Raw genomic sequence first — 242,436 nt, 5'->3', positions numbered from 1 at the left:
ATGTTTGGAGCTTGGCACTTACAAGATACTAAAAGTCAGGGTATCTTGGCTTCTTTTGCTTTAGTTTTCGTTTTTTCTTTCAATCTGTCTCTGCAAATTCCCCAGTTCTATGGAAGTATAATAGGCTACTAAATTGCGAGAATGTACCTCAGTTAGATTATACAGATTCATGGTTAATTCAGCCTCAAATACATCAGGATTTCTTACACTTCATCGCTGCCCAGTGTATCTCTAAATTCTGTTATTTTTAATTTTTTGTTTTTATGATAAACAAGCCACTTAAAACCCCATGGGATTATCTGAAAAACGCTGAAAACAGAGATTACTCCCCATTAGTCACTCCACATATTAAATCCCCCACTTGAAACTTGGGTGAAGAGGCATCACAAGCTGCCCTCCATCTGGCATGTAAGGCTGACATGAATACTTATGACCAGAATTCATAGTAGACCTGAACATCATAGTAATAATGATGCTAAACTGACATTATGCATATGAGGATAGGTCTGAGAGAGATAAAAAATAACACAAATTAGGTTCTGTGGTTCTCTGAAAGAATTATTGTTCATGCTCTGATTTATGGCTATGATTGGTACTTTTATATCCATAAGTCCACTGCACCTGCACACCAGCAGATGACAGCATTCCCCCTGAATTACATACAGCCAGGCTTTTCAGCTGGTTTTGCACTGGCTGTAGGAGAGAAAGAGAGACACACAGAGAGTGAGACAAATAGAGAGGGAGAGAGATAAATGATTCTCTGCACCTCCATGAGTCCCCCTTCTCCTCGTTTGTCTTCACTGACAGGCTGTTGACACAGACCTGCCTTATCGGCCCAAGGGACTGTTCATCTCATTGTGATGGATGGGACACACTCAAACATCCGTAGGTCTCTTACGCTGGAGTCATAGTTTAGATTTGAGTCTTATGTACTTGTGTATACAGTTGAGAACCTTGTGTAGTGATACATGAACCAGATTTGGCAGGTTTGAAGGGTTTAAATGGTAGATTTAAGATACATAGAGAGGTAGGACTTCTTAGATACAGTACAAACAAGGTTGGATATAAGTAAATATAATGTAAAGAAATGTAAAAGTGCTTTCTCCTGTGAAATGTATTTTCATAATGCATGTGGCTTTATACAGGGTCATAAAGTCCAGCCTGTCCATATTTAATTTTTCTTTGCTTTGCTGACTTTCCTTCAACAACTACAGGCTTTTTGAGCTTTCACTCTTTCTCATTGGGATTTTATCTCTTTTATCTCTTTCCTTTCATCTGTGCAAGAGGTATAGAAGTATGGATCATAATCTCTGACTCTCTTAGTCTCTTGATGGCACAAACAGACAGATGCCACTATCTCTTTATCTCTCCACAATTCTCTTTTACCTCTCCACCACCATCAAGGTTGAAGGCTCTGTGCTTCAAGACCAATTAAACAAATACTTTATCTGGGTGAAACAAACAAGGATTTGAACAGAGGTGAAGACAGAAACGCTGCTCAACAACAGGATGTTGCTCAGGTGAGGTCATCCTAGGTTAGTAAAAAGGAGCAGAATCCCTCTCAGCCGTGCAGGATGCCAAGGTCAGAGTTGTAATCCATGGCCTCGTTCATGACGGATTAGATAATGATAAAAAATAAATAAATAAATACGGCCTTTGGTTTTGATTAAGAATTATGGGGTTAGAAGATTAGAGACAACCAAACGCTATTACATTGGACTGAGCCCAATCCCAGAATTAATCTAAATACCAAAAAAGAGAAAAGTCATTACATGAAGAGATTAAGAAAAGCTTGGTCCAATTCTCCTAGGATGCACACAAACCAGTGCACACAATCCACCGAGAGAAATGTCACAACAAAACCTCTGACTTGAGTCATTTATAAAGTGTTTCATTGCTCTTTCTTTTCTTTCTTTCCTGTTTGAAATGTCATTGCGTTAGCCAGCGAAAGTTGGGAATCAGAGGTTAGTTTTGAAAGTCCTGACATTATTGATAATGAATTGTATTATGATTTAATACTTAAGGTGCAACTTTAACAGTCCTTCTCATTTTTCTCTTTCCCTTTAAAGTTAGTTTCTGACCAGCTTTTGGTCAGGTAGACATTGTCAGGAAAATTGGTTTGTTGATTCATGTGTGTTGAATGTTTTCTGATTTTATTTATGGCATTCTTTCCAGAAAGTCAGGAATACTGGCTAGCTGGCATCAATAGGCTTTTCCAAAAGAACAAGATAAATGATATATGTCACCAGTACACATCCAGTCCACTGACAGAGTACAGGATGAGTGCACAATAAGAGGGTAAGGGGAGGACAGAGTAACTGAAAGTAGGTGCTGATGAGGAGAAGAGATTAAAAGGTTTGGACAAGAGGTGGCAGAGAGACAAGGAGCATAAGAGAACTCTTACATTTCTCTCCCTCACTGATTAATTTATTTTACTTTGAGGTCAGCTTCAGAGTAAAGGAACAGACGTGAGGATATGTGGAAGCTCCTAATATGGCATGAAACACAGAACACAGTAGAAGTGAGGAGGACGTAGGATTAATGAAAACATGAATGTCATTACAACCATTTGGTTGTTTGCTGCGCAGAGATGTCAACTTGATGTGTTTGTGTGCTTCCAGGCGTCAGAGTTGATTATGCTGCAACAGGTCCTGATGAACGAAGTTCAATTCAAATTCCAGTAGGGGTGTGTGAGTCACTCAGTGATGATTGCCCTTGATGTTCTCTTTATTCATGCTGCAGAGAGGTAATTGTGCTGAGGCTGCTGAGAACATTTTCATTACTCATTCTGATTACCTGCAGTGCAGAGGTCAAGGCCGATGTGATATATATACTGCGGTCAGGTGATAGATCTTCGTGTTTAGATTTGTGAAAAACAGAAATCATTTGTTCATGCAGTGAATAAAAGTAAATGAGTGATTGTAAATTACTTAAACCAAATCAAATTTAAAGATCCCCGCCAGACAGGTTTTCAGACATGAAAGATACTCTTTGAATAATAATTGATGTGATGTGTCTGACGTAGTTTTTCCCACTATAAAAAGTACCTCAATAAAAAATCCTTAAAATTACATTTATTCCTTCTCCCTCATTGGAAAATCTATGAATATGCAAATTTAAAAGTTTAACTGCTGGAAACAAGGCATCTCATACTTCGCTAACAGTCATTCTCAGTGTTTGTGCACTGGAGGCTTCAAGTTTCCACATCACACTTGTGTTAATTGTATACTGGACCACAATTGGCTTACAAACTAGTTGTGATGTCACATATCACGCTTATAGGTACATGCCTTAAACTTACATTTAAGGTGAGAACAGAGAAACTTTCCCCCTTCAGTAGATGGATGTGAAAACAAACTCTGCACATACATCACCCTGCGCAGTGAATCTCAAACATCCAAGTGAAGGAACAAGAGGAAAAAAACATTTTTGAGTGGAGAGGGGTTTTAAATAAAGTTTTCATTGACCATCTTCCAGCATGTACAAACCTGATTTTTTATATGGAACGTTTATGAGAATGTGCTATAAATTTTTTGTGTTCATTTTAAGGCTCTGTCCATGGATTATAATCACATCATAAATTAAATGGCCCTTTAAAATGCTGGTAGGAAAGTTATATTACATGCACACCAAGCTTGTAAAGTATGTCAAGAGAAGAAAACCCCATTGTGGCAGATGCTTTTCACTTTTTTGAATGCACACATCCACTGGGATTCACTGTCACTACTGGGAGACAAGATCACCCCTCAGGCTTTCAAATTCGACAACTGCAAAAAGAAAAAAATGATTTATAGAAAAACAAGACTGTTATTCCCCGGGGAACACAGAAATGTGTTTTGTCTTTGACCTCCTGAGAATTTCACACACTGAAAAAAAAAAAAAACTGTTTCTCATTTATTGTCCTTTCCTTCTCCCTGTATCATATCCTTTCTCTGGTGCACAGACAGCAATATTTCATGATCAGAAGCATTTGTGAGGCTATGTGTGTCTGTGTGAGTGCGTGTGGAGCGGAGGGTTGATGTTTGTGATGTCGGTGTTTGAAGGGTATGAAACAGCAGGTGTGTTCCTGACTTTCCTTAGAGGTCCTTATCTCCCTTCACTGGCCAGGGTTGGCTCAGCAATAGGCTCTGAAGGTACTTTGCAAGCTGCCAGTGGAACAGCTAGCTGCCAGTATAGGTACACAAAGGAACATGCACACACACCGCTGCCAACCACAAACAACAACAACAACAACAACAACAAATCAGACAGCAGTTTTGAAAAAATGCAAAAATTGGTTTACTCTGAAAGTCAGTAAAGTTGTCTTGCATTTACACAATGGGAATATCTATAAAGTGTCAACTCTGCAATCTGCTCAGAACGGTGAACTACAGCCATAAGGGAACAGCAATGGTATATACTATGAGAGAGCTTTCATTTTCTTAGTCATCACTTGTCTTAACATTACATTATTAATGTTGATACAAGGCCAAGACTTTGTAAACTACATCTACAGTATAATGCTTTATGTATTATCCGTACAAATACAGCATAAGGACAGGGGTGATGAGGAAACAACTTCATAACATACGGTGGCTCACAAACAAATCGGAGGAAGTGCTCATATAGCAGTCCATCAGTTTTTTTATCCAAGCTCAAGTGCTGGAGTCTCGTCTCACTGTCTCCCTCTTTGCAGTATGTTTGGGTTGACAGAAGATGCAAGCTGACCTTGCTCCGCTGTGGGGTCTTGACCTCCTCCTGATGCCTTTGTAACACTGCAGAGAGATACCTAACTCCTCCATCAATGCTCTAAAAGACACACACTGCAAAAGAGAACCACAATTAAAGGCCTGGGTTAATACACCAATAAAGCTGATTTTCAATAAAGTCATTATGACTTTTCTGAATGTTGTTATTTGAAAGACCATGAACGTGCTAACATGAAACAACAAATGAATGCTGCTTCATAATTGGATCAACTGGGGAATTATTGCATACGCCATTGACTGAAAGCTATACTAATTTCAGTTTAAACCTAACGCCATGACATTTGATTCAGCTTTGCAAGTTGGCGTCAGTGAACTTGCCTGCAGCTGAATGTGAGCAGACAGCCAATGACTGCACGTCAGCTCTAAAGTCTCACCAGACAAACACCAGAAATGATTAAGCACACATACACTGTAATTTTGTCTAAAAGAGTTGTAAAAGACTTGTAAACTCTGTTGTCTCATCATGAAATCCAATTACACAGACAAGAGATGAAGGACAGTGTTTGCGGTGCAACATCCTAATACAGCAAGCCATGAATTCATAATATGGTAATTATTTGAAATTATCAAAGAGAGGGCCATCTGAAATGAGAACCCTAAGGCTTATTTGATTCTGCAGAATAATACATTGCATTGAACTCATTAATCTTCGATCATGTTTATTTTCCTTTCATTTTGCTCTCTTCCGGAGGGTGTGCTCTCTAAATTTATTTTGCAAATTATTATTCGTGGCACAAAGTCATCCCATTTTTATCTGTTGGTCTTTGCATCCATGGACCAGACCTTTGTCTTTCATCCTTAGGCTATGCCTAAGGCTTCTCAAACTTGTATGGCTTCCTGCAGGGTTTCCCATGAATACCTGTAACACTCAGTTTCAGCAGAGAAACCTTTACCAACCTCAGACCTTACTTTTGTAAGGTATCTTATTTATTTATTAATTTATTTATCTTTCTTTTAGTGGTTTACATGTGCATCTCATGTGCACAGTTTTTACATCCTTTAATGAAAGTAGTATCAACTATTCCTCTTTGTAATAGTTAATACAGTATCTGCTATAACTCACTGAATATATACTTGGGTTTTTCTTACATCTTACATCAAATACAGATGGATTATGTTTCAAGATGACAAGGTCAGTCCAGGGAAGCAGTGAGGACCTTGAAAGTCTGTATCCCTCTGTGCTCCCATCCATCATTACTTCAGTTAAAATTGCCTGCAGTCACCAGCAGTCATTTATGAAATTACAACTTTACTTTTGGCCCTGGTTTTGCGTCAGGGGACATTTTAACCCAACACATAGTTCCGTCACTGTTATCCAAATTTCAGCCAACCACACCAGCGTACCAAAGAGTTTAATGAGGGGGAAAATATTCAAATAACTTCCCCTATCTTTTGATTTCCCAAAAGGCAATCAAACTCTGCTTCTGCAGTATACACAAATGTCTATTGAGACTACAGTAAATGAAGCACAACTTGTAGGCTGGTGGTGGAAGGCTTATCCAATGCAAGCTAGGTGTATCTGGTAGCCAAGTGGTTAAGATGCATGATCACATTGTCACCAGTTTGTTTCCAAATGGGGCCCTTTGTTATATGTCATCCTGAATTTCTTCTGTGTATCTCTGCTATTACTGTCTAATAAAGTCAAAATGCCCCCAAATGTAAAAAGCAAACAAACAGTGGAAGCGAGAAAAACTACTTAACACCAGAGCAGCACTGCAGAACTCTACACTTCTTATACAAACTTGACTGCTACATTTTGCAAGCTATACTGAATTTTAAAGCCCAAAACAAGCTTACAACTCACACATTTTATATAACAATGTACTTGCAACTTGCAACCCTTATACAAGTCTGTAATTTAAGGCTCTCATGAGTAAAGTGCTCCTTATATAACAAGAGCACATAAATAAGAGGAGAGCTGTCTCAGGACTGACATAACAAGTGAATATAACCACAAGAAAAAAGGACATTTTGCAGGGAAGCAGTGTGGGCATGAGGCTCAGATAATGAAGGTACAGTGTAAGGGTAATAGTAAATGGGATTGGGTGATGCGGGTGCAGGTATACTGGGATGTTTTAACAGGGGCAAAGAGAAGGACACCTGGTTATAGGTCTTACAAACCTATTGTCTAGACTGTGTATGTGTTGTAAATGTGCTGCCATGGCTACTCTGTGTCATCCCCCAGTAGCCTGCCGCTCTCCAGATCTGTAGATAAGGAGGTGCCAGAGGAGGAGGTGGAGCCACGCCGCTGAAACTGACGGGACTGCACCCCATAAAAGAAACAAAATGCCTGACGCGAGCATGCAAAGAAAACAGGATGGAGGAAAGAACACAAAAGAGATCAACACAGAAAAGTTAGAGCATATTCTGATAACATATTATTTTTTGAAAAAGAAAAGAAAATAGCATGAAAGACAACACAAAAGAAAGGCAAAGCAAAGAAACTAATCGTGCGCTCTTTCATTGCCTTTGATATCAATATGTAAAGGGATGTTCTTGTTCTCAAAAGCAGATAGAACTAATGCTCAGCTAAATGAGATAGACATTCTTCATTTTCATTTTGTGCTTAATAAACAAACTGGTGGAAAAATACAGAAGATATAAAAAAAACAAGAACCAAAGTATGCAAGTTCAAGCAAAATCAACTATTGATGACATACATCATGCATGGTGTCATGCATCATAGATATTTTGGACATATGAGAAAGAATTAAGTCACACAAATGCTAGCAAGTGAATGATTTATGTCTACTCACAAATTCTTTACTATATTTAACCCACTGTTTATTGTGTAGGACTGTCAGGCACAGCAAGTGTAAATATGATTTTAAATGAATTCTAATTAATTTTTTCGAACAAACATCTACAAACACTTCTATAGTGAGAAGTGATATTAATTAGTAATTGACAAAGAAAGACAAAAAACATTGCTTGTCTTCAGCCTCTGAAAATGTGTGTGAGAGTCTAATAGTCTCTAATTTCCTCATGCGATTTGAAACAACCTACAATTAACTAAATCACATTCTTTCCTCAACAATGATACTTTGAAACAAAGATCTCATCACAAGTTTCCTCAGAGCGGAGTGTATTCTTTAATCCTTTAATCCAGTCATTTGTCCTCCCATCTCCACCATTAAGCAGTAGAGCAAAAGTTTCCCACCCTCACTCACCTCCTCTATGTCTGCGTTCCTGCGGGCCTTATAGATGAACTCGCCAATAGCCACAAACACAGAGAGCACCAGACCAGCAGCCAGGACGATGAAGATACCACCGATGTTTTCCACACCCAGAGCATTGGCCTCCTTGTTGTCCTCCTCTGGACAGCCATTGCCTCTCCACCATTTCTCCTTCATCATGTGCAGCTTCCCTTCCTCCTGCAGCTGAAGGATGGCAATGGTCACTTTGTCCCTGTATGGAGAACCTGGCGAGGGAGAGGAAAGAGCACAGAAGTCAAATATAAAGATGTACTGACAGAGCAAATACATGCTGTTTCCTCTTTGTAATACCTTTAAGTGCCCCATTAATAAAATAAGGCATGGCAGCCCTGCTGAGGCACCCCTCTGTTTACATTGTTTACAGTGTTTTAGTGAACCACAAGCATTTTTTTTTATCATGAAATTAAAGCCATTACTCCGACAGCAAAATGCACTGTACGTGACAGGAAACAAGACTTTACTTGTATTTCGAGGATATAAAACTACAATTGGCATTTGTAATGTTTATTATTGTGAATTTGAAGTAACAATGCTGAGCTTGGTTTGCATAAGCCCACACATTTCTTCTTTTACCAGTGTTCAGAATGCTTATATTTCTATCTTTACTATCGCCTGTTATTTGCTGCATTCAGCCTCTATTTCTTTGAAGCTTTATAAACGATATACTGCATGTTTGTCCTTCCTGGAAGAGGGACAGAGAGTGGTTGTATCCTGAGCAGATTGTAAAGCTCTTTGAGGCAATTTGTAATTTTAGGCTATGCAAATGAAATTGACTTGACTTAAATATAATATACAAGCCAGCATTTACTTGTATTTGGAGTATGAACTGATGTTGTAGTAACTTAAAGAAGATTTCCATTTTGGCCGCACTTAAGTTAGTGATGCAAAGCCCTTAAGCCCAAAGCCTTTAATAAATGAGCTTTTGCCAGCAGCCTGTGATGACTATAACTGTGAGTGGATGGTTACTGAAGACAGATGAGATTGTTTTGAGGTGACTGATTGTGATAGGCTCTGTAGTACACATGAATAGGATGAATGTAAACCAGAGTAATTTAACTTCTGTGTGGATAACACTGTTCTGACAAAGACTACGCTGTTTCAATAAACAGTAAACCCTACATGACTAAAGACTCTGAATGAGAAGAAATGAGCCTCTAGGAATGGGGATAGAGAGGAAATGAAGCGGATACAGAAACATCAGAGGGGGAAGACTGCTCAGGGGAAGGATTGCTACAGGAAGAAGGAGGGGAAACTACAGCAGAACAACATATGGGAGGTTTGGGATGGAAAAAGAACCATCACTGGTTACAAACAGACCAGAGACCAGGTACTGCAGGAGACAGATATAGGGCCAGGGAGTTAAAGGAATCAAAGCATTTTTAAAAGGTTTGACAAGGAGGCTTCTGGTCCTAGAGGGTTCCCCTAAACTATCCTCCAAGGCTTCCAATATCCGGCACCTGTGGATCAGGTGAGAAAAGAGCTGGACAGACTCAGCTGTCGGCTCATCTCAGTCCAGGCACGGCTGCATCTGCCCTGAGGTTGTCAGCGCTGTTTCACTCTTTAGTTCTTGATTTGTTTTATCTGAGCCTGAACCTGTACAGGGTCAATTTTATGTGGATAATACCACCTGATCCAAATGTAATGAAGTCATTGGAAGAACTTTTTCTGACACACCTCTGATCACTAGTAAAGCCACCCTGGACCCCCCTCCATACTGCCTACAAGCTGGATATTGGGGTTTTTGTGTTTTTGGTTTTTGTGTTATGATATTTTCTATACTTTTTTTTTCATTTTTACACCCCAGTGCCACCCCACCTTCAGCATTTCCACTGTGGTGCACTTGAGCCTTAACTCCCAAGTGATCCCCTGTAGCTGCTCAGTGGCTGCTGTTGTACTTGGCAGCTTATAGGCACAGATGTGTACAACTATGCAGGTGGAAGAACATGTTCTCAGTGAAGTGCTCAGCAAAATTTCCCCAGTTAAGGAAAAAAAAATCAAAATGAACTGCTTCTAGAGTGAGACACAACACTTTCTTTGAGTTGTTTTAAAATGATTTGAGTTGTTTTTGAAAATTAATTTCATCTTTTTCCATTAATAAGACATTAAAAATGGATATAAGTGACAAAGATGGCACTGCAGAGTAATGCTATACATCAAAAGTGATCCGACAGACACTATGTCCACAATTTATAGTTTGTGGATCTATGTTGGGTTCCTGATCTCATCCTCTCCTACCTATAGGTGTTCCCACTCCGTAACCCTTGGAGTCTATTAGACCTCCAATCTGTGTGAGGTTGCAGTTTCTCTGGCTGATGTACTCGATGCTGGTGGACTCCATCAGCATGGCGTAGTCTGTCGTCAGGACCCGTGTGATACCTTCCTTGTTGTTCTTAACCAACGCGGTGTTCTTCCTGCTGCTCATAAATGCCCACATCTTCTCATAGGTGGAGATCTTTGATTTCTGCCAAAGGAGCCAGACAGGAAAAAGTTGGCAAGAACTGCTGATGCATTTGTTTGTGGCTGCACATATACACACAGTACATATACTCAACTATGTTTCAAATAATATTATAAGCATATATATGTTTAACAGCAGGATGTGTGGGACTCTATCTATCTTAGAGTGTGTCTTGGTGGGTGTGTGTCTGTGTTTTTCCTTGCTCAGTCAGAGAAAATGGGACAGCTGTGTTCTAAATCTCCCCCAGCTGATTCAATTTGTTCGAGCCATCAACACAGCCTGCTTCTTCCTATCCAGGCAGCCGTAATCACTGGCTGCAATCTGGGAGGATAAAGCCCTGCATGGATCACCCCTGCTGAGCCACCAGGATGCAAGGAGAGCGAGTGGCGGTGGGGGAAGGAAGTGGCAGACCTGCCTAAGGACATCGGTGCAGCAATACCTTATATAATACAAATGAACGTATGCTCAACTTCAACACAGACACCCCAAAACACAAACACAAGTAGTCTTAATATGCATCTTCTCCATGTACCATCATATACTCTCCTCATTAAAGTATATACAAGTCTTTCTTTTCTCTTTCTGTCTGTAGATTTTTTTTTCTTTTTCATGAGATGTTTAGCAAAGATAGGCTACAGGATGATGGGAGTAGCAATTGAGGGGATCCTTACAATTCTGACGTTCTAAACATAAAGGTATTGTACCACTAACTCCTGCTTACAAAAAAGTGTTTAAAAAGTACAACATAATCCGACTGACAACACAGTGGTTTGTAAATTCACTCAGTTGAGCAGACAAGGGAGCAAACTACAAATTTATCCGTCCTGAGCACACAGTATTAAGGCTATTGTGATCAGTGTTTGATATTAATGTTGGTTGATTTATATGAAGAAACCTGAGCAATTTTAGGTTGTAGGCTAAATTACAAAAACATGTTTGATCACATATTTTATGATTCCAGCAGTCTTCAAAAGTCTTTCGCTCATTATGCAACTCATTGAATTAGAGGTGGAACGTTCAGGATGTGCATCTAATGTAGGGGTGTGCCCAAATACAAATACGTTATTCGGCAAGGCATAAATAATGGATAACTGGATTTTTATGCCTATTTCCACTTTTATTCGAATACAAATACAAATATAAATATTAATTATTTTGTTGCCTCAACAAATATAGATACAAACACAAATACTGAGCTCTCTGCACATCCCTAATCAAATGTAAAGTACTGTACAGGCACAGTTGTAAACCAAGCAAACATTTCACAATTGTTAGCTCTTTTGCTGAAGACTCATAATAGAAGGCTATAGGCCTAAATGCCTTTGTATGTTTTTGATTTCACGTTTCAACGTTTCCCTTAAAGGGGACATATCATGCACATTTCCAGATCTACGATTATTTATGGGCTCTACCTGTATATCTTTGCAGTTCAAAAAACTCCTTATTTATCTTATACTGGCCCTTTATGCAACCCCTCAGTTCAGGCTTTATCTGAAACAGGCCATTTTAGCTGCTGTCTCCTTGATGCCCGTCTCCATATGAACCTACTCTGTTCTGATTGGCCAGCTGGCCCTCGGCAGATTTCCAATAGAAACTTCTCAAATACATCTCCATGTTCGAGCCTGAATCTGATCCGAAATATACAAGTGGACAACATAAACAACCTGTGGAATAACCCTAGCAACAACCTTAGCAACAAAGGCTACAGAACAGATGGTGTTTGTGGGCATGCGCGAACAATGTGATGTCATCACGAGAGGGACGCTGAAGCCCAGGCTTTTGACTTGCAGGGAGTATTTTGCATACATTCACCTCATGTTTTGGAACTTTGACTATGTTTAACATAGACATCCAACATCATAACACTATAAAAATCTTGTGTTTTAGTTTAGTGTATTCTGTATTTAATGTTGTAAATGATACTAAACAATGATGAGGGTTACTCATCATTGTTTAGTATCATCATTATTATGCTGTGACTTTGATAAAGGTTAAAGCTACATTAGATGCAGTTATACTTATATTGCAGAAAAGCCTACACCCATTGTACCTTAAAGAAGGTCATGGTGGATCCATCCCTCACTGCCCCATATTCAATCCTGGTCTGCTTTGCCAGGTCATCTGCCGAGTCGATGGGCGCGTCCATTCGTTCCACAGTGAGGAAGGCAGCCAAGTTGGCCGTATAGGAGGAGATGATGATTAACGTAAAGAACCACCAGATACCCCCAACTATACGAGTGGATAGAGCCTTAGGCATCAGCTCCGAGCCTGGAAGCATAGTAATGGGGGACATAAGGTTAAGAAAAAGATTTAAAAGGTTTTAAAAAGAGGGAGATTAAGGGTTAGTGCTGGGAAGGATGGAAAAATGATCATAACGTAGGAACGACTACGCTAACATCGGTATGTCACAACCAGTACAGTACAACTAGAATGGTAATAAGTGCAGTTTATTGTGCTCTATTTGATGTTCTTTAAAACTAAAAAAAACAATACAATGACAAAAAACACCTATATTCTTCCAAACCAAGTACCCCAGTCTAAATGTGGTTATCTTAATAGTTGGATTCACACCAGAGCTTTAATGAGATTTTCACCTCAGCCCTGAATGATAAATTGTGCGCCTTTTCATACAGTATGTTTATTTTCTCCCTCTGCACCATAGTACTTGTTGGGTCTGAAAGAAATATGACAATAGGACAAAAAAGCACAGATTAGAAGAACCAAATGTGACAGAAAAAAGAAATCTGGATATAAAGAAAATGAGAGAGCACATCATCACAAAAATGTAATGAAACATAACACTGCAAAAGCAGCACCGTGCTTTATCTATTCCTCTCTGTGCAGAGCAAAGAGGCAGTGAAAAACGATTAATGTAATGGAAGAATACATTTATGTAATGGAAGAATACATTTAGCATATTTATTGTACCAGGTTTTGGAACATTTGTGCCTATTTTTAAACCCTTTTTCACTTGGGTTGGACAAATTCTTACTGTAACTTTGCTTTTAGTGTAAAAAAAACAGCGATTCTGGAGGGTTTGAAATTGCCATGTGTTAGACACAGCATCTCATAGAAAGCTCAAGGCCATTGTAAAACACCACACAGCTAGGTTACACACACATGCAGATTTGACTTTCAGCAGCTAGCTTGCAGTACGTACACAATAAAACTAGTCTGAGCTTGTTTGAGATTAAGTGGAATGAGATGAGATGCTATTATTAAAAGGGTAAATAAAATGATAAAGGTATAGATAGAATGGCATGAAATGTAAAATGGGAATCCTGCTACAGTTCGCAGGGGTGAAGGATTAGCTTATCAGTACCCTGGTTTACAGACCAGAAATCAAAAGAAACTCAAATGTAAATACATCCACACTGTTAATGAAAGCTTCACTTGCTTGATTCTTGATTTATCAATAGTGAAAGAAAAGACAACATTGCTCGCTGTTAGCAGAATCTCAGCATTTCATCAGCATCGCCGTTTTATCATGGACTGATGTTGTCAGTAGGTTTGTTGGCCACCCAATCAGGCACATCCGACTTATCCTGTCCAAATCTCCTGCCTGGAGGGAGGTCAAGTCCCCATGAAATGCAGTATAATTCCAATAACTGGGTGAGGTTGCAATTCATAGAGTATGTATCAAGGCTACATGTGAAGGGCATTCACAGTAAGTAGGAGTTGAATGTTGATGTTTTGAATTAAACAGCTCAGATCAGAGTTTACAGTGTCAGTACAGTCTTAACTCCTGTGCAGGAAGTTCATTAGACTTATTTTTTGGCCTCTTGGGGGCATCGGAAACAAGCTGTATGCACAACACCACCTTTTAAGTTGATATGGAGCAACATTGGAATAAATTTGGAGTCATCTGACAAGTCCAATATTCTCTTCCTTTTAATTCTGTCTTAGTCTCCAACTCTAGAGGGAAATGTCTTGCTCATAAGCTGCTAAATGCTCCACTATGTTCATCAGCTAGTCCCTAACTTTGTCTGCTGTTTGGTGCTGGGCAGATCGCATGCTGTGGGTTTGTAGCTGTAGCTGTAGTAGTTTGTAGCCTTGTAGCTGAAAGCAGCTTCCTGCTACAGTTGAAAATGCTAAAGTTACATGCCAGAAAACCAAAATAATGAGCTGATATACACTATAAAGCTCAATAGAGCTAAATGCCGAGTCAGTTGATAATTCTCTGTGGGTTCATCACTACAAGCAGCCACATACACATTTCACACAAGTAGTCATGTAATCCATCGTTAATTGATTAAAAAATACTGTGAGATAAATACCTTGCCGCATGAGCGCTCCAACACCAAACCAGAAACTGTTGAGTAAAGTGAAATTGTTCTGTATTAGAGTCGAGGACGGGTTGCATGGATGTGGGTTGTACCATTCGTATGGAGTAAACCTGGAAGACAATAAAAGAACAGAGAGAAAAAATAGATGAAAGGGATTTCAGATAGCAGAAGGAAATATATAAAATCTAAACAACCCCTTCTATTTTGCTAATCATGAGACAGAGGGACACATTGGTCATGCACTTGACTTCAATGCAGGCTTCCAGTTCTTTTTCAGTGCAATTTACACTTCACCTTGATTTGCATTTTGATTTTCACAACCAATCTACTTGCTGGGTGCAACCTGCTGGCAGGGGGTTTACAGTACACACCACCTGAGAGCGAGGTGAAGAGCAAGCTCACAATTACTCCCTGCTACCTAACAACCACAATGAAAGCCAATCTGGCAGCTGACAGGCAGCTAAAAGCTTATTTTTTTGGTTATTTTAGAATAGCTGTACTCATGCCACAGCCATGCCAATTATTCCAGACTATTTGTGGTTCTTGTTGTGTGAATTTGAATTTACATGACTCTATATGTTTTTTTTAAAATGCCAAGCACTGGCCACCATCTCACTGCTTTCCTGTCCTTTTCACTTCCAAACTCTTATTAACAAAAGAGCTTGAGGCAAAGCTGACCCTAAAAGCAGACTGGCTACGGATTGTTAAGTATGCTGTCATCCCATCACCTATACATCCTAATCCTATCATACATCATCTCATTATGACAAGCATCAATCTGTGCTCTTACCTGGCAATCACAAAGAGGACACAGCTGACTCCTGTGCAGGCTAGCAGCACATACATCCAAATGTCCGGAGTCAGGGGATTGAGGAAGGAGAACACGCCCGGGTTGGTACCGTTAGGTTTGCGGTACAGGATGCTGATGCCTAAGGTCATGAAGGGCTTGGAGAAGTCAATGACTTTCTCCCTAACATAGGTGATGGTCAAGGGAGCCACAGCAAGGTCTGCTACCTGGAAAAGCCAGAAGAAGAAGTAAGATACTACAGGTAAAATTGGTACAGCTAAACATTACACATGACGTCTTCTAGTATTCCACTGTGGCAAGACAATATAGCTTGTTAAAGATCAGTTTTCTTCTCTAATAAAGAACAAACTGTTATTCGGAACAGCACAGAACAACATAACTACACTACAGATTAATGAAGGAAATTTTACAAGAGATAAATGGAGGAGATTTTTTCCCAGGACTAGTGATCGAATATGAGCACAGGCACAGGCAACAGCCCAAGCTTTTTGTTAGAAGCATTGTTTATATAGCCAGAGGGCGCAACTTGTCAGAATATGTTACCACCATTGATTATACTGCACGTCCTATAGATATCATCAAAGAAAGCAAAGTGATTCTTCTGGTCTGGGAACACATCCACCTGCAAACAGGTTGTTACCATCTGTGAACTCAATTGTAGACTACTTTCAGCTTGATTATTTGTCAATTGCATGTGAATGCAGTATTTTTGTCCTGTGGACATTCCATATTTGGACCCTGTGGGTGTTGACTCTATTTTTCAAGAGAGCTGAGACATGAGAAGTACCCTATTTGGCACAGATTCTTAGCCATGAAGAATGGGTCATTATGGTGGCAACATTCATGAAACCAAAAAGCCAAGGTTGTGTATACCTGTACCCCTGCAGTGTGACGGCTATTAACTCACATGGTCAATAAGCTCTCGGACCATCCCGTTCCACTCTCCTTTGTCATTCTGGGCTCCATATTTCCCATCAGCCACCAGTCTGACTTCATACGTAAAACCCAAGATGTTGGAGAGCTCTTTCAAGAGGTCCAGGCAGTAGCCCTCAAAGCGATCATTCCCAACCAGCTCCTTGTCTGACTTTTTATGCATCACATATGGATTTTCCTGTACAGAAAAAGAAAACACTGTGTTTTACTGTTTTCAAAGCATATTTGTTATTCTGACTCAATTCGTTCTATGCTATGCTATCTAAGTACTAAAGGCAGCTGGATGACCCTTGGGTGAGTGGCAAGATGTCTAAACAGCGGATCCAACTGTGTTTGGATTAGTAAGTCTACTGTAGATATTGTATCACTTTAATGACTGATAATATACTTTATCTACACATTTGTGAAAATACAAATTCAAACTATCCAACCTACCCAGTTAAGCAACCATATTCCTCTCCTATAAAACACTTTTTCCTCACCATTTCCCCCACCCTTGTCATTGTATTTTCCTCTGTTGTACCTCCATCTGCACTCTGCACATCCCATATGTACTCCCCTCCTTTTTCCCCCCATACTGTCCTCTGTTTAACCTTCCTCCTCACCAGTATCGTGGTGACAATAAGAGTCCTGTTAGCGAGAGAGTCTGTCACATTGTTATTCTTGTCTCGGTTGGACTCCATCAGGTTCATCCCCCTGTACGAGTTCCACACAGCAATCTGGAAAGGCAAACAGGGCTTTAAATTTATTGAACCACCATTTCTGCTTTGATCAGAACCACAGGAAGACACATTTGACGCCGGCTATTGCAGTCACCATGGAAGGCAATGTCTCATTGTGTAGATGTGTATTTACACATTAATTGTTACAGCTTTGAATAAGGCTGTATTTGTATTAATGATCACTAACATCAGTGGTTGTTAAAGGAAAAGCTGATTGAATATTCTTATTATCCCTGAAACTAAAATATACAGAGCTTGATTTAGTATGTAAGTCTTAACAGGAAACTACGTACTGCTCCAATACACTGCATATTAATCATATTTTCTGATTCGTCAAACAGAAAAATGAAAAAGAAGTGTAAAGGTTAAGAGACTTGACACTCCTAACTGTTTGGCTCTTTTCCAACCTTCTGCTCTGTTCACTATTCTACCACAGTTGCCTTTGCTCCACTTTGCTTTGATGATTCTGGGCGAGGCACCGAAAACTTAATTTTATTGTGTGTGTACAGTCATTATGAAAATGAAGATGTAGTTTCTTCCAAACTGAGCTGCCGATCATGTGCATCAGGTAAAGGTTTACAGCTATTCTGATGCAAACCAATATCATTCCTGTTGTGTGTAACGGTTTATCTGGGAACAAATCACGCTTAGATTTTGAACATATTGTACAGCCTGAACGACAAAGCTGTTTTTATAACAAATGTGAAGATGATGATTTTTTTTAATGCTGAATTAAGGCTCGGGTTTGGCACGAACATCTGCTAGCATCGTTATTTAATTTTGGTCGAACTTGAAATAAATCTGACAGCAGAAAGAAGTGAAACTTTGAAATGCCGTGTACTGAAAAAAATTAGATAAAAAATAATGGACACATGTTAATCACAATAACTCACTTGTGTGCATAATATCTCTTGAATATGATGGTGAGGAGTTGGAAATCACACCAGCAGGGGCTGTATGAATGAAGGGCAGGATCAGACGGGGTCAAAAGGGATAGAGGACAACATGGCCCTCCATACTGTTACAGTAACTGTGAATGAGAGTGTTCAGTTCATCGGACCAGGCGGTATAATCCAGACAGTTATCAGATTAGATCAGGCGTCTGGCAGCTGGATTTTGACCATTTCAAATCCCCTCACTGGTAAAGAGCTGAGCAAAGGTCAAGGGGTCTCACAACATTGATGCAATAAATTTAAGTGCATTAAATGACCAGGCTTCATTGTTAATAGAACTAAGGCGAGTGATAGAGACACGCTTACCTCCTCTAACAGTTCAGTCTGAGAACAAAAAGCAATGAATTTGGGTGTTTTCAGTCAGAAACAATGGCTCGTTCTCTCATTCACTGCATAAGAAGATGAGCAATAATGAATGCATGAGTACTTCTTATTAAACTGAACACTACAAGAGGTAGAGTCTTATTTTTCAGAATTTATTGTTTTAGAAAAGGACTATGTGGGATTACCTGTTGGAAAAGATAAAATGCTTTTCACTCCTCATTACGTTCTATCTTATTCTGTTCACCCAGTCAGACAGATAGAAAATGTGCTCATTCACACCTTGCTAAAAGCACTCTATATCTCCACTGCAGCACTTTCACAAGGGTCCACTCAGTATAGGAGTCCATAAATCTGTTTTATCTCTGGACACTGAAGATGAGGAGCACAATGGGGTTGGGATTTAATTAATTGTATTGTCCTCAATCTCAAAGATAAATGGACAGTATTTTTTGGGAGGTGTGGAGGGTATTTTGGTCTCAGAAGGCACAGTTTCACATGCTCATGCTGCATGTTGTCGAACATTTGTGAAAACATCCTCATCTATGAAATAAAACTGCACTGTCAGTCTGAAGGTGTTTCAGTAATAAAGCAATCTGACCAAGCCAATGAAATCAAAGCTAAAATACAGCATAGCACAGCATACAGTCATCAGCTTTTAAACCTCTAAGTCATGAATTTACCGTGTATAGCCTTGCAAATTTATCGTGCATACCAGAGCAGCTCCCAACAACAAAGTGTGCTATAAAAACTGACAGGAATTCACTCTCATATGCTGGAAGTAAAATGTTATCTACGAATCCTAAAGCTCATCGCCATCCGGAGCCAAATCAGACTGGAAAACCGTTACCACAGAGCGGAAAACATGCTAAGCCGGACCAAGAAAGATGAGAGGGAAGAAAATGTTATTTTCAGAGTCAACAACTTTAAGAGAAAATACTTTATTTCTCAGGAGACTTTCACTTTGTTTAGTGTCATCATCCTCTTCAGAGTGTATTTAACACTCCAGTGCCCAAGAACTAACGCGACTGCAACCGAGTGATAATTCATTTTTCATGACCATAAAGTCAAGCATTTTATGTGATGTGTCTGCCATATAGAGGTATTTCCTCAGAGGGGGGGGGGGCTTTTGAGGGCTAAATTTACTGAATGGAATTAAAATTACAGTATAAATCACCACTTCTGCACCTTGGCAGCTGCTGCCTGCTTACACACCTGTCTGTCTGACAACTGAGACAGAGAGGAAGAATTTTGCCAACTTCTGAAAGTAAACTATGTGTTTGAGGGGAAGAATTAATTCAACATTCATCAAATCATTGGTTTCAAGCTGATAAGCAGAGGTATAAAGTATATGTAACTGGAACTTACTTTACAGTATATTTTGTGATATTTTATATTTAGTTAGACTTAAATAAGAAGTGTGAAACTCAAAAATTAAATCATGAGAGCACAGCTAATAACAGTAAAGATTTGCTTTTAAAATGCAACTTAATTTGACAAAGAAAGGAATGACTGAATAAAACAAGGTTAATTTGATCTCTCACAATTGCATTGCAGTGAGCATTTAACATGTGCATTGCCCCATGTGTCAATCATAGGCCAAAAAGGGAAATGCGTGTGACTCTCCACTTGGAGTGAGTCTTGATTCTTGACTTAAGCTGTCGTCTCCTCTGTTAACTGGATCCCTCTTGGCTGCAATTTAATACTGCTAGTCTGTATGACATGAAAGTATGAAGACAGTGAAGCATATCATAAGTAGTGGACTGACAAGTCTCTGCAAAAGTGATCGATCTATACGATAAATTCATTTCTTTCTTATTGCTCACTGCCACCAGCCGTGGAAACTAAACAACTATGACATTACAGGGAGTGACATTGCAGGACTTACTTCTTACTTCTAATGCAGGTATTGTTATGTCTACGCCTTCTACCGCTGCTGCTAAATTTTGCCAAGTGTCAGAGCAATGCCTGGACCCAAACACGGAGAAAACTGAAATGTCAAAAACATGGCATTGCTATACACAAAATCAGTGAAGAGAAACAAGGTTGACAAGGCAGGGAGCAGGGAGGTGCGTGGCATATAGAGTGAGAAAAAGCGGGGAGAGGGGGGCAAACAACAAAGGCTTTGACCAAAAGGGGCACTGGCACAAACCTTGATCCACCTTTTTGTGAGGCGACTTCCGCCCTCCGTAATACCCTTTTTGAAAATGTGAAGGGTGCAACATGAAGCGCAGACAGTGTAGGGGAAAAAAAATAAATTGCAAGATTATTAATATTCACAACTGAACAAATCTATACAAAATAATAAATGTGTGGATGGATTATGGGAAACAACATCACAACAGTACCTCTCTGTTTTTCAAACATACACACACATACACATGCCTTAATGGAATGAATCAGCCAGTGTGGAAGCAGCATGAGAGTGGTGTAATTGGCTGTTCCAGGCCTCTGTCCTCACCCTAGCAGTGCCATCCTCTTTGAGGCTGATGATGTCCAAATCAAAGTCTCTCCTCAGGCCATCTGTCTTATTAAGAACAATGTGCCCTGTCAGTCCATCCCACTGTGCCTATGGAGAAGAAATGCAGAGGGAGAGAGAAGACGGAGATCGTCTCAAATGCCTTCTGATTTCCTCGTATACACAGAGCCTTACTGAAGCTCTGGAAAAGACTCCCAGGAGAGAAAGTGAAGGGGATCAAGGCAGCGAGAAGTCAGTGCTGACAGACAGGTGGAGGACTCACCGGATCACGTCAGGTAAACTCAGAAGAGTCTACAGGTTGTTCTGTGGTACATTCTAAATATGCATGAATGTTTATTTTCACTATAGTGACGACAACTACATTTATATGCATACTCATACTCTGTTTACAGTAGGGATATAAATAGTAAATCTAAGTTGGTAAATGCCAAAAGCAGTGGCATTTTTTGACAAGACAGTTAATTTCTAAATCTGCACATTACATATACACCACACCTGTCATTTACATCTTTACATTCAGTCTATTTTATGAGCTGTTACGTTTTTTCTTCTATTGTTTCACCTACATATACATATCAACATTTTGATGATTTCTTACATACACATACTTTCTGTGATTCAGTTTTTTCCGGTCTTAGAAGAGTTATTTTTCTTATACTGAGAGTGAGAGGGAGGTATACCTGGGCATATCTAAAATAAGAGTAGAGCCATGTTGCACAACTGCAAGCCAGATTGCCCATTTGGAGAAAGAAAGTCTTGAACCCGAACAAGTGGAATTTGTAAAAATTCTAAAACTGAAGCAATAACCAATATCAAGTGTCAAGAGTTATTTATGACAGAAAGTTCATAAACCTCCCTGCATCCTGTACTCAGTGGACAGACTTTTCTTGCAGTAAAGTGTCCATACATTTAAAATGGAATTAATTCAGTTTTGTCCACAAAAACACTTTGAGTATTGTGTACTAGCCAGAGGGGAGAGAGAGCCCTCAGGTTACAGTGCCCTGGAATTAATTTCAGCTATTGAAATGAAAGCTGTGTCCCTGTATTCCGCTCTGGTGTTTTAATTGAGTGCTATGTGAGACATATTACTGGTTCTTGCAATCAAATCAAGTGATATCAAGTGATGAATAGCACAGGAGGAAAGATGCTTCAAAGGATGGGCAGTGGCAAACAAAATGAAAAGCTGAACAGGAGAGAGACACAGAAAGAGAGAGAGAGAGATGGGGGGAAATATGAATGAGAGGATTGAATGATAATGTGTCCTCTCCATGGTAGGCAACGGTCCTCTGCTGGATTTAAGACTTAAGAGATCAAAACACTCATGCATCAAAGGCCTCATTTCTGTCTGTAGGCATCCAGTCTGACAGTCAAGCCAGGCCACATGCTTTCAACTTATAAGTACATAAATACTGTATATTTTCATGTTGTGTACTTTCAGAAGCAAAGCATGGCCTGTCATGGCCATATCACATGACATTATGTGACATCCACTGTCGCTCAATTGCATGTTTGCAACAGAGGCCGAACATGGTAAATTTGCAAGATCTTGTGCGAATGAACCCTTTTCAAAACACGCTGAAACACATCATCAAAAATGCATGGTGGTCAAGCTAAAAGGGTTTTCTTAAGTCACCCTGCTGACGAATAGCTTTTTTTTGGTTCTCTGTAATTCCAGCCCTTATTTGACACTGACCTCTTTGAAGAGGTTCATGAAGCGCGGTCCGAAGCGCCAGGGTTTGTGGCGGTGACACTGCAGGGAGCTGACGGTCATCTGAGTGGCCCGCTGGGACGCAACAGCGACCATGAACACTGCATCATACATCAAGGCTGCATCCGTCTGCAGAGGAGGCAGTGAGGGAGAGATTTTTTTTTTTCTCACACTACACTCAAAGGCCGTGTGCAGTATACACAACTAAACATCCGTTGTAAACAGCGGAATTACAATAATAACCCTCTAGTAAGAGTCTTGAAGATGAAAATGTGATAAGATTAAACTATGATGGTTACTCCAGGAAAATTGTGCCATCAGTGAAGTAAACAGGATAAAACATAGATATAATGATGGAACATGTATAACTCAGGATTATTGTGTTAACATTTTTGTCATGCTGAAGTATAGTTCCTACAAAGACTTACAGGTTAGCAGATGTTTGCAATTTACAGTTGTATGCAAGCATGCATACAGCATACAAATGTGCATCACAGGCTTTCAACAGAGCAGGTGTTTGTAGTGTTTGTGCTCTGTAATGTAAAATAACAGTACAGGGCTTACAGTCATGACTCCATCCATCAGGCCGCTCTCCTGTTTGGGACCCTGCAGTCTTTCCATGGCCCACTTGTCCATAGTGGAGGCCACCCATGGGTCATCTATGTTCAGTAGTCTGAAGCCTGTCATGTTGACCCCACTGTAGCGGTACGGCTCCAAATCCAAGGCAAACAAATCCTGCAAAGGGGAGAGAGGAGGTGGAGATGAGGAGCAGGAGGTAAAGGTGGGTGTGTTTGTGTTTATATGTGTGTGTGTGTGTGTGATGGAGGGAGAAAGAGTGGGATAGAGATTTAAGTTCTAGTTTAGGGTGTCGCTTTGTCAGCCTTTGATTGTATTGATAAATCACAGCAACATTTTTTAACGTCCCCAGTGAATTTACACTGGCCAGATAAGCACAAGAAGATGTGCCTAGTTTGTTCTTTGTCTGGTATCTCCCATAAAATAACTTTGCTATTTGTTGTACATTTTTCCATCTTGGAACTCACCAAAGTTGTGAAGAAGAAATGGTAGTACTCAGTCATCATTCCCATTGATGAGAGCTGTAAAATGAAAAAAAGAAATGAAATGATAAAAGAAAATGCCAGACCATATTGTTTATTTTAAATACGATGGGTTCTCCAGTGATACAGCTACAGTGTCACTTCTCTGGTCATTTCTCTTTTGCAAGCTGCATCAAATGTGTTATATATTGGATTTTTTGTTAATATAATTTAAAAACATTTAAAAATTCGATACAAACAGGGCTGCCAACTCGCAGTGCGAAAAGAGGACACTGACAGGTCACGGACAGACAAGACAGAGCAGCACACCGCAACAGCGGCGAGTTATTCAGACCATCAGGGGGAAAGTGAGAAATATATACAAATCTGTTATATTGTAATTTAGTCTCATGCATGCTGCTCAGAGTAATCTCAGTCAGTGGCTCCTCTGGCAGCAGAACAGTGTCTCTCCCTCTCCTCTCACACCGTGCACAAGCAGGCTGGAGTGAGAGTGAGTTACTATGGTTACAGGGATGCCCTGTGTCTCTGTCGTGCTGAAACTTTCTCACAATTCTAAATTATATAGCCTACTGTTTTTGATGCGTTCTTGGTTTCCATAGCACCCTCAATCTAACTAATCTAGACTAGTGTAGGTGGCTGTGTCTTGATTTAATCCAAGAGTTTAGGTGGTGTATAAATGCAGGAAATTTGCTTTTTTTTCTGGGGGAGGACACCCAGACAACCCCCACCAAGTATGCATCTTTCCAAGTTTGCGCCTCCATTTTAAAACATATCCAGGCACCCATGGATGGTTCAATGTTCAGCAGGTAAGCACCTTCATCACTGAACAACTTTTTATCCTTACGGGGCGTGCATAGACCTGTTTACAAAATGAGAGTGTTGAGGTTGCGGGTATCAAAGTAACCAATGTGACTTTTCCAGATTTATCCCTGTTGTCTTTGTTCTTGTTCATATTATATATTGTATTCATTTTTCTACCATTATTTTCTCTGTTTCTGGGTCTGTATTGAGATGATCATTTATTCAGATATTACTTTTATTTGGATAATCCTGAGAGAATAAAGTGGGGAGTGTCAGATGATGGGAGCAACTCGGTGAGGAGCACAGATCTTTCTTATCCTATGTTTTGATAAAAAAAAAAAAAAAAAAAGTGTAATATCTGGAGTGTATGTCAAAAATGCTACCCATTAAAATCAAATTAGCAAAAAAAAGTCTTATGAAAAATGTGTTGGTTTATAAGGCCAGAGAGAGGTCTTTATGAACCCCCACCTCCACCCACCCAAATCTCATTCCAAGCTGAAGTCAAAAGTTGGCAGCCCTGATATGAATAATAAAATAAAAACAAAGGATTGAAATGTGGTGTGAAGTACGAGGACTACAGAAATTCATGCTTTTGTGATGATGCAAGCTGTTTGTTCCATCAGGCAGGTAGAATTGGTGCACACAGGGATAGTCACAAATACATTTGTCAGAATGTTTCATAAATCACAAGTTACCATACTTTACCATCTAAGTTAAATAACCTTTGCCCAAACAGTAACAAATCCATGTGATGGGAAATAAGTTGTTGACCATTTGATACAACATTTGATTCTGATAATGATAAGAGATATTTCACCCAGGAATTAGGAAGCTTTTCTGTATTATATCCTTTAATTACCATCACTTGAATCACAATAAAAGCCTTCATAAACAAGGCAAATAGATTTCATATGATTTCTTCAACATAATAATCATCATCAAATGTGTTGTCCTCAAAGGACACATAAATGTGTTATGAAATCTGTGGAACAGAGGAACAGACTAATTAAAAGAAACTGATATCAAACCCTGTACACACCTGCTTAAGGAGCTCGGCAGCCATGCGATAGGAGCAGTCAAAGATTATAAAAAACTCCTTGTCTTTCTTCAGTTCCTTAAGCAGCGGCCGGGCATCTTGGTTACCTGGGGTCAGCTGGCGGATCTTGATCTTCAAGTTTAACTTTGCCGGAGCCTTGATCAACTCCTGCATCCTCATCAGACCTAAAAAATGGACAATTAGACCTTTCAGTTATCCCCTCTTGGACATGTCTTTTTCCCTCTCCACCTGCAGGAAGGTCAAAGGTCAGGGTTTGATACAGAACATCACTCCTCAGGTTCAGTGTTTGGCTCAAGGACACTTAAGCAGGACATGTACTTGCTGTTAAGGGGACTTATCGTCTGATTGAGGGATGTGATCCTTGTTCACTGCACCAACCTGCTGCCCAACTTCTTCGCAGTTTCCTCTAAACGCATCAAAGACAAACAAACACACACCTGTATAGCCTCCACACACTCCCCTCGTTCCTATATCCCGTGCTTCTATGTGCACAACAGTGTGTAATTGAGAAAGTGTTTGCGTGACATTTCAGGAAAATAAATTTCTGATCGAACATAAAAGGTAAAAAAAAAAAAAAAATCTATAAACTATGACATTTCAACAACGACATTTCATATTCTCTGGGTCGCAGGCAGGGATTCTATCTGGGACATGGCTGGATTTGAGGCTGTTGGTGTTGTGGTGTGCAGTCAGAGGGCAAGAATACAGCGAGCTGTTTGATATGAAGCACTCGTGCCCCGTCACAGATTGGGTTCACTGGTTACTATGAAAAAGGTGGCTGGGGTAGACAGCGGAATTACATTTTGTGAGTAATTATAACCATGACATATGAATATATTGTAAGGTTGAGAAAACACAAGCCAGGACTTTCGACCTGTTCTCCCTCTCAGTTCTTCAATTTAAATGTCTTGAAATGTTATGGCTGATGTTGAGTAATGTAGTGGGAAGTAAAATCATACACAAAATGCAATCTGCAGTTATTTATTACCAAAGATATTTAGGAAATTAGTGATTTATGTTTGTTTAAACCTTAAATTTCATATCAAGGTGTAGAGATGGGTAATGCATTGATATAATAGTTATATCATAATATAAGATACTGTATATTCTATTATTATGGTATTATTATATCAAGATAAGTGTGTTACAGTGTATTACAGAATAAATACTGATTATATATTGCCCTACCTGTGCTGTCCTCATAGACCACTGTGAGCTTCCTCCATTTGAAGAAGGTGACAACGTCCAGGATGGCCCGGGCAATGGCAGTGTACTCGGGAAACAGGTTGATGAAGAAAGTGTCTTTGTTGTCCACTGACGGGTGTTTCCAGCGAGTCTGTATGTGAGGGACTTCCAGAGCATTGCAAATGGACTGAACAGCACTGACTGAGGAGCTGTGAGAAGGGCCAAACACAGCAACCACCCCGAGAGCTAGCTGGTCACATACTGAAAGTAAAAAATGACACAAAGTCAGCAGGTTTTTGATTTCAGGTGTAGGTGACTTTTACATAGGTAGATTGGAGATTGTTTCTAGACCCAATTTCCCATTGCACACTAGGTTCACTTCCTATGGAAACAAGTTTAACTATTTTCTGAATATAATTTTTTATTAAAAGGATAGGTTTTAAAGGAGAATTGAACTATTTTCCTTATTACCTAAAGTGAGACATATTTCCTTTTTTTATGATCAATGTACTACTGTATGGTAATAGTGACAATTATCAAGCTTCACTCAATTTATCAATGTTGACATTATCAGCAGCTCCTCTCAATAGTGGGCAAAATACACCTTTTCCAATGTTAGTGTTTAATTTTTTATCTTTAACATGATTTTATTCTTTGCTGATGGAATTATGAAGGAAATTTTGTAAAATAAACCTTAAACCTACAGCCTCTACAAGTTCTCATTTTCCTATGATTCTGGACTTGCTAACTATTTCACAATATTTGATACCACAGAGCACTCTTAATCCACAACAGACACATGAGTGATTTATATGGTTATGTTGTCATCATCTACAGTAATAACAGGTAATATGGAAAGCTTGGCATACTGTAGCTACATCTTGTAATCACTTCCTACCTCTCCTGGAAGCCTCAAAGCCATCAAAGAGGTTGATCCTCTGAATATCGTAGGTGAGAGTAGTGTTGGGCATCAGGGTCTTGTTGCGGTTTATGTTATTTACAGCAAACTTAAAAGCCAGCTCGTCCATACTCACTAGCTCACTTTCCCGTGTCTCAAATATACCACCTGCACATGGAGAAGGAGAAGGGAGACAAACAAAAAGGTTGAAATCAGAACAGAACTTTAGTAATAACTGTCATTATCAATGTGCACAAACATTGTAACAGCAGCAGCCTTGGTGATAGCAGATCTTGATTTGATGAATTCTCTGCTCCTGTGTGGGTTGAGAAATTCTGCCACATTTGGTTAAAATAAAGCCTTTAAAACCCACAAACACAAACTTAACGAAGCGGTGCAGTCAGCCTGAAAACAAGGCTTTCACAGGTTACTAATGGCATGCAATTTACTGAGTGCCTCCAAAGCATCCTGCAGTAGCATGCATGAATTTGTTTAGTATACAGATGGCTGTATATTAAATTGAACAGTGTACTATGTACCAAACCCTCTCATTTAGAGCTCTAATTACTGAGGTTTGCTAAACCAGATATGGAGAGACAGATAAATGAGTGGGACATAAAATCATAATGTTTCAGCAGATGACTGTAAATATATAAACCATTGTTAATGAAAACAGAGTGCAATGATGTGTATTAATAAGAGGATGGACACCAGAAATAAAGAGCATTGCGAAAATCTTGTCTGCAACTGAATGAAGACTGTTTATAATGTTTATGTTCTCTACACCAAACAGCATATTCTGATGAGTTTGCTTTTATTTCATCAAGTACAGGAAATTACCAGCAGAACAACAAACTTCATGGCCTCAGTGAACCATTGAAGTGACCTGAATTCATGCTGTGGATGTTATTTCTTTAATATTATAGGTACCATTTTCTAATAAGGCACCCTTTATAAAGGGTTGTATTGTGGCTAATGACTTATGATTTATAGTTCAGTTATAAGCCATTAATAATAATAAAAAAAATACATAGCTTGCTAGGTTGTAAATCCCATTGGCAGGTATATATCCTTCCTATCCTATTTAATGCAGTTACAAATGTTGGTAATCATTAATAAATGCTGACGGATTTCTCACTTTTTCTAAGCCATTATGTCTGCAGTTATCAATAAAAGATTTTAATAATCAAGACTGTAGTTTTGTAATAAGATAATAATAAAAGGATTTTGGTTCAGATTGTCTGCAACCCTTTTCAAGAGGACCAGAAATCAAACAGTCAAGTCATGTTTTATTTATATAATATCAGAAATCACAAATTTTCCTGAGGGGGCTTTTATAATTCAGATTCTCATACAGCATCTGATATGAAAAAACGTAAGTAAAAACAGCAAATGATTATTTAAAATCAAACCGAACTGTAAACATAATATAAACAGAGATAAGTCTTAAGTGTCCAAAAATAATTCTCAGCACATGTGTCCCATTTAATGCTGAGGAGATGTTTTAAAAAGGTGTAAACAGTAACAGAACTGAAGTCTAATTTGAATAATGTTTTATACAAACACAGAGCGAAGAACTCATTCCCAAAAGTAACAAATTCTTTACATGAAAGTTTGTTTTATGTATTTTATTTATAGTTAACTTTATTTAAATTTATTCTAAGATTAAAGTTAATTTCCCTCCAGTTTAAAAATGTTTTTATTTTTGAAGTAAATAATATTTTAGTCCAAAAAATAGAAGGTGACAATATTTTAATACTTTTTGGTTATTTTCTTACTTTTACCATTATTTTTTTTAACAATAAAGCTACTGTATTTGAATTACAAAATAAAATTCTCCTGAATTTCTTCATTTTTGAATCCAAGACGCTAATACTACTTTTCTTTTTTAAACACAGCTATTTGCAGGATGCATAGCAATGAGGTAATGTATCTGTTTGTGACTATGTAAGATTAAAAATTTAATATAACGATGATGAAGCAAATTAAACTTTGTTTTAGTGAGTACCGTTCATACACCTCGGTTACATGTAAGGTTGCATTCACACAAAATCCAGCAATGCGGCACCTTCCCACAGGGTTGTGTGTGGAGGTGTGGGCGTGTTTATTTGTGCTTTAGAATGTAACCACTGTGAAACAATCAGAAAATAATGTTTTATTTCTCTGATTAATGGCTTTGTTCTCGCTACCGCTACTCCCTCTCTTCATCCACTCGCTCAACCACTGCTCCTCATTTTTAAAATGAGTTGGGAAGCCAACAACAAGTCTAACTTTACTTTTAACGTTATCAAACAAAGAGAAATGTCTCCCCCCTGCCCCTTCCTAGTGACATCTTTGCACTCCCTCATGCTACAATGCTACATAATGTAGTAATATAAACATAGGCTCTTCCGGTCTGTATGCCGTAAATCATTTTGTCTCATTTCATGGGAAATTTGAACTGGTGGCAAGCATTTAGAATAACTATATAGAAATAGCCAATCTTCTCGCTGATGATCTCATTTTCTCATGTAGGTCATATAGAGGCACCTTGTAGTAGCTTTCACCATATTAGAAAGTACTACCATATGATATAACAAGTACAACATATTACAGTATGAAAAACTGAAGTCTTTATCCCATTCACTGACAGCAGATGTGAATAGGATAAACAAGTGGCCTACAGTGAGCTGGTCTACAACATGCATATGTATTTGTTGTACAAAGCAGCTCAACAGAGTGCACAATCTAAAATTACACCAAATGCTCTCTGCAGCCTGAGTTAATAAGGATCATTTCAGATAGCTCTTTTTATGCAAACCAAATCTCCCAATCATAAACAAAGCCATAATACATTATGTCCGCAATAAAAGATAACACTTGTAGTTTTAGTGCCTCTAATATTCTACGAGCAGAGAATTAATTTGGAATTCCAACAGAAGCATGCAAATGAAGATGAATATTATGTGCTCCAAGATGAACAATCACTATTTTTACTCCGAGGCATAAAGTATATTCTAAACACCTTGTTTCTTGAAGTGAGGAGAAAGTCATACAGATTAAAAGGTAGCTGCTCTTTCACTGAGCGTGCTCTCATTTTTACATTACAGGGACCCAAGGCCACACTCCGTACTCGCTGCATGGACCGGCTGTCAGCAGGTACAATGCTGTTCAGGCACTCTTCTGAAAGTGCCCTGAAACTGAACATCCTGTCATCTAGGTGTAGAAGATGTGAAGTGTGGACTCAAAGGCAAGATGAAATGGAAGTAGCATAATTGCTGCCGCAGTGTGAAAGAGCAGGAAATAAAAAGGCTTTAAGAGCTTCTCGTGGATGTTCAAAACAGGCTTTTGAAAGACAAGTCAAGTCACATCAGTCAAGACAGAGAAGCACACAAAAACTGATAATTGGTAATTGTCAGTCTTGTAAGTTACATTTTTAGGGCATGACATAGATTTGTTTTTTCTCTCTGATTCTGCAAATGTTTGCCCCTAGACTGAATCTAATTTTCAACCCTTTGATCAACATGTTTATTCATCATCATCATGTACTGTTTATTTCTAGTAAAAATGTTTCCTGTTTTTCTCCAGATGATAACAATAACTTTTGCAGCAACAACAGTAGAGCAGAAATCCTGGATGTTTGTTGTGATTGTTTTCTCAGAAGCACCACAGCAGTTGAGCACCGTTGCACTCATTTACTCTAGTTCAGGTTCTAGTCCAGATATATTGTTTACATTATACATGATTTTTTTTTTTTTTAAATCAACCTGCAGGACTTTTTCAGCACACCAGGAGTTATCAAACTGTACTGTAAGGAAGTAACAATAATGCACATGGGATCAGACATTTAATCCACTTGTATCATCAATCAAAAGGTTGTTATGACTCATAGTACACTGTATGTAGCTTCCAATATAGTGTATAGTATTATGTAATGGTTATGCATGTACAGGGTGTACCAAGCACAGAATGAAGTCCAAGATAGGTTAAATGGGTGTGTATCATCATACATGTTTGGATAATTGTTGGAGTGAGTATTAGACTCCGGCACATGCAAACAATTACATTGTTCTCATTCAGCATGATCCAAAATAATACCTTAAGAATATGACTTTTTTTTCTATAAAACTTCTGGTCTTTAGAAGCCAAAGATCTCAATTATTAAAGGAATAGTTTGACTTCATTCACTTTTTTCCCAGGTGTTAGATAAGAAGATTGATATCACTTGGACCACAGTATCACTTCTCTCAATGAGAACTTCTCAACTTCTCATTAACTCTCAGCAAGAAGGCACATCTTGGACACAATGTAAATTATTCCCAAGCTGATTTTAATAGCTGGCTGTGTAAATTGGCAGTCATGATAAATGGATGATGATACATGTCACTCCCTCAGATTTCACAAAACGACCAACAGTATCTCTGTCGTTTATGAAGCTTAATATTCATGAGTTTGTGGTTGCTTTTCTACACATGCTTCAGTGTATTACAGGAATATTAATTTCTTCACAAACACCTATGATTATTGTGCATTCACACAACGTAGACGCATAGATAATTTAGTGTACCCACGGGCACTCACAAGATAATAATAATAATAATAATAACTGTATTTGTATAGCACCTTTCATACGAGAAATGCAGTTCAAAGTGCTGCAGTTGTCCTGGTCACATATCTGTAAATGCAGCCAATCAGTGATTATAATCAAGAACAATTAGGCCATTAACATAAAAATGCTATTTCTTCTGCAGTTACTGTGATTAGGAGGTACATGAATGTCAAGACAGCCGTGACGTAAAAATGTAAATGTGTGGTACAGTACACCGGATGGATGAGAGGTTTATCTGCCTGCTGCGGTGGGAGGAAAACAAACAAAAAGCTGAAGAACGAATCTGAGCCTTGTGCCGACACGTCATGCAGACCTGATCAGTCTCTTCAACAGCCCACCAGGGAGCTAAAGATGTTTGTTTGTGTGTGTGTGTGTGTGTGTGTGTTTACACAATCTCACACCATCCATCCCTCACTTCTCTATTTAATTACAAATAATTATGTTTTATATTTGTCATGCGTGCCTTCTTGTGGAGCAGTTTGAACTCTGTTGTTGTGACTGCGGCTGTTATAAAATATGTTCTTTTTTTTTTTTTTTTTTTTTTTTTAAACAAGGTGGTTTTTCCTTGCAAATGGATTAATGTACCTCACAGCACTAAAAGCATTCATTCAGTTCCCAAATAATGAGGAATAATGTGCCTCAGGAACCCACATCCATCTGGCCTACTAGACAACATAAATGGCTGTTAAAAGTTTCCGAGGACCCACGAGACTGCATAAATGCCTTTTAACATGTTTCTGTATGCAGGTATATGTTATCTGCATAAAATACAAGCACACTCAAGATGCACCGAGTCTGCCTTGTAATGCCTCAAACACAATCTAGTCTAGACATAAATTTCAAGTTTTAATTTTGCCTCCGTGGTAATTAATTGTGTTATTTAACAATGTTTTATGGCATTTCTGCTTCACTAGAAAGTTCAAAAGAGATGGGGAAGCTGTGATACAGAAAAGAGAATTATATCCAGAGATGAACCCAGGAGGAACAGTTTTGTAAATCACCAGATTCTGGGTTTCTCATTTTTGAACAAAATGATTTTTGACTTGCACATGAGAACACAACCTTGCAAAAAAATACAGCTATGTTGTTGAATCACCATCATTTCACAGTATTTTTATAAGAAAGACTTTCCACTTTTATCATCATGGAATTTGACAGTAAAATTCAATTTCAGTGTATTTCCTGCCAGCACAATCTTGTAAAAATACAACCATTTTGTAGAATCAGCATCATTTGACATTATTTTTTAAAAGAAAGACCTGTCAAAGGATTTACTCGCAATATTACATTTTTAAAGTATTTTATACTAACCCAACCGTGTAAAAAATATATTCATGTTATATGGATACTGGTATGAACCCTATTCATAACAGAACACCTTGAGTTCTTTTTGGTTTTTGTTGTTGTTTTTTTTCATTATGAAATTTGAATGTTAAGTTATTTTTTGGTGTCTTTTTACTAAAAAAAAACATGTAAAATAAAATACAGTCATGCCGTAGAATAACAAGTGTTGACCTTATTTTCAAAAGAAAGATTGACTGATTGATTGTTTTGGGGTATTTTAGAATTTGATTGGTGGCACAAAAACAGCCATTAACTTAAATTTATAGACATTGAAATTTTATTGCACATTGTTTGTTTGTTACATTAATCACTGAGACATTTTAGTACCATAGCACAATCTGTCTACAGACTCTACAGTCTGAGAATATGGAGAGGTCTTAGAGAGCAGCATCTTATGTTGCCTCACATTTATTTTTCATCAGACTACCACACAGTTCAAGGACAAGCTAGATTTCCACATAAGCGATTGAAAATGGAATGATTAACATTGAGGAACATTACCATGAAGATTTTTCTACTTTCAATTATTGTACCAGCATGTTTCACTGATTTTCACACTTTTGACCAGGAGAAAAATAACTATGAATTACAGAAAAAATAATCCTTTCTTCATTACATTGCTCTCTGTTCGACTCCCAAATGATGATTACCAAAAAGCAAACTGTAGCTGAGTCATCTTCTATTTAGCACTACATTTCCATGGAGGCAGTTTTCACATCAATCTGCCACTCAGTATCTCAGATAGCTCTGAAATATCCCTGAGCTGGACGAGTAAGAGACTTCTCTTTTTTTTCTGACAGTGACAGTGACACTCCTGGATGTTAAGAGTGCCTGTCTGACAGCAGAGATTGTCGTGCACTTTGAGAGAGGTGATGTAGCTACAGGCGGGAGGAAAATGTACCTGGGAGACTAAAAAGGGTCTAAGGTGTAAAACAGCGAGACAGACATTTCACTGTGCCCCGTTGTTCCGGCTGAGAAAACGTAGCAGAAACATTTTGTTCTCAAAAACGAATCCAAAGAGCCGTACAAATGGGTAAATAAGGCAAAAATGCAATCAGGGACAGAGGAAAAATGGAGAAAAGGAGAGACGCAGACAGACAAAGGATCACGACTCTTGTGTTGCATTGACACTAAAATAACAGCAACAAAGGAGATTTTTTGCTTTAAATTGCCACATTTGGAACTGTTTTTGTATCATGAAAGCGGTATGTGCTACAGTTGTAATCACAATGGCAAAAGACCACAGCTTCCTTTCAGGTTGAGTCCCTTTCAGGTTCCAAAATCATTTGTCTTGTGCTCACGAATAGGACAAACAGGTGCCACTAAATCAGACAGAGAAAAGGACCGAGAGAAGTGACTCAGTTTCACTCCGCATCCTGAACTCAATCTTCCCATCACAACAAGAGCTTTGTGAGATGCAGGATCAATAGATACAAAGGAATCCCAATGTTATTCATGCAACTCCACAACAGGCAACAGTTTCCTCTCTTTCCCCACAACCAAAAGCCGTGTGTTTCTTCCAGCAACATTAATGATCATGTTACTAAGGCAGCTAATTCCACAGTATATCTGTGTATATATCTTCAACAGAAGTGAGGCCATCTTTCCAAAACTCTGGTAATTTGGCTGAGGAGAGATTCATTTGTTTTCCTAATGGCCAGTTGTTAGAGAGAAAAGAGCTAATGAATAAAATTAAGAATGTAGGTTACAGCTCCAACTTAACTTAAGCAACTCCATTAAACAACGGGAGCGCCACAGGGCTGTGTCCTCAGCACCCTCGTGTAATCCTTCTACACCCACGACTGTGTGGCAACACAGGCTTCAAACACCATTGTGAAACATAAGGATTTGGACAAAAGAATAAATCCTACTGAAATGGATAAATTCTGGATAAATATGCAGGCAGAGAACATGCTAGGTAACATCAATGTATCAAGTGTTTCTATGTATGGACCCAAATAATTTAATATGTATAAAAGAAACATGAGAGACTGAACTGGGGCAGGAAATACCATCAGATATTTGCTGACATGCTTAGAGGCACACCTAGTTACTTACATGGAGAGAATTTAAGAGGAAGACTATATCCAGATTTTTTTTTAGAACACCACATATAACAGCTAAGATAAACCCCTCGGCATCCAGCTATTGCTGAAGGAACTGAGCACAGGCACAGGTGCACAACTATACACACACATTTTGGTCATGCCCAAAACTGAAAAATTACTGGAATGATGTATACCGATCTGTAAGGGAAATAATGCATATCCCACAAGACCCACGATGCATTGAGGCTTCAGAAATCCAAATTCATTAAGAGATGGAATCCAGCCATGAAGTTACTAATGCAATAAAATAAGCTCTTACCTCCACAACTTCACCTAAAGCAAGGATTTATCCTGCGTTATATTTTTTTTCTTTTTATTTCATTTATTCATTTATCAATTTTTGCGTATCCCCCATGCTGTCTGACAGCCAGTAAAACTGAAAGGAGTATCTCGATAATGTAGTCTGTACCATGTGCTCTGATAATATGGTCTGTAATGAATACTTTGATAATATAATCTGTAGTTAGTAATAATAGTATAGTCTGTGACGAGTACTATGATAATATGATCTGTAATGAGTACTGTGATCATGTGGACCGTAATGAGGACTTTGATAATGCAGCAAGATGGTGCAGTATGCAGGTGTGCATATAAGATCATGATGTCACACTTTGCTATTTTGTTGTTGTCGACTGTGCCCTCCCCCCAAACACACACACACACGCACACCACACACACACAGACACACACAAAATGCAATCTAACATCTGTGAAACATTCTGAACAATGATTGTATATGCAATCTTTTTGTGTCTTGATTCTGTCTTTTTCTATATATGCATGTATATATTTTTTCAAAAATACATATATTTATATTTTTTATTGCTTTTTATGTTTTGTTATTATATTTTGTGTCTTTATATATATATTTTTTCACATGATTGCACTTGTGTAAGCAGCGACAATAAACAGCTTGAATCTTGAATCTTAACAGAAGGCGCAACACGTTCTCATAATTAAACAACCAAAGCGACACCTGGAGCCAAACTTTGCAGTTCTGCAATTTCTCTCTCTCTCTCTCTCTTACACACACACACACACACACACACACACACACAAACACACACACTGATGGTGTCTGTGCATGTAAATCTGTAGAGTTGTGTGAATTTCTGTACTAGTGTTGTTCAAGGGGTCTGAGCCGAAGCATCAAAGCTGAACGTATTGCTCTTGAATGGTCCAGAATATTAATGTGCGACTCAGAGCTAAACTCCAGTTCAGCTCTGCACGTGGACCTCACCAGATAAAAAGAATAAAATTCTGCCCATTCTGAGAGAAGATCTAACACATAGCCGAGCACACCTACGAGATGTTATCACACAAAATACAGCCTGTAGATACAACTCTTATATCCTGGGTGGCAAAAAATATTTTTCTATTAAGTAAATTAACAACCTGTTTATTTAAAAAAAAACAGACTTTAGATCATCACAGAGAATATCAGTAGCCTACTGGTATACAGCATATGTCAGCTGATAAAGGAATTGCAGTACATAAATTCCAAAGTTTGAGGTAAACATTACCAAACAGTGTCGCAACTGAATAGTTTGTTCAGCAAAGAGCATTGACAGGTTTGTTTTTCAACTTTAAAACATCTCGCTCAGTACATATCCTGGTCACATTTTAGCTGATCTTTATCAGAAATGTTTGCTTATATTATGTGTTTATGCTAAAGAACAAATGTCTGCCGATATCAATATTAGATTTTTTAAATTCTCAAATATCAATATCTGTACCAGCCTCAAAAATCCAGTATCAGTCGGGCTCTAGTGTACAAGTTGTTAATGGCTTGTATGTATCAACACAACAATAATACTAACAACACTTTTCAAATGAGTAAAAAGCAGTTATAGTGTTTATGTTAAAAAATATATATTTTGGGTTGACAGGTTGTGAGCGGTTTCACTGGTGTATCATCTACCAATGCAACCTTCTCTGTCCTTTTTGCAAGCTCTTTAAAGTCCGCCTCCACTCAAACATGTTATTGTTACTTCACTTCAATGTTTGACCTTCATTGTGAATGTGCAGAGAGATGTAAATGCAGTTTGACATTAGAGGGTTGTTTTCAAATTCATCCGCTGAAGGGGAAAGTTTCTCTGTGCTCACCTTACATCTGAGTTTAAGATGTGTATACATACCGGCAGGATTTTATGACATCACAAGTTTGGAAGCCAATTGTGCAAGTTTTACAAATGGACACTTGAAGCCTCCAGTGCAACATACACTGAGAATGGACATTTTAATCAAATAGGAGACATCTTATCCAGTGGGAAGACTTTTGAAATGAAAAATATTTGCATGTTTAAAAGATTCTGGGTTGTTCAATGAAGCAAAGAGAGCAGATGTCATTTTAAGAACTTGATAGGTAACTGAGCTTTTCTGTGGGGGGAAAAAACCATGTCAAACGCAAATTATTTTAATTTATCTTAATACATGTATATGTATAGTGTCACATGGAAAGGACACATCTAAAATTAGAAATATTACCTGAAATGCTAAACCAAGATTTCAAGTGTAAAAAACGAACAAATGTTGTGCATTTTGAAATATATCTCTATATATGTAGATATAAGGTGTTCCTGTAGCCTGCTGCACATTACCTGATGCAGGACCAGCACTGTAGCCTATGTATACCTACCACAGCTCTATACCTCTCCAAGTTACAGACACATGGCTGCGACACCAATTCTCAATTTATTCAGTCAATTAGATTCACATATTCTACTGTTCGACTCTGGTCTGATTCAAAGCCTGAAAGTGAGACGCTTGTATAATGAACACAGCCCACAGCGCTCCTGTCTAATCAAGTCTAGGTGAAGTTCTCTCACTCCTCTCAACTCGACTACACTGGCTGTGACGGCAGGACCGAGGATGATTACATCGCCCTCACTGCCTACATTACATCTATCTCAGTGATGGATAGGTTTCAGCGTCGGTCAAGATCAGCTGCTGGGGGGCATATTTTGAATGAAAATGCCCCGACAGGAGTCTCTAGTGGCTAGAGTAGTATACAGGGAGGAATCAATAATCAATTACTTTCACCTGCTTGTGTGTGTGTGTGTGTGTGTGTGTGTGTGTGGCGCAATGAACATGAGTAGTAAATAGTAAATGGATTGCACTTATATAGCGCCTTTCTACCTTAACGGACCAAGCGCTTTACAATTTTTGCCTCTCATTCACGCATTCACACACACACACACACACACACACACACACACACACACACACACACACACACACACACACACACCCGCTCTCTACCTCCTGAGCCACAGCCGCCCCCAAGTCCTCCTTTGTCAGATTGAAATTTAAATTACTTTAAATATAGTTAATGATTCATGAAGACTGGGCTTAAAAAAAAAAACCCTCTGATGGCAAAGTCTGCTAAAAGTTCACAGGATGATTTTCAGTCAGAAATCCAGTGTTCATTGATTTCATTTCATTGATTTGTAATCTGCCATATAAACTTTCCCTCCAGCAATAGCATTTTTTTCAACAAAAAAGACAAAATAATGATTACCAACAAGATATTGTCTGTTCAAGATGCTGAATTAATGAAGTTTTCATTTTCAGCTCGGAGGTTTTATATGTGATTTAAAATAAATGTGGACTATTTTACTGACCTTTGCTTTCTACCATGTTGATGAAATACTACTAGACTGATACAAGGGCTGAGAGGTGGCAGATTCAGACATATTTGCCATAGCTGTCTGCAACTGACATTTTGTCTTCTAAACTAAATTAACCGGCGGGGAGTACAGTTGTAAGTGAATTTTGCCCTTTAAAGCAGGTAATCTTTTTTTTTTTCCCTTGTGCTGACTCAACCTCACTGACAGCATGACCTTTTAGATAATAATAAGAACAAGTAATCCCATAATCACTGTTTCTGGGACAAAAGGTACAAAATACCACTGGAAAACACCTAGGAAATTACATTAAACATGTTTTATTCCAATTGGGATATGGAAAAAAATAAAAACTTTAAGGTATTAAGTTACCACACTTGGAATAGAATGACATTATTTAAATATTTGTGTAATGTTACACACCTAAGATGCTCTCCTATATCTGTGTGAAAATGGGACAACTCATATACAGGCTACTGTTGCTTTTGACAACTCAGACACGCAGGGAAACGCCAACAACACCGTGCGTAAACAGCTGTTGCGCTTACCGATTCTGAGGACTTGTGGTGTGCTCAGACAGAGCTGCGCCGCGAAGAGAAGACAGATGAAAAGTCTTTTTCTTTTCTCCATGGTGCTCCAGGCGAACTCACCGCGAATACTGACACCATGACAGAGAGAAACAACCTCTATGCACGCGCTGAACTACCTGGCGGGGCCATTCCAGTGCGCGACCCAAGTTTTCATTCCCAATGCGATCCTTTCCACTCTGCATCACTCCGTGGCATCAAAGAAATGGAAAATGATCACCGCCGGTCACATGAATCCAGACTTTAATGCACCACATGAATCCAGTCACATCTTTAAAACAAAACTGGCTGCGAAAAAGAAAGAAAGAAAGAAAAAACAGTCAGCCAGAATAAACGCGTCCACTCTGGTGCGCGCCTTCAAGGCTGTAGAAGCCAGAGGGAGGGAGCGCAAGCATCAGTGTCAAGCCAGCCGGGATGAAATTTAATTGACTTCCGGTAACACTTCTCAAAATAAAAAATGCATAGCAAAATCTGACACTTTAGGACATTAAATCAATCGTTATTCTACTGCCAAAAAATGTGACATACTTGTTTTAGGATAGCAGCTGTCCACCGTACATATTCAAACAAATACATTTCGACTACTACTCCATCAACAGCACAACAGTACACTAAATTAAGTAAAAAAAAAAAAAAAAAAATTCCAAAATAATGGGAAGCTGTTTTTTTTCTTTAAACTTGACAGAACAGCTTATCTACTGACAGTACCCGTGGACTAATTCTGGTTATCTCTGGCTAGTTTGTCTCCCTTTGATTCGGATTAAGGAGCAGATGGATTGGCAGCGGTTCTCCCCACCGGTCCTGATGAGAGGAAAATAATCTTCAGGTTACAGGGCAGATGCCAGATTATCTCTCACTGCAGGCAAGCAAGGTCTTTATCAGACCGGGTCGCTGGATGCTTTTCCTTAAGTCCCAGGACTTCTGAGAGAAAGTTCAATACAGGACACATTTCACATTATATGAATAGACTCATCACCACAAAAATGTTCTGACATGGAGACCTGACTGAACACTATTTCCATTATTATTTCCATGTTTTGTTTGTGACGATTTTTATGTTATTGGAGTATCAAATGATATGAATACACATCCAACACAAGCCATTCATTGACCCCTGGAATGAAAACTGTATTTTGGGCTCTGGGCTGTGGTTAAATTTTATGTGACATTTGAAAAAGTCAAAGATTCCCAGTGCTGGCCATCTCACAGTCTTCAAGCAAAATCAGCATTGCGTCAGAAGTGACATTTTGTTTATCACAATGTTTGTGAACTCTCTCAAAGCTGGAAGCCAAGTGATCTGACAAAACCTGCCAACTCAACCTGGACCTCTGACAAACAGCCTATAGACAAAGTTAATTAACTGAGAAAATGACCATCCAGCCTCTCCAGAAGGACTCCTTGGGCAGCACTCCTAACACTACACTTGCCTGATATGAATACTGAGCAGAACTATTGCCGTCTGTTAAATACCATACATATAAATGTCTGCTGGCGCTGCAATAATATTACCTCATGTTTAATTAAAGAATACATTTTACAACATACAAGGAGGTAGGTTACTTTATAGACACTGAAATAGGTCCATTCAGGTTTGAAAAAATTGAATTTCAAAGACATTTTATCCCACTTTTTATATATTTGAGCCTTATTTTGTTTGATTTTTTTTCTTTGAACACCTTACATGTGATGCCTTTTAATTTATACAAGGCCACAGTTTTCTCATTTAAGCCTCCCTTCCATTTTTAAGTTCTAACAGCCTTTACCTTCAGAATATTTGCTCAGTAATCCATTAAAATAGTAGTGATGCTTCATTTTCTCTTTTGTAACACCTTAAATTCAAGACAATACACTGAATCTACAAAATTCTCTGGCATCAATTAGCACTTATTTTGGATCAACTGAATGTGATCTTCCAAGTAACCTCTGTGAGGAGGTTATGATGATTATGAAAGACAATGTACAAACAAAGGTTACTAACCTTTGTATCAGAGGGGGAAAAAATAACCTTTTGACATCAGAATGACAACAGAAAATGAAAAATAATTAGCACTTACACACAAAACTAAATGTAGAAATTTTATTTTAACATAAAAATGATAATACTCCACAGTTTTATGTACGAACACAGTTTTAAAAGTACAAAGGGAAGAGTCAAAGGGGTTCTCACAGGATTTCTGTCCAAGGACAAGTGATTGTACCTCACAGTCTGAACGTCCTTACCGAGCATCACCCAGCAAGCTAAAATCTCAGAAACCAGCATCATAATAAAAAGACAATAATAAGAACATCCAAAGTGTATTTCCCTCCACTCTCTTCACACTCCAAATCAGTGTAGCACACAGATTTCCCTCCTCACAGCTGGGTATTAAGTGCATGTACAATACATCCATTAAAAGGTGTGCATGACTGTGTTGATCTCAGTGATCAGGTGTTGTTGTGATGACGTATAGTGAAACAGCACAGCCTGGTGGATAAGAGTAGAAATGCAGGAGGGGTGAAGCGGAAATAAAAAGATACCAAATGTCATGGATGTGAAGTCTGACTCAGCCGGCTTCTTTGTGGGTTGCGACGCTGCTTGACATGACAAAGGTCAAAAGGAGCGGGAGAGAGCAGAAGAGGACTGAGTCAATCCAAGGATGAAAGGTCAACTGCATGACTGCTCGTCTCCTAGGAGATACAGCAGTCACTAACATGGCTCTGTCGAACGCCCCCTTTCAAAACAACAAAGAAAATTCAAGTAAAACAGGATTGTTGCGGGAATTATTATGTTATTTATCAAGGACACGGAGCATGAAGAGTGACCTTTGGGGCGAGAAAGGGTCTGGTATATTAATGATCTTGATGAAATCCATCGGTTACCAAAATAACAATGCCATTTTATTTAAGCAACTGAATAAAAGACTGGACATTCATGTGAAGGGCACAAACGCTGGCTCTCTTAAGCCCGTTTCTGGTACCAAACACACAAAGGGTGGCTTGTAACACTGGGCAGCTGAATGTGGTGTAAACATTAAAAATTACAGTAAAAAGGCAATAATTAAATAAAGAATAGGTAGACTATCTCTTGTCCAAACTATCTTTTAAAAAGATATTATTATAGGAGACAAAAGTGAGCTTCAAAACTTTTTTTATACAAGAGGTTAACGGCACTCTATTTGTACTCCTGACTATACACCGATGTGCAGCTGATATTAAGTTAAAACAATTAAAGCACAGTAAAGCTAGTTGGATCTCACCATCTTTTACACAGCAGTCATTAAGCCAAAAGCCCCTGAAGAGAAATTCACTAACACACAGCCCTTGAGTGTTAAAATACAAACACAGTTTCCGAGTCAGAAAAATATAACACCCCCATTCCTGTGTTGAAAAATAGACATTTTTGGCCAGAAGGTCACAGTTCAGTGATGGCGTCTCTTCAGTTTTATGTGTGCATGGTACAGTAGCTGCCTAGAGTCTCTGTGTCTGTGCTTCCGTGTACTATATGCACCTACAGTATACATACACACACTTGCTTGTTTACTTGCGTGTACATGCAGTGCTGTCTTGTTCATACCAAGTGTGGAATGCCTGGATGTATGTCCAAAACAGTTTTTTTTTTTTTTTCCAGGTTCGCTAGAAGCGGCTCAGGACGAGGATCTCTAGGTCACAACAGAAACCCCAGGTAAAGCTCAGCGCGTTCTCTGGTGGTTTTAGGATTGTCAGAACAGGGGAGATGCAGGTGAGGTGGAAAGGAGAGGGTTGTGTAGAGATTCAGGGAGGTTTAATACCTTCTATACACACGTTCTCCTCCAAATTCTACATATTTAAAGCTTCTATTAGATCTCTCCCCTATTTTCTTGCACTCCTCCTTTAAGTAAAAAGTGAAAGAAACCATCCATTGTCTCCTTTCTTCATCCCGTCTTCTAATCCCCATCAGAAGACGTCACTGTTGCACCCGTTAGTAAAGTCGTCCCGTCGCACCCAGATGACATCATGGTCCTTGTTTGCGGCTCCCTCCACGGCACACTGCTTCAAAGGGGCAAGCTTTAGAGTGGGGGTTGCACAACGGGATAGAGGGACGCCACAGGAGGTGTAGGAGTCTACCGAGCCTGAATCGTCACCTCGCTTCATTCGATCAACTTCGTCCTCCCGCATCACGCCCTGGATGACCTCACTTCCAGTCTCTACTCGCCCGTTCAGGTTATGGCTCCTCGCCTCTCTGGCCTGCAGGTTGAGTCCGTCCATCTTCCCCTCCAGGTCGATGGGTTCTGATGATGCAGCTCGGACAGACTTGCAGTACTCGTCGTCGTCGCTCAAAATGTCTGTCTCCTTCACCTGCCCCACGTCAATTCCCTCTCCCTGATCTTCATAGCGACCCAGGTCAAACTGCTCTTCCACCCAACGGTCTGTGTCCTCTCCTTGAGGCTTGTGGGATTGAAGAAGGCCATGATTGGACAGCGACGAGTAGGAGGAAGGGTAGGAAGAGTGGCGGGAGGGGTCGGAATCGTTGCTATTGTTGTTGTTGCCGTGGAAAACTAGGTCTGTGTCGATGGTGAAGCGGTTCCTCACCAGCTTCCTGCGGGCCAGCGATCGAGATGGAGCTGAAGCTAAACAGACACAAAAAGATAAATCTTGGTAATGTCACGTTCAAATATTGTTATAAACATAGTAAGTTTGACATATTGGCACGGCATATAGGTCCTTAGCAAATTAAGGTTACTGTGAACTAGAAGATATATTTAAACTTTGTCACCTGCTCTGTTCATGGTGGGCCGTGACCCTTTGAGGGCACACAGGCGCTTCCCTCCAAATGGGACGTACTGCTGGTTGGGTGGCAGAGACTCAGTCTTAAGTAGCTGGCGGCGCTGTTTTTCCCTAAGGATGGAATGGACCGCTTTCAGGAAGTCCTTTTTACTATCCGGAGAACTGCAAATTGGACAAAAACACAAGAACTTAAAAATAATATACATAGTTTGTTTGATTGGGGTTTTTGTAAGATGTCATATACCTTCATTTCATATGTTTTGAATACATGTGTACAGTTTCATACCTGCAGCACAACTGGAAGGTTCTCTCTGGTCTTCCCTCAGATTCAGACTTTGTGTGAACTATCTCACACACTGCTGTACCCTCAGAGTCTGTGAGGAGGGAGAAGAGAGATGTGATCTACATGTATAAAAGCCTTCAGTTAATTTCAGTCATCAATTTCTTTCCCTTTAACAGCCCGCCATTAGGCAGACAAACGATCACACTTTAACTCAATTGCCAAACGGTGATTTAAAGTTCATCTAGGGCAGAGCTGGGATGTGATGAAGATTGCATGCAGACCTATTAATAGGGTTTTATCTGTTTTGTTTACAATGGTTATCATTTATTTTCTGTGGGAGAGAACAGCAACAACACTGACTCCAGAGCTTTTGAAACAACTGTTTGATTTTATGGGGGCATCAGAAACAACCTCAGTGTTTTGGGTGACAAATTGTCTCACATGCAATTGCCAAGACCTCAGTATAAAAATGCACAATTCATTTATTCCTAAAAATAATCTGATCAAATGGTGAGCAAATATTGGGGAAAGGGGTAAATATCTAGTTCAGGGCCAACTAAAATACTAATGGTGAGTCCAATATCTCCCTTGTGAGGATATACAGTATTAACTCAGGTTAATAACACAAACCTTTGGTGCAAGCTCTTTGTTTAAACTCATTCTCACAGAATGAGCTGTAATACATTCATGTGTGCATTAAGCACAATCTGTAGCACATGCAAAAGTCCAAAATCCCTTCATAAGTTTATCCACTGAACAGACTTTCATTATGGAGACATCTGGCTGACTGACATATCAGTTTTTAAACTCTGCACTCCCCTGGCGAGACAAATTAAAGTCTCCATACAGAGCCTCAAAGAGCTTTGTCTTTTCCTGTCCAATACATTTTTTAGGCTAATGACCAGATATTCAAATGTTTTCTGACCAAATTTGATTGCACAGTTCATCTGTTCCAATTATGTTCCAGACTTTTCCTTAATAAAACTTTAAATAGCTGGTGGAGAATGAGCCAATTGAAAAATGAATCAGTGAGAAGCTGAGCACATTTAACATACTTCTTTTTAAAATGTGTTATGTGGTTGTTTACTTACTGGTCAAAAAAGTGAGCCAACCACATTTATCCAAGACTTAAACTGACTGACCCCAGCGGCAATACTAGTGGCTTTTCTGAGAGAACAAAGCAGTTCTCAAGGTGCAAGCTTGAAAATTACTTTAGCATGTTACTGTTTTTAAATAGACCTACTTGCAAGGGCACGGACTTGTAGAGAGTCAGTTGCGATCATGTGACGGAAACGGAAAGGATCCTTGTCATCACTCACGGACGCACGGTGAGATCCACCCTGAAAAAGAGGTTGCATATCAAATACATAAAGCGCTGCAATACATCAGCATGACAGCAGAGAGCACAAGAGTGCAGAGACAGAGGGGTGGTTTAACACACAAAAACATCTACTGTATTGTACTATACTTGGGGAACAGCAAAGTGTGCACATAAAGTCTCTTCAGACTATTCAATTGCCAATAACTACCTTCACTCAGTAATCTAGTCTATTGTCCCATGATGGAAGACATTAACCTTAATTTCTTTGTGGTCTCAATGTGCCATCCAAAACTAAAAGGCCATTGAAAAAGCACTTCAGAGAAAGCCCAAAGCCCCAACCCGCACAGTACATCCTCCACCAGAGTGTCTCAGACTGGAATTAATCAACAGAAAATGGGAAAAACAGTACTTACGATTTTTTTCCTGTGCTTGGAGCAGTCTTTGTACACAAACACAACTGCTGTTTTGAACACTAAATGAGGGCATGGGGGAGAAGAAGAGGGGAATGAAAGAAACCATTAGCATGGTCTGCATTCATTCAACACATACAATATATCAAAAGACAAAAAGACATTTCACTACCCGATTTGCTACAGTGACAGGATGATGCATTGTGTCAATGGATGCTTTTAGTTGCAGCTTTTGAGGAAAATATACTTAAAATGTATTGACATACCATGTGAGCAGCACACAAAATATGAAAATAGACCAAAGTCACGGCATTGCACGCACAAAGCAACCACATCCACTCACTATCGCCTTGCCAGGAAAAGCCCTGATACATGTACTGTCTATATAATATTAATCCCCAATAGTGTCTGAGCTGAGTGAAATTTTAAGACAGAGGGCACTTCTGGGTGTGTGAGAATATCTTGTGATCGCATTAATATAAAGATGACATGATGCACTTCACGTGAAGAGCAAAAAGTAGTGCAAAGATCCTTCGTGTAATATGCCCGACTGGGTTTTCCTTTTACCAAGTCTATTTCTTTACCACCTGAAATAGCACCTAGCAGCACACCATGCATGACAGTATCAAGTGTCAGATGCCTGCAAGTGTTAAGATAAAAGTGCAATGTTTTTGATATACTGTGCAGTGTTTCTCTGGAACATTCAAATATAAAGTAGAATTCTTTTGTTTCTGACAAAAATGTAACATAACAGAATATCTGCAGTGAAGCTTATGTGTTTATTCATCTACAACAAATCATCCCACACTGTGGCATCTTGCAGATAATTTTCAAACCTGTATGTTTTGACCAATTCCATGCATAATGATGCTAAAAAGCATTTCATTATCTGTTTTGTAAATATTAATATTTACTTTTTAAACCCACCATAGCTTGAAATGTACACCAAGTAGACTGCTACACCGTCCAATTCAACAGAATACAACATCACTTACAGTAGGTATATCATTATGATATACAATAGTATTCACTGAAAACTTTTTACTTTTGTTAACACTGTTGTGAATATAAATTCACATGTCTCAAATGTCCATGAAATATATCTCTAATGTAGCTGTAATTATGTGAAAAGTCTGTCCTCCTGTGTTGACAACTGAGATTTATAGAAATGAAAAACAAATGTTTTCACTTGTATAAATTTCCATAACAAGAATCAATTCCACAATGTAATCCATTAATTCTTACCAAAAGCAGCCAAATCTGGGTCCTTTTTGCTCTTGACCAAAGAGGCTGGAGGGTTGATCCACATCACAGTGGAATGTAGCAAAAGATCCCCCATCGAGAGGTCAGCCACCTGAGATGAAGAATTAATAAAACCAATTGTAAACTATAAATTTACTGTCAGTCATTGGATAATATATTGGTTCCACAATACCTTGAATAAAGTGGACAAGATTGTGCTTACCTCTTTTTTATCTGCAGTCTGTTCGTTGATGAGCTGGTCGAAAACAGCCCCATACTCCTCATGAAGCTTTTGCATCTCGTTGATGTGACTTGCAACCTTGTTCATGGCCTTCATTGCAACTGAATGAGACAGAGACAGACATTCATCATCATTACCATAATTACCACTAAATTACTGCTGATGATGATTTAGCATTTGACAGCATTTTAGTGTTACAGACAAGAGTACATTTAAGAAGAGCCAATTAAAATTTATTTTTAAAAAAAAGACACTTGCTTACCATCCAGGTGGTAGTGTTCCTCACTGTCAGGGTCCGTGAGAGAGTAGAGCTCCTTCAGCAGCAGTGGGTACTTCAGGACCCTCTGAATGGGTTTGATCAGGTAAGACTCCAGCGTGGATGAATGTTGCTGTCTGGGGTTCCTCTCAGCCAGGAAAGCCTTGAAATCGGGGTCAGTCTTGGCTGAGGGAGCGGAAAAATGATTTTTTCATTCATTGTGTGTCTTTGTCCACTCATTCTTTCCCTATACTGCAATGGCAAAGTTGAGCTCAACTGTACTTTCAAATGCTTCTCGATTGTATGATCATGCACGCTGTCAAGTTCATGCCTCATTGTGTGCTGATACCAGTTGTAGCTTGCCCTTTGTACTGCAGGACATGTGACTAGTACAACGTGCCTCCTCTACTATACCAGCCCTTCAGCTATCACATGCCACTGATGGTAGGGAGTAATAAACGATGACTATCAGGGGAGTTAACTGTTGGTCATGTTTGTTTAGCACCACTCAAGAAAATGTGCATGCTTTTACCTTTAGTCAGAACTTTTGGAACCTTGGTGTGGCTGGCGCAGAAGGCGCTGTAGATCTTGAAGCGATCAGCATAATACAGGAATGAACCACCCAAGGAGAACAGCACTTTCTGTTGAAACATAATAAGGACAATGTCACACATTCATAATGTAAGTAACATTTGTTTTAGTATGGCTGTGCAACTGTAAATGGGAATTATACAGAACTGTACGTACAAGAAGAACACTTTTCTGACTAAGAGTTAGGCACATGAATGTCTCAACTGTGTTTGATCTCTTAAAAAAAAAAAAAAATCAATGTTAATAAAGAGCTTTCTTTACATTTGCCAGCTATGGTGCTCCTCAGCAGTTAGCGAAATGTAAATATGGTGAAAATCAATCTTCAATGCTTCTGAAACCATGTTATAAATTATCCAAATAACAGCTAGCACTTACTGGAAGTAATTCTAAAGTGCGCTCAACAGAGAAACAAAATTATTAGTAAATTACAAACTGAAAGACGCATCAAGTTCAAGAGATCGACCTTCCCTCACCTTAAATTGCTCCACCCTTTCCAAGCGGTCCAGATCTGGCACCAGTCTGATTCCATCCTCCAGCGTCCGGAGAAACTCCACCTGGAACTCCACCATCTCCCCGAGGTTACCGAACAAAACGTCCAGCTGCAACACACGCAGAGCATCATTCTGACACTGCTACCACTTTATGAGCGCAGCAATTCATATATGTTTTTTATTCTTGGGATGTGTAGATCAGGCAGAAGTACCTCATCCTGTGTGAGGAAGCTCTCTTTTTGCAAGGGTGTCAAATAGCACTCTATTAGGCACCTCAGGTCCTGCAACAACAAGGAATATAAACAAGATCAAGCCTGTGATCAGTGTTTATAGAGGAATGAGGCAGGGCAAACGTAGGCGTCTGTTGATAGGGAGGCTTTTTAATGTGGTGTCATTACTGAGTATTTTAAATAATCAACAGAAATTAGCTCTAACAGGCATGAACCAAACGTACCATGACACGAAAAATCATGTCAACACTGCATACCGATTTCACTGATTAGACACTTCCTACAACATTAACAAGTGTAGTTTTTCCAGAACAGTCATAAATATGACAGTTACCATCTAACAGATACAGGAACTGATAGTTGACCCGTTAAGTAATGATTTGTTCCGTTATGATTGTTCTGAACAAAATAAAACACACATGCACTCTCCAGAGTGCTTGTACTGACTTTGACGTAAGTCTTCTCTGTCTCCACCAGCTCATTGATGACCTTGCGGAGTTTGTCTGCGTGGGAGAGCTGTCTCTGGGTGGCAGCGCCTGCTGTGGGCGGCAAAGCTGACACAGGGCTCGGGGAGAGGGATGACGAAGACGAGGATGAGGAGGATGACATAGGGCATTCCAGGGGATTCATGTCATGGAGACTGCGGCAGAAAGCAGTGACCTGCTCCGTGCTCTGTACAGAAGGAAACAAAGAAACAATTTTTAAGGATTTTTTAAAAGGTTTTTTTAAAAAAGGTGAGAAAATGCTGCTTTTAATGCATCTTTGCTCTGTTAAGTGGTGTCTATCCTACTGAACCTGAGCCAATAGGACAGGGAGATATAACAAAAGCTCTATTACAAAAAAAGGCTTGAAAGGGAAAAAAAGGTTCAGTGTTCATGAGGTTCATTCACACACAGAGCAAATTGGAAAATATGAAACCCCAACAAAACATACATTCTTGCAAAGCCTGCCACAACAGCACCCACCTACAGCCCTGGTATCAAAAATACCAAGCATGAGCAGACCTGCCAAACCAAACTGGTAGCAGGTCTAATGTTAAATGTGGATATGGTTTTCAGAATAGGGCTCTTACTCTCCACTACACTTACACTAAAACAATACATTCCTTAGTTAGTGGTTGTGAGACCAAGAAGAGGCTTTGCAAAAAGAGGCTCAACATCATCTTGAAAAAAAGCTCAAATGCATCGTCATAGGTATTGATGTGAAACAGCAGTTTGAGAATTACACACTGGAACCCACACAAAAACATAAATAGTTAGGATCAAGAAGTTCTGTCCACATCTAACCGTTTCTTTCACGGCCCCAAGGCTGTGAGGGTGAACGCAACAGTGCGTAGGCAACACAGAGAGAGAGAGAAAAATACAGAGAAAGTAAGCGACATAGCAGAGTCATCAGAAGTGAGAGGTTGGATGTGTCAAGGCAAACCTGAAAGGAACTGAGTAATACCCTAACAGTTTATTTCCTACGATCAAAAAATACCACTAACTCCAGATTCATCTCAATTTCTGGCAGGTCAAGTCCAGGCAGGCTGTTGCTATGACTATGAGATATTTTACAGAGATGCACATTTATATCTTTTCACCCTCTCCACTCAGCCATGACTGGTAGATTAAAAAAGACAATTAGAAAAAAAAAGATATCCTTGAAATGTTGGGGAATGAATGAGCTCAGCCCTCCCACACTGAACACTAATTGGAAGAAATTTATACCCCAAGTTTAATTTAACGCAACTCCTGTCAGAGACCAACATTACACAGCTAATCCTAGCCTTGACAAAGCTCATTATAATCCTAAACCTAAAAGGTAACTGTCATTCATAAAATAAACCTTTAAAGAACATGCATACTGAAACCAGCACAAAGTAGCACAACTAGAAACAGTGAGTCATTGCAGTGAAACTGTTGCATAAAACTGATGAAAGTCAAAATCTGTATCTGCACAAAACACAACACAGGAGCATCGTTTAGTTTACCAGGATTGATGCTTCTAATTCAATCCTGCAGTCATCAGTGTTATTCATAGAAGTAACCTTTGTACATGTATGTCACAAAAACATCCCTCATCTGTGAGGTGTCAGGGAAAGTGTTTATTAACTGTAATCTGTGATAACACACTTCTGCTGACTGATTTAAAGACAGATGGTCAGCTGGAGACTTCGCTTGTCTTTGCTGATTCCATGGCTTGTCTCCTGTTGTGCTGCGGTAATGACAAACACAATTTTCCAAGGTGGTATTCAAACCTGTTTTGCAGCACTGCTGGATCCACACATACACACACACACACACACACACACACACACACTTCCCACAACAGAGAAGACTGGAAGAATAATGCAGTAAAATGCAAATTAACATAAAACAATCCACTTAACATACAGATCAAATCTTTGACAGTTAGTCCTGTTAGTTTGCATTGCAGAGAATTTAAAAGTCCCCAACTTGGTCTCCAAGACATTCAACAAAGACACAAGTCTGGAAAAAAAAAAGGACATCATGTAATATTGACTTTGTGGTTAATATGCAAATATGCAACAGTAACATGCGCACACACACACACACACTGTAGTCCATGAAGAGCCAGAAAAATGGAAAACAAATTAGATTTCTAAACAGAGTAATGGCATTGACAGTCTTGCCACTCGGAAACAAGGTCTTGCCCTTGACAGCCAGAGGAATTAATGGCAGCCAAGTGACAGATGGAGCAGCAACAGAGACAGACGACAGCGGGAGATGGAGACGGAGAGACAGGCTGGAGAAGAAGGATGGCTGCGTGATGCTTTACCACCACCACTAATTATGAAGCCACGATAAGAGCGACTATGCACAAGTTTCCATTGGTAAAATGTTGATAAATGGGGAGCATAGACATAAGAATGCATCTCAGTAATTAGATTATTTGATTTAAAAAGGATAAAAGTCAAGATTAGCAATGTTCTATCATAATTGCATCATAGTGAGCCATAACTGATAATACATGCCAATTGTTGCACACTTTTTGCAGCACAGTGATGCTTAGTTAATAAAACAGTGGATAATTTTTTTGTTGTTGGTTACACACACACACACACACACACCAGACTGCACGGCTCACCAGCTGTAACATATCATAGATGGATTCGGTCGAGCGTTTGAAGTTCCCCCTTCTCCTGAAGGCTGACATGCTGGCGGGTCAGAGAACAGAGTTCAACGAGAAGTCAGAGGTCCATTTCCTGTCCACTCCTCCATGCCACTCAGTGCTATGAGGGTGGGTTTTTTTTATCTTCCTCCAAAAATGTACGACTGATACACTGCACAGGATGTATGGATCTTAAACTTGCTATTTAACTCTCAAAAGACTGCTGGTAAAAAAACATTACCAATACAGCTGAACAAATAGGTCAATAAGCAGACTGGATAGAACAAATTGCAATAAACAACAGCGCAGTCGTGTCACCTTATTCTACAGCGTCTATCCAATCAGTCTCTCTTTCTCAATTCCCCCCCCCCTTGACTGCCTCTGCATGCTCCCCTGTCATCTCCCTGTTTCCACTCTTCTTCTCTCTGTCTGTCCTTGTTGCCTGTCTCGTTCTTCTGTCCAGGTGTTTGAGAGCAGCGGAAGCAGCAGCAGCAGCAGCAGCACCGAAGAATACAACATTAAATAAGAAGATCAAACATCACATCCTCATGAGAGATGGAAGAGGGGAGGAGAAAAAGGAGGGAGAAAATAGGGAGGTGAGGAAGCAGTGGGTGGTGAGAGCAAAACACTCCAACAGGAAAAGAAAACAGGCATCTGGCATCTCCCTCTCTCTCTCTCTCTCTCTCTCTTTCATCACAGCTCAGAGAGACTTATGTCACCACACTTCACAGCAGCCTTATAAAACAAAAACATATAATATTAAGTACTTGAGCTCACAATGAGTCTCTGAACTGCCCCGAGAATAAACACAACAATAGTCAAAATGAAAACATCTGGAAAACGATTGGAAAATAAAAACCTACCCAGAACCACATTTAACATCTCCTTCTGGAAGTCAAAGCAGCTTGGAGTCAATTCGGCGAATGGTATTTGATGACTGGAGTTTCCAGTTCTCATACTAGAATAGGTTCCATCTAAAACCTGAAATTCACTCTCTAGCACCACCCTTGTCAATCTAGTGATCGCTTGTGATACCACACCTGCTGCACACTTGTCATTCCTGAAAAACAAGAGTTATGTAATCCTTACACCGATAAGACCTTGCCTTAATTCTGACTGATTTGCAGATGTGAGAGAGCAGAGATAAGAAAAGAATGTTACACCTTCTAAATATGAAGGGAAAGTCGAGGGTTTTCTTCCAGCGAGCATCAATACAAATCTTTTTTTTTCTTCAAAAATGGTGATGTAAAAACTTCAAGCAAGATACTTTCAATGCTTTATCAAATGCAAGTGTGGTTTTAATGATGCACATTAAGTCTGATAGAAAGGACCTCCTTCTTTGTTAATTACAAAATCAGCCAGGAGCAAATGGAAAATATTGTACCTCAGACATGTGAAAACAACAGCAGCTTAGGAAAGAATATATAAACTAACAATCAAAAGCAAGAATCAAGTGAGTAAAGAAAGCCCCAGCAGCAATACCTTTTTCTCTAGTCGGTCCAATACATGCATTTCCTAACCCACAGACAAATCCTCACCTTTTTACAACATGTACCCGCCCTTCAGAACAGAGAGAGAGAAGTACAGCATGAGGGAGGAGCACGGAGACAAGCGCGAACCTGCTCCCACACCCGCCAGCTGAAACCATGCACAGTGAGAGCCAGCATAAACAGAGATTACACATATCCACATACTTGGCATACAGATACACATCACACACATATTTATACCCTCTTGTGTGTGTTATATTTTGACATGTAGATACACACATTTTTACAAGTAAATAGAAATATAGCAAATTTGATCACTCAAATCCTACCCCTGCTTGAACAGACATTGTTTCTCAGAAAGAACATGCATATACTTGTCAGTGTCAGTGAACTCAGAGGGGTGGGGTGGGGGGGGGGGGGGGGGGGGGGGAGGGAGAGTCTTAAAGTTCACTTTCATGTGAAATCAGGGAAACATGCAAATCCATAAATCCCTGCGAGGAATGATGGGATATACGACATGACACACACACACACACACACACACACACACACACACACAGGGAGAGAGAGACTTTAATCATTTAATCTGAAGTGAAAGGATGATTATGTTATGACATGAGTTTTCACAAATCTGTGCATGAACATTTCGAGTTTGAAGCAGTTGATTTGTGTGCTGCAAGTTTCCTCGCTATAACCTCGTGTCAAATGCAAGGCTTTTGTTTCTCAGTCCTTAAAAACAGTGAGTTACTATTCAGTAATAATGACATAAGAGGATTCAATTTGGTTCAAGGAAGGTGGATCCCTCCTCTGTTGCTCTTCCTGAGGTTTCTTCCATTTTTTCCCTATTACAGGCTTTTTAGGGGAGTTTTTCTCTCATCTGAATCGAGGGGCTAAGCATAGAGGATGTTTTATGCTGTACAGTAAATCCCCCTGGGGGCAATTTTGTGATATTAGGCTATATAAATAAAAACTGACCTAACATCAATATGTATTTTAACCTACATTACTACATACACACACACACAGACAAGGAATAAAGCCTATAAATGGTTAAATACTGTGATGATCCAATAAATATCAGTAATCATTCCTGAACCAGATCTGTTCTTAGTTGCTCAGTAATAGAAACATGTTTGTTGTGCAGCAGGCTTCATGAATCAGCACAGTACTCCCTCCAGTGGAAGATTGTGAAATGACAGGAAAGAAAACAAAATCTGGACAAAGCTGTAGGCTCACAGATTTTCCAAGTATGTCCTAAAACAATAGTCAGGTGCCCATATGAACACTGACACGTGTTTTTTCATGCGGTAATCATTCCTCCTGTTCATACCGGCCATTAAGATCCCTTCGTAATGTTACTTTCAATGTAAGTGATGGGGGACAACATCCACAGCCCTCCCTCCATGGTAAAATGCATTTAAAAGTTTACTTAAAACTAATATGAGGCTTCAGTCATCCAAATTAGTCAAATCAAGATAATAACTTTCAAAGTTACTGTCTTTCTAGAGCCAAATTCCCTCTTTTTGTTACAGTCCTTCGACTGCATCTGGACATGAAAAACGCTTTCCGTTGAGACACAAATCAAGATCAGAACTGTGGAAAATATCAATTTTATTCGACTAACTTAGACGACTGAAGCCTCATCTTAAGTGCATTTGGAGGGGATCTTCTAATGGTCAGTATGAACAGGAAGAATGATTACAGCAAGAAAAAAAATGTTAAGATGTTAAGTAGTCGGCAACTGCATTAAACAAATACACTGCATTCAAGGAGTTGTTTATCCAAAATTATACCATCAGGAGTCAATCAAAACAAACCTCGATGAAAACTGCCCCCCTCCACCCCCACCCCAAACTCCTCACACACTGAATAATGCATTTTTCATTTCAATTGCCCCTAAGCCAAACTGATAGAGATGTAAATTATAACCAGCTCTTGTCAGTGCGACATACTACACCTTGGAGAACACTGGCAATCACCGTCATCTCTATTATTGCTGTTATCCCAAGCAATCGCTGTTTTATTCTCCGGTTGGTTTATCATATTGAGGAGGTGGCTCTGTGCTTTGTCTAAAATAATGAACCTCCCTGTTTCCTCCGGCTAGCCAGACACTCATTTATCTCCACTAAATGATGTGAAACACTGCGGAGAATGAAGTAATTAGAATGTGGGGATAATTAAAATTGTCCCACTTTGCCTCTTTTTCCCCTCTGTCTTGCCGCCATGTGACCGCGGGCGCTAGGTGAAATGAGGTAAGACTCGATCTTCGGCACTTTGGGGCCGTTCCAAAGAGGAGAGAGGGGAAACAAAAGAGTGATCATAAACAAACAAAAAAAAAGGCAACCACTTTTTTTTTTTTTTTTTTTTAAGAGAAATGACATGGTTTTGGAAATTACCAGAGAATTTTGAGGCAAGTTTGAATTGTCTTTGTTGACAGAGGAAGCGTCCAAGTGCTTCGGGCTCAGGTCAGAGCTCACAGTCGGCTGGAGAGTTAAGCGGGCAGAGTTGTTTGAGAACCAACAGCAGCCTCATGTTGTTTATGGTAATGAACAGCAGGGGTTTAGTGAGGAGAGGGAGGAGGAGGGTAAAGAAGTGCAGGACATTAGAGGAAAACTGACAGATGTGGAGGAGGAAAGAAAGAACATGAAAAAACAAAAAGGATGACAGATAAGGAGACAGGATGATCAGAAAGGACAAAGAGAAAAAAGAAAAATACAGAGAGGACATGGTCACATTGTTGCTCTGAATTATGGGGGGGACAAAATATAATACGACAATAAATCAAACAGCCAAGGAAAAAAAAAAAAAAAAATTAGAGCAGAGAAAAAAGAAGGATGCAGAAGAGATGGTAAGACAGACGGCAGGAAATGAAGAGGGAAAAACAGCCCGCACATGTGAAAGTGGGGCAGGAGGTGAGAGACTGAAAGGTGAGATGATGATCGAGATCATGGACTTCCAGAGCTACAGTATGTTCATACGGCTGTGCTGTTCTGTTGTACTGTTTCGTCCCATTTCACCTTGCTTTCAGGGCTTTGTTTTTTTTCTTATATTTGTGTGGAACAGCCTGTGACAATAAAAAAAAAAGCACATGGCTAAGCATTAAAAGCACCAAGGGACATTACAGACGAGGGTAAGCAGTATTCATCACTGTGTCTTCCGAAGGGACCGCATTATTTCTCATGTGGATCTAGTGGTATAAAAACCTTGAGACTATTGGTTGATGAACAAACACACAGTATCCATTGTGTGCTGCTGTTTTTCCTTCAGTTGCATATACAAATTTGCCCTCACTTGGTGGATAATAATGCTACACTGACTTTCCTCTACTCTGGCACTAGTAACACTGCATATAAACTTGTACTTGTAAAAATGATTAACTCAAACACTTTAAGTGCGTTATATAAAGACCGCATGCTCCATTTTGTGTTTTGCATTGTGTCAGAATAGATCTAAATGGATTTCTTCTTGCATATAATATTGCTTATATGAGCTTAAAATAGCAAAAAGCCCTTTAAATGTTAATTATGGACTGTGTTCAAACTGTTTTGTAAAGTTTAGACGTTTTTCCACACGTCAAGTACACTGAAAGAGACTTAAGCAGAGTTGTCATTCCTATCTAGCCATCCCGGCAACCCTATCTGTCGGTATATCTCTCATCTTCCCGTACTTTCCTTCCAACTACTAATGGCACATTGGAGTCACAGCACTGCCACTGTCCAACAGGACTGAGTCTAGACTAGAGCCAGCTCTGACCTCACCCATTAGTTCTCCCTTCCTCCCTGAAGCTCACTGACACACATCCACAAGAATGCACAGTGTTGTCCCTTACCCTTTCTTCATCTTTTGTTCGTGTCTTAGCTATCAACAGAGAAGTACCAAAAAAAAAAAAAAAAAAAAATGTTTCCGGTGGTTTCTGGTTATCAGCCATTGCTATAGTAATGGAAGTGACAACCATATCCAAGGGAGACCGGCTGGCACACGGCGCATCCTAGCAATCACTGCGCCGACCCTGATAAGACCAGACATAATTAGAAAGTGATGCTGTTCACTCACTCTCTCACTCATCTGTCTGTCTCCATCTCTGTGCACTAGAGTACGCACGTACGGCAAATGCACACACACACACCTCACATGCACGCACACACATCAGAGGTTGCATACACATCTGTTCATGTGCGTATCCAGGACTTAAGAGTAAAAGACAGACTCAAACACAAGCTATTGAAAACACCACAAAAGTAAATTCATGTAGTATGTTGTAAACGCTGTATGAAAACAATTCTGTTATTTATGTCAGAATATGATTAAGGTTGCGGTGTTCATCAACAGTGTTTGATTTCGACAGACATTATCCATCACGTAATCATTCTGGAAATTGAATTGAATTACTAAAAAGCTGTTTTAAAGCAGTCGCATGTGTGTGAAATCGTATAAAAACGGCTGTGTTTGTGTGTTGGACCACTTACGAACTTGTGTTTCTCAGATCTTTCTGTTCCAAAAAGTCAATCAGATGACCTTTGTGTTAAGGTCACCAGTATCACACGAGAAGAGGCCTCTGAAAATGTCCCAGCTTTTTGCTCACTTCCACTTTGTGTACCAGCAATATCCTCACAGAAACAAACAAAAAAACCCAACAAAAAACAAAAACACAACACCTGACATGGGTAAAGAAATATTTAGAACAATATTAAAACCTGCCACAGGGTTTTTTAAATAATCATAAACATATGGGCTCTCAAACTCTGTCCAAACACACACATCCAGATTGTGTTAGATTGTTGATCATTGATGTCAGTGTTTTGCTTTTCTCTCTGGCAGATCTGAGATCAGAAATGGCGAGAAATGAAACCTGCTGCCCCTGAAGCTAAATGACCTTGTCAGCAGGCTGAAAGATGGCAACGCAAAAAAATGCAGCTAATCAGCCACTTCAAACAGCAGTACTGATCCGCAGGTCACACACAAACACACACACACACACACACACACACACACACACACACACACACACACTGGAAAACCAACACCAAAGCTGCTGGTCTTTGTCTCTGTCTGCAACAATACATCTGATCGGGTGTGTATGATACTCTATCCTTTGTATAACTACACTGTTAATCCCCCGCTCTGTTGCATGTATGTGTCTGTTTGATATGTATACACACACGAGGCCAAAGTTGTGTCTTTGCATGCCATATCTACCTTCTGTTCAGCCCCCGTGCAGGTCTTGTCTTCCTGATGATCTCCGGGGCTCTGCAGGGTCAGCCGAGGTCCTTCCGCCAAACTCTCATCTAGACTCTCTACTGTCAACCCTGACACCTCATCCAGGATGTCCTCTACAGACAGAGACAAAGGCAGGGCTTACTGAGGAACAAGAATGTATATATTTATGTAAAAACTGTGTGAGCTACAGATAGAGCCTCTTTTGTAAAATCCACATCTCGATTGTTGCTCAAAATCATTTGATTCTCTTTGTCTACACTTCCTGCTTTGATGGACTTAAAGAGAAATCTCAGAGTCCAGATTTCTTTTAATTCCATGCACAGAGCATCTGTGTTTTGAAAAAGGTAACCTGTAAATAGGCATCCCTACTACCTCAACCTTCCATCATAATAAATATATAATCCAAAAATATAATCTTTTCCTAGTATCCAGCTGTGTCAAGTAGGGACTCCACCTTGTGTTTCTTGTGAGTTTTGGTGAAAAGAGTGGCAATAAAAACATCGCTGTAACTCTTAGTATTTCTACAGTCAAATTGGTCCTTATATGTGAGAAATCTCCACCTAAATGTCTCCTCTGTGTTGAAGGCCTCTTGTGCTCACCCATCTACTCTTAAGCATGATATCATCGATAACCTCCATCTGGCTGCTCAAGTGTTTTTGCTCTCTGTCTGACCCTTTGCGTATGACATATCCTACTCAATGACAGCTTCACACTACTGAAGGATTCATATTAATATTCATACTACTCCAAGTCCCTGTATAAACAATGCCAGCTTGTCAGCCTGTGCACTGCAAGCCCCAATTTATAAGGAATACAAATGGTGCCCTTGCACGCATAAAAAGAGCAGGTCAGAGGAAAGCTGGCGGCTGCCTGCAGGTTGGTTATCAGACGGCATCCATGAATAATTAGCGGATCGCCCTGTTCACCCTCTACTTAAAAAGATACATCACCATCTGCATTGTCCCCTTTTTTCTCTTCATACAAAGTTGGGGGTTTAGAGGGAGAATGATGGTACAAAACAAGAATCATGAATAAAAACTAAAGACAACTTAGGTTCCACGGATCAAACTATCTTTCTGACATGCAGCTAAGCTATTGATATAGTAATCATCAGTGTGGATAACCCCATTTGGTCTGATTTTAACTCCCATTACGAACATCTGGACCAACAGGAACATAACAGCATGAAGCACTTGTGGGCTTAATCATCAAATGAAACTTTCCATTAATAACAGAAATAATAACAAAAACTTAAATCACATGTATCCACGACTTTATCTAGAACAGGAAGCCTTACCTTGGCTCTGGGAGAAGATGTCTGTGGCTAGGTCCTGCTCCCCATCGGAGCGCCGTGGTGGATTAGAGCACAGCACCAAAGAGTCCAGCTGGGGCAGAGTGCTGACGCTCAGGGTCAACGCTTGGTTTACAAATGCAGCCCTCATGTCATCCATTTGGAGGGCGGATGCGGGTTTACCATTCAGCAACAGGATCTCATCCCCTACTTTCAAACCTGGCGGAGAATAAAAGGACGAAAAACAAAGCGGGAAATGTAAAATTCAGCTCGCGCAGGTGGCTCACAGAAAAGACTGATCATGAAAGCGACGCACAGTAAGTGGGAGGTGTCTCTGTCAGCTCATTGCCAAACAACAAGACACCATCCGACATGCTAGCTTTCCTATGGGCCATCAACTCAAGAGTGCTAATGTGTACAAATGATATACAAAAACAAAACTTTAGTGCCATACTCCTCAACAGCAGCTCTGTGTCTAATCAGACATGTTGGGACTCTAATGTGTTCCAATACATTAAAAATGCATCCTCAATGTTTGTTCGCTTCAGGCAAATTTTAATCTAACGAGACTGGGTGGGTTTAAGAAGGAGAGTGCAATGCATGTCTATTCCTGTCCTGTCTTCACATATACAGTCTATGTGGTGCTATATATGAAAAAGAAAGACTTCACTAGAACACAGCTTCAGTTTGAGGCTTTTTCTCTTGCCCCTCCCCTCGACCACCTGTGCCCCTGCTCTGCTAATTGACAATTAGCACTCAATCAGCCAACCAATTAGCAACCAACCTCGCCCAATAAACCTGATTGGTTGTGACAGCTGTTTCAGAGGTCTGACAGCGGTCTCACCTGCCCTCATTGAGAAATGAAGACAAAGGGTTTTGCTCCTGTTTACACAGTCACACATGAGCCTACACATACACACACACACACACACACACAAGTCTGCTTGTGAGCCTTTCTTCAGGCTTGCAGTCTCAGTTTACATAGAAACAGCAGACAATCTGTAAAATGGCTTTTATAATGCACTGCATGCTATAAACAGATACTTGCAGGCACATACACAGTTACATATATAGACACGCAAGGCACGCATTTAGCCCTAAGTTATGACCTAGTTGTCTGGGATGTGAAATGTCAGCTGTAGCAGAGTCTTTATTGGACAGAGAGAGATAACCCCTCTGGCCATATACTGTTGTGTGTGTGTGTGTGCTTGGCTGCGTGTGTTGCATGTATGTGTCTGTGTGTGTGCTTCTGCAGGGGGAGGGGAAGCAGAAATTACCAGTGAGGGAGAGAGAAAGAGATAGAAAAAGACCCTTTGGGGCTCCTTGTCCAGTGTTGGCCTGGTTTCTCCATATACCCTGCAGAAATTGAAGCGTGATCTCTTTCACTCCCCATTCATTCTCCTCACTTTGAGTAAAACACATGCACGCACACACAGGCTCATCCCAGCGTACATGTGGACCTACTAACGTTGTGCCTGGCATACTTAATTCTGTGATTCAGCAAAATGTAGTGTAATATTCCAAAAAAGATGCATTGTGTTGTCTGGATGCCACAAGCTTTCTCTATCTCTACTCGCCTTTAGAGGTGGAGAGTCAGCGCGGCTGTATCCTCGCTAAGCTAGCAGCTTTTAGATTGCTAATGCTGTGGAGGACACAATCTCACACTTGAGTAACCTTGGTCTAACCCTGGGGCACAATAGTGGGGCATGTTATTTTCTATACATTAGTTTTCTATCTACAGAGCGGCCGTGTGTTTCTGACACTCATTAGGACTCTCTGGCTCCGTTAAAAGATAGGGACCAGTGGGAGGGGGGGGGGGGGGGTGATCTCTAGAACCGGCTGTTCAAACAGCAGACAAAGGAATGCTGTTTTTGCTCTCAGGAAGTAGAGGAAAGCTCAGACACTGTCTTTTTTTTTAATTTTATGCATTAATGTTATGGCATGGCATACCTTCTTTAGAATAAAAAGCAGTAATCATCTGATGGGCAAATGTAGAGTCTAGACGGGTGATTCATACCTTTTTATATGTATTGCTGCAAGCACCCAGATGTTTTTCTACTTAATTTTTACTGTTTTTCTATTAAATGTTTTCTAGTTCCTATCACATGGACGTATTGATTCGTTTCTAAGTTTATGATGATGCTAGAATATGTGTTCTTTTTCTAAATTTCTTTGCTGCTCTGTCCTAAGTAAACAGGCAGCCTCCTCTTCCAAACAAAATAAACGTAGCTTTGTTTGCCCAGTAGCTGATGCGATGCAGTCACACAAAGATGCACTGATAAGATGTCATGTGGCATCAGGTGTTTCTCAGGTCAAGTATTTGGGTGTTGAGTACGCAATGTCAACTCAAGAGAGAAATATGTACCCAACTTTCACATAACCCTTACATAACCTCTGGTGTTATGGCACTCAAATTCAATTATGATAATTGTTCTGGATTTTTGTTTTGTTCTTTGTGTCTTTCATGTTTGAATGTCAACTCTCAGGAATGTACTGAATGTACAGTACACTACACACATGATATTTGGTATGCTAATGTTCTGTTTTTCTCCTTTCAAAAAAAAATGAAAATAAAAGTGTACCTTTAGCAGAGGCCAGTCCCCCTGCTTTCACTTCAGTAATATGGAGCTGCTGCGTCCCATCCTCATCTATAACCTCCACAGAAAAACCTATAGACATAGATAATAAGACACAGAGATAGATTCAGACATTAATTCTCTTAGGTCCTTTTTGAAATATCTCAATTTGACAGTGTGCACTAGAGGTCTTCACAGCTCCATTCAAATCCCAAGTCAGTCCAAATTCTACTCAGTCTAATTGGGTCATGTCTCCTTTTACTGCTGCGGGTCCCAGGTCTGTATGTCAATAGGCCTATGTCAAATACCCGAGTGGACTTGAACGGACCCGAGAGTGTCAGCTCTGATCATGTGGTATGTCACAATCACTGTGGGAGAAAATGTTGTGTAAGAGTGAGAGGTGAATGTGAACTGTGAAGCGAATCGACGTGAGGAACAAGTAAAAGGAAAAAGAGAACAAGGAGGTAAAACCAACTGGAACATCAGCTGTTTGCTTCTGTTTTTTGCAAACAGGCAACAAAGATGAGAAAAAGGTTCTGACAAGGGAACCGAAAAATCGTCTACAAGATTTATGTTGTTAAATTCATTTTGGAATCTGATTCACAGATATGACATTTATTATTAATTTATATTAAATAAAATGAAGAGTAAATGGGTTAGAACATTGTCTGTCTATCACCCAGTTTGCTACACAAGGTTTTATTGTTGGTACAGGAGGTGGAATGTGATTTTGATTATATTGTTATCTGTGTTTGAAGCGTATAAACAAATTGTTTTCATTTCTATAACTTTACATTCGCTCTTAGGGCATTATTAATATAATATTGCTGCTCTTTCCCGCTGCGGCTGCTTCTTAATTGAACAAATTAATTGATAGCGCATCAGGATGCTGCCGGCGTTTGTCTTCTCTCTCTGTTCAGGTCGACTGCATTTTGGTTTGGGTCTGTTATGTTCAGTTCTATTTGGGTCAGGTCTGGCTGTGCTCCGGTCCCCCTCAGGTCGGGTCTCTCTTTTTTGAAAATCAATTTATGCATGTCGGGTTTGGGTAGGTTTTCCACAGGTACATTTCGGGTCGGGTCCAACACTTTGGACCCGTAAGACCTCTAGTGTGCACTGCTGCAGCATAACTGCTGAGCAATTAGATCCACTTAAGACAAAGTGCACTCAAGCTGGATCACCCCATTTAGTCCCCAACAAAGCATGACTCAATGAAGTCGATTACAAAATCAATTTGATACAGAATTTAGGAGTATTAGGGGGACTGAGTCCATGTAGTTCAAAAAGAGACTAGCCTACCATATCCGATGGAGCAGGACTCGGCTTTGTCGAAGCGGATCACCTTGGTAGCTTTGGGACTGATCTCAATCTCTTTGTAGAGCTGCAAAAACAAGAAAATTATATTTAATTGGCAAAAAATGGAAGGATAGCAGTGTTGTTGGATGGCGAAGGTCAAGGTCACGTCATCGCTCTTAATAAAGAATGGATAGATTCATGTATTATTCAGGCTCCTTAACAGAGCAATTGCGCGTGAAGGTTGTGGGGTCAAAATCCAGGTCAAGTCTGTGAAGTGAGCGGGTGCTCATACAAGGGTTGACCTCACAGTGGGCGAGAGCATAGACACAGCTGTGTATATGAAATAACAGACAGAAACAGAAGTCTGCAGTGTGTAATACCCTTCACTGTGGAGAAATAATAATGTAATATCAAGAGTAAGGATGAAAGAGGATGAAATGAGTCACTGATCAAAGCAGGAAGATAAAAGAGCACTTGAGGAAAAGCGCGAGTTACACAACGATTGCGCTTTGAGACAGAGTTCAGTGTATCACCTACAAAGCACTGTCACAAAGAGAATTCGTTTTGGGGTTTACAGAGGCTGAATAATGTGGAGGTGAGGTCTTTTTCAATGAGAGTGATTGTTTATATGAATAATAAGATTGGTACAGACACAGACACACAAACTGGTACAGTTCATTGTCCACACAATATACTCAGAAACTATTTTGCATAATTCATAGCATATACTATGGTGCTTCCTTTGCATCCTGGGATTGCAAATCAAATCAGCAACTGAGCCATAAAAACATGCAGAAACGTGCATCTATATCTGCCTGAAATGAAACAAAAATTAATTAATAATAAGGTGAAGACCCCTGAATCCAAATGGGACATTGTGTCTCAGCTGACACTGCAATACAACAAAAAATACAATACACATGCAGTGAAATGACTGTCTTGTACTTATCTTTCATTACTTCATATGGTTGATATTAATATTGTAGCTTCATGGTTCATCATATGACTGCCTAGACTCCAAAATTGGAGTATTCACTCCTTTACATCACAAGTTATCGCCACAGTGTGTGTTTCCTCACCAGATCAGAGATGTCCTCTTCAAGTTTAGGAACATAGAAGAGCATTTGGTTGTCAACCCACACCTTTAGACGCAGATAGTGGCCGGATGGGTCTATCTTATGGGTCTGGAGGCAATAAGACAAGAGGAAAAATACATATTTAAGAGATAAAAAATGTATTCATTCTCATATTTAATCACACTAACTGCTGCTACAAAACTATAACCTGTGTTTTATTCTCCCTGTTAGTTCGTTTAAGCTAATTCCCTTTACCATTACCACTCTCTACAGATCATGACATCCCCTGACAAAAGGATGCAGAAATACATGCATCCAATCATGTATGTAATCCACATGTATCTGCATGCATGTAACACACAGCGGCCATGAATTAGACGCTCCAGTTCCTTGTGACATGTTTATGGCATTCATAAAAAACGCCTACACATACACACACATCGATCAGCTTTATACACGTGTTTTGACAGACCCTTAAGTGGAACGTATATGTATCATTAGGCATCATTATTCCAGTGTGTCACTGGCTGAGACCAATTAGGGAGAAGAGGAGATGAAGTGGAAATAAAATTGACAAGACTGTGTGTGTGGCAGTAATATGCAGTGTATATTATAAGGTAAGAAAATGACTTTGAAAAGTCTGAGAGCTCAGGCAACATCTACAGTAATCACTTCTTAGAGGTACCAGAGACAGTCTTACATCACAGGTATTCTCAGATCCATATTTGGACTCACATTCAAGAAAGAAAACCTCTTAACCTCTGATAATTTGCATCTAATAATCCATGTTGCTTTCCTGTTACAGTGAACTGAATGGAGCTGTCTACAGACTGTAAAATGACAAGATTTTATTATCCTTATGTAACCAAATGTTCTAAACTCAACAGAGATGTGTGCAATTTTATGAGACTTGTTCCTCAAGACTGTTGAAAAAGCTGTTAAAATGAATTGTTGCATGCTTAGCAGCTCGACTGTCACCGGTTTTGTTGTAGTATTTATGTGTGACTATATTTGTGTGCGCGGGCTTACATGCAATAAAGTTAAAGGCTATGAGAGAGAAAAGGTTGTGCAAATTGTAAATCACCTGTCACCCCAAATTGCATAATGTTTGGTGTGTAATTATGCATAGTATCTTCTCCTCCTTACGCACAATACATTGTACAGCATGCATCATCTTCATAGAAACTCGAAGAGCCGTAAATTCTCTCCAGTAATGTTGCCCTCCTGTCAGTATTGGCTCACCTTGCATACTGTGCTCAGGACTTCCAGCACTGTCTCAGCAGGCTGTATGATGGCCAGGACGGGCTGATTGTTCGGGAGACATACCCAGGAGGGAGTCAGGTAATCAGGAACCCAAATGTCGCTGTCTACGTTTTGCTGAGGAAGACTTTTCACTGAGCCCTCTCTCTCCTTCTGAAAAAGCAACACACACACACATACGGAGGGTTTATACATCTTTGAGTAGCCAGAAAACAGCTAATTTAATGTTACCATGAAAACCTTCCAGTTGTCCTTGAGCTTCAGCTATGGGTAGAAGGAAGATTTCATTTCACATAAAACGCAGAAACCACCCCCAAAAAGAGCCATATTCTATTATCTACTAGTATAATCACTAAAATCATGCAGTGATCCTCCAAATTATTTCATGTTCCCTGAAGAAAGCAGATTTACTTGAATGAATGATTAGACTAATATGATGGAAATTGGTGGTAGCCTGAAAGCAGCAGGAGATCTGATTACAAAATCTAATTCATTTGTGTTGATGAGAGCCTCTTGGTACAATCAATCATCTCTCTGTGTGGGTGTGTGTTACATATAGTATGTGTGTGCACTTGAATCTTCATGGCTGTGTGCATTCTGTTCAAACCGTAGTCTGTAACCTTTAAGCCCATCACTCTGACCTCCGACAATCTGGCAGCCATGTCAGCCTCTCTCCTATCATTCTGTTTCACTCGTCTCTTCTACTCGACCTCACACTGTCTGTCACCGATACCTTATCTCCTCCTATCAGGTAACAGCATCCACAAACCCGTTTATTCTTTCATCCCTCCATCGTGCTGCTTTCTCCCCCAGCACTAATCATTGCCTCTCCTTCTGGTGGCCCTTCTACTCTATCTGTTCATCACTCCATCTTCTCCCTCTTCCCCATTTTTCATTCACGCTATACAATCTGCTGACAGTTAACAATCTGGCCCGGTGGTCCCTGTTTGAATGAACTTAGACTTGGCTGTATTGTAGCTGTGTGTGTGTGTGTGTGTGTGTGTGTGTGTGTGTGTGTGAATCTGTGCATTGGTTAGAGAGAAAGTGAGAGAAAGAAGGCGACAGACGGAGCAGACTATATGCAGAAATACATTCTTTTATGCACAAACATTCACACTCGTGTTAACATTTACAAACAAAATACAGACACACTTGGTTCCAATGAAAGACACACACACACACATACACACGCACACACATTTTCTCAGACAGACAACAGACCGGGAGGCCCATAACTAGTACCTCCCCCCAACTCCCTGAACTCCCTAGCCCTGCTCGGCACCATCTGGCTCCCCTCCTGGCCCATCTAGGATGCCTCTGCTGGGGGGGCGGGGGTCCTAGTCGGCACACTAAACTCTCTTTCCCTCTCATCCCCCTCTTTTGCCATCAGTGGGATTCCCCAGAACAAACAGAGAATTAAAAAGCCATCAGATGTGAACATTTGGAACTAATCATGCTGGAGATGCTCATTGAGAAAACTTAAATCTTTGCTACTGATGCAGCGTTTCCAGCTCTCTTACTACCAAATGAAGCGTGTTACTTTCTGCAGTATGCATTTCTTTACTGTCATCCCATACCCTGCCAGCTGAAGTTGGGGCGTGGGTAGAAGGAAATCAGTCTCCCATGGTGCCACTGGGGGCCTCCACAGTCAGAGTGGGTTAGTGCTGCAGAATTTGTTTCTATCTGCTGAGTTAAGACAGAGACTTGTCTTCCCTCTCCTCCTCAACTCAGCTGCATTCTACCAGTTCTTATAAAATATGCAGCTGGCATGCTTGTCCTTGCACAACCCATGGGTAATTGGACATTTTTCCTTAAAGTACATATAAATTCCTCATTTACCAGGCTCTGATGAGGCAGTGCAGAAAACAAGTTATATAATGTTTTTTTTTTTCCTAAAGATATTATTTATTATTTGCAATTGGCTGTAAGTTGTAGTCAATACAACAGATACACCTGAGCCAAGGTGGTGTATCTGTTATCCTTTGGTAGCAAATGTATGCATAATTTGTTGAAACATCAGAAATCTAATGATCTGAACATATCAGATCACATTTGTCTCGGTGGGATTAGCAGACAGAAATATCCCTCCAGTCCATGGCCTATGATGCTGATAGAGTTAGAACTGCCTGGGGCAAATGAAAAGAAGAAATGGGAATCTGTCAACGCTGATCTGGAAATGGTGTCTGACATGCTAAAAAGATGGTAGAGAATAAGAATAAATGCATTATCTCCGGCTATGACATAGAGTAATCAGTAGGGAGGATAAAAAGAAAAAGCAGAAACAGACCAAGTCAGTCCTGCAAAGTCTTGTGAAGCAAATAATTTGTTGACTGATGCAGGAGGAGGAACAGCTGTAGAAGATGAAAAGGGTTGTTTATCTACCACAAATAAACTCTACAATCATCTGATAATATTGAGGAAAGACACGATTCTGCAGCTTTTACAGTTGTATAAGACCTTTTGTATATTTTGTATTTTGTATATTTTTGTATATAACCTCAAAGAAATGCTTGTGGATGCAGAAGGGTGCAGGGATTTTGTGCTTCCCCCAGATAACTCACCAAATGAAAAGACAGAGCACCAAAAGGATCTCAGATAAGTGAAAGGAGGTGGAAAATAGAGCAATGTTGCTGGCCCTCAGGGCCTTGAGAAGCCCATATCCCATTATACAAGTACAAAGGTTCATCAGTTGCCCCAGTGATTTTTATGTTGGCTTATGAGAATGCTATGAGAAAGGCAAACAATGACAAGGAATTAGCCTACAGCAACATGGGCTCTGATTCTCTGTAGTGAATGCCAAACTAAAAGGGAGAAGGAACTTAGTGTTTAGCCTTCAGGAGGTTATGACTGTATAGGCATAAACATTCACTGTATCTGTTGTGGCCTTTGTCATCTTGCTTTGGTTGCAGGATGGGCAAGGACTACAATGGAAATAGAAACAAGCTGAGACCTACATTAGGTTACACTAAACCACTTGTGTGTGTTTTAAGATTTTCGATTGAAAAAAGAAGATGAGTCATCTAGCCCTCAGAGGAGCTAAAGAAGTTAAAAGTTAAAGGGGAGCTATTATGCTCATTTCAAGCTCTATATTTTTATTCTGGGACTCCACTAGAGTAGCTTTGCATGATTCACAGTTCAAAAAACTCCTTATTAATCTTGTACCGGCCGTTTATGCAGCCCCTCAGTTCAGCCTCTGTCTCTAACAGGCAGACTTAGCTCCTGTCTCTTTAAGGCCCGCCTCCCAATGAGCCCACTCTGTTCTGATAGGCCAGCTTTCCAGAAGCCTGCCGAGGGGCAGATGTATATTTTCACCGGTACTCAACCCTTACCTCTACCTTTCAAGCATTATTTCAAAAATTTCAACATTAAGAGAGCAGACAACAATATAACAATATAACACACATCTACATTATGTCAAGGAGGACACAATAAAGTCAGAGATCTTACAGATTTCTCACTGGCGGAGTCTTCAAACATCCGTTCCAATGGTTTCCTCACCGGCTCCGTCCCATCAACAAATACCTGCAAAAATTTGTATATATATATATATATTAATTTGTATTGCATGCTAAACAGAATATAAATAAAAATACTGTTTAGTACATCTCTTATCACTGAAATCCAATTTCACAATTCTTGAGTTTGTTTGTTATTTTTTGACGTAACTAGCCTACAAACAAAAAAGCTCAAAACATAACCTCTTTCTGACTATGTCTTCAAACTATTACTATCTTATAGTTTTACCACTTCACATACTAAAAACTATCAAGTAATCAACAGCTTGTACAAAGGATGTGTCACTATGGAAACCTGGTTGATTGAAGGATGTCCCTTGGTCTTCCTCTTGGAGGTGGTGTCCAGTCCCCAGAGGGAGGAGAAACGGCTACGACGTTTGCTGAAGGTGCGAGGCATGGCCTGGCTCCGCCTCCTGACGCTGCTTTCTGTACGGGCTGAAACCTGTGACAGTGATAATTACAGGAAACATCAATCAAAGAGAAAGGGTTTGGAGAGTTTTAAGATGGTCTATCCAACTTGTTATTTTCATAGAAACTGATCAACATGCTAATGTATAAATGAGCATTAGCATTTATAATAAGTTATACAATTCATTTAATCTGGACTTTTATGTCTTTCCTCTGTAGATAATGATTCAGGTTTTTGCAGTTACTATAAAACCTCATCCACTTACAAAGCACTTAAGCTGCACTTATTTTACATCTAAATGACCTGCTGTTTCAGAGTTCAGTGTAGCATTGCCTACAAAACTTTCCATCAAATCCAGTATCTATTAGGCTTTTGAGAGATTTTAATGTAACAAATAAATGATTGCACTAAACGTTTGCAGTTTCCTGTGGAATACTAGACATACATCAGCTTTTATTGATGTCATTTCTCAACGTATTGAAAGACAATTGAGATACAAACATCGTCTGATTTTTTCATATTCGTAAGCCTACTGGAAATCATTTCACATAACCGATCAATTGCATTAAAGTGCTATTTAACTGTTTCCCATTAGAGATTTTAGTTACAATTTTTAATCTCTTTCTTATGCTTTTTTATAGTATTGTTGAGTTTCTGTTCAGGTGAATGAATGAACTAAGAAAAAAATCAGGACTGGGAGACTATAACTGTATACTGACTGATGTGAGCTGCAGTCTTTTTGGCTTATGAGTCACTGCTTGCATTTATACACATAACACACACATATACACACACCAACACATAAAAACAGACATTTTTTAGCTTTGCAGTGTATACTGATGGCGCATACTGAACACTTCCAGCCTCTCGTCTCCTTCAATGACCTAGTAAACATGCAAAAGGAAACCGCTCTTGACATTTCTGGGTTAATTCACATTTAACTACCACTCCGACCTTAGTATATGGCGCAGAAATACATCCTTTAACGCACATGTGCGTATGTGCACACACAAGCACATGCTGTACTCGTGTGGGCGTATGATGGGCTTCTCACCAGTCAGCGCTCATGAGACACACACACATCAAACATAATAGGTCAAACTGTCTCCAAGACTCTTCTTATGTAAGCAGCGCGTAAGAGGCCTTTTTACTGCCTATTTTATGATTTATCTTTTGGCAGTGGATAATAACAACCCTGATGAATACAAGGAGTTACTGTGGAGATTAAAAGATAAAAAGAAACTGAGATGTTCCTTTTGTGACAGTAAAAAACAGTTGAGAGCTTAAAAAGAAGAGTGTTAATGTTTTGCCATCAGCTGTATGAATTGGTTAATTTTAATGTTGTTTCCATTTCATTACTTATTTACCAACTTCTGTCTCCTATTCTGTTCATTTATTTATTTTTCATTTAGTTCATTCGTACAGTACACGTGGCAAATAGATGATTATCCCCCCCCAAAAAAATGTGCCTATTTATAGCAGTATTCAACTAATCTAATAAAAAAAAGTCAAATCTGGGAGAAAATTGAATTTAATTATGAACAAAAAAGATGGGAAAAACAGACATGGCGTGAGACAGAGAAGAGGAAATGGTGAAGACAGACAGTAGGGAGGAAAATAAGGCAGATAAGGAGAAGGATATAGAGTAAGACGGAGAGAGAGAGAGAGACAAAGGAAGTGAGGATGTAGGCAGTGAAAGGAAAAGGGGGGGTCGGCAGAGAGTGTTAAGCCTGTTTGTGGGAAAGTGCCTCGGGGATGGCAGCTTACTAACAGAGTTCATATTGATCCACCAATCACAAAAAAAAACACTATCAACCTCTGATGTGTCTGTATGTGTGTGTGTGTGTGTGTGTGTGTGTGTGTGTGTGTGTGTGTGTGTGTGTGTGTGGTGTGTGTGTGTGTGTGTGTGTGTGTGTGTGTTTGGTTTGATGGTCTGCTTGTATCCAACTGGTCTACAGAGATTGTTTGCACCACTTTCTCTCCTCTCTGCTCTTTGTTTCCTGGATGATGTTTGGCAGAGTTTACAGCTGATACAAAACAGCATATAGATCATTCCATCTATGTTTCATTCTTTACATTCTAGGAGCGCTCAAGGTGACAACAAGAGCGTGGTGCAGAGCACTGAGCGAATGACTCGGCTCTTAGCCACAGGCTAAAGCAGTCAGCACCAGTAGAGGAGAACAAATTGGCAGAATGCTTTGTTTCCATTTTTGTTTCAGGCAATGATGACAGACGGTAAAGAGTATGATCTGTAAGGAGAATGATCTGAATGTTATGAGGTGAAGATGGCATGTGTAGGTGTCCTTGCAAAGATAAAATGACGAGTATAGTTCTCCAAAGCAAGGACAACTTTTTTTCTCTTTACTTTCAGGTAAGACAGGTTACAGGTTACACTTGACTTTTGGGTTGAAATTAGGTTTAGGTCAGGGTTGAGGTTAAATGGTTATATCATCGATTTTCAGCCTTACTTTCTCTGTCAAGTGTTGCAGTTGAGAACAGCATTCAAAATGACTTCGCACAGAGTAAATGAAATAAGAAAAAATTTTTCAACACTCTGTCAGAGTCAAATCTACAACTGAAAGAATGCAGCAGTGAGGTGATGATTTCTGTTGTAGTTACCCAGCAATGCCAACAGACACTAAATATGCTACAGCTGTAGTGAGTTTCACTACTAATAAAGATCTATTGGATTCTATTGGCAGTACAAAATGTGAGACAACTGAGGGCTAAAAGAAAGAACAAGCCTGAAGTTACAACCAGTGCCAATATAAGTGTTAACAAATATAACATTAAAGTATTTCTGTGACCTAAAGCTGTGTTTCTTCCCAGGTAGACAGCTGATTCACAGCGACTGCACACTTATGTTCTGACTCCAGAGAAATACAATAAGGCCATATTTAGCTGCAAAATTTGGGTAACACCCTTGCTAGCTTTAGGCCAGTGTTGGCACTCGGAATCATATCAATATATCTGCACAGCTATTTCAGGACAGCTGTACAGGGCTAACACAGTAGCGTGTGTGCAAAGCTAATACGGGAGAGGGGGTTCATTATATAGCTTCCCTATTCCTGATTGCTCCTAATGTTAAGTTGTAGTGTGTTTTAACCCCAGGCTACATACGTGTTTATTAGTTTGCACATTTGTCAGGCAAGCAGAAATTCTTGCTTTCAGTGGGTGTACTGTATGTGACAAGACACTCACTCTAACGGCCAGATAAAAACACCCACTCTACAAGCTGGGTTGGTATTGGGGGTCGGCAATCGGGAAACTTCACATGCACAGAACATGTAGAGACACATGGGGCAAAGTTGTGAGTTTCAGATTAAGGAGCTCCGATTAGGTTTAAGAGTAAAATTGCAGCAGGTTGTGGAGACAGCTGGAATGAAGAGTCAGCCACGAGTACTAAAAACGTGTGTGTGAATGTGTGCACGGGCATTTGTAATCTTACCAGTGCATGGAAGGAAGAGACAGAGAAGATGCCCAGTCGACCCATGGCCAACTTGGTGGGACGTGAAGCAAAGCCCAGCAGGCGTTTGGGGTTGGGGGGTTCGCCGCCCTGCAGGCTGGCCAGGTAGCACCGACAGCGGAACAGATCCATGTGAAACCGCTCCAAGTTCTGCTCCCACAGGAAGATCTAACAGAGGGAGAGATGGGAAAACAGTGAAAGGGATGGATTTGTGATTATGCAACATAAGCAAACTTTTCTGATTAGATCCAGAATTATTTATGGAAAGGCTCTGAGGCTCATCAGTCGGCCACTGATGAAAACCACAGCAGTGATGAAGATAAAAAAAAAAAAAAAAGATAAAATATGCATAAGAGATCATTCTGAGTGAGGTGGTTATTTGGTCGCTCCAGGAGGAGTGAGGCGTGGGAGTGCAGAAGCCCCTGTGGAGAGGTATTACTCACCGGCACAACCCCCACCAGTCGCCAACCTGCTGCACTATGTACAATGTATCACAGGGTGGGCCGTGGGAGGTGAAGCACACGCACACTCACAATGAAACACAAAATAGACTTAATTTGCATTTGTTCTTTCCCTAATTGAGCCCTTTACCTATTTGTTCCACAGCTTAATGCAAATGAATACAACAGATCTTTCTTTGAATCGTAAATTCAACATAAAATGATTATTGATTACATAATTCTAGTTAATGTGTCTTTAAAGTTGGCAATGAAAATACCAGTGTTGTCATAGAAATGAGAAGCGTTCTGCATGACTGATATTAACCACTCCCTGGTGACTTTTTTTTATGTAATATGGCTTTCCTTGACTGACTATCAATCGAATGCCACACACATACAAAGACACAGAGGCTTACTCACGCAAGGAAGCCTGCTGTTTGTGCACACATTCTTAAGCTCTCTTGCAATGTTTACATACAATTTACATTTTTAACATTCAGCAACAACTCCAGACATGCATGGACTAAGATGTACTAAAGCCATACACTGTGTTTCATGAAAAGTTCCAGCTGTGGCTTGTTTCCAAACAGGTATTAAATATAGAAGGATTAGCAGAGAGATTTCCGGTTCACCTGCCTGCTCGTGTATGCGCTGCGTGTGTTTCGACATGTGTTATGAATATTCTGCATTATGCTGCACTTGCATGCGTTCATAAATGAGCACCAGTCGGAATATTTGAAAACATCTGTGGTTGCGAGTACTTCTTGAGAACATTTTAACCGGATGACGGCATGCAGTAAAGATGATTTAGTGCTGCGATTTCAGTGTGTGTGAGAGCGTCAGTGCAGTTCAAAGGTACGAAGTGGTGCATCTGTTAAGCTCCCTAGGTGTTTTCAACTTAACTGGGTGCTAAAGACACTCAGTAGGATGCTCCACACATGAGATCACAAACCTGGTTCATATCAGCATCGCATGGACATAAAATACGACTATTTTGCAGCCCAATAATATGAAAAAAGACTTTTTGATTTTTGACCTTGCCTGATGTTACTGTACATACATCAGCTTTAATCTATTTGACCATACCTGCTCCAGTATTGTCTTCCTCTTCTTGGCGTCGGTGACGGTGGACAGCTGCATGTCTCCCATCTTCTTCATCTTCTCGTCCATGTCGATCTTCTGCTCCAGCTTGCGGATCTCCGTTCGCAGCAGCCGCACCGTGTCCTCCCTGTGGTGCTGCCGAGCAAGAGCGGCGGCACATGCCGAGTGGATCGCCGTGATCCAGTTCTCCAGTTCTGTCTGACCTGACGTCTGAGAGGAGGAAAGAAAAGGTGAAGGACGAGTCGGAGAGCTTTAGAAAACAGGTAACAATAGCAAGCAAAAGAAATTAAGAAACTGACAGCTGAAAGAATTGATACACAAGTCCCATTATTAGCCTCTGGGAGAGGGTGGTCACTATAATCTCATCCTCATTTTATTACTTATCTTATCATTCATTGATTGAATGTCACTGTGGACAGCTACTATGAATATAAATAGACACATTTTAATATTACACAATGGTCACTGTGGTGGATCACTGTCACAGTATGACAGTGTGGCCTTTAAACACGTCAGACAAAATACAAACACATGGACACACAACTGGTTTATCTCCCACACATGGCTAAATGTCATGTAGTTGTGTGCCACACACACACACACACACACACACACACACAACTGCCCCAGGGGAAATGAGGTCTTTTCTTATTCCCATCCATTTTTGTCTCTGTTGGTGATCTGCTGTCTTTATGTAGTCCCAAGAAACACTGAAATGTCTGGACTGAAAGCTGTGTGTGTGTGTGAAATACTATTGTTGAACTGTTGTTTCAGTCTTAATTGTATGTTAACATTTGTTATGTAAGGAAGGGCACTGTTATGTCAGATGGATGTTTCAAATACCAGTGTCTCTCTCACCTGGAAGAGGAAGGCATCTCCTACTGAGTTGCTAAGGCAGAAGACAAAGTCTTTCTTAGGATGTTCAGGTACAGCCTGGACAATGCTGTTCTCCACCCACAACGCATGTTTAGGAACGCTGTTATGGTCGATCCCCGAACGTCCGTCTGACTCATACAGGAAAAGAGTGCAGCCTTGAGGAGTTCGGATGAAAAAAGAAAGACGTAGGGAAAAAAGAAAGACAGGAAAAGTCATTTTATTACTAGCGAATCAAAACGATGATTTAATATACAAATTTACAGTGTGATCTGAAATACAAAAATCAGATTTATTTATTTTTAGAAAGGGTGGATATAAGGAGTGGAGGCAGGCAAGAATGCGGCTGCAGATGTTGTATCTTATGCATTTCAAGAGGACGAGATTGGATTAGACATGGATGCCACCGTAAAATTAAATTGTGATGAGGCCGAGTGAAGGAAATGTAAGCCCACACAGAAGAGGGTGTGAGAGGACAGTAGAGGTGACAGCAGAGGGCATGGACGATGTTAAGACTGATGTGATTACAGTCTAAAAGGAGAGAGAGAGTGAGAGATTAAACAGGCTGGGGTCAGGTTAAGATGTTTATCTGAATGCGACATTATAGCTGCAAGAATGTGTTTGAAATAAAGGTTTTGATGATTTTAGCCCAATATTAGGATCTCAGTTTTAAGTCATTGTTAATGATTATTGCTATAATTATCTAGGTAACTAAATACATGCATTGGTTTATTTCATTTTCAGCATTTCAGCATTTTTACAGCATAGATGACAGTGTGTGTCACGCCATGTAACCACAATGTTCTCTGCCTCCAATCCCCACATTTCCTGTCATTCTACATTGTAAACCATTGAATACAGGTAAAAAGCCCAAAGTGTCTAAAGCATGAAAGTATGAGAGTCTATGCAACACCTTTCAGAGAGACCCAGTAGTGTTTCCACTTGCGTCTCGTTGCAGGTTCCACCTTCTTGTTTTTCTTGTGAACCAAGAAGTTCTTCACAGCCAAAGCCCCTGCTTTCCTGACCGTGCCTTGTGCACAGCCCATCAGAGCGTCCGATGGATAAGCACTACTGAGCGTGCCGCTGCTCTGCTCATCACTTACAGCAGAGCCCGCCTCCTCCGTGCAGTCCCGGCCCTGATGTGTCTGACGAAAGATTGATGGGAGAGTTGAGTGATAACAAACACGTTGGATTTATCATTGATACTTGTAAAGTCACACAGACACACACACAAGTAAAGTGACTAACCCAGGCTTGATTGTCCAGCTCCTTCCGGAAGTTCTCGTAAACTCCACCCCTGCCTCCTTCGCCGCCTCTTCCTTCTCCTCCTCCTGCGCTGCTGCTTCCGCTGTCGCTGCCGTTGAATACGCTGCTCTCGGTCGCCGAGTACACTGAGAAAGACGCTGACATGGCCTTACAGCGTCGTGACACCAACTCTCCGTCCCCATCTATCTCCGTGGTGACACCGTCGATGCCACTGTCACCATACTCACTTCCCTCGCCTAAAACACCTGAAATGTCCTGTCAGACAGAAGAAGAGGGATACTATCAGAACTGATTGACTTATGGCATACTAATGAATACACAGCAACTGATACATGCACACAAACTAGTGAAACACACAGAGAAGTAACAACCTAAAGTGAAAACTGAACAAATGACCAATCTGCCAGTCTATATAAAAAAAGAGGTTATTTCTCTCCATTTGCAAGAACCAACCTAACAGCTAATGCTACACAAGGGGTTTCTGGCTTTATGTGTGTGTGTCTGTGTGTGTGTGTGTGTGTGTGTGTATGTATATGGGTGCGTTTTGTGTTTGTGTGCACACGTTAGCCATGCGTTTCTGCTGAAAGAAAGCTTTTTACTTTGAGTGAGAGATTCTCTGTGCTTTCACACTTTTCTTTCATCAAATAGAGTCTCCCTCTGTTCTTTTTCTCTTTGTTTTGCTGTGTTGTCGGTCTATTTATATCCGGTCTAACAACCCCCTCAGCCTGGCTAGATGAATTTATAATAAGCACTTAGGGTGCTCTGCTATCCAAGGGTGCCTGGGGGTTCTGGGAATGAGTTGAAAGAAAAGCCTGGTTCGCTATTTTTGTCCCGAATAGTTCCTTCTTACTGGGAAACTTTTTTTTTTTTTCATCAATGACACATGAATATTACAGAAAGCACATGAACATTCTTTATTCTACTGATGTAGTGTTGTTTTTGTCCATTGACTCTCTTACTAACTGGCTTCTTGGTGATGCATTAATGTGACTTTGCTGCTTCTTTTACCCTTTGAGTGCATCTTCTTTTGTAAGATTGTAAGAAAATTATGTTCAAAATGTCTGTGTGTGTATACTCGTGTTTGTTAGGACAGTGTGTGTGTGCTTAGTGAATGGGGAATGAAAGATATTATGCATTAATGCTGCAATTTCTGGAGGGCGAATGGAGAAACCATGCCAGTGTTGGACAAGTAGCCCCAGAGCGACTTTCATTCTGAATGTAATCCACTTCTCTACTACGCAAATATACACACATACTCGGATGCACACACACAAGCACGGAGCATTAACACACACAGGAAATGTCTCTGGTTGTCAACAAAATGTTAATTGCTGGATTGACTGGTGACCCTTGTCATGTCTGTGGACACTCTGAACTTCCTGGATTCTACTGGTAAACAAAATCTACATAAATGGGTCTGCATTTCAGAGAGGAGAGGCAGACAAGACAGAATAACAGGAAAAGGTAGGCAAAAAAAACGTTTAACCTGTTTCGTCTGTTTTGTATATTTATTCATATATTCATGAAATGTGAGCGCTATCTAACCTGAGTTGTTTGTGCGCGTCGTCCCTGGAAAGCAGGGCATGGTGCAGCTGTGATGCCGAGCCCTGCCAAGCCCTCAGACAGGCAGTGGGAACGCCGGCAAGGGAGCGTAAAAGCTCCATACCCGCCACTGTCCTCCTCAGGAGACATCAGCCCCTCCTCCCCTTCTCCATCTCCATCGCACTCGGCTTCTCTCCGGTTTTTAGTGTAGCGGCTCCTTTGCCCCCTGAGGCCCGGACTTTGCTGGCTGCACAGATGGTCCAGAGACGATGCCCTTTCAGCTGAGCCTGGAACATACACAGGTGGTTATTGAAGGGCAGTGGGTGTGCATATTTTTTGTGTGTGGGAGTGTGAGGTTAGGCAGGTTACAGAGTGTATTCTGATTACTTTCAGATTACTTTTGCCACATTTGACATTGTAAATTAACCATCTCCATGTATCTGTGTCCTTCTGTAAATTTGTATGATTTTTTATGACTGAGTGTGAATCTGTGTGTGTGTTTGTGTGTGTGTGTGTGTGTGTGTGTGTGTGTGTGTGTGTGTGTGTGTGTGTGTGTGTGTGTGGAGCAGCCCCATCATCTATTCTGAACTGAGCTAGCCAACCACTTGGGGCGGCGCTTAGACCTTCAGCAGTTATGTTACCTGCTACCACCTGCTGTTGTGTTGAACTCCAGCAGCTCCTGCACAGCGCCGGTTAAGCTAACAACCCTGTGATCAACTGAACTGCTGCAACTGATGGATGCCTGCTAACCTTCAATCAGTAGACTTTCTAAAATCATTCTTTCCCTGCTCGGTGAGTCTCTGCAATTTTTCCCACCTTCCTCCCCCTCATCATCTGTAAAGTGGAGCAAATCAAGCTAACACCACTGCACACACGCACAGATATACACGTATATGATCTCTTTTTCCACCATCAGTCACTATTCTCTTAGACAGTTACAGTGGTGCTTTCTGGAAACAATATAGAAAGAAGAAATCCAGCCACTTATCATCCACCGTATCGATTCAAGATGAGAAATATACAGCAATATGTCAGCCAAGATTTAACTTCGGACCATGCAAATAGCTTTGCAATGCTGTCGACAACGACAATGGTGTTCTTTTTAACTATGAAAGATGTGTTTCTGATTGAGAACATGAGAAAATTGGACATAAATTCTGTCGATTTACAAAAACTGTCTACAATAAATAGAGAATAAATGGCACAGCACAGCCCTGCGTGTGTTTGCCATCCTCACCTGCAGTGCCTCTGGGGAGTGTGAACTGCTCCTCCTCCTCTTCCTCTCCTCCATCTATCATCTCCTCAGTGCTGGTCAGATGCTCTTGGCTCAGGTCAGACAGAGAAAACTCCAGGCTGTCCTCTCTCCACATGTCCGCTGACTTTGACCGCTTCTTTTTGAAACTCCCTCCCTCCTGGGGACCCTCAGTCATTCGTTGGAGGTACCTTTCCTCTCCAACAACGTCTCCATCCCCCTCCCCCATGGAGTCCTCTCCTCCATCGTGAGCGACAGTGTCCGCCTCTGAGGTTTCAGGAGTTGGTGTGGCCAAGAGGTCGTCATCATGCTGATAGGACTCCGGCCTCATTGTCATAGCAACGCGCTGTGTCCAGTGAGGGCTGATGCCAAAATCACCAAACGCATCTGTTGCGTTGAAAGGTTCTAGTCCGTTCTCTGCTAAGGATTGTGGGATGCTAGGGGTGCTGGAGGAGCGAGTTGAGGCTTCGGAGTTCCTGTGTTCCTGTTTCACTGAAGAAGAGGTCCGGGAGCGGCGGGTGATCGGCTGCTTGTTGGAGAGACGGAGGGAGCGTGACGTGTGCTTGCGGGAGAGGTGTCCCGTCACATCGCCGTTGAAACCACTGACCCCATTTTGACTCTCCACATTTCCCATGATTCAACTGCAAATATAGGAAGAGGTGTTTGTGAAATACATACATCTTAGAAATCTTCCCAATATCCCTTAATTTAGGCTATGGGTTTTCAGTGCATAGATATACAATCTGCTTTTAAATCTTTACTGAACTGTTATAGTCTTGCTCTGTAATGGCATAGGGATAGAGCGCAATTAAGTCCTTCCCACGCCGGAGAGGAAAACAATTCATTGCTCTCAATTGACTTTTGGTGTGTTCCATTTGAACTGGGAAGTCCGGAATTTCGAGTTCCCAGTTGGAAATTTCAACAGGAATGCCCCCTGACGTCAGATTTCAACGTCAGAAAGTCGGAAGAACCTCACCAACCCTAACCTCAAAATCCAAGATGGCTGCTACATCAACTATAGTGAAAGCTGTAGTAATATACTGTTTATTTTCACTTCTGTCTTATTTGTGTCTTATTAATCAGACATACACAGAACTATTCGACTTCGATCTGTGGACATGTTGCCACAGTGTTTGTATTCGCAAAATACTTTGTAATGTGTTGTTATCAACTGGTATTGCTAACAACAGCTAACAATGGCTAGCATTTTGACAGTATGCAACTTCTGTTATAGTGGAATGTAGATAAATCAGAAAGCTACTGTATGTATTATGTTTGCCAGCAAGCAAGGTAAGGATAGACTGACAATATTGAGTTTGTCAATGTACCTTTTCCTATCTGGTAGACATAGGGTGATAAAATAGTCCTTTGACATACTGAAATCTAATGTTTGTTTTTATATTACTGTTTCAGCCCTTGGTTGCATATTAGGGCGCCGATTGTTTTACCCTCCGGTGGGTATGGTTTTCAGAGTATGACGCGTTGCGCTCTGCCTCTATTGTCAAAAAGACTTAAGGCACTAACCTACTCTCTAAATAAAGAAGGATTATAAGAAAGTTTAACCTGATTTTACAGAGATTTCTACATTGAGATTCAAATTATGATCTGACAGACAAGTAACTATGTTAAACGGGCTGTTTACTGTTTCACGTTTTATTTCTAAAAACCATGTCGATCTCTGCGCTGGATGAGTGAGTAACCTTTGATGGCCCATTAACTGATGGCGGTAGGTCAAAGGTATCCATGATCTCTCTGAGTGCTTTGTAGGGTTGAGCTCCAAATGAGTGGCCAAATGAGATCAGGGATCAGGTATCCTCAATTGAGGTGGAAATTCCCTTGCCAGTTTTTGGCTACTTCAACTGACCTTGATGTTTGGTAATTTGCCTAGAACAATTCAATTAAATGGAGTACCACAGTAAGAAGAAAAACACTCAAGTTTACAAAAAAATTAAGCTTAAACACAGCTATTTTTTTTTAGAATGCATCAAAATCACATTCACTTTTTAGTGACTACAAAATAAAAATCAAAAATTTAAAATGCCAACATTTCCTTTCCTCGTACTTTGAAAAGTTACAATTTAATCTAACATATGTAGAAATAAATGTTGAATTCAAAACTGCACTGTGCCCTTTTTATCCCAAACATTCATGAATGGTTATCAGCTTAGTTGAAACAAGGAAGGATCGCCTAATCCTACTGCAGCTCCATCTCACTTCTTTCCCTCTCTGCTTTTAAAATCATCCATTAGCTGAATTCCCAAAAGAAATCCCTTTTTAGCTGCATTCTGTTGATCACAACGTTATCTCAGCATCCTGCTTCACCTCATGTTCTATTATATAAGCACATGGAGCTGCTGAGTCAACTGCTGTCAGATCAGTTGGTCCTCTGTGAGTCACACATCATCAAACCCACACCATCAGGTTCTCAGTGTGGGCTCAAAACTGCAGAGAAAGAATCTCTTCTAACGAGACAAAAATCTGTTGTGATAAGTAATCTGGTACTGACCACGAAAAACGAATACAAAAATCACTTTACTGTTACTTGTTTCTATATCATGTGAAACGAGACAAGCAGGAATATACTGAAGCAAGTAAAATTATTGCTAAAAACGGGTAGGATTTAAAATATCAATACAAAATAAATCCAATCAAGTTGTAAAAGCTGTGATTACCTGTGGTTAAACAGCTGCTTCACCGGCATCCCCACATTATTGCTGCGTCATCTTTCACCGACTGCATGATCCTCCATACATCCTTGAACGGTGGTGTCGGTGTTGCCCTGAGACAAACAAGAAGAGAGAGTGTTTCAGTGGAGCTCTCACAACTTCAAAGTGACCCGATGTGTCAGACGACACGGTGAGGAAGAGGGAAGACGAGAAGAGGATGGTACTTCTGAAACTACTGCGGAGGATCTGCTAGGTATGTCATATAAAACGCTTGAGAGGAAGCCTATAGGATGAGAGAGAGTATACGGGATGAAAGGGAATAACAGACACTGTGGTCAGAAGGCCTGGAGTTAAGATAATGCAGTAAGGCGAGTAAAAACAGCAGACAAACAAGAAACACATTGAAATGCACACATATACAAACTCTCAGATCATCAGAAACAAAGCGCAGAGGTATTGTCTGAGCCTGAGGGGGGAAAAAAAACTCACAAACAACCACAGTTTCTTTGAACTGCACCCTGAAACTCATTGCCAACCAGAAACCATACAGGCATGTGTGGGCATGACTACTAAACATTTTGAGAAAACACCCCTTGTCTCCCTGCAGACAAAGAGATGTGCATGCACACACACACTGCTGGTAAAATGACAGGAGATGAAAGCAGCTATGGAGTATGATTTTCTGCTTAAGACTCAAATAAATGATCCTTGCCAACACAACCTAATTTTCCCTAATACCTGCCCTGAGCTGTTTAAAGTAGACCATGATTTCCATTATGTGCTATATATAGTTTGGAGGTATGCAAGTGCAAGCATGGTTGCTTGTGTGTAGATTCGTGCATATTTTCAGTTCACAGACAGATGAGAATGCTGCAAACATTTGTCCGCTAAGCATGAAAATAATTTTGCTGTTATGCAAAAAACTAAAAGGGAGAGAAATGGGTCCTTTATCAATTGCAAAGCAGATGTCAATAAGTACAGAGGTCTGTTCAGATCCTTCACATCTGGTGAGTTATTTTAACTGGACATTATGCAAAAGAAGCATAATCAATTTGTTCCCACAGGTCTGGTATGAACATACTAATAAATTCACTCATTTGACTACAGCTGCTGTTTTCATTATTGATAACGATCAGTTGTTTACTCTCTGGGGAAGAAATTTGATAAATCAACCATGTTACAGTTCTGGGAAAAGACAGAAATGAGAGTTCAGAAAAGGAGAAGCACGAAGGGCAAAAACAGAAGCGAGGGCCATAGCTGAGCAAATGCGTGAAAGACATACATAGTGTTCTCTTCACTGGTCAACTGTGACATTGCACCATGTCAGTACACGTCTTCGTGTATTTAAAAGTAGCCACTGCAGCACATTTCACCCCAGCTGTGGGAAGCAGTTACATAAACTTGACCCTGATCCTTCTCCTCCTCTTCCTCTCCGCTGCATCTCACACTGCCCTTTCATTCTCATCCCTCCTCCGTCCTATCCGGCCTGATGAGACTTATCGCAACCCACATGCTGGTAACCTATCCCCCAAAAAACAAACAGAGACACACATACAGGTAGTATGGTGCACACACAATGCTTGACAGGTGCTGGATATGTATTTTTGAGTCAGTCCTGCTTTCATTTTACATCTGGAATCAATAAAATGTGTCAACAGTAAGTGCAAACATAGGACTAGATGGGATAGAATAAACAGATACATAGATAGATAGATTGCTGTTGCCAGGCCATAGTTCATCTATATTTCTGTCTGATTTAGAGTTTAGCGTAAAAGAAGTGAAAAACACACACACAGACCAAACAAACAAAACAATACCGTCTGACACAACATGGGGGAAATCAAACCATTATCTTTCCTCTGGCAGTGTACAGTCTAAAATGTTTAGTCTCTTCGTTTTTTCCTCTTCCCGTGCCCTGCAGCAAGGCATGGGAGATGGAGAAGGGGGGGGGGGGGTGTGCTCTCTGCTGAACCCGCGTAGAGCTGAGAGGTGAGGAAAGGCTGGAGGCGAAACTCATGAGGAGGGAGGGCACTGAGGTCGGTGCAGAGGGGAAAGCATAAGAAAAAAAATATTGGGGTACTGTGCTATGAATAGAAGTTAGACACGTAAAAAGTGAGAAAACAGGGGGAGGAAGAGATGAGCAGGAGAGAGAAGGAGAGACAGATAGAGAGAAATTAAAGGGGGGGGGGGGGGGGGGGCCTATTGTTGCTGAGCTTTAAGTGGATAAGTAGACATGTGCTCTGGCTGCCTCTCTCCGGGCTTAATTGAGGGAGTCGAGACAAAAGGGGAAACATAATTATTCGCTCTCTTTCTCTCGGTCTCTCGCTCTCATTCTCGCAGTATATTAACACATTGAGAGTGTGTATTAACACAATGGCTGGCGTAACAGCCGCCCAAGCATCATTACCATGCAGACATGCCCAGTCACACACGAGCACACGCACACACGCATACACAGACACCAAGAGGGGACAAAGAAAAATTACATGTTGAAACTAAAATTCCACACTGGTTAAATGTCTTACTAAAAACTCAGTGCCTTCACTTCATTTTAAACTCTAGATTTTATTTATTTAACACAGAATTTTATTTTGTTTTAACAATATGGTTGAATAGCAGATCTGCTGCTTTCCAAGCACAGAGTGGTTGAGTATAATTGACACAAAATCAGAGGGAGAGCAGAGAGGAACTGAGCATCACATCGGGACTGGATGTGCCACTTAACTACGCTGTCAGAAACAACTCTGTGCTGGAGCTGTCAAACTCTGCCAGGTTGCCACAGCTGCGTTCGAAAGATCCTCAACACTTGTAGGCTCTCACGTCGATCACCTAACACATGAACACAAACGCACACGCAAGCAAGTCGTTTTTTCTGCCATACACAAGAGTACAACGGTATAAAGGCAGGCTTCCAGTCACACACACCTGCAACAATCCCAAGAGAAATGTGAGCAGGTTTTTCCGACACACACACATGCATTCGAGCTCTTTGGAAAAATACCAAAGGCCTGTCAGAACAGCCATGGAGAAGGCACACCCTACTTCCCCTCCCTCCCCGCCAATCTTTTCATCTCTGCACCTGTCTCGCAGCTCCGCCCAACATGACACACAGATCAGCTCTCCAGACTCAAACCGCACATGACGTGGACGCGCACTACTGTACCCCACTGTACTGTGAGCGATGTCAAGCAAAACCTGTCTCATTGCTTTTTTAAAGCTGTCATAGACTAGACCGCATGCTGGGGCGGCTGTTGAATTTCGATTATGAAATCATCAAGCGCTTTTATGACAGGTCCTTCATCTTTTTCCCAAAGGACTACAACCCAACATAAATCAATCATAATAAATAAATTAATCATAATTACCTTTCACATTATTAAACACTGTTTTTTGCACTCCACCCACAACAACACATTTTTTGCAAGAGCATAGAAATGCAAATGACTGCTGGTATATGTGTAAACTGTTGTCTTTTTTAACAATAAATTACCTGTTGAACATTTTTTTCTCTAACATACTTTATGTGAAAAAGATCCCATCTATAAATAAAGCATTTTATCTCTTGTTTTTTAGTGCTCTAATAGATGGAGGCAACACTTCAACATGTTTCACATAGAGGAATTAAACAGTTGTTTTAGTCTTGAAGTTTTGCTATTAGAAAAAAATATTTGTAGTGTTGTTGTTATTCTCAGTGATTAGTAGGGCTGTAGTCTGCTGGTCGACTGGTCGATTAGTTGGTCGATATGCTCTCATCCGACTAAATTCTCATTGGTCGAATAATCTCCGTGTTATTTTCATAAGGAGAAAAGTGCTACATCAACAGCTTTCCAGGAGTAATCCATTATTTCCTGCGACGGGAGGGACAGACTAACAAATTACCTGTGAAAACAACGGGGGTGTATTCAAAATACCCCTGTTGAAAAAAATTTTTTTTTAATATTTGATAGCGTTTGGGAGTCTCTGAGCAGCACTGTTCCAGTATGTGAGTCAACCTCTGTCGTTGCCTGGGAAACCACTGGTAGTGTGGCTCTGTTGACGAGTATGTTTGCGAGGGGCGGAGAAGTTATGGTGGATGCTAGCAGGGCAGAGGAAAAGGTTAGTAGTAAGTTGTCAGTCTGGCAGTAAATGTACAGTACAGACGACAGTGTGTCAGTTAATAAATGCTAAAAAGTCATGTCTGTTGTTTCTCTAAATGCTGGAAAAGTAAAGGTGTTTAGCTCCAAAGTTAGCAACAATGGGCTAGCATAACCTCAAGACACAAAACAGAGAAATACAGAACAGAGAAATGTGTGGCTGCCCAGTTTACTGTGCACTCTGTCAAATTAACAACTGTTGAGATGCTTTCATCATCTTTTACAATTTTTGGAGGGACTTGAAAATCCGGGCTGAAATCCTTTAGCGTGTGCTTATTCTCATAACTAAGTAATCGTGACTAATGAGATTACCGGTCACTGTTTTGGTACCGAAAAAAAAATTCAAATGACCATAGTTATCAGTGTTGTGTTTTATCATTATCACTGAATAATAATCCAAACAAAAAGGTAGGTAGAAACAGTAGTAACCGGTCTAGACACCACTGTAACAGGAGAAGCTCTCAGCTTGACTGATCTCTCTGACCTTTCTCTGCACCCTGGAACTACGACCACCCCCCATCAAGCCTCAAAACACATGATGCAGTCACCAGACTCACCCTTCCCTTAGGCTTTTTCCCGCACCTTTCACATTCCTCAAATGGTTAACGTACCCCCCCTTCACTCAAGGCAAGGGGTGAAGTAGCTGACGCTCTCTCTGGGGGGTAAACAAAGGAATTTCTGTATGGGGCAAACTTAATTCCAAGCAAGTCAAGATAGAATACCATGGGAGTCTGAGAGAGGGTTTTTATCAGAGCTTCTCCATGCTGTGTGATTTTGCATACACACCTGCAAACACTTACAGAAATACACACAAACACACCTGCTAACATGCATGCATGGGCACCAGGGCTTCCCTGTTGTTGTTTACGTCGAGCAAACCTGCTTTGAAAGATAACAAACACAGCGTGAATGTCACACAAATCAGGACTAGGTGCATGAAGGCTCAATGGTCCAAATAAATAAGGATCCAGGACTGTGAGGGTGTGTCTGTATTTGCACACCTAGATAGGTGTGCATAGTTCATATTTGAAGAGAAACTATGTCTATCTCTATCTGCCAAGATAACAGTCAAATATGCTCTGAAAACATCCTATTGTAGAGAGATGGAAGCGCACACTCCACTGCACTCCCAGTCCCTCTGAGACGGGACTGTCTCAGACATCACTGGTAGAATTCCCTGGAAGAGGGAGATTAGCTTCTTATTCATCCTTTTGGGATCTGACAAGACACGCGCCACCTCCCCCCCTCTCCCAGCTTACACACACACACGCACATACACAAACAGAGTGCCTGCAAGCATGAGTCCCGGCTGCTGCTTAAATCAAACATTAATTTCTTTTAACTGGTGAGAGACCAATTATAATTCCTTCCTGAAGAGTGCTTTCATTTTGAGGCCACAGAGGAGAGCAAAGCATAAAAATGACAGAACAAAGTGGGAGGAAATGAGATGATTGTTATTAATTTACTACGGTCCCCTCTATTTGTCATCTCCTTCAAGATTTAGGATTGTGTTGATAGTAGTAGTGAAGCAAATTCACTGCCAATTCCTGTCAAAAAGCATCTGCAAGAGAGCGAGGAAAGTAAGATAGCCTAAACGAAAAAATATAAACAGGGAAAAACAACTATGTAGTGCAGCATATCATCTGCAAAATGACACATATGAAAGATTTTAGCTCAGTGTTTCTGTGTGGCATCTGAGGATCAAGTGGGCAGTGGAATTGAGTATCAGCCAATTCACTCCACTTTACTCCTCAAGTGTCACTAACCTCATTAAATAGGCTCCTCCATCTTTCTAGAAGCTTACGCTGTACGCTCCTTAACTCAGATTTCAGCTGACTGTCTCTGCAGCATGCTGCAGTCAGGGATTACCATATTTTAAAGAAAATCCTTCTACCACGACTCCTCCATTGAGTGAGGGGCCCAAGTGAGTCAATGAGCGTGTGTAGCTGCTGCTGAGTGCAACCTCAGTGATCAGCGAGTCCCTGTATGAATTCAGAGACAGGAAACCCCATAGATTTAAACCTCCTATTATGATAAAACTCTCCACCTCTTTCAAGATGTATATTTTAATGTGAGGCTTTTACACTGGATGATCAGAGTACTCCATTCTCCACTTGTTCTGTGATGAAGGAGGAGATCAAGGCGTGTCAAGCCTAAATTAAAATCCATCTTGGAGTTCTGTTGTAGGTTACTATGCCACTTGAAATCCTCTTGTTGATAGAGCACAACCATACAGTGCAGCAGGTTGAATGACAAAATGGGAAACTATCATTTGCTTTTTGTTAAATGTTAATAGTAAATCACCTCCCTCTCTTGCCACTCCCCAATCAACGCTCCCTCGCTCTTCCTGATGAAACAGTGATTGCGCTTACAATCACCTTCCCAGTTATCAAAACCAATCAATTGAATATGCATGTGGTGATTTGCCGTTCCAAATATGCGAGAGGCAGTAAAAGAAGTGTTGTTTAATTATCCAGGAGGAGTGGGACGAGGGGTCGACTGTGCTCCAGATTCAGCTGGTAACCGTAGAAACCCTGCGGGGCAAGACACAGCCTGGGGGAGGAGCGGCTGGGAGTGTAGAAATAAGAAGAGGTTAAAAACAGAAGCACTGCACGGACGTTGCAGCGTATTTGAATTTCTTGAAATGACACGTGGGGAATGATATGCAACTACAGAAGGAAAAAGACTCAAGCACACTTACACGTGCATTTTTAGACCTGTGCATTTGTTAGTAAATATTGACTCAGTCATTTAGTGTCATCCATAGCCAATACCAGTGTGGTTTCTCCCTGTCCATGTCAATCGATTCTTTATTTTTATAGCAACTTTCATACGTACAATGCAGCTCAAAGTGCTTTACATTGAAGTGTTTTTTAAAAAATGTAAGAAATAAATTTGATGGTGGTGAATGAAGCATTACAATTCAGTAAAGCAGGGTATAATAGGAATAAAATTTCAAATAAGAGTAAAAGAAACAAGCAAACTTTCAGTGAGATTCAATAATTGCCAGAGATACAGACTACTTAAAAGCAAGATTAAGATGTTTCTTACAGGAATTTATAGAAGTTGTATGGTGGGTATTTATGGCAGCTTGTTCGAGAGTTTTGGTCCATAATAACAAAACACTGCCTATCCATATTTCTTTGTCTTTGGTATATTTAGATAACTAACCTGTCAATGAATTCAACACTTAGCTGCAGTGGTGGAATGTAACTAAGTACATTTACTCAAGTATTGTACTTATGTACAAATTCAAGGTATTTGTACTTTACTTAAGTATTTCCATGTGATGCTACTTTATACTTCTACTCCACTACATCTCAGAGGGAAATATTGTACTTTTTACTCCATTACATTTGTCTGACAGCTGTAGTTACTAGATAGTTATCAGATTACACTTCTTCATACCCTTCCAGTCCAGTGGAAACCATATTTCTCCAAATTTGGTGATTTTGAATTTGAATGTTTGTGAGAAACTGAAGGATTAAGTGTTCATTTATGGGTTGCGAACATTCTCCTACTTCTTAAGCTACATTAACTATTTAAAAACACATTTGTATCAGCTGGAAATTGCTGTGTCCCTTACCCCTAAGTGAGTGGGATGTTTTTTTTTTCCCTTCAGTAAGGGTTTAAAGTTAAGGAGGTTGGGGGTTTATTGTTTTGTAATGTGAGGTAAATATGAATAAAATTGATTTAATCTTTTAGTGTGGTGAGTGTTCAGTTGAAAAGCAGTTTCTTGTTTTCCATTCCATGTGGCGAAAAATGGCAAATTTAAACACAGTCAAATATTGTCTTCAGAGAGCCATATCAGTTAAACCCTGACATCAACACAAATTCAGACACTGACATGGCCAGACACCCACATACAAACACAGACAGGTGTGAATGGAGCCAAATTGGTGGGTAATACTTCCTATTCTGCTCTTTACGGGCTGACGGGACAGCAAAATAACAGGGTGAATGAGTGGGTGAGAGAGAGGGATAAGAGGGTTTTAGGCAAAGGTAGACTGATTGAGGTGGGAGGTTGGTACGGGGGGGATGGAATGAGAGCTGCAAGAGGATCTGAAAAAAAAAAGATGATGGTGTTGAAAGTGGGATGAGAGGCTGTTAGAGCGGCGGGGAGCTGGTGGAATTGAGTGTTGGGCCACAGGTAGGCAGATGAATGATGTGTGCTGAGGTGGAAGGAGACATGAGAGGTAAAGAGGTGGAGTGGTGCTGATAGGTCCTGAGGGGCTGATAGAGATGGATGTTGTGTCAGTTCAAAGTAGAGCAGATGTGAACAGGCTCGATTTGTTGTCAGTAACGATACAACCGGACGAAGACTATCTAAAGAGTGTTATTGCTGAGATTATTGTTGATGCTAGTATGTGTTTACAGTGTGTGTGTAGGGGTGAGTAGATGGTCTATAAGAAAGATGGAGACATTTTCTTGATGGTTGTTTCCTACTGTTTTGATAATAAAACTAAAATACTTATGCACTAATTAAAACAGTTGGTCAAAAAAAAATGTTTTCGTTAAATATTTTTGTAGAAGAACAAAATGAATATTTGCTCAAATGAACATTTGCACATGTGATTACCCAGATGAATGTAATAGTTTGATTAAATTGTTTACATTTGGTTTATAGTATCCAGTCTTCCCCAATAATCCAGGAGCTGTGTATAGTTAAATTAACATCTGAGTGTATATGTAACAGAAAATAGAAATCTAAAGGAAGAATCGAGGGACTTTGTTCATCACCCATGTTGCTGTTTTTCTTACACACTGCTTTATTGTGCCTGCACAGAATAAATGGGGAAAAAAACAGAACATGCTTGCCAAAAGTAAACTGAAAGGTGAGGTTGCAGCATAGACTGTAAGAAAATAACGGACTGTGATGTAACCCATTGATTTGTGGACTCCTGTTTTGAAGCCTCAAATTTGGCATTGTGACAGTCGCCATCTTGGATTTTTGGAGCCAGAAAATATGAGAAGTGACTGTATTTAGATGAGAGTGGAGCTGATCCTAACACTAGCAACTAGCTGGGTTAGCACAATGCATTTACAGTCTACGGTTAACTGTGATAATGCTAATGCTATTGCTAATTTTCACAAGCAAAAAACAAGCTTAAGACCATTAAAACAAAATGTACTTACTGGGAAAACTAAACATCTGACTCCTTAGAGGGTCTTTTAGTACAACCAAACGCTGAATGAGACTTTTTTAGGTGACCAAAATGTTACATTTAACTTTCATGAACTGAAAAGACTGTGTGGGGTTACGCTATGGTTATGTTATGTTATCAACATTGTCGACATGGAAGCGACTTGTCAATCACAAGGTAGCCACGCCCTAGAGCATACCCTGCTTTATTGTCTATTTTACTCTAAATGGGAGCATAATTTACAAAATGAACATCATACTTTATAGACTTGAAACTAGCGTTTGAGACCATAAACTCATGAGGAAACTGTTTATCAAGGTAATAAACCAAGTGAGAAGTAGGGTCATTTTCTAATAGACTCCCCCCCAGATGCCACTAAATTCTACACACTAGTCCTTTAAGGTTTAAATACTGCAGCAATACAATATGCAGTATCGGCCTACTTTGGTTTTAATTAAATTGTTAGAATAATGCAAGGACAGTTAATAAAACACAAAGCTGCACTGTTATCACTTTGTGAATTAAGAAAACTGATGAGGCTCTGCAAAAGCTTTATAGCACTATCCTAATCATTACCAGGGAGCCAGAGAGAGGCTTTGGCATGACTGGATGAAGATGGGTAAGGAGAAAAGAAAAAGTAGACGGGGTACCATGGGAGAAGAAGGAAGAGAAAGTGAAAGGAAATGGAAGATTAAGCAAGGAGAGGGAGTACAGAGACACATGGGCCAAACACACTACGACAGTATAAAACTGCCAGGGTTGAGAAAGCAGGTAAGGTTAGGATAGACATTAGTGGCAACACAGAGGAGGACTGGAGGGAAAGGGGGGGTAGTGGGACGGGAAGGGGAAGTTATCTTAGTACAATCCTGCACCTGAGTCAACAGCAGCGCTTGCAAACAAAGTGCCCCCTTGAAGACGAGACAGGAGACAATGTACTGTAGTGAGGGAAGGGGGTAAGAAATGCTCAGCAAGAATGTGACAGACAAACAGCAGCTCACTCTGGTGTGTCTCTGCCTCTCTGAGACAACAGGCAAGGACACAGACCACTGTTCTGTGGTACACAAACTCATGATACACTGCTTGGGGTTAAAATAAGATAAGATCAATTAAACTAAACTTTACTGACAATGACAAAAAGGTTTCTATTGTCAAAAACAAAACAATGATGTGCAGAATGTGCAAATGACATACAAATTTTTTTGCCTGCTGTTTTACCAAGAAAAAAATGCCCTGCCTCTTAATACCTACTTCCTCTTTTCTTTTGTGGCACACGAATACACACACACACACACACACACACACACAAAACCATCCCTGCCGATAGCGAGGTGTGACGGTTTCAGAAAATGTGAGTGGACCTACGCCCAGAATGTTGCATCAATGTTCTGCAAATTTCAACAACAGCAAACCGCTTCAGTAACCTTTGCACTATATAGGTCAGTTTCCCTCTCGGAGGTTAAGTCGGGCTTTAGATTGAAAGAAAACTTAGTAGAGATACCCACAGATATCCTTGTGTTAAATAAACTATAAGTATGAACTTCAGGTTTTCATCAATGTAACGCAAACAACCACTGTTTAAACTAATAAATATGGATTCATATTTTCAGGAAGAAAGTCCTTTTTTTTCAAAGCACTACAGTATCTCCCTGAAGCATCTTTTCTGCTACTTATCAGTGCCAATTACTTTCACGTCATTTAAATTGGTGTCAGCCCTTAGGTAAACTCTAGTCACCAGCTATAAAGGTTAGTAAACAAGCATTAAATCCCTACGGTCCTCTGATACCGTAAGATTTCATCTCAGGTTTAAAAGATGTCTTGTGACAAAAACAACACCATCACAGAGACAACTATGTCAACAACATGTCAGTTCTGCGGCATCTCTTCAGTGGATGAGGTTGGATCTGGGTCAATGGGTCCATTTCCTGGGAGTTGAGCACTTGTGCGGACTCGAGCTGGGGTTATTGTTTGGGCTCTGAGTGGCTACGGTGAATAGAGTCTCCCCTCTCAGTGCATTAGTGACCTGTATAAGCTCCACACGACTCACTGACATCTGAGTGCAGGCCTGAGGGGAGAGGACAAAGGCAATCTGACCACACACACACACACACATACGCACTCACATTCATGCGCCTCAAAGCTAACACACTACGGGACAATAACAAAAACTATAGAAAAGAAACCTTACCCAGCATCCACCACATGTTTTTTGTCCCCACATACACTCAATCCGAAGAACAAAAAAAAAAATCCATGCATCTCTGTCTGTAAGCCTCCATCCTTTCTTTTGTCACCCCCCCCCCCCCCACACACACACACATCAAGACATATTCACATACATATTTGCACATGCATACACAGCCTTTGAGAGTGCCTTGTACGATCCCACCGCATCACTTCCAGGTCAACAAGCAGGAACGTGAAGTGTGACTATGTGATGAGCGCCGAGTCGCTGGCCGGGACGGCAGCTCTTTATGTAACTACGTTGGGAGGTTGAAGGGATAGACGGAGTGAAAGAGGAGAGGGAAGGAGTGGAGACACAATAGCCAAGTGGCCTATTTCCTCTGTTTTAATGGCACAGTCACATGGTCATAAACTTGAACAGAAAAACACACTCTCAACACACACGCATACAAAGTGGTGGGTGTAAAGATTTTCAAGCAGAGATAAGATCCCGGAAGGCCAGATCTCCCCATCGCAAACAAAGCTATAAACACAATCTTTGAAAACGCTCTTTGCGCTCCTGCTGTAATTCCTCCCTTAAATCCCTACTCAGCATTTCACACACCAATGTATTTCAACTCACTCTGAAGTCTTTTACATCGGCTTCTTCTTCAGGTAACATGTTTTATCTCGCATCTTATCTCAAAGCATGCTTCCTTTTACCACTACACCACACTTCCACAGTTACTCAGCTTCCGCCACCTTATCAAATTGCGCTTCGCTGGAATGACACACATCCTTTGTTTGTTAATCATTCTGTAACTAATTTATACAAATTCACCCTTTTGTACTCTGCTATTCGTCTGTATTGTGGGCACCCCAGAAAAATCTAAAGATCTAACATCCTGTATAACAAATGTAGAGGTATGCATGCACGCACACACACACACACACACATACATTTACACATCATCAGTTGGCAGCCAGAGCCGATGTGTGGGCTGGAACGCAACACTGATCAGAGATAATGGGCAGACATGACAGGGATGGCGATGCTGTCACACCGAGAGAGGAAGGAAAGAGGGATGATGGAGGAAGAGACAGAAAGAGTAGAGACAAAATAAAAGGGAGTGAGAGAGAGAAAAGAGGGAGGGAGCCGAGGAAGGAAGGAAGGAAGAAACTCCCAATTCATCAGCAGACACAGAACAGACAAAAGGGAGGAAATGAATGAGGGTACACGCCAGCTCATGTCAGCTTTGAGACATCCCTCCCCCATCTGCACCCCTTCTCAAATTAGAGGCATCCCCTTCTGCTTCTCCTGCTCCTTCTTCTTCTTCTTCTCATCAGGGGACTGATGTTGAGGAGTTTGGCTCAAAAAAAAAACACAAAAACAAAAACATGCTCTTCACCTCACGTTGTGCAAACCTCGGCTAACAAATGTTGTAGTCCTGCCTAACCAGACGAGTGACATTACAAACGGACGCACATAAGAAAACATATCAGCGTGACATAATGCTCACACCGACTCATTCAGCCTCTCTTGTCTTGCACAATTTACCTCAAAAAGCCAAGTGTATTCCCTGGTCTTGGCCACACACACATGCATATACTGTATATGTGTGGGATCATAGCTTCATTCTACTAGCCAAATGCTACAATATAAATTAAAGTTTAAAAAAAAAGTATCTATGTATCTATCAAAGGGATTTCCCTTGTACTTCATGCAACCGTGACAGAACTGGCACCCTAATTAGACACACTCAGTGAAACCAGAGGAAAAGAAAAACATTTGAGCGCCTCTCCACCCTCAGCTGTCAGTTTTGTCTTCGTATTTCCCAAATCAGACTTCAACCATATCTGTCTGCTACTGGGCTGCGAGTGACAGAGGCAGAGAATTGGGAGAGGGAGAGACAGAGGGACACACACAGAGAGAGAGAGAGAGAGAACCCACAGGCACACAGTCAAACACAAACATTTAAACAGCTTGATTGCATGTGGGGAGATGGGGGCTGCATAAGCCCCATATTTGCTTAACAGCAGAAATAAGTGGATCACTGAGGAAGAGGGATGAAGCCTTAGAAAAGCAACGGTTCGAAAATGAGAGAGGCAGTCGGACAAAGATGAGAGAGAGAGAGAGAGAGAGAGAGAGAGAGAGAGAGGGAGAGAGAGAGAGAGAGAGAGCGATCATCCCTTTCATGTTAATTGCATCATCCTTTTATCATGCCCACCACATGCTCATCAAACTGCATCTTATGTACTGTATCTGTAATCATAAAGAGAGAGGGCATTCATTTGCTCCGCCACAAGGTCAGAAGAGTCTTATTCACAGTGGATACAGATGTGAGCGTTTGCGGCAAGCTTGAGCATTTGATGCGTGAAGCACTTTATGAGCTCTACAGGAACAGATCAAAGGATAAGATATGACTTACTTGTTTGTACTTATAGTACAGATTATACTGAGGTTGCAGAATATCTACCAGTGTGTCCACTCTGTGACTGTGTGTGCGATGTTAATTAGGGTTGAGACTTGGTTTTGATTCAAGTTAATGTAAGGGTTGGGGTTACTCACGGTTACACACACGCTGTCCCTCACCCACCCACCAACATGGTCAGTGATGCACCACAAATTGGACATTTGGACTGCTAAACAGCTCTTATGAGTATTTTCTTGCTAATGTCTATTTTTAATCTTATTTATTCCTATAATTATTTTTACTCTATTTTTTACTTTCATTGTGTTGCTTGATCTATGTTTTTGCCCTTGCTGCTGTAACTAAGAAATTTTCCCTCGGGGATTAATAAAGTACCTAATAGCTTGCGTGTGGGTGTTGACATGAGGTTGGATGTGTGTAAAAGAGGATAGGCCTACCTATATCTGCCCTATAGGTGAGCTGACTTAGCATGAGCGCAGTGTATCAATCTCACACACACACACACACACACACACAGAGGGCTCACTTAACAGAGCCCCATCCCCCCCTTTCACGCTCACACACTACATTAGCTTACTGTACACAGACAGAGTACACACACACACACACACACACTTGCACACATAGTAAACGGACACACTTACACATAGACCTGGACAAGCAGTGTGTAACAGTGTATGAGATAATGGCTTTCCCCCCCCTTTTCACAGCCCCGGGCTTTAGCACAGTCTTTGTCGATTTTGAAAAAAAAAAAAAAGTGTGTGCACACTTACACACGCACCAGTTTTTATCTGCCACTATAAATCCTTTCATGGATCACTTCCTCAAAATACCCCACCAATATTCAACTTCCTTGTGGCGGCAACCGAAGCAGCGAATCGTAGCAAGGAAGATAACATGAAGGAAAGATAACAAGACAGAGGGAGCATGAGAGAGAGAGAGAGAGAGAGAGAGAGAGAGAGAGAGAGAGAGACACGCAACTAGTTCGTAGTTTTCAAATCAAAACAAACACTAATAATAAAGGTTAATATAGTAGAATGAGCAGCATATTAGAGCTTGGTGATGAGGCTGGGCACAATAATTGATTTTATGATTGAATGTATGATTTACCACAAAGTGCTTAGACTGTTTTACAGTTAATAAGTAGTAATCATTGTCTTATTTTTACACCTTATCAGAAATCCTGAAGCATTTTGTTATTCAACAGAAGTTGAAATAGACTATTAAATCACAGGTGTACTCTCTGTAATTTATCTATTGTAGCCGTTTTATTCACTTGTCAAAAACCTGGACTTGGTATGTCACAGCAATATTTTACCATATACTGTAAGATGAGCGGTGAATATCTTGTCTTACTGTGTTGACCATAAGGTCCTAATGCTAATTATTTTATACTTAGACTTATTTTAGGACTAAATAACAAAATTACTGCAAAACTATGCTGAAAAAGTTCTTCTTTTTGTTTCCAATGTATACTGAATTTTCTATCAAGAAACTGAAACAATCTTTTTTTTTTTTTTTACCGGACCAAACCAAATACCTAAAAGACTCTGTGCCCCTTGACCCCTCGTAATTCATCGACTATCTGGATGTCTGAAGACGACTCTCTGCACAGCTGACACCTCACACCTTCACTAATACACTTACGGGCACACACACACACACACACACACATAAATTTAAGAGATGGTATATGAAGTATTCAGTAGGAGCTAAAAGTGCACATTTGCAGACTCTCCTCCTTTGTTTTAGTGACTCATTTAACTTATCCTTTCTCTCTTACACATTCTCTCTTTCGTTCTGTCTTGTTGTTGGCTACAGTCGCTCTCTGCCAAGTCCTCAGTACCACTCTGCCTTTAACTGGCTGTTCTCTCAAGACTTTCAGTGGCCCTAAAGTCTCCCTCTTTGTCTGTCTAGTCCTCCTCTATCCTGCTCTTTAGCTGTTTCTCCTCTCCTCTATTAATATTTCCACAAAACACAGCACACACACACACATACACACAAAGAAGGCTAATGTCTTTATCAGATCCAAATCCGTTATGATCCTCCTGTCTTCACTTTGCATTGTGCACCTTTGATGGCATAACCAGAAATCCGGAGGATTGACCTGCGCTTTCATCATTTCTTCCAAGTGCTACGGCTCTCTAACAAGCTTTTGACAAATCATCATTACTCTAAGTAACGCTTGAGTTTCAGATCCGGAGTGTAATCTCACTTTATCTGAAGTAATGTCGTCCCTTCTGTACTTACTTACGTAAAAGCCTACAATCAAATGCACAAACAGCCCTTTGAGCTGTTCAGTTTGTTCAATGAGGAGAAATGTCAGGTGCTGCCGTTACAGAGGGCTGTTAAGGTATTTTGTTATCACTAAATTACCTCGTGGAAGAAACTAGGCAACGTCCCACAGAGGGCATTAATGATTGATAAACTCTGTTCATTGCCACACACATGCTGGCCCACGTAGGTTGGCTATTTGAACAAAATATGTGCAAGGCTTTTATCTTTCAGTTTTCTTATACATATATATGAGTGAGTGTGTGTGTGTGTGTGTGTGTTTGAGAAAGAGAGAGAGCACGGGAGCCATCAAGAGAAAAGAGCCGCCGCCAAACAGTAGTATACTGTACTATCAAAGTAGAGAGGTCACACTCACACACAGAGACACGTTGGGTAAGAAAGCAAGAAAGCATCTTACAACATATACCAATGTAAGATACAGATATTAACACACACACACACACACACATCTATCCCTCCTTCTCAGTCTATGTCACTCACAAAGCTTAAAAAAAACATAATCAAAACAAGAAATGTGTCTCTTTACCTTTACTTAAGCTCCCAGTGTTTCCTGTGTGTGTGTAACAGTTAATTCCCTGTGGTGGTTAAAACACAGTCAGCACGACTCCTCTCATAGGGCAAACGGGGGAATCCTCGCATCAGTGAGATGTCTCCCGGACTCCAGCCAGCGTTCGACTATACACACACACACACACATTACAGCACATACTCACACATGCTGCCTCTTGCACGCCTAAACCAGACTGAGCTGAGAAGAGGGTGTGTGTGTGTGCGCTGCCAGAGTTTGAGCCCGCCCTCTTTCCTCTAGTTCTCCCTTTGCTCTCCCACATGCACTCACCCTGCCCTCCTCCTCCTTCTTCCCTCTGTCATCTCTGCTCGCTCTCTTTTTCCTCTCTATCTCTCCAATTTCACCTCCCCCGGCTTGCCAATTGACTGCCAGCATGTGTGCTGGTTCTGTGCCTCTAAGCCTTTAGATGTCCCAGTCCTCTTTTTAATTGCTGGCTCCCCTGGCCACAAGTTCCACACAAAAAAACAAAGACAACACAGACACATTGGACAAGCACAGGCACGCACCAACACATACAGATACATGTGCAGACAAGAAAACACACTTGAAAAGAAGTACATAAACTGATAGGATGAATGTGGAAAAAAAATAGAAAATCCAAACCAGGTAGGAAAAACCAAAAGTTGCAGTCAGAAGAAAAAAAAGTTTGCTAAAATTCAAATTTTATCTTAAAACTTGCAAGACTTCATATACCAGAATAGAGATGTAGTTTGAGTAGAAAGGTGCACAGTATGGTGTAGTGGAGTACAAGAGGAATTGAACTTTCTGCTTGGAAACTTTCCAGGAGTGTTATGCTACTACTTCTTCTTCTTGTCTTTTTCTTGTCCTTTACTCTTTTATAACTCACCAGTCTTCTTGTAACAGACGCTCCAAATAAAATGATTATTTTCTTCCATTTTTTGAGTATCAAGAAATCACCACCTGTAGACTGAAATGTTTCTAACTTGCTTTTTCAAGGACAGTAAGTGTAGTCAGCTTGGATTCACAACAGTGATCCGGTTTTATTGCAAAAAAAAAAAAGTATCAAGATGTCCATAGAAACTACTTAAACTACTCCACTGTCTATTTGTATGTTAAATATGTTCCAAACACACGTATCACAATATGGCTACATGTCCCAGTTTCCTATTATAGAAAGTGTAGCTATTTACCTTTGTGACTAACGCTAGCAAACATAGCTGCATGTGACAAAGGTAAACACAAACAGTACACATTTGACACAATTTGGAAGAGTCTTTGTCACAAAACTAGGACAATCAATTTTTATTTTAATGTGTTGGACTTGTCATCCAATATATCAATGTGTATGTATACTATGTGTCGGTCGAGGAGGTCCTGTAACAGGATTCAGTGGTGAGATTCAAGTGTATTGAATTTCTTTAATCTTGAGATATGGGGAGAATTAGCGTTAATCTACAGATATGCACTAATAATTAGGTAAAATACAGCCGATTAATAAATAACTTTGTAGAGATATGAGATAAACTGCTCTGTATCTTCTGACAAAACAGTTCTGTTTTCTCGGGATCATCAGATCAGTACCAAAATGTTTGGCTTAAGGACACAGGGATTTTATGAGGAAAAACAGGGCCGATTATGTAATAAACTGATGGTCCCCATTGTCTCTGTCCGCTGCACTGTGAAGCTACTGACATAACTGTGGTGTTTGGGAGTATTTAACATTTATAGAGGCAAACATGTCGGGACAAAGGGCAGGCAAGGTAACAGATCTAACCGACAAAAGGACCTGTCACAGCCTCCATGGGGGAGAAAAAGAGAGAGAGAGAGAGAGAGGAGACGGTCACAAACACACAAAGTCGCTAACATGTGTGCACACTGGTGCACGAACAACACACACACATTCACAGCTTTTTACCCCCAGGCACATTGTGACATTTCAGCACCTAACTCAGACAATACCACTGCATTGCTTCTTGCCTATTACAATTCTTCTGAGAAAGGGATGTGTGTGTGTGTGTGTGCGTGCGCGTATACTGTCCGTCTGACTGTCTCCTGGCACCTGTCTTCTCATCAGACCTCTATCTCTTCCCCAGTCTATCCCCTTCCTTTCTGTCTCCTCGTTTGTTTCTCTCTGTGTTATCTAACAGTATAGCTGGAGAAGGTTGTGTCCTGCTGGGAGCCGGCTGAAACAGGAAATAACCAATCCAAGGGGGATGAACAAAGACTTAGACAACCAGTTCCCACACTCCTACCCAAACATAGCGTTATTGGGCTGTAATGCAATTATCCGAGGAGCAAAAAGGAACTGGCTAGTAGTTTAATGACGACTCAGTGGCAGTGATGGCATGTTGGTACAAGCGGCATACAGAGGAGTTAATAATAACAAGAGCAGGTGGAGGATGTTATGTAAGCAAAGAGGAGGGCTGGAGAAACATCAGGATGTCAGGGGGGTTTCTTTTTGTTTGCTTGTTTTGCTCTGTCTGCACTCATCATTTGGCGTGCTGCTTTTGTAATGGGAACACGCTCATTGTTTGTTGCCGTCTGCGCAGTCAGCGGTTAGGACAGCTAGGAGTAAATGAATATCAAAGCCCATTCAACAGTTCTCTGTTGAATAAACGAACTGTTTGGTAGCGGCGCTGTAAGTGAAGCCGCTTTTTGTTTTCCTGCCTTCCTGAACACCTGAGGTTGGCCTTTCAACACAATAGCGTCCTTATCAGATGCTATCGTGGTGTGTGTATGTGTGGGTGGGGGTGGCAATATCAGTTGAAGGAATGACACACATATTTGGTTTCCCATTTCATGCCTGCTGCCATATCTGTTGCTAAACATATCATATTGAAATTCATGAACATACTGTATTGGAAAAGGGACAAAAAGGATATGCACATATACGTAGTCAGAATGCCCGTTTCTCTAACCCAACCACCCAGCTTGCCAGATTTGATAAAATCATTATCACCAGCCAAGCGAGTAGAGCTAATGAATAATGTATCTACTGCTGGGCCACAATAGAACGTCCCTTCTGGCCTGCTACCTTTCTCTTAGAGTCACATTAGCTACCGGTTGCTAGCTGCACTGCTTGGGGTCATATCAGCTAATCCCTGTCTAGCGCTATTACATTTTCCATTAGCATGGGATACCATTGTATATGCACATGCAAACTAAAGCATATGTGGAATGCACACACACATATATATGCTCCAGACATAAAAAAAAATAAATTGGACAGGTATACTGAGAGACACAACTGCACTCATTAATAGTGACAGATGTGACTGACAGGCCCTCAATCTGATGAACAAGCGGGCATCAGGTGTTAGGTTGCATCCCTTCATGATCAACACAAAGAAACGATGACATACATCAGGTGTAACACCGTGATGGACAGCTTGGGTTTGACACAATAGGTGAGGTGTCAATTATTTCGATCGTCAAGTGTAACAGATCATACATGCATCCCACCCTCACCAATCTCATCTTTCCATTCACACACATACACACACAGAAAAACACAAAACCACACAGGCATATAGTGTTGTAGATACCCAAGTTGATGCTTGGTTTTATGTTTGCAGACTCAGTTTTTTGTGAACATTACAAGTTACAGTCCAGTCCCATTTGCAGATACAGTAAATATAAATGTCTCTCTTTATTCTGAAGATACCCTCCAACCTGGTCTTAGATGTTTGGACTGACCAACCCCAATACACATACGCACACTATTGACATGCTCAAAAACAGAGCAGGTCAACATGCAACTGAAAGTCCAACTGAAATCACATTAAGCCATAACTTTTTGCAGTAAAAATAATGTCAATGAGTTTTTTTTAATTGTATTGTTAATAGTTTTTTTATTATTAAAAGAGAGAAAAAAAGGGTATTTGGGGAAATATCAGAAATGGTTTTTAAAACACACCCCATATAGCAAAATTGCTGTGGCCCAGATCCGGCCCACACCAGACACTTTCGGCACTTTCATCTGGCCCACATACCGCATGGAATGACGGCACTTGGGCGGTCCGCTCCCGTTTCCCAGATCTAGGCCACAAGCAAGCCATATGTCAACTGAGAACAAACCACATAAACCAGAACTGGCCCACATCCAGAACACACATACCTGAGAGCACCGCATCTTTACCAAAAAATTTGATTTGGGATATTTGGGCCATACTTGCTATTTTACATGTGGGCCATTTCCAGGCCAGAAGAAGGGCAGCAGTGCCGCATCATTGCCTGAAGTGGCCTACTTCCATCTGCCATCTGGGACTGTGGAACCCACAGTAACAGTCATATTGTAATTATGCTTTTGCAAATAAATGGCTACTGAGCTATTAACCTTATAAAGAGTGCTGTATATAGTTGATGTACATTATATGATACAGTTTTTCACTGAACTGAACTTAACAGTTTGACCTAGCAACAAACTGAACATGCTACTGAACAGAAGACAGTCAGAATCAGTGGTATGAACATGTGTTTGCTCACACAGTGACACATTCACTTATTGGACAGTGATGGAAAAGCTTAGACAGTAGCTTAAAAAAATGAATGAACTACATAGTCAGTGACTATGAAAGTTTGAACTGAACTGAGCAAAAAAAGTGATTCATAATATAAACATCTAGCCTACATGTGTTATGAGCATTGTGTTGTTAGCAGTGGAGTAAGAGATAGAACCACACCCGCATCTAACTGAAGTGACATTTGTAGGTATGTTTACATGCTGTTTAGTGTGTTGTAGCTTAGTAGCTAATTAGCTATCTAGCCTGCTGACTGACGTTAGCAGTGCACTTTTCCCTGGAGAATGTTTGTTTGTCAAGAGGCAGGACAAGACGTGTATTCATTTTTGTGAATTGGATAATGAGGAGACTAATGTGGGTTGTTGTTGAGAGTCTGTAGCTCTTGTGTTGTGTAGCAGGTTGCTGTCTGGCTCAGTGTGACTGTCTGTTTATGACTGACGTTACTGCTTAATACAAAGATTTGATTGGTTGTTCTCCATCTACATAGACAGATACCTAATGGTGTATTAATGCAAAACTAGGTGGCACCATCATGAAACCAAAAAATATAAAATATATATTTCTTCCTTTTGGTTTCTGATGTTTTTCTCTCAAAGGAGAACACAGAACAAGTGATTTACAGAGCACAAATGTATGCTGAAACAGACACAAAAAAGTGCAGTTTAATTTAAGATGGATTTTTGGCCAGTAGATTTGTGTACTTAAATTGCAAGGTCATTCAGCACACATCTGTGCAACATTAGCCCAAAGGTATGACTCTAATGAATATTCATGTGGAAGAGGTTAGCTCGTTACCTGCAGTTATTACATATGAACTATATATATTGTACTGTTTTTTTTATTCACTCTTACGTTACTGTTCCTAAACCACTGCTATGCTATGTGGTTTAAAATGCTCTCACAGTACAGAGAAACATGACCTTCAGCCCCTCGTGTATTACAGTTGGTCATTTACATCATAAAAGCGCCTGATTCCGAGTTTTGCTGTCAGTTCACCACCATTGTCACAGAGAAGTTAAATCAGACTAGCACAGTGGGCACAGTATTTTAGTGGGTGGGGGGAGGGGAGGGTTCATTCAATTTCTCACTTTTTTAAAAAATATATATGATATTTTTATCCAAATGTGTGTGCATTTAGTTTAATCAACCTATAAGCAACTCATGAAAGCTTTTACATTTGTCGTGCTCTACACAACACAGGGTTTTATCCATAAAATCATGTAACACACAGGAAGTAAGATATTTTTATCATTAGCATCACTGGTGATAGCATGTATGTATTACGCAGCTGAAGGCAGCACTGTCAGTCAGCCTTGCTGCCCATTTGCCTGATTGGCTGATAATAAAACTGTTGACAAGATACTGCAGACAAAGTCAGTAATTACTGTTTATATATATATATATATATATATATTTTTTTTTTTTTTTTTTCTTGCACAAACCTGGAGGTTTTTCTGGCTGTTGCACTCAGTGAGCAATTTTCATTTGAATGAATTGGCACCATCTTGGAGTCCAGTTTCCAGTTCTTATAATACATCCGTGAGTGTTGAACACCATGACTGAGCTGCAAAGAAGAGGGCGGTACTCACACATCCTCCGTTTATCAGTTAAACACCAGGGCAACGGTCGCTTATCACCAGATAAGACAAAGAGCCTCACTGACACATTTCCTTATTTTTTCTCTTAAATTTGCTCATGGAAATTGATTAAGAGCAAAATAAGAAAACCCTCCATCTGATTCAAGATTATATCTGCACGTACCATTTCAAGAATGACGCCCAGTGAATTTTTTTTTACTATTTTATATCCTGGAAACAGTTTCATAATCAATTCAAGACAAACATACAAAAAACAAACATAGAGCCTCCATTACCCTGTCTTAGTGTGAATGATAGAATCAGTATGTAAATCCCCCATCCCCTTAGTAAATGAATGGACTGTATTACAATCAGCTACACTTATCCCTAAAACCTGATGGACTAGCTACAATCCATACTAATAAGGTACTCACTGCAACACGCAAGTATGCAAACACATTAGCACCAAGCAAATAATCTGTCCCTCACACACCACATAAACACTACAGATAGAAATCCCTGGAGACAGTACACTATCACACCAAACTCATGTATATTTTTTTAGGTTATGCTGAAATAAACAGAAAGAAATAAACCAAGAAGCAGCGTTGCAGTCAGCATTATTCCAGGATCAGCTGTGTTCGAGATAAAATAGTGTCCAATGTAAGATTCAGACGAAAATAGGGAATAAACAATGTACATGTTGTTTCAAATGAAAACAAAAGTACCACTTTTCCCATTCATGGGAAAGTATATATTATGCTTAAGGTGTCAGCATAAGTGATCTATCTGTCGGGGCTTAAACCCTTAAACAACCAACTAGCTGAGGTTTTAACTAATTACTGCAGATAAATACATTGTATCCACGCGGTAATCCCTTAAAATGTCTGGAAAGAAAATAATTACATGTAGCAAAGGTGAAAAGAAAATACATGTTTAAAATTGTTTTAGGCTGGATAAACTCTAGTCAACATCCAATAATGGCTGAGACCAAGTCAGACAAGTCAGAGTTAAGACTTACCAGACTGAGAAAATAGAGGATATGTTGAATGTCATCATTTGGCACTGTTTGGCAGACATAACAAGAAAACCACAAAATCAGCGTATCAGATATAAAGATTTATCTGTACTCCATACATGATGGTACCCTTCAGATCAGCATTGTATCATCTTCACCAATCATAATCCCCCTCAATGTAAACAGGGAGCAGCAGTAATTAGGGTGCTTCATTCAAAGATGATAATCTGAGATTCGTGCACATGGGAGAGGTGGGAACAGTGTATATGTCTCTTTTGATTTCATGCTCAATTAGCATTTCCATGTCTTCCTCCTAATCTCTTCTACTTTCTGACTCATTTGTAAAAGAAATTAACAAGGGATGGCAGCAAAAGAAAATGTGTGTGTGTGACTGGAGGACAGAGAAGGATGTGAGGGAGATGTGAGTGAGAGACAGACGAGGCTATAGCAGAGCTCAGACGGCTGCGCACACACACACCACACCACACAACCTCCTGACCTTGTCACAAACTCATGAGCGAAAAACTGCACAGCCCATTTCAGTACTCAAACAGCCCAGTAACTCAGCCTCTCTAGAGACACACACACACCAATCGGCTCTTTGGTTATTAAAGCACACATACGCTCAAACCCTTACTGTACGAAGGCTGCAGCCACCACACATCAAAAGATTTCACTGCTCGTCAGAGACTTTCCGACAAGGATGTAAATGGATTCTGACATGGCATCCCTAAAAAAAAACCTGCTGTTGTTACTCTCCAAAATCACACATAACATCGACAGGCAAACATACTCGTTCATGCGTATGAAGCCAAACACAAACAAAGCAAGTCTAGGCTTTGCAGCAAAATTAGGTTGAACAGATTACTATCATAAATAAGAAAGTCTGAAATACACTTTTGTATAGTCTTCCTGTTCATGTTAGAACAACAAGTTGTTTTGTTTTTTTCAATTTTCTTTTATTTTAATGCCAAAAGAGGGGGTCACTCTTATTTGTATTTACTAATTTCCCACATTTCAGCTCAATAGATGTCTTTAAATGTCTGTTTGGAGTTGTGGATTATGCATCACTGTATTCCTGTGAGTTAAATTAAATTAAAAAAACAGCAACAAAACACACCATGACGTTTGAAATAATTTGTAATATGTTGATATAAATGCTCTTTCTCTCACCTTCTTACTTCCTCCACTTCATACACACACACACACATATTTTCACACACATCCTGCTCATTTATCGAATCTTTGCATGTGAGTTGTTTCCAGGTCAAGCAGCAGAGACAGAATTAGACCTTTTTTCTTGTCCGCCAGTTGTGCTTGTCTGGTTACATCATTCACTGTCCGTAACACACAGCCATCTCAAACTCACATCATCTAACCCCTATTCAGTAGCTCTCGGGCTGCCACGTTCAGTATTAGACATGGAAAGAGATAGTGTTAAAGGCATAAATGATCAGAATGAATAAGATCAAACAAAAAAGTCTAATTGATTCATGTTATGATGAGGCTAAGCTACTTTATTTGTTATATTTCAAACCATGTGGGACAATAATGCAATACCTACTGTGAAAAACAATGGATTCTAGGAAAAAAACAAATTATTAAAATCTAATGAAATAATTTATTTTCTTTCTTAAGCCTTTTTAAAACTCCTTATCCTATAGCATGCAGCATCTTGGTATTGAACTCGTCAGACGGTGCTGTAACATCACAGCTTTTAACACCACAGCTGCTGCGTCTACTGAGTTTCAGCCACTTCAGCTGAAAGTTGACAGCGCCAGCAAAAAAAAAAAAAAAAAAAAGGGAGGGAGGGAGGAGAAAACGGGAGATGAGGTTAAGAGGTTGAGTGTGGGAAAAGGAGGGGAGGAGAGAGAAGAAGGGATTAAAGCATCAGAAGGTACAGTGTTCCTCTGAAAGATGACGGGCTGATGGCTGCTCCCACGAGGACTGACTGGAGGAGTAATCCTACCAAATGGAAGAGTTTAACAGTTACCACCCACTGAGATGGATACACAGAGACAGAGACGAAACGTACTGACTGTTATACACAAAACATTTTCTACTTCAGAGCATTAAGCAGATATATGGCATTGTGACAATAGGTAAAAAACAAAACAACACACAAACAAAACATACACACACATGCAGACGCACACACACAAATGCTAGTAATTATAGTAAGTAGAACTGCAACAATAAGAGAAAATGAATCGGCTACTGTTTTGATAACCGATGAATCGTTTTGAGTCGTTTTTAAAGAAAAAATGCTAAAATTCTCTGGTTTCAGCTTTTGAAATGTGAATATTTCAAGTTTCTTTAAACCTCTACGACGGTACACTGAACTATCTTTGGGTTGTGGACTGTTGGTTGAGATGAAACAAGACATTCTAGGTTTAATCTTGGGATTTGGGATACAATGATCAAGATTTTTCACCATTTTTTGACATTTTATAGACCAAGCAACTTATCAAACATGAGAAAATAATCGATAGATTAGTCGGTAATGAAAATAATCTTTAGTTTTGAACGTAAAAAGAACATGCTTGGACAAGATTAAAATAAGAATAAACTAGTAATACCACCTTGAGGTTGTATGCCTCTGCCAACCAGTCAAGTCGCAGTTTACATCCATGTCTGTCCAGACTCATATCATATTTCTAGTGAAGACCTTGAAGGAATTTAATAAAAGGTATTAAGTGTATTTTCCATGTACGTGTTCACATGCTTGGCCAATAAAGCTGATTGTGATAGTTGTAACCATGATAGTTGACAGATAGTTCAGATAAGGATGTTGCTGCAAAGAAACTACAAACTCTAAAACATGGATGCTTCACACACATCTTCAATCCGGCAGCACAGAAGATCTATACAATCACCACAGTTTCAAAGTGGACACCCAAAATTAGTGTCACCAATTCAGTATCTAACCAAATGTGAAATATGGTCACAATCTCCCCTTCTGTTTCTGTTATGGTGTTGAATAATGGCAAGAAAAGTGTTTTGGCAGAACATTATGATGTCAAAGTGAGGTTGACCTTTGACCTTTTGGAAATAAAATGTCATCACTTCATCATTTTATCCTATTAGACATTTGAAACTGTGAAACTTTGTCGTAATTAGCATATGAATTTGTGTTTTGTGAGTTCACAGTGACTTTGACCTTTGACCAACAAATTCTAATCAGTTCATTGTTGAGTCCAAGTGGACGTTTGTGCCAAATTTGAAGAAATTCCCTCAAGGCGTTCTTGAGATGTCGCATTCATGTGAATGGGACAGACAGACGGACAGATGGACGGATGGACAGACAACCAGAAAACATAATGCCTCCAGCCATGGCTGTCGCCAGCGCAGAGGCATAAAAATTCCCAAATGTGTGCAAAGACACACGGCATGGTAAAATCCTTCAGACTGCAGAAGTGGAAGATATTGTGCGGTGGGGTGTCAGGTAAGGACACCTGACATCTGCCTGCACCCTCCAACTCTTAGGCTTTCTGTGTACATCAGCAAAACCTACGACCATTGTGCCCTGCTATGAAAAGACAGGAAAGAGTTTTTGCTGTTCGCTCATGTCGGTGGCAGATTTGGACTGGTGTGACCCCGCTCACACGTCAGTGCTTTGGTAGGTTTATGCTGTGTTAGCTGGCAACCTAAAATAATTAGAAGCACAAACAGCCAAATAGAGGCAGACAGACAGGGAGCAGAGAGGGATGGGATTTAGTGGAGCTGAGTGATGCTTCCAAGTCAGCGGAGGGGTTTTAGTTCAGTCCCACAAAGACCAAGGATAATCCATGCTTCATCTGGCCATTTGAAATTACCATTTTACATTTTACATCATTTCTGAGAAGTATCCAGATCCCAAATATGTTGTAATGTTTGTGTCAATTTATTAGATTACAAATCTTGAAATAAAACTCCCATTATACAATCCTTGTATACATCTTCTAACAAAAACTGTATATTGGTTTACTAGTATGCTCTTAATTCAGTCATTGGTTGATTTGTTGATACTATCATTAATATATTGTTTCATTATGTGCTGACATCATTATTATTGACCTAAATTATTGTATTATTTTGTGAGATAAATGGACAGTATTGTTTTCGTTTCTGAAATTGTCTTTTCTATGATTACTTTGGCATTTAAATAGTCAACATAACATTCAATTAGCGGATTAGTGAATTGATTTTCAGTTAGTAGATTTAAATGGAACACTGGTCATATGTCTCAATTATATACCATCATAAAAAGAGGATCTTCATGTTTCGATTCTGTACAGGTATACATTGCCCTGGGTCATGTGAGAATAATGGATGCTGACCTTTAGCAAGGTGAGGTGAAGCAGAAGAAAGGGGTTCCCCATTTCCTTAAACACAAGGTGTTTGTTCCTCTTTAGATAATGATACTTAGAGTATAAATGAGGGCATTCGGGTAGGTCTCCTGAATGAGTGACAGACTGCCCTAACACTGACCTCTGCCCTTATTGGGTTCAACAGTTAAAATATTTATAAAATATAATATAAAATAAAATATTTGTACCACAACAAAGGCATGAAACTGGCTTCGTGTTCAAAGTTAATGAGCAGCTATTGATCCTGATAAAGGGCATCAATATGTTCAAGGCTGAATACAAACCATGTGAAAGCATCCGTAACCTTAACTCTCTCCATAGGATGATAGTTTAACCTTTACCTTATGTTATCCACATTTTCATCTTAACCCAGGATCTGCTGATAAACTTAAAAGAAGCAAGGACTGGGAAATCTTTGGGAAGACATTTGGTAGTAATAAATAGACATGAACATGCTCAGTTCATCGTCACTCTCACTCTAACCTTCTCTCTGTAATTGCGGGTGTTGTTGTCTCACTTCCTCCAGCAACACCTGTCTAATTAAAACAGGTTAATTGCTGTCCAGGGCTTACAAGACTGGGGGCACCACAAGTAATTAATACAATCACATTAAAGAACCAGTAAAAGCACACACACACACATACACACATAAGCACCTATAGAACTACCCGTGCATAATGGTGACCAACATATACAGCAGAACAAAGCGCAGGCTTGGCAGGAAACATAAAGTATCCATTATGGGTTCTGTTATGCCTTACATCTTACATATAACTATGCAATTATAGTCTGATGGTTTATGCTTACACAGACTGATGTAACAGTAACATATTGCATGCAACTGCCTCTTCTGATGTATCATAAGTGGGCACAACATTTGGCTAATGCAAGCCAGTTGCCATTAGTTGTCCTTGGATCAAGGTAGTACGCAGTAGAGGATAAGTGCCCTTTGCACTTTGGCAGTATTGTGAACCATTAGGTTACCTTTCTGGTTCAGAAATGTGAAAGATTGATTAATCGATGGACTGACAAAAAATGTATAATTTAAGTCATTTCTCAAGCAAAAAATGGTAAAAAAAATTTTTTGCTGGCTCCAGTTTCTCATTTGTGAAGACTTGATGGTAAATTTTGTTTTCTATGATGGTAAACCAATTGCTTGGGCAATGTCAACATATGTTCTGGGACTTTGTGAGGCATTTTTCACTATTTTCTGAGATTAATCGATAATGAAAATAACCATCAGTTGCAGCTCTAGTCTTCTTCTTACAGACAGAACCCCTGAACACACTTTACTTTCCAAATTCCTTTCACAAGTGGATGAATAATTAAGTAAAACGTGGGGTGAAGTGTATAATTTTAGGCTGGGAAATTCAAAAGAATTCAAAATATGCGCATATTAGCACAGTCAATTCCTTCTTCATCTCAAAGAGCATGGGGGTCAGAGCCCAGATTCTCCATTATCTGTAATGGACAGAAAGGAGAACGAAAGAAGATACAAAGAAAAAGAGAAAAAATATATGTAAAAAGTGGACTACAGTGAGAGAGAGAGAGAGGACACTCTATGAGGGAAATAATAAAATTCCTTCTAGTCTGGCCATGGGCATTGTAGAATTTATATTTTCTGGAAGTAAAGTGACCTTCTTCCATTCCCTTCCTTTTCTCTCTGTTCTTTTGCTTTTCTCCCTTCCCCCTGAGTCTTCCCTCTCCTCCTGACAAGAGAGGAGTGTGTAGCAGTCTTCAGCCTGCTGGGAACCACAGAACACTTCACAGCTGACCATCACATCTCACACACACCTACGAGAGTCCTAAATGGAAAACTCGCAAACATACCCACATGCACCCAAGTGCACCCAATCAGCTCTCAAGACGGACAATAATCACAATAGGATGAAATCTGCGTGGCGTGTTTATAGAGAAAGGTCACCTTGCAGATAAAACATATGTGCAAACACACTTGCTGTAGTGTGAGTCGATATCATTTCAGGAAAAGGTAAAGACCGATCTATTCCGCACGGTTCAATAATCCGACCTCTGAACAGAATGTACAGTATCTCTGCTGAGTGTGACACACACACATTCCTACTCACTCACGGCCCTCCCTATACGATTTAAGCTGACAACGTGTGGCAAACTGGTTTCCTCTCTTTATCTTGTTTACAACTTGCTTCTTCTGTAACTCCTTGCTAAATATTTGCTTTGAAAATATTTGAATGGGGAATTAATTTACATAACAGAATCTGAAGTCTGTCTGCAGGGAAAAATCTACATGAACCAGCTCTGGGGGGGGGGAAAAGAGGTGGGGGAGAAGAAAGAGAGGGAATATCAAAACACAGAGGGGAGATAAGGCGTTTATGATCTGATAAGTTCTGTAAACAATCTGAAAGAATCATACATGTAAATTGTACAATTTATGTAGATGAACAAAAATGTATGTGTATTGTTTCTCACACGATTATGGCCACTTTCATACAGATGTCATACAAAATAACTTACATGATTTGTTAGGGGTTGCAACTAACCATTATTTTCATTAGCAATGAATTTATAGATGTTTTTTTTTTCAATTAATGCAAAGTACATAAATTGTACATTTTGAAATGAAAGATTGATTTTTTTTCACTGTCACTTGATTGCGATCAACACATGTGATATTCCTGCTATCGACCGTTGAGGAATTAGACACAGAAGCATCTCTGGAATGTCACACAAGGTCAGCGTCTGGCAGGACACTCAGTTGCCAAACATCAAATGATCTCTGTCTCCCCGCCTTCCTTCATGCAGCAATCTACTAAACAGTGTTGCGAATCCTACAGCCATTACACTAGCAAGAGTAATAAAAATAAGCACCTTCTTGGGTAAAAGTGAGAGTTATGGTTGTACAGGTTTAGCAGGTCAACGAGTTCAAAGGTCAGACCCCTAGACTGCTGTTTCACCATGGATGAGACGGGGTTTGTAATGTGTTAAATTAGCCTTTGAGTCCCTCTGGAGTCATCTCTACATGGACTACACATGGTGTAACCTCATCCTACGTTCTGCTGAGGCCTGTCTGCTGCGCTTAGAAACTACTAAACCATTGTCATACAAATAATACAGCATTCAAACACTTAAACCCTTCTCCATTCCCCCCTTTTGCCCAAACTACACCTATTAGAAGACGGAGAGTGAAACATGATATCTAATCTGCAGTATAATAGAGGTGGACATGACCAGGAAAAAAAGAGAAATTAGCTGTCAACGGGATCTTCAGGGGCTCCGCTCTCATGATCACATGACACAGAGCTCAGGGGTCAGAGGTTGGGTGACAGGGGCCTTGTAATTAGTCTGTCTACCAACCAACCATGTCTCATAGGACGGGCACCATTTATGGCATCTCACCCCTGACCTATGGCTCCTAGTCTCTAAAATAACCCTGCAATGTCAGTGGTAGACTGCGTACCGGAAGGTGGACTTTCACCCAAGAGAATAGAGGAGGGTCAGAGGGGAGGGAGCACCAATAGCTCAATAGGATCATTCAGGCTAGAGTGCAGAATAGGCTCCTGTGTTCATTTCAAATCATGTGTTTGTGTGAATGCAGATACTTAACAGTAAGCTGTCTCTCAAGAGAGTAACAGTTGCACCCTAAATCACACAAACTTGTGCAATCTTGCGTGACTGAAGCCAGTCGCTCAGTGGTTATAATTTCATTCCAAACTTGAGCTGACTGCCATTTTGCCTCGATCACATCTGTTAGGAAGCCATACATCTAAATGAGCTTTTCATTTTCCCAGTAATTGATATGCAGGGACGTGGAATAATATTGCAGCTCAGATAAATCACCTATACAGATTGAAGATGAGAAGGAATGCAGTGTGTGTGTATATATAGTGTTTAGCTGTTAAACAAGTAAAAGCCTGTCCAAAGTGTTTAGGTTGGGTTCTGGGCTGTACATCTGCTGCTGCAGCCCTCGGGTGAACAATGGGAAGCCACCTTCAGAAATGTGATCACACTGGTTCTTGTCAGCAGTGCTTTGGAGTGCAAAACTAGAGACGTGTATAGAAAAATTTTAAAAAAGACAACCCCGTGAATGCGAATACAGACAAAGTGCACCTACTCAGACATGCACATAGTTGCAGACAAATACGCGCACTCACATTCCAGTTAAGTGCCCTTTCTGCCAGTTATGTAACTTGTTGAAAAGAAGAAAAAACCTCCACCTCTGAGTCATCGTTCTGCGAACACCAGAGGGACAGCCTTACCACCTCCCAGTGTGACTGTATGCATGTGGGTGTTGGATATCAATTAATAGCAGGACTTTCTTTTCCCATTTCTTTCTAATATGACGCGTAAACATCCACTCATTGTCAGCAACAAAAGGACTGAACCCTGTAGGACTGGTTCACCAATACTATTGGGAGGAACACGCACATATACTGTGCCATGTGAAACCCTGGGGCGATGGCTATTAATGGAAGACTACACCTTAGGCATAACCTTTCACCTGAACGTAATTTGCCAGTGACAGTTATGCTTTAAGCCTTTCATAAGCGTAGGCTGTCTGTTATGTGTTGGTTCATTCGAAGTTGAAGTTCGAGTTGAATTTGAAGGCCTGTGCTGTAAAGGTGAAGGATGATGTTTAAGTTGATATGCTTTTATCATCGATTAAGTTATTCTCTTTAGATACGAGGCACAAAGTTACAGCTTAAACCTTGACTAATAAACCCAATAATAATCAACATTAAGAGTGGAATCTCAGCATAACAGTTTTTATGTGTAGCGTGGACTAAATACGCATTGAAAATCAATCGAACAAACTGTACCATTTAAGTCCTATCCAAGGAAGAAAATAGAGTAGGCTGATTATTCATAAAAAGGCAATATTATATTGACATATGACCCATAACTTCTGTCGACAGCTGGCTGGAAAATTCTCAGTCTCTTCCTCATTGTTTTGTCTTCTTCTCTATTCTTTTCCATTCTCTGCTTTCATACTATACTTCATACTTTGCTGGACTCTCCTGCTGTCACGGCCTCTCTCCTTCACTGTCAGCAGCATTGGTAGTCTCTATTATTCATCACCTCCACTCCCAGGCTATTTATACCAGCTTTTTACAGTCAGTCTGTCTTTCTGGTCTGCTGGCTGCATCTGTCTACACTAATACAGCTATTTCAACTCCTCTATGCGGTGTTGGGATGCTTGCAAGTTCTGGGTCTAAAACCTGCATCACTACAGGTACCCAAGTGCGGCGTGAACACATACATATATGTATACTAACACATTCTGCTACCACAAAAGGAGAAAATAGAATTGGTCAATTGTAAAAGGCTTCGCTTTTCTCTGTAACATAATGAGCTAAAAGGTTAAAACCAATGTTTTGTCACAACTAACGACCCAGATGAAAACTGTAATAACACCTGCAGATGTTAATTCTAAAATCCTACCTTGAGATTCCCTATTTTTTATTTAACGCTGCCAACGTCAAAGCTGAAATTTACAAATCTACCATTATTTAGAAAGCAGATGAAGAGAAACACCCCATATGCCGACACATTTCCACTCGTCTGACTTTTATGATTACTCCACTGCACATCTTCAGAGCTAAACATTCCATGTATGAATTTAAAGTACACACTCTCCACAGCTTGCCTCTGGATGATTGCTTCCTGAGGTATTAACTCCATTGAAGGCACTCCAATCTCTCACTTCACTGGAAGAAGAGCTGAGGGTGCCAAGTCACTTCACATGGAAGCGTCCGCAATTCCCATGAAAAGGAAAAAAGCGTTTAGAACATGCAGTCTCAGCAACCATGCACATATTTAAGCAGGAATGTGTATATATATAAGAGTGTGTCCATGTGTTTTACTGTGTGTGTGTGTGTGTTGGCTGGTGCAGGGCACAGCTGTTCAGATTAATACCATGGGGGGAAGAGCAGAGACCAAGAATCCAATTTCAATGCAAAATTTCCAATCACTAACTGTTATTTATATTTTAGTAGTTTGACTGTCATGCCCTACCTGAGATGTTCATGAAATGTAATGTTTTTATGTACGTGCACCTGCAATTAATAATTTAAAAGGAAATAATTATATATAATCAATAATTAAACTTGTGGACATTGTATTCCAGCCACTGGTAGTTACACTCTACAAGACAGCATTTTAAAATTTTGATGAGGAGGACAAACTGTGATCCGGTCTCTCCTCGTGTCAGACTAGCGTTTGTTACAATTTGAAGAGTAACACTGCTGCCCTCTAGAGGATGATATAGTTTAATACAGCACACAGCGCCGACAAAAAGGACCTCCTAGAAAATCCCCTGCATGATAATCTAGGGTTTTTACATTCAGTCGTATTTTTAAAAAATGACCTCTTCAAACTTACTTATAGTCTCTTTTATTGCATTGTTTTTGGTGACCCGCATGTCAACATCAGGCTAAAATGTCTTATTGCCAGAGTATCCAACCAAGCACGGTGGTTTTTCGAGATATCACTGAAAATGAGTCTCTTTCAATACATCTCAAACTTTTTTTTTTTCCTTACCTGTAGCCTCCTGCCAGGTGGACTGCGAAGCATCATGACTGAAACACCATCAGTGACTCCCTGTGAATACGAAAATCTGGCAAATGTGATGATAGTGTTAGACTAAAGTTCTGATGTAAAACTAAGCACATTAAACAAGAGCAACACAACCTAATGTGCCTAACCAAACAATGAAAGCCTAAATTCAGGCTTTCATTGTTTGGTTAGGCACATAACTCTTGAAATAAATTATATTGTTCCACACCTGTCTCTTTTCTTTCATTCTTCTGTTTGAGAACAACTAACCTACTGTATGTATTTAACAAGAGTGCATTTCCTTTACAGCGTTGGTCAGGTTACTTGAACAATTTAACCTGTAAGTCACAATGTAGATATTTCTCGTTGGAAAAGTAATCTTATTACTTTAATTTCCGCTACTCAAACGTATCTTTTGTAGCTGTAAATGTTGAAATCAGCGAGTTATAGGAGCAGCTGGCATAACACATCGAGCAGTCATCACACTCGGCACCCAAGAAGTCGAGTTAACAGCTAATTCACAACTGCTCAACTTTAAACAAAGCCCATGTGATACTGGTGAGCCAGCAAGAACACATAAAACCTCATGACTTACCTGAGGAGCTATTCCAACATGCGCCATACTAGCAAACATGTCCAGTCAGCACCGGTATTACAACGAAATCCGGTTCCGTGTCCCGCCAGTTTCACTGACCATTTAGAAAAGTGGGTTGCTTAAACCAGATTAACCTGATTGCAATTTAGTCGCTACTGCCTCTAAGTCTCTATCAAAGATCCCATCAGGACATGTTTAGAGATGTAGGCCTATATATAAAACGCTCTACTTTGAATAATCATGTGTCTGATATGTTTTTTTCAAAGAGTTCAATTATGTTGTTAAAATCTTGAAAATTACATCCATTCATTCCCCCTAATTAAAAATTCCGGATTCTGAATGTAAATATATTTAATTTCAGAAGTTGATTCTCAGTGTTTGTTCACTGGAGGCTTTAACTTTCCACATCACAGTTGCGCAAGTTGAATGTTGGAAGAGATTTGGCTTCCAAACTATTTGTGATGTCACAAATGATGCATGAAACTTTCCACTTTCTGCAGATTAATGTGAAAAACAGCCTGCACATATGTCATTCCGCACAGTGAAGCTCAAACATCCAACGGTAGGAACAAGATGAAAAACACATTTTTTTTGAGTAGAAGGAGATTTGAAGTACACAACACACAGCTCACTACTGGCTTCAATACTAAGGGTCAACCCAGGTTTTGTCCAGTGCGTCAAGAGAGGAATCTGGGGAGTCCTAAAATTAATGGTGCAGGAAAGAAAAACAAGATTGTGCTACACAGAAATGTATTGGACCTTTGTCTAATTTTTGCATCTGTGGACCTCAAACAGTTATTTATATGAAACCATCAAGGAGAAATCTCTCTTTATATGTGACATATGGGCCCTCACCATGTTTTTTGTAAGAGGTAAAAAGGTCTATTATTGAAATGCAAAGGCCAGACATGTCACAACTTCAAGGCCTGGAAAACAAAAGCTTCAAGTCCATGCTTATTCCAGGTCTTTGAATGTGTCGTAACATCCTACACATGCACATTGCAAATAGGCAGAACAATTACACAGCATCCAGATGACCTCATAATTTATTGATAGACTTTGTAAATCATGTACATCAGTTTATTACTTGTGCGTTGCCAATTCTTTGGGACCAAAACTGATGAACAGACATAGAAACACATACATACAATTATCGTGAGGAACAGACGAGGTAAAGCATGGCTCATCTACTCTCTTGACTAGTTAGTAAATAAAAAGCCTCAGAGTATTGAAAAGGACAAACTGTCACATCAAGTAGCTATGTTGCGCCTGCTAAGTGCTCAGGGGGAAAGTTGCTTCCAGTGCTTCTGCTCCAAGTTCGAGCAGATTGTTTACTGGGTAATGCCGATGACTCCACAGGCCAGACGTCCACCTGCGTTGCCCGTCTTTAGACTTTCTTCGTTGCCTCCTTTTCCCAGGTCATCAGCCTTCTCATGGATCTAAAGACATAGGACAGAGCACAGTCAAATGAGTTAATTAGTTTTAGTTCCTCCCACACACGAGCCATGTCTCATAAAGCAAGATGAAAAAAAATAATAATTTGGGGGCTAAAACCTGGCCTACTAAAGTGACGGGAACTTTTCCTTACCACCATGGTTCTGCCAATGATGGAGTGCTGGCCAGTGAGGGTGATTATCTTGTCCGTGATGTTAATTTTCGCAACATTACCTTCTCCTGCAGTCACGTTTCCCAGGTCTCCAACATGCCTGTTTAAAATGTTTTAAATAGGAAAATTACACACATTAAGCCCGTCTCAGCATGAACAATTAATCTACTTGTGACTCTCTCCTGTAATCATCTGTTCTGGTCAGATTTTATGTATTGTCATTTTTATTTATATAAAAATTACTATGTGTACATGTATAAATCTACTGTAGATTTATGAAGAATCATGTAAACAAGAGCTGCAACTCAATTATTTTCATTATCAATTAATCTGTTGATTATTTTCTTGATTAATTGATTGTTTGGTCCATAAAATGTCAGAAAATGGTGAGTTGAATTGAGTTAAATATCTTCTGTGAGAAGACTTTTTAAATGCATAGTACAAACTAATAGCCTATGGTTGATATTATTTGTGTATCAATTTATCTTCAGGTCATAATCATGTTGCTGGGAAAATAAAAAAAGTCTTCATTAATCTCACTCTTACCCTTAAGTGGCAGTAAATGTTTTAAGTCGGTGTTTCAAAAATTGTTAAAACTGTAAATGTGCGAGGAAGAAGTATGTCTACCACCTCACGTTTCGTATCTGTTTGCCAACTGCTTTCCCTGCCATGGTGCACTCTGGTGCTGTCTTTTGATGCATCACATTACTGAAGTGACACGTGAAATGAGTGTGAAATGGGGGTCTGGTGGCACTAATGGCGTATATCATGAACATAATGTCACCAGTTAGATTCCAGCCAGGGCCTTCATTGCATGTCAAACCCCTTTCTCTCTCCCTTCATATTTCCTGTCTGTCTCTCAACTTTTATTATGTAATAAAAGAGGAAATAAAAGTGCAATATAAAAAGCTAGTTTTGCTCCCATCAGAAGAGTGAAACCATCAATGTGCACTCGCAGAAAGCAAATCATTGCTAGTTCAGCCTCTTATCAAATCATCTGTGATATCAAAACATTTATGAGAACAAAAACCCTCAAACTGTGTACTGATGGTATGCAAAATTATGCAAACTTTTGAGGTGTTGTTAGACCACAGGAAATATGACTCATCTATTCAAAGACCTCCCAAACAATGAATGTCAAATTTCCCCTTGTCGCTCCCTGTTATACAAACAGTTATATCAATAAAAGGTCTCCCCATTTCATTCAGTGATTGATCAAATATGATCCTTTCAAAATTTCACAGTCAGAGTCGTGATTTAAAGATCCATTTTTAAAACTACTCTCAATTCTCATGTGAGGGATCTTTAAATGCACACATATTTGCATAACACTATAATCCTTCATGCCACTACAGGCAAGCTTTCCTTCAGACTCACCTCTCTGCATCATTAGGACCGGCATGATTCTTGTTGTGGGGATTGAAGTGAGGCCCTGCACTGATGCACCCTGGGAAAGGGAAATTTACAAAAACATCTTTATTATGACACATATTCACAAATTGGTATAAGCGAGCCAAAACCTGGAAATGTGGTGACATTAATTTGCAATGTCCTGCGATTTCGGAATCCTGACTAACTATTGTCAGACGCTCACCGTTTGTGTTGTCTCCAAAAGCATGGACATGGAAACCATGCTCACCAGGAGTAAGGCCTTTGATTTCTCCTGTCAACTTCACAGGGCTGGAATCATTCTAATAGGAGAATACGAAGACACAAAAGAGCTGTCAAAGCCACATGGCAAGAAGATCTGTATTACCTAGGTCATCATTCTTGTTTGTAATAAGATGTAAAGGATAACTGAACAACTTGCATTTGATTGATGTAGCCACTAGATGCCAAAAAAAGTGTAATTTCTTTAATGAGGCTAATTAAAAAGACTTTTGTAACGCTGAAACAGTTTTAGATACTTTGATGTTCATATTTTGACTTCAAGTTCTTTTATCAGTTATATCTACTGTAATTAAACCCCTTTAGCAACATATTATCTGGGTACTGTCGCTGACCCTGACATCCGTATGCAGGAGGGATTTTCATCTTTACCATTTCTACATATTCAAAATTCATTCTTCACTGAGAATTTCTTATTTTCACTATGGTTTTATGAATCACAGGTTGAGAGTCCACCAATTGCTTGTTGAATAGTTTACTGTCCAGAAGTGGGAAATGTCAAGGTTTGTGTAATAATAGCTTTGTCCGTTATATTTACTTTGTTTCTGTAATTGGTGCTGTAAAAGAGCAGGTATGCCAAGCCAACCTACTCAGTATAAAAGGTTAAATAAATAATAAATCATCAAGCAACAATAAAATGTACGTGTGTTGCTATTTACGAGGTGCAGATCATGTCAACTAAGACTGAGTTATCGCTGCATGTACAAGTATTTTCCCTCAAAATACAGCCAAATGAACTATGAACTACATAGTCGACTTAACTGGACAAAATATCTGCCCTGTGGTCAGGGGCTGCGTATACAGATTTTCCGTCTAACCATACAATATCGGCTAAACGTGCAATAACCATTGAATTCATCTGCAGGTGTTTCTGGGTGGTAAGATACTGCAGACTCTCACCCTACATGACACGAGGTTGCCTTGTCAGGCTTTATCCTTGTCAACAAGGCCAGATATTCGAGATAGCACAAAAGCAAGAAGAACGACGGCAGGCAGTGACTCAGCAAAATTGCAATTAGTTGGCAAGCTTTTCTGGTTTTAAAACGTTAACGTTGCCAATAATCTTGCAGCTTTTGACTTCAAACTAAGTTTCACAGGTTGCAAAATTGTTAAAAAAAGAAGACTCTGTGATTCAGCAAATCACATCAAACTGGCAATATTAACGTTTTAAACTGACACTGAAAACGTTGAACTTCATTCAACAGGCGTTTCCTATGCATGGGCTGTCGATCATTAACACATCACAGGCCTTCAACGTTCAAAGGTTATGACTTTAATGACAAAACACAGATTTTAGCTGGCATATTAAGCAGATAATTAGAACATATTCACATGAGCCGCGCGCTTTGAATAATTAGAGGAAATTAGCAATAACTGACAGCATGCGAACTTTACGTTAATTGCTGCTTTGCAACTTGCAGGCTAACATTAATTTGCATTGAATAATTGTGCACACTGTTGGGTAACCTATGTAAATTTACGCTGATTTGCTAACTCTAACCAAGTTCGCTGGCTATTCGTGCTAATATCTAGCTAGCTAGCTAGCGTAATCGCTCCTCAAAACAGATCTTATATTACTAACGTCCCTGGCTTCTGAATGGAAAACTTAGCTAGCCTAGCATACGAGCGCTAACGCTGCCAAGAGGATGCATGGCAAATCACCCCGAAATGTTATGAAAGTCACTAACTGGACATTTCTTCCTCTGGAAGCATTGTAAAAGGTGTTACCTCCTGCTCAAAATAAACAGTCCCAGTGGTCTCTCCAGCTCCTCTCAGCACACAGACAGCTTTCAACACCATCTTTGCAGTAGTTAATATCTTCAGACGCCGCTTGAAGTTTCTGTCGTGCTTTTGTTGGCTACAGAGACAACCAACCGTATGTAAAGTGCTTGATGGGCGGGCGTATAATGTGGATAGCCAATCAGAGTAAAATACAATCATATACGCGGATTTTGATTGGTCGCTTCCCATTATGGAAGTCAGCCCACTCAGAATGACTCACCAGGTGAACTAATCCTGAACTAACAAAACTATTAATCAATTTTGATAAAAAAACAAAAAACAAACATTGTCCATGTTGACAAACCAGTTGAGCTGATTCGCAAAACACTGAAATTTCATGACAAACATGAAAAAGATATTACATTTCCATCATTTTCTTGAAGTATAATTTTGCTAGAGCATTGTCATAATTACCAAACTATTACAAAACGTATTGCTGCTATTTTAGTAACAGTAATTTACGGATACAGTAACAACATTTAATAATAAACAGAAAAGTCAAATTCCCTCATCATAATATTAGAAGTGCCTACACACCTCATACTTGACTCAATATTTACCTATGTTGCAATATTAGGTGACTTAAGCCAAGCTGGGGGTCAAGACTGTCAATAGGTTATAAATATAGTAACCTGTCTCTGTCCTGTGACCATTAGGCACAAACAGTTTGACCATGTGCTTATCAGTCCAGCAGTGGTACAAAGCCAATTGGAAGCTTAATAAGTGGTCTGCCATATAAAGATGAACATTTGAAGGGAAAACTGTGTGTGCTGCAAAGCTGTCTGTCCCATCAGCACTCTATTGTTGAGACCAAGACTAAATAGAATCTCTTACCTGTTTCACTCTTCACCGTGGATGTAAAGTACATTGTCAACCTGTAAGCATTAGTGAAATCACTCAAAAACCACAGTAAATTATGAGACCAGTGGAATTCAAACAGATCATTACAGAAAATGTGTACCAAGCAGTTTTGATCTTTCTTTCAACATTGACTGACAGTTGGATATGGATTAAGCATTTGGACATCATTTAAACAAGCAAAAAATGATTTGGTACAAAAATAGTTTATTAAAAACAATTTCCTATGGCTGAAATATTGAAGATTTTACTTCCATGTCTTTTGTATTTTTAACAAACCATAGAAACATCTGTCAACTTTCAAACCATTAGGAGTTAAAAACGTTAAAGCAAAGGGCCTCTGTTGTTCCTTCCAAGTCTATTTGTTTCTCTCGGATAAACGGATAACAGATTATAAACAACATTTACCATTACACCTTGGAATCGTCAGTGATACAAGCATATTTACAGCAGTGTGTCCCAAGCAATACTCTTCATTTCATCACTTTACTTTTGCCCTTGGTTCTTTTGAGTTTAAATTAGTTATTCAAGCACCGCATGAGTTGGGCTTGCAGAATCTGGGCTTCCGATGTCAGCAACGTAATATCCGATACAGTGTGTCTTCAGTGAAACAGACACTAGCTTTGAAAGCTGTTTATCAAAGACAATAAAAGAAGATACATGGTTAAATTTTGTATTTGTGGCAAAACTAATTCAAATCAGAGTTTGACTGACGTACATGAGAAAAATGAAAGAGGTGTCCAAACACAAATCAACTCTAACCCAAGAGAGACCCCGCTTCCTTCCATACAAAACAGGTAAAAGAAAAGACCACCATAGACATAAAGCTTATCGATTCTGCCTGCTAACAGGTGTTCAAAAAGCCAATATGGCACCTGAATTTATGCACATTTTTCCTGTGGTGTACAATTGTTTTTAATAAACATGTTGGATTTTCCAGTTGGATCAAAAAAAAAAAAAAAAAGGGTCTACTCTATTTCCTTAACTGAAAAATAAAATATACACAGTTCTAGACAACAGAAAACTTTTACAAAGTATACACCAAGAATTTGCATTGGCATTTTACTTCCATTTCACCTTAAGGATATAAAAAGATTTGACTGTCAAAACATTCAATAGAACCCCAAATGATTTTTTTTAAATGAGATTTTCAACAGCTGGTGCTCATCCGGGAACAAGTCTTCATAAATACATGTAATCCTCTTTTGTGTTTGCATACCAATAGATCACTATGTCTAGATCCACTGAACTACTCTTGTACTGAAACTCCTCCTTACATTACATTATCAAATTTCTTTACTTCCTCAACAAGTTTCTTCTTCTCTTTCATTCTTAATTTTTGTGCATATTATGTTGAAATATCTTATCTGAAATGCTTTTTGGTCGTTCAGTCAATATCGAGAAATTTGATGACACCAACATCTAAAGATTAGTCACTTGTTCTGAGCCTCTACGGTGGTCTGTGTTTGTCTATGTAATATTTCTGTGACCAAAGAATATGGTGTTACACACACCAAGAATTAAAAGTTTTCCATACCAACAAGTTGCTTCAAAGTGACATCTGGATAAGCAGAGTATGATCAAAGAAGGTGAAGCATTCATCATTCCTCAAATATTAGAATGATAGGAGTGTTACTTTTTTCATAAGAAATTGGGTGTAATTCCCGTTATCAGTTAAAAAAAAAAACATCTGAGTTAGATTTAGAGACCTTGTGAGGATGCATCCAGCTTGTTATCAGTACTGTGTTTGTAAGTCTCAGTACTAGTGGAATACACACATTTTAAAAACTTAAATAAAAACCATGTTTTGAGTGTGGACTGTTTTAAGGACATTGGCCAATAAAAGCGCACATCAGGTGAGAAAGTCAAAAATGAGGACAAAATACCAAATAAACGCAGCAATTTGTGTGAGCAAAGTACTAGGCCTAATTCTCAATATCTACCCCAACATGGAAGAGCATGTCTTCCCCAATTTGTACTTTTTTTTATAAAATCCATGCCCTTGTCCCCTCAAACACCTAGAAGTCCTTTTGACAACTGTGCCTTATTGGCTATGATATGGCAAAGAGGAGCAGACATAAAACACAAGATGAGATGAAAACAACAAAGAAGCCTCTATTATCAGAAAGTAGATGTTTTAGAAGATATTCAGTGTTTGACATATTTTGGAAGATTAAAAAAAATATTTTTTTAAATGAAAATTTTGTTGGGGAGTGCTTGGTATTACACAGATGAGGCCGTGAAGTAAAAAAAAAAAAAAAAAAATCTGTCATAGAAATCATTTGATTTCTCCATCTGTAAACCAACTTGAGAAAAAACATAAAAGCTAGACTCAAATTAACCTCAGATGGACAGAACTAAGTTAACATGCAAGCACCCCATTCATACTTATAACTTACAGGAAAGAGGAAAAACTAGAGTTGACAGGCAATATTTAACTACAGCCATTTTACCAAACTGATTTTCATGTGGTCATGTGTGTCAAGACACAGATGCAAAGCCAAATGTGATGATAAACCATAAAGTCTGAAAACAACTATTTTCATATGGGAGACATTCGTTTTCCAGAAATGTGTTACTGCCCAGAAACTGCCAATTACCAACTGACAAAATGACAGTGTGACTCTTCAAAATTCATCTACCAGGGGTATCAGTCAAAAACACCATTTTTATCTTCCAGCAGTCTCTGGCTAAAAAAGAAGTGAGCCAGTTTATGATTCTGCTTCTTGTTTAGTTTCTACAGGGTCACTTTGAGCTGACGGTAAGGGCTCAGACGGCAGCGGCTCTGCTGCAGCAGTAGTAGTTATTTCTGGGGGCGGAGCTAAAGGTTCTGATTCTTCCTTCTTTTCTGAATCTTCCACACTTGGTTCTTTATTGGTTTCCATGGTAACCACAGGAGTCACACGAGGTTGCTCTGTGCTGTCAGAGGTCCGAAATCTGTCCATATTTTCCAGTTCTGCCAATCGATCATCCCTGTCCCACCGCGTGGCTCTCTCTCGCCGTTCTGATCGCCTTGGTCTGTCCCCTTCTTTCCCCTCAGCTCCTCTCCCTCGGCTCCCTCCTTCTCCCCTTCCTCTTTCTCCTCCCTCCCCCCTCCCTCGCTCCCTATCCCCATCGTCACCCCTCCCTCGTTCTCTGTCGCAATCCAGGCTGCTTCGCCTCTCCCTCCAGTCCCGTCTGTCCCTGTCTCTGTCCCGATCACGGTCCCGATCTCTGTCCCGATCACGGTCTCTGTCTCTCTCCCATCCACCTCCCCGGTGATCGCCTCCGTCTTCCTGCCAGCCTCCGAGCCTGTCCCTCCCGTCCATTCTATCACCGCCTCCTCCCCTCCCTCCATCACCAAATGGACGCCTTCCACCTCCAAAGCCTCGGTCCCTCTCTCTATCCCTATTTCGATCCCAGTCTCTGTCCCTCTCTGGCTCTCGGTCCCTGAATCCAGGCCTGTCTCCCCTGAATGGTCTGACATCCATGTCATCAGGCCCCTCCGGGCCACGAGGACCCCCTGGTCTGATAAAGGGAGGAGGAGGACCTTGAGGAGGAGGGCCATGCCCATGCGGAGGGAAAGGTGCCCTCATATTGTGGGGAGGGGGGATCCCAAAGCCTCCTTTTGGAGGAGGGGGTTCGTGGTGCATCATTTGAGGGTGTGGCCCTCTGGCCATCATCTGTGGGGGCACGGGGGGCATGTTGGGGTGAGGGGGTCGTGGCCCGTGGGGTGGAGGAAAACGCTGCATGTGCGGTGGTGGGGGGACTGGAGGACGCTGGAGTGGAATTATTCCGGGCCGTGCGCCAAGCAGACCACCAGAAGGGGGTTGGATGTTTCCCAGAGGACCACCTGGAGGTACGCCTACCTGGTTACCTGATGGAGAAACAAATACAAAATACAGATTTAATTAAAAAAAGAAAACAAAAAAACTCTTTTAGATTTTTCTTAACTGGGAAAAAGGGACAAAAATGTTGTCAAACTGCTTATTTTGTCCAAAAACACCAATGTATTACAAACAGCTAATCCTAAAGGCTCAAACAATTGAAGCGATGATTGACACGCGTCAATTGATGCTCTTATGGCGCACTGCAGGCATCAGATTTGAAATTCCAACCACAGAACCAACACAGGTTTTTCATTTTGTTCTTTCTATTGACTGCTGCATTAGTTGGATGTAATGAATGAATGAAAAGGAGAAATGCAGAGGAGGAACATGAAAACTGAAACTAAGAGCGTCTGTGTCCACAGTAAATCATCTGTTGACTGTTTGTGCTTTAAAATGTAACTGCCGTAAAATAATCAGAATATAACGTTTTATTTCTCTCATTCAGCGGTTCTGTTCTCACTACCGCTCACTCTCCTTGGTCGCTGGGCCCGCATTTGACCAATCGAAACAAGGTCGGAGTAGGCGCGTCGAGGCAGTTTGACGCACCTCATAACGCTTCTAGTGCGTGTTCTGCCATTAAAAACAATAGATATATTTCAAAACACGCGCGTCAGATGCTTCCAGTGCGTTTAGGCCTTAACACTTGGGATGCTGTAAATAACGAATGTTTGGTTCTGTGTTTCACTTGAAAATTAAAACCAATTAATCATTATCAGCCTCGTCATCATTAAAAAATTTTGCCCATCAACCAATCGAGCGTTTAAGAACTATATGAATTTAACAAGCACAAAATCAAAGCCAGTGACTCTAATGATTGATTCCCTGCATTTTTTTAAAGTGATAATGCCATTTTCCAAGTTTTAATGGGCAAACTCAAGTAACAGCCACCTTCAATTCATCAATCATTTTACAATGGATGAGGCAAAATTAAAAACAACAATGTAAAAACAACATATTCATTTGTGAAAAAATCAAGAGAGAAAGACAGACTGACCCATGGGTCCCATCTGGCTATTGAAGAGGTTGGGACCCTCAGGGATCTCATCATTTTTCCTGTTGCCCAGACCTGCTGGGTCCAGAGGTAGGTCTTCAACTCCACCTTTGGAAGGAGGTGGGAGACCTAGAGGCATGGCACCAGGGGGAGGGAAACCTAGGAGAAGAGGGTTGAGAAGTTAGGGTGCTTTAAATCCTTTAACTAATACGTCTGGTTCTGTTCAAACAAACTCCAGTGCATTTTGCCGATTTGATTGAGGTTGTTTGGGCTGGTGTGAAACCTGTCAATCCAACTGTGGTGTGGACTTAACAACATGAAGGTGGCAGGTGGTGCAGTTTGTTTGTGGTGTGAAAGCAAAGTGGGCAAACTACAGAACTTCGTAATAGTAGATTAATGATTTTAGCATATATAAAAAAACTAAACTATGAAATCTATCGGCTTATAGCATCTGTAAAAGAGTCATGTTTAAGCAAGATAATTTGGTAACCATGGTAACACGCAGGCATGTCAGAATTAAAACAGCAGTGTGTTGTGTGTTCTAGTCTATGTATTTTTGCAGTTTCTCATTAAAAAAATTAGCAAAATATAGTGACCACACAATAATTATCCCCCCTTACTATTACGGTACATAACACCTATTTTGTACCATAGAAGTTTCTACTTTCTACCTCTTTGTCTACCTGTCACTACTCTTGACATATGAGATGGGGCTCCACATGACTTTCTTTATTAGCTCTTTGTTACACCAAGAAAACAAACATGATGCATTATTGTGAAGCTGATAACTGCCCAATGAATGACTTATCCGTCAGTCTGTTCAATTTTGTGTTCACAACTCTTGATTTGTTTGGAAAAAGCCAGTATGAACTAAACTAAATGAACAGAACTACAGGTGAGACAGTGACCTTAATCTGTATGTTAAATACTGATAAACATCATTAAAGAATTGGCACTGTGTGAGAGAGAGAGAGAGAGACTGAACGAAAGCCAGTGAGAAATGGTTCAGTGGCAGCTGTAGGAGGAAGTGTTGGAACCCATCGGCTATCTGTCTGATGACAATTTAGCCTCTGGGGGCAACAGCCAATATTTCGGAGGTTCCGGTGTAGCAAGCAGATATCAAGATAACGGATTTCTGGGCCAAGACTTCCTCTTCCGTGCCCCGGTTGTTGTTTACAGTCCAATTAGCATCTTGAGATGGTCTAGAGAACATTTTGGCTAATCTTCATAAACAGACATATGCATATGAATGCAGATAAACTAAAAAAAGCTGTGATAAAAAGCTGAATTGTCAAGACTGCATTTCGGCCAATGCGTTCCGCCTCTTTTCCTCTCCACACAGACTGTTTACCTGCATGCAACCAAAGCCTGCTCAAACGTGACAGGTCAATACTACTCGGACTACAAACGGAAACCAGAACACTTCCGGTAACAAAATCTTGTCTTGAGATTATGTAGAGGTACTACCTGGAGGCATTTGCATGGGGTTGAAGCCGGGTCTGATGAAAGGAGGAGGGGGAACGCCTGGGGGGAAGGAAGGCGGAGGCATGCCTATGGGACCAGGAAAGACAGGAGGCTGGAGAGAACCCACACCAACCATTGGCTGCTGCATTGGAGGAACCTGAGAACATTTACAAGGTTTTATTGTAGATGTCCGACGAGGAAGATAACTGTTATACATCCCACTGACACACAGGCGTTATCTCCATCAAACAACTACAATATAAATCACGTTATGTTATCTGAGCTGCCTATCGATTTTAATGTAGGTATGGACCAGGTGTCACAGCAGCTTGTCATATTATTTTATAAGTGGCCTCCATATGTGCGTTTCTGATTATGTACCATACACAGATACACACAACTGAGCATTTGCATAGAGCCCTGAAAGAAAAGCTGGCACATACTCTATATCAAAAGTTCCACAGTTTACAAACATTTTCTCGGTGATGGATTGAAATTTCTCTAAACTCTTCAAAGACTTTAAAATTCTGGAAACATGTTGCAACTTTAGTTAACCTGAGCGGGAGGAGCAGCTGCGGCAGTCACAGGTAATACTTGTGCCTCCTCCGGCTGCTGTGGCTCTGAACCGCCGTTGTGGGTTAGTTCCTCTGGGTTCTCAAGTGTCTTCCTCACTCCACTCCACTCTGGAGAGGACAGACACAATTCAGAATTGCTAAAAAATTACGCTGTAATACACAATTATGTCATTAATACAGCTTGTTGCTGATGCATCTTTTAGTGAAAGCAATTTTCACAATTATAAAACAGAGGCAGGGTATGAAATGCTCAATGATGTAGTATTTTTACCTGGTGATAAGGTATCTACGTCAAATACTCCTCCTTCTTTTAGCTCCTCCAGCTGGTCCTCTCTGACTTTAGACCAAGGCACATAGGTGACACCCAGCTCCACGTCCCAATACTGTTTATACTCAGCCTTTATGCCCTTGTTCAATGCCCAAGCAATCTGGCAAAGAATGAACAGAAAACAATCTGTGATTTAATTATACAACTCTCAGTTTTCTCTTTGGATTGCACTTTTTGTGTAAAAGTGCATTACTAAGCAGCAATATCTGTTGCTCACTCACCTTGATGGCTTTCTGGTTAACTTTGTAGGATCCTCGACTGAGCTTCTGTAGAGCCCTGAAGGCATCTTGCCTGTGTATCATGACAATATAGGCACAGCCACGTGGAGGGATCATCTTAACAAAAGAGGACAGACAGTTGAGGAAAAAAAAAAAAGAGATTGTTTGGCGTGAACACTTATTCTACTGTATGTAATCAGTCGTTCACTAATATGAACATAAATATCAAATATGAACAACAAACCAGTCAATGTATTTTTCATCTTTGGATGAGAAAATACAAATATCATCGTAACACACTACAGGATATGGTCACATGTGGATCAACTGATCTACACAGGTCCACTTACATTGATGGACTCTATCTGCCCAAACTCCTCCAGTAAACAGGCGACATCTTGCTGTTGTGTTCTCTTGTCCAGCTGACCCACCCAGAGAGTTGTACTGCAAACTGAAAAGGAGACAGAAATGATGATAACATGAGCAAGAACTCAAAATACATACGCTACTTCAAAGGGAGGAAAATTATTTAAAAAAACTCAGTGATGTTGCCCAAAGACAATCATTTTATGAACCTACAATGAAACGTGCTGTGCACATCTAACAGATAATTTCAGGTCCATGTCTACCTACTTAAATAAATACGACCATAAATAGATTATGACTCACTGCTTAGTGTCTCACTCTTGGGTGGCGGGAGGCCTTTTTGCCGTCGCTCCCTCTCTTTCTCTCTCTCCCTGCGCTCCTGCGAGCGGGAGCGTGGAGAATGATGACGCCGGTCTCTGGAGCGCGAGCGGGATCGCCTGTGCCTGGATCGCCGTGTACGGGAATTAGACCGTGACCTCCTCCGCTTTGGAGATCTGGAGAGAGAGAGAGAGAAAAAAAAGACAGTGCCACTTATGACATGTTCACCATGAATGAGCACTGAGCAGCTTATGTGCACATGACAAAAGACATGGAAAATAACAAATCAGTGTGGAGAAGAAAAACCCAGTTTGACACAAAGCATCCAATTTCAGATACTAACCTGGAGCCTGAGTGTGACCTTCGCCCATGTCTGCCATCCTTCATAGATGAACGGTCCATATCCATTGACAAATCCTAATATGGTATGGAGAGAATGTGGTAATGATTTGTTACTAACTAGTATGCCAAAAAAGGTATCATGTAACATTTTATAGCATTTTGTTCTTGATTACAATTTTAATGCAAAAATGAAAAATGTCCAAAAATCAGATATGGACATTTACTTGACTAATTTTATTTATCCTACTATAGCTTATTAGATGCTACTATTTTACATATCTTTTGTACTATTGTCAAGTTTACCTGTTGTTGCTGGGCTGCATTATGGGGAACATATCCCCCCAGGAATCCTGGGGGCCCAGTGGAGCCAGGGAGGGGCTGTCCAGGCAGAGCATGCCCCACAGGAGGCATCATAACTGGGAAGCCTTGTCCTGGCGGTAAACCAAAGGCCTGGATCTGGCCGTTAGGAGGAAGAGGAACCTGAGAAAGAAACTGTTTTAAATACTTTGCATGTACAACAGTTTTATTGTACATGCACCATTTTTTCTTTTTTTTATTTACATATTTCATATGTAGTATTTATTTTTAAATAGAGGTCCACATCTAAAAAAGCATACACTGTATTGTATACAGTATATGTACTACTATATAACTACTATGCTGTAACACAAGCTACAATAAAAAAAATAAAAATAAAAAAAATCAAGGATGAAGATGGCTTGACTTGTCAGGAAAGATGAGTTCCTTACTACCTGTTGTGAGAGGTCTTGTGACATGTTTATCAGTGGTGGTTTAAAGTGCTCCATGTGCTGTGGGAAGGCTGGAGGCTGCTGCATACTGTGATGATAAAAATAAACCATCAGTTTCACAGCTTTTATTTCATGTCTAAAAAAAACTCCTTGGCATCTCAAACATGCTGTAGAATATGTAATAAATGAAGGGCTTACAAGGCGGGCTGTGACGATAGTTCATCCTTCTTTGTTTCTTCTCCGACTTCTGGTTCATCATCGTAGTCAAAACGGTCCAGCAATTTCTAGGAAAGAGGTAAACAAAAACACACTTTTTATGATGTTTTCAACATGGAAGAGCCTGTACAGTTTAAAATTTCCCCCTTCATTATAACATACTCATGCACTGTGCTACAAAATGCTTGATCTCCACAATATTGTAAAGAGTACATTTAGGTGTTGATCACAAATACAAAAACGCACTGCCACCTTGTCAAAGGCCGTCTTCTGCTGGGTGGGTTGGGTGGGCAGGGGAGGATGCGGGGGGACCACACCCAGGCCAGCGGTGACGTTTTGAGTATGTGTATGAATGGTATGGACTGGAGGCTGAGTGATGATTTCGGGCTTCACTGGCTGCTGCTGAAAGTTCTGGAGCATCTGTTGAAGCTAAAAGTGCCAGTGAGAGAGAGTGAAAGACAACAGTTACTAGTGAAGGTATAGAAGATGTGCAAGCAATGAACAATACAAGCAAAAAGGCTGAGGTTAAGGCTAACGCCAGTCTGTACTACACACCCACCTGTTGACCCTGTGAGGACTGGAAGAGCTGTGCCACAGCAGCAAAGGCATCAGAGTTTTGCAGCTGAGCAGCAGGTGTCATGGTGGAGCTTACTGTTACTGCAGTAACTGGCTCTTTGGCTGGAGGTGGGGAAGAACCTGAGGGAGGAGATACAGCTTGAACATGTGTGTACAACACACAGATGCCTTGAAACACCAGCATCACTCACTGATATTTAAGTGTATAAGTGTGTGTACAAACCACAAAACACACAAATTACCTGGCTCATCTGTGCCCATGCAGGGTGCAGCAGCACTGCTAGAGCCAGCTGCCATGTCCAAGAGGGGCTGAATAACCTCGATCTTAAACACCCCATTCTTCTGCCACAGGTTCAACACCCGCACTATCTTACTCTACAAAGAAAAAGAAAAAAAAGCAAGGAAATAGGTGAGAACATTTGTCATTAAAAGGAAAAAATCCTTCAACCAAATTCTGTACTATTTGTGACTACAACACTACAGTCTGCAATATCCCAGCTAATATTCATCTCACTGAAATGTTTAACCAACTCCTCCTGTTCTTCTTACCCTGTCCTCTACGGGGCAGAGGCAGAGGTTTTCAAAGGTTCCTGTAATGTTTTTGGTAAACCTTGGGCCAAACACGTCCTTGTCTGCTCCAAACTGGTGTCTGGACTGCCTAACGATGGAGTCCACTACATACAGACCTGCTACCTTGTACTCAGGCTTACACTGGAGAGAGCAGACAGAGAAAAAAGATTAGAGTTTATTCATGTTTGCTGAGGAGGAACTGGGTGATGCCTGAATTTAGACAACTTTTGTCTCACCTTTTTGATAAATTTTTCCACAATCTGGACCACATGCTTGTAGAGCTGAGATGGAGAGGAGAAAGGTGAGCAATTTCTCATCTCAATATAGGCTCAAAAACATAAGGAATATGATTTTAGAAAAACACAAAATGTCACTCAGATAGACATACAAGTAACTTTCGAAACAAAGGAATGCCAAACTCATTCTTACTTTCATAGCTTTGATGGCCGATTTGGTGATGGAGATCATCTTTGCCCGAGATATTGGGGGCTTGGAGTCCATCAACGAGAATAACTAGAGACAGAGTGGAAAAGTGGAAAAGGAGTGAAACTAGTGTCAAGACATCATGCCAATCAGCTTTTACTGGTACCCTCATGTCTTTCGATATCAGAGAGACACACTTCAGTGACAAGCTCTTAACAGCTGAATATTTTAGTAGCAACAAATAAATTATAAGCTCTAAGCAACCAATATCCCAATCTTTTTTAGTGGCTGCCACTGCTGACAATCTGAAAAGTGACACTGTGGTTGGTTCAGCAGACTGATTCTTTTTTTTTTCCACTGCTTCTCCATCATGTGTGATTGTTATGTTGTTCATTATGCTCTGGTGGGGGCCTGGGGCTGAAAGCTCTGGTATTACAGTGAAATGTGCTGCAACAACAGTGAAATGCATCCCTTTCAATTGTTTACCACTTTCATTTTCCACCCGCTACAAAGGTGGTACGTGCAGACACTCGAAACTGGCATCTGATTATCTAAAATAGAGTTTCCCTAAGTCCCCCTAGGGCCTATGGGAATGCAATGATAGATGTTCAATTATTTAAGGTAAGGAAGATCCAAGAAGTCAACAAACAGCAGAAGAAACCATGTTACACAGACAACATGATGCAGCCTTAATAGAGCATGGTGCATTAGATGGAATTAGAAATAAATAAACTGTACAAAGTAGAAGGGTGTGTGCATTTGAGGATGCTTAAGTGTCCTGATGGTTGTGTGGTGCACATGACTATGTTTATATTAGCTGTGTGGTGGGCCTGGCTTTGCTTACTCTGAGATAAACTGGCAAACTAGACATTACCAGAGTACATGTTAGCTCTTTTAATACATTACAGTTAAACTAGACATATTTGTCATATTTATATAACATCCAATAGTGATTGGAATCCATAAACTGTATTTTCTGTTTCTGTGCAAGATAGAAACTGCAGGAACTTTTTCAAGAAGTATCTGAAACTGTTCATAGCCCATGTTGTTCTGGTGCAATAAACAAATATTATCAGTACTAGTTGTGATATAACAGGATGGTGTTTACCACTCAGTGGTCATCAACTAGCCTATATGGGCCCAGATACGGTAACTGTTTAGACTCAAAGACTGAAAAGGCCATCAGTAGAAACGAGAGGAACCAAAAACACCAATACATGACTTCTCCAGGCTACTGACTAGATTTCTGACAACATCAGGTCTTCTTGCATGCTGTGTATAGCATTTAAGCAGTTATGGACATTCTTCTTCATAACCTTGCAGTATGGCAATAACATATTAGATGTTGCTGTTTGCTCAAGGGGTAGCCAGGAGCATTGTTACCAACAACAACGTTAGAGACCACTCTCCCACATGCTAACGTTAATGTAGTCTACCACAACTTTGAGCCTGGAGACCACGTTTACAGATATCCTTATGTTTGCTCGCTAGCTGGCAGAAAGTCCTATAATTCATTTCAATAACAACACTATGTGTGCTGTAGGTGTACAACACAAACGCTAACCCAGGTTAAGGTGGACATGTCCAGGCCCACTGGTCTGTGCTGCTCGGCTAACTTCAATGCAACACAGCTCCATGACCAGCACCGCCACACTTGGTGTGTACAGACTTTCATGGAGCCAGGAAAGCAGCTTACCTCGTGGTTAAAGGCGTTGACGGCGTCCATGATTGCCCAACGCCCCTCAACCCCTTTATTCCCCGCTTTGAGCGATGTTTATTCAAGGAAGGGTCGGTACAACATGTCCGCTCCCCGGAGCTAACGGCAGCTAGCCTAGCATCAGTAGCTCTCGGGTCGGCGGGCACGGCAAAGCATGATGGGATTCAGCTGAATTGTGTAGTTGTACGATTTGTCCACTGGGTGGCGGACTGCTACAGGAATAGAAAGTGTGTGGACAGGGCATGGGTCATGTGTGTCCTTTTTAGTGGCCAAAAAAGGAGCTACGGGCACCCACTGACCGTGTGTCCTCCCAACCGTCTTCAAATGTCCATCATACACACAGCAGACTACACATGGCAGTCTATATTATGCCTTGCCCCAGATATCAACCAGTGACCTACTATGCTCAATATTCAAGAGCAGCAACACAGCAGATGCAACATTGAAGGCAATCAAATTTGGCTTCTCCGAGTTGTAGTTGCAATTAGAGTTAAGAAGAAGAAGAAGAAGAAGAAGAAGAAGAAGAAGAAGAAGAAGAAGAAGAAGAAGAAGAAGAAGAAGAAGAAGGAATGAATTTAATTTGTACCGCACTTTTCATTCATAGTGAAACTCAAAGTGTTACAGTATTAATAACATAGAACACACAATATAAAGACAATAATAATAAGAAGAGTAGAGATGAAAAAATGAAAAAGTATAATCAAATGAGAGAGAAATATACAAATATAGACTGTGTATTATAGAGACTGTGTGTGTATGTGTGTGTTATGTATGTTCACAAAGTCCCAGAGTTCAACAGTCTGATGGCTTGTGGGTAGAAGCTGTCTCTGAGCCTGCTGGATCTGGCAACGTTATACCTGGCCCCAGTTTTGCAGTATGTAAAAAAATCTGTGGTAATTTGACTGAACACAAATTCGGTTAGAAACATGTATACTGTAAATGTCTACTCCCTCAAAAAGGTCTTAAAACTATATTTTGACACACAGGGCCTCAAGATTATGAAATAGGAAATATTCACCACCTTGAGGTCCTCATCATTTCTGTTGACATTGCAATTTAGAGGTGCTGGCATCAAACTGTCACAAACATCTGACACACTGTGAACTTGAAGCCTTCGGGGCCTTCAGGGTCTGGGGCCACAGCCTTGCTTTTAGCCATATAGCAGCCTGTTATCGTTATGTCCCAATGTGTCAAGCTTCTGTACTTATAAGATAGTAATGCTACTTATTATGTAATTATGTTGTTTTATGGCTGTAATAATATGTCGACTCTCTTGCAAGTTGTGGTGTTTTCCGTAGGCCTACCTCCATATGGTGTTTTTGAGAGAACAAAACATGTACACATGCAAATCAGTTTTCTATTTCATCTTCTTTACCTCCATCTTTTCCATATATCTTTAGTCTTTATGCTGCTACTAGACATGAAAAGCAAAACTGAGACTTCTCAGATTGTAGGGCTGAAGCAACATCTAAAATATAAACAGGAAGGCACTGGGACCTGACTGGCTCCCTGTAAACATTTATTTAAAATTATAAGGAAACTTTATTTGTCATGTTTAAAGAAATGACTGAAGATTTCTTTTTTAAAGTCCTGAAAGAGCTTTGTATGTAACAGTTAAAACAGCCCAGCAAGCTTGACACTATGTGTAAATTTGTAGTTAAATGTAGCCCAACATTGTTCAACACCTCAATATTTCCACTATCAATAGGATTCATTAAGACTTAATGGAAAATTTCCATGTCATGAAGTTGACAGTTGCTGTTTCAGTCTACAATCTGTGACTCATTATTTCAATTATCATAGGTTGCACATTACCTCAGAAAAGTTCATTACTAATTCAGATCTTCTATAACAACCGCGCTGAATGACACAATAAATTGTCATCTCTTACTCATACTTCCGGGGCTGGGCGTGTGAACATTTTTAAAATAACATTTCTGTTTTTTGGTTGTAACATGAATTTTTCCCCACCTTTTTTTGTTAAAATAACAAACCATGAACCCAAGTTCAAGACTGAGTCTGTACTTGTTTTTTTAGACTGAGCAAAATACAGGCTATACCTTTTGAGTATTACAAGTAACAGATAAGGAAAAGTAATGAAATAATCAGTTTTTTTTAATGATATAACACTTGCCAAATGCAGAATAAAGCATTGAAGGATACATACATTTCCAACAGGCACTTTAAAGTACTTAAAATTGAGATTTGTTGTCTCCAAATAATGAAATGACTCACTTACTACACCCCTTTGTCCCCCTCTTGAACAGATCACCTTCATGGATGGTTGCAAATGTCTTTATTTTACAGGCTACAGTTTTTAGTCAAAGGACAACTTCCTTCAAGTCATGATTTCATTAAAGAAATAAATGTCTGATATCAGGAAAATGAACAATGGTAATCAGCTCATATCTTGCAGTACAAAATAACTCCAATAGATGGTGGTATACTTATACCTTTGGCTCCCTGTCAGGGTGTCTGGTTTAGTGTCTGGGATGCATGGTCCAGCAATGTATGCGTATATGTGGATGCATTCCTCTCACTCCTTCTAGGAATCCATACAAAGAAAATAAACATGCCAAACCTGTATATACAGTTAAATCTAATACAGTACCACCACTATATACAGCCTCATAAAACACATATTTGACACAAATCATTAACAAATATAAGCTTCACACTGTAGTATTTATTGCATTGCTATTTTTATGGATTGCATTCAATTGTCAGGTGTTTCTGTTATTTTGTCTGACCCTCGCAGGTTCACTGTGTAGTAAAAACATATATTCATCATAATGCAATCATATTAGGTCAGATTAACCTGAGCTGGAGCCAAATACAGGAAGAAAAATACATCTCAAACTGTTGCCCCTCCCCGCAGGTGTCCTCCTTTGAGTGATGATGAACACCACGTTAATTAGGCCAGTGAACACCTCGGTGTGGAAGGTGGGAAATGCTCCTTTGTCTGCTGCTGCTGGTGTAGCTACTGGAGTGCAACTTTCTGTATTATTGGCACAACTCCAAGTTCAGAAACAACCAAAATCACACTGAGAAGAAAATGGCAACACTTCTCCTGTCTGGAAAATGTTGCGCGTTATATGAAATTAACTACTTCTCACTATCAACATTTATTTATTGCTACTAGAAATGTGAATCTCTATCAATGAAATGGATGGATTGTTGAGCTGCCTGACGCAAAGCGCACGGTGTGACCAAAAATCTGCGCTCATGTCATCAGCCTAATCACGACACCTAGAAATCACGTTATTAAATAAAATGTCCAGGTATTTGTACCGACAGTGTTGCTCTCTCTCTCTCTCTCTCTCTCTCTCTCTCTCTCTCTCTCTCTCTCTCTTCTGGCTACACATGTATTCTTTGTTCACATCCATGTATATTTTGAGCGCACCATGCGAGACGGCAGAGCAGCGCTGTTCTCACATGTGCTCCGCCCGACTGCGCTGATTGGATTGAAAATCACCATCACAGTGCAAAGGGGCTGTGTGTGTGTGTGTGTTTTTTTTCTTCACCATCACACTAAGTAACGCCCACTCTGATGACCGGGAAAGTCACTTCAAACCGAGAAACACGCTGCCTTCACATAGACTATTCAGAAGACGTTCGCGCATGGAGAGGGGAGCTGAGTAGAGCCTACCTCAGACTGTTTTTTTTTAAAGCCCTCTCAAGTACTAAGACAGGTTGCGTCAGTTATAAACTTTCCATGATTGAGTCCGGTATTTCTCCGTGTCATTTAAATCTAAGCTGACACACTAATCAAGCCTTGTCTTGGAAACTGCTGAGTGCGCTCACTGGATGCTTTGGGCGAACAGGTGGCGCAAGCTCCGATTTCCCTAATTTGTTATTAGGGGCGAGTACGCAGACAGAACGAACTTTACGCACTGTACCGGACGCTGTAAGCATTGAATACCTGCCTTAGAGGTAGGAGAGAGACGAGCGTGCGTAATTTTCTCCCTTGTTAAAAGGAGGCGTTTGACAAGGGAGCTGTGATGCCAGTTGCTGACAGCGACATGGTAGTGGACAACAGCCACGCGTTATATGAGGGTAAAACCCCAAACAGTGCCGGGAATGAGAGCATCCTCCCGGCTTCACTATGCAGTCCTGCGGCAGACATCCTGAAGAACTTTTACCACACCAAACGGGTCGGGAACTATCTGATTGGGAGGAAGCTGGGAGAAGGATCGTTCGCCAAAGTTAGAGAAGGTCTCCATGCGATGACCGGGGAGAAGGTAAGCATACTCCGGGGGCAACAAAGTGGAAATGTGACTGCTAAACAACATGGTTTGGTAAAATTGTGTGTGATATATTATATATCTCTTTAAATGAATTAAATGTATCTTGTGATTCTACCACACGCCTTCAGAATAAATGCAGCTGATATCGATTTATCATTGATTTCTTACACTTGTAAATTTTAAATCAAAAGTTAACTTTTTTTGAGAGATAATTACACCCTTCAGAAAACTTTATGACTTTGTTCTGACTGTAGTAATTTAAAAACCATCTGTGGCATGCAGCCAGAGAGGTCTGATATGGTTTTAGATTTCATTTCAGTGGACAGTGTCAGCTGTCACTTGGCTCATGCCTGTTTGGCAATACATTCTTTTCTGCTGCATGTCAGCCAAGAAAAACTCTTCACCTATTCATATGAACAGTTTAGCCTTTAAGATTTTTTTACAATCTGTCAATACAGATCTGACAGACTAATCAGTGCTTAGCTTCCCCAGAGAAAGTGATCAGCCTTGTTTGCTATGGGAGTCTTTGTTAATGAGCTCATGTGGCACACCAGCTGTTGAACTCAGCTATATGCTCAGCAGGGCTTGTTTTATAGCTGGGCTTGAGTGAAAATATTTACTTTTAGTGTATGTGAGAGCTGTGTGTCTTTTTCCAACATGTGCTCTTGTCTTTTTCCCCCCAACATGTGCTGGATGACTAGTTGTGCGCTCCGTGGTTTTTCTCAATCTCTGCTTTGTCTGCTGGTGGTGGTGATCTCACCGCAGTGGGCGCCTAAGCCTGTGATAGGAAAAGAGAGGAAAATTGCCCAGCCTATGAGAGAACGGGGCTGCTACTTGCATATGAAATCACGTCGTTGATAAATGGGCTTCAGCCTCATTATGATTCTGCCAGCACAGGGCTTTGATATGGGCTACCATTGGCCACTGGTTGCCTTTGTCTCTCCAGGCTTTTTTGAAGAGCAGCCAGGACATTTGCATATTGGAAAAACAAGTACCTCCTTTTCCCTATGTGTCCCCACATGTAGGACCACTTCTATTTGTGTTTTTGTACAACACTGAAATTCACATTTATATTAGAGATTAGCTCATCCTGTGCCCCCCCCCCCCCCACCCCCTCCCCATTCTGTTGCTGTGAGGAGAAGAGGCGCTCCTTCCCTCACTCTCTTTGTTGAGGATGATGCAAACACTGGCAATCACACCATCGAGCACATCACATGCTCTCCCTCTCTTTACTCTCTCTCTCTCATTCAGTGGCATACGGGGTCCAACAGGCGTTGGGAGGAAGCGGAGGGCAGTGAGCAAATTTATTCAAGCAAAATGGTAGTGGAGGGGGGGGGAAAGGGAATACAGGAAGACTCCCAGATCCTTTTTTTAGCATCACTAGAAAGTCAGCATGGATGTGAGGACATGCTGGGCGTGTGTGTTTAATGGCAGGGGGTATGAAAGTGAGGAGAGGTGAGAGATGGTGCTGTCATGGTCAGGGGGGCCTGAGAGGTCATATGCATGTGTTTTTGATGTCTGTAACCCACTTTCCCTCCTGTCTTGCCCCACCTCCCCCCTTTTCTGTCTGAGGGGCGCCTGATAAACAACTGAATCCCCCAGAAGCCCCCTGGCAGGGCTCACCCCTCCCCCTGGCCCCAACCCCCCCCTCCTCCTCTACTCATATAGCCTACTGTAAATACAGTGCCCCATCCCCCCATATATACCCCACACCCACTTCTCTTACCCACACTGCCTGTCGTAAACACGGGCCATCTATTACCGTATTGTGACAGCTCAATGCACACGCACATACAAGCCAATATTAATTAGCAGCAGTAAAAAGGTTTTCAGAGGTGAATCAATTATAAGAGACGAAAGGACAAAAGTAAAAAAGACAAGCTGAAGGACAGAGGAAAGAGAAGACACACACACACACATACATCCACTTTGGCCCTCACCATTTCATTAATGGATATGATGATTAGTTTCACTGGTCATGTCTTTCCATGTCGGTGGGCTCCCCTTGAGATGATTTGCAGTGTATGGTAGCCATGCTCTTGAACTCAGTCTAGACAGTACACAAGGAGACATGGGCAAACGATGAAATAGAGTAGATGGGTACGCTATTGAATGTAATTAGGTACAGAGGGAAGCAAAGTGGTGTCATTAAGAAAAAGGACACATTCTGTGACTTTTATGAGGACATTATGCAGATTTCTTCTCTGATGAGACAACAAGGGCAGTGAAACACAGACAGAAGATGCTGGGGATGAGTAATTACAGAAAAAAACTTAACACGCCTGCCTGCCTGGGAATCTGCTCTTCTCAGTCTGTTGAATCTGCCTCAGAAAAATGTTAGTTTATCCTTCCTCAGTTTTGGTTTTGCAGTTGTCACCACTCCTCATGTGTGTTTAGCTGCAACTGAACTCTGAGCCAAATGGGACAATATTAACTGTCCATTTGGCCTAAGCACCTTTAACAGATCGGGTAACATTTGCTTTTCCCCTAGTTTATGATGGTTCAGTAACTCCTCCAACACACACGGTGCATGCACACACACGCCTCCCCCTCCTGCAGCCTCAGGGCCCTGTAGCGCCTGGGTTGTCCCACATTGGCAGCAGCTGTGAGTCAGTGTCGAGTTATATTCTCTGTAACTGAGACTGAGTAGCTCATCACCTGTTACGCTACAACTCTCTGAAATCCTGCCTCCAAAACACAGCAGTGCACTACTGCTCCATTCTCCACGGATATTAATCACAACATCTCCTGTCTCAATTTCTCCAGGTGGCGGTGAAGGTGATTGACAAGCGCAAGGCCAAGAAGGACTCGTATGTGACCAAGAACCTGCGGAGGGAGGGCCACATCCAGCAGATGATCCGCCACCCTAACATCACGCAGCTGCTGGACATCCTTGAGACGGAGAACAGTTACTACCTAGTGATGGAGCTGTGTCCTGGCGGGAACCTCATGAATCGCATCTATGACAAGAAACGCCTGGACGAGAGAGAGACTCAGAAATACATTCGTCAGTTGGTGCTGGCTGTGGAGCACCTGCACAGGGCGGGTGTGGTGCACAGGTAAGGGTGCAAGGAGTTCATTTCCAGCAGACAATTAAAAAGTGAAAGAAAAATACACACACACACTGATCTTCAATGTCACAAGCAGTATTTGCATACAGTACCTGTCAAAAGTTGGACACATTCCCATTCACTTGAATGAGAACTTTTAACTGCTATTGTCAGTGCCACCAAAAATGTTGACAGTTTGCCAACAGTAGCTCAGAGAGCTTTGTGCTCTTGTAGGGGTTAAAGCTGACTTTAAGATCTCAGAGTCAGACATGATCCTCTTTCTCAAAGTGTGGGTTAAGTCCTCATTGTGCACGTTACTGTTAATCCACACATAACCAGATCTGTCTGTTCAATAACTACAGTGCTATGCTTTCGGAGGTTTCCCAGAAAGCTGCTAAGAACTGAAAAATAAATATGATTTAAAAAAAAAAAAAAGTTCTTACTTGTTAAATCCAACAGCTGACTTTCCAAGCAATGTGCAATAACCCAAACATTAGTCATTCGAGTGCATTTCTCAAATACTGTTGCATATTACAATAAAAAGTCAAATTTCAGATTTAAATTTCACAAAGCTCTTCCTGGGAATATTACATTCTTTGTCGCTCAGAGCCTGGGAACTAAATTTCTATCGTGGTGAGATGGTCTATGTAGATCACTGTATAACAGGATTTGTAAGACTAAGGAGGGATCTGAAGGCACACAATAGACCCCGAGAAATCAGCCAGCGTGACCCACATTGGGAGGGTATTTGTGTATGTGTTGGGGTCGATGGGGAGGGGGTTGATTACCGCTGACCTCTCCGTCTTGTGCATTGTATGATGACGGCGGCTTAGATAAGTTATCTAATGTAAACACGGACACTGTGCAGGCATTGACATCTCCATTTTCTCTCTTTGTCTTGCAGGGATCTGAAGATAGAAAACCTCCTGTTGGATGAGCAGGACAACATAAAGCTCATAGGTAACTCAGGCGCTCTTAGCATTTAGAGTATCTTAACTCACCTCAAGCTTTCTCTCCTTCTGTTTCTTCTCCTCACTCAGTGCAATGCTGCTTCTCTTTAAACTCACACGTGTAAAACTTAAGATACAGAAATTCCATAAAATCATTCATAAATACAAACATTCTCACAGCGACGAACAAGATAAGTTAATAATAAAAAAGAGGGCCTTTGATGCCAAGATTTTTTCAGCTGGAGTGTTACAGTGTCCCATGTGGTGAGGGGCTAAAAGCAATTAAATATGCCGTTAAAACCCTCACAAGCTCTCACCAAAGTGCTAATCTGCTTCTGTTTGTGTGTGTAGCACTGATGAGGCCATTTAAATAATGGTATGTCAGAAAAAGAAACAACACTCACCCACCTCTTCTGTCCCTCAGATTTTGGACTCAGTAACTGCGCTGGCATCTTGGGATACTCAGATCCATTCAGCACCCAATGTGGGAGTCCGGCCTATGCTGCCCCGGAGCTACTCTCCAGGAAGAAATATGGGCCGAAGGTGGATGTCTGGTCCATGTGAGTGTAATTTCCTTCTCAGCAATTACACAAATTGTTGTCAAACATCAAGATATTGAAATAGGTTTGTTAATTTCATGTATTTTGATCTTTCAGTGGGGTGAACATGTATGCGATGTTGACTGGGACTCTTCCGTTCACTGTGGAGCCCTTCAGTCTCCGAGCCCTGCACCAGAAGATGGTGGACAAGGAGATGAACCCTCTACCTCCCTCGCTCTCTACAGGTAAATAACAAATGCACAAATGCACACCTCTGTGCAGACGACAAGCTGTTGCTTTGCGGTGAGCAAAATATGAATCCATCAGCTCCTATACCCTACAGATGGTGCACTATCATGCCCACTCATGTATCAGTGCAATCACCCCTCAGGGAAGAAGTGAAGTTTGAATGAATAGCAGGCATGTAAACAAGATAATTGCGGGATCTGTTTTCCCGTGTGAGAATGAAAATATGTTGACATATGTAATGAAAATCCAGTTGTCTGACAATAGACACGCAAACGGGTAAATGGAAATGTCGAGATAAGAAGTTGCTCTGCCAGTGACCTGAGTCTTTATGGGTTTAGTGCCAAAAAAAATCACTCGTCACGTATAACCTTTGCTTAGCTTTTTGGCTGGCTATCAACCTGACAGTCTGGTTTCACAATGGAGTTTTGGAGCTGTTTGTTAAATGACACCCAACTGAAAAAAAAAAAGACAAAATGCAGATCAAAAGGCTTAAGAAACAAAAAAAACTGTAAGAATAGTCATCACTGAAAAAATGAGAGATTATATGCATCTTTGTGATTGACACTCCTTTTATAACTACTCTCTTAAATCTTCAAGAGAAACTCTACCCTCAAACATTCTGCTTACCTAAACATAAGCAAACAGCACAGTGAGTTTATTGTAGTTGTACTGTAATATTTCTTTACTGTGGAAATTCAAGGCAATCGGTGTCTAAGCAGAGGACAACATGTGAGAAGTCAAGGTGCATGAAGGAAACAGATTGGCATGCCTGAGTAAACATGTGTACCAAAGAAACCGTCATTATTTGTTCAAAATCCTCAGTAGACTTTAATCTTTCCTGTTGATCAAGAGTTCCAAAGAAGTGGCTGGCAGAACATCAAAAAGATATCAAGATATATTGACAATGGTGTTTAAAACCGCCCACTGTTTTTTATAGGCTTTGCGGGAATCTATCATTGTAGTCATTTTATAGTGATAGAAGTAGAATATATTTGCACAGGCATTTCTAAAGCAAATTCAGTACTACTACTTAATAATAAACAATAGGGCTAAATATAGTGGGACTTGTGAACCAAGATGACGAAGGTCGGAAAATCAAATGAGCATGTGAACACAGGTGTGTTAACTTTATTATTAACTTTAGGTGTATTAACTTCGTTGGAAGTAGTGACGCTCATACCGGAGTGTATCACAACAGTGGCGCTCTCTATGTGCAAAGTAAGGCCTGGCTTAACCCCCTTTTGCAAGTGCCTGTTAATCAAGCTAATGACATATGAGTATCATCTAATCTGTTTTATGTAATAACGGGATGAGGGCCAAGTTCGTGTTTAGTGTGTACATGCACTGTCAAGACAAAGGGATTATGAAATGTACACCCCTGGTCGAGCTAGTTATACAGATTAGTTGTCAGAGGTTAACAAGGTGACAGGAAATGAAGAAATATTATATGTTCAATCACATAGTTGTCAACCCGATGAGCGGTTACGTTTCTAAAGTAAAATATGTAATAACATGTTTTAGTCAACCAAGAAAAATAATTGTTAGTTGCAGCCCTAATTTCAGCATCAGTAAACATTCCTTTCTGTGCAGAGAGTTGCGTGTCAGTGGCAGTGTATGAATATTTATTCTCCGTCTCTCTCTCTCTCTCTCTCTCTCAGCTGCCATCTGTCTTCTGAAGAAGCTTCTTGAGCCTGATCCCAACAAGCGCCCCAATATTCATCAGGTGATGGCTGACTCTTGGCTACAGCTGGCCAACAAGAACACAGGGGCACCGTACCTCAACAGGTAGACTCACACACATCCACCGAGGTCATATGAAAATTCGAAATGCTCCGAGTCTTTTTTCAGCAGTTTTGTCGTCTATTTTTTGTTAAACTCTGTGTTCCCTTTCTGTATTCAGGATCCACATTGAGGAAATAAACCACACGGTATTGCTGCATATGACAGAGAAGATGGACTACAAGCACAGTGAGGTGCTGAGTGCCGTCCTCACCAACCGCGCCTGCCACACTTTGGCTGTGTACTTCCTCCTCAACAAGAAAATGAAGAGGCTCTCTAAAGAATACAGGGTAAGAAGATCCCAGTTAACGCCTGTCCCATGTCATTTTTATTAACAGAGAGTAAAAAAATCAATCTGAGCTCTTATACACGTATACATATTTTACCTTAGGATGGCGATGCTGGATTAGTTTTACAAAGACCAGTATTTTCTCTCCAAGGGAAGAGTTAGTCTGCTCTGTAAAAATCAGCTCACCTGAGTTCAGTGTCTATGCCTGGAAAGGGTTAAAAGGGTGCAAGAATTATGATGCTAATTATATATGGTTACACAATAGGTTTGTCAATGCCAAGGGCTGTTGTAATGTGCGGTTCACTCTGGCTGTTTAGGAGATGCAGTTCCAGGAGAAAAAGAAAGGAGAAAAACAGAAGAATGAATACTTCCAGACCCAGTGGAGGAAGCACGTCGACAAGCTCACCATACCCCCCAAACAGACGCCCGTCTATCTGGCTGTTAGCAAGGGGCCCAGCAAGGAGAAGAAACACAGGACAGGTGAGGATTCATGTGGTGCCGTACAAAAAACCTGGGCAGATTTGTAAAAAAGAAAATAAGATACAGTAATTTGGTTTAAATAAGTACCACTCTATTTATTTATTTCTATTTTATTTACTTTTATTCATACAGGGTAGGTTGACTGAGCACGCATGTTCTTGTACAGCAGTGACCTGTTGCACACATACATAATTACCATCCATCCACCCACCCACCCATCCATCCATCCATCCATCCATCCACCCATCCACCCACCCATCCATCCATTCATTCTTTGTCCATCCATCCATCCATCCATCCATCCTTCCATCCATCCATCCATCCATCGTTTGTCTGTCCATCCATCCAACCATCCACCCATTCATCCATCCATCTGAGAGGAAGCATCTTGGACAAGTTGCCAGTAATTGTGGGGAAAACACACAAACACTTTTTTATTTAATGTTGCTGGTTGACACTTAAATAAAATAACTAAGATAGAACAGCAGTAAATTTTTAATTTGGAATAAAACTAAATTTAGTCTTGCAACACAGCAGCGTTAATTGAATTGAGTTCTTAAAAAATAGGCCTGAGATTGTTAACAAAGAATGACAAGTGGTCGGAGTCTGCGTGAGAACATTCCCTGAAGAAGAGCTTACAAGTGACAGACAAGGACCTGGGGGCAAAGCTGAAGCCTAAGCTCCTTTCCCTCTCCTCATTTACCTGTAAGTGCTATAGAGAAAGCCCATAGGCTATTACAAATCCAGCAAGTCAGGAGGGGCTGGTCACCACAAGGTTACAGTCAGGACAGAGTGTCCTTGTACCTTTACATGAGCTTGTTACATACAGTATTGTACTCTCACATCATGGTGTGAAAGGTATATTTCACAGACATGATGCATAGAATGTAGACATGTAAGGAACTCAGCCAAAAGTATTCAGAGAAGTTGCACTTCATAACCTCATTCAGTGTCTGCAGCTAGAAGAGCAAAAACTAATGTTACAAATGTTGTTAACACTTTATTTTACAGGTCCTTTAATTTTATACTAATTTCCTGGAAATTTCCGAGTAATTTGCAGGTATTTAATTTTTAGGACATTTTACAAAGAGGGTGGTGCAATTTGGTACAAATTATAACAAAAAACAGAAAAAAGTTTTTAGTTGTTTGTAGTTGTTAGTTGTAGTTGTAGTCAAACTCTATGTTCAGTTGTTTTTTTTTAAACTCTACAAAAACACACATTTCCTATATACTATCAAATTACATAACCTTTTCAAAGAAATGTTCTTTTAATTAACAGTTACACAGCAATTATTAAAAACCCAATAGTTTGACACACAAAACTACACACTGAAAACTGAGTATTTTCTGTCAGTTAAAGAATTGTCAATTTATTAAGATTTTTTGCAAATTAACAACTACATATGAACCCATATATAATGAGTGGGTAATTACCAACTTAACTGTTACATATTTGCAAATTACTGAGAAAATTTCCAGGAAATTGGTATAAAATTAAGGGACCTGTAAAATAAAGTGTTACCTAAATGTATGTTTGACAAACATCAAAATCCAGTATTTCAGAAATGTTACAATGCTTCTCATTTCCTCCTCAGGTCTATTGCGTGCCATAACTGGAGGCCATCGTAACTCACCTCTGGCACCACCCGGCACTGTCGCCTCTTCCTCTATGGAATATCTTGAGATTCATCCTCTCTTCCCCAACACTCCACAGCAACGGAGGCGCCTGGCCACCCTCCCGCAAGTCAATACGAGCCCGGAACACAACATTCCTGCTCCACCAGCGCCATCGCCGATCGGCATGCATTCCTTCGGCTCCCTCTCCAAAGCTGAGCAAATTGAAGACACTCCGGCTTCACCGTGGTACAAGCTGACCAACGGGACTTTGTCCCCGCCCCGCCATGTCTCTGCCTTCCAGCCCGACTCCTCATACTTGAAGAAGGCCACAATCCCCAGTCCTCCCGTCCTCATTGTCAACCCGCAGCCGAAGAAGAGCATTTCCTCAGATTGGTGTGGTTCTTCTGACACCAGTGGCAGCCCCCCCAGCACTGTTGGAAGCCCCCCAGGCAGCTCAGCTTTCAGCCCCCCGAAGTCCGCCTTCAGTCCCCTCAACCCCACCTCAGCATTCAGTCCTCCTTCCAACAGCAGCAGCAGTGATCCCGACAGTCCGACGCACCGCAGCAAGTTCCCCTCAATGGGAATCGGACAGATCCTGAAAAAGAAGGTCCAGCTGCAGCCGTTTACCTTCCGACCAGAACAGGTCGTCGAAGAAGTGGTGTCCCCACCTCCCTACCCCATGCAGACTCTCCTCTGTGCTTCAGGTGCACTCAAGACCCTCTGCTGAGGGACACAAGACAAAAGCAAACGAAAGAAAGACAGACTGAACTCAAGGCCCCTCTCAACATTTTATTTAAGTTGGAGAGGTCTTCCGGAGCGGCCTTTTGAACTGTGAACTGTCCCTTTATTGCGACTGAGCCACTTTTCATGACGGACTTGATCATTAAAAAAAAAAAAGAAAAGAAAAAAGAAACAAAAGGGGGTTTGAGTGAAAGTATAAAATCTCTTGTTAGCGCTCTCATTATATAATCAGAGATGGTGACACAGAGAAGATGAGATTTGAAACGGATCCCTGAGCAATGACTAAACCTCGCTGTGTCCTAGATACAGAGTGGACATGGGACATCATGTAATATGGGCCTTGTCAAGAAGTTGTACACGTACACGCACATGCATACACACAAAACACTGTATTATATACTGAGTTTAAGAGATACTCTCTTATGTAATATTGCTGTAACTGGTTACTAATTGAGCCGCAGACTGATTCACACCAGCTAACAGACCCCAACTCTTACCCTAACCCTGATTACACGTATAAATGTTTTGTCTCTGTGAAAACTCTCTAAATGACTTCCAGCCAGCTGGCACTGTATCCTCAGTGCTGATTGGCCGAAGAAGCTCACTGCACTATTCTTGAAAACCAAAACCTGTAGTAACAATGGTGTTTACCATCTTTTACCTCACTGCATTACTCATACATTAATGTATAACAGCAGTCGATTGTGACGTGCTTGTGTGGACTTTGCCACAGTGTTGCAGTGTCTGAGTGCTAGTGCCATTAGAATCAACACGATGAAATAGGAGTAGGTACCAAGAGTAGAGTCATACTCACCTTTTATAGATTCATATAAACTGTCACTCAACACTGATAATAACTCACAGCTATAACTTTTTATATCCAAGTGTTACATCACCTCTATAACCCACAGGGAAACTCAAACTGTAGAAGTCTTTGTTATGACTTCCTTCCACAGCAGGATACGTCTGTTCATAGTCAGTTTTGAAAAAAAAAAAAAAAAGAAAAGATGAAAAAATAAAGCATCAAAAGCCTTATGAAACTGATCAACCTCGCCAAAGGCTGAGGGAAAGAAGGGTGGGAAGAACTGCTAGGATCACGTAACATCCACGAAAATAATTCACTTCCTTTTGTCTTAACGCTGTAGTTTGTGCAATAGTCTTAAGTGTTAACTGCAATGACGAGTATTTGCCAAGAGCTCTCTGAGAGTGATGTGAAAATTGTGCTTGTAAATAACAGTACGACTCCTGTGTTCCTGTCACTTTTGCCGTGCGTACAAAGGGATTCTAAAATGTTTATCGACATTTTTCACACCTTACTATCTTCGCTTGAACTGTTTGACTCGAACGAAAAAGGCTTCCACGGGGCACATAAGGCTTCTCACTGTTAAAATAGAATCCTCCTCTTGTCAAAATGAAAAGTTGCATGCAATGTTTCACGAGTCGAACGGTATTGTCAGCATTTGAAATTACGTCTTTGTACCTTTTTTCTGGTTGATACTGAGATTGATACAGACTCGGGGGGTCTTTTGTAAGATTTTGTAATGGATGGTTTTGTTTGAGTGTCGAGAGATTTCTATGCTGTATAAAGTATTTTAAATATTTATACTGAATCCATTATGTGTCTGTCTGGTCCTTTAAATGCACCTGGTGACTGTCTGGCATCAATCTTGCATGTACACATTTACTCTGTGAACATATGCCGACGTACAATTTCTTATTAGCTAAAAACATTTGAATGAATACACTTAAATTACCATAATTAATTTAAGAAATTCCATAATAATCTACAGAAATAAACATTCTTGTTAATTTACATATATTTCTAACACTCAGCTCCTGGAGGACTTAATGAAGATTGGCCTCTTTGATCTCTGTGACACCTCAATGTGCCACTTGTCTCACATGCTGTACACATTTCCTACGGAACACCTGTGGCGGGTAAAAAAAGAAAAAAATGCACCCTTCCAACAGCTGAAGAAACATTAGGACTTATAATATACATGTATAAGACCCCTCCCTCTTCACACACACATACACACACATACCGTAGACATTAATCTACTCAGCTGTGGCTCCCCCGTCCCCATCATAAACCTCTTTGGGTGACACGGCCCTGACGAGACAAAGAAGGGGGGGATCACCAGAGCGCCGAGACAAACACACACACGCACAGGACAACACAAACAGGGTTGCATGATTAAATCGGCGTGGCTAAGCTGATAAAAGCCGAGGGGCAAGAGTGGCTCTAAAATGCATTAGAGCCGGAGCCTTTTGTTTATCAAAGACGGGTGGACAGTTAGTCAAAATCCCCAGGCGGTCCAATGAGACAAACAGGCTGTAGCAATGAATACTATGGCTTAACCACAGCATAGAGCGAAAGGAATGTTGTATACTACAGTTCTTGGACAGGTAATACCTGCACCTGCAGTACAGTGCTGCTCTGGTGATACCTGTAATAGGCGTACACACACAAACACACACAAAAATGTAACTACTGACAAGTGTGGAGCTTCTGGAAAGCCTCCTCTCATGATTAATGCCTCTATGGATGATGATAACTCAGAAACATATCAGTGAGATGAGGGGAAAGTGGTGGGGAATAACAAATTAAGACTAGTCAATGAGTTGATTATTCAATTGACAGAAATTGATCAACAGGATTTTGCAAATTAGTCATTTATCAAACAAAAATGCCAAAAAAATACCTGGTCCTCACTTCTCAAAAAAAAAAAAAGGATTTGCTTTGTGATATTAATCTAAATGTCAGGATTTTGGATTGTTGGATGAACAAAATAAGTATTTTTAAGATGTCGCATTGGGCTCTGGAATATTGTGGGTTGGGCATTTTTCCCCCACTTTTTTTTAAATGGATTATAAGGTTATTGTTTTGATTCATCATTACTCAAAACAATCGTTGGCTGAAGCACTGGACCGCCTTTTGGATTCATTCTCAATGCCACAGCAAGTTGTTTATCTGTACATAATCTCAGGAAGCATTAATGAAAGAAATCCATAGTGATGAGATAAAGACACAAAAACAAACCCTTTCCTTGACACAGAGATTATTTCAAAGTTAATCTGTGTATAAAGAGGTCAAGTTACATTGATGAGTCCGTGATAAACAATTATCCCCCCACTCTCCCAGCAGGGGTGGCCAATATATTAATCTTTTTTTTCAGAATCATATGGCCAAAGTACTTATAGTTTACATCAGATTTCTCCAAGAATGATCTCTGAAATATTTGGGATGCCGGATGGAAATGCGCAGTAGAAAATTTTCCATGCTTAAAAAAAATATTTTAATATATCAATTAGAGGTCTTGTGGTTATTATGATTGTTTTGCGTCCATATCAGCAAGCCATACCTGTTGACATGCACTCATACACATCTTTGTTTTGAGGTAGAGAAAGAATGTGTGACGAGAGCAGACATGTGCCACACCTTGAAGAAATGTAGTCTTTCTTGCCAAATTAAGACCGAAAATTGAACAGCCAATCTCTTTGTTGTATTCAAGAATTGATAACTTGTGTGATGGCATCCGTTGATATGTACCTGTTCATTACCTGTTTTTGGCCAGAAAAAAAGGTTTTAATATGAATTTTATTACATTTTACATTTTCATGAGGCCAAACTGACCACTTACTGTACAGCAGGACTTTATTCCTGTCAATCTGTTCAGACTTAGATCCTGATGACACTAATCCTGTTTTCAGCCCCCTTCTCGTCACATATACGCACACACACACTCACACTAGGGTGTCAGTGGCAACGGGACGAGCCTTTGTGTCTGAGAAAAACAGACGATTAACCTGCAACACTGTGTAGTACACCAGGGATGTGCGTGCTGACCACACATACACACACTCACATATCCTGGTTCAACCCCATATAGACCAGTACTGCCTTCCTCAGCAGCTTTCACACACGCAGAGAACGAGGAGGAGAGAGTGAGAGACAGCCAGACTACCTGGCAGACACAGGCGTACACAAAGACGTGGGGGGAAATAAACAAGCAGATGTTTCTAATGAAGTAGGAGGCTTTACGCACTCAGAGGGGATTTGGGTTATTCCATCAGACGAGTCGCTGACTGGCCGGCTATCCTGTTCGATCACAGACACAGATGAAGGTGATTAATGAAACGAGAAGGCTGTGGCTTATCAGAGATTTGACGCTTTCATAGAAGGGGCACAACCAGTACAACAAAAACTGGGCTAAGTTTCACAAATACTCTTGACACCAAGATCACCTTACACCCACTGATTCCTGAGATTAATTTGGGAAATTCAACATCCCAGATGAAGGGTTTTACTAACTGACCTGCCGTCTAGTCTGTGTGACACAAAGATGAGACCAGACTTAAGCTAATGACTTTAGATTTTGGGGCGAGCATATGTCAAGCAGCCGACGCTGTAAGGAAAAGTTGTGGCGATCAAAAGTTCAGTTCAGGGTTCTTTACTGCATAAAATGTAATCAAATTATTCAAATTAAAATAATGTTTTGTTTACATTACTATTTATTATTTATATTATTTTTTTATATTTATTATTTTTGTCATATTTTCAGAACAGAAAGGAGGAGAAATCAACATTTGCACTTGATATAATCTGTTAAATATAATATTTCTGGATATTATTTACATAAAGGCACCATGTAAATAAATTTATAAAAATCAACTCAAAGATCCATTATCTGAATTGCATGTTGCTGAAATCTGATATGCACAGCACAGGGAAAATATAACTGTATGCTTTGGGTACTGTGTTTGGACTGTGTAGTGGAAAATCAAGAGTTAAATCAGGCATTGGTCATAAACCAGCAATGAGCAACTGGTGGGGTGTGGCTCTTTTGTCAGGGGGCAACCAAATATGTTCCTGAGAGACATAAATACTGATTAAAATTGTCATGATTGAAATTAGATTGTTTTCCACATTTTAACTGACACATACACCCCAGAATATTTAATTACCCAATAAAAATAAAAACTCTTCCTCATTGCTCACTTTATTATAGAGACAGAAATGGAACTGAATTTACTGTAGGTCTCTTAAATCCCCTAAACAACATAATTTTCCTTCTCACTAAATAATCTTTTTCATTCAGTGGGAAACAAACATATTTTGTAAGTTGGCACACAGGTGGCACTCCTTGAAATATTTCTCTCTCTCAAAAACAAGATCAGAAATTCAATCAAAAAGCAGAGCTCAGCCAATAGGATCTCAGTGTCTGTGGCAACAGCAGCATCAGTCCCGGCAGCCATTGGTCAGATGTTTCACACAGGGAAGGCTGTAATTGGCTGATAGCGTGCCGAGGCTTCATTGCCTCCATGGCAACATTGTTTCCTTATTGCTTAGGGAAGGTGAAAAGGAGGGAAAGAGGGGAGGCGACTTTCACTCAGACACTACCTCTGCATTATTCATCCTTTGTCCCCGAGTGCTTGTAGAATGTGTGTAGATGTACTGACTGGTGTGTTTGTGTGCCTGTGTTTCTATGTTGGTCTCGGCTTGGTTGGTAATGATTGGCTGAGACTTCAGGGGTGAAACCGGTGCAATAATTGCACTCAGCAGTGCAATGCATCCAGCAACACCGTGTCTATATAACAGCTAAATGAGTTCAGAGGCCATTCACAATGGAGATGACTTCAAGCAAAAGCTACTGGCCTTTAAGCTTTAATGCTCTGAATGGACCAACAAACAAACTGGGAGATACTATACAAAATGAGTCACTTACAGAGCGTAACAGCCCACATCTGGACAGGCGACTGCCCGGCCGGCCAGCTTGCATCATCCCCTCTCTGTACAGGATGAATGCAGGCGGCTCATCCTTAAGCGAGGACTGGATAAAGACAACACCACCCACCAGCAACACCACCAGAAACAACAAAAACCATGCGGCTTGTTTGTTGTTGTTTTGACTTTTTTTTTTTTCTCCCCAGCAGTGGAGGGAGGGGAGATTGAGAGGGAGGAGGGGGGGAAGAGGGAGAATAAGGGGAGTGAGGGTGGGGTTAGCAGAGAGAAAAACATCACACAGAGATTAGGGTAGGGGGGTTCATTCAGGACTCCTCCCCTGTGTGTGTGTCTAAGTATGAGCGGGGGATAACGTCTGTTGACAGGCGTGCCGACCAGCGAGCTGGCTGGCTGTTCCTCCGGCAGTGAACGCGATGACGAGATGGCAACAGGCACTCAGCATAGCACGTGCTCTCAGTTGCCATCGCAACCTGCCCTTGGATACAGCGTGCTGGTTGGCCGTTTCTAACGGTTGTTGTTCTGTGAGGCTGATGAAACCTCGTGGGTGAGGGAGGGCAAGCGGTACAGCATGAAGCCGCTTTCCCGCCTTGGTAGAAAGTGTTGCTAGGCACATTAGAGGTCAGTCGGTAAACAAACACTTACTTAAATATATAATCAATCCCTCCCCCCCTTCTAACCAAAAGACCTTAAACTTGCTGTTTAACTCTTAAATCCAGGCTACTTCTAATTACAGACAAAGCAGGATGAGCCAATGATCCCCGACACTCTGACCAGACGAAGTCAAAGCAAAAGAAACATTTAAAAACATTACCCTGATAGACTCTTTTGGAAACACTTTATTACACAAAAATACTAAATACAAATCATGCTTGTACAATTGAAACAAGCAAAAAACAGACAAAGAAAGAACAAGTTTTGTAATAGCAACAAATGAAGGGTTTCATTGCAAGTTGTTGTTCATATTAAAAAAAAAAACAAAAAAACAGATGAACTCTAATATTAACAGGAGCCTTAAAATAATTTTTAAGTGAATAATTATCCAATATTGTGTTTGACTGTGATGCAGTCAGTATCAAAGAGTAAATGTATTTAATTTTAACCACAACAAGACAACCGAAAACATAAATTAAGCAATGCCGTCTGGCTTCAAGACAACATGCTTGAAGAAGAGAACAAAGAAAAAGTGTGTGTGTGGCCTCGAGTGGCCCGATCAATATCAGCATTGTGCTGAGTTCGCAGCCTGCCTGATGAAATCCTGCACAAATAAACATTCTGCTCACAGCGTACATTCACGCCGCACTGAGACGCGCGGAGGAGATGGTGCCATGAGCCACGGGAGCCCGAGCTGACAACGTGATTGATTACCAGTGCAGCCGGTCTTTGTTTCACAATTGGTACTCGGGACAAAGCGGAGCGGGAGCCGCGTTGTGCGCATGTGTAGGTGTTTGTGCACAAGGTGAGGCTAGGACAAAACGTCTTACTGAGGGAATGTGGTTGAGATGAAACTTTGAGGAGGAAGTGTTAACATAAAAAAATAATGGTAGGGCCGAGGAGTGTGGACATTAAATCCTCACACCTGGACAAAGCATCCACCCAGACGTCCGTCACTGTCAAACCTCGTCACATCCCTCCTGAAGGCCGGCCTCGATCTCCTCCAGCCTCTGTGCCATGGACACGACCAGCATTTTCATCTGGGAGGGTGGGGGGGGGTCAAGAAGGGAGAAGGTGCGAAAAGGTGCAGGGTTCGGGGATGTGAGGACAAACAGCAAGGGCGGGATGAGATGAGAAAAAAAAAAAAGAGTAAAGAGTGAGGACGGAAAAAGGGGGAATATGAAGGAGTCAGAGCACGGAAGGAGAAAATGGACAGGTGGGAAATGAAGGGAGCAGCAGGAAGCAGTGAGGGAGAAAGAAGGGAGGAGAAAAGATAATTGGGAAAGGAAGACAGCAGGGGGAGGATGACGAAACCCAGAGGGGTGGTGGTCAGGGATGGATGGGTACGATGGGGTGGAGGAGAGAGAGTGAGAGGGGTGGAGGGGTAAGGGGGGGGGGGGGGGGGGGGGGGGAGACAGGTCAGTGAGTGTAAAATATGGAGAACCCAAACAAGTGTCTACGAGTCAGACAGACAGACAGAATACATTAACTATGGCGGCGGCGGCGATGATGAGCACCTTCATCACATACATGAGGACAAAGACTACATACAGAAAGCCAATGAGTCAGACAGTTTTGACATACAAGTGACAATTCCTGAGTTGAACTATTACAAAAACAACTTTTTTTGATACCTAACTTTGAGAAATACATGTTTTTTTTTTTACAAAACCCTTTTTTTGTTCAGCAAAAGAAGCAGGGCTGCAAATAATTACTTTCATCTCATTATTTCATAATATATGAATCCTTTCAGGTGGAATGATTAATTGTTAAGTGTTTAAAATGTCAGATAATAGTGAAAAGTGCTCATCGCAAGTTCCCACAGCCTAAGGTGACGTTAAATTACCTGTTTGAAACTAAAAGTTATTTTCATTATCAACTAATTTGTCGATTATTTTCTTGATTAATCGATTGGTTGGAGCAGAAAATGGTGAAAAATGTGAAAAAAAAGAGCATCTTCACATGTCTTCTTTTGTCCTGACCAACAGTCCAAAACCTGAAGATATTCAGTTTGCTACCATATAAGACTAAAGAAACCAGAAAATATTCACATTTGAGAAGCTAGAATGAGAGAATTTGGACTTTTTTTCTTTAAAAAAAAAAAAAAGACACAAAACAATTAATTGATTATCAAAATAGTTGGCGATTAATTGAACAGTCGGCAACTTATCGATTCATTAACTAATCATCGCAGCTCTACGTGAATCTGAGAAAGTATTCGATACTTGCTTTAGGTACTGGACAGTTTTTGATATTTGTTGCCACTGACAGATTTAAGTCAGTAACCAACAAGTATCGAGGTTTGATGCAACACCCTACACGAGACTTGTTGTTGGAACAGGTCTTATCATGTCTTCCACACCACTTCTTAAGAGAAATATCTGGGTCAATTGGCCAAAAGTCAAACACGTGGATGATGGAAGATAATAACAGTAGAAGTTGTCAGGAAAAAGGATTAAGTCCTTTATGCTTACTGACATGTTATGACAGGAAGCACTGGTTTGAATTCCTGACCCAGTCAAACACCTTATAGTCACGTTTCTATTTACCAATGGATGAATGATGGCTATGAAACCACCAAAAATTAATACAATTAGTGTGTTGCCACAGTCAGATTAATCTTCAGCCTGCTCACACTGGAACACAGTCAATGAGCCAGTAGATTTAAGTGGTAGCCTACATATTAACAAGAGAGGATATGGGGTAAGCTTTTTCATTTAATTATTTGGTGTCCTTATGCTCCCTTTTGTTTGAGTGGCATGGTGTAGCAACATGTACACAGCGGGGGCACGGGCTTCATTGTGTGACTTAGGGAGGTGAGTCATTTTGAGATGTGTTTTGTTCGCGTGGGGTCACATGAAAGATAATTATATAAAAACTATCCCCGTCAAAGACACAGTGATGACTTGTTTTGTTTTTTCTAATTTGAATTGTTTTTTTCCTACTGTCTCATAAGCAATATAACTTGTTTAAAATATACTGACTCATAGATTACAGTCATACCACAATTGATATGGTGTCACATGCAGGCAATTAAGAAACTGTAGCCGAGTAAACAAAATACCATTCATACACCCGGCTCTGATAACAAATTCACTCCATGATCAAAACATGTTTTTCCCCTGACAAAGATTCCTCAACATGCTCCCCATCACATCTTTTGTCCCTGGTGCAAGAGTGCTGCTGCGCACTATCACCACCTACTGGCCAATCTGAGGGTTAGTGGATGTTTTTTAAACAAAGGATGATTAGGGAATAACTTTGGGAATGCTCTTCCAGTGAAAGTAAGTAAATTTCCATAAAATACTAATGTGGCACTTTAAACCGTACTACTCCATGAGGAAAGGAATGTTGAAATATATATAAAATTATGAATAAACTATTTTTGGATGTTAACACTAAATCCTAAATAAAATACACTTCTTTATTTTAATCTGACCTAATGGTGTGGACAATAAATCTGTTTATAGAGGATGACATGGAGAGATGAGGTCATGTCTGATATGAGAGTCTGCCCGTCACAGCGGCAAGGGCTTCCCAGAACTAAGGTGATGACATCATTAGTACAACCTGTGCATTGAAAATCAATGAGAGTGGTCCCGAAGCAATGTGAAAGCACTGTCAGCGAGACCACGCAACACGGAGAACAGTGACTACTGTCATAACTGGCAATTTGCAAGTGAGATTTATACTTTTTCATCAATTTTTCACATCAACAATATAATTTTAAAGGTGTAATTTTTTTACCTGTGGACAAATAATCATGGTTACAAATTGCACTGTAGTGTTGAAACGCAATGTGTGAATGAAACATTTTATCACACAGCAAGAAAGCAACAGAGGAAACAGACAAAGAAAAGCAGCAGCAGTAAATCACCTCTGTCAGCTGCTGTTCAACAATGCCTCTGTACTCCAGTGTGACTGGCTGCTCTTTGGGGCCCTCTGCTGCCAACATCTGGCTTGCAGAACCAAGCACATAGCTGAAAAAAAAGAGAGTTGCAGTACAATATGAAAGGTGCTAAATATGCAGGTACAGTGGAGATATGAACAACTGTAAAACTAATGAAATTCAATACAATACCCCTACCATAAACACTACCATTGTTAAACTTATCACATTCAGTTTTTTTTGGTATTTAACTGCTGGTTTAAAATGACTGTTTTCACCATTCTGTTACATATATAATCTTGTTTTTAAAAAGGTGCTACATGTAAGAATTGTGAAGCAATTTACATGTATTAATTGTTTTTATTGCCAACAAGTGACCAGGTTGTAATGTAACTTAAAAAATGAAACCTTCCCCAACTTTCTCGGTTGCCTATATGAGCCTGTGGACTGATTTCTATTTGAAGGACTTTTTCCGTGAAAATCCAATAGATATGACATTTTCGCACACTCCCGAGTGCCTTGCCTCTCTCCCGCTACTGTCAACAAATGATGTTTAGGAAAATCCTGCATAGTATACCTTTAATCATAAGAATATGATGAAGGTTTCCGAGAAAAAAATAGACACTTATGCTCACCTTTCTACATATAGTAGAATAAGGGGACAATTTCAGTAGATGTTATCTTCTTAAACAATGTACAAAGCTGACTCTAGTGGAAGTGAGCTTGTAAATCTATTATTGCTCTTCACTTTTTTTTTTAGCACAACAAAGAAAAATAACTTCAGATGTACAAAACTGTTCACATCATTAGACTTTCCTCAGAAATTGATCTGAATCAAGCCCTGGTGGTCAAGCACCTCGCATCAAACAAATGTAAACTGATGCGTGTGTCTTTAAATGTTCCTACTGATAATCCAAGGCCTAAACATACCTGTCGATGTCTGCTACATTGAAACAGAATGTAAATCTCTTATGGTCCATGCTCTTAGGGGTGGATGCATAAACCATGCCAAGCAAAGAGTGGCAGCCTCGACAGATGAGATCCACAATCAGACTGGAAGGGAAATTACAAAAAAAAGAGAGCGAGAACAGTTTACAACAAGTACTCATACCTAAATGAACAAAGTACCTGTAGGTTGCTTTCCAAAACAAAATGTATAAGTATTTTCCTACCTATCTGCCACCCCTATGATTAAAGTATGGTTAAGTTTAGACAACTAAAACTATTTGGTTAAAGGCATACTATGCAGGATTTTCTTAAAAAACAATGTATAGACTCATACAGAAGAAATCCCTCTCAATCTTCGCTTATAACCCACTAGAAGTGTGTGGCAGTGTATGTATCTGCAGAGACTCTGCCCTCTGCCTGTATTTTCTTATTATTTTGCTGTGTTTGGGATGCTACTGGGTGTCAGCCTCTCTGAGCCGGGGAGAAGGGGCAAACTTTGGATGCTGTGTTTACAAACAGCAACCGACAAATCCTGCATAGTATACCTTTAAGGTTAGGGAAGACTGTGGTTATGGAAAGGTAACAGTAATCAGTAAAAGAAACAAAAAGTCTTCAAACGCTGCTTTGAAGACTTTTTGTTGTGCTCTGAAAAAAGTACAACAACATTTTGCTTTGGCACCGCATATATAGATGATTTTAAGTACTTATTTTACTTGACTATCTGCTACCTTATATCTCTACTTGATGGCATTTTGAAGGCAAATATTGTATTTTTACTCCACTACAGTGATCTGACAGGTATAGTCAATAATAAGTTTCCAGATTAAGATTTCACATCCATGTTGCTTTTTATGTTTTGTCACCTCCGAGAACAGCTACAATATTTAAATGCTGCATACAAGTTTAAGCATCAGTTTTTAATAATCCAGTAATATAAGGTATAATATTACTACTTTTACTTGAGTAAATGATCAGGCTACTTTATTTATTACTGGGCTTCTTACCAGAGAGATCTTTTGCTGGGTTCATGCAGGCGAGTGTCCTTTCCAACCAAAACATTGTCAGTGACCCCTAAAACATCACAAACATGTTATTAATGCAGAAATACATTCATACGTTAATTTCCATATGTCTAAATCCACAGCCTGTAGCCTACAACTGCACAACTGAGTAGACTTCTCCATCTATCTGCGTTTTCCATGCAGTTGAAACTAATAAATACAAAGTAGACAGATATATATGTTTGGGTGTGTGTTTGATTTGTGTGGACCAACCAGAACAAACCAGAAAACCGAGCGAATCTATCCCTAATCCAGACTCACGTTTCAATCTTATTTGGTTTTGGTCATCTTCACTTCCATCCCAGGACATTGAATCCCCAACTGGCAACTTGCACTTCCCGCAGATGAAGACCACAGGTCCGTCGTCTGCCGTCCGGCTGTCCTCGTCCTCCTCTGCTTGGCCAAACAACTTTTCTTCGACGGCGGTGGAGTCTGTGCTGTACAAATCAAATGTGCTGTCTACATGTTTTTGTGGGCGTTTTACCAGTTTTTCTCTCGACGCCATTTCTACTTGTTTCTCTCAAACAGACTAGCTGTTTTGAACCTACGCGGGTAGCTGACAGTGAAGTGGAGATCAAAGAGTATCCAGACGAGGCAAGATTTAATTCATTCACACTTCCGCCTTCGCTTGCTAGGTCAGTGCAGTGAGAGACCCCCTCGAAGCTTTTTCGTTTTCCTTTTTTTGGCCAAATGTGATTTAATACTTACATGAATGGCAGTGAATTACTTTGTTTGCATGTAATATAATATTTTATTTACACTCACGACATTTTAAAGTACCTCTCCACTCAAAAATATGTTTTTCTTGTCGTTCCTACAGTTGGATTTTCGAGCTTCATTGTGCAGAATGATGTATGTGCAGAATTTGACACTAGAAAGCTGGTTGCATATATAGACATCATTTTTCAAGATAAAAAATCTTTAAACCAGCACTTGCAAATTAGACTACTACATTATTATGTTTTTTTTGTATATATGATATGAATGATGGCATACTATGCAATAATAGAATTAACATACATAATAAAAGAGCCAGTCTATATGATCAGACTTCTTATTGATTTGATTTTGACTTGACACTAATTGATGAGATTTATATCTTTTTGGTATTACTGTTGATATGGTTTTCCTTCCCCACACTTTTTTCTCCTTCTGTCATTCTTTTTTTTTTTCCTCGTACACCTGAGAGTCATGAATATTGATCTAGCACTGATGAACAGACATTTTCTCCTCTTTCTCTGCTGTGTCAAATGCAATCAAATATTTAAAAAGCAAAAAAAGTTCACGGGGCATTATTTATTTATTCATTTTGTCGTCATTGCATAAGTTTCTCATAAATGTGTCAGACTTCCAACTCTACACTGATCCGATCTAGTGGACAAAGATAGTAGGTGAACCATCTTGACCTGATTTGTATCTTTGTGAGTCAAGAGGAAACGTGAACCGGATAGACTTTGTTGATGCAGTGAGCTTTATTGTATGTTTTTCTTTATTATTATTATTCATCACACATTTTTTCTTCTAGTTATTTAGTTCGTGAACAATTATTGTTGTATTTAAAAATGTCAATCATTGTTTTTAGCAAAATAGCTAGGACGCTCGCTCAGTCGTCTTCTCATTGGCTGGTAACCAGGAAGTTATTAGAATGATTTTGGGGGCGCGAAACCAGAAACAGAAAACTGTTGTCGTTTTTTCTTCGGGCTGCTAGACCACCTATAGGCTACGTTTGAAGAAGCTAGTGGTTGTGGTTTTTGCAGCCTTTTCGTTCCTCGTCATGTGTGAAAAGATCAAGAAGGTAACGTACAATGTCTTGCTAACATATCTTGGTCAGTTAACGCAGTGACTGCCGTTGTTGGTTTTGTTTATATCATCCAGTTAGTGATGTGGCTTCCTCAGGTGAACAGCTGGCTCGGCACAGTGTTTGGGGATCAGGCTGTGCCGCAGTTTGAGGTCAACACTAGGACAGTAGACATACTGTACCAGCTGGCACAGTCCAGTGAAGCCCGGTGCAGTGACACAGCTCTCCTCATAGAAGACCTCAAACAGAAAGCTTCAGAGTATCAGGCTGAAGGTGAGTAACTGACAGACAGCAGAGATGGATGCAGTGACATGTGGATGTTTTTGTTTTGTTTTACTCTAAGCGAACTACCTGAAACAGCTGGGATCAACAGAAACGTCATTTTAAAGGATAAGTCCAGTTTATAGCAACTGGGGTCATATTTTTGGCCATTCTCTGCTATGACTATACTCACTAAAGTGCTGGATATCTGCTGCCATGAAGACACACAACTGATCAGACGATCAGACAAGCCGTAAATAGACCAACAGTTTAAGTCAGATCCAAAATCTCAGTAATAATCTTTCATTAGGGCTGCAACGATTAGTCGATGGATAGAAAATTAATTGGCCACTATTTTGATCATCAAATAATCATCTTAGTCATTTTTTAAAGGAAAAATGCAAAACATTTGCTGGTTGCAGTGTCTCAAATGTGAGGATTTGAAGCTTTTCTGTGTCTAAATGATAGTACACTGAATTTGTGTGGATTTTGGACTGTTGATCAGACAAAAAAAAACATTTGAAGACATCACCACAGGCTTTATGACATTTTATAGACAAAATGATTAATTGAGATACTATTCTTCAGATTAATCAATAATAAAATTAATCATTAGTTGCAGCCCTATCCTTTAGTACACAGGAAAACTCTTTGCATGTGCAAGTACAGTGGGTCAAATATGAACTGGTAAGATGATCTGTAAATTATTGTTTATTTGTGTCTTTAGCACAGTCTCTGATGAATCCATATCAAAATCACAATAACCAACATATCCTCTATATACATGATTATGAATATCTGCAAACACAGTAATACATAATCATACACCTCATATTTATAGACACATCCATACATACTATACCTAAGCTAATGCACACATACTGACATAATACAAACATTCACTTTTGTTTTCTCTTTAAAATAAGTTTTAATAAACCAAGATATCTTCTATAAAACCTGTATTATCGGGTTTCCATATTCCCAGATCTCCACAATTATGTAATAATAAAATAAGACCCAAGTTGTAATAAATCTTTAATAGACTATGCTGTATGTAGTTGAGTCAAGTGTAAAATAACACCACAAAGTATTCAGAGCATTTTCACAGAACTCAACAGTGTTTCCTCCATCTAGGTGCTCATCTCCAGGATGTTCTTCTACAAGGTGCTGGCCTGTCATGTGCAAGCTTGTCAAAGTCTGCTACTGACTACTTGTCATCTTTAGTAGATAATGCTATGGTGCTCGGAGTCAGAGACACATCGCTGTGCAGGTAAGCTGTCGTTGCTCTGTTGTAGTCTAGTCAATAATTTCCCTGGTTTAAAAAAAAAACAACAACAACATGGATTTTTATGTCTTGTGTAGCTTTATGCCAGCAGTGAACAACCTCACCAATGAACTTCTGGAAGCAGAGAAGTCAAACAGAAGACTTGAGAGGGATCTCAGGGCCCTCAGAAAGAGACTTGGTGCCACTCTGGTGCTGCGGAGCAACTTACAAGAGTAAGAAAATGGATGTAGATGATGACCTGTTGATATTTATTATTGTATTAATATATAATATTACAGTAACAACATGCCCTGTCCTGTGCCATCACATACTGTATGTCGGCACATGCCAAAATCCAGTCACAACACGAATAAACCATTTACTGCCACATACTGCAATTCATCTGTAACCCGTGTTCTTTGTTGTCTTCAGGGATAAAAACAAAACGGTCAAGTCTCAGTCGGTGGAGAGCGCTAAAGCGGAGGAGAGGCTGCTCAGCATGGGTTTCGTGACGAGAAAGACTAAAGAGTTTAGCAACACGAGGGAGAGGGCAGAGGTGTGTTGTGGTGTTATACTTGTATCTGTTAAGTGTTTAAGTTGTGCATAAAGATGTTGATACATTTTTAAATGTATTGTATATTATAATCATCTGTGCTGAAATGAAAGAAATTGCTCTTGTGACAACATGCTAAGCAGCCCGAGGAGGCAACAACCAATTGGCATAAAAATACTCAATTAGGAGTGTGAACGATGGAAAGGATGAGGAGTCTAGAAAAGCATTTGCTAGTATGTAGCAATAGGAAAGAAGACAAGCTTTAATGTGCTAAAAATTGAGTTTAAATAGCCAATATGCTTTGCAGATAATGTAATTCATAGCTCGATAGCGTTGCCATGGAAATAAAACAAATAACCTGTCGTGCCACAGTTCTTTCCTCTGAGGACTTACTGGTTTTATTTTGTTTAAAGAGACAGGCTGTATTTTGACCCGGCTGAAATGTGAGCATCATGTTACTGCCTCTGGTTTAGAGCACAGAGGCGATGTCACGGACAGGTCCAACAGTCAACGCCCTTCGTATCGTTGTCAGGAGGCACCAGATAATCTAAATTATAAGAGCCACAAAGCAGCAGGCATGACAGAGCTCTATCACAAAGCTCTGCTGGCTGTTTTATTCTCCTTTTTATCAATCCTGCAGGCTCAACTTGTATCCAGGAACATGGACAAGTCCATCACGCACCAAGCTATTGTGCAGCTCTCTCAGGTAATTTCAACTGCAACACAGTCAAGCTTCATGGAGTGAAAACATAACACTTTCTGCTTCCAGGGTTTGAAGTGTGTTATCTTTTTTTTCTCTCTCTCTCTCTCTCTCTTCAGGAGGTCACTGCACTCAAACAAGAAATAATTCCCTTGAAAAAGAAACTGGAGCCTTACATGGACCTAAGCCCAGTATGTTTGTTTTCAGTTTGTCTCAATGACCACCAATCAATAGTGATTTCATATTATCAACATATATTATACATATATATATATATATATATATATATATATATATATATATATATATTAACAAATCTTTTCATAATGGTATTTCTTCAGAAATTGGTAGCCAGCCAGTTACAATTTGTTAATAACATTACATTGATGATGAACATGATTGACAATATAAAATTAATTATAACTGTTTGTGCAGTAGTGCTTAGCATAAGTGCATCAGGGAGCTGATTTGAACATCACACTGAGCCTCTTTGCTATTTATATTCTTACCACAATTCATTTGAAACTAATGGGTAATAATCTTAATTATTTGGTGCTGTTATTTAATAGATAAGACAGACAACTGGAACTATGTAAAACATTTAAGTGGATGTTTATGTGTGCGTTGCTGTATTTTCCTTTTAGTAAATGTTTTTTTTTTCCTTCTAAACCCAATAGAGCCCATCTCTCGCGCTAGTGAAAATAGAAGAGGCAAAAAGAGAGTTGGTGAGTATCTTAATAGTGAATTCAATGATGTATGAGATGTGATTGCTTACTGTTCATTTCAATGCTTTTATTCTTTCCTCAATTACAGGCTGCGATTGATTCCCAGTTTGAGATGAACGTGGATTTCAAGTGAAGACGCGTGAAATTTTAGTCTTTCCTGTTTTGAGTTTTACATTTTCAGTTTGAAAAGTAATAAAGTAACCGTTTCCATGTCTTGGTGATTCTTTGTTGTGTGTGGAACGGTGCAAGTGCAATTTAGCAAAATTATAATTATTTTTTATAAGAATAACCTTGTAGATGTGATGGACACTGCAGCCTAAACATGATTATTTTTGCAACAGCTAACCTCTTTCTGCAGGAAACCCTCTGAAGACCCTTTGAACTGTAAGCCAGGTTTTTATTGTGGGGAACTAAAGTCCAAAATTTACTAGTGTTAGTCAAAACTGCACTGATTCACCAAATCAGTGCAAATTATCAAAGACCATCAGAGTCTCCTTTTACTGTGAACCGTAAGGCTCATTATGTTTTAAATTTTGCTTTTTTCCTTTTAAATTTTTTTGTAAAAACTGTCCACCTTTGAAAACTACCTGCTACATACATAGAAGCAACGTTAGCAAGTCAAACTTTATGTTCATTTAAGGTTAGCTCGGCACATTTCTGATAACAACTTCCTGTTTAAGCTTAATTTTTGTTACTATTTATCTATGTGTCTATATTTGTTCCTCAGTTGCCTCAGACTTCAAAGTAATCAAATGATTCTCTCTCTGTTGAACGTTATATGATTACAACACAAAACAGGTTTTGATTGTTTCAAGTAAATAAAGCCACCTCGCCCAGACTTATGTGTTCCATCACAGCTGACTTCTTTGAAAGAATTATATTTTACAAGAAACTTTAAATAACTTTAATATGACTCCATGGTCTTTCTTTCCCTTGGTTGATCCTATTTGATGTATCTCCTCCTTTTCCTGTTTAATACAAAACATCATTAACACTAATCAAATGTTTAGTCTTTATGTTCTGGCTGCTGCTATCTAATCGAGAGGCTTTGTTCCCAGACACATGTCGTGTGAGAATTCTTCTTTGATCAAGTTTGTCTGCCAGATGCATAATCAATATGCATCTGTCTGTCCAAACACTGGGAGAGATGGTTTTATAGCTTCATTGTCTTGGAAACATTTAAAGGAATGAACTGCAATATGTTTTGGATTATTTTTATGACAACTTTGGCAGAATCTTTGCCTTTTCAACATTTTACAGCACTTCACATTTACATTAATCTTTTAAACGAGCATTAATAATACATATATGATGTTATAGATAATTAACATATATATTATTCTAATATTTGCTGACATAAGTTCAAAATAAACCTGATAAAGGGTAAAAATCAAAGCAGAAGAGACCAAGACATCCTAACTTTTAGTCCCTAGCATGGGTCAAGCTCCAAAAACACTGGATCCATTTCCCATGATGCAACAGATAGCATCTTCTGGTGGACCTTCTCTGCCTGATAAATTTTCCCACATTGTTCAAATTCCACACCCCATATGACGCAGGTTTTCTGTCCAAGTCTCAAGCCCAAACAGAGATAACCCTGATGACATCACTGTGACATCATCAGGGTTGTTTTCTCAGATAATAATAATTATATGACAGCTTTCATAGGCTGAAGAATACTCATGATGAGTGAACTCATATCAATCGATGGAGTGCTTCTCCATTCATTCAGTGAGATATTTTTTTATAGTTAGAAGAATCTAAACATTCTCGGCTTACACATCTAAATATTTCAGCACTTTCCTCTACCACACCTCATGTTTTGAATACATCTTCTCAAGTGCAAATTCTGCTTTCCTGTTTGACTGTATGTTGTCTGAAGTGCAGGAAATTTGGAGTTTGACAACAAAATTCCACAGGCTTTGGAGGGATAACAGCACATGAAAGGGGGGTTTTGGAGCCACTCCCTGGGTACCTAAAGCTAAACTACAGAGAAAAGGAACAAACTAGGGGGCCTGTCCAGTTTGTATGCAAAATATCAGCCCTCAGTTCCTCCCTCTGCCAATTCTTTCCCTGCGGAGTTGGCCGTGGAGACTTTGACGTCTCTGTCAGTTTGACTGTTGTAGGTCTCACATGTAGATTGACTGGTTACCATGGAGTGGGTCATGGATGTGGGCTGGGGAGCAATTTACCCAGTAGGCCCCCTTCTCCATTGAAAGGCACCACAGTTAGGACATCAAGAGTTGATGAAAAGAAACAGAATCAAAATATCATTCACTTTTAACTTGATCTTTTTAAATGGAAACTGACTCTTCACTACAGTTGAAGTTAATGTGGGACACACACACAAACCCTGAATGAGCAGATCATCATTTTAAAGAGACATGTGCCAAATCAAGAACAGAGAGGGATATAATTCAGAAAAAATAACAATATTCATATACAGAAAACAATAAAGTCACCATGTTTTTAACATTAATTTGCTTATTGCAACAGTGAGTTAATAGTGTTGGGAAAGAAGGAAGAGAAAGGCAGAAACGTGACAGATAGAAAGAAGGAGAGAATAAGGAGGAAATTAACAGAATGAAAGCAGTTTGCCATAATCCAAAAAGTAAACATGCGCCTCATGGGGGGGGAGAGAATAAAAGGTCCTGCCAGTGCGTCATACCATTGAGTACGTCGCCCCTCTTCCCTTTAAAATAGTTTTATCTGCCACGCCCACACCATAATTCCCTCTCAGCTGTTACTGCAAGTCGCTTTCAGTTTCCACATGGATCCATTCACAAATCTGCGGTGTTGAACAGTGGGGAAATTCGGATTGGGAGTGTCACCTCGTGTCGGATTAATCACCTCCTCTGTCAGTTTGGAACAACTTGTTGCGCAGCTGCTATTTCTAACCTCCACTGTGATCCATTGCTGCAGTGGGACAGGGGACTGTTTTGTGCTTCATCGGCTGGATATTTTCAGTGAAGGGAGACGGATGGATAGAGAAGCGATTTTCCCCAAATTATTTCACCTTTCTGCATGAATTTTCTATGAAGTCTCGTTGAATTCTGGGAGTCTCTTTAATATGATCTCAGAGGCAGGGGATGCGAGTCATGAGCTGGACGCGTCCTTGCCACGGGCTGGACTGGAGCCACAGCCTCTTCTACCTGACTTTACTTCTGTGGACCAGACGCATGAATGGACTGGCTGACTTCTCAAGTAAGATGGTGGTGGTGGTTAAAGATCACAGGAAGGTCTTTAGGTTTTTTGTATGAGACTGTACTGTTTTGAGTGGTGTAGTAATAGCTACAGTAGTGAAAACTTATATTTGCAATGTAAATATATCGTGGATTGAAGTTTTTACACATGTCCAGGTTTGCTAATCCCAGATGTTTGTCCCAAAGATCCCATCTGAGATTTGTGTGTTACTTAAGATTCTGTGAACCTGTCTGAGACAAGGTGATGTAATGATGTAATGTTGTCATTCGAGTTATTGTTTAGTCATATACAATTCATAGCACCAATCTCTTATCTCATCTGAGTTAGAGACCAACCATTCCCACCATTGTTTTATGCAGAGGAGGACAATCCAATGTCTATTTTTATCTAGAATGCATTTATATCAATCACTTTAGAGTCTTGCAAACTTCTTTTTGTGTAAGACAAATAACTTAAACATCTCAAGATAAAGTATTTTGAATCAGAAGTAACTCAATCACATTTACAAAACATGCAACAAAGGTGGGTCATATTAGGTTTAAAGCCAGTTGGCAGAATTTGCCAGCGAGGAAAGAGGTCTTGCAGTCAAAGCAACATGAGACACTTAACAGAGCTCCAAAGAGGCTAAAACAGACCCCAAACCACAGGTGCAATAGATAAAAAATAAATGCATCACTCTTTGACAATGGTTATTTGGCTGCTTTAAAATGAATCTATTTTTAAATGGGTTTTTTTAGCCACTTACTGTGTCTATTTCTACCCCTGTAAGCACTAGTGGACTCCTCATCTTGCTTGCATCATCCCTCAGAGACATTAGTTGGTCCCTGATCCTCCATTATGGTTATTTTAATTAGATGAATTGAATGCAGCTGTGTTTTTTCCCCTGTGGATTTCAAACTAACTAATGCCTTTTGTTAAACAGACTACCTGTTCAGAATCATAACCAGTCACTCTGCTCACGCGTGTGACGGACAACCTCTGCGACTCCACTGTCCACGTCACTCCACCATCTCCATCCAGTCTGCCTTTTACGGGAGCAGCGAGGGGCGGCTGTGCAGAGCAGACCCTCCGCTCAGAGCCCACAACCACAGCTGTTCAGCTTTTACTGCTCTACAGGTACATTTCAGTATGGAATATATAACACTTCTCACTCTCATTTGGTCAGTTTTGTATAGGTGGGTGTTTCCTGTTTTAGTTTTTTACTGAACACATCAGGCTTTGATTAGCTGGCTACTGATGGTCTAATGGTCATTTAGATTTGTGAAGGCACAGTCCACTACCTCCCATTCCAGTCAGTGCATCACTCATTTTGCATCTGATTTGGCTGTCTCAAGTGTAACATCAAATCCTGTGCACCGGCAGAAGCTGCTGTCAGAGTGTCAGAGCCACAGAGATTGCCAACTGCCTGTCAACCACCTGCTATTTGGGAAGGACCCCTGTCCTGGAACTACCAAATACCTCCATGTGGACTACAAGTGTAAACCAAGTGAGTTCAGCAGCTCAAATTTCACTTGTCCCTACCTGTTTATTGTCATATCCCTCCCCGCTCTTTTGTGTTTCAACGTCAGCTGAGGACAAAAATCTCACCCCTTGCCCCCATCCTAACGCACCGTCATCATCCTTTCCACCTCTTTATCCTTTCTGGTTTTTTTTCCCACACACTCAGCTGAACACAAAAGACATGTGGCGTGTGAGGGAGAGACCATGGTCCTGCGCTGTAAGCCCCCCAAGGTGCTGAACATCTATGCAGCTGTCTATGGGAGAGGTCTGGGCCAGACTGACACCTGCCCCTCACACCTGACAAGACCACCCCCATTTGGTGAGTCAACGGGTTATTCAGTTTTCTCTCTGGTGGTAACTAACAGATGATTCCTTTTACAAGTAGAACAATGTCTTGAGAAACTACTCTGAAAATGTATTTAATTTTACCACACATAGAGAAAGAGGAAATGGAGATTTAGCCCAACAGACAGTTAATCAGCAGTGAGTAATAGCTTATAAGGGGCAACATATAGCATTATGATGTATTTCCTCTTGGCATTTTACATTATATTTCATTCAGTCATATTATGCAGGAAATTTGCTGGATTTTTTTGTGGCATGAAACAGAGAGCAAGTGCTGTCCAGATCTAAACAGTTATGAAAAATGGTAAATGATGACACAAGTGAAATATAAATATTACCTCTTAAATCACTCCTTATTCACTATAGAGTGCACTTTATTTACTGTCTCCGTTTTATTGAGTGTCCAAATTCTGAGTGTTAAAATGATGCACTACAGTATATAGTACCCTCAAAAATTCCTACAGTGGAACAAAGAGAAATATTGTCCAGTGAATATACACTACTGATGAGCGTCTGTTATATAGGGAGTAGTGCATGAGTGAGAGAGTTAGTGATTTCGGACAAAGCACAGAACAGGAAGCAGTAGGATTCCTGGGAAATGTGGTCTTAATGAAGAGAAACACAAGCAAAAACTATAGGGTGGGCCTTTTTTCTCAGCATATAGTTGGCCAAATGCACAGATGTAACTAATTACATCAATAATGGCTGCATTCCATTTTGGTGAGCCCCAGCCATTGGTAATGTTATTGACTACACCTGTGAAAAAGGCCTATACAAAAAGTGTGAGGTAAAGGCTTAATTTCATCGTCATTTGTTACCAAATTATAATAATCGATGCTTAAAACTAACATAGCTGGATGTTGAATGCTTTCAGATAAACTATTTAACTAACATACATGCACTGAGTGAAGTATTTGCCTTCCTTGAGAAAAAGAAACATCAGATGTCTGCTTTAAAAAAAAAAAAAGGTGATTTGTAGTTAAACTACAACCAAACTCTTGCAGAACAGTGAATCAATGGTTCAGCTGTTGCAGCAGAGGTACATATTTGAGCTTTGTCCCAAATTTGACACACACTCACAGAAAATTGTGTCTTATGACTCTGACTTTCTGTTTGCTACTCCCTTCAGAGTGTCTGAACCATGAAGCTGTACACTTGGTGTCCAAGGCCTGCTATAGCAAACAGACGTGTGCTGTTGCCGTCAGCAACCAGACCTTTAGGGATCCCTGCTTTCCAGGAACCAGAAAGTACCTCAGTGTGGTCTATTCTTGTGGTAGGAATCTTTTTTTTTCCTTCCTCATGCACAATATTACAAGCAGGGTGATAGATTAGAGAGACCTTTCAAAAATAGGAACGGGTTTACATGATAATAGTGATAGCTTAGGTCACATATGTTTTTGCTTTATTCATTATGTGATAGTTCCTTCTGTGCACAGTTGTAGTTTCCTACTGTGGATTCTTATCTACTGATCTCAGCCATCAGCTGTTCTTATCACATCGCACCCAACAGCACAGTAGCTCAGAATAATAGGCTCCGAGCTCAGATTTTGTGGGTCAAGGCTGACATCCTGATAAACTTCCTGCGACTGGCACAAATGCCAGTGAGGTCATCCAGCAAACCTTGTTCATGTATCATAATATGGAGTTGTGACTTCAGTGCTGAAAGAATTGTTCTGACTGGCTCTGCTGGCTCCATCTAGCACGAAACAATGTGTGTTAACCTTGTAGGCCGGTTATCAAAACAATTGGACAGAAAGTATTCATAATTTGAGAATGTGGTGGACCCAGGAGGTCTTGGATGTGGGAAGTGGCGTGCTGATGAATGATCAAATGTAGATTCACTAAGACTGTCAGTCTACTGCAACAAAGACTGTCTCCTCTGTCCTCCTTGCAATAGTACCGCAGACTTTACTAAAGGAGGCAGACCCCAACATTTCCAGCTCCACCTTGTCTCCCACTGTGGACACAGAAAAAGGTAACAGCATCATACCATTTGCTGCAATTCCAGCTTTTTTTTTTTTTAGCCTTTTCTCTGCATAATAATTCTAATTTTCACACCAGCCCCTCCTGCAGATCTGGAGAAACCTTTTCCCAAAGGTTCAAGAAAGCCAGACAACTCAGGAGCTATGATGAGCAGCTCTCTCCTGACCTATGCCTACATCAAAGGTAAACATTATTCACATGCATGCACTCTTGACGTGTAATCCACGTGTTGTTAGATCTCCTTCCTTCATTTCCCATACAGAGCATTCAGAAATGGCAGCGCTGCTGTTCACCTCCAGCGTGTGCGTCGGCCTTCTGCTCACGCTGCTGGCTGTATCTGTCCGAGTGACATGCAAAGGGCAGCGGCTCAGAGATCAGAGACTCACACCCAGGTCCCACAGCCAGACCCTCAACTGCCAGGAGGATGAGAATGATGATGATGAGGAAGAAGATGATGATGATGTAGAGGGGACAGAGAGCTCTTTAATCTCAGCCGCAGAGAGGAAGGCAATATACGGCTGGGAGGAGGTGACTTACGTGAGTGAGGCAGCAGAACGAGCAGAGAGGATTGAACGCAGAGAGATGATCATACAAGAGATTTGGATGAATGCCTATCTGAATGGCAGCTCATGTTAATTGAATGCTATTCAGCAGCTTCAGGATCTTTTCAGGATTTTCTCCAGCAGCTCCCAACCTTTGAGTACTGACAAACTAAGAAACTTTTTTTTTTTTTACATTGTAAAGCAGTTTTTCATTTTTTTTTTTTTGCCATTTTTGTAGGAGCATTCAGTTTATGAAGAATGTAATGTTTATGTGAAACTGCAGTAATTTAAATGGTCAACAGGGTTTTATGCTGTAAAAGCGTAGTCACAGGTTCATTTTGCAGTCACAAAATCATAAATTCTGTGATTGCTTCAGTGTATTTATTCACATTCACCACCAGATGAAGATGCTAGGATTTCAGGTTGAAACATTGTTTACTGCTACTAAAAGGGTAAAGTCACTGGTCTTGACAGAAGTCATAAAGCTCCCACATTCAGTCAACAATATTACTGTATTGATTAATTATCAAGGGGTCTCATAACAGCTGATAAATAACCATAAACCAAAGAACATGCCAGGGAATGTCAGTCTGTTGCTATCACCTTCTAACTCCCACTGGGTTTGAAATGCCCTTTCATCATGAACAAATTTGTGGTTTAATTAAGTGTTAAGTGTTATCTTTCATAGCATTGGTAAAAATGCTCTGATGTTCATATTCAGTCAACAGTGATTCATTATGACTGACAAAAATAGGAACATTACAGTGTTTTCCCTATAGTGTAACTACATTAGCGGTGGTTAAAATTGGCAGCTGTTCACATCAGAGACCCAAGGCATGTATTCCATTTTCACCCACCAAAACTGATCAGTCTCTTTAAAGAACCAGCGGAGGTGAATGTACAAAAGTTGAAACTTTCCTTTAAATCTACTCATTACATCCAGGATGTTTGCATTTTTAAAAAAAATGTATGCAGTGCTCCTTAAAATCGGCCACACCTTTCTGAATCACTGCTTCGGCTCCGTCAGTAGTTCCACACAGTTTAACCCTCCGGTGAATCAAACATTCTGAACTCAACAGCTTCCTCATCCCTGCTGGGACAAGAGCTGGAACGGCAAATTACTACTTGGGAACTTCCTGCCTCGGAGCAGCACCGAGTTTCAGAGGTGTGTGTCACTGACGGGAGACAAAGAGAGGAAAGGTGTAGCATCCTTGTCCCTGCACTGGGATATAAAACTATTGAATGTCCATTAACATTTCATTAATACAAATATGAATGCTGTGTATATGTGTTACATTGGAAGTTATTGTATTATATTTTTTACACACAAATGGAAACTTAGATAAAACTTACATTTTATTTTGTTTTCACAGCTTCAATAAAAAAAATGTTACTTTACAACAGGGTGATACAATCAGAAGGTGTACAGGGATCAGATTCAAGGTCAAATAAATCAGGTTTATAATATCAGCCTCAGTGTGACATCATTACCTGTTTTATCATACAATGTGTCCATACACATTCTTTACATTTCAGTAAATTGCTTGGTTTTTGACACCAAGAGATGTCAAATGATCCTGATAAGGCATCATAGTGGTCAAGGTGGCAATCAGAGTTATTTGTCTTTATCTCGGACCCCATTTTATGTTGGTGAGGCCCTGAAACTGTCTTTTGAGGGCCTGTCTGTCAGACCACTCTGAGTCCATATGGCTATCATCATCCGTCTCCTCCAGTTTCTGAAAAAGTCACCAGAGGAAGATTAAAGAAGCTCTCTCAGGAAAAAAAACAGGACATGATTTCTTGAAGTGTGTTTTATTGCAGGATGTTTCCTCACCTTGAGCTCCTCCTGCCTTCTGTGGTAATGCATCATCATGTGTTTCTGCTGCTCATCACTGAGCAGAGGCTCTCTCGCTGGTGCCCCCTGCCCTTTCTAAAGGGAACGGCAACAAATGGATTACAGTTTTTCTCAAAACCAACAAAAAATACATTGCCTGACATATACCACAAAATTCTCACTCTTACCTTTTGGATTTTAATAACTAGCTTGGTCTTTTCATTTTTGCCAATGTAGTCCTGCAGTTTTTTCCCTCTCTGCATCTCTTTGCCAGCCCACCATAGCTGGCACTCGTCCTCTGTGATCACCTGCAGAGATGCCTGAGGCAAGGAGACAGATGGAGAGGGCAGAAGCAGAGCAATGGGGGGTGAAAGGTGAAAATGATCAAGAAGAAATAGGATCTAAATAAACTGCCAATGACTGCTAGTAAATGTTAACTACTGAGAACTACTGAGACACATCCAGCTGTTAACCTGTGTTCCTGAAAGGTCTTCCCGATCCTCAAACTCCATCCTGATAGGGTCATGAGGAGGCAGCCCCATGGGATATACAATCATGACCGCACCCCTTAGCTGATCCAGGGCTTCTTTTACCATCTCCATGGTAAAGCACACATTAGCTTGAACTTGTTTCTGAAGGATATAGAGAAAGACATATTGAATCAAAAGTTTTGATCCTTGGTAAGCAAGACCTAAGATTTGGTGTTAAATCTCATACTTACTTTGGAGATAAGTGCCTTTGCTTCCTCCACTGTTCTCATTAATACCTCCTTCATTTTATCATTTGGAGCTGGCAGAAGGTAAAGAGATTGATGTCTTTATTGTCAGTGAAATCGTTTTTCCCCTTTTAACTGTTTGCATATAAACATATGTATATAAACATATACTGGACTTTTATACGACACACTTCCATGCAAATAAAGATAAATGCTTGGAAAATTTATCTCTTCTCACAGTCATTTACTGTAGTTTATCCACAGTAAGGACACACAATGAAAAAGGAAAAGACATACTTTAGAGCTTCAATGATTTCTTAATTCATTGTTTGACAAAATTAATCTCTGTCCACATGTGTCACAGTTTGCAATTCAAAGCTATGCAAAGGGAAACACATGATGAACACGTACAGTTTAACATCTGGACCCCCAAACCTGACACCAGACTAGTAATGCAAAGGACATACTAAAAAGGATATCAAGTGTCAAGGTCTTCATTTAGAATAAATTTCTTGTTCAAGATTCACGGTCTCACCTTGTCCGTTCCTCCTCCCAATCTCGTCCTTCCTGAGTACTGGCCCTCCGCTGGGCACGCACTTATCTTCCCATTCATCTATCAGGTTCAGCTCCACGATCTGCTCCTCTGTCAGCCCCTGCATGTTGGGTGGCAATGTGATGCCATGGTCTGCCAGCTCTGGGATCTCTGAGGGTACATTAATGATTGACACAAGTCTGTGAATATGTTCAAGCTCAGGAAAAAGCCACTATATCCTACTGGATTAAAGATAGCATTTACTAGAGCTCAGTCACATCTCAGAGGTAAAATACTGAGTTAGTGCTGAAAAGTAGTTGAAATCAGCAACAGAAAATGCACTCATATCAATAGTGATAATTTATACCCCGTTAGAAATGTGAGTTACTTCTTTGTCTCTGCTTCATATGATTATAAGTCAACTTGGTTACTGTTTTGCCATAAATTGTTGCCTTATTCAATTTAAATAATTGTGAGTGCAGCCTACTGAAGCCTCTCATCCCCAATAGTGTGTACAGAAAGCTTGGAGGATATCAGTTTCACCTGAACATATTCTTTCCACTTTGAGTCTCCCGTTGTAAATGGCTGTAATTTGCTGGATCACCGTCTCCAGAGGCGCGTCCACTGTGCTGCTAAAAAGAAACTGGCTCTCGTCTCCGCGCTTCACGTGCAGCTGCACCATCTCGTAAAGTAGTTCCTGTCCGCCTGTTTACCTCCTAAAAGACACGTTAATTGATTTAAGTCAAAATGCAGATTTGTTGTTGAATATAACTCACAAGACGACGACGTGTCTGCGAGGGCAAGTGCCCAGGGTCTTTGGGACAACGGACGGTGTAACCATAGCAACAGTTAATAGACTATTCCAGAACACACTATGCTAGCTTTTAGCTTGATAGCTGATATGTTTGTTTACATTTACTGCCACAGCCGGTGAAAGGGTCATCTCTGTACGCTGGCTGAAACAGTAACGTTAACACATACCTGTGTGGTTCAAAGACAAACACAAGATGTTTTCTCCACTGTTCAGAGTGGGTTCACACTTTGTTTACAACCGGTTACTAGCTACAGATGCGCGTGCAGATACTTTTTCTTCTTCTGGTCTTTTTACGGCAGGTAAGATGAATCCAAGTCGCGTTGCCCTCTAATGGCGAATAATGGAAATGCCGTGTTTTGTATAATGGGCTGATCTGGTGAATCCAGCTGAAAGGTATAATTCCTTGTCACCTTCACTAATCCATTTACATTTAAGGACACGTAAATAAAAGCAAGGGGAATGGTTAAAATGTTTAAGGCCTCAACTGTGGCTAATAAAGTGCAACTAAGTAGTAATATGTTATAAGTTCAGGAATGGTGTGGTGTGCATTGCTCAAAGGCATTCCAACAATAATGATGAATTAATTGAACCTGGTTAAGGACAATAAGGGCATAATAACAAAATAAACAGAGCAATGTAGTTGTAGTTGTAGTTGTAGTAGTCAACAATCAACTGACCAAAACAAAAAAAAAAATTTTTTCTTCCACATATTCCATATACGAGCACCACAATATCAAGGAATACTGGTCATGTCTGGTTTTATAAAAAAGGGAAGTGAAGATTGTCAACATGTCTAGTATTATATAATGATGAATTTGAGAATTATGTTTGAGGAAGTTACTAAAAGTTGAAGGGATAAAAAACAAAAAACAATTAAAAAAACATACTCATATATAAAACATATCTGCTGAATACTTATGAGTATAATATATATAAAGATGTTATTATATATTATATACTATTATATTAAGATGGTTTTGATTTAGTTTTGGTGCAAACAACCCCAGCATCCATATAAACAAGGAGCTTTTAGAGGCTCTTTGGCCATTTGGAAATAAAAGCCAGGACTTTACTGGTTATCAGTTCCGGCAAAATTAAACTGCATATAGACTTTTCACATGTCATATAAATGTTTGTACCTCAATTAACAGGTTGTAAAATATCTGTGCACTTAAGTTAAAAAGATGAATTATTTAAAGGCAAGACTGTAAAATTCTTTTTTGGTGTGTAATTAAATGGCAGCCTGCAGTCAAAGACAACAAACATCAACATTCAGTTCAACTTACATTTATTTTTGCATACATACAACATAAACTGCTTCATACATAAATGTGCAATCAGCTGTGCACTTAAAATATGGAACGTTGGATATTAACATGAATCGCCGCTTCATGTTTTCACTTTAATACATACAGAATATGTTCAACGACACAGACTCTTACTTACTATGGATTATAGTCATTAAAAAGGGACACCAACCTCACAAAAGGAGCCACTTTGTTTCCTATAAAATCTTGTCTTGAACATGACATGACACAAAGCGCTGGCTAGTCACCTACTGGTAATGCAGATACAGCATCTACTGCACACATCTGGATAACACATTAAATGCATTTTAGAGATGACATCGACATGTAAGCGAAGGCAAACCCGATACACTTGCTTACATAGCTTCTGCTTTTAGTGCAGTGAATGAAGATTATTTTCTATTCTACACAGTGTTTAAACAAAGCGCAGAAGCGTTAGTTAGCTGGTACTTTCATGTGTCTGACGTTATATTCTCCGTGAACCATCCAAATGCTTGTAAGACTTGACATTTCAGGCTGTTACATAATTTCTGAATCTTTAGCGAGGACTGTATTTGCAAAACTATTGCTCGTCGTCAGTGTCAACATTGATGCTGACCTAAAAAGAAAAAAAAACTGAACAGCAGTGAAAGAATGAAGTAGGTAGTACAGGAAAAATACTGACATCTGACATCACCACACACACACACATACACCTCATGAATGGTTATGAAATCAGTGAGGCTGACTCTCAACTGGAGAAAACGGCTATGGTGGGTTAGATATCACAAGTGGGGTCTGCAAACGCTGAGAAAGGTTTGACACCCAACACTTGACGATTCAATCTGTGGGTGAGACAAATCGCACTAATCCGTCTGGAATATGGGCCACGGTGCGCCTGGTAGAGATACAAACAAACAGCTGGAAATGTTTATCCGGTGATGCATTTGGGGCCGAGCAGTAAGGGCGGTTTGTTCTATTTTCAGCAAAAGTGGTGAATGATCTTCTATTAGTGTTGCAACAAGGACATTCTCACTCAGGTGGTGTTGAGTGTCTTGGGGAAGAAAAAAGTCCTTGTATTGTTAATGTATTTCGCATACAGTGATGCCACTCCACAGCTTTTGGCGGGCTGGAGAGCAGAAACACACAGTTACAGCTACGTGTGAGTGAATTCAGTGGCTGTTACTTCAGAACCGGTAAGCAAATGCACCGTGTGTACGTAAAAGAGAAGACTTCCTAAGAGAAAAAAGCTCTGGTAAAGATCACTCAATGGTATATTCCACTGCCAACTCTGTATACACACCCACATCCAAACACAAATACCGTGAAATACAACAACAGACAATTTATGCACCTCAAACACAACACGTTACTTCTCACCACAGTATCAACGATAGATTTTAGAGTAAACGTCCTTAGAAATCAAAAAGCATGACTTTTGCGATCAATAAAAGTTTGAGTAAAAAAAAAAAAAGTGCCCTTTTTATAATGCATGTCATGTGCTGGCTGACATGTCCACTGACCCAAATCACATCATCTTCATACTTGGAGAGTAACAGAAGTATATACATGCACGCACACCACATTCTCTGAATTTACAATAGTGTGGCTTGATGCTTTGGATAAATCAAGAAGGATCAAAACACTACAGAGGTGGAAAGATCAAAAAAAAAAAAAAATCCTTCTCATCTGTTCAATCCGCAGACTCTCAATTTTGTCACTCTGCTATGATCGAGAACACAACCCAGAGAGCACACACAGCATTTCAGTGCATATCAGTTACATTGTGCAAACCACTGATACGGTCATCACAAACACACATACGCACATTTAGCAAGTAGTTTCCATATTGAAAACATACATTTATACATAATTGCTATGTATAGGTTTTGATATAGAGCTACAAAATATATCCAGCTAAGCGCAACAGCCCGTAGACAAGGAATGAGGACTGAATAAAGAGAGAACAAAGTGTCTTACTATCAAGTGGATGAGATGATATTACACGACATCAGTCCTGCGGCAGTTAACGTGTTGCCTGACTGTGACACTGACTCGTTGTTGCTGTTGTTGTTGTTGTTCACTCTGTGGCGTCAGCAATGAGGCAATGACAAAACCCAGTGCAACATAAAGTACATTCAATAATAAAAGCAAGCGCACAATATTACTTTTAAATTTGCACCCCCTCAGACACAAAACAGAACAGAGAAAAAAAAACTTGCTGCAGACAACAGCAAATTTGGGGGCAAATGTAAAATCCACAGTGCATAGCCTTCTACTACATGTAAACCAAAAAAAAAATAGATTAACGTCTACTCTGAGAATCCCGCTCTGACGTACAGATCAGTCGAAATGATGGATATGAACCGCAGTGTGTGGCAGATGCGAAGACGACACTGATTTAGGTGAAACCTCGCAGGCGAATGCAGAGAGCTGCACGGCCCGCGCAGACGTGTTTTTGATATTGCACAAGTGGTTACACACATGATTTGTGCGAATAGATATACTTTATATAACTATATACTGTAGACACAGGCACATGTTTGCTGCCATAAATAAAAATAAACATCAGAACGATTCATATTAAAATAAATGTTAATATCAGGGAACAGGCAAACATCTCCGTCGTAAAGTTAGAACACACGTTTAGGCTCATCCACTTCTCTTGTTAATGCTTCAAGATATAAATCCTTTTTCCTGTGATTCAGAAGGGGATTGGTCTATACTTTTTAAATACTGTCTCTTTTGTACATACACACACACACACGCACATATACACATTTATCATAGATCTATACATATCTGGATATACCCTTTACATATTCAGGGTGATCCTATCTTTCTGTTGACTCCCTGGGGAAGAAGCAGCCATCACTGGGTCCTTCTGGGAGCTTTGGGTTACTGGTTGCAGTTCTAGTCGGGATGGGAGGAGGGAGGGTTGGGAATACTGATGGGACCGAGGATAACCAGTCGGGCTCTGAGCCAAACCCAGAGCGGGAAGGCTGAGTCTGAGTTTGGGACACTAGAGAACTGGAGGGGAAGACGGGGGCTTGCGGTGTTTTGGTCGGAGGTTGGAAATCCAATGCGTCATCAAAAGTGACCCACTGCTGGGTTGGTTTCCCTCCTGGGGGAGGTGGCTGGCGACGAGGCGCGAGGATAGGCGGGATAGAGGAGGGTGGCGCCAGAGGCAAGGCGGGGGCAGGAGCCGGGTCAGGGGCGAGGGGGAGGAGAGGAGCAGGTGCAGGATTAAGAGTGGGTGATGGTCCGAACAGGGACATGGTCCTTTGGAGCTGGGCGGTGGGTGCAGCTGCAGGGGCTGCTGTTGTTGCGGGGGTGGGGATGAGTGGCTGAGTGAGAGCAGACATGGTCCTCTGGAGGTTAGGTTTCAGGGCCGGACCCTGGACGCTGAAGTCCGGTGTGAGAGGGCGGTGCTGCTGATGCTGCTGCGCAAGAGGGCCGGTGAAGGGGTTGGTGCTGCTTGGTCGGGCGGGAAGCGGGTCGATAGGGAAGGGGCTGGGGGAGGCGCGCAGTGTCTCCTGCGAACGGCTTCGAGACGGGACCGGAGGTGGCGGGAGCAGGCTGGAGGCAAACGGGGATGGGGTGGAGAGCGAGGAGGAGGAGGATGAATCGAGTCCCTGCGGGTCTGGCCGAACGGAGGACTGAAGGGAGAAGGATGAAGGGAGAGTGTTGGAGGAAAACGTAGACGCGGGGACGGAGGGGGGAGTCCGCAGAGAGGAGCCTCTGGTCAGGGACTGGGTAGCGTGCCAGGGAGATGACGTAGAGGAGATGAAGTCGGACGTAAGGGTATCGAAGGGGTCGGGCTTCCATTGTGCTTCTCCTTGAATTCCATTCAGTCCGTTTGTCTAAAGGAGGAAAAAAACAAAGAAAATGCCTTCAGTGGTCACAACAAATGCTGCATTACAGGAGTGTTTATCTAATGGACCACAAGTTTTTTTATTACGATGTATGTTCTTCAGCTCAGAACTAACTTTAAAGATACCCTGTGGAGCTCTCTTGTGTTTGCATGTATATATTGCATTCAGTGTGTCTTGATTAGAAGATACTAAAAAATTGGTTTGACCAGAGGTATGACTGTTCACATAAAAGTTCTTAAACTTTTCACGCAAAGGTGTGGACTGACTTGGACATGTAGGCTGAATTAGCAAGATGTGCGCAGCTGTTTTTCTGACAGTTTTAGATGTTTCATCTGTTCGTCGCTACCGCCTTTGTGTTTTTTGTGTTTTCGCCCTCTGCAGTCTGTAGGAATGTGTATGTGAGTCGAGTCACCAAAAAAAAAAAACACCCAAAAAAGGGCCGGCTCATCATAAACATTGAATGATAACACCACTAGGTGTCGAAAACTCCATATGGTACCTTTAATCTGGCTGATTTCAAACACTTACAAATATGTATTGTGTTGAATTTAATACACTGATAACTGATGTATGTATCACAGTCCACATACAATCACTAACTGTGATACAAACAAACAAAATAATACCAATTAAACAAAATGTCAAATCAAAATTATGAGGTCATTGCATATGAGCTCAATCTCAGCGCATGAGACGCAGTGAGCAGATATGAAAGGACGAGTGAGGGGAAAACGGCCAACAATAAACGTCATTTTTTTTCTCTGTGTCATTTATGGTTTGATATGTTGACCGCCAAAAAGAAACAAATAATTCCCCAATTTTGTGAGACTAACACAAGACAATGCATGGCCTTGCAGTGGACTAAAAAACAATCAGGTTGAAAAAAAACTAAGGAGAGATGTAAAAGGAAGGAAAATCAAATCATGAAACGAGAGAAGAGGAGGAGGTTATTACTGGGTGTAATGTATGAGAGGTAATAACAGAGCAGAGGACAGTTGTGCTATGGAGGATGAGACAAAGAGGTTGTTTGATATAAAGTACCTGTTACCCTGAGGGCTTCTCCGGCTTGTGAGAGAAAGACAAATGTATCAGAGAGACAAAAGCAGGAAGAATGATAAACAACTAAGCTCATCTAATGTGAGACAGAGGAACAGAAAGAAGCTCTTTTCCTGTTGTCCTGTACTTTCCATTTGATCATAATTTTGCATTAAAAATTTTTGTGTAATGAGAAGAATTTGAGCAAGAATCTACGGAACATGACTTAAGTAAGTGCAAGCAGAAAAATCTCAATAGATTGTTGCTGAAATTCCAATGATTCAATAAAAAGGAAGCTGACACCAACCTGTGCGGCTGGGGCTGCTGTCTCAGACTTGGCAGCGTCAGGCGGCAGAGCATGAGAGGAGCGGGAACGTGGCGGGGGTTTAGGAGAGGCTAGACCCTGTGGAGGCCCAGCGGGGGCGGCAGCAACAGCAGGAGCAGCAGCAGCAGGAGGAGGTGCTGCTTTAGGAGCTGCAGCTTGCTGTGGCAGGAGTGGAGCTGGAAGTGTGGGTTGCATTGGTGGTGGGAGTTGGGACTGAACTGAAGGGGCAGCTTGCTGGGGCTGCATGGGTGGCTGCAAGGGTGATGGAACGTGTGGTCTCACTGCGGCGGGCGGCCCTGAGGGTGGAGGACCTGAGGGAGGAAACAGAGCACAAGGCTTAAAGCTTAAAAGCTAAGTTAAGGCTTAAATTCGCTGTACCATAATAATAACATTCTAGTGTCAATAATCCAGTATATTATCCTCTGTGAAAACACATTCCCTCACCCAGAGGCAGGTCAGTTGGTTTGGCCTGGGCACTGGGCACAGGTCGTGGCGCTCCGGGGTGGGTGTCAGGGATGGGTCGTGGGGCCCCTGGATGCACCTCTTGGATGGGTCTGGGTGCTCCAGGGTGAGACGGAGGAGGTGGACGAGACTGAGGAGGCATACTGATCACCCCAGCTCGAGGAGGGATATTCTGGAGGGCAGAGAGGGAATAGAGAACAGGGAGAAATTAACAAGTTGGGTAAATAATCAGTTAAAAAAAAGGAGTTTTCAAACTTGAATTGTAAAACTCACCGGTCTAGGAACACCTCCAGGTCCAGGAGCTCCTGCTGCTGTTTGACCACGACCTGAAAGACAGAGAAACCAGCTATAGTACATCTAGCAACAAAATGTTTTGTACAATTCTTTATTTATCACATGTGTTGTGCCACCTAGGGAGAGATGAAGCACGAGCAGGAGTGTTCAGGGAGATCAAAGAAATGAAAAAAATAGCATAAGGAGGATAGCTTTCACTGTGCTTAACAACCCACAAGTACAATGCAAACCCTCCCCGACCCATGACAGACCGACCTCCCTATGGCTGACTTCATTATTAATGATGACTCAGTCATTCCTGACCTGCAGGAGATCTGGAAGAGAGGCAGGCCTTGTTCTGGGAGCCAACTTGCTTACCACACCGCTCGCAAGCACACACCTGTTCTTTCACTATTCTTTTTGCCAAACCCCTCTCAGCGCCTGCGAACATGTTCCCACACGACTTAGATGTCAGCTTCTGTCTTCTACTTCACTGTACAGTCACAGTCACCAAACGTAACTACACACACCTTTACTGTGACGAGAGGGATTCAGCTGACTGTGCACCTTACAAATGGGTCAGGTGAAGACAGGCCAAGTCACCAACCAAACCCTATCCTCCACCCTGGGACAAGCTTATTTTGTATCAGGGAACAAACACATAACACAGGATTACAGCAAAGACAGAGAGAGATAATCTCACTCTATATCACTGAAAGTACAAGGAGACTACATAAAAAATGGGCTTTATTGGGACAACAACAACCCTACATAATTGAATAAAATAATTTGTCTTGATTGGTACATTAATACTAAATGAGTCATGCTTTGTGGCACTCACCTGCACCATCTGGCCGAGGAAGAGCAGGGCTTTTTGGTCCTTTGCGGCACAAAGGAAACCGAAATACATTACTGTTATACACAATGTGCAATATTGGTCACAGGAAGCAGCTGCTGCCAATGACGGCATTTTATAAGAAGCACTAGCGTGTGGTGGTAATAAATACAGCAGAGCAGTGAAGCCTGAGAAGCTGTGAGCCTGAATATCTACCTGCCTGAACGAGGATTTCTCCACTAATCGTAGTGGATTACTGTAGCTGAGCTGACCTTAAAACCAATTTAAATCTGAACCAAGGGGATTTTTCCTTTAACACACATTATCTCCCCTTGTTATGACAAGACTATAATCATCAAATCAATACTTGTTTAGTCATAATGACAGACAAGGTGAGTACTTATGATGTATCCTGTTCGTCACCATGCGCAACCGTTTGAGTCAGATGGTCTTCTGCCGCGTGTTTCATCGACCTCTTGATTATGATGTGAATGACTAATTAAAATAGCCTTTTTTTGATGCACACGCACTCTCTTGCACAAGCTGTGATATTTTAGACTCCAATCCAAATGCTTACAATTTAAAATTGGTGATGTACTTTTGCATTCCCTGCTTATTTTGCATTTAAAAAAAGCTTTTTTTTTTAGCTACAGGCTACCAAACACACCTCTCTCACAAACACATAAGACTAAGATGGCCAACAATAATACAAAATTTGTCAACAGTAAACCATCAATGTCAAAAAAAAAAAAAGCATCTGTAACATTGATGACAGGGTGTAAGACTACGGGGATCAGAAGACATTTAAAAGACACACCGCCTAGCTGGTTACCTTCACTGCCCCTCCTACCAAGCAGTGGGCTGGGACATTCGCCACAGTCTTAAAGTCAAAGAGGAGGAAACAGTATTTTCAAAAAGAACAGCAAAGGACATAAGAAAAGCACAACAGAGAAAAAAAACCTTCACCCTCAGTGTCAGTGGTACAAATGAATAAAATGACATTGTCCTACCAGCTACTCACACATTGAATAAATTCAAATAAGGAAAACCATGTCCAGTTAATAAAAAAGACTTTTACAGGACTCACAGAAATACCACAGAGGAGGAATAGTTGTTTGTATTAATGCGAGCCCAGCTGACATTTTCTCTACAAGAACTTAGTTTGGAAAACTCCACTAAAACTGAAAATTATGGGGAGTAGTTTAGATAATGACAACAAGCAGGACTGCATTTTGAGTTTTAACCTAAGTGGTCACTCCCTAGCTCTTAAGTCCCAGTCCTCATCATAAACACGTACTTAATCTAAAATCAAACAGAATTCAGCAACTTCATGTAGTCTGAGATTGATTTTTGTGGACAATTCTGGCAACATGGAGTTTAAAAGCTGCTGCTAAACCCAATGACGGCTCAGTGGTGTGCGCATCCAATCAAGCGTAGAGAGGAATCATGTCGTGTTGATATTTCAGTAAGCAGATACACTCATGCAATCATCTGCAAAGTTTGTTCTATGCACAGTGACTATGCCATTAACCAAAGTGGGCTGGCTGTGCAATGCTAAATCAAAAAGAGAAGCAAAGAGAGAATAAAAGCGTAGTCTGAAATACTGAACTAACTGTCAATAGTCAAATATCAAATCAGGTTTAACAAGCTCAGGAGCACCTTTATGACTGTTGTGCTTTGTGTGCTCACTGGGTTATTGATGTTAACCGTTTTGCAATATGGCATGGTTAAATGGTAAATGGAAAGCATTTATATAAAGCTTTTCTAGTCTACCGACCACTCAAAGTGCTTTACAAAACATGTCAACATTCTCCCGTTCACACACACATTCATACACTAATGGCAGAGGCTGATGCCAACCTGCTCATCAGGAGCGATATAGCGCTTTCAAAGTGTTTCTAACGCTCATTCACCCATTCACACACACACCCAATTTGGGGTTCAGTATCTTGCCCGAGGACACTTTGATATGTGGACTGGAGAAGCTGGGGTTCGAACCACTTTCTGATTAGTGGACGACTACCTCCTGAGCCACAGCCTCCTCCGAGCCGGTTAGGAAAGCATACATGCTCTTGATCGCACTATATATATATACTTCATACAGCCTTTGTAACTCTGCAGTTGCTCCCCACACACAAAGGCTGCCAAGTCTAAAATTAAGATCTGACTATGCCTTTTCATTTTAGATCACAGTGGTTCCAACACTGATGATTTATGAGCATTTTATTGGTTTAAAGCATATTGACTGAACTGAAATAAGCATTGGAATTGCCATACAATACAAACAGCACTAGTGCAACATGCCTCTCTGTGTGTAGTGGCAGATGGAAAATAGCAGCTTCTACTTTAAATGCTTCAGGATTGTAAGCATTGAGCACACAGTTCCACAGCAATCACTTTACCTCCAGAGTCCTTTCTAACTGGCAGGGGGCTCATGCCTCCTTCAGGAATGAGGAGAAGCAGTGGGATAAAGGTGGAAATGTTAACACCTGGCTAAAGTATCTCATACCTGAAGAAACATTAAATATCCGCTGCTTCCAGTGTAGGGCTTCATTTAGTTACTCTGACTTAAACCTGCAGTGCGGAACTTTTGTCTTTCCCATCTGGCAGTGAGAGTAATTACACAAACATTGTCAACAGCTGTAGCCTACTCCGTCACTACTGTTGCACCTGTAAAGTAGTGGATAGTAGACTCCATATACTGCGAAATACAGAGAGATTTACCTGGCGGTGATAGGCTTAATCAGCATCATGTGAACTCGTTTGGCAAGGGTTTGAATGTAACAGAGGTTCATTTATATGTAAAAGTCCCGCACTCCAGCTTTAAGCTGCAGGCTAAATTTCTGTGATACGAATGTCAGAAAATGAGGCTTTAATTAAGTGTAGACAAGAAGGTTAAGGAGGAGGCTTTACCTGAAGGTGGTGGTGGGCGTTGAGGGGGTGCTGGTCTTGCTGGGGGAGCATTGGGACGAGGGGGAGGTGGGCGTTTGGGCTCCATGGCTTGAGGTGTAGGGGCACCAGGCTGGAAGTCAACAGGAGGCCCTGGAAGAACAGAAATAAAACAGGTGCAAATTCAGACGCGAAAAGGGAGTCATTTGACCGAGGAAAAACTCTAAACCATTTGCACTTTTTTTTCCAGAACATGTGTGATTACATTCTGTGAGGACTTGCAAATTCACTCAATACAGATATATACTTTTGTACCATCTCCCCTATGATTTATTGCCTGTCAAAATTTTATTCATTGAGGAGCTAAAGAGAGCAAAGCTGGTTCTTTTCTTTGACAAATCACACCGGTCAAACATAAATCAAGCTATGTGCCCCAGTTCTGAGAGCCAAACAGACAAATATCTCATCACTGCATCATCCTACAGCTGCACTGCTGTGATTCCTACACTCAATCACAGCAGTCCTTGTGCTCTCCTGTCATTCAGTGTTGTCCAAAGAAAGGATGAACCTGCTGCACTGTTTTAAAAGAAAACTAGAAAAAAATACTAGAACTAGAAAAACTAGAAAACTAGCAGTTTAAAGGGGTCATATTGTAGAAAGGGAGATTTCCCTTTCTTTTTTGATTATAGAGCAGGTTTAGGTGCTACATAAATACTGTGAAAGCATCAGAATGCTCAGTCCATGGAGAAATCCACACAGCCTGTATTCAGAAACTGTGCCTTTAAACAAGCTGTTTGGACTTCCATAAGGTTGTGATGTCACAACTATATGCTAAGCGTTTCCCCTTCCATTGCCAAGGCCCACCTGTCCAACGGGACCCCCCCACCCCTCCTGAAAGAAACTAAATATGTTTATTTATGCTATTTCCCTACTTTATGTGCATTTGTTTCATTTCAGCTCAGTGCGAGAGTCTGTATTTATGCTCATGCTTGTTTTTCTCCTCTCCTCTGCTCTGTGTGCTACAATCCGTTACCTGTGATTGGCCTGGGCGTGCATCACTCGAAAAACACTCAGTCAAACAGAAGAGAGGGGCATTGAACATACACAAAAGAGCCCTTTTCAGGCTGAGTGAGACATAGGGGCTACATCCATGGCTTGTACAGGCGTAACTAGGTGCTTTTTGACCATAAAAACATGTAAATGTTTGTAAATAGACCACAAAAAATCTTAAACTGGGAAAGGGGCATAATATGACCTCTTTAAGACACACTACAGCCTTCTACTACTAAACATAGAACACATCATCACGTTACATTTTACCTGGAATTTCCCTCCTGCATGGTGATGGACTTAAATCTGCTTCCATGCATTACAAACAGAACAAAATTACAGTTTATATCTTGGTAAGCAAAGCTAGAGCAAATGACTGGACTGTATATTTCATAACCTTCAATCCAGGATGTGATGTGCGTCACGCTGTATTTACCTTGTGATGGTCGGGAGGGTTGGCCCCCGCGGCTGGGCCTGCTGGGGGCTGTGGGTTCTCCGTGGGTGGGGGAGGGACAGGGACTACCACGGGGGGAAGGGAGAGGGGAGGTACCAGGGCCGGAGCCCGCTCCAGGCTGCAGGTGCTGGGGAAGAATCTCTTCCACCTCCTCATCCACATCGCCTGGTACAGACAAGAGGGCAGGGATACATCACTTTGAAACTAGAAATCCCTACAGACTTCCATGTTGAAATTGGAATTCACATTCACATCCACATTTTTGAGGATTGAGATTAGGATTTCTTGGCCATCCCTCCTCACCTTCCATATCGTAGTCATCGTCGCCCATGTCTGTGTCTTCTGCGAGCAGGGTGGAGCTGGCCGAGGTGGGGATGCTTCCGCAGATCCTCTCCACACTCATTTCCTCCTCCAGACTCTTAATCCAGCCGGGACTCTTCAGACGGATGTCAATCACCTTACCAAGGACCTACAATGTAATCAAGAGACAGAGCAAGAGAGAAATGGAGACAGTTTTCATTATATCAATACTTATGGGAGCATTTTTATAGCTGAGAAGTAATTTATATAAATAAGTGACGACTTACAGTGGAAGCGCTGAGAGACAGAGCAGCCAGAGCAGAGTAACCCTCCAGAAAGGTCACCCACATCTTCTCCTCGACAAACCTGCATTAACAAGGACATTGTAGTTCCAGTGTAACGTCTGCAGGTCATGCATGTCTGTCTTGTGTTCAGTATCCAGCTCACCTGATGAGGATGACTTCTCCAAAATTAGAAAACTTGTCCAGCAGCTCGTCTATGAGTGCATCATCAAAGTAGTCATCAGGACCAGAGGTGCACAGTGATACCAGGATAGTACCGTCCGGAGGCCCCTGCAGGGCAATGACATCTTTGTAGACCTGGTGCCGAGCTTCGGGGTCGACCTCCAGGATGTCCACGTCTATTACTGCCACCACAGGCCTAGAGACAGACGGGAGGGAAAGGCAGGTGGAGATCTTAAGGATGGTGATGTTTGATTAAACACAAACACCCAACGCAACACAAGTATTGTCTTTGTGATCGGTTAGTTTCACTTGACAAATTTTGAAATTTTGGGGACATTCATCAGATGTGACACGGTGTGAAATTTAAATACTCATTCATTCCACACTTACAGATGTATCTTATTAGTTACCTGTGGTCTGAGGTCTTAAGCTCAGCCCTGCCATAGTACTTCAGACTCCCAGGGCTCCAGGGGTGTTCTGGATCGTCCTCACTCTCCCCAGATGTAGAAGTTGCCCCTACTACATTCATCTCCTCAGCTGCAAAACATGAACAAATACATATATGTACAGAGGCACTCGCATAGATTAAGTCTTCTTATGTTTCAGCAGTCTAGTTTTTTTATTCAATCATTGAAAGGCATAGGATGAAAAACGGCAGACAGGACAATAGGAAGCCTGAAACATATTTTCACCACTATTTTCTTCAGTCACGAGGTCTGAGACAGACAAGAAGAAGATTATTTAAGCTGGTAAGACTTGTCTGCATCTCACCTGTTTGATCAAAGTTCCACTTTCTCCTCTTCCAGAGTATGCGGTCAGTCCAGGCTGGTGTACGGCACTTCTCACTGGTGTCGTAATCCTCCGAGAAGAGGTCGTACTTATATGTAGGAGCGAAATCTAACTTCCCCTCGATAAATCCTCGGAATACCTATTGAGGACATTATTATTTTAGAACCAAGACTTTATATTAAGGTACACTGTTCTGTTCTGTTCTGTGGAGATGTTACAGTAACTACTGCTATAAGCCATACCGAACCAGCATTCTTCTGTTCAAACAACTGGTCCCCAGCTGTCAAGGCATCCCAGTTCTGTTGTTTGATTAGCTCTTTGACTTCCTCATTAGGCAGGTTGATTCGATAGTTGAAGTCTCCGCACCAGAACACGTAGTCATGTGAGTACAGCAGACGACCCTGGGGGATAAAATAGACGCCGTTATGCTTACGTCATAGAAAAAATCTGTTTTGAAACTGATTTGTTAACGTCATGGTTATTACCATGGGGAAGTTGAGTCTGCGTGTGATCTCGTTGTAGTCGTCGTTCCTCTCCTTGACCTGTGATTGGCCAGCAGCAAAGTGAGAGCAGACGAAGCAGATGCTGGTGGTGTGGAACAGCAGGCGGATGGCCACACCTCCTTTATTGCCTGTAGCTCCGCCCATTCCAGTTTTTACTGTATCTACAGCAACATCCCTTGAGAACATATTGAATAATATGATTTACCACAATTTCATCAATCAAAAATACATTAAAACTATAAATTTTGTATTGTCAACACAGTGCAGTGATCCCCCATATACCTATGGTTTACAGTATAATAACATAAGTGTCTAATGAGAATGTATAAAATTCATACCTGATGAAGGGCGCGTGCTGTGGACGGATGAAAACAAACAGACACACTCCCACCAGCTGCTCTGAAGCAAGTAGCACATACTTGTGGTCCCGTGAGATGTTTTTTTGTAGCTCAGCTGCCCACAGTTTCTGGTTAGTGGTGCTGAGAGAACAACAAAAAGATGTGTCAAAATGCAGAAAGTCTTGTTGAAGAAATCCTAAGGAGTCCTGCTCCTTTTCTTTACAAATCTTATCTCAAAAGAAAATTTATGGTCACCTTTGAAGTCAACTTTTGTTTTGTAGCATGGAGCACAGATAGTAAATACCATATGCACTACGTATCCCATAGGTGAAATACCTTTGGTCTTACATAAACAGTTGACAGACAGGTCAGTTATCTCAGGTTGCAATCTTTCACACATACCTGGCACTGACAATGTTCCCAGCATTCAGTTCAACCATTTCCTCAAAACCAATGGCAAAGATATCTATGGGGTTGGCTTTGTTGTCTGTAGTGAAGAGAAAAATGACACAATGTTCAACCGAAGTGTCTGATTGAAAATGGATATTAGTATATTTTACATTATACAATTTTGTGATTTATATAGCAATTTAATTTTAAAAAAAATGTTCGTTTACCAAGCAGGTTTTGTTTTAGTTTTGGCTAATAAACCAATGGTTAGGATAGTATACTAAGAACTATTACTGCTAAACTATAGTTGTTAATTGTCCAAAGTTATGACAGTAAAGCTGGTTGTAAAATACCTGAATTTTCCTTTTTTTTTCACTTTATACCAAATCTAAACAAATAAAAAGTTTAATCTACTAAGTAACAGCATCCCGATGTAGCATCATTTCCAAAGATGACATTTACCAGCAGTTAGTGCAGGTAAATAAACATCAACATACCCTGGAACTCAGGATGTCCCGCCTTCTTTGGAGCATCCAACAGCCAATCGTTGAGCGTCTGGTTGCGGAAGGCAATGCTGCGAAACTGTTTACCTCCGTTGACATTCCAGGTGCCGACACACACTCGGATCTGCTTGGGTCGCGTGTATTTATGGAAGTTCTGACACATTCCCAGCAATACTCTGGGTGAGGCTGCGGAGGGGAGGTGATTAGGATTAGAGTGAGTGATGGTTGTTTACATGTGTGTGTGTGTGTGTTTGTGGGAGGGGCAGCATACACGGGAACAAAAAATAAATAAATAAAGGGAGAAATAGAATCAAAACTAACAAAACCAAATGGGAGAACGTCTAAATATGACAGAGGAAGATCACAACAATGTTCCAAAGCATGGGGCATGGGACGAAGGATGGAAATCAGAACTCTTGCTGAAATACAGATAAATCATCAACCTTGGTAATGGTTCATTTCTGTCTGTAAATTTCTTCAATTTCATTGCAAAATTCATTCAGCATCTTCTTTCTTACTTTTTTGCAAAAGTCAGATGATATGCAACAGACAGAGGCTTAAACCACCGCCAACATTGAGTTATATAAAAGGAATGAACAATAATGAGCAGCAAACACATATGGTAGGACAACTATATGACAGCGGTTTGAAAAGATCCATCCACTGGGGGCAGTTTGTCAGTTACTATACCTGATTGTAAGACGGGCTCAGTGACTAAGATTGTGGGCAAGAGCAGGGGAGGAGAAAAGGGAGAGAAGGGCGGGTTAACCAGTGCTTTAACAGATAATGCTTGCAGAGCAGTTGTTCAGTTTTAATCTAACTGGGACAGAGAAGCTGACACATGGAGATTACACCTCACACTACCTCACACTTGACGCGGAGTAGTAGAGTACCTTCTGGCTAACAGGTAGCAGGTCAGAATTAGTTGACATATTCATTGGCAAAACATTTAAGTGATACGTCGTATTCGTCACGGTATTCAGAATCATACGTCATATTGCCCGTGTTGTAAATAATTACCGTAAAGACTGGAAGTGGTGAGCAAGGCCCGAGCTTTGTCCGCCAGATCACTGTTGAGTGTGGAGCCCAGCCTCAGGATGTCGATGGCTTCCTGCTTAGAACTGTCGAAGAAATTGTTCTGGATGGTCCTCGTCACAGAACGTGCTCCGTCTTTTAGCTTTCCCGCCTACAAAAAAAATAAAAGAAATCAATCAAAATCAACTTAATTATTATCTATACACTGAGAGTGAGATGCATCTTTACTTTCCATTCCACCCATGGAAGAGAGAAAGAGAAAAGGAGAAACACTTCAGAGAGATCCAAATAATGTTGATTTTTTTTAACTGACTGTGAGGCATCAAAACTGATAGACAGGGGAAAAAATTCAAAATGACACTGATTTCAGTGCTACATGATGGCTGATTTGGTTTGATTCGTTGACATATGGTGATATTTTTTTGGCTTGATTCCTCTTATTTCATCCAACAGATTTAGATTTCTAACTCTGATGCTGTAGAAATAAAATGTTCACTCAACAAACTGGAAATGATTTTTTTTTGTTGAAGAAGGCATTTCAGTTTCTGTACACCGGTAGAGAGATCTCCTTGGAGCTTTCAAGAGTCAAGACAGTATACACATTACCCAGATTCCTCAGGGGAAATATAATCAAGTTTTATTCCCAAAACAAAAAAAAAAGAGGATACCCCATCCTGTATCATCATCATCATCATCATTTAACCCACAGACACTGAAATCAATAATACACCAGAAATAGACCCACGACTCAAAAAAAATGACATCGACTGGCTTCTTAACTTACCACACAGGTAGAGAGGTCCAGAGGACAGCAAAGAGAGACAGCACACAAGAGTTAAGAAACTGAAGCACACAGTTACACACACACACAGAGAGTCAACTATGTCAACTGTTCATGCAGAACTCTGTCATGCATGATGCATAACTAGTCTTTTTTTGTTTTTTGTAAGTGCCATTTATGGTTTAATACCAAAATCAAAAATAACAATTGAGGTCAACAGACAGGACACATTGCGCAATGGTGGTATTTGTGCAATTTTGTTTCCCCCTTTGAAGACTGGATCATCTGATAGGCTGCGGTCAGCAAACTTGACCTGAGATGAACTGGTCACAAGTTAGATGACAGTATGTTGTGAGGGTCAATACTAGAGAACCTCTGTGAACCTCTCTCAAGACGTTCATATGAAAAGAACTGAATAAAATGTTTTGTTTATCACTTGGAAATGTTTTTCGAGACTGTGTATTTCAGAGTTGTTAATCAAGTGTCCATGTTTAATAATAATTTAATATTTAAGTCAGTATATAACAAATATAAACTAAATTACTAAAATATATATGACTCAATGAAATGCTTATCAATCACAGTTTCTTTAACAACCTTTGGAGCAACATTCTGGTGCTGAAATTCATCAAATCTGACCAAATCACTGTAGTCCTTCATCTAATGCAGCTGCTGTACATCAAAATTGTTACACTTTAAATTACAGTGAAGTCTTGTGTCTGTCTTTATTTATTGTGCCGTTTTTTTGTACCTTTGCCTTGCCATCCAGGGCGCCGGTGCCCGCGTAGATCTTACTGATGGAGTCTCCGTTGACAGACCACATAGTCCTAAAAACCTCCTGGAACCTGGCCACCAACTGCGGTTTCTCTGTCAGACCCATTTCCTCCAGCTGCTTTGGCAGCATCTAGGGGAAGAGGGAAGAGGAGGAGGGGGTTAGTCTAAAAGCATTATCAGTAAAGATAACAGACTTTAATAGGACAAGAGAAAATGCTGAAGCATACTGCACATTATCCGACTCCTACCTCGAGGGCAAAGAAGGCCTGGACACTGTTGGTTCTGTCCAAACAGTCCAGGCAGTTGGTCCTTATGGTCCCGCCCTGAGTCCTAAAAAGACATTGAAATGTTAAGAGGCAATAACAAAAATTACTTTTAATAGTCCTTATTTATACATATTTGTATTTACTTCTCACCTTGCGATGCCCGTCTCTCCTGAGTAGTAGAAGAACCCGCACTCTTCTAGGAATTTGTTGAGGTAGGGTTTGAGGACACTGTGGAGTTTGTCTGCCTTGCCCCCCTTCACATTTTGATGGTAGTCAAAGTTCACCATCTTTACTGCTGCTGCATGTTCAGATGCCTTCAAGTGACTCTGAAAGTGACAGAGAGAGGAAGAGGACTTATTTCCCAGAAACTCAAATTCAGTGCAAAGATGTTGTGCATACAAGATGTGTGAGTGTATCTACGAACCCACATCGGGGAACCCACAGGTTATGAAACATAATTTATTGAAAACAAAATGGAAATGTGTCACCTGACGGAATTTTTCTAGCTATGGCTAACCAGGAAATGTCTTCTTAAATATTAATCAACATATAGTTAAGTTGACTGGCAGTAAGCCTCTTCTGTGGTTTTGTGACAGGTATGAGAAAACAGAAGATGATGTGGCCTGACAAGAGGTCAAGTTACAGTAGTTGGGGTATGCAAAACCAAGGAGCGAGTATGAAAGAAAGAAAAAAACAAACAGCTTTTTGATAGCGTCCACTCCCAAGCTGGAAAATACAGAAAATACAGTGGGACAGTGGTGCGTTATGTCGTAGGGCAGCATGTCCACCCACTCCAGAAAATTCCCCGCTGCTGTCCGTGCGTGGGTTTACACACAGAATAAATGGAGCAGTTGTGTTGACATACACTGCCGGGGCTTTTTTGACTTTCTGGTTTAGAAGCATCAGATCAATTCCTTACATGTCTGCGGTAGAAGGACAGAGAACAGTTCCTCTTACCTGAAACGCTTTGCTGAGCATGTGTTCCCCTTCCTTACTTCCAAGCAGGTTGATGATCACTTGTTTACCATACAACCTCCGCAGTGCAGTGAAGTGTCTGGAAAACACATACACATTCACCTAATAAAGTGTCGCATATGTCTAAAAGGACATCACAGATTAGTGTTGCCAACATTTATCATATCATATATAAGTCTTCCACAGGACTATAAGCCTACTGACAGGTCTGGATCATGTTATTACTAAGTCTTACTATGCATGTATGGTAAAGATATGCAAATCATTGTGGATGTAAAACTGACAACCGCGGCATTCAACTATGGATTAAAGCTTCACTTTTTAAATTTGAATATGTGAATGTGTGCAGTGAATTCAAAAGCTGCACAGGTCTTACAGCTTATTTGTATTTCAGTGCATATTTCTTCAGCTGTGACACTTGCACCTAAATAGTTGTGGGAATACATTAAGTAAATAATGGGGATTAATACTTTGTAAAATTGGTTTTACTGCAGATATAGTTGGAAAGGCAGCACCGTTCGGTGGAGAGAAAAGCAGACCGAAGCCACACTCTGCTACTGTTATTGTGTTTATAAAAAGATGTTCTTGTTGCCTTTGTGCTTATCCAAGGGATTTAAACAGATACATGATTGGCTGTTACTGCAGAAGACTCACTAAATATTCCAAAGTGAGTCATACATCCTGATCTGAACAGATATTGAGAAAGACTAGTAGCTTTGCCAACTACTTGGTGTGAAAAAATGACTAATTCGTGGTGTCAGGTCTGATGTGCTTGTCTCGACATGTTCAAGATACTAATAAAAAAAGGGAAACTTGACATGAGCACTGAGCTCAGCACAGTTGAGTCCATCTTCTGAAGTACAGGGACCACTGGGGGTCTTCATAGCCCTCCTGCAACATGTTGCCTTTAACTAAGGGAACAGCTGATGAGACTGATGTGGAGGCTACAAAATGTTGATAAGGCTGGAAACAGGCACAGTACTCTAAAGATGTGGCTCAGTGATAAGTGTGATAATCTTTCCTCCAGAAGGTCTTGGTTTAGGCCTCAGTGACAATTCATTAACAAGCACTGAAAAAAACACCAATTATCATCCAGTAAAAATGTTTTATCTGCTATGTACAATTTTTTTAGTTTAAAATAGGCACAATTTATCTATTTTATTGCTTATGATGAACAGAACAGGCAAATAAGACTGTGAGATGATCTAATAAACAAAATAATTCCCAAAATAACTTGTTTATATTTTCTTCTACGTTAAAATGAGCAATTACTGTTACATCTGTTGTGTTACGGGTCACAATTGACCACATCTACTTCCCTATGAAAAAAGGAGAAACGTCAATCACACAAGTGTCATCTCAAGCATGGTATGCGTATGCTTGTGTGTGTGTGTGTGTGTGTGTGTGTGTGTGTGTGTGTACGCTGTGCCAGGTGTTCGGTGAGAACAGCGGTGTCCCCAGTGGTCATGGTTAGGGTTACGGTGAGTCTCCAGGAAATGTATGTTAGTCTATTTAATGTCCCCAAAAGTGATCTAGGTCAACGTGTGTGTGTGTGTGTGTGTGTGTGTGTGTGTGTGTGTGTGTGTGTACGCTGTGCCAGGTGTTCGGTGAGAACAGCGGTGTCCCCAGTGGTCATGGTTAGGGTTACGGTGAGTCTCCAGGAAATGTATGTTAGTCTATTTAATGTCCCCAAAAGTGATCTAGGTCAACGTGTGTGTGTGTGTGTGTGTGTGTGTGTGTGTGTGTGTGTGTGTGAGGTGTGAATGAAAGAGAGAGAGGGGGGTGGGCAGGATCATATTTGCTGCATTCCACTCTACAACTGAATTCAAGTCAATATGCTTTTTTGGCATCAAACATAATTATGATATTATTAAACAATATTATGATACTATTTTATAGACTCTTATCACTATTATTTTGTTGTAATTTTTGTTATTCATGATGGTTTGGCAACATTTACTATGTATTTCTCAGCATAAACAATCAATAACTACTGCCGGGTCAAATCTGACCCATAACACAACAAATGTAACTTTTTTTAAAGGCATTAAAAAAAGAAAAATAATAAAAAATGTGTTTTATTGTATTCAGTAGGCCATTGTAGAGGATGTAATGAAGCCTTGTTTTGAATTAAAAGTATGTTTCACACATCTAAACTTGAAAACGGGTCAAATTTGACCCAAACACAACAGGAGGGATAAACCTGTATTTTGGTATCAGACTGACAGCTCAGTGACCATTTACACTTAAAATTATGTTGTGGTACTTGCAAACATTGAGCTACGTTCTGTAAAAAAAAACTAGGCAAACATTGAGACCAGTTGTAGATAAAATTAGGATCGTGATCACACTTTCGGAGGCACATGCAGCCAAATGGTCTCCACATTTTACTGCCAGTTAGATGATGATGAGTCATAAAAGATCTAATCCATAATTGCAGCATTATTCCCAACTTTTAGAGTATTTGGAAAGATACAACTATTGAAAAGACACAATTGGTATGTAATAGCTGTGCACGAGAGACGGATTTCAACAGCTTTAATGCACACACAAGAACTTAATTAAACGTGGTATAAAATATTTTCACTACCAAAAGCAATTAGCAAAAAGTCAAGGATTGACTGTAGATGCAAAAAGACTGCCTGCAATAAATATAAAATACAGGCTATTGAGGTCAACAGCTAATTTAGGGCTTTTAATATGTCCTTTCTGTTCCCTACAATAGACGTGTCTCTGAGGACACACTTCAATTAACATCCTCTCCTTCAAGAGTCTGGAAAGATTTTCTCTATTTTGGTTCGGACAGTAACTACCGTACAGGAAACATACTATTATGGTGTCTCCTCTGAGGAGTGGTAATCTCTTGGAGACCAGATAAAGCAGCTGGAATCTGCTACACTCATATATACACACACACACACACACACAGAGAACATTTTAATTACCTTTCAAAAGCTGGAGCATTCGCCTCAAATCCCCTTGAGAGTTTGACGCGATGAGAGCCAACCTGCAGGGCAGACACAACCAGAAACGACAAGAAAGACGAGTCATAATGTCCTTCTTTGGTAAAGATTATAAAACAGGAAAGTTGCGCAAACACACACATGTTGCAGATGGCCAGAGAACCCCGGTGGTGAAGAATGGATTTAGGATAGAATATCGGACAAAATTTGAACAGTGAGACCTTTACAGTGGTGATAAAAAGAAAAAAAAAATGACATAGTAGGACAACAGCAACACAGGGGCAGCTCAGGGAGATCATACACTACAGAGACAGAGACTGAGCAGCAGAGAAGTATTTTCTCTAAAACATTTTTTGGAACTTTTGATAGGATCTTTCTTTCTTTGCCTCTGTTTCTTACTACTTCTCCTCCACTCTGTCATTTTGAGAGCGCCAAAAAACACACAAAGATAAGTATAGACCACACATGACCACACCTTGACAGGCTTTAGCAGGTCACTAGCTTAGTGGCTGTTGCAGAGAAATCTATTCAATCTGCTGCACTGCAGGTCCCTACATGTCCCATACTCATATCTGCCTGTGGACACAAATGTTTCCTACTTTCATTTGTTTCTCCTCTCGCTTTTCAAATCTATTCTCTTCCGATCTCTAATGGCCTTTCATCAGCTGAAAAAAAAAAATATAGCGTCACCATCCCTCCTCCTGCCCTGCGCTGAACTGGTCATTCATTTTCGGGACAGGCCCGTGTTTGGCAGGGCTAGACGTTTTGCTCCATGCTGCTGCCATTTTGTCACTCCTTCTTCTCTCTACTGTTATGCTGGTCTGTGCTATGCATATTTAACAACTTCCTGACATGGCATCTGAAAAGGCTCAGGTTTCATTTACACACCTCTGACCGAAACCTTCTCACATTTTACTCCAACTGAACGGATAACAGATAACCTAGTATCTGGAGTTTCATTGTTAAAAAGACACATTCCAGTGTCGATTTAATTCACCACTAAAGGCATTTTATGTCTTCGATATATTTCATGCCACTTACTAGTTATTATTATTATTATTATTTCACTTTTAGTTGCAGGATTTTCTCAACTATTTGATGTTTGAATGTAACGCTGTCAGAATGTTCTTTTGTAGATAAATGAAGTGATTCAGAAGGATTTCTAATGCTTATTAAAAGTGAAAGTATATTTGTGGATATCATTGTGATACCAGAGATGTGACTCATTTTTGTTGTAATGGTTAATGGCTAATTCCCCATAAAACAGCCATAAAAATAGTCTAAGACCAAGACTAACAACTGATTAACTGTCTACTAATCTAAAAGGGGGAAGTCCTTCAATTCGCTTTTCTGATTCAAATCTTTTCTAGCAGGGTTCGTAATGGTACTACACTACAATGATGATTCAGAGACTAATTTACATCTATTTCTAATTTACCCCATTACTAGACTGATTTGTCTTCTTCTGGACAAAACTGACAACTATCAATCCTGCTCACAGAATGAGTTAGAGAGTATGGAGAGGAGAAAGTAGGCCTACAAAACCACCATTGGTGGAGGGGACTATGAGCTAAAACACTTTAAAAGCGGGGGGGACTAAAGTTCTGTCTGAAAACAACCCCAAGCCCACTACCCTGTGTTTAAACCAAACCATAGATCTTGTAGACTGAATAGGTGACTAATATGATCTTGGTTTCTCTTGGTCCTCTAATGGATTTAACAGCTCAGTCTTCCACATTATCAATTGACACCTATCCAGTTTGCCTAGAGAACAAAGTGAAAGGGAAGTGGTTGGGGGATGTTTTCAGACCAGGCTCTCACCTGACCAAAGATGTCTGGGAGCTGAGGAAAACAGAAAAATGCCCTTTACCAACCACTATATCTACCATTAACCTTCCCACATCTGATCTTATCCACCAGTCTGTGCAATGTCAGGACAAGGGCAGATAGATCCCAATAGCATTGTTTATGATGAGCTAATGCAGTGATCCTTGTTCCTGCTTTAGATCTCCTGTATATGGGATCTGAATGTAAATTTATGTTGGGGCAGCCTCGGTTTTCGCCCCTGGCCTTTGACATTGCACAGAGAAAATCATACTCTATCTGCAGAACAAAAGCGCTGGCACCAAGAGAGCGCCCCCCCCCCATCGCCCAAAAAACGAAGGTTATACCAGATGGGGGTTCTCATCCAATCCATTACGGTGCCGGTTCTCATTCAGGTGCAACAAAACACCCTTAATGGACTTTTTCTGAACACAGCATGGACAACATGTGTTAAAACTAGGATAAATGTATCCAGTGCAAGTACAAGGAGATGTTTCATTCCCCTTACACTGTCTTAACAGACACAAACACCAAATACAATATGTTTTAGTGTTTTTCATTTTGCTCCATGTTGGCTTCTTCTGACGCTCTGCAATCAAGTGAGACTGAGTGAGCCTCAGCCACAGCTGCAGTATTTACAAAAAGCACAGGTCTTGTACACAAACATGAGGGTAGTTTAATGATTTTCATATAATGTGGCTTAATTTATGAAAACTTCACATTCATAATTCAAGACTGGCTGTATAGAACAGATTTAGTTTCCATTACCTGGATTCCTGGCTGTTCCCAGAAAAGAGGAATGGACCCACGGATCTGTATGAAGGATGAGACTCTGTCATCCAGGAAAATAACCTGTTCAAAAGAAGAGGAAAGTTAATTCACAATATGACAAAACACAGATATAGTCATAAAACTGTGTATTAAAAACACATTTAGAGAAATGACTCATTTATACTGATGAAATAAAAAAGTTTAAAAGCATAGGGCTTATAAAAAAACATCTAATCTCAAAACAGACACAACAGACCACCCTAACAACCAAAAAAAACAAACAATAGGAGAAGGAAAAGAACAAAAATGCAAAGTAATTAGGTCTTTCTAAACAAATAAAACCACAGGGAACTGATAAGAAAACGACATCATTTTACAATAAATAATGGCCGCAAAAAACATCAGTGTGTTTGTATGGCCCCTTTGTCAGGACAGACGGGAAATGGAAAGGAGAAATCATAATAACAGGCAGTGTGTTATATGTAGAAGGGCTACATTTGTCTTTGTAATGTGTCTATAAACTGACAGCACAAACTGTTGGAGCAATACTGTTTCACTAGAAGGCTGCATCAGGTTTGATCCTGAATAGTCAATAGATAACCAGTGTTTAAATAGATTGTATTAACCAGAATTTGTTTGTCACTGCTCCCTGCTCTATGTCCTGTTTGTCCTGCTCTGACTGGCACCTGATAACAGCACTGCCATGCAAAGCGTATACATTAAATCAACTACTGCATCAGACTGGTTTATTGTCAGTTTTAATCATGACACCTCTCATACGAGAAGAGAGATTCAACAGAAGCGTCAAAGATCTGAGTCACCTGTTCAGTCTCCACAAAGTTGGCCACCTGTCCATCATCGTTTGTTCCTCGGACGTTGAATCGTGTGCCGGCTCGCTCTGAGCTGAGTCGTGAAAAGATGCAGGCCTTGGCTTGTTTGTGTCCTGCATAAATGGTCCTGATCTCCACACCTCCACACATCAGCCTCAACAGCCAGTCATCACAGTTCACCCCGTAGTGTTTCAGGTGCAGGTGAAGAGATTGGTTCCTGTTGATTCGTATAAAGTCAGACAAAACAGTAAACACACAAACAAATTCAGCGTGAACTGTGAATTTTCACATCTTAGAATTTCCACACATTCAGAAAAAACTATTTCACTACTAATGTGAGACAGCAGATATCTCCTACTTCAGAGATTTTCACAGTTAAATGTCTGTCTACTAGTCTCCATATAAACCTGGAACAGCTATCATTTCATGCTCCTACCAAAAGAAGCGGTTATCTGTAGTGTCTTCTAAGATCCTGCGATGTGCGTTGAGGCTCAGATCCATGCTGACTCCCGTGGAAGACCAGGCAAAGTAGAAGTGTCCTGAGTTCAGGACCTTTCGCACCTCAGCGATCCGGTCCTCATCTCCAGGATCATTCTTCAGTGATATAAAGTCTGTCTGTGTGACCCTGAAAACCTCAGAGTCCTGCACCTTCCCCACAGAGCTGCATCCTGTTACAACCACTAGACTGTGGAGCATGGAGTCACCTGCAGAGGAAAAAGTGGAGTATTGTGAAAAAGAAAGGCCCATGAGAATAAATAATATATATTCATGGTGGATTGTAAAGAAAAAAGAGGGAATCAAGCAGTATGTCAATAGATGCATTCAGATGAGATGCAAAGCATGAGCAGACTAGAGAATAGGTTAATTAAAATTTGGTGCCAGTCTTTTATAGGAAACCACCAGACTGTCAAATCTCAGCCATCTCTAAGACTGAGCTTTAATCTTTTACACGGCTTTTTCCTTGTTGTGATAACAAGAGCCTTCAAGGTCATGTAGAGGACAGGAGAAAGCAGCTTACAAGTAAGCAGCAACAAACCAGGGCAACTTCACTGTCACACCTGAACCTGGAGGTAAGAACTGGGACCAGACCCAAGAAATTTCTGCAACAAGGGGCACTGAATAGAAAATATCGGTCTGTAGCATACCCAGGTTTAGGCGGAGGACGCCCAGGATTCCATAGGCATCAACAATCTTAGTGTATGTGTTTTTGATGGCGTCTTTCTCTGCTGCCGCTAGAAGACAAACAAAAGCAACACAACATGAGGGGAATATCTGCCACGTTCTCCCTAAAATCATAAGTTGAATGCAGCCTGTGTCTTAATCATAGCACAGAATCATTTCCATCACTCGATAGGGAATGATATCTCTCTTGTAGCATCTGCATTTGTGGTGAGAGTGTACAAAGTATTTAAATCATATCTCATTACAATGTTACCATTTCATTTGGCTTTTATCCAAAGCGACACTATATTCTCATTACAGTGCAATTAAATATGATGCCTTACACAGGACGGCGACAGCCCCCGATTCGAACATGAGGCATTCTTCCCTGGTCCTTGTCTCCACTATGACACTGTAAGGGGGTGGGTCAAGCTTGTGGTAAATGCGATAACCTTTGCTGAAGGCCATTGTTGATCCAAGATACAGTAACCTATGTTATGACCTGGAAACCAAAAACAATGAATCATATCAGATCAGACAAGAGACACTCCCATTCAGACACATCTGTAATTCAATGGCTACTGCAGAGTAAAATGCTCTGTCGGTTATGGATGGAGAGGTGATCTATAATCTGACCATATAGCGGTTGGTTTTGAGGGTGTTTGACTCAAAAATAGTTATTGCATTTTGCATTGCTAACGATGTGACTGAACCAAATATTAAGACGTTACACAAACAAATTATCCATAACTGTACTCCACTCTGCAGATAACACAGTATTCAGTTTTTAGATTTTGGTATTTCTACTGAATCCCTTGCTGATTCAGGAGACCAGTTATATTATTAAGCAATATTGACGAGGAAACTTTCATTGCGAAATCAGAAACCTAACATACTGTCAATTACGGACACAGGCCCATACATATGACAAGCTAATTTTATTTTAAACTGATTATCGCAGGTATCTAGAGATTATGCAGCAGCAGCAGCAGCAGCAGCACTGTGAACGATAACGTTAGGCCGGGAGACTGAAACATCAACCATCCTGACACGGACAGTCACGACTTTGCAAAGCAACTGCAGCAGGAAAAAAGGCTAACGCTAACGTTTACTCAACCACAGCTAGCTTTCACGCTGGATTTTATGTGATGAGTCAACACCTTGGAGAAGGACGGGGAGAAAATGATGAAGTTTAAACAGCTCGCTGTCTTTCACCTAACGCTAGCTACTAACGTTAGCTAGCTAGATTAATCACTAGGGTAGCTATGATTCGCTAGCTTACGATATTTTGGTGCTGGTGCCACCTGCACGTCCGGGATGTTAAACTGTCATTTACTAAGACAAACATCTGAACAATTTGGTGATACTAAATATATAAACATGTACGTGAATTTGACATTTCAGCTTCATCTGACAATCGTAAGGCTGATTTAAATTACACAGACGAAGGGCTAGAGATTGCGCCTTACCGTCTCCCCCGCCGGGTTGTTACTCTGCTGTCACAACAAAATCCTTCCCGGTGTGTCGGCAGAATGGTACATTCCGACGCAAAGCACGTCACGTCACCGTAGTGAAAATGTAGCTTACGTCCATGGTTTTAATATTGACATTTCGCAAATTAACAAATGTTTCTTACATATTTCAAATACACGTTGATATATAATTAATATTATACGAAATGATAAAACGAAGATGACACGGAAGGCACAAAATGTTCTCGTCCACCTTTACTCATGACTGACAGTTCCTCCCATCGAATAAGCGCAGTGTTGGAGGCTCGCTGTCCAATCGTATACGTTGTGGGGCGGGACTTCAACGTTTCATAACATTGAACAGCACTACTTCACCCGTCTCGTAACAGTAATATTTTGTAGGGTACAACTCATTGGGTACAACATGATCTAAGCGGCTATCTAAAAGGTAGGTGTTATACCACATGCTCTTGTCAACATCCAAGACGTAAATAAGTTAAAAGGTAGAGCTGTTATCTTCCGTGTAATCTGAATATTGACCTGACCCAGCTCATTCTTGCAGCCTGCTGTATTCACGGGTACAAACTGTACATATTGCAGGGTCATCAGTTTAGTTTTATGTGTCAAACTGTTAGATAATCTTGGATTCATAATGTATGTGCAAAATGTGTCCTTGGTGATCAGCAGAAGGTAAAAACAACCAAGTAAATGTTATCAATATCTCCACGTAGACCCTATCTTGTTGTGATCATTTTTGTAAATGAGGAATACTGTGTGGATATTATAGTAATAGCAACCTGTGTGCTGAAGCGTTGGAGGTTGAAATAATCTAGTTATCTACCTGTACAATTGGATTAGTAGTTATATTTTTTAAAACTGTAAATTCACTGCCTTAATTATACACTGCCATGTGCTTCAGATCCAGCTGTGTTCATGTTCATCTGTAAGTCTATTGTATGTCATTTATTCTCTTTTAAAAAAATCTTTTTCAGGGAATATTGCAGCCACTCAAAATGAAGGGTCTTTTCCTTGTGGAGCCTGTGGTTGCCCTGTACGCCTTCTCCAGTTTTCTCATCTATCCACTGGTGCAGCAGTATGTGTACCGAAGGCTCTGGCAGGACTTGACCAACACCACCTATCCTATCTCTGACAACACCTCCAGATGTGCAGGAAACAGCAGCAGCAACCAGACGAGCTACCATCAGGTTAGTAATAAAATACTGGATGTTTTGGAAGAACATGTACTTTAGTAACTCAAGGTGGAAGAGTGAGTACTTATTTGTTTTTTTCACATGATCTCCTTGTGTAACATTTTCAATATAATTAATGGCATTATTACTTTCACTACTTTGTGAGAAAATACCCACACAAATTGTAGAGAGGGAATGGGACATACTATTTTCTATGTGTATATGAAAGTAAATGTGTTACTGAAGAAGGAAGAGGAAGGGTGAGAAAAATAGCTCAAATGTCAACAAACAATAGCGCTCTATGTAGGCTATTTGTTAAGTTTTTCCACATTTACAGTGTGCATATGAGGAACTATCCATGTCTATGTTCAACATTTAGTTTAATGGCAAAGCAGATATTCCCATAACGCTTTCCAACCCCTTTCTTGCAACACAACTTGGCAAAAAAAGAAGAAAAAAAAATGACATGGGACTAAAGTTTAATCCATCATATTGACAGCTATTACAACAACAGCAGTTAAACAAATAGAGAAACAAACACAGATTTGAAACATTTGCAAACATTTCATGTGAGGTTTTAAAAATAGGAAAAAAAACTCTCAATCGTACAACAGGTGCAGGAGTGATTATTTTAAAACAGGTTTTTCTAGATCAGTGTGGTTCTTTTCACTTCTGTTTGTACTCTGAACTGTATCCTATTAATAAGCACAAGAAGAAACCTTTTGCAGGGGAACATTTCTCCTGAAACCAGTCAATAGTCTAGTCAATATTTTTAAACTTCCCCACATAACTTTACATCTTTTTCTTCCTTTCTGTGTTTCCAGGAGGTGCAGAGGCAGGCGTCTCTCTTCTCCCTTTACACAGAGCTCTTCTCCACAGTCCCCTCTTTGATTGTCACTCTCATGCTGGTGGCCTACAGTGACCGGGGAGGACGCAAGATCACCATCATCCTGCCTTTGATTGGCACATTGATCTACACCCTGACCTTCCTGGCAGTGTCCTACTTTGAGCTAAACATTTACTTGCTCATTGGTTCCTCGCTTCTTAGTTCTCTGTTTGGGGGCTTGGGCACATTTCTGGGGGGCTGTTTCGCCTATATAGCAGACTTGTGTGAGGACGGCCATCAGAAGACGCTGCGCATGGCTGGACTTGATATGATGATTGGCTTGTTGTCTGGGGTGGCTTCAATATCAACAGGCTACTTCCTGAGAGCTGCAGGCTTTAACTGGCCTTTCCTAACCTCCGCGTTGTTTCAGTGTGTGATCCTTCTCTATGCAATTTTCATCCTAGAAGAGACTGTGAAGAAGGCTCCTCCTGATGCCATTATTCTAGATGGGGCTCCTCAGCACTCAGCCACAAAACAGATGTTGTATGGGGTCTACCAGATGTTTGTAGGGGCCAGCCGCAGGTGTAAAACTGTTTTAGTCCTCCTGATACTCATCTTCACCAGCTTCTCCTTCGCCTATGGAGGTGGGATCTCCTTGATGACACTATATGAGCTCAATGAGCCACTGTGCTGGACTGAGATTTTGATTGGCTACGGCTCAGCACTGTCCACTACTGTGTTCCTGGCCAGTTTTATGGGAGTATCAGCGTTCACATACTGTGGCATGCCACAGCTGCTCATTGTCCTGTTGGGCATCCTGTCTGTCATATCTGGCATGATCCTGATGGCGTTTGCGAAGACCACTTTACTGATGTTTATAGGTGAGAAACAAGTCCACAATTGCTACAGTTCTGTGATGCTTATACCAAAAATGTTGAATCTCAAGTTCAGTGAAAAAAACACCCAAGCCTTGCCTATCAGTGGTTTAAAAAAATCAAGTGTGTGTGTAGAAGCTGAATTAAAATCTGCACCTGATTTCATTCATGCTTGCCTTGTTTTCAGAGAAGTTCAGTAATCTTAAATAGTTTGATGAGGACAATGAAGCATCAATTAGTTTCACCTTCTATGTCAGACACTAGACATTGTGTTGTGAAATTATGCACAGGATTTGTGGCCTTGTAGCCTTGTTTAACAATGATACTGTCGCTAGACCTCAGTTTTGCTAACCATCATATATGTAAGAAAATATTAATAATATAATAATCCAATATATTACACATAGCTATAATGTAAGTGCTTTGCTTAAAATAAATGGGTGTAAAACAAGACATTTTATCTTTAGAAAAAATATGTAAAGGGTGGAATGAAGAGTAATATAAAATAGAAGATTACATAAACACACGTTATAGGCTTAGTTGCAGGGGTTACTGTTTGACAGAACCTACCTTTCCTACCACCTTTATAAGCTGTAGAAATGTCACCAAGGCAGGTTGTCTTGTGTATTTTACTAGATAATTGCACTGTAAACAGATAAGAAAATGTAATTGTGATATTTTATCATTGCATCGTTTTATTTGAATTATCATGTGATTATACTGTATAATATGATGTTTTCGTTCTGTTCTTTGTTCACTACAGTAAGGGTGCCAATGCTTCTGTCCATCATGCCGTTCCCTGTTCTGCGCTCCATGATGTCAAAGATCATCTCAAAGTCTCAGCAGGGTGAGTGGGTTTAGGGCTTTGGGAGCCATAGAGCTGTGTCTCTGTGTTCTCAGAGTCAGAGTCCATTTAAGAGCTGCTTGTTCCAGCAACTTCACGATGCACAACAGAACACTCAAAGCTCCTGTTCATTTGAGCAAAGAGGAATCTTGAAATGAAACAGTTTTATTTTACATATCACCCGTATCACTTCCTAAAAATTGTTTTCTTCTCTCCTTGGGTGTGTTTTTGCAGGTGCTCTGTTTGCCTGTCTTTCCTTTCTGGAAAGTCTAACGAACAACGTATCAAGCGCAGTCTTCAACAGTATCTATGCTGCTACAGTATCATGGTTCCCAGGCTTCGTCTTCCTGTTGTCTGCAGGACTCTGTGTCATCCCTTTGTCTTTCTTGGGGTAAGTTCAAGTTCATGCTGAACTTACTATTATGTAGATAATACGACATAATAGGACCATACCAGTGGTTTTGCATGTTTTACAGCAAAATAAAAATAGTTTACATAATTCCTGCCCACTTTCTAAAGCAAACAACCATACATTTCCAAACTGATTTCCTGGTTTGCATTTATTCCATTGTATCATAAAAATCAACTTGTGGCAGCTTGAAACTTGCTTGAGATAGGTCATCCATCACAGCGCCCTGATTTTTTTTTTTTTTTGTCCAAGTTATGTTATAACACGTCGCAAACAGGAGTCATTTTTCAAAACCCTGCTTGGTGGTGCACTCAAGTATCCTCCAACATTCAAGAAATAATCATACTGAAGGACATTGAGCAAACAAGCTATGTTGGCTATTTCCAAAACATAAAAGCACCAAATCACTATCAAGTTAATGGGACCTGCTGTTGGTCTTGATGCTGTCTGTCAACACAAGTTGACACCAGACTTACTTGTGGAGATTACTCTTTTTTCCAAGTTCGATTTCTGTATTTTACAGATAATATAACATCAATACAGTGTTTAGTAGAATATGGATTATTCTACCCAAAGTTATCTGATCAGTCATCAATAAAACAGAACTGTTAATGCTGTGTGGATTTGCTTCAGCTGCAGAGCTGCACTCCGGGTCAAGTTGCATAAAAAACATCTGTTTTGCCAAACTGGAAAGAAGAAATGCTCTGCTTGATTTATTCAGGCACTAAGAAAACAAGAATTCTCAGTTCCTCTTTTATTTATTCACCACATTCAGCGTTTCCCACTGAACCATTTCCCTCTTCAACTAGTAACCAAACTATGACATGTACAGTATGTTTTTTCTGGTGTATTTTGACTACTACACAATCGATACCAAAGCTCTGTGACACACAGATGGAGGAAAGTCTATAAAAAAGTAGATACTTATCTGTGTTAAATGGTGTTCTTACGTTTGTTTTATTACACTGACTTGACAAAGTAGTGATGCTGAGTCAGTCTGGGAGGTGCAGCGTGAAACATAAAACTCCTCGAGTGAATCCACTTCAGTCACATGCACTGCTTCTTCTGTTACACAGTGGACAGTTACTAAATAACAAAACAACTGGCTCAGTAATCACAGTCTAACAGCCAAGGCTAGCATGCTCTGTGTTTAAGAGCTTAGTGGGTTTGACTGGGTCATGAGTTGTCAAGAATCTCAACTGATAACAAATGTGTTACTTTTGTGGTTTCCCAAACAACATGTAAATTTCATGTACACTCAGAAATCATGTTGATGAAGTTGAAACATGTATGTTGCAGCCATTTTAAAGATGACTATCCCATTTAAAAATAGTTACAGTGTGTGTGTGTGTGTGTGTGTGTGTGTGTGTGTGTATGTGTGTATAGTGAAACTCTTGGTCGTTCCTGTTTAGTTGGAATTGAGAAAGTTTTCTTTGTGTCTCTCTTACGTCTCCTTTTCCACTGTTTCAGCACGGTGGGTCTGATGGGAGTGGATGTTGCCAAAGATGACAAAGACCGAGAGAATTTCTTGTCAGGAGAGGAGGGTCCTGTTGAAGATGAGAATGACAACAGTCCTATTCTTAGCTGAGCCACATAAACTGCCAAACCCTCACTAGCACTTTGTTCATTTTCTCTGTAGTCTTTTATTCAAAGATACATTTTTCCAAAAGTACCTCAATCAGTTTTCAATCAGGCTAAAACAGTTCAGAACACATGTTACAGATATATCTCTTTTATTGCTTTTGATGATTTTTTTTGTGCTATTTAACTGGAATATTGTGAAAAACATCAGGGAGTAGTGGGAAAACAGTTTTTTTATAAGAACACTGTTCTTATTAGATTAGATGTCAGGATTGTATCATAAATAGGATATAAAGCAGTGCATCAAATCTAACAGGATTCTCAGACATTAATCATACCTCAGAGCTGCCTGACTGTGACATACTAACAATATTAAAACGATTTAATGTATTTTCATATAGTTTTATTATGTAACATGACTTACACTTTGAAAAATATTTGCATTCAGAGTTCCAGTAATTGGTTCATATCGGTTGTACCTTTTTACTTTTCTGTCACTATGTGTCTCCTTTTTAGCGCAACATAAGTTTATGTCTTTACAAGGAGCGAGACTGGCACTTGTTTCTAAGAAGAAATGTTATGCAGTACATCAAATCACCAAAACACACATAATCCAGAGTCTGTCTATATAACCTGTATATGCAAATATTTTTCATTTCAGATTCACCTTATCCAATAATGGAAATCTTGCATTGCTTCATTGCTTTGGAAAATATGTTACTATAAACCATTTGGCACAAATTTGTGCTTATTTTCTCATATTGTCTGTAAGGCATCAGGTGTTTAGGCTAACTCACAGTACTAACATGTTTTTAATGTGCTCATGGGAGAAAATACATTTACTGATTCTTGATGTTTCATGCAAGTTAGGAGCTGAACTGTTAAAGTAAACCTGTCTCTGTTCTACTGACCACTAGGTGTCGCTCTTGGTCTAGGCTTACAGGCAACATGTTGTACACCTACTCCCTCATCAGCCAATACCTTAGACTCACAGTATATACTCTCTATCACCAGTTAAGGACATGACAACAATGATAAGATGTTTAGATATATCTTATTTTATCCTTTATGTACTGAGGTACTTAAAAACTCACATATTTCCCCATAGCTGTAAAACATTCCTTTTCATTATACCACCTAAAGTGCAGATTATCAAAAATGGAGCAGCTCTACTAGTCTGCTCTGTAGATTCTGTTTTTTCATAGACTACAAAGGGACTGTTGACAACTCTAAATTCAACCCTAATAAGCTTCATTATGTTGTCAGTGCAGCGACTGCTTAACTTAATGGTCTGATAACCAGTTACAAGCTGTCTCCACAGCTGTCCCCAATACAAGAAAAGTGTCTTATATTTGAGCAAAATAATAACAATGAGAGCAGTCATTGTCTTATCTTTCTACTATTGTGTTGGTGACAAATTCTTGTTTATTAAAGTGAATCTGAAAAGACTCTGGCCTCATTTCCACTAATCCTGCTCCCAACTCTTGGTTTTCAACTCGACGCTGTTACTCATTTGTCTCACACCTCAAAGTTTTTTATTTTCCTGCACTGAATTTTCCTAAGTTCCCACCTCCTGTCTTTGTCCTCTACATAAAAGGGTCGCTCTGCATACACGCATGTATGTGAACCTATTTTTTTAAAACTCGCCCCCATCTCTGGGCGAAAAATGAGATTCAAGTGTGTAAACATGCAAACGGTGTGTGTCTTATGGATGATGAATGGATATCAGAAATGCTGGCGGGGATCCCATCAGATTGTGTGGCTGCTTAGTTACTGAACCACTGGGTTAGTGTAGACACAGAGAAGCGTGTAACCAAATGTCTGCCACCACAAAAGATGAATGAGATGGCGGGAGATGTAATATAATGCCCTCACGTGAATCTGTATACATAAAATCAGATGAGACCTAGACATGATGCACCGGAGGGTATGGTTATCAGCTAAGCTTTACATTGGGTATGTTTGTTGTTGGGTTGCTTCGTCTGCACACTGATCCTATCAGTTGAAGTAAACTGTGATTGTGACTTGCACAAGAGGAGGGGAAGTCTACATGAGACACAAGCTGTGACTAGGGTAAAGAAGCAAGACAAACACAACCTGGATATGCTTGTTTAAGATGAGGACCAAGCTGGTTCAGTGTGAAAACATGTAGTAGATCTTCTTGTTCTTGAGAGAAATTAAGTCTTGTTGCTTTTGAACATTGTCAAAGTAGAAACACGCCAGTGAAAGTGTGTGTAATTTCCTTTTTTCCCCTTTTTTGTATTTATACATGGCACGTCAGTTTGAATTGGCTTCATGCACGGAAACCCAAAAGATCATAATGTGCAGTTATTTGATTTCCATCCTCAAGTCTTGAGAACCGTGACTGCAGCTTGATTGTAAGGTAATGTTGACACTGAGTTCGAATTAAGCTCAGCACTGGAGGTTACACAAGGGCTCATCCTGTGGCAGGACTCGCTTGGCACCAAACGTGAGGTTTCTGGTTAAATTAGAGATGGAGGTGTGGTGAGCAGTGACGATAGTTTGCAAATGAGGAGGTGGTTTCCCCAACGGTAAGGAGCTTGGGGGCAGACGGTCGTGGCGATGGCTTGTGTGCGTCTGGCATGCATGGGGTCGTTGAGGATTAAAGGGAAGTTGGAGAGAGTATGGTTGAGCATGGAGGCAGGGGATCGAGGGTCTTTGGTTTCTGGTTTCCAAGCTAGCTGAATCAGCAGTATGATCATCTGCACCGCACCACATCACATCACCAATAGCCCATCTCTGATGTTGATCCAGTGAGTTGCTAACAGACCTCACTTTATCTCAACCTTCTGCTCCCTTGGAGGAGATAATTCACATAATATAAAAACCCATTTGAGGTGGTTTGTGTGACTGAAGCTAAGGGGGGAAATAGAGGGGCTTCCCAGTCTGGAGTGATTTGATCATCTGAAGATGATCAAATCTCTCCAGGATCCACTGTATATTTATTTCAGTCTCAGTTTTCATGCAGGAAACAGGCGCAATAGTACAGGGAACTACTATGAGAATGACAGTTAGTATGAATGTGCTTTCATTTTTATATGCAAGCAGATAATTTCATTTCTAACTCTTTTAGGGCTGCTACAAATGATTATTTACATTATTGATCAATCTGCAGATTATTTTCTCAATGAATAATTTTGTCCATAAAATGTTAGAAATTTGCGAAAAAATATTGTTATAATTTTTCCAGAGTTGGAGGTGACTTCAAATATCCTGTTTTGTCCAACCAACAGTCCAGCAAAAAAACCCATCACATCCTCAAATTAGAGAAGCTGAAATCAGCAAATGCTATTTTTGCTTAAAACATGACTAAAATGTGATATTCAGACAGTAAAAAAGTTGCTGATTAATTGTTTGATGAAAAGTTGCTGCTCTAAACTCTTTTTTGCTGACCACAAAAGCTGTTTTGTCTGAGCGGTTTGCTCCACTTCAGTTGCATTTACACTTTGACAGTCTTAAAGGTACCTCGACAGCAGTTTTGGTAGAGCACAGCATTATCGACACACTTTCCTTGGCAGGTTATGAACTTTATGGTTGCATGCCTGCTTCTCTTTACTCTGTACTAGTGTGTGCTGGTCTTTTTTTTTTTATGTGTGTTTGTGTGCACACAATTGCACATCCATTGTTTGATCCCAATACTGGCAGTAGAAATTAAGCCAGGACAGTCTGTTCCACTATTGTCATCTAAACCGTTTGCTACATTCATCTTTTCATTTCTCTTTCACGCTACTACGAAGGCCACTGTGCTGTGTTGGTTTTCTCCTGCTGGCAGGCCTGCCATGCACTGTGGATGAAATGTTTATGTGTTGGCTAAGTGTATTTTTTCTGATGCTCTGCTCATCCAATGCTGTCTAGTTGTGTGTTGTTGGTTGTGTGTGCTTAGCTGGATGTTTATCAGAGGTCTAGGAGCTCTGTCCCTGACCTGTAATTACTGGCATTCCCTGCTGAGCTTTCTAGGATTATAATCACTTGTAAGAGGTTGCTGTAGAACAATCATCACATCACTTTTTTGGATTTTCGACTTTCCCCTAATTCCTATTGCATGATTATCCCTCTTCTTTTATTTATCTGCTCATTAAACATTTCCATACCTGTTTCTGTCCCATCTGGATCCCATGGCCTCATGTGGTTACCCACTCCTTCCACGGATGTCTTAACTGCCAATAATGTCTATTCCCTGTATTCCCCTGCTGATCCTACTACCTCCTTCCTCCACATCCTCCTTCTTTTCTCTCCACCACTTCACTTAAGAAGAATTGACCGGCTTTTTAAGATCTGTTTCAAATATAGATCTGCAACTGCCATTATTGGCACACGCCTCAACCACAGACCTCTCTGCCCTCCTTGTCCTTTGCCATCTCCAACTGTTATACCAAACCATGCTCCAGACAATAGAAGTGGTTTTACAGTTAAATCCCCCACACTGCATATCTACTGTATGTGTCTCCTGCTCCTTCCTCACACACTAATGCCACACAGACACAGTCTCAGCCAGTTGCCAATATCTACATTCAGCTGCTTCATTGCCTTCTGAAGTGCTATCACACTACACAGCAACACAGCACCACTTTCAGTGGTGTTGTGGTACTTGCACTCACATACACACACACAAACATGGTAAAATGGATTCTGTGTTCTTTAAGCTCCCTGTGAAATGAATATCTTATCTTTTTTTTATTTCACTTCACTTCACTTTTATTTTTATTTGTTTTTTAATCTTTTTTACTATTACAAAATGTACAAAGCATTCAGGTCATCATTTAGTTAAAAACACAAATGTTAAATGCCTAAAAACTTTGAATGTTAATTGATTTTTTGCACTTAGACATTATTATTTATTGCTTTGGTTGTTTTACATAGCTGAAGGTTACACCTAAATAAATTTTATAAGAGATTTGAAAGAATTCAGATTCAATAAGTGGATTAATACCATATAGGGGGGATACCATAGGAGGGCTGAGCTAAAGGTTGGTGCCACCCCACTGAGACCACAATGATTGTAATCTAGTGAGCGAAAGCAATGAATGTCATCCGTGCAGAGCGTGGTGTTCCTGTCTCTAGCCACGTCGTCTGCTGGTGAGTCAGAGTCTTAAAGAACAGCAACCCCCCATCTCTCTGGAACAGTGGCAAAGGAAAGGTCACTGTGACAATCAATACACTGCTCTCCCTTTGCCTGGTTCTGCTTCACTGCGTTAGACTAATCAGCCTGCTCCCCGGATTGGACCTGAAGAGAGAGGAATGGAAAGATGAGGTCTTGACTAACAATGATATACGGGCTATGCTCATTGTCTGTACTCTTAAAGGATTACAGTGAACATCGCTGATCCCTCTGACACAATTATTGTCATCATTATTCTTATCATTGCAATCTTCATCATCTTCATAATGACTAGCCCTGATTCATCTTTCTTTTGGTCTCCAATCTCATTTTCCTTTTGAAGGTTTTATTGTCTCTTCGGGTAAATTAAGAGTACCATGTTTCTTAAGTGGGTTCACACTAATTGCATTTGGTCGGGGCGTTCTCTTAAACACACAAAGACTCAAGCACACAAAGTGACCCAGAAAGGTATCTTTGGTCAAATCAGAAGCTCTTTGGTTTTAGTCTAACATTACAGGAACCACAGAGCCAGTGAACCTTCTGTTTAGCCACAGTGGCAAACAGTAAGCCAGCACGCTGTGGAGTGATGTGAGCACACACAGTCACATCTGTATTTATCAGATTTTCTCTGACCCAACCCATGCCTCTGTTCTTTGCAGTGAGATCATTTTTTTTACATCCTGCAGTTGGCTACATCTGGTTTTCACTGTTCTATTAATAGGCTTTTTTTCATTTCAGTTCGCATTAGCATGGTTTCCGCAGTGCTCACAAGCGTCAGATTTCTGATTATGGCCTTGGAGAGGAAATTGTTGGCAAAAAGGTTCGAAATCAGTGTAAGCAGCACAGGATATATGAGACTGTTATCTTCCAGATATCCAGAAATTCGACTACCCAGCACATTATGACATGACAGATATATTTAGTCTCTGAAAACATATTATAAATGAATAAAATCGCAAAGGGCTTCAATTTACACATTGGTACAGTACTGTATACATACTGTTGCTTCATTGTTTGCATTTTTTTTCTTTATTTTTCTTATTATTATTATTTTGAGGCATTTTCATGCCTTTATTAGGAAAGAGATGCAATAAAGGTCCCCAACCAGATTAAAACAAGGCACATTGAGGTTTGTGGTCGGCATCTCAACCCCTAAACCATGGGAGCACCCCTTAACCTTTTATCTTTACATCAGCTTAAATTTAGGTTTAAAAAAACAAACCCTGAAATATATTGAGCTATTCTGCAGCTGTCCCAAGTGTTAAGAGAAATGTTAGCTGGACTGTTTGTTGTAACCGCCATCGACCTCAGTTTTGTGTCAAACGTTCCACAACCAATGATCTCTGGCAAGAAAACCCCTCTGTCACCGACCCTTTAAATATTATTGTTTTGCTTTCATTTGTCTGAATTAGCAAATCCCTGGATGTTCAACATTGGAGTCAAATGATACATCTGGACTATGCTTTAATGAAAGCGGTTATTTGAGACGGACTGTATTTTGTCTATCAGCCTATTGCCATGAACCCAAACATGAGAGAGGAAGTCTCCATATTTGGTACAGTAGTAGAGGATAGTAGATGGGTGTGGATGAAGGCGATACAGGGGTATTATGGTGAATTTATTGTCCAAGGGGAGCACTCCCTCTCTCCTGGCTTCCTTTCCAACAACAAGACATTTTTTTGAAAGGAAAACTTAGAGCCAGAGTGAGACTGTGTCCTTGAGCCTTTCTTTGTTCTGACTGTCATCTCAAGTAGGGAAGCACTCTGACAGAACCCTCCTGGAGTGTGTAAAGCCTTGTAGCAGAGGCTTTCCTAACAGCAGGGAAAGTCTAAGGACACAGATAGTATCCCGGGGGATGTTTTGCCCTTATCGTCCTTTCAGAGATCTCTTCTTCCAGCTGTTAGGACTCATTTGTGTCTACTGGACCACTGCTAACATCTGTCCCATGTCTGCTTGTGATTGATGTCAGCCATGTGAGTGATGTCAGCAGCATCATAAACACATATGAACATGAACATATGCATGTACATGAGTACACAAGTTTATATGAGCATGACTAGACATGCAGACTTTTATCCTTCATTTTAAGCTGTATTTTGTGGAAATGTCTGTAAAAAATGGTATGAATCCATATATGGTCATTTAAAGTGCCACTACTTTACTTACACATGAAAAAAAGAGATTGAAAAATGTTTTTTGTCTGACAATGTATAAACCTGAAGAAAAGCTAAGTTGTTATTGTTGGCAATGCGTATGGATATACAGTATACAATACATTTGCCAGGTTTTTCCCACAATTTAAACGTAACCAAAAGCCAAGAATCTCAAATTTCTAATAATTTCAAATTATTTTTATGGTTTTACTTGCTTAAACAAAGCTGTAACCTCAACCCTAACCTTAAATAAAGTTGTTCAAGTTGCCTAATCAAAATCTGCCTCAAAGTTATTTTACTTACTGTAGCGTAATCAGAAGCTAACCCCTCATAACCTTTCACACACCATTATCACAAATCGTCTGAGTTCTCATATCCCACATTTCATGAACGTTAGTCAGATCATGTTGGATGTTTGGTCATCAAAGATGATGTTTATTTTTTTAATAGTATTTTTTATGTAATCATTTATTTGACCTTGACGATGGTCATTGGTCAACAGAGAAAGGCCTGTAGATAAACTGGAGTTAGACTAGAAAGGCAAGTTTTCATCATGTTGGTAATCTAATATGTATAACATGAGACGTGCATTCAAAGACAGAATGATTTCAAATGAACTGTATTGAACAATGACTTCTTTGGAGATAGAAACAAACATGGAAATATTCTGCTTGGAAATAAATATCAAATATTATCATCACTGAGAAGGCTGCACCCACTGTGCAAGGTAAAAATAAACAAAGCCTGCCTTCAAACCAATGATGACTACACGTGTCTTTCGAAATATGAGTTCTTTAAGAGGTACAAGAGTGAAGTTCTAGGTGTGTCACTCCATCACTGTTGGAAGGATGACAGAAGAACACATGGAAAGTTGGGATTCTGCCAGATGAATTACAAAAGCCTTTTTTTTTAAAAAAAAAAAAAAAAAGGTTTGTCACCATTGTTTTGTAGGACTTGATTTTTTAGGCATGAATCCTCCACACAGTCGCAATTACATTTTTGGCAAAGTAGTTGTAAAGATAAACTAAAAATAACCTGAAATAACCTGAGACATCATTCATCATTTTTGCAACAATAACAGTTCACCGTAATGTTGGCCATTCCTTTCCTCTGAAATGTCCACAGAGTCGCCAGTTCACTCAGGCTGTGATAGTGCTCCAGCCTGATGTATATATAGTGTGCAGCTTGTCCAGATGATTCCAAGCTAAACAGATGACAGCTGGCATTTTACTGAGAGGAAACCACTGGTCAAATACCAATCTATGTCAGTCTTCCAGCTCCAGTATGGCCAGACAACAATTTCAAGAATGCCCTGTAAGACCGCAGACGCTCTCTTGACACACACGCAAACACAAACACATATGCAGCCTCATACACAAACCAAGATGGACACAGTCACACAAGCGTGTAAGCTCACATGCAAACACATTAACACTTGTTCTCGTAGCCTTTAATGTTGTATTCCAGGACAATATAGTTCTTTTCCTTCCCTACGAGAGAAAAAAAGAATGAGTTGTGGGTGCTTTTGACTTCCCTGCACCTGGAAATGTACAAACTCTGCCAAGATGTTTCCTGGATTTCAGCTGTAACATGCTAACTGCCACACTAGGGGGTGAAACCAGATGCTTAAGCAGGACAATTTTATCCTTTTCTTCCACTGCTCTCACTGATAAAATGGAAATGACCATGCTGGATAAAGCCAAGAGACCTTAATCATAAACTAAACTTTGAAAAAAAATCCTGTTAAATTCATGGGATCTAACCTTTTTTGGACTTTACTTGAAAAATAATTTTGGGGGAGTTTTGCACCAATTACAGTGAAATATTTTGCCCGAAAAGAAGCTGGCTACTTGTCAGTTTTAGACTTTACATGTGTTGCCACTTTACAAAGTGAACTTGTGTGACCCACATTATCTGGCGTTGGACTCCGTCATCTTACCAGTACCAGATGCAGTTTTTGTGATACAGCTTGCATGCTGCTGACTGTGATGTTTAGCAGTGATGCAGAGAGGGGTGGTTAACCTTCATTTGACCTTATTGATTATCCCTTTATCACCCTAGTCTTGCTTTGTGGTAAAACAGGAGGCAGGGAGTGGTTATAAAATGCATACAGCACATTCTAGACAAGAAAGACTCAGAAAAAGACCTCTGCTCTATCACATTCCATGTGAACATTGACCAGTGCTTTTAATCATTATATCTCTTTATCGTGCCAAACTGTGCTTAAGGGAAGGGAAGGTCAGTTTAGCCGTGATAGAAAAGAAAAGCATTTTATGCCATTGGTTTTTCCATTCCCTCTGCTGCACAATGGTTACACTTTCCTAAAATCAGCATTCCCAATCTGTTAAAAAAAAAAAAAAAAGAAATTTTTGGAGCCAAGTACCTTCTGGTCCCCAAGCCAGAGCTACAGAGGAACTACAATGCTATTGTTCTCTGAGATTTATGGACAATATGTCATCGACAGCCATGCTGAAATATTTTCTTCCCCTTACTGACCGTGCCTGGGTGACTTCTCTCACTGGGCTCAACAAGCCTCGACTAATTAATGCTAAATACGCTACAGAAATGCAGTGTTTTCAAAGAATAATTCAGTAAAGTTTTACAGAAATACCTTTCTTTATATTAATACTAATAACTGTCAGTTCACAACGCTTTCCAGACTCCAGTTTTTACTCTACATACCAGCTCACTCTGACCTGAAACATGCCCTGACCTTTATATTTTACAGTTTTTACCTTCATTTATCTCTGCGCATTGACTCCTGCTGTGTGTATACGGATGTATATGTGTGTGTTTATACAGGAGCTTTCGTGAGTGGACATGACCTTTGAAACACTCCAGAGAGTAAGTTTAGCTGCAGCAAGAGTTTTAAACAGTAGTCGAGCTTTGATGAGGTCTGCTACTTTTAAGAAAAAAAAGCCTGTGCCAAGCAGCCAACCAGCTCATGCACTGCACTGCAGCTCTTGCACAGCCCCGAGCACACATCCTAAACACAGATTTTGTAAATTACAGCCTGCGCATAGAGCACTTTAAAAAGCTAACACTTTCTTTTTTGCAGTTTAATGGAAAGCAGGCCACATGCCACACACACACACACACACACACACACACACACACACACACACACACACACACACACACACACACACACACACACACAAACATACACACACACACACACATATGAATATGTGCAGTGGGTTAAGGTCTCCTGAGGTCAGCAGTGTTTGTATAGGATGTCCTGTTGATGTCACTCTATTGATGGGGTTTGTGTTAAAAGAGGGAAGACACAGCTGGAGCTGCAAAATGTGCCACTTTGATCCTGATGTTTTTGTTGGGAACTCCTGGAAACACAAAAATTACAATTCACAAATGTCTCTCCAGTGTCAGGCCTTAAACATTATAGTTCAATACAAAGTTGGAACTTTTTATCAGTGACCCACATATTAGAAAAGAGCGTTACTACAGTAAATATAATCAAAGATTTCCTTAAACACTCTCTCTGCTGTGTAGGTCCAGATAAGATGTGTCAATAATCAGTTAGATGAAAAGTAAAGTGAAATAAAATGAATGAAAACCAAAAGCACAGCCTGAAAAATGTCATCAGTACCTGGCTTAAACCCCTGCTGAGTTTTTGTTGAGATAAGAAGTCCTTGATCCACTGACAAAGAAGCCGTGACTGCTTTCACAAGCCTCTCGGTTTCTCTAACATTCTCCTCTCTCTCTAAGTCCAATATATTAGAGCCTATAGAGAGCAGAAAACCAAAACCTTGTGCTTTCTCTGATCATATGTATTTAATTGTGTTGTAAATATCTGTGAAAGAATCATTGATAATAAAAACATCCTGCTATCTCCATATATCTGGACCAGGATGAGCCTATGCGGGACTAAAGGGGCCTTCCCTAGTCTTTAACATACCAAAATGTTATAACACTAAACACATTTGGAACAAAGCTTTTACAGTGACATACGCTTCCATGTGTCCAAACAACAGGCTGAGTCTGAGCAAGTTGAACATAAAATTATTCTCGGGAGGATTTGTCTGTGTGTGCTCTGACAGTTCTAAGTCTGTGGATGTGGAAATTTGACACTTCCCTTTAGATGTCATTCCAGTGTGTCAAACCAAATCACTTGGAAAGACCACCTCAAAGGTGACACTTAAAGCACTTTTAAACATCAATACATCATTGTCGACATATTTCTCTCTATTTTTTTTTAGTAATTATTGTGAACAAAATGGGGCCAATAGTCAAGATGATTTGCAGCTTCTTTTCCCACAGCAGTGGCCGTTTACTGTAAGTGTTTCTTAAAATTATGACCACATTTTCCATAAACTGCTTCCTTTTGCAAAGAGCATCTTTATTTCTTCTGGTTGACAGTTTACGTCTTTGCTTTACTGAAGAAGGTAAACACTTTGGATAAACATGGCGATTTTACTGAGGGACTTTGAAAAGCTTCCCAGCTGCCATTGAAAGAAACTATTACTCTGTTTGTGCTGTATTACTGTCTGTTTACAGTAATTGTAAAAGTATTTAAAAATGAATATCATTATGATTTGTTGATGTTATTTTGCACCACTTGGGTGACAAAGCTCTGGAATGTTTTTTTTTTTATTTGAAATGACTCAAGACTTCTTATTTAGTACAGCTTCAGAGAAACAGAGAAAAAGCAGAGAAGTGGAGAAAAACAAGCGTGCGGAGAGGGTAAGCGGGGACACAGGAGTTAGGTAACGTAGGAGGAGAGAGGGTGGGTCTGTGTGTGCAGGGGCCAGACAGCTGAAGAGGACAAGAATTTGAAGATGATACTGTCACTAAAATGAAAACCACCTGCGAGTTAAAATTACTGAAGCAACCAAATCTTCTTCCCTTTAGCCTGGGACTAATCACAGCGTCCTCAGGGGGTTATATTTGCTCTGCAGAATCAGCTCCAAATTAGACTCTCTCACACTAACAGTCAGATACACAGCAGAAATGAGAAACTGTATCCAAATAAAACTGCCACACATTAACATTCACACGCACACACGCAAAATGCAGGCACGCAGGGCCGTAAATATAGACAGCGCGGGGGTCTGGTTGCGCTGGGGCCTGTGAGGTGGAGGGTCCGTGGGGGGGAGCGGGCCCTCCAGCCGCGTGTTGGCCGGAGAACGGGCCCTTGTGAGCGATTCAGATCGCCGCTTTGGAAATATGCCTGTGTCCAAAGAAGAACTCACGTTAAATTGAAAACGGTGCCATTTGCTATATATGCCCTCTCCGTCATTATATAAACATTATGGTAGACTTACTAGGCTATATTACACACACACACACACACACACACACACACACACACAGTCAGACTGACAGTCCAATTATTGCATGATTAGGAAAGCAACCTTAAACAAATTACTTCATTACTTTACTCAAAATACTGTACAGCTGATTCACACCATGAGACGACATGTGTGCAACAGAGGATTTTGAATTGCAATAATGACACATCAGTGCATGTTTTGATTGTTACTTCTTTGAAAATGTACATCTCCAGCAACAAGCAACTGGTTAAATTGACTGCAGAAACAGTTTATCGATGTCAAAAAATAAACTTAACATTAACTCTAGTCAGTTATACATATTAACAATAGTTGTTATCTAGCAACTTGCCTGCTGATGTGTGTGTGTTTTTTTTACCTACATAACTTCCCAATAACAGCTATAGTTATGTAAACATTCCAGCTGTAGTTGGTTGATTAGTTGACTTGTTGATTTGATTGACCGGCTGTTAATGTTACCACCTATCAGAGAGATATTCATGGTTCTGATAACTTTCTCTTTGCATAAGTAACTCATTTGACTGTAAGCTTGACTGTAAGTGTGAGCTTGTGTGTATGTGTGTGTATGTGTGCTTCACAACTACTAACTAGCGTGCACAAGGGCTGGTCATAATAGCGTGCACTGGGGCCCCTTGTAACTACCTTACGCCACTGCACACAGGCAGACCTGCACACCCAGGCAAGGATAAAAAACCACAGTGTACATTCTCCTTAAGGTTTTCAGTACTCACTGTTTTCTGGCCTCTGATCAAGTACAATCTGAAGCCTTCTCGCTCTCCAATCTCCCTTTGCAGTTACAATCACAATTTGCAGTTACAATCACCCTCAGAGAAACCACCACATCAGGGGGCGACAGACCTTTAGCATTAGCCAGCGCTGAACAATGCTGGCATATTCAGCAGTGCAACAGATGGACAGAATGAAAGAAAGAACAAGAGGAGCCACAAGCCATATGAAGGGTCTCATAAAAATCACAGCCCCCCAGCCATCTTTATTGGGTCGCAATCATCACGGGCGGCTGAATAAAAGCATGGATGCCTGGTAAATCTTCACAGGGAATCTGTAGTATTCAGGGAAGTGTTTCATATAATTCAAACTCATAACATAATGCACTGTGAAATATTACTGCAATATTCTAGTAGTATGAACAAGAGTTCCAGTGTTCAGTGTAGAGAGTTTCTTTGATGAACACCTGGAACACACTGCGAAGGTGCCCGAACAGTCATCAAAGCAGTTTCAGTGTGTGCCAATAAGCATACATCTAATGGCGCACACATGGGAGGGCCTGTTAGGCTTCCTCTCACACCTTCAACCCCACATGGCACCCATATTTCCCTTCACACACACTCATGCACACATCGAAAGAGCGCTTGAATAGCACAATAAGCTCATAACTATCAAAGCCCTCCGTTTTTCGAACTCTTTTCCTGTCTTTGTTGTCGGACCCACCCCAGCCAGCACTCTCAGATGTGCAGGAAATTAGGCATTTGGAGCGCAGGTGAGTGTGCGTGTAGCTGCTCAGCTTCAGAGGTGATTAGAGGCCAAGCTGGTCGTTGGAAAATGTGATAAAACTAATAGTAAGACTCTCCAATCGCCTGAGGCAATAATAGCATGTCGTCAAAATCATGAACATATAACTTTGAACTTGACAACCTATCCAAGGGAATTGTGAGAAGGAGGAAAGTCAATTTTGATTTTTCATTGAATGCTGATTTCAAGTTTGAGAGTACCACTTTTGATTCCAAAAGAAAATGAAAAAAAAAAAACTGAGATTTGATCAAATTAAAAAGATCAGGTTTCTTTTGTGCATTCGATGTTTCGTGGATGCTGATCAGTAATAAAAACAGACTCTTTGGATGACCTCATGAGTGCAACTTCATGTATTGACTCTTTCAACGCTGACCCAGCTGCTGCAGAGATGATTAATTATGTGATGATGTTACTCCCTCAGTAAATTACGCCACTATCATTTATAGAGTCAGAGAAGATTCTTTCTGTTTGGCATGATCTACATAGCATCTGCATACAGGCTTTCTGAGTTTTCCAGCACTCTGGATCTCTTGTCTTATAAATGAGCTCTGACGTGCCTTTATAAAGAGTCAAGAGCAAAGTATCATACTTAATATATCCATCATGTGGCAGAATTTCATCACAACTTAAGAAAACATTCCATGCAAAATTAGAAAAAGATATATGTCCTATTCAATAGTTATTGTTGAAATATAATGCTGAAGTTGTGAGAAAGGCAATCGTTTGTTGTTGTGGTGGATAGGAAGCAAAGAGACGATGTGGCACTGCCAAGGAATGGATGTTGAGGCTTCCAGTTCAAATCATTGCTGGGTTTCTTTTTGTTTGTGTCTGTAAATATGCTTTTATGGTTATTTTCTTTTATTATTTGGCATGCATGTACAGTTATTACAATGCCAATCTCCCAGCAGTCTGCCATTTGATGGGAGTCACATTCAAAAAATATGATGTGTTTAAGACTGGAGGGATTCTGACCGAGTTTTATTCATTGAAGGAGCTAATTGTTAGGTTAAGCTGACTTTCATGACAGTCATAACCGCAAACTGTGTAATGGATTCAACTATGGGAAGACTCGGGACAAGTTTGTGGGTCTCCAACACATATGTGTGTGCTTGAAGGAGTATAAACATTTATGGCTATGTCAGCTTGTCATTACACCCAAATGATTAATAGTCAGTGAAGAAGCAGTCAACAGTTAGACATCCACAAATGGGGGTGATTAAGTGTGTGGATGAAATGAAAAGTTTTTATTTTTGTGCAGCTTTGTCCCAGTATAAAACCTCGTTGTTCTCCTCCTTGTATGCTTTTAAATAAACATCCACTCACAAATGCATACACTTGGACATCGCACACACACTCTCCTCCAGCTGCCACCGCTCTCAGACCGTCATGTCTAATCTTAATCTAACTCTGTTTATTATTCCTCACAAGCAACTTCCACCCTCTCCATGGAAACGCTCATGATCCCTGGCAATTTGCTGTCTAATCCATAGTCAGATTGCACTAAAATAGTCCTGTGTACGGTGATTACAGAGCTCAGAAATCAGTGGTCACTGTGATGTGGACAGCCGGTGGGTATCCTAAGCGGTGCAGCAGATTTTCTGGTCGCGGTCATACACACACACACACACACACACACACACACATACACACACACACCACCTTGCTTTTCCATTTAGGGCTATCTGTGTGCGCAGAGAATGATGGGAAACACAGTGACCACTGTGTCCCTGCGTAAGCCCTACTCACAACTGCCTCCATGGCACGAGCATGATGGCGTACACGGAGCATGGTGTGTTTGAGCGTGTGAAAGCTGCAGTAGTTAAATAATAACGGTCTAATGCATGGAAAATTTGGGAATAAAACAGTGGTTGCCTGGAAGAGAGACGAGCAAACCTCCCTTTGCCACAACCTCAATATCCCCAAATCCCCTGCACCCCGCACCCGACACACTTCACCAACATGAAACAGACTGCCTCTGCAAAGGCACGGTGATATTTCAGAAGAAAGCATTAAGCCTTGCCTCTGAGGCAAACCCAGAAAGAAAAGAAACAATTAGGTAAAGAAAGTAGGGGAGCGACAGACAGAGAGGATAAAGACGCTGAGAGCAAAGCAAAATAAAAAAGGAGAAGGGTGCCAGCTGAGACCACGTGGATTGTGTAACAAATGTCAACCCCCTCGAGCATCCAGGTTTACGGATCTCACTGACTTTGACTGACTTTGAAAACCAGAGTGCAAGCAAAATGAAGTCATGATGATGTCAACCTTGTACTGGAAGGTGCCTGTCAGCTTACTGTCTGCGTGATAGGCGCCGTTTTTGCAATACTGGGAAGAGGGAAATGAAGACTGCCTCATTAAGTTTCATGGAAGGGACTGAGAAATGTGTGGATTTCTCCCAAAACACTTAAAATAAACATATGTGGTAATTTTCTCACAAAGTAAGCATTAGAGTGGATTACACACACAAAAAGGAGAAAAGTTCTATAGAGCCTGAGAGGATTTCATTTTGCCAAATTGACACTTTTTTTATTAACTTATGGTTGCCAACATCAGAGCTGGCAGCTTCATCTTATTGTGTACAGTAGTCACTGTGAAATGCTATGCTGAACCCCCCATTAATCATACACAGTATATCTAAGTGTAAGCATTCACTGTGGTGATACGAGCAGATATGAGACACACAGACGTGGAACTTAAATCCGTCTTTTTATCCTACAACAAAATTTGATCAAAGTGTTTCCCTACCAAGATGTCAGAGCGATTTTTTCAAGCAGTATTTCACATGCTGAACACTTGCTGAACCATACAACCACATGTATTATATTCCAAGCTCATATGGAAGTAGGCATGCTGGGAAAAAAAAATGAAAAATTAGCTGCCAGTATTGGCTTCTTTGGACATTCATAGTGATCTCATTTGTTTACTGTCATTTTAAAAGAAATATCATAAAAATAACTACTATGAATATGTAAATTACTGCAGTGCAGATTCGTTTTCAATTTGATGGTAAAGAAATCATTCGAAACATTTGCAAATATCTGTGCCACAAGTTGTAGAGCTCACTATCTTGTGTTCCAGCCTGACAACTCATGAACTTGTGGAGGTATGCATGCTAAAAAAACAAATGTTCAATGAAAGAGAAATGCGGCTGTAAATTGGAGAAAAACCTCCCTTGTGGTAGGTAATCACTGGTAGCTCATACAGTGCTCTTTGTAAAGCCGTAGGCCTACTTCCAAAAAACACCTCACCACGCTGTCGGCTCCAAATGGCGTACCTGGTCCTTGAATCGTGCAAAAGTAGTGTTTATGATTTCCTCACGACGTCAAAATGGTTTACAGAGAGTATTTAACAAATGTCATACGTGCATCCAAAGTTTCTCCCCGTCTGTTTTGAATCAAAGCCATCGAGGCTGTACAGTTGGTGGAAAATGCTCTCGACTTGGCTGGGACCTGCAGTGCTCTTTTTGTCTGTGTGAAATGAAGCATAATTGAATAAATATGTCATGTAGAAAGCGTGTTTAGATGGCAGACAAGGCGCTGTAAACATTCGGGTCTTACTGACTGTCAAACTGCCAGGGGAGGAGAGAGTTAACCTCCGACTACGAAGTCATGGGTCAAAACACAACATGAGCTTGGTGCAGATTGGTCTGTGTCATGATACCATAAAGTAATCAGTATCATCTTTCATTGGAACCTGCTATGTTTTTGTTAACTATGATACATGCAACAATGTAACTGCATTAATTAAGATTTAAGCTCCACTGATTATTAACAGGCTGAATACTACTGTGTGTACTTAGAAGCGCCTCCCTTTGCTTTCTTTTATTTCAATTCACAATGGCAGATACAAAATAAGGAGACAAGAACAGTTCCCTTAAAATTAGATTTAGTTCATTATTTTTAAAGATTAATTTTGTCATTTTTGCTTTTATTTGATAGTTGAAAGTGCAGAGAGAGACAGGAAACAGGGTAAGACACCTAACGAAGTTACAAAATCTAACCTTGGATGTTGCATACATCTTGACAAGAAGGCCAAACACTCAGTAAGTTCGTTTTGGGATGAAGCACGACTGTCATTATAAACTCTGTATTTGAAAAAACACACGCTCCATCAGCAGTGACTCCTGTCTGTCTCCAGCTCTTATCAGTGTGGAGTCTAGACTTAACCTTGTTTACCATGTTTACTATGCATCCAGGACTGTCTAAATGTGTTCACAAAATTATGTTTGTCTGTGTGTGTCTGTGTGTGCCTTTCATGAAGCATTTAGTAGAAGGAGACTGTGGATGATGCGGACTACACGGTCCAGGTCACATGTTAAGGGACATGTACAGGTCACATCTCTACAGAGATGTACTTGATGAAGTAGAGATGTGTGTCTAGGGGTCGACATGCCTTGAATGCTCCAAAGAAGATCTAAAAGGGGCTTTGTGAAGTGCTTTGGGGGTTTCAGAGAAGTAAATCAATCTCAACTTGTTATATGGACTGCTGGAATGGCCTGTTGTGGGTTTTATTTTGTCATTTCCTTCTACCTCTTCGTGCAAACTCTGTTAATGGCTGCAGCATTTGAAAGAGCAGACAGTCCTTTCTGTAACAGTAGTCCAAAAAAGATAAAATATCATGATTTTGAACTGGCACTCAATGATCCATTCTCATGAAAATTTACAATACTCGTGTAGAGAACCTGAGCTGCTCAGGTTTGTGCTGTAACCTTAACTTCACTTCACTGTTGCACTCCATCTTTCTCCAAGTCTCTGTATACTTTTGTCACTTTGCCAAACTAGCCCAAACATCCTTACGAACAAGTATAAGCTTTGTTGGAGCCTTTCCATCCCCCGGCTCTAATCCCTCTAAAAGCTCAGACAGCCCTCTCTAATGTAAACATATTGTGATTTGTACTGTGTGTGGCACTAGTTGGGAAACCAGCATTACCTTATCTTGATTATTGTCCTTCTGCAGCGCGCAATTAATTGGAAAAGAAATCCTAAACTCTTCCAAAAAACAACAACAATCAAACAAAGTCGGGAGTAGTGGGAGAAGACTGGACTGGACGTAAATCACATTCTAGGAAGGACGAAGAAAATTCTCCGGCTTCTGCCCTGGCTCCAGTCACAGACAGCTGTGAGAGTTACAGAGCCGATTTTGGAGTTTTTCTTGACCATTTTCCAGACTCAAAGTGGCCTTAAGTTCCTGCTCTCTGATTCCAAGAAGATAGGCAACGTTTTGAGAACACTGTATCATAAAACCTTGCATATAATCTATCAAGTCCTTCTGTCTTATGGTAAACTTATACCCTCTACGTTATTGAAAAAATAACAGATTGTTCTTAAGGGATAGTTTTGTGCTCTGTACAATATGTTAAAGCCAGATTCTGTTGAGAAGCATTTAAAGACCCATTTGGATAAGACAAGGAAACTGCACAAATTTAAATAAGCTGTGCTAATGCATTTTCTTAATGTTTGGGGATTTAACATGTTAGTTTTGTGGCAGTGGTTTGGAAAATGTGCTAGATTTGTGCTAAAAAGCTGCTTTTGAGCGGGGTCAGCAGTTACCTTAAACATATAAAGTTTATTCTCTGCAAAGAACAATCCTGCCTGAATTCATGCATGTCAGGCCACAATAATTACATTTAAATCACTGCTGGTGATTAATTGATAGAGTAATAATAATAATGTCAAGGTAAAAACTTATTAAAGAAAAGCCATTCAATCATAAGTCCGCTCTATGACCCACTGTGCTGTACAAACTGTCCAAATGTGAGTCGAAGGCAGGTCACAGTGGTTGTGTGAGAAGGTATGATGAGGTGTTGAACAATATGGCATCCGTCGCAGGATGTGCTTCTGTTCCGCTGGAGTCAAAAGTCAAAGCCTTGTTATCTTCGTGGGACAACACTTCTGCGCAACAATAAACAGGAAGCAGTTGATCCAGAAGTGCAACGTGAGGGAGGACTTATCTCCCCTAACGTACTTGACCTTCTCATCTTCCTCTTCCTTCTGGAGTCACTGACATACACTTTACAGGCTGAGCCAAGGTTCGAACGTCCAATAACACACGCACCACACACGTATACACATAAACAAAAGAGGAACTGTTGTCACATAAAGCTGCAAATTTTATATGGGAGGCGCCCGAGATGATAGGGTAACGGAAGGGAGTGTGTGTGTGTCATGTTTGTTCTGGAGTTTTAAAATCCAGTCCAGAACATTAACCTTCGGCATGCAAAGACGGATCCGATTAGACAAAAATGCATAATGTAATAAATTATCTTTGAGCAAAAGCCTTTTTTTTTTGTCAGCCTCTAAACACACACACACACACACACACACACACACACACACACACACACACACACACACACACAGACTCACTATCAATCTGTCATTCACTCCAAATATGGAATCATGGTGATCTGTGTGGCACATTAATGGCACAATGTCGTAACAGTGCAACACATCTGGTTCACAACACCCACTAAATCTGTCCCCCTTTTTCGCTGCTTTATGTGTGTGGTGAGTGAGGGAGCGTGGTGTGTAGAGGTGCGACTCGCACTTTCCCACGATGCTGTGCATCAGCGGGCCGGGAGCAGGGAAGGAAGCAGAGGGGATGGAATGCTGAATGCCAAACACACACACACATACACACAAACACACAAAGGTGCGCACACACACACACACACACACACACACACACACACACACACACACACACACACACATTCAGGAAACTCCTGTGCCCATAGTACAGAAGCTGGCCAGTAGATGGGCTTATACAGGAAGTTCTCAGCTTTGGCTACTTCCTGTTTGCTAGACGCTCGTATTAGACGCACATTGTGAGGCCTTTTAACAGCTATTCACTAAGTGTAATAGACCAGTATGAGAGTATTGGAACTAGTATTCTATAGTTGCTAGAGCTGATAGCATTCTCTACACATTTTAGTAACAATGACATTTCAACTTTCCCACTTTTTTTTGTACATGGAATATTCCCTGCTGGCAAAATTGTTGGATATAACCACACAACACTGCACAGCTGACACAGCTATCATGCATACAGTAGATTTTGTATTTTTACTTTTAGAAAAGAGGACAGTTTTCTCGAAAAGAGTTTTTACCAATATGTTAAGCTTGTGTTTCATCATAGCTAAGATTTTATAACATACCAGTCGGCAAGCCCCTAAACAGTTTCCTCACAGCGTAAACAATCTCAGTTCTTAAAACGAGGCCGTCCTGATTTAGTGGTTCTGCCTGCTTAGCAGATTTGCTTTGAAACAATAAAACATTCCGATAGCAGGAGGGAGGGAAGTGTAATGGAGAGATAAATTAGTGAGGAGGGTAAGAGTGTGACAAGAGTACAGAGGAGGAGGATGCAGCCTGCAGGTATTGTGTTGATAGGATATTCTAGTCATGCTAAGAAAGAGAGCAAGAAGTGGTGAGAAGAGAGGAAAGGGGTTGAAGGGGGGGTCATCGCAAAAGGAGTCTTAAGTGAAGGGATGCACGGTGTAAGTAGCCAAAACACCTTTTGGATAATAGATCATTGACACTGATATTTAAACCAGCTTCCATGAGTTTTGAAACGATTTCCTTGGACCTAATCCCTTTGGCAAAATGATGATCTGCATCTTGTGGTGGACTAGTAGGATTACTGTACTTTACAGAACTGTGATAATGCCTTGTTTCCAATTAGAATGAGACAAACGGAAAAAAACAACAGGATAACACCTGGTAAGTTATATTTATAAGAGATATAAGAGAGAAGTGAGTGCAATGAGCTTCCCACCAAAGCAAGAGAACCTCAGATGGATTCTGAGGTCGAACACATAAATTTCTCCCATCACACAAAACCTGGAAGCTCGTCAGAGGAACTGTTAAATCTCCTGCTCTGATATCAGCCTGTATTTAAGGACAGGGAGAGAGTAAGGGGCATTACAACTTGAAGTATAAAACCTTGACTGCTGCTTTCCTGTTTTCTGTCTGTAGCTGAAGATCACTGCTCGAAAAGGCCAAAGTAATGACCCTCGCTGTTAGACGTATAAAATAAGTTTCTCAGCAACTGTTTAGCTAATACTGGGAGGCCTTGTTCAGGTGAAGCTTGCCAAGTGGAAGTAGGCCAGCTTCTAAACTTATAACAGTTCAGTCAGAGAAAGACAAGTTTTAACATTTCTTTCAACTCTAAGCACATTATGGAGATGACGTAATTCAAGATAACGCTGAAATATGAGGCTCAGAATTAGTGGAAATCTTGGCTGAGTGAAAAGAGGATTTAGTGATGGATTTGGGAAAATACTGTATATAGCAGGTATTCTCTGGGTGAGTGGCTGCCACGATGATATCTCAACTTTAAACATTTTATTTCAGACATAATTTCCGTTTGGATGTGGAACATTATGTGTGAGTTCATTCTGCAAAGCTCCCGGGATGCACCGTCGCTCAGAGCTCCTAATAACAATGCCCTTTTTCCTGCTCTGTCATCCCTTGTTCTATTTATCCTCATGTTCTATCACCAAAATAGTCCAAAAGCTGCACACGTCCACAAAACCCACATAAACAATGCACATGTAAAAGCATCGCAAAAGCTAAAAAAGCTGCCGGTCCGGAGGAAACCACACATAACCAACAGGAAATATGGTGCCAACACCCAACAAATGGAAGTACAGATTTTTTTTTTCTTCTGTTGGCAGAGCAAAATCAGTTCTCCCAGAGATTTACATTCAATACGTCTTATCCCTATATGCTTAACTCTTGGACCCCTTTTAGTGACATCTGCAGAAATGCACAACGTAGAAGCTTTGAAAGAACAGCCAAAGTCATTGGGCTGGTGTGTGGTTGCATGGAAGGCAGATTGGACTCGGAGTAAAGGAGGCTATAGTAATCTCCCTAAGAATACCCTGCAGGCACAGATGAGATGAAACATACAACTGTATTTGTTGCAAGCAGCAAAGGAGGGCATTGGAGAAGGAATAAAAGACAGACAAAAGCCAGTGAAGGGGGCTGTAGTGTCACCATTTCAATGTAACTTTTGTCTGGGATTTTTAAAATGTGGCATTCTCCAAGAGGGATTTCTCTCATGAAAATAAAACTTTCAATTGAACATAAAAAAAATATTTTATAACGTACTTCTCCCACAAGAGTCCCCCTTGAATGAAATCTTCATCAAAGGCAGGCTGTGCTATTTTGATATTTTGGCCATGAGAGAGGAAGGTTTGATTGAGTCACCACGCTTTCCTCTCTTAGCTCAGAGTCACTGGGCTGTAGAGCTGTGACCTCATCCCATCCTGCTACACAGGAAAGGTGGATCAGATGGCTGGGGCTGACACCTGCGTGGACACGGGGTCATATAGTGTAAGGTTGAAAGAGAAAGAGACGGAGAATGAGTGACAAAAATAAGAAAGTTAATGTATGCGCCGTGCTGCAGATATGAACTTGTGTTTCAGGAAAGAGACTGAATCCAGTGAGATGAAGTGATAAACGTTGAATGAAATAAGACATGGTGGAAATAGACACATTAAGCTCTTTCTAGGGATGAAGCTGCCAGGATATACGGAACTAGGATATTGTGTTACTTGCCAGCCGAGGAATCATTTCATATTTTCCAGAGGATTTTCTCTCAGAGGAAGAATACTTGTTATGTTACAGTTTTCTTTCAAGTGTTGAAATCTAAAAATTAGTTTCAGTCCACTGCACATGCAAACATGCCAATTTGGTTAATTTACTGCTTTGATTCACATCAGAGGCGTCGCAGTCCTGCGGTCAATCGAGTGTGTGTGTGTGTTTGTATAGGAGAGGAGAGAAAAGCCCCGCCAGTAAGACCAACCATACAGCCAACATAGACAGGCCCCTCCATTAGCTTCTAACGATGCATTTCCAAATGACCTCACAGCTACTAGTTGTAAACTGCACACCACCATGTCACACTTATTTCTGCGTTGTGTTCATGAAATCCAAGATAATCAAAATCAGTATAGAATAGCAGATGATTAAACAGCCAGATTAAGTCATTTCTGCTGGGATTCTGGGAATTTACAGTTCTTCGACTGCTGGTTTAATCAGTTCCGGTATGAATGCTTGGAATAAATACTATAAAGGCTTATCTAAGGTTTGACATAAGATAAATTTGGGAGGTGTGTGAGAGGTTTGAAATGTGGAGCGGGGTTATCATGGTCAGGCTTTGGATTTTGAGGTTAGAGGGAGGAACTGACAAAGAGAATAGACACAGGAGCCTAATAAATCCTTTGACCATACTCCACGTTTTTTGATGTATGCATGTACGTTGTGTGTGTATGTGTGTTTGTGCTTAATGTAGAGGCAGAGAGAGATTTTACATTTCTAAAAGGGTGTGCAGCAGTGATATAAATCTTGCACTCCATCTCCTCCATCGTGGGGAGCCTCACCAAAAGTGTCACTCCTCAGCCATCTGCTCCTGATTAAAGCTGTGTAATTGCAACTCTGTGGCAAGTGTTCACAGAACAAGATCGATGCAGTCACATACTCGAACACATGCGATACTTTTGCACAGACACACACATACACACACACACACACACACACACACACACGGACAAATGTAGACTCTAAGGACAAGGACAGAGAGGAAATGTGAGCTGTGGAGTTCTAAAGGGACTCTGGGGACTAGTTTCAACAGAAAATGATGTATTTATTGGTTTGTTTATCTATCATTCATTCATTTTAGTTGTGGTGTCTGCTGAGACAAATATATTCATTTCATTTTTCAGACCATTTTCAAATAGACTGATGGGTCTGTAAAAAAAACACTTACTATTCCCAAACTAATCAGGACTTTGTGCCTTTTACGCTGTCAGGTCTTGCCTCCTAACAGCCCTTTTCACATGCAGCAAATATTTCCAAATGCATGTACTGTCCTCATAACTCACATCCAACAGGGGCAAGGCATAATCACCTGATGGATCCTTTTCTATCTCTGCTATAAATTGCATCTTTCATGTTAACCCTTTGGTATGTTTTCTGAGAAATGCAAGCGTATCTGGGGCCCAGCGTTCAGTCAGGAGGTGAGAACCAAAGGGTGAAAATAAGTTGGATGGATAATGGATGAAATGGTAATCTTATCTAACAGATGTCATCATCCTGAGAAGTAATGTTAAACTTGCTATGATAAAAAAACCAGGATCATGATATTTATGATGCTGATTGTCAATGAGAATTACATAGTTGGTTTCTTTCTTAGAGAGAAAGAGAAAGAATTTTACAATTCAGAAAATGAACTCAGTTTAAATTATTGGGTTTTAGAAAAGAATATCTTCATGGCTTTAAATAGCTCAGCGGATGAAATTGTACTAACGGCAGACTTTTTTTAAAAAGTGGAAAAAGTGGAATTTTCCAAACAATGTGCCAAACAAATTCAAGTCAGATTGCTATTTTCTGCTGTGATTGTCACTGTGAATGTCCCCACTGCTGCTAAATTTATGATGCTTATATAGGAAACCAAGAATGTTTTGTACTCTGTAATTAAAGGAATTTCAATTGTAGGGAGGTAGGCTAGAATACAGACTACACCAAAAAAATCTTCCCAATTACTGTAAGAGAATAAATATTATTAGTTCTTGTATGTTGACACGTTTAATTTTAGGAGAACAGCATGTATAACAGCCCCTAAAATCAGTCTTTAGCTTACTTCTTCCGTTGCAGAGGTTGCACGTGACACTAATTTCTGCCATGACTGCAGGCTTGGTCCTCAATTGCCCACTTTCACAATTAAGGTAAACAGTTTGTTTTTTATAGATCATTGCTTTTTGCATTCAGTTTTTGATGTTAAATGGGTCTCTCAAGAGTTAAATCATGGTCATCAGGTCACGGTCAATGTGGTAAATGTACACACTTAGCAGTAAAAGTGTAAATGTACCATTTCCTCCTGCTGACTGCTACATACACACTCAAAGGGCAGACAGGCTCCCAAAGCGAGAGGGGATGAATTGATTGCTGCTCACTGGTTCCATCAGCCACCGCTCCTCCTGTACACACCCCCTCCCCGTGTTCACACCTCCCACATCCACACCATCTCTCCCTCCTCCGCATCTCCTCCCGCTCGCTCTGCTTCAGTGATGCAGGTGGAGGCTTGACCTAAAATCTGGGGTGATGAATGACTCCCATCTTGCTGATGCTAGCAGTCCATGTGTGTGTGTGTGTGTGGGTGTGTCTGAACCTCAGCCCTGCCCCGTCTGCTGCTATTCCTCTCTCAGGTTGAGCATTTATATCCAGATATCTAAAACCTTATGCATAGTTAAGCAAAGGCTATCACTGATTTCTCAAAATTTAATTTGCCTGTATTTGCCTATTTAAGTTTTGTCATGTTACAGTATTAAAACCCCCTATATGAAAATAAAATAAGGACTATGTCATAAAATGTGCGGTTGACAAACTTTTTGCATAAACATACAGGATTATGGCCATTTATATACAAATTTCATGCAACATTAAGCCATATGCTTTGTTTTCGGTACCACATACTTGAAATCTGAATGATAAATAGGCTACAAAGGCACAAATTTGTATAAAAATCAGACAAAACACATATTTTAAGTTCAGAGTTACAGCCACACATCCAAAATTATTTCATTAAAAACATTCTTGCTCTTACCATTCTCTAGTAAATATAAAATATTGAAATAAAATACACATTTTCTTCAGTGTTTTTAGTGATTCTGTGATATTAGCAGGGTGTCCCTCTAAATCGTCATCAATCATATCATAATTTTAAGTCTTCACTTAAGGGTAGAACAGAAATGATGCTTTTTTAATGAGTCATTTTTATGCATAATGTGCCAAGCTGAGCTAAACTGCTGTTTGATGCTGCATATGTGCGCTCCTTTGTCTCACCGACTACTTCCACTGAACGGAGCTTGGGGGCACCAAAGTCTGCTCTCCAATCTCCTCTCTCCGCTCACTCCCTACCGTATTCCACAGCCTCCCTCTATTTCGTCCCCCCTTTTGTGTAGCTACCCGAATAAATTAGCAGCCCAAGTCTGTGAGGGGAGGAGGAGGAGGAGGAGGAGGAGGAGGAGGGCATGGAGAAGAGTAGGGGGGCTGGGCCTTGTGGCGGAGGAGTCGGCTTTCAGTCTGTGAGGTGCACGGTCCCCTGAAGCGGCTCCGTCTCAGCAGCACATACACACACACGCACACGCGCGCACACGTACACACACACACACACACACACACACACACCGTGTCTGAGTGACTGGATGCTGAGAGAGAGAGAGAGAGAGAGAGAGAGAGAGGGGAGAGAAACGTTTACGATTAGCGATAGACCGGGTAGAGCACTGCAGGGCTACAGACGGCTCCTTTTCTGCAGCAAAAACCCGTAGCCAGCTGATCCAAACGCGCTCACCTGACAAGGGGAACGGAGACGCAAGAATATTCTTCACTGGAGGAGTAACGCAAGATACCGGTCCAGTGGATTAGACTATCTGTGGAATTGGCTCAACTGTCATTTTTTGTGGATATTATGTAAAAAAAAAAAGAAGAAAAAAAAAAACAACAACCAAAAAA

General features: G+C 40.5%; 12 protein-coding genes and 1 long non-coding RNA gene across 26 annotated transcripts in view; 6 read left to right on the top strand and 7 right to left on the bottom strand.

Annotated features, from left to right (window-relative positions):
- Nucleotides 1–4,299: 4,299 nt before the first annotated feature.
- Nucleotides 4,300–40,194, bottom strand: LOC121910844 (glutamate receptor ionotropic, kainate 1-like). Of its 3 annotated transcripts, XM_042432199.1 has the most exons (17): nt 39,845–40,194; nt 27,631–27,798; nt 26,736–26,993; nt 25,530–25,711; nt 23,675–23,728; nt 23,196–23,366; nt 22,617–22,760; nt 20,906–21,013; nt 20,597–20,641; nt 17,054–17,167; nt 16,423–16,626; nt 15,498–15,721; nt 14,699–14,817; nt 12,472–12,689; nt 10,199–10,424; nt 7,919–8,169; nt 4,300–4,802 (listed from the first exon to the last, which is right to left on the bottom strand). In XM_042432199.1, exons 1-17 carry the CDS (start codon nt 39,924–39,926, stop codon nt 4,635–4,637), a joined length of 2,736 nt encoding a protein of 911 aa, XP_042288133.1. In that variant the 5' UTR covers nt 39,927–40,194; the 3' UTR covers nt 4,300–4,634. The 3 variants fall into 3 exon arrangements, with proteins under 3 accessions (XP_042288133.1, XP_042288131.1, XP_042288132.1); XM_042432197.1 differs by lacking the exon at nt 20,597–20,641; XM_042432198.1 differs by lacking the exons at nt 4,300–4,802; nt 7,919–8,169; nt 10,199–10,424; ... (3 more) ...; nt 16,423–16,626; nt 20,597–20,641 and adding an exon at nt 18,064–18,123 and having other exon boundaries at nt 17,085–17,167.
- LOC121910845 lies at nt 24,328–26,837 on the top strand. The gene is made up of 3 exons (XR_006099743.1): nt 24,328–24,495; nt 26,179–26,352; nt 26,753–26,837. It is a non-coding gene; the product is annotated as an uncharacterized LOC121910845 (long non-coding RNA).
- Nucleotides 40,195–41,946: 1,752 nt separating the features above from the next.
- Nucleotides 41,947–119,020, bottom strand: tiam1a (TIAM Rac1 associated GEF 1a). Of its 7 annotated transcripts, none has more exons than XM_042430444.1 (30): nt 118,822–119,020; nt 118,212–118,287; nt 83,545–83,651; nt 80,858–81,513; nt 79,624–79,907; nt 78,061–78,333; nt 77,726–77,957; nt 76,798–76,970; nt 75,925–76,149; nt 74,381–74,566; nt 70,819–70,965; nt 70,456–70,530; nt 66,991–67,161; nt 65,752–65,856; nt 64,676–64,757; nt 63,386–63,472; nt 60,810–61,022; nt 59,492–59,625; nt 50,139–50,363; nt 49,674–49,742; nt 49,444–49,569; nt 48,912–49,020; nt 48,386–48,565; nt 48,106–48,224; nt 47,886–47,994; nt 46,644–46,702; nt 46,153–46,249; nt 44,913–45,000; nt 44,616–44,788; nt 41,947–44,469 (listed from the first exon to the last, which is right to left on the bottom strand). In XM_042430444.1, the coding sequence occupies exons 4-30, from the start codon at nt 81,504–81,506 to the stop codon at nt 43,796–43,798; spliced, it is 5,064 nt and encodes a 1,687-aa protein (XP_042286378.1). In that variant the 5' UTR covers nt 81,507–81,513; nt 83,545–83,651; nt 118,212–118,287; nt 118,822–119,020; the 3' UTR covers nt 41,947–43,795. The 7 variants fall into 7 exon arrangements, with proteins under 7 accessions (XP_042286378.1, XP_042286380.1, XP_042286379.1 ...); XM_042430446.1 differs by having other exon boundaries at nt 118,212–118,271; XM_042430445.1 differs by lacking the exon at nt 118,822–119,020 and adding an exon at nt 118,456–118,684.
- An 829-nt stretch (nt 119,021–119,849) lies between these two features.
- Nucleotides 119,850–123,964, bottom strand: sod1 (superoxide dismutase 1, soluble). Its single transcript, XM_042430452.1, has 5 exons — nt 123,824–123,964; nt 122,022–122,118; nt 121,805–121,874; nt 120,410–120,527; nt 119,850–120,260 (listed from the first exon to the last, which is right to left on the bottom strand). Exons 1-5 carry the CDS (start codon nt 123,893–123,895, stop codon nt 120,153–120,155), a joined length of 465 nt encoding a protein of 154 aa, XP_042286386.1. The 5' UTR covers nt 123,896–123,964; the 3' UTR covers nt 119,850–120,152.
- A 961-nt stretch (nt 123,965–124,925) lies between these two features.
- Nucleotides 124,926–137,919, bottom strand: scaf4a (SR-related CTD-associated factor 4a). Its single transcript, XM_042431995.1, has 19 exons — nt 137,437–137,919; nt 135,747–135,830; nt 135,554–135,598; nt 135,297–135,458; nt 134,990–135,122; nt 134,731–134,867; nt 134,424–134,600; nt 134,154–134,239; nt 133,959–134,043; nt 133,510–133,686; nt 133,208–133,281; nt 132,850–133,040; nt 132,531–132,631; nt 132,184–132,297; nt 131,906–132,062; nt 131,615–131,742; nt 131,063–131,216; nt 129,599–129,754; nt 124,926–128,591 (listed from the first exon to the last, which is right to left on the bottom strand). Exons 1-19 carry the CDS (start codon nt 137,464–137,466, stop codon nt 127,447–127,449), a joined length of 3,336 nt encoding a protein of 1,111 aa, XP_042287929.1. The 5' UTR covers nt 137,467–137,919; the 3' UTR covers nt 124,926–127,446.
- A 3,062-nt stretch (nt 137,920–140,981) lies between these two features.
- Nucleotides 140,982–153,107, top strand: hunk (hormonally up-regulated Neu-associated kinase). The gene is made up of 9 exons (XM_042431399.1): nt 140,982–141,698; nt 144,471–144,763; nt 145,659–145,714; nt 146,129–146,264; nt 146,361–146,488; nt 148,151–148,277; nt 148,393–148,561; nt 148,878–149,040; nt 150,636–153,107. Exons 1-9 carry the CDS (start codon nt 141,459–141,461, stop codon nt 151,382–151,384), a joined length of 2,061 nt encoding a protein of 686 aa, XP_042287333.1. The 5' UTR covers nt 140,982–141,458; the 3' UTR covers nt 151,385–153,107.
- A 4,855-nt stretch (nt 153,108–157,962) lies between these two features.
- On the bottom strand, nt 157,963–164,277 carry mis18a (MIS18 kinetochore protein A). The gene is made up of 5 exons (XM_042431281.1): nt 163,955–164,277; nt 163,637–163,703; nt 162,615–162,737; nt 161,673–161,775; nt 157,963–158,835 (listed from the first exon to the last, which is right to left on the bottom strand). The coding sequence occupies exons 1-5, from the start codon at nt 164,196–164,198 to the stop codon at nt 158,755–158,757; spliced, it is 618 nt and encodes a 205-aa protein (XP_042287215.1). The 5' UTR covers nt 164,199–164,277; the 3' UTR covers nt 157,963–158,754.
- A 981-nt stretch (nt 164,278–165,258) lies between these two features.
- Nucleotides 165,259–169,204, top strand: haus1 (HAUS augmin-like complex, subunit 1). Of its 2 annotated transcripts, none has more exons than XM_042431410.1 (9): nt 165,259–165,488; nt 165,573–165,764; nt 166,887–167,022; nt 167,115–167,249; nt 167,449–167,572; nt 168,210–168,275; nt 168,389–168,460; nt 168,947–168,994; nt 169,083–169,204. In XM_042431410.1, exons 2-9 carry the CDS (start codon nt 165,575–165,577, stop codon nt 169,125–169,127), a joined length of 816 nt encoding a protein of 271 aa, XP_042287344.1. In that variant the 5' UTR covers nt 165,259–165,488; nt 165,573–165,574; the 3' UTR covers nt 169,128–169,204. The 2 variants fall into 2 exon arrangements, with proteins under 2 accessions (XP_042287344.1, XP_042287342.1); XM_042431408.1 differs by having other exon boundaries at nt 165,262–165,488; nt 165,590–165,764.
- A 2,522-nt stretch (nt 169,205–171,726) lies between these two features.
- eva1c (eva-1 homolog C (C. elegans)) lies at nt 171,727–177,029 on the top strand. 3 transcript variants are annotated; one of them, XM_042432340.1, is made up of 8 exons: nt 171,727–172,198; nt 173,121–173,314; nt 173,564–173,684; nt 173,865–174,017; nt 175,173–175,316; nt 175,941–176,018; nt 176,105–176,209; nt 176,289–177,029. In XM_042432340.1, exons 1-8 carry the CDS (start codon nt 172,084–172,086, stop codon nt 176,660–176,662), a joined length of 1,284 nt encoding a protein of 427 aa, XP_042288274.1. In that variant the 5' UTR covers nt 171,727–172,083; the 3' UTR covers nt 176,663–177,029. The 3 variants fall into 3 exon arrangements, with proteins under 3 accessions (XP_042288274.1, XP_042288275.1, XP_042288273.1); XM_042432341.1 differs by having other exon boundaries at nt 173,561–173,684; nt 176,117–176,209; XM_042432339.1 differs by having other exon boundaries at nt 173,561–173,684.
- Nucleotides 177,030–177,911: 882 nt separating this feature from the next.
- cfap298 (cilia and flagella associated protein 298) lies at nt 177,912–180,754 on the bottom strand. Its single transcript, XM_042432342.1, has 8 exons — nt 180,631–180,754; nt 180,193–180,365; nt 179,653–179,820; nt 179,124–179,191; nt 178,876–179,034; nt 178,591–178,722; nt 178,403–178,498; nt 177,912–178,304 (listed from the first exon to the last, which is right to left on the bottom strand). The coding sequence occupies exons 2-8, from the start codon at nt 180,329–180,331 to the stop codon at nt 178,194–178,196; spliced, it is 873 nt and encodes a 290-aa protein (XP_042288276.1). The 5' UTR covers nt 180,332–180,365; nt 180,631–180,754; the 3' UTR covers nt 177,912–178,193.
- Nucleotides 180,755–181,734: 980 nt separating this feature from the next.
- Nucleotides 181,735–209,154, bottom strand: synj1 (synaptojanin 1). Of its 3 annotated transcripts, none has more exons than XM_042430403.1 (29): nt 209,084–209,154; nt 207,959–208,116; nt 207,599–207,685; nt 206,890–207,157; nt 206,445–206,670; nt 205,621–205,704; nt 203,011–203,072; nt 200,048–200,144; nt 199,241–199,416; nt 199,073–199,154; nt 198,802–198,954; nt 197,255–197,420; nt 196,925–196,948; nt 196,229–196,420; nt 195,744–195,828; nt 195,342–195,482; nt 194,986–195,178; nt 194,743–194,901; nt 194,483–194,639; nt 194,122–194,248; nt 193,695–193,907; nt 193,535–193,613; nt 193,251–193,416; nt 192,930–193,112; nt 191,468–191,596; nt 187,720–187,772; nt 187,429–187,618; nt 186,967–187,295; nt 181,735–185,612 (listed from the first exon to the last, which is right to left on the bottom strand). In XM_042430403.1, the coding sequence occupies exons 2-29, from the start codon at nt 208,080–208,082 to the stop codon at nt 184,584–184,586; spliced, it is 4,974 nt and encodes a 1,657-aa protein (XP_042286337.1). In that variant the 5' UTR covers nt 208,083–208,116; nt 209,084–209,154; the 3' UTR covers nt 181,735–184,583. The 3 variants fall into 3 exon arrangements, with proteins under 3 accessions (XP_042286337.1, XP_042286338.1, XP_042286339.1); XM_042430404.1 differs by lacking the exon at nt 209,084–209,154 and adding an exon at nt 208,897–209,057; XM_042430405.1 differs by lacking the exon at nt 196,925–196,948.
- Nucleotides 209,155–209,268: 114 nt separating this feature from the next.
- slc46a3 (solute carrier family 46 member 3) lies at nt 209,269–214,842 on the top strand. Its single transcript, XM_042430406.1, has 6 exons — nt 209,269–209,534; nt 210,079–210,291; nt 211,101–211,983; nt 212,741–212,824; nt 213,056–213,212; nt 214,701–214,842. Exons 2-6 carry the CDS (start codon nt 210,100–210,102, stop codon nt 214,816–214,818), a joined length of 1,434 nt encoding a protein of 477 aa, XP_042286340.1. The 5' UTR covers nt 209,269–209,534; nt 210,079–210,099; the 3' UTR covers nt 214,819–214,842.
- A 27,271-nt stretch (nt 214,843–242,113) lies between these two features.
- The window catches only part of LOC121910219 (protocadherin-16-like), an 87,089-nt gene continuing 86,766 nt past the window's right edge, over nt 242,114–242,436 (top strand). Inside the window, exon 1 of the mRNA XM_042431312.1 lies at nt 242,114–242,436. This exon is cut by the window's right edge and continues 157 nt beyond it. The gene's annotated coding sequence lies outside the window, so the exon portion shown is untranslated.

This window comes from Thunnus maccoyii, chromosome 13 (assembly GCF_910596095.1).
Source record: "Thunnus maccoyii chromosome 13, fThuMac1.1, whole genome shotgun sequence".
Classification (NCBI taxonomy): Eukaryota; Metazoa; Chordata; class Actinopteri; order Scombriformes; family Scombridae; genus Thunnus; species Thunnus maccoyii.
Note: the sequence above shows the minus strand (reverse complement) of the source record. Positions and strands in the feature narration are given on the sequence as shown.

Coding starts and splice junctions, on each gene's coding strand:
- LOC121910844 (XM_042432199.1), bottom strand. CDS start 39,926: ATGGAGAAAAGAAAAAGACTTTTCATCTGTCTTCTCTTCGCGGCGCAG. Junction 23,729..25,529: donor CTGCCGAGCTCCTTAAGCAG/GTGTGTACAGGG, acceptor TTCATTTTACAG/CTCTCATCAATGGGAATGAT. Junction 8,170..10,198: donor CGGAGTGGGAACACCTATAG/GTAGGAGAGGAT, acceptor CTCCCTCGCCAG/GTTCTCCATACAGGGACAAA.
- tiam1a (XM_042430444.1), bottom strand. CDS start 81,506: ATGGGAAATGTGGAGAGTCAAAATGGGGTCAGTGGTTTCAACGGCGAT. Junction 49,743..50,138: donor CAGAGAAGACTTACGTCAAA/GTCAGTACAAGC, acceptor TTGTTGTTGCAG/GACCTGAGGTGCCTAATAGA. Junction 45,001..46,152: donor ACAAGTCCGTGCCCTTGCAA/GTAGGTCTATTT, acceptor CCCTCCTCACAG/ACTCTGAGGGTACAGCAGTG.
- sod1 (XM_042430452.1), bottom strand. CDS start 123,895: ATGGTGTTGAAAGCTGTCTGTGTGCTGAGAGGAGCTGGAGAGACCACT. Junction 122,119..123,823: donor CTGTTTATTTTGAGCAGGAG/GTAACACCTTTT, acceptor TTCTCCTATTAG/AATGATTCCAGCCCTGTGAA. Junction 121,875..122,021: donor TTTTGGAGACAACACAAACG/GTGAGCGTCTGA, acceptor TCCCTTTCCCAG/GGTGCATCAGTGCAGGGCCT.
- scaf4a (XM_042431995.1), bottom strand. CDS start 137,466: ATGGACGCCGTCAACGCCTTTAACCACGAG. Junction 135,599..135,746: donor CGGCCATCAAAGCTATGAAA/GTAAGAATGAGT, acceptor TCTCCATCTCAG/CTCTACAAGCATGTGGTCCA. Junction 132,632..132,849: donor CAAGAGTGAGACACTAAGCA/GTGAGTCATAAT, acceptor TCTCCTTTTCAG/TTTGCAGTACAACTCTCTGG.
- hunk (XM_042431399.1), top strand. CDS start 141,459: ATGCCAGTTGCTGACAGCGACATGGTAGTGGACAACAGCCACGCGTTA. Junction 144,764..145,658: donor AGGGCGGGTGTGGTGCACAG/GTAAGGGTGCAA, acceptor TTTGTCTTGCAG/GGATCTGAAGATAGAAAACC. Junction 145,715..146,128: donor GGACAACATAAAGCTCATAG/GTAACTCAGGCG, acceptor TCTGTCCCTCAG/ATTTTGGACTCAGTAACTGC.
- mis18a (XM_042431281.1), bottom strand. CDS start 164,198: ATGGCGTCGAGAGAAAAACTGGTAAAACGCCCACAAAAACATGTAGAC. Junction 162,738..163,636: donor CCCAGCAAAAGATCTCTCTG/GTAAGAAGCCCA, acceptor TTTCCCTTCCAG/TCTGATTGTGGATCTCATCT. Junction 158,836..161,672: donor TTGAACAGCAGCTGACAGAG/GTGATTTACTGC, acceptor CCACCCTCCCAG/ATGAAAATGCTGGTCGTGTC.
- haus1 (XM_042431408.1), top strand. CDS start 165,468: ATGTGTGAAAAGATCAAGAAG. Junction 165,489..165,589: donor TGTGTGAAAAGATCAAGAAG/GTAACGTACAAT, acceptor TGGCTTCCTCAG/GTGAACAGCTGGCTCGGCAC. Junction 168,276..168,388: donor CTATTGTGCAGCTCTCTCAG/GTAATTTCAACT, acceptor CTCTCTCTTCAG/GAGGTCACTGCACTCAAACA.
- eva1c (XM_042432339.1), top strand. CDS start 172,084: ATGCGAGTCATGAGCTGGACGCGTCCTTGCCACGGGCTGGACTGGAGC. Junction 174,018..175,172: donor GACAAGACCACCCCCATTTG/GTGAGTCAACGG, acceptor TACTCCCTTCAG/AGTGTCTGAACCATGAAGCT. Junction 176,210..176,288: donor GACCTATGCCTACATCAAAG/GTAAACATTATT, acceptor TTTCCCATACAG/AGCATTCAGAAATGGCAGCG.
- cfap298 (XM_042432342.1), bottom strand. CDS start 180,331: ATGGTGCAGCTGCACGTGAAGCGCGGAGACGAGAGCCAGTTTCTTTTT. Junction 178,499..178,590: donor TAGTTATTAAAATCCAAAAG/GTAAGAGTGAGA, acceptor CGTTCCCTTTAG/AAAGGGCAGGGGGCACCAGC. Junction 178,305..178,402: donor GAAGGCAGGAGGAGCTCAAG/GTGAGGAAACAT, acceptor TGACTTTTTCAG/AAACTGGAGGAGACGGATGA.
- synj1 (XM_042430403.1), bottom strand. CDS start 208,082: ATGGCCTTCAGCAAAGGTTATCGCATTTACCACAAGCTTGACCCACCC. Junction 198,955..199,072: donor AGGCCTTCTTTGCCCTCGAG/GTAGGAGTCGGA, acceptor CTCTTCCCCTAG/ATGCTGCCAAAGCAGCTGGA. Junction 196,949..197,254: donor CACCACTTCCAGTCTTTACG/GTAATTATTTAC, acceptor CCACAATCTTAG/TCACTGAGCCCGTCTTACAA.
- slc46a3 (XM_042430406.1), top strand. CDS start 210,100: ATGAAGGGTCTTTTCCTTGTGGAGCCTGTGGTTGCCCTGTACGCCTTC. Junction 210,292..211,100: donor ACCAGACGAGCTACCATCAG/GTTAGTAATAAA, acceptor CTGTGTTTCCAG/GAGGTGCAGAGGCAGGCGTC. Junction 212,825..213,055: donor CATCTCAAAGTCTCAGCAGG/GTGAGTGGGTTT, acceptor GTGTTTTTGCAG/GTGCTCTGTTTGCCTGTCTT.